Raw genomic sequence first — 288,358 nt, forward strand, 5'->3', positions numbered from 1 at the left:
ATTACCAATCATGGCCAGGTACACTATTGGTACACTATTGGTCTATTGACAAACCCTCTTGGCTTCGACAGGTGGAACGTCAGCATCCATAAAGTGTAAACCTGTGATGTGGAATAGTCAACCATCAGCTCATTGGCCCGTGTTTCATAGACGGAACACTGAACGCGCACAAGTGTCACAGTCTCCACGGAGACTATAAGACGTTCTACTGCAGACTACGAGTAACCTGTGGTGCCAACACGATGGTTGCCCAGCCCTTAGTGCACGAAGTATTACAGAACGTCTCCGTGAATTGTTTCCAAGTCACAGGATAGGACGCAGGTGACCTCTACCATGGCCAGCCCGTTCGCTGCATTTGACGCCTGTAGACATTTTTCTGTGGGGAAATCAAAAAGACGCTGTTTACAGGGGCGTACCAACTACACCCGATAATATGCAACGACGTATTACTGCAGCCTGCTCGCACGTCTCCGCTGAAATGCTAGCACGTGTGCAGCACTCGCTTCACACCATGCTAGAATCGTGTGTTGCCGCTGCCGGTGGTCATTTCGAAGACAACCTGTGATGGTCAATTGTCTCCTTACTGGCTGGAATTCACATACCTAATGTATGCACTTGTGTTGTTCTTTAGTGTGTGCTACGTCAGGTGTTGTACAAGTGTCGGTGTTTAGGAACTTCTCAAAATGCTATTCATCATTAACATCGTAAACGACTAGAAATCTGCAGAAAACACCACTGACATTAAGATTCACCCTACTTCTAGCCTTTTAGTGCAACAGGCTTCGCTCTATTTAAAAAAAGTGTATGTTTGCACAAAAAATACACTCTGTGTGTCTTATTATATTCTTTTTATTCCCTAACAGTACGAGCCCCTAACTACCAATCCATTCTGTGTAAACCGCACATCAATAGCTCTTTCCATTAACGCAATATTCGAGGTCCTAGTTTTAGGTGAGTATCTTGGTGTTTGGGCATCGCCATAAAACCATTCATCTCGTCCCAGGCTTTCCTTCTCTCTGAATATTGAAGGCACTTCGCCATTCGTGTGGTCGATGGCAGTATCAATATCATCAGGTGTGGTTCTCAAACACAGCTAGAGATGAACAGCATATAAGTGGCATTTATAGCACAGTACCACAGTGAACTCATTTTCACATTCGGGGACACTATTATAGAAGGACAAGTAACTTTTACTGAATGTTGCACTACACTTCAAAGTGGGGCAGGCACAAGCCGCTATGTTTCAAAGTAGTCAACAACTCATCGTAAAAAAGACCAGAAGTTTCTTACAATCATTCAGTTCGCTCCTTGGTCACGGAGACGTTTTATAAACCCGTTGAGAAATGCTCCGAAGAGCCAAATAAACTGGTACACCTGCTTAATATTGTGTAGGCCCCCGCGATCACGAACAAGTGCAACGAAACGACGTGACATGGACTCGACTAATCTCTGAAGTAGTGCTGGAGGGAACTGACACCATAAATCCTGCAGGACTGTCCATCAATCCGTAAGAGTACGAGGGGGTGGAGGTATCTTCTGAATATCACGTTGCAAGGCATGTCGGATATGCTCAATAATGTTTATGTCCGGGGAGTTCTGTGGCCAGTGGGAGTGTTTAAACTCAGAACAGCGTTCCTGGAGCCACTCTGTAGCAATTCTGGACGTGTGGGGTGTTGCATTTTCCTGCTGGAATTGTGCATGTCCGTCAGAATGCACAACGGACATGAATGGATGCAGTCCATCAGACAGGATGCTTACGTTCGTGTCACCTGTTATAGTCGTATCTAGACGTGTCAGGGGTCCCATACCACTCCAACTGCTCACGCCTCACAACATTACAGAGCCTGTTAACATGCAGGGTCTATGGGTTTACTAGGTGTCTCCATACCCAGTCACGTCCATCTGCTCGATTTAATCTGAAACGAGACCCGTCCGACCAGGCAACATATTTCCAGTCATCAACAGTCCAACGTCGGTGTTGGCGGGCCCAGACGAGACGTAAGGCTTTGTGTCGTGCAGTGATCAAGGGTACACAAGTGGGCCTTCGGCTCTGAAAGCCCTATCGATGATGTTGCGTTGAATGCTTCGGATGCTGACATTTGTTGATGGCCCAGCACTGCAATCTGAAGCAATATGAGGAAGGGTTGCAGTTCTGTCACGTTGAGCGACTCTCGTCAGTTGTCGTTGGTCCCGTTCTTGCAGGTTCTTTTTCCAGCAGCAGCGATGTTGGAGATCTGGTGTTTTACCGGATTCCTATTATTCACGTTACATTCATGAAATGGTCGTACGGGAAAATCCCCACTCCATCGCTACCTCGGAGATGCTGTGTCCCATCTCTCGTTGGCCAACTATAACACCACTTTCAGACTTACATAAATTTTGGTTACCTGCCATTGTAGCAGCAGTAACTGATCTAATAACTGCGCCAGACACTTGTTCTCATCCATGGCCGTTTCCGATCGCAGCGCCGTCGTTGCCTGTTTGAATATTTCTGTATTTGAATAGGCATGCCCATACCAGTTTTCTGGCGCTTCAGTGTATGTCTCATACTTCTAACGAGTAATTCTTCCTCGATCTGTTGAACATTCTCTTGTGTGATTAATGTCAACGAGCTTTCTACCCTTTCAGGGTCAGCACTATTCACATCTGCCTGTATTTGGTCAAGTTGCTGCCATCATTTGATTACAGCTGGACGCGACCTTGCGTTTGATCCATATATGCCAGAATTTCAAGTTGAATCTGTATACAGTGCAGACGTTTTGCCCAGAGTAACCGTAGTGTTTTGCGAACTGCTTTCGACTTCGTTTCCAGTTGGCACGTTAGTCCGACACCGTGAAATCCGTGTTATCCGATCGCAGCAGTGGAACAAAATATGTAACTTTGCTTGGGAGTTCCATCGGCTTTCTAAGTTGGCCTATATTAGACGTTTGCTCATCACGATCTACATTCTAGATCGTACCTCGCTTTTCGGCCAGCTGTTAACGTCGCATTCTCGGCTAGGATCAAGTGCACCACATCTATTGTTGGCCGATGACGAATCCCTAGTGATATGGAGCAGACGTTCCGAGGGACCTCATCTGTAACTATCAGTAACTGTCAGTAATTATAACGAAATGCACTGGCTAGTTACAAGGTGTCCAGCGAAGGAGTCCCTGATTTCAAAATTAAATATCTATAGACCATTGCAAGAAAAGTATGGTTACTGTGAAAGCTGTAAGAAATTTATTCGAAAGTTATCGGAAAGTTTACGAATAGTTCGAAAAACTCCTAACAGAAGGCACTGTACGCTGAATGGCACATAAAGTATCAGCGTGAATAATTAAAGTCGTGGTCTGGAAGCAATCTTTGCAATCGCGTTACAATGGTTTCGAAACATCCACGACTGGCAGTAGGGACGTGGTGCAAATGAACAATGAAATTTACATCGCACATTCTGCTGTCTCAACGGAAATGGATTCAAAATCCACAAAGATCGCCGATTCAAACTCGGCCAGTGTGGTGGAATGATTCCAGTTGACGGTGCCTTTTACTGTGCCCACAAAATATAGTCAGAAGGAATCGTATTGGGTGAATACGGAGTCAATCTGTCCCTGCGACAGTAAATTTGCAATAATCTAACGCAGTGATTCTAATTCCGGAGCATACTTCAAGAAAGCGAAACACCTGTTCGGTGCGATGTAGTTTTTCCCCATCTTGCATCAACTATTCGGTGCTTTGTCTATCCTTCAGTAATAGATGTGTGGTGATAAAATGCTCCAAAACTGTAACGTAAAGTTTACTGGTGGTCGTGTCTCACATGAGAGAAGGATCAATAATGCCTCTTCTGTATACCGCAGCCCAAACAGTAACTTTTGGGGAATACTGTGGTTTCACTTCACACAGATGGGGATATTAGTAAACCCAAAATCCCCAGTTTTGTTTATTCACGAGTCCATTCAGGTGGAAGTATGTTTCATCTGTGTACCAGATGTAGCCAATATCAAATCCTTCATTGTCAATCATCGCGAGTCATCTGTCACACAGCTCGTAGAGGTAAGGCCTGGTGGTTTTGGATTTTGAGCAGAGACATCTGTAGGCCTCTGTCGGCTCAATATTTTCTAGGCGCAGGTATGGTTCTGGCGGATTTGTTTGAATTTTGTTGAATAATTCCAGAAACCGTGGTGAGATTGTCAAGAGTAACTAAGTTTATTTGGGTAGTAGGAGTAATCCATCGAACTACAGATCTATATCATTGATGTCGGTTTGCAGTAGGGGTTTGGAGCATATACTGTATTCAAACATTATGAATGACCTCGAAGGGAACGATCTATTGATACATAATCAGCATGGTTTCAGAAAACATCGTTCTTGTGCAACGCAGCTAGCTTTTTATTTGCACTAAATGATGGCCGCTATCGACAGGGGATCTCAAGTGGATTCCGTATTTCTAGATATCCGGAAAGCTTTTGACACCGTTCCTCAGAAGCGACTTCTAATCAAGCTGCAGGCCTATGGGGTATCGTCTCAGTTGTGCGACTGGATTCGTGATTTCCTGTCAGGAAGGTCGCAGTTCGTAGTAATAGACGGCAAATCATCGAGTAAAACTGAAGTGATATTAGGTGTTCCCCAGGGAAGCGTCATGGGACCTCTGCTGTTCCTGATCTATATAAATGACCTAGGTGACAATCTGAGCAGTTTTCTTAGGTTGATCGCAGATGATGCTGTAATTTACCGTCTAGTAAGGTCATCTGAAAAAAAGATTGCTGTATGGTGTGGCAGGTGGCAGTTGACGCTAAATAACGAAAAGTGTTAGGTGATCCACAGGAGTTCCAAAAGAAATCCGTTGGAATTCGATTACTCGATAAATAGTACAATTCTCAAGGCTGTCAATTCAACTAAGTACCTGGGTGTTAAAATTACGAACAAATTCAGTTGGAAAGACCACATAGATAATATAGTGGGGTAGGCGAGCCAAAGGTTGCGTTTCATTGGCAGGACACTTAGAAGATGCAACAAGTCCACTAAAGAGACAGCTTACACTACACTCGTTCGTCCTCTGTTAGAATATTGTTGCGCGGTGTGGGGTCCTTACCAGGTGGGATTGACGGAGGATATCGAAAGGGTGCAAAAAAGGGCAGCTCGTTTTGTATTATCACGTAATAGGGGAGAGAGTGTGGCAGATATGATACGCGAGTTGGGATGGAAGTCATTAAAGCAAAGACGTTTTTCGGTTCGCTAACCTCAATATCACGTTTTAATGGCGGAGATGATCGCTCAGAGCTGCTGTGTATTATACATAAGCATTACGTATTGCTATTAGAGAGGCATCTGTCAGCAGCTTTTCGAACTACTTCGAAACTTCTGCATATTTTGTATAAAATTACAGCTTTCACAACAAACTCATCGTCTGTTGCTCTCGGCTATCGACCTTACTTTTCCAGGAATTTAATTTTGGAATCAGGGACTCCTTTAGTGGTCAACCTGTATCGGCCAGGTGGAAGACTTAGGTCATAAAGTTATAAGCGTCGGTTTATTTGAAGGGGCTGAGCGGAGGCGAAGGGTCATTGGCTAAGGCTCTCAAGGCAAAACAAGCAGTCGCCGACAAAGGAGACCGCATCGGCAGCTGATCAGTGGTTCCACCTCCCCACCCTCCCCCCTGGGAGCAAGAGCTGGGAAAACGACGGGTGGTCGACAGCATTCTTGGCACGGCGTGAGAGTGAACCGTGCAGTAGAGGCATTTGAAAGTGTGGAACACGACCACACAGAAACAATCTATAATTCGATGCTTCATTGTAGCGCAAATCCAATCTTATCAATATATGATACGGCACTGAGGTGCATTTGTTGAGACACTAATTTCACATTTCTCACAAGAACCACATTAAACGAATTCTCTTACAAAAATAATTGTAAATTTTTAACTACCGAACAGTTCACATGAGCACAATAAACAAGGTGTTGATTGGTAGGTTAGCTCTACAGCTATCATCAGAGAAAGCTTAACATTTGCACATACTTTCAAGCATTATTGCGTCCCTGTAGTCACACACAAAATGAACATGAATATGGCATTCTCATATCTCTCCATAAGTAACAATACTGCATTTGAGTAGATTATTAATAGCTTATTAACGTGTTTAACTAAAAATTAATTCAGCTGGTATTAAAATCACTCGCCACATAAAGTATGGTGAATTGTTCATAAGACTTATACCATGATTAGACTGAGTGTCAAAAGACGATTCAATTCATATAAATTTGTCATATGCGCATTCTGTGAGATGTGTGTCTTGAACAGGAGGGTTGTCGAGCAAGTAAGTTCCAATCGGTCGCGAAATGGAAACGACTGGTAAAATCTTTTAAAGCTTTGCACAGATGTGTTGGGCAGTGTCTCTAGTATGCCTGTCGATCGTGCCGCGTCGCTCGTTTCAGTTCTGAGTAAATAGTAAGCACGTAAATATGTGTAGGGAATAGTGTCTCCCGCCAAGTATGAGGCATGGTTAGAGATTTCGCCTGTGTCATGCAGCCCACATAACACAACTGTCGAGCAGTTCCTTCTTCATGCCAATTCTCGGTCGCACATTGCAGGGACAATTAAGATGCTCCCGAAGCGTTTACGATGAGAAGTGTTTGATCATCCATAATAGAGTCTCATCTCTGCTCACAAGAACCGCTGACTATGAAGACAAAAATTTTCCATCGACAAGGAGCTGCAGACCAGTGCAGATAACCGGCCGAAAGCACAGGTGGCTGCTTTCTATGACGTGGATATTGGAAATTTGATGCAAACTGCAACAAAACTCGAAGTTGGAGCGGCGACTATGTAGAGAAGTAGGTGGAAGGTGTACCTAACGGTTGAATATAAAACATTTCTGGTTTTCACTGTGGTTTCCTTTTCACGACGGATCGGAACCTCCTTTCTGGACAACCCTCGTATTTATGTATAAATTTTTATAATAGAATTTTGTTTGGTGCTAATGATACTGAAAGAGAAAGAGACTTTATTTAAGTCAGGGACGGCCAAGATTTCGGCTCGTGGGCTGTGCCCACGCACGACTACAATAGCAATCAGCCTCGCTGCACACTCCCCCACTCTGTCTGAGAGCGAGGACGAGGAACGGGGGAAGTTTGCGAATGCATTGCATTTAAATTGCAATGCAGCGGCGTATTTCACATTTTTCAACAACATAGATCACGAACAAAACCGATTTTCTGCATTATTTAATTATTTGTAGTGCATTGGAGATACAATGCTATTTTCATCTAGTACGAAATGTAGACGTATGGACAGCAGCAGACAATTTCAGAGTTTTGCACTCAATTTGCCATGTAATCATGACTTATTCAGTTTCATAATCAAAAAAAGTCTTTCGCATAAATATACCGATTGAAATATTGTAGCACTTCTGTATCCTCGTTATGGAAACTCTACATGAGGAAAGCAATGGAGACGTCCTGGACAATTTTAACGTAAACAAAAAATTGTCATTATAACTGGAATTAACTTGCAGGTTAGTCAGTTACATCTGCACATACACAATGATACTTTCAACTGAAGCAGCAGTCTCGAAAACAGCTCCAAAACAGATGTAAGATTGACAGGGTCCTCACAACCTTTATAAAACAATCCTTGTAATTCTCTCAGTGCCACAATGAACTGTCCAAACCTCGAGTTCTTTTTAACACTAGTGAGCTTAGGGAACTGGACTGTCTTTGTCAGAAGGTGCATCATCTACAAGGCGATTTTCTTTCTATATACAAGTCCATCAAATCAGAAAGAAGTTACCATGCTACGTGTTACTGAGGGCATGTGCAGTCAAGTTTGCTTAAAATGTGAAGTTTTTCAAACCATTTAGGATGTTCTAATGGCCGGCCGGAAAGGCCGTGCGGTTCTAGGCGCTACAGTCTGGAGCCGAGCGACCGCTACGGTCGAAAGTTCGAATCCTGCCTCGGGCATGGATGTGTGTGATATCCTTAGGGTAGTTAGGTTTAATTAGTTCTAAGTTCTAGGCGACTGATGGCCTCACAAGTTTAGTCGCATAGTGCTCAGAGCCATTTGATGTTCTAATTTTCCTTCATAACTTCATAAATGCAGAGTTTTCGTTCCAGACATACAGCTTGACTTAACCAACATACTTTACAATACTATATGAAGTCTCCATATTCTTTGTTCACCACCATCGGAAAATGTTGCTCCTGAAAATGGAATAATGCGTGCGACTACAGAAATTGTACTATTTGTAAGACATATTTCTTCGCGTACTCCACGACTGCAAAATTTGCACCAAGTGTTTTTTGATGTACGGAACAATGAATCCCGTCTGCACATTGTTGTAGTATTTTGCTCTGCCTTGTCAACTAAATATTCATTATACGAAATGACAATTTTCATCCCTCTCATCTGTCATTCCCGTTCATTTAAAAGGATTCGATAGATCGCTAGAGCAGCTCTTTTTTTGCAAACAACCACTGGACCTCTGAACGTATTTCGTGCCACGAACAAAGAGGGAGCAGTAAAAAGCACTGACACCACGATTCTGCCGAAATCCAGAGAATTATGATGACGGAGAAATGGAACACCACAGTGCTAAATCAAATGTCGCGCAGTTCCGGGTACTTCCCAGAAGAACCGAGGACAGTCTTGTGAGAGGTTTGGCCTCGTCCCGCACACGCTGCACGTGTAAAGTTTGGCGCGCCGTGGCCAGTCCTGGTTTAAGTTATACGTCAAATTTGTAACATTATTATCATATAAATGGTGGTCAGTTTTCTGTAATTTTAAGTAAGTTGTTCATTTTTGGGGGTAGGACGGGAGGGGGGGGGGGGGGGGTTGGGGAGGGCGAGAGTTTATTAGGACGAGCGGACGGTCCCTCGAACAACCGTGGAGTCGCTCTTGGGAAGATCAATCGTGGTCGGCGGGCATTCGGGAGTCGGAATGTCGAAATTGAAATAGAGCTGTGATCAGGTAAAGCGTCGGGGAGCGTAACTGCGCTAAAGAGCTTTCGGGTTCCAAGCTACCTAATAATTCGCATTACATGCCAATGTTCGAATAACTGGATTGCTGAATCGATCGCAGGTTATGACCATTTCTATAGCGAATTCAACTGCTGGATATGACAGCAGACATCTGCAGTTGGATCCTATAACCATATCAAGCCACAGTTTTAAAAATGAGCCGTGCATCGCCCAATCTCATTTTGAGCATTTATTAAGTAAGAAGTACTGGTTGTTAAAGTTGTGGTCTTCATTCCTGAGACTGGTTTGATGCAGCTCTCCATGCTACTCTATCCTGTGCAGCGCTTCTTCATCTCCCAGTACCTACTGCAGCCTACATCCTTCTGAATCTGCTTAATGTATTCATCTCTTGGTCTCGCTCTACGACTTCTACCCTCCACGCTGCCCTCCAATACTAAATTGGTGATCCCTCGATGTCTCGAAACATGTCCTACCAACCGATCCCTTCTTCTAGTCAAGTTGTACCACAAGCTCCTCTTCTCCCCAATTCTATTCAATACCTCCTTATTAGTTATGTGATCTACCCATCTAATCTTCAGCATTCTTCTGTAGCACCACATTTCGAAAGCTTCTATTCTATTCTTGTCTAAACTATTTATCGTCCACGTTTCACTTCCATACATGGCTACACTCCACTCTTCAGAAACGCTTTCCTTGCCATTGCCAGTCTACATTTTATATCCTCTCTACTTCGACCATCATCAGTTAGTTTGCTCCCCAAATAGCAAGACTCCTTTACTACTCTAAGTGTCTCATTTGCTAATCTAATTCCCTCAGCATCATCCGACTTTATTCGACTACATTCCATTATCCTCGTTTTGCTTTTGTTGATGTTCATCTTATACCCTCCTTTCAAGACACTGTCCATTCCGTTCAACTACTCTTCCAATTCCTTTGATGTCTCTGACAGAATTACAATGTCATCGGCGAAACTCAAAGTTTTTATTTCTTCTCCGAGGATTTTAGTACCTACTCCAAACTTTTCTTTTGTTTCCTTTATTGCTTGCTCAATATACAGATTGAATAACATCGGGGATACTGGTAGAAGTACTGGTAATCTGCAATATTTAGGCCCGAAATTATTTGTAGAATAAGTAGGATACTTTATTTTCTACCTATACAATGTCATTAGTATAAACAGTAATTTTAGATGTACTTGCTATAAGAACGAAGACTTTATTTACCATTGTTGTTGTTATGGATTTCGGTTCGAAGACAGGTTTTGTTTTCTATATCTCTGTATAACTGCCGCAAACTATACTCATATTCAGAAAATACAGAACACCTTGAAGGACTAGAGATGAAACTTTCATATTCACATTACGTGTACATTAGTATGTTCTGAAGAGATAATAAGCACTGGAACCATGTCGGCCCTTGTGTTCAAGGTCAACATCGGTATCGCGCAACACCACCTACCGGTAAAATGTACCTGTGGCTCTCGTTGTCGCTACAGTCGGAAAGTAAGGGATCAGTGTGACCCTAGTAGACGTGAGGGATGCCTCGCAGTGAGTCTTAAAGAGGGTGCATTATTGGCATGAGAGAATGTGATGCATCCATAGGAAAAATCGCTGCTCGTGTGGGACAAAATGTTTCGGCAGTGCAAGGGGTGTGTGCAGAATGGTTCAGGGAAGGGCGTAGAGCACGACGAGATGGGTCAGACCATCCCCGAGAAGATTGACACATCATACGAGTGGCATTGCAGGACAGATCTCAATCCTTCTTGGCAACAGTCGAACAGTGTAACGCATCGTACACTATAAGGGGTGACAGTCCGTCGCCATTTATTATGGTATGGGTTAGGTGCGCGTAGTTCATTTCTTCGTCCACCTTTGAGGAATGTTCAGAAACAGTCTAGACGGCAGCGGCGCATGCAACGGCGTCACGGTGGACAGCAATGGCATCAGGTAGTGTTTTCGGACGAATCCAGGTTACGTTTGTTTGAAAATGATGGCCGGATTTAGGTTCGCCACAGACAGGGAGAGTGGCATCGCAATGACTGCATTCGTACAAAACACTCAGCACCAGCTCGAGGCCTTTTGTATGGATACAACCATAAATCGCAGTTGGTGCGTGTTCAGCGCACTGTGACCAGTGTAACCTACGTAAATAACATCCTGCCATTCATAGCCATACCCTTTCTGCACAAAACCCCTGACGCCACTTTTCAGAGAGACAATGCACGACCATGTCCTGCTGCACGAACAGGTGCCTTCTTGGTGCCGTTTTCCCTGGCCCGCCAGAACATCAAACTTGTCGCCAATCCAAAATGTGTGGAATATGGTGGAAGGACGGGTCCAGTACTGTGACCCAGTTCCAACCACCACACACTAACTTTGGAACCAGGTGAATAAAACATGAATGGCTGCGCCACAGAACACCATTTAGCCCTATGCGAGTCGATGCTATCACGCATGTAACAAATTATCAGGCCCATGCAGACCCTGTGTCTACTAGGCAACGGGACGTATGCTGAACCCAGGTGACCGAAATGCTAATCATTGCTGGAGAACATACTAATGTACATGTCCTGCGAATATGAACGTCCGGTCACCAGTCGTTCAAGGTGTTCTGTTTTCTTTTCTGAACATGAGTGAACATTTCAACCAGCTTACTGCATTAATGCCTTGGTCTGCTCCACAATTCTCTGCCCTCTCCCTTAAACAATCATGTTACACTTAGTTAAGAAACTGACGATTCCTTGATGCCGCATGATGTGTTAACTGATCTCTTATTTTAGTCAAACTGTGCCATAATACTTTTTATGTTTTATCCGATTTCGTAACTCCTCATTAGTAATTCTAACTACTCATACGATTTCCTGTATTCTTCTTAAACATCACATTTTTGCAAATAAAATTTTTTTTAAAAAATGAACAGACATATGTCAATGGTAACGTATGTTAACATTTGAGGTGATAAGTCGTGGGGTAGCGATACATACATGTACATAGGAGGGAAGTATCGCGTACACGAGGACGCCGAGAATATCAAATGTCAGGCATTACCTCTCACCGCGGACAACGCAGTGGCCGACGTCTTTCACTTAACGATCGAGAGTAGCAGCGTTTGTGGATAATTATCAGTGCTAACAGACAAGTACGACTGCGTGAAATAACTGCAGAATTCAATGTGGTAAGTACGATGAGTGTATCTATTAAGACAGAGCGGCGAAATGTGCCGTTAATGGCGTATGGCAGCAAAAGACCGACGCGAATACCGTTGGTAACAGCACCACATCGTCTAAAGAGCCTCTCCTGGGTTTGTGACCATATCGGTTGGCCCCTAGACGACTGGAAAGCTGGGACCTGGTAAGATGAGCATCGATTTCAGTTCATAACAGCCGACGGTAAGGTTCGAGGATGGCGCAGACACCACGATGCCACGGATCCAAGTTTCCAACAAGGCACTGAGCTAGCAGGTGGTGGCTGCATAGTGGTGTCGGCTGTGTTTATATGGAATGCACTGTGTCCTCTGGTCCAACTGAACTGATCATTGATTGCAAATAGTTATGTTCTGCTACTTGGAGCCCATTTTCAGCCTTTACTAGGCTTCATGTTCCGAAACACCGATGGAATTTTTGCGGATGACAACGCGTCTTGTCACCAGGCCATAGTTGTTGCCACTGGCTTGAAGAACACTCTGGACAGTTGGAGCATATGATTTGGTCACCCAGGGGGCCCGAAAAGAATCTATAAAACACTTATCGGACATAATCGAGAGGTCAATTCGTGCACAAAATCCTGCACCGGCAACACTTTCGCAGTTATGGACGGCTATAGAGATAGCATGTCTCAGTATTTCTGCAAGCAACTTCCAATGACTTACAGACTCCCAGTTACGTCATATTGCTGCACTATGCTGGGCAAAAGGAGGTCGGACATGCTATTAGAAGATAGCCCATGACTTTTGACACCTCACATTACACACATACGTATTAAAAATTGCGTGTAATGCAGCCTGCAGCACACTGGTTTGATGCTAATTTCTGCGTAGTGGCCAGTGGAGTGAAGTGAGAATGAAGACTCGTGTGCGTTTGAGATGAAGTGACTTTCGAATGAAGCACTGTGCTCTGTACTGCGAATGTTGGTAACAGGGACCAATATGACTGTAAAGGCTGTGTGCAGGAAATCTGTCTTATGGTAATTCAAGTCTTCAAATGTGTGTGAATTCGTAAGGGACCAAACTGCTGAGGTCATCGGTTCCTAGTCTTACACACTACTTAATCTAACTTATGCTAAGAACACCACACACACCCATGCCCGAGGGAGGACTCGAACTTCCGTCGGGAGGGGCCGCGCAATTAGTGACATTGCGCCTCTAACCGCGCGGCCACTCCGCGCGGCGTGATTCAAATGCTTTCCTAGCGGACAAAAGACTGTGGATGATGCATCCCCTCCGGATCACTCCCCACAGACGTAAGATTTTTTGCAAACTACCACCACAGATGGTGAGAACTGCTGGTTGAGTTCTTTGGACGCTCGAGGAGGCATTCAACACTGTTCCAGTGCACAGCTGTGTGTAGCACATTTTGGCAGCGTATGATGATTCCAGTCATGTAAATATAGGATCTGCTCACGCTAAGAATTTGCTACTCAGAATGAAAGTGAACGGTTGCTGATTGGCGAAGGCTATTTTCCTCCATTGAGCAACGATTCGTACATCACTGGTCGTGCAGAAGTTGGTGTGTGAACAGTACATATCATCTGTAACCAGTGTTGCAAGTCTTTGAAGCAGCTTCTATGTACGGAGAATGTTCTTGTACCAATCTACAGAACTAAAAGTCTACTAGAAACCCAGCTTGGTTGTGAAACACTCCAGGGTGTTCACGTGCACCAGTTCCTGATTATCTTTCTTATGTAATATGAGATGCTTCAGGAGACAAAGTTTTTGACGCATAGACGAGGTGAACAGGTATACGAGAGTACGTTACCATCCTTCTAGTGTCCCCCATGCACACGGTGTGTTAAGCCAAAAGGGTCAAAATTCTGTAGATAGTACAGGAGTACAAGCTGAGTAATTTTACAGAAGAAATCATCGACAGTGAACCACTATTTAAAGCAGTACAGCGTCTTCAATGTTGAACGTGAACATCTACATGGATAAACTGCAAATCACATTTAAGTGCCTGGTAGAGGGTTCATCGAACCACCTTCACAATTCTCTATTATTCCAATCTCGTATAGCGCACAGAAAGTGTGAACACCTATATCTTTCTGTTCGAGCTCTGTTTCCCCTTATTTTATCGTGGTGATCGTTCCGCCCTACGTAGGTCGGTGTCAATAAAACATTTTCGCATTCGGAAGAGAAAGTTGGTGATTGGAATTTCGTGAGAAGATTCCGTTGCAACGAAAAAATTCTTTCTTTTAATGATTTCCAGCCCAAATCCTGTTTCATTTCTGTGACACTCTCTCCCATATTTCGCGATTATACAAAACGTGCTGCCTTTCTTTGAACTTTTTCGATGTACTCCGTCAGTCCTACCTGGTAAGGATCCCACACCACTCAGCAGTATTTTAAAAGAGGACGGACAAGCGTAGTGTAGGCAGTCTCATTAGTAGGTCCGTTAGATTTTCTAAGTGTCCTACCAATAAAACGCAGCCTTTGGTTAGCCATCCCCACAACATTTTATATGTATTCCTTCCAGTTTAAGTTTTTCGCAATTGTAATTCCTATGTATTTAGTTGAATTTGTGGCCTTTATATTTGACTGATTTATCGTGTATCCGACGTTTAACGGATTTCTTTTAGCACTCATGTGGATGACCTCAAATTTTTCTGTTATTTAGCGTCAACTGCCAATTTTCGCACCATTCAGATATTTTTTCTAAATCGTTTTGCAGTTTGTTTTGATCTTCTGATCACTTCATTAGTCGATAAACGGCAGCGTCATCTGCAAACAACCGAAGACGACTGCTCAGATTGTCTCCCAAATCGTTTATATAGATAAGGAACAGCAAAGGGCCTATAACAATACCTTGGGGAACGCCTGAAATCACTTCTGTTTTACTCGATGACTTTCCGTCAATTACTACGAACTGTGATCTCTCTGACAAGAAATCGCAAATCCCGTCACATAACTGTGACGATATTCCATAACCACGCAATTTTACTACGAGCCGCTTGTGTGGTACACTGCCAAAAGCCTTCCGAAAATCCAGGAATACGGAATCGATCTGAAATCCCTTGTCAATAGCATTCAGCACTTCATATGAATAAAGAGCTAGTTGTGTTTCACAGGAACGACGTTTTCTAAACCCATGTTGTCTGTGTGTCAATAGACCGTTTCCTTCGACGTAATTCATAACGTTCGAACACAATACATGTTCTAAAATCCTGCTGCATATCGACGTTAACGATATGGGCCTGTAATTTAGTGGATTACTCCGACTACCTTTCTTGAATTTTGGTGTGACCTGTGCAAGCTTCCAGTCTTTGTTTACGGGTCTTTCATCGAGCAAACGGTTGTATATACCTAGGACTCACTCTGCTAAAATTTCCCTAGTACTCCATCTGGGGTCATACATGACCCCAATCAATATATAATTGACTGTGTGTACTAATCATTCATAGAACAACGTACTGTCGTTTAATACTGTTTGTTTACATTTTCTTTATTATTTAGACACATTTCACAGTTTTTTAACTGGTATGTACATAGTAGAATTAAATTACATATGGCAGAGTAATTACATACCAGAAGTTACAATATTACTCTAAGTCATAATTTGTTTCACTCATAAATGTTTCACAATGGCTTCAAATTTACAGAAAATGTGATGAACAACTCAACAGGAAACATAATTCTAACCGGAATCCGTGCCATAGTCATCTGCGCATATTTTGCAAGTAGTAACTGTTTCAGAATGTTCCTTGCAAACAAATTTGTTACACTTTTTGCATGTTGAACTGTATTTTGTGTCCTTTGATCGGGGGCAAATGGAGCATCTGCCTCGCTTTACTTCTGGATGTCCATTGTCTAACAGATCATCAAATCCACACCGTTTGATACTGCTAATAATATCCTTGTTCCTTGCTTGTGGTAACCTCAAACGACGTTCCACTTGGGGCTTTGCCATTTCTTTGGCCAACTTCATTAGAAAAAGACGTCTCTCTGTTTTTTCAACAGCAACACAGAAGAGTCTGTAGGCACTGAGTGCAGCTAGATCGACAAGATCATAAAATACTGCTAATGGCTAACGTTTTGTACTCTTTTTCACAGAATAGTAAGAGCTCATTTGATCTAGCGTATCAGCAACTGATTTTGTTGAGTTGTAATACAACACTGCTTCTGGTTTTCGTTTCAAGTTGTTTTCTTTGGGCACTTCAAATGATTGATGTTGTGTTCACAGGAGTAGCACAGCCATATTTCTTTTTGGAACATACGAAACTAATAGGGTTTTACCACTGTATGCAAATCTGGTAGTGCATTCTTCCCTAGTTTTCGAAGGCAAAAACTCTTCTCGGACTTCTTTTCTTGTAGAACGTAGAGTACCTACAAGTGTCAACTTCATTTTCAACAATTCTTGGCCAAGGTCATAGCTCGTGAAAAAATTGTCAGTGGTAATATTCCTACCACTGCCAGCCAGATGACGCACTAAATCTAAGACCACTCTCTTTCCTTGATTCACTTCTCTCACATCACCACTCCTTCCAGTGTACATTTGAAGATTTGTCAGATAACCACGTTCACAGTCTACTGCGCACCATATCTTGATGCCATACTTTCCTGGCTTTGAAGGAATGTAGACCTTGAAACTGCACCGACCTCTGTATACGCAAAGATGTTCATCAACAGTAATGTTGTTGGAAGGTATAAATGATGTTTGACATTGCACGGCAAACAAATCTAATATTTCCTGTACAGCTTCAGCCTTATTTCCAGTCCTCTCTTTCCTTTCAAGTCTTGTGATGCGGTCGTCAAAACGAATTGAACGCAGAATGTCCTGATATCGCCTCCTCGACATAGTAGCACGGAATAGAGGAGTGCCATATTCAGAGTCCCAAAATTCGTCAATAGGTTTCCCCCGGCTCTTCTGTACGCCAATCAGAATCAGCAAGCCTAAAAATGAAAGAAGCTCGCATCTGTCTGTATCACGCCAGTCAACTAATTTTCCAGACACTTTCAATTCATTTCCTCGATGATTTGTGAACTGATCTATTATATCCAGCAATTCGTTAGTAATAAACTGCCTGAAACAGTCAACAGCTGAGCTAACACTAACTGTACTAGGAATACCTGCTGAAAATCGTTGTATGTTGCGGGTTGGAAATCTACGAATTGATGGTTCTTTTGTACTCTATGCAATATCCCGACCCCTGCTTACCAGTACTGCACTTTCATCTTCTCCACTGTCATCGTTTTATCATTTTCTTCTAATTCATGTAAACAAATTTCATCACTTTGGTCTACCTGTGTCTCTGTTCCATCATCCTCGGCGTCACTACCTTCTGAATCACTACTGCTACGAAATAAGTCTTCGGTAGCTTATTCTACACTATAGCCAGGAGCAAAACGTATTCCATCCATGCTGAAATTACACTGCAACAACAAACGTACAAACGAACTTCCAGTTTGAGGTTAGTTCTGAGTAACACCTGAATAACACCTGAATTCAGTGTTACCAACTCAAAATACCTAAGAAATAGATTTATAGTTGATAATCTATACATTCTATGAATGTTACATATAATCTAGTTTCTGTTAATTATTGATTTAAATGTTACGTCAAGCGCTCTAAAAATTTTTGTGAGAGAACTACAATACTGTGTGGTAAAAGTCATAAAATTCTGGATTTTTTACAAGAAATAGAAATATTATTTTACCATAGTAAAGACGATTGTGGTCACCTATGACCCCAGAGTGAGTCCTAGGGATATGATTGTTAAGTATGGAGATAATGCATCAGCATTCTCCGAAAGGAACCTAATTGGTATACAGTCTGGACCAGAAGACATGCTTTTTTTAGGTGATTTGAGTGGCTTCACTACTCCGAGGATATTTACTTCTAGGTTATTTATGTTGGCAGCTGTTCTCGATTCGAATTCTGGAATATTTACTTCATCTTCCTTCATGATGGCATTTCGGAAGGCTGTGTTTAGTAAATCTGCTTTGGCTGCTCTGTCTTTGATAGTATCTCCATTGTTATCGTGCAGAGAAGGCATCGATTGTTTCTTGCCGGTAACATACTTTGCATAGGACCAGAATCTCTTTGGATTTTCTGCCAGGTTTTGAGACAAAGTTTCGTTGTGGAAACTGTTATAGGCATTGAACTCCGCGATAAGTTTCGAGCTTCTGTAAAGGATCGCCAATCTTTGGGATTTTGCATCTGTTTAAATTTGGGATGTTTGTTTAGTTTTTTCTGCAACAGTGTTGTAACCCGTTTTGTGTACCAAAGAGGATCAGCTCCGTCGTTTGTTAGTTTATTTGGCATAAACCTCTCAATTGCTTCCGATATTATTTGTTTGAATCGAAGCCACATCTGGTATACACTTATATTATTAATTTGGAATGAGTGAAGATTGTCTCTCAGGATGGCAGCAAGTGAATTTCTATCTGCCTTTTTGAATAGGTATATTTATCGTTTATTTTTCGAGGATTTGGGGATTACAATACTCAGTATCGCTACGACAATCCTGTGTTCACTAATCCCTATATCGATTTTGATGCTCGTTATTAACCCAGAATTATTTGTTGCTAAGAGGTCAAGTGTGTTTTCACAACCGTTTACTATTCGCGTGGGCTCATGAACTAACTGCTCGAAATAATTTTCAGAGAATGCGTTTAGCACAATTTCGGATGATATTTTATGCGTGCCTCTGGAATCATACATTTTGTTTTCGCCAACATATCGAGGGTAAAGTCACCACCAACTATAATCGTATGAGTCGGGTACGTGTTTGAAATGAAACTCAAGTTTTCTTTGAACCTTTCAGCAACTGTATCATCTGAACTGAGAGGTCGGTTTGTTCATACTATGTGTTAGTAAACTGATTAGTTCTCACATTTTCTTAGCTACGCAGCATTCTGACTGGTGCAATAGATTTCGACTCTCCTGTTTAAATCGAGGGATGCGAATGTTGTAGCTTCAGTCTGTCATCTCACTATGAAGATAGCCGAGCCGCGCCGGTAGACGCGTGGTCAGAGGCGTCTTGTCACGGTGTGGGCGGCTGCCCCCGTCGGAGGTTCGAGTCCTCCCTCGGGCAAGCGTGTGTGTGTTGTCCTTAGTGTTGGTTTAAGTTAGATTAAGTAGTGCGTACGCTTAGGGACCGATGAGCTCAACAGTTTGGTCCCATAAGACCTTACCACAAATTTCCAACAGAAAAAGATAACTGAAAGGTATGCTGTCGATGCACGCCCATAATCTAGTGGATCAAGTAGGTGCTGTATCGACGTTGGTCGCGCTGTGCTGAAAACGACATACAACGGTCTCTGACTTCTACACTCTGGAGTTTTTCACTATTCACAGGTATTCACTGGTTACAGAAGATGGAACAGTATCCGTCTCAGGAACTTGAGGTTATGAACCAACAGAATGTAGTGCCCCGGAAATCAAAGATTTCGACACAGAATCGTTCCAATTTTTGAAATTTAGGAATTCTTACGTGTTGGTGTAAAAGTCTTCATCAATAAGTACACTTTATCACGCTCCTAGAACGCGGAGCGTGTGGAGGGTCCTAGAGGATCAGCTGCTGCAACCATGTCATAAACAACCTGTGCAAGCAATCGGGCGAAATAGTTTAGCTCCACTGTTCAGTTCTTTCACTAGTTTATCTAATCCAGTATTGCGTTGATGAATTTGCTACTGATCGTGCAGGCCGCTGACGTGGTCTTTCCAACTGGCTCGGTGACCATTTACGGAGTGATTAAAACTGATGTACGATACCCCGTTTACTTCAGTAGCACAGCGGTACGTGGTAGTCCGACATTACTGTCTTTAAACACGTGAAAGGTTGCTGATTGAAAGAGGAGGTCCGGCGGCTCGAATACCGCCATCGCCTATGCAGCTTTTCCTTTGAGGTATATGAAGCCACTGGCATAAGAAACATTAGCAAAAACAGAATAATAACTATTTAACAAAGAAATAAGCCGAACAGCCGTGCAAATTAAGAAGTCTTTTTTTTTCTTTAATTTTCGCTACCAGTTTCGGCAATTCAATATGTTACCTTCAGGCCCCATACGCATCTCTCAAAAATTATCAATCGTGGCACACTGGAGTCATCTGTTTGTGGATGTTGTGAACTCTCAAGTGCTTATTTCGAATATTTGAGACTTGAATGTAGCTCCAACTGAATAAGAACTGGCTGACAGGGTTACTGGGAAGAGTGTGTCTACCGTTAATGCACCTTTGTTATGGACGAACTGAGACTAGTGAAGTCTATTTTCAAGAGTTTCGTTGTTGTGAGGTATAAGACATGTAGGCCAATACAAAATTAACTTTTCGTTTTCGACGTTTACCTCGTTTCTCAAAATCCTCTACAAGAGGGGCACTCTACATGGAACTATGTCTTCGTCGTATTCATTGTGTCACTTCTCCACGATGCACATTCAAGTATCCTGGGAAGGGCCGCTGGCAGCATGGCGCCTGCAATTTGCCGCAATGCATCAGTGCCTCAGCGAGACAGCTCCAACTAGGCTTGTTCTTTCTGTATTACTACCTTACTAACTGGAACTACATAGTTTCCATACCAGTAAGAGTATATAATGTAAGTGCCAACAGATCGTCACCGCGTTCACAGTAGTTATCTCAGTAGTCACTCGCATCAGCAGTATAACATATTGCCGTCAATTCAACAAAGCCACCAAAAAAAAAAAGGACTTAACTGCTAAGGTCATCAGTTCCTAAGCTTACACACTACTTATCCTAAATTATCCTAAGGACAAACACACACATCCATGCCCGATGGAGGACTTGAACCTCCGCTGGAATCAGCCGCACAGTCCATGACTGCAGCGCCATAGGCCGCTCGGCTAATCCCACGCGGCAAAAGCCATCTATACAGGTTCAGTGGAAAAGCACTTTGTAACATTGGAATGATATTTGAGTTTATTGAGATGACTTCCGGAGTCGTTAGATGTGTCAAAAATGGTTCAAATGGCTCAGAGCACTATGGGAATTAACATCTATGGTCATCAGTCCCCTAGAACTTAGAACTACTTAAACCTAACTAACCTAAGGACATCACACAACACCCAGTCATCACGAGGCAGAGAAAATCCCTGACCTCGCCGGGAATCGAACCCGGGAAACCGAGCGAAGGAAGCGACAACGCTACTGCACGACCACGAGCTGCGGACGTTAGATGTGTCATTTTGCAATAAACAACCTAAAGTTTTAGTCACATAATGCATCAGTTTTCCATTCCGCCACCAGCAACGTCAGCGTAGTGCATAGTTAATATGGCTACGTTCACAGGTGCGGAGCGTACTCGCTATATGTTTTGATTTCATGAAACGAACTCTGTAACAACTGTTTGGCACTTCATTACCCCTGAATACGCTAACCTCCAAGTAGGCCTACAATTTGCTCTTGGTACAGTAATTTTGTTGAAACAGGTTGTTCACTGCGACATGATAAATCACCAAACTGCCCTCGTGCAGATGATTATGTTAAACACGTTAGGCAGACATTTGCCCACCGTCCACAAAAATCAAAGTGACGTGCGTCTCGCGAGACTGGCTTTCCACAAAAGAATGTCTCGCGACTACTACGACGACGTTTACATTGGAAATCATACAGATCCGCAATGACATAGCACATCAGTGATGCAGGTAAGGCTGCTCGTGCAACGTTTCTGAACATACTATTCTTCAGCAGTAAGTTAACATTTCATATCAGTGGCATGATGAACACCCACAACTGCAGAATATGTGGCAGATGAAATCCACACGCACCCCAGGACACCTTCGTGACAGCCCCTCTGTTAATGTGTTTTGTGCTCTTAGCAAACTCGGTATATACGGCACATCTTTCTTCGTGGAAAAACTGTATTGTCTATCAGCATATCCTCGAAAATTTTTACTTCCACAGATCAATGAACGTGGCCGAGATATGATGGTTTACTACGAACAAAACGATGCACCACCTCAAGGAAGTCAATAATCGCTTCCCTGGTTGTTGGACTGACCTTGAGGAGCCAAATGCATGGCCACCTCGCTCCGAAGACATAGCACTCGATTCCTTTCTTAAGTGTGTGTGTGTGTTCCTCCCCTAATAACTATTTAGCCGACCTTAAAAATCGAATCTATGCTGTCGTTGTACAAGTTACACCCGATTTGCTGCAACGAGTGTGGGAAGGAATTGGTTACTGGTGGGATGTTCGCCGCATCACAAAATGACAATTGACACTTTTATGAGAAACTTGAGTTTGTTTGCTGCAAGATGACACATGTACAATTCTGTATGTTATCTCAATAAATTTGTACATCATTTCAAAGTTGGAAATTGCTTTCTGACTCATTATGTATTGCACTGAATACCACCCTAAAGAAATCCGAAAGACATACTCACCTGCATTGAGGATTTCCCGTTGCCGTTTTCGGTGAAGCTGGGGAAGCTGGGTCGTGGGTAGAGGTCCGCAGCATGCACCAGAGTAGCCCGTCGTCCAGAGAGGTGTCTGTGGAAAGCATAGTGCTCAGGGAACGAAGTGACAGAGTGATCTACAAAACATGTACAGTCTTAGACATAAAACGTGACCGCCGGCCGGTCGCAACAGACACTAAGTCCGAGTCGTTCACTTAAGGTGGCGAATAAAAACGACCGCACCTGACACGCTAAGTCCACCCATCTGCACAACGTGGCAACAATTTAAGTGTCAAAAGACAGTGTTGTCTACTTCCGAGATGTTGTCATGTTGTGTGAGCCCGTGGTCTAGTGGTAAACGTCGTGCTTTCTAAAGTTCTAGTTTCGAGTTCGCTTCCGACAATTTTTTGTTTTACCGTGTATCGGCACTCGTGTAAAGTTATAAGTCTGAATGAACATCGAAGATAATTCGTTTCACATCCTACCCACCAATAACAACAAATACTTCCAGAAACGATTCCGCATTACAGTTCGTGGCTGCGTTCCGATCAGAAAAGCTTATGATCGAGCGTTTCCTCGCACTGCAGGGGCTACCGACCACCGGCCAGAGGCCACCCGCTCCCTGAAATCAGGCGCCGCCCAGGTGAAAGCGGCGCGACGCTGTCAGTGTATGTATGAACTGTCATTTTAGAATTTGAAATTATAGTTATCATCGTGAAGCTAATAATTGGGTTTTGCATACTTGAAAATCATGAACTACGGTTAAGCGTTGTAAAATTGGGTTGCAAGTGGAGAAACGTGTAACATCTACAACACAGTATTTACTTTTTGTATAATAGAGGGGTGAACGCAGAGGAGGGGGAACAAAAGATTTGAACTGTGTGTGGAGCGAGTGCTATTGGAAAAAATGTGCCAGCAAAAGATATTCTTGTTTCAACAAAGATCGTTCTGGCATGAATGATTTTCCACGTGAAGGAAGTCTCGAGTATTGATGTAAGTAACGGATTACCATTTAACAAGGTTCAGAAGTGTTGTGTAGGAGTATTGCACGCTCTAGTTCGAAACATCAAAATTCAGCAGAGTGATTTATTATTGCAGTTTCACTTGAACGTCATCAGGTCGCTCATTAGGCATTTCTATGCAATACTGTTACTGGTGACGAGTTACGATGCCTTTATCGTTAACTTCCTAAAAAGAAACGAATAGCTGATCCCTACCAAAAGACCAACTCGAGCAAAGAGTAATATGAACGTAATATTTTGCATCTGATATCTCCAAAAGTGTGGTTTGCTCTACGAATTCTTCCCCAAGGGTGTGTCCATCACAGCGGGAATATGTTGCCAACAACTGAGATACCTTTCAGTCGCAGTGTAAGAAATGCGACCGACAAAACTACATCACGTGTGCTACGCACTCTGTTGATTTGATAAACAAAGCTATGCAGGAGATTGATAGAGAAGGCATCTCTCAGGAACTTGTATAGATAGGGAAGTCATCTCTCGGGCACCTGTCCCTCTGATCGTATATTCGTTAATTTTACCTTTCCCGCTCTTGATCGATCAAACGTCAAGGCAACTCATTTCCACACGAAAATGCTCCTCAAACTGGACTGATTTAATGACTTCGTTAGAACCAGTAGGTTTCTACAGATGTAGAATTTGTAAACTACTTTAGCATTGAGAGACTGTTTTAGATATTGTGAAAGAATATACTGAGGCTGATTAATCTTTCTTTGACGATTACCGTTGTGTTCAATGAACTAATGGAAAAGATAATTTTGATTCACTTACTACAGGAACATCACAACGGCAATCTGTCTTAATAAAGCATTAAGTGTCCGTCAGACAATTGTGGTTATTTTAACACTAATTAGTAGGATATTACCGAGTTCTGACTTCGAAAAGATGTGTTTTTTCTTCATGTTCTGTATCATACTCAAGTATTATGAAAATGTGGCGGTTCATAGATAAAATTATGTATTCACAAGAAGAAACAACACGTCAGCACATAACAAAAGTGCCATTATGAGTTCCGCAGTACCATAAGGTTTTCGCTGTGACACTATGGGTTACTGAAAGTAGCAAAACGAATTTTGCTAGTGCGTTCCCTTATTGAGTTTCTATCAGCCTGCTGGTAGCTCTGCTACAAAAGAATTAAACTTCTGGCTTTCGTCTAGTCCCAAAAGGTGAACGAAAGCAGCTTGCAACGGGTAGGCTAGCACGTTACCTCGGAGCTAGCAAAGATGTGCGGTAGATGTGTCTTATTTATTGTTCGAATAGCCCCTATGACAGATATATTTCATGAAATATTTATTTTTACTTGTCTCTATAATGTTAATAGTATTGATTCAAATTAATAAAGTATTTTAATGCAATGAATAGTTACTACGAACTGAATTTTTTCCCAACTCATGTCCTGCACATTATGTTAAGTAAGTAAGATGTATTAACTCCATAATATCCTTAGTAGGTAACACCTATGAAGAAATGAAGAGAATAGCTGAAAGACGCACAGAATGGAGACAAGCTGCCATTGTCGCTGTTGCAAACCAAACCTTGGATTGACCACTACAGAAGAAAATCCTTAGTAGAGACGGTGCATTCTTGTTGTTCCGGCTCGTGACATGTGCAGCGATTAGCAGCGCAAAATGCCACCGCGATTTGTTTGTTGGCTGAGCGTGGACACTGCAGCAGACGCTTCGCCATAAAGAAAAAGAAATCTCCTTGTTTCTAACTGTAGTTATCGGACATCACTCCCTGCATGTTCTTACAGTAACCAACGTGAGACTCTACTCACAGCTGCTATGGAGCAACTGGGACGGTAATCATGTCTTTAGTCATCAGAATATTAACCAGTGAAGAAACCTTTTCACAAAGTATTGTGAGGAAATATCAAAATTTATCCAACACACAAAAATTAACTGCAGAGCTTTCATGCACGCAGTAGTAGCAAAAAAGGAAATTAATGTTTTGGAAGCGTATATATCATTTCCTCCTCTCATATCAACGGCCGTGTTTTAGGACGATGTGAGAAAATAAACACAAAAAATAAACTTTCTGAGAAGCATTTAACTCATTTCCTCTTCTCATATCATAGCTTTTATTTTAGTATTAAGCGAAAAAAATAAGCACTTTAGGGTTCTAAAGCATAATATGACAGCAATTCTTATTGTAGGCGCTATCTGAAACGCAAAAAGCAAGGATCTCTCCATTCTTTTGTCCAACAGTCTGTTTACTTTCATGAATTACTGCATCCCACAGACTCTTTTTTAACCCCGCGGCCGTCGCATGGGTCTGACAGACCTGACAATTCCAGACAAACTCTACAGGAAATAGCCGGTGTGGAGGTCCGGTGGGACTCTCCCTCCACTCGTCCTGTGCAAGCGGAAAACCTCAGTACGACTGCAGTGCTCACCCTGCTGTCTAAGTGTACTTATCTTTGTTTAGTTTTCATCTACAGGTCCTCCTGACCTTCCTTGTCACAGTAAGTTTTATTTATTTTTCCTTCTGGGTGCAATATTTGTATCATATCGATTATTGACATTATGTAATGCATTTATTGCATAGAAGGATTCCTAAACAGGCCCCTGAGGCTCAGGGGTCTGTCAGAACCACGCGACTAGTCACGTTAATTTTCTCAAAACACTTTTGTTTGTGCACGGAGACGTCAACATATTTTTCTTTTGCCTTTTCAGTTGAAGGATTCATATTACCGCCTGAGGACGACGATAGTGTACGATGTATTCATGCTATGCTCCTCAATGATCTTCCTGAGCTGGGCTTACGCAACACCCCCAACTTCGAGGGTGAGAATGAATTTGAAGATGAGGATGCGGAAGGTGTGGCGAGCGACAACTATTTAGAACAGAGGGAGGAAACATCTGACACGGAGCAAGATAATTCCTCGGACAAGGATGACACTGGCGACATTTTTCTTGATCGTGATGGTGAAAGTATGTGGACCAAGAAAATTCCGCCTAGAAATAGGAGAAGCCTGGAAAGGAACATTATACACATTAACCTGGTGTGAAGAGACAAGCACAACATGCTACGACCCCTTTAGCCAGTTGGGAACTTTTGTTGAGGACCACATAATAAATACTATAGTTCAGTGCACAAACTTCAAAATTAGCACCAGAAAAGATAATTTTTTTCGAGAAAGCGATGCGAAGGATACAGACGATGTAGAATTGAGGGCATTTGTGGGCGTAATATATATACTTGGTTTGAAAAACTGAATCGTACAAACCTCGAGGAAATATGGGCTAACGATACAACCGGTGATGAATTTGCCAGAGCAGTGATGAGCATGCAGAGGTTTAGATTTTTTTTACAAAATTTACGATTCGATATTAAACTAAATCGTAAAGAGCGAGGAAAAGGTGATAAAATGTCTACAATTGGAGAACTTTTTGAACGAATCGCTGGTAATTTCCAAATCTGATATACTGTTGGGGAACATGCTACAATTGACGAAAAGATTGAGGTTTTCAGAGGAAGATGCTCTATCAAGCACTATATACCTTCGAAACCCGCCAGGTACCGTGTAAACATGTTTGCCCTTACCGACGCACGGACGCTTTATACCTTCAATTTGGAAATTTATGCTGGAAAACATCCTCCTGGACCCTCCTCGCCTGTTATGTCTCCATCCGACGTGATGATGCTTCTGACGAAGCCTATACACAATAAAGAAATATTACTATGGACAACTGTTTCAATAGCTTTTCACTGGCCGAAGAATTGTTGAATAAAATGTTGACAATGGTTGGGACGGCAAGAAAAAATAAAAAAGAATTACCACCTGGAATTGCAAATAAATAAATTTTGAACTCCACCCTATTCTTGTATGATGACACAAAAACTATTATTGGATATCTAGTATGCATCATGACGCTGTGATTGAAAGTGAAACAGTTACCAAAAGGCCGGAAATAATTTCTTTTCACAATGCCACCAAATCTGGGGTTGACAGAGTACATAGGATAAAAAGCTCTGTGAATGCGGCCCGAAATACTCGACGTTGGCCAATGACCGTTTTCTATTAACTGCTGAATGTTTGTGGAATTAATGCAATGGTAGTGTACAGTTCGAAAATAGATACTCTTCCGAGACAAAGGGGTACCTTTTTGAAAGAACGTGTTTTTGGTCTTGCAGCTGAGCAGGTGAAACGGAGGAAGTACTTGCAAAATATTCCCAGGCAACTGACATCATCGATTGACAACTTATTTGCAATATTGTATCCACAACCATCCAGTGGAACCAGTTCTCAGACATCGAACCAAGGAAGGAAAAGGTGTTACTATTGTTCAAGTAATATTGATAGGAAAACGAACTACCAATGTATGAAACGATAAAAGTACATTTTCATAAAGGACCATTCCATGTTCGTTTGTAAATATTGTTATAGTTACTATTTAGAAGTAAATAATAAGTAAAGATAGTTCAAACTTAAAGCGTACTATTAAAATTTGTTTCTCATTTACAAACATTGTTGATTAATATATATTTCCTATAACATTTATTTATAAATATAGTTTGCCAATACATGTATTATACATATTATTTTATTGAGTTTCGTTTTATTGTATTCTATAACGATGGCAAACATATGACATGACTTAGGAGAACTAAATATACAACATTAAACAACTAAAATGACTCCCGGGTCTGTGAGGCCCGGTGCGACCGCTCTCATTACCTCGAGGAGCGCAACCTCCGCCGGGTTAAGAACTTGCGGGCATCAAGTACGTCAGCAGAATGAGCCTTACGTTATTGTGCTAATAGCGGTAAGAAAAAATGTGGCAAAGACGACTTCCCCCAGAGCGGTGAAGATAACTGCACATGTCTGTATTCAGCAGTGACTACCAGCTACCACAACACTTTACAGAATTCATGCAGCAGGCAACGCAGTAGTGAGGGCACATCAGACTTCATTCAGTAAGTCGTCAGGAGACGGACGGAAACGTCAAGTTAACGTCGCTTTGAGTCATATTCAATCCATAATGAGTTGCTATTAAGCTAGTGGACTGCTCTAGCAATTACACTTTGATAATTCCCATATGAGTATTCCGATAGTCAAAAGAACCCGTTAGTGTGAAACCATCAGGAACTAAATTAATATCAAACTGCAAGAACTCGACACAATACGTGGACTCTTTCCTTCACTGGGTAACCTGTTACTGTTCTATAGGATTCGCTCACTCCTAGGCGTGATGCAAATGGAACTTCATAATCATGATGTGCTTTCCACTGTTCTTGACAAACATCAGCAACTTGTAATCACTGCGGGTAACAATTGTATGATGATAATGGCACAGGTTGTTAGTGGATGTGGTGGTGTTATGCTGTCAAACTGCTAACAGTACGTTAATGGTGGCGCACATAATCTAGCACTGACTACCTAAGTAAAGACAGTTTGGTGGCGTCGTTGCTTCTCTTCATTTGGCATCAGCTTGAGTAATCTGATTTAACGAACATAGTACTACATTCACGAGATGTTAATGATGCAGTATGACTACAGCGATCATCGTGTGGGTATTACATTAATTCTACAGTGAATTGCTTGACAAATATTACCATCATCTGTGCAGCTGAAATTACTCACTACACAGGTACTCTATTTGCACTTGGTTAAGTGATCAGCTCGCTGCAATCCAGCTTCTACTGTTCGTAAGTACTTGTATACTGACCACTCATTATCTGACTGAATGTGTGCTGCAATCTGATTCGCATGTATATAACATGGGTTAGTGGCGTCACAAGACAATGACTAAGGTGTGGATGCCTTTGGAGCTCCGTTACATTGATGGCAAGACAAAGGTTCGCAAATCATCTGTATTGCCTCGGAAAACAATTGGACCTTCAGGGGGGGACGTTGATGAAAAACACACACTACTTCAAAAATGTACCAAATCCACAGGTTTGGAGATATGGCAGTGAAATTTTGTATCACGCTTTACATGAAAGTAACACATTTAGATATAAAATCCTTTGTTTATTTATATTCAACTTTTTTAATGAAATTTGAAGTTTCATTTTTAAAAAATGTATATTCCTTTCTCTCAGAAAGTATTCAAGAGATTTCTACAAAAAAATTCTCTGTTTCATCTCTTTATGTGTTGTAACTTCTCTCATGAGGTTTTTGGAATAGGTCAAGTAGGAGAATTTTCATAATTTTTTAATTATCGTTCCACAAGTACAGTTTTAAACTCATGCAAAATTCCAAGCACTTCACCACAATCTCAGCTTGCAATCAGAATTTCAAAATTTGCTCTTCAGACAACGTTTATTAGGTATACAGAAATACGTGTACAAAATTTCATAATTCTAACATTCATAGAATCTGAGGAAAAGGTACGTAACTTTAAAAAACAAACTTTTCAGGAAATGCAATTTAAAGTTCAACATAACTTTTTTTCTTGTGTCGCTTCTTCAGAAGGCACCACATTTGTACTCTGGGTCGCCTTTCCCTTCAATGCTTCTCTTCTTGTTTCTTTTTGTGTATCTTCTTTCCTTTACCAGGTCTTCAACTGACAGCTGCAGGGACGCGCTGTAAATTTATTTTTTCAGGGTGTCTTGAGTAAAATTTCCTATCTTGAAGCCCATTCTTTCTAATACCTTCATCCTCCCGACGTTCCCATCATTAGATATAATAGCTGCATCATAAGTTGCAATTATGGCAACTGTAGCAGATGCAAATGTATTATTAAGGCATCGTTTCCATATGAGTTTATAAGATACGGAACAGAGTCAAAGACGATCTATAAAACCTAAGAGTATGTATCACGGCCTTCTAGTTGTATCCCGCACACGTTTTGTTGAAAGTAATACATAGAATTGTTGTTCACTGAGCTGGTATTGAAGTGCTGATTCAAAACGTGGGCGGGCAGGGAGGCCGCGTCACACTTTTAATTAATTTTCAGGAACTTCGGATGCGATTTCAACATTGAAACTTTGGGAACTTATTGTCCATGAGTTGTTCTAACAAACAAAAAATAAATCGAAACTGGATATTTTTGGTCAATTTCATCAACGTCCCCCCTTAAATATCGAAGGACAGACGTCAACACTGTCACAGTGCGTTGAAATACAGCAACGGCGGCAAATGAAAATTCGTGCCGCACTGGGGTTCGAACGTGAACTTCCTGCTTACTACGCAGACGCGCTGACCCCTCCACTGTCGGGACACAAGAGCCAACCTTTCTGCAGGACATATTTACACACTCTCCTCGATAGACGCACATTTCCGTCTTCGCCGCATACTAAATACGCGGTACCCCTCGTCCATTATTCCATTCGCTCGCAGCCGTATTCCAGCGAGGGTTGGGACGATGGCGTGCGTCTAGCACTGAAAACTTTCGATGACCCATCGAGTCCTGAATAATTATACAGGATGTTTTAGGAGGAATAGTAAATATTGCAGGAGGTTGTGGTATAGACAAACTGCAGAAAAAGTGCCATATAACATGCGTCCAATTTCTATTGAGTGCCTGGGTTCAATGCATTTTCGTATCTTCTGTAGGTCGTTACAGGACCCCGTTGTCAACACTTCCTTGCAAATGAACTTCCAGCATTAGTGGGAGAGCTTTGGCTAGAAGAATGGGTATATTCCTCCAGCATGACGAGGCTCCTCCACATTCTAGTCGTCAGGTGACACATCATCCAAACCTAATATTTCCTGTAAGATGGATCAGTAGATATGGACACTTTTCTCGGCCACCAAAGTCCCTGGACCTTATCCCCTTGAACTTTTGTGTGGGAATGGTTGAAAGGCGAAGTCACAAAAGAAAAATTATACCCCAAAGCCGATTTTATCATTCGGATTATGAATAGTGCAGTCCTCACAAAAGAAAGCAAAGACGATCTCAGAAGGGATACACGTGGTGCTATCAAGAGAAGTTAAAAGTGCATTGAAGTTGGTCGGGAAAATATTGAAAATCAACTTTGAACCTCATCATTTGCCTTTGCTTTGAGTTTGTTAAGGATACGCAGTAACAGCTGTACCTCTGTACTCAATACAAAGTACTTATATGGAATTTTTTAATGCAATTCGCCTATACTACTATCTGCTAAAATATCTACTATTCCTCCTGAAACATCCTGTATATGCATATATGTGTCGTGTCCGTTCTTTAGGACATGCCCGAAAGAAAAGGCACAACGAATCCGGGTTCGAACATCGTCAGGCACAAATTTTCATCTGCCGCCGTAGCTGTATTTTAACGCTCTGTCAGAAAGAACAGACCTCCCCCCCCCCCCCCGGCACACACAACACATATATATCATCTATCTTAAGTGCTGTTATTAAAATATTTGGCAACTCAGTGACAGTGACGGATTGTAGCTGCATTAACCTACTCGTTTCGGTGAATACAGTTGTAATTTTCTGAACAATTCATGTTTATTAAGTGACAACGATTTGCAAAATTTGCGTTTGCCACATGGTCACTTTATGCGTTAACTGCATTGACTCTCATTGTTTACTCTGTGGGACGAACCTATACTACAGCAATGAGTGGATACTCACATTTTGGATACCTCGCTGTACGTGCTACTGCAACTGCATCCAAAGATTCAAATCAAGCTAGAAAAATATATTTCAAGACTGATGGCTTTGCTCCTCCTCTGCCGTCCTTCGAAAACGTTCACAACGAAATTAGGTATAGAAATCCTACGAAACCCTTGAGTTCATGCTGCGGTGCTGTGCAGATGAAAAAGGGAATTTTGACAGTTGTCAGATGACAGGTGGTGAGTGTCAGATTCCACTAGTTACGACTGCATTATTAATTGCAGTTGTACCGGCGCTTTTCTGCCGCTTATTGTAACTATTTTTTGAATGTTAGAACTTGAAGTATATAAAGATGAGATTGGGATACTCAAATTCACCTTAAGTCTTCACATTTGGAGCAACGCTTCACATTTCGAGCAACGGCAGGTCATTCGTCAGAAAAACCAACAACAAGAAATCAGCTCATGCCTGTGTTCAGCCGGGTGTGCCAATTACAGTGATCTCAATGACAAGATTGCATACCAAAAGATCCTTTGCCAACTCAACCACTGGAGAAGCTCCAAAATTGTGAATCGCGTCTGGTGAAAACGGTTTCAATGTTTCGGTCCGGTTTAGACGGTAAAACACAAATAATTGTCACAGTTATTAATTTATGGCGTTTCGTTTGCACTCACTGCATCGACGTATTACAAGTAATTACACTCTAGCCCCTAAACCTAGTTATAAAAATGCGAAGAACGCAGAATAGGTTTGGCAACTCTGTGACCGACGAGTTACTTCCTTGATGGCACAGAACTAAATCAAATGGTTCAAATGGCTCTGAGCACTATGGGACTTAACATCTATGGTCATCAGTCCCATAGAACTTAGAACGACTTAAACCTAACTAACCTAAGGACAGCACACAACACCCAGTTATCACGAGGCAGAGCGCACAGAACTAACCTGCTAAATTCCCTTTAGATTACCGTGTCATTTCAATTCAATAATGCGAGAGATTTTCTCTTGAGATGTTATATGAGGATATCAGTTAATGCTTTTGAGTCCAAGAGGGACATGGGAAATACGACAACTCTCGTCTCGTATATTGCGATTTATTTGTTATAAAAAAACTACTTGATTAATAAGTAAGACACATATACCGTTCCTCTTCAGTATCTCCGAGGTAACGTACTTGTCTACGTCGTACAAGCTGCTTTTGTTGGCCTTTCGCGACTCGCTAATGCCATATTTTTAACTGTCTATCAAGGTGGCAGATAGAAACTCAATAAGGGAATCGTAAGACAACGCTTAGTGTCAGAACGAAACTCTTATGGTACTGCATAATCGATAATGGAAATTTTGTTTTCTGCCGAGGTATTTTTTGTTCTTGTGAATACATAATTCTGTCTACGAACTGCCAGATTTTCATAATACTTCAGTACGGTACAGAACATGAAGTAAATACACACATTTTCAAAGTCAGAGCTCGCTAATATCATATTAATTTGTGTTAAAATAGCCACAATCGTCTCACGGACACTTAATGCTTTATTAAGATAGACTGCCGTGATGCTGTTCCTGTAGTAAGTTGAATTTAATTTGTATTAGTACAGAAAATCAAAATTGTGTTTTCCATTAGCTTAATGAAGACAACAGTAAACTTCAAACAGAGATTAATCAGCAGCAGTATATTCTTTCTCAATATCTAAAACAATTTCACAATGCTAAAGTAGTTCACAAATTTTACGCATGTAGATACCTACTGGGTCTATCAATGTCATTAAACCAGTCCAGTTTGAGGAGCATTTTCGTCTAGAAATGAATCGCCTTGACGGTTAATGGATCAAGAGCGGCAAAGGTAAAATTTTACGAGTTTACCATCAGAGTGATAGGCGCCTGAGAGATGACTTCCATATGAATCTCCTGGATAGTTCTGTTTATCAAATCATCAGAGTGCGTAGCACATGTGATGTAGTTTGGTCGGTTGATTTTCTTACACTGCGACCGGAAGGCATCTCAATTGATGGCAACATATTCGCGCTGTGATGGTAACGCTAAAGACATCATAACTCGTCACCAGTAACAGTATCGCATAGGAATGCCTAATGAGTGACCTGATGACGTTCAAGCGAAACTGCAATAATATGCACTGTGTTGAATTTTGATGTTTCGAATTAGAGCGTGCAGTACTCCTACACAACACTTCTGATCCTTGCCGGTTGAATGCAAATGTTAAATGGTAATCCATTACTTATATCAGCACTCGAGACTTCCTACACGTGAAAAATCATTCATGCCAGAACGATCTTTGTTGAAACAAGAATATCTTTTTCTGCCATATTTTTTAAAAAAGCACTCGCTCCACATACAGTTCTAATCTCTCGAGATGCCTCCCCTACATTCACCCCTCTATTACACCGAAAGTAAATACTGTATTGTAGAGGTTATACCTTTTTCCACTTGCGACCCAATTTTATAGCGCTTAACCGTAGTTCATTATTTTCTAGTATGCAAATTCCAATTCTTAACTGCAAGATGATAACTAGAACTTCAAATTCAAAAATGACAGTTGATACATACACTGACAGCGTCGCGCCGCTTTCATCTGGGCGGCGTCCGATTTCTGTCGGCGGGTGGCGTCTGGCCGGTGGTTGGTAGCAGCTGCAGCGCGAGGGAACGCTCGAGCGTAAGCTGTTCTGATCTGGACGCAGCCACGAGCTGTCCTACGGATTTGTTTCTGGAAATATTTGTTATTACTGGTGGGGAGAATAAGAAGTGAATTATCTTCGATGTTCATTCAGATTCATAACTTTAGACGACGGCCAAAATGTGGTTAAAAACAAAAAGAAAAGAGAAAGAAATCGTTGGAGGTGAACACGGAAATATAAGTCCAGAATGCACGAGGTTTGGAAGGTAGGAGACGAGGTACTGGCGGAAGTAAAGCTGTGAGGACGGGACGTGAGTCGTGCTTGGGTAGCTCAGTTGGTAGAGCACTTGCCCACGAAAGGCAAAGTTCCCGAGTTCGAGTCTCGGTCCGGCACACAGTTTTAATCTGCCACGAAGTTTCATATCAGCGTACACACCGCTGCAGAGTGTGCTCGCAGAACACGGTGATATCTCGGGAGTAGACAAAACTTACTCCTGACACTTCCGATTCTTACAGTGTTGCCAGATTGTGCAGATGGGCGAACTTAGTGTTAACAGGAGCGGTCGGTTTTCATGGCCACCTTAAGTGAACGATTCGGACTTAGTCTTTGTGGCGGCCGACCCGGTCCGTTTTTACGTCTAAGACTGTACGTTGAGCTACCCTAGTGTTCAGTGGGAACATTCTTAAAGTGTCAGATTAGCAGTTTGTGTGATAGCTGATAAAACCATGATGAAGAAAGATTTAAATAATTAACTGAGTGCCACCTAGGACATTTTGATCTATTTGGTAGTTTCGTAATCTGCTTGTTCATGTACTCCGTACAACGCATTTGAAATGTATGCAGCCTTACTCCACATTCTCGGAGTCTGTCCACTTACGACGATGTCCTATATCAGCCATGCCTAGACGGTCAATACTGCGGTTCGACCGCGTCCACATTGTTACTTTTTGCCAGGAATGGCTCTCGACAAGCGATGTGTCCAGGCGTCTCAGAGTGAACCAAAGCGATGTTTCCAGAATGAGATTTTCAGTCTGCAGCGGAGTGTGCGCTGATATGAAACTTCCTGGCAGATTAAAACTGTGTGCCGGACCGAGACTCGACCCTGCCTTTCGTGGGCAAGTACTCTACCAACTGAGCTACCCTAGCACGACTCACGCGCCGTCCTCACAGCTTCACTTCCGCCAGTACTTCGTCTCCTACCTTCCAAACTTTACAGAAACTCTCCTGCGAACCTTGCAGAACTAGCACTCCTGAAAGAAGGGATATTGTGGAGACATGGCTTAGCCACAGCCTGGGGGATGTTTCCAGAATGAGATTTTCACTCTGCAGCGGTGTGTACGCTGATATGAAACTTCGTGGCAGATTAAAACTGTGTGCCGGACCGAGACTCGAACTCGGGAACTTTGCCTTTCGTGGGCAAGTGCTCTACCAACTGAGCTACCCAAGCACGACTCACGTCCCGTCCTCACAGCTTTACTTCCGCCAGTACCTCGTCTCCTACCTTCCAAACTTTACAGAAGCTCTCCTGCGAAACTTGCAGAAGTAGCACTTCTGAAAGAAAGGGTATTGCGGAGACATAGCCAGGAAGACATCTGCCAGGAAGTTTCATATCAGCGCACACTCCGCTGCAGAGTGAAAATCTCATTCTGGAAACATCCCCCACGCTGTGGTTAAGCCATGTCTCCACAATATCCTTACTTTCAGGAGTTGTAGTTCTGCAAGGTTCGCAGGAGAGCTTCTGTAAAGTTTGGAAGGTAGGAGACGATATATTCAAACATAACCTTATTACGCATTTTTTCCAGAGATTGATGAATAAATGGGAGCTACATTAATTTAATTCTCAAACTGCGTCTCCTTCCTGTAGGTGTACTGCACTTAATACGGTATAATTATTACTGTTTACCCTACTTCATTCTTTACTACTTTTACGTAGGTCTCAATTCTGTGTTTCAGTTCATGCATTATTGGTACGCAGTGACGTACACCATCCTACCGGTAAAGTGAATACCAGTATTTGACGAAATTCATACGCTAAATATTCATTTTCCTTGAGGCATTTAACGAGCAGGGTGGCAACACAGCAATTAGAACACAGGACTCGCATTCAAAGGGGACTCGATTCGGCCACCCAAATTTGGTTTCCCGAAATTTCCCTAAAACTCTCCTGGTAAACAACGGGACGGTTCCTTTGGAAGGACACGGTCGACTTCTTTCTCCACCATCGGAACATTTCGTGCTTGAGCTCCGTCTCTATTAACCGCCATGTCCACACGACTTTGAACCCTAACTTTCTTCCTTCCTTCGAGGCATTACTGTCAATTGGACCACAGCAATACAAACAGAAACGTATGACAAACATTTTTAAGTGGTGCAAAATTACTCATAAGGAACAGTGTTTCACAGTTCCGAGCATTGTTCACATAGGCACTTGTGCGATTCACCATTTAGGGGAACTGTGTTATTTTTTTAGTGTTTCAGCCCATTAGTCATATTACGACTGATGGTTTTACTGGTATCAAAATCACGTAAAACAGGAATTTCAACTGACTAAATACAGGCATTTTAGAATGCTAGTAGTAAAGACAGAATGCAACAAGTAGTTTGAAGTAATACAAAGTCTGAGAGATAGAAACTGAAATTATTTGTCTTATCGTATGATTGAACGAAAGTGTTTTTTTTTTCTCTCTTACTAATTGCCTTTCCAAAAGTTATCAGACGCTACGTTCGCTTGAGAAGCTTTGCGAAACAAAAGCTTTATAAGTAGCCTGCTTACAACATCACAATGAGATTCTGAAGTGGTGTATTATTTCTGAGCTTAGAAGGATGACTCAGGTCTCTTCTCTTTCTTTTAACTCTTCTATTGTACCTCCCGGAAGGTGGGTTATTAGTTACGTAAAAAAAAAGTTTTCTGAGTTAATTGCTCTTGTTCCCTGCAGTTATTTAGATCCATTATTCTTCTGAAAGCAGTCTGGAAAGTTTTTCTGTAGGCTATCTCCAGCTTCCCGTAATTTCTTTTTAAATTGTTACCACTTATATTGCGACCAAGGTTTACCTGATGTTGGGAACTTATTGCTTTACTTTACGTTTAAACAATGGTGGAAGTTGATATCAAGAAAGTTCTTTAGCTCTGTTTTCGCCACTTCTAATCTGGACCACTTTCAGAGCTATATTTCCATCTATAACCGACCGATGAGAGCAATAAAACAACACACAGTTCTCTTTAACAAAACATATGCAGGATCTCCTCACTGGAGTTAATCTTGTCCTATTCTGTGGCCGCTTAACTTGACTCAGGCCCTTAATGCATCACAAGAGCAACTGTTCTAGATGGGCGACAGTCTCCCTTTTTTAAACAGACTGAAAATACATTACGTTGAAATATGACAAATGTTTTCCAAGTGTAAGTTACCCTGCAGGAAAACACAAATAAAAGCGTATTTTAAATATTACGGAATATTAGTTTCAAATGAGATATTAGTTAAGGTAAAGAAAATTACTTACTACCTTAGAAAAAGCATTTCAGGTGCCACTACGAATGGTAGGACAAATTGTTGTTTCTACTTTAGCTCACGAACCTGAGTGAATGTTATTCTGAGACTATTGTTTCACGATTTAAATGTTAAAGCTACTAATAATAGAAAAAATTAAACAATAAAATCAGAACATGACATTGTAGGAACACTGTGCTCTTCTAATGCCCAGATAATGGCTAAATGGTCAAAATGTAAATCAAACTTTTTTTTCTTTTCTGAGACGTTTCCACATTTCTGAAATTACTATAACTAAGTAAGTAAATCTGATAGAACCTCGCATGTTCTGCTGTCACTAAGAAAGTTGAAATAGATAAAGTTTAGATCATGTGTAGCTTAAAATATATTATATTATTCTGAAACTCATATACACAAACAATTCACCCTGGATGATTGGTAGTGAATTTGGAAAAATGTACTAAAAAAATGAAGAGTTATACTAAAAATTAGTCCGACGACATAAGCTGACTATATTACATTATGGAAGATCGAAACCTAGATGTAATCGAATTTTTATTCAAAATAGAAAGATGTGTAGCATTTCAATAAATGTGCTATTCCAACCAGAAGTCATCAAAACAAAATTGTACTAACTCTCTTGGAAACTTAGTATATTACCTGCTAAAAGAAGCGGAAACCACCTTCACAGACCTTACATTGAGATTACCGTTTCTTTGGATTTTCACAGTCATAGAAATCTTTTTAAAAGACATAGTTCTCACCTTTGTTAAAATTCCCTTATTTAAAAATTCCATGATCAGGATTCCACTTTTTTGCTATAAAACGAAACTGACTCGCTTGAAAACGGCCAAAGGCTTATTTCACTATTATGCAGTTTGAAAAAAAGGTATTGATGTCTTTTAAGAACTTAATTGTTTTATATTTTGCTTCATAGGACCTCTGTGACACTGTCACATCATCGTGAAATGTGTCACTTCAGAAAATACGTATTAAAATAGAAATATAACAACGGGAACATTATGGTAATTATAAAGATATTCCCAAGTGAATCACTGAATAAAGCATGGAAGTCAGAATACTGGACTAATTAATGATCCCGACTCCCATTGCAAAACCGATATTTCTAAATTCCATTAAATTTATGTGCAGAGAATAGTGAATTATGTTCTGAGTTACCCAATTACGTCCCGTGACGGCCGCAAAGTTTCAATAGCACCAGCTTTATCTTGCTTCAAATACTTATGCATAACTCTTCATGGGAATATACTGGTAGAGTTCAGTAACATTTTGCTTTGCCTACCAACAATGGAATCGCTTGCTGAACTTTGTAGACACTAGCATAGGTATACTTCCTGAGTGGAGATAAGCAACAATTCCTGAGGACAAGCTGGACAGCATAACGGTACTTTGCGGGCAGGCGTGTCAATTAGCATCATATTAATTAAAATGGGGGATAAATAGACTTTATTTTGGAAGAATTAAAAAGGGGAAAGTAATACGAAACTTTAATAACTGCACAGTATTACTAAGAAGCAATATAATGAAAAGTAATAATAAGCAAAGTAGCAAAGACCAAGCGGGACAGAAAGATATAGGGGCGCATTTGTTTTCTAATACATATAAAAGAACATGTAGCATATTATTGAGCTCTCTACCTTCAGTTATCGCGATCGGACCAGTCGATGAAAACGTGGCACGCGGCTGCGAAATTCGTTAAGGAGATTATTTAAAGACTCTTCAAGCATGTTTAAAATATATTACGTGTGACGAAGTGATCAGAGACTTTTATCGTCGGATGAAGTGAAAATGAATCCGACAACATAATTTGAACTTTGTGTTAGCTGGGAAAAATACTCTTGGGAAACTATTATGGTTGTGGAACCCACGAAAGTAGTGCGCAACGGAAAGCTATAGTTAACGTAATTCTACATTTTATAAAATGGTGAAACGCGTGTGCGCGGAACATTAATAGAATCTTGTCCTTGTACGGTTGCGGGGGTCACTGGTACAAACAACGCGCCAGCGTAAAATGTAGTTCGCTTATTAACTACCAGATATTAATTAACGGAGAGATAACATACTAAAAATGTAGGATAGGATCATCACCTCCAATCCCGATTCATAATTCATATTTAATTAGTTATAAGAAGTGTTAATAAGCAAACTACATTTCAATTTTATCCACGATTTTGGCTTCATTACGTAGTCTTGACTACATGATAAACAATATCTGTGGAAGTTGTAAGCAACGTATCGTCATCATATTTAGCCAACCAATGTTGTGGGACACCAAAAATGTAAGTGCATGAAATTGTTCTTACAGCGGATGTATAATGTGTGAGTGCGACGAACTATATTGAGAAGCTGAACATCCGTTACGTACTTGCATGTTTATCTGCGAAAATGGTCCTTGTCGATACATCAGGATAGAGTCGAATAGAATCGCTGGAACATTGCAAACCATTCATATTAATCGAACATCTAAATACGCATAATGCTGGTACCACCAGGATGTGTTCTTTCTCCTCGCCCCCGTGACAGTTATTGAATTAAGAGTCAGCCGGGAAATACATTTAAATCAATTGATGACCATTGAGCTAGGGCACGAATTTTCAAACGTCCACTGCCATGTATGAAGGCGAGTGACACCACGAGTGCTAACGTCGATCGAGGGGTGTCGTCGTGATCGTATTGAACGACATTGAGCAGTTACAACAGCCTAGTTGTTAGAATATTGCAAAGAAAGGCAAGACCAGGTTACACAACTGTTCCAACAGACCGATTTTCGTGTTCTTAAAAAGACGAAGTCTACTGAAATTATCAAATATTATTGTAATTATTAGTACCCTGTGTAGTGGGACGCGAAATTGAAGCATCACCCATCCGCCAGTGTCAGCCCAGTTTGCAGGTGAATATAAGTTTAATTTAGTCTTTTGTTTATGTATTTATGTAATATTTGTAATGATTGTGAATTGTCTAAAGTTTTGTATTCATTTTTTATGTTTCGTGTACGGAGAGGGCGGCGCAACGAACGGAGACAGCATCTTCGCTGCCGGGACCAGAGAGAAAATTGCTGGCCACTGTACGTCGCGGGTCGACAGCCAAAGAGCAACAGAAGATCCTGAAACCGAGTTGTTGCGTCGTGCTTCTAAAAATTGAAAATTAAGAATTTGTAATGTTTCTACAACAATGACGTCATAGAAAGTTTAATCATGTTGTAAATGTTCAGTTCTGTCTTGTCAAGGCTCAGGTTCACGTCTATACGTAGGAAGATAATAAACTAGTGGATGCCACAAAAGTTTAATTACGTGTTCCGAGAATTTATTTATGAAGAATTATGTTAAGTAATTCATTTGACAAGATTATTAATTTTTGACAGCGTTCATCGCGAGTTTGAGTCTTGAAAGTTTATTCAATGTGGTTCTAATATCTAGTAAAGCAGATAACCTGCATTAATATAATTTGTGAGGAGAAACAAACGACATCTAAATTGAAAAGGTTTGCGCAAACCAATTGGACTGAGTGACGTAACTCTGCGCATACGACTCAAATGATGATGTTTTAATTACAGTTTTGTTTCGTTCAGGAACCATTCAGAGACAATTTAAAAAGAATTTAAATAATTTTGAAGTGTGTTGTAACTGACGTAGGTGACGAAGTCTGCACATGGTCATATGTCAAAAGAAAAATCATTTATACAAACTTGCGTCGTTACACTACACCGGATTCAAAACACATGCTTTATAGAACAATTGGGCAGAACTAACACAATGTATATACATTCCCATTTTTATATATCAAGATACTCATCATAACTCCATTGTATTTTGTTCTTTTTGGAACTGAGCTAAGCATCTGTACTCGGCAAAAAATCTTTGTTAAAACGTAACTCTGTGAAACACGACAGCGACCAGGTAATATTGTAAACGTTCCTTTACTTCATTCTTTGATCATAAGTATAAGAGACGAGGGATTCCAATGAGTGATGACCACTTTCGTATCTTTCCGTTTGCCGGCTATTACGCCACAATATGGCTCTGAGCACTATGGTACTTAACACCTGAGGTCATCAGTCCCGTAGAACTTACAACTACTTGAACCTAACTAACCTAAGGACATCACACACATCCATGCCCGAGACAGGATTCGAACCTGCCGTAGCCGTCGCTCGGTTCCAGACTGAAGCGCCTAGAACTATGCCACATATGAATTGGTTAAGTCGTATGATACGTGTAATCATACAATGTAATTTAACTCTGAAATACTAATATAAAGAAACTTTTCACAACTGTATGTGCTGTTTCGAGGTAACACAACTTACCATATGTTGAAACATTAGCCTCTTGTTACCGAGGCATACTCATTGTCCAGAAGGGTGGCACCAGTTAGTCTTTTTGAAGCCATTGGAATACTAGCCTGTTTCCCCGGCCTTTTTGAAAGGTCTGGCTGCAGGCTGTTTCTACCCATTCTGCAAGAACTGTTAAGAACTGCCTCGAACGACTAGCAGCTGTTGATATAACGCCAGCAGGGACCGCATCTTTCTTTAGACCTTCGCCGCTTCAGTAAAGCTGAACTGTTCATTACTTTGCACAGAGTTCAGTCATGTTGCCCTATTTCTATCATCATTTCGTTCGCTTGGCGATCTCGAGCATTTCGCGATGCAACGGCAGAGCAGCAGCGCCAGTCGTGCGGAATGATACATTGAAATCTCCCCTCGCTTCTGTTGCTTTAGTCCGGTTCTCACAATTAAGTATTCTGTCTCCAAAAAGTTCTCAGTTACATCCATGTAGCTATCCGTTCTCGTTCTCTGTTCATTTCTGTAATTGCGCAGATGTCAATGATGGTCACCCTCATTTAACAGTTCCCCGTTGTATTCCGATTTCAGGAAACACCCATGCTTTAAATTTATAATTTATGTATCATTAACGTAGTGATCCCTACCATGGGGGTTAAAGGATGGTATGGACCCGAAGGCAACAAGCAATGCCGAATAGGCAGTGACATTACAAATTCGTTTAGCGTCTCTGCGATCACTTAGCAGCACTTTCTACAAAACCCGCTGCCACGTCCACAAAGATGAAAATTGCGTAGCCACTGGGACTGCAGTTTTCCCATTTGGATTGTAGCAGATGGTTTTGAAAGGCGAATTCTCGGTGCTCTAACTGCGACGTTTCGGAGAGGGGAAAACTCCTAGCAAGAAGTTGGTGTCGTCTTGTGGGGGAAAAAGCACCTCGCTCGAAAATCTAAAGGAGAAAGCTGGACGGATGTGTCTGATGACAAAAAGGGTAAGGGGACAGTTGAAAAGCTTACTACAAGCAACGACTTGGAGAATCAGGGACAACAATCATGTGAACTATCAGGTACCAAACAAATTACGATGTGGTTCTAAATGCACAGAAATATGCTACTATAAATAGATGTACAAGCAGATGTCTGGCTAAAACTATGAGGAAAGACATAACGCTAAGACGACACAAGGTTCAAATGGTTCAAATGGCTCTAAGCGCTATGGGACTTGACATCTCAGGTCATCAGTCCCCTAAACTTAGAACAACTTAAATCTAACTAACCTAAGGACATCACACACATCCATGCCCGAGGTAGGATTCGAACCTGCGACCGCGGCAGCAGCGCGGTTCCGGACTGAAGCGCCTAGAACCTCTCGGTTACAGAGGCCGGCTAGGACACAAGGCGGTGGCTAAAGATGCTCTCATGTACGGTGGTGAAAAATAGATTTTAAGAGAAGACGATGAACGACGAATTGAAGCACCTGAGATGAGGTGTCTGCGGTCAGTTCTTGGAGCAACGATAAGAGACGGAGAGAGCAGAGTGAAGCTATAAAACTAAACTAGACCTTAAAGCAACAACGAGAGAGGAGATTAAACTCTAGAAAAAATTAGGTACGACTTCTTAAAAAGGATGCCACATGGCCGCCTGTCATGACAATCTTATTTCAGTCAAACCGAAAATCGGGATACAGGATGGCGGATGAAGACATAGAAGCAACAATTTTGTTAAAGTCCCTTGGTTTCGGAACGGGCCTGCACCAATTCCATGAAATGAGAGTAGAAGAGCCGGCCGGAGTGGCCGAGCGGTTCTAGGCGCTACAGTCTGGAGCCGCGCGACAGCTACGGTCGCAGGTTCGAATCCTGCCTCGGGCATGGATGTGTGTGTTGTCGTTAGGTTAGTTAGGTTTAAGTAGTTCTAAGTTCTAGGGGACTGATGACCACAGCAGTTAAGTCCCTTAGTGCTCAGAGCCATTTGAACCACTTAGAGAAGAAGAAGTAGTAGCACAAGAAGAAGAATAGTGGGGGAAAGATTGCAACCAAGTAGTGATAAGTGAAAACACCGCTGACAGATGGTAAATTTACGTTGTTACTGACGACATTACTAATCAACCGTAGGTGAACACAACCTTCTTAGTCAAGGTAATGCTATTCGGAGAATATTGTTATTATTTAAAAGACTAGACAGCCCAAGGCTACTTGCTAGGGTGTTCCACGTAACGCCCTCTATTGCTCTTTCCTGGTACGTCGAATCGATATATTGGCCATTCATTTTCATGTCCAAATGTCTGCCGGCCGGTGTGGCCGTGCGGTTCTAAGCGCGTCAGTTTGGAACCGCGTAACCGCTACGGTCGCAGGTTCGAATCCTGCCTCGGGCATGGATGTGTGTGATGTCCTTAGGTTAGTTAGGTTTAAGTAGTTCTAAGTTCCAGGGGACTGATGACCTCAGTAGTTAAGTCCCATAGTGCTCAGAGTCATTTGAACCATCCAAATGTCTGTCTCAAACCAGACACGGAAGACGCAGCTTGCAACAGTAAGCCCCGTCCACTGACTCGTTTTCGGTGCAACAGCGGAATTTGTGTTCCTTTCACAACACAAGAAATTATCTGCTTAAAAATAACTGTTCTGCACCTTGCTACCGGACATCTCAGGATAGGAAGACCTTCGTTTCGATACTAAAGCAGGTTTACTGTGGCCACTGGAAAGTAATTCTATGTACCTGAGCATTGGTGCTTTGTTCTTACTGCTCTTACAACTTTTCATATTTTCATCTTTGTTCCCTGCTTGGCTAAGACTGTACTACGGCGCTAAGTAGTCAGTTTTCCTACGTTTTCGAGTCAACAATGGAGTATTGTTTCCAGGTTAAATAGTACGTATGCTACGAGGTATAGAAGTATGAAACCGGAATTTCATTATAGTTGGTGCTATCCGTCTGTGTAGGGCCCGTGAGACCGCGTCTGCAGCGCCATATGCTTCCTGTAACAGCTGACAACAAATGTTAGCACACAGTAACCCAAGTTCCATATGTCGGTATCTGTTTCAAACACGTAAACATGTCGGGTTTGGTGCCCAAAAACAACGATTTGTGGACAGCTTTGGTTTTCTGTTATCATTTGCCAAGAACTGTTACAGAATCGCAGCAAATGCTTGCCGAAGCTTTCGGCGAACATGCTATTGGGAAAACACAGTGTTTCGAGTGGTTAAAAAATTCAAAAGTGGTGATTTTTACGTGAGAAACTACGAGGGCGGGAAACCACCAAAAAAGTTCGAAGACAACCGATTGCAGGCCTTATTGGATGAAGATGATACTCAGACTCAACAGAAACTCGTGGAACAATTGAATGTGACCCGGAAAGCCGTTTCTCTTCGGTTTGAAAGCTATGGAAAATGTGCTGAAAGTGGGGTAAATGAAAGTCAGTAAGCAAATCGAAAGACCACTTGTGGCATGCTTCTCGCCAGATGCAACTCCATCGAATAGTGACAGGTGATGAAAAATGGATATATTTTGAGAATCCTAAGAGCCGTAAAGCATGGGTGAACCAGGCAAGCCATCGACATCCACTGCAAGGTCAAATCGCTTTGTAAAAAAAACAATACTCTGTGTTTGGTAGGATCAGAAGGGTGTCATCTACTATGAGCTGCTAAGAACTAGTGAAACCCTTAACACTGATCGCTGCCAACAGCAAATGATCAATTTCAATCGAGAATTGTGCGCAAAACAACCGGAACATGGATAAAGGCAACACAAATTCATGTTACTCCATGATAACGCCCCATCACACACTGCAAAACGAGTCAGGGAAAGGATCGAGACGTTCAGCTAGTAAATACTAAGGCACGCGGCTTATTTTCCATGCTTGAGTCCGTCTAAATACCGTTTACTTGCATTTGCAAGCATATTGCCGCATGATAACGCCCCATCACACACTCCAAAATGAGTCAGGGAAACGATCGAGACGTTCAGTTAGTAAAAACTAAGGGATGCGGCTTATTCTCCAGATTTGTCTCCGTGTTATTATCGATTACTTGCATTACTGGAACACACTCTCGCTGAACAAGGCATTTTTTCGTATGAAAATGTACGAAAATGGCTCTCTGAATGGTTCGCTTCAAAAGAAGAACTGTTTTTCTGGCGTGGAGTTCATAGCCGGACGGAGAGGTGGGAGAAATGTGAAAACAGCAATGGAGATTATTTTGAATAAAATCAGTTTCAAACAACAGATGTGTAAGTACTGCAACCAAATTCCGGTTTCACACTTCTACACATGGTATATGAAGTTGTCACAACAGGTATTTTTCCATTGCGGAGGTTGTCCATGATCGATACTGGTAATGAATAAATACACTACTGGCCATTAAAATTGCTTCACCACGAAGATGAGGTGCTACAGACGCGAAATTTGACCTACAGGAAGATGATGCTGTGATATGCAAATGATTAGCTTTTCAGAGCATTCACACAAGGCTGGCGCCAGTGGCGACATCTACAACGTGCTGACATGAGGACAGTTTCCAATCGATTTCTCATACACAAAAGGCAGTTGACCGGCGTTGACTGGTGAGACGTTGTTGTGATGCCTCGTGTAAGGAGGAGAAATGCGTACAATCACGTTTCCGACTTTAATAAAGGTCGGATTGTAGGCTATCGCGATTGCGGTTTTTCGTATCGTGACATTGCTGCTCGCGATGGTCGATATCCAATGACTGTTAGCAGAATACGGAATGCCGTGCTGGATCCCAACGGCCTCGTATCACTAGCAGTCGAGATGACAAGCATCTCATCCGCATGGCTGTAACGGATCGTGAAGCCACGTCTCGATCCCTGAGTCAACAGATGGGGACGTTTGCAAGACAACAACCATCTGCACGAATAGTTCGGCAACGTTTGCAGCAGCATGGACTACCATCTCAGCGGTTACCCTTGACGCTGCATCACAGACAGGAGCGCCTGCGATGGTTTACTCAACGACGAACCTGGGTGCACGAATGGCAAAACATTTTTTCGGATGAATCCAGGTTCTGTTTACAGCATCATGATGGTTGCATCCGTGTTTGGCGCCATCGCGGTGAACGCACATTGAAATCGTGTATTCGTCATCGCCATACTGGCGTATCACCCGGCGTGATGGTATGGGGTGCCGTTGGTTACACGTCTCGGTCACCTCTTGTTCGCATCGACAGCACTTTGAACAGTGGACGTTACATTTCAGATGTGTTACGACCCGTGGCTCTACCCTGCATTCGATCCCTGCGGTTCCCTACATTTCAGCAGGATAATGCACGACGCCATGTTGCAGGTCCTGTTCCGACCTTTCTGGATACAGAAAATATTCCACTCCTGCCCTGGCCAGCACGTTCTCCAGATCACTCATCAATTGAAAACGTCTAATCAATCGTGGCCGCGTAACTGGCTCGTCACCATACGCCAGTCACTACTCTTGATGAAATGTGGTATCGTGTTGAAGCTGCATGGGCAGCTGTACCTGTACACGCCATCCAAGCTCTGTTTGACTCAATGCCCAGGCGTATCATGGCCGTTATTACGGCCAGAGGCGGTTGTTCTAGGTACTGATTTCTCAGGATCTACGGACCCAAACTGCGTGAAAGTGTAATCACATGTCAGTTCTAGAATAATATATTTGTGCAATGAATACCCGTTTATCATCTTAATTTCTTCTTGGTCTAGTAATTTTAATGGCCAGTAGTGTATATCGTAAGACCGCACAGTACGTATCATGCATTTCTCCAAGTAATTCTGAGTGCGGGTACCTGGTGAGCAGTACGCGCAGGCGCACCAGCTGCCCCAGCCCCCGCAGCGCTCTGGCGGCCCCCAGCAGCGACGGCCCGTGGCCCGCCTCCAGCCGCAGCGCCCTCCGGAACAGCTGCAGAGACTCCCAGCAACGACCTGCAACACGCCGCCCGCTCTCACACACTGCCAATAACCGAAGTCTGCATTCGGCGAGTCGGCAGTGGTCTGTCTGCCGCTCTCCACGCAAGATTAAATACCATAAAAAGGAAAAGAATAGAAATAATTAGATGGTCGATGTGATGCTGGTCGTATGAATTCTTCCTGTTCTATGAGTATGATGGCGTGGAATGCTGGTGCATCGCACGATTGGTTGGGATTAGGGTACTGTAGAGGATATTTTAGAAAAGATGTTGGATTAACATTTCTTACATCAGCTCAAAGGGCAAAATTTCGTCACCCCAGCGAACTCGCACATATTAATAGTTAAGCCTTTAAAGATGGCTCAATGATCCAGTAATGTCCTCAGCTGCGAACGCACTGCTTCTATGCGAGCATACAGCAGTAGCAATCAGTGAACCAAATGTGTTGGACATTGTACGCACAGTGGAAAATAGGGGCAATCATGTTTGGCCGTGCCAATGGCCATACGGTACGTCAAGTTCCTGGATTTGTTGGTGTTCCGCAGCGGATTGTTCAGTGTGCCCACCAGCAGTGTTGTAACACCCGTGGCCACGAAACACGACGTCAGGACTGTTTTTATCGGAAAAAGTTGCTGATTATGATGGACCAGAACGGCTTATGAATCAAAATCGCTTCCAGACATGACAGGAATTGCTGTAGGAATTGAATGAAGGTCCACTCCCACCTGTTAGCAAACGGTCACTCCGACGGGAACGGCATGCAATGAACATTTGGTGTCGGTCGCCTAGCAAGAGGCCATTGCTCACACAGGCACGTGAAGACGACAACAGCGAAGTTCGTCGGCTGGAAGAACATATATCTGGTTTTCTGTATATTGCCCCACCGTATTACATCTCGACTGGCTTTCAAAATCGCTTGATTCGAACCCAGAGAATATACGTGCGATATTTTGGAACAGAAGGTTAAACGCTGAGATCAGCACCACGGCAATTTGGTGGAACTACGATATCAAATCCTCAGCAAGTGGCTTGAACTGGATGCGACGTATCTGCACAACGATGTGGACTGATGTTCCAACCGAACCCAGGCGGTTGTCAAGTCCAGGAGCGGAATTACGCGGTATTATACGATTTCTGCAACGACGACAAATTGTTTGTCAGGTGAGCTTGTTTATTGATTTAGTTTTCCTGTCCTTTGAGACTGCAATAGTAGCAGACTCAAAGGAGGAACTGAATAAATTGGTTATCTTCTTAAATCAAAAGAAAACAAACTGAAATAAAAACCAAGAGGCCAAAAGCCATGGCTATAGACAAGAAAGGAGGTTAAAGTAAGACTGATATAGCAGTGTGATACTCGAGGAAGTAGCCGTATTTCGTTACCAATGTAGCAATGTGGAAAAAAACAACAGACATCTCAAGGAAGTAGCACTGGCCAAGAGCACTTTCCTAAATAAGAAGAACCTTCTGTTGAAGAAGTATATCAGGTACCATACTAGGAAAAGATTTGTAAAGCCCTTTTCATCTAGTGTCCTAACGTACAAAAGTGAAACCTGAAACCTAGCAAAGCAGGAGATAGCTCGCTCTCAAGATGCGGAAATGTGGTTCTGCAGCAGAATTGCAAGAATCAGTTGCTCACAGAAAAGCGAAAGAGCAGGTTCTGCGAGAAGTAGAAGAGAAAACATAATTCCTGAAATTTGTAGTCCAACGCGAAGCAAAGTTATTGGACACTTAATTAGACATGATATTCTTTTAAACAATGTTTTCAAACACTAGATCATAGGGAAGAAAACGAGAGGATGACTGCGAGAATCCCACTTCAACCAATAAGACCAGTGAGATGAGATGTTCTTCACAAATGGAGATGTCGAAGACTGCACAAGAGACGAAGCTGTATCTGTAACAACAACACTTAGCCGTTTGAAGGAAGAAGAAGAATGAAAGTTCACAGCCCTCAGCCCCTCTCTTATATCTAAACAAGCATTCTACAAATATTATTTTATGTTCCAATTACATCCCATATTGTGTGTATTGTGTACTGAACCTGGGACCTAGAAACAGGGAGAGTCTTCGTCCCGCTGTAGCCCTCAGCGGTTCAGAACCCCACAACCGGCCACAGCAGTCCACCCACCGCTCCGCCGCCCCACACCGAACCCAAGGTTACTGTGCGGTTCCGTTTTATTTTATACGTTACCTTTACTAAAATTTGAGCTAAGATTTCAGATACTTGAATATGACGTTTGTACTTCTTCGAAATCATTTAAGCAGAAGCGAGGCCGCAACACTTAGCGGCCTTGGATCGAGGTACCTGCAGCCACAGAGCAGTATAAGTGAGTATCACTTCATATACAGTACGAACGCTTCAATAATGCTCTTTACATACCATAGTCATATCGGCTTTGTTTGACGAAGCTGATATGACTAAAGATTTTCACTGCACTATCAGTTGTAATCGCGTGATATATGTAATGCAACACGTTTTTCTCAGGTACAGTTGTTTTAGTGTTGGTTTCTGATATACATTCAAGTGTGTTGCAAATTAGGCTACCTTTATGTGTATCATATTTTCTACATCTGAAAGTGGTCATTACCGACCGAAATTAAGGACATGATCACAAAAAAACATTGTGATCCAAGAATGGAATTATAATAAAGCAAATATTTTCCTGGATCACTGGAAACTTTTCGTGACTATGTCATAATTGTGTAATTATACTCGTTCATGAAAAGTAGAAGAAAGAAAAAGTCCGACGTGGAAGATTTGCGTGAAGCCCGGTGCAAGCATTGGACATTGTAGAAAGGCGGGGAAAAGAAGAAAAACAGGAACCTTACAGAAACCCTCGTATTGCAGACTGGACGGAATCACTAACTGAAAAACGAAAAGTAAAAGAAGCATAACTGGCAGAGGGTGGCGTATTTGCTTAACTATTTTACAGAGAACTGGCTATACGTGCTAATTTCTCAGGAAAAGGTTAAGGGATTTGACCAAAGGAGATATTTCAGCTATTTCTTAAATGCAATAGGATACTGAATTTTGCAGACTGCGGTATTCTTCGTTCCCATGGCCGATAGCGCAACACGAAATACGTCTGCGTGTTTTTATTTTATGCATAGGTGCAGGAAGGACAATAGATAAGTGAGACCTTGTTACTGTGATGCGACGAAAGGTACTTGACCTGTGATGCAAGGTGCTGTGATGTTTGTACACTGAGGAGCCAATGATGTGGACATAGTTTGTAGCATTTACGTGCATACGACACACTCGCGTGGTATGTTGCACACATAACGCAGGAAAGTACTGATGGTGTTGCAAAACTATTAACGCGATTTGACCATGTCCTTTCTACGAACGAAGAAGACACTTCGGCTGAATTTTAATTTCTCCATTAAAACTAAATGGTTCAAATGGCTCTGAGCACTATGGGACTTTCTCTGCATAGCTGTGTCGGTACTGGCGGCTGGATTCAGTTACCCAAAAAGCGAGATTTCTGGTGTTTCTTGATAAAGGATAAAAATTCTTGAAAACGAGGACGTATGTCTTCTAGATAAAAGCCTAGAGACTATACTTTTGAAATATCACCCTTTTACTGCGGTTATTTATTTTTTATATTTCACCTCATACCGGACTTTGCGTGTACAGGTATGGTGACTTTCAACCTCCGTATCTTATAAACGGATAAAAATATCAAGAAAATTTTCATGGTTGTTCGATACTGGTATTATAGGAATATACCGTAAGAACTTCATTCGTTTACTGTACTAAGCCGTCTTGGAATCCTCGACTGGGTTTTGGTCCGCTGGTGACCGCGAAAGGGAACCCCTTTTTGGGAGGTTTCCCGAGGAGCCGCCCTTGAACTAACGGTCCCTCCCCAAGGCCCGTCAAGCCCTCCGTAGACCACATCAAACGCAAAAAGACTCAACCGATTTATTCCACAGTGACACAAGGAAGATCCTTCTCGTGGGTACACAAATGTTATCTAGCCTAAGGGCTGTCCAAAACACCTTTCTATCGCCAATAGGAGCCGAGGTATTGTTGTTGTTGTGGTCTTCAGTCCTGAGACTGGTTTGATGCAGCTCTCCATGCTACTCTATGCTGTGCAAGCTTCTTCATCTCCCAGTACCTACTACAGCCTACATCCTTCTGAATCTGCTTAGTGTATTCATGTCTTAGTCTCCCTCTACGATTTTTACCCTCCACGCTGCCCTCCAATACTAAATTGGTGATCCATTGATGCCTCAGAACATGTCCCTTCTTCTAGCCAAGTTGTGCCACAAACTCCTCTTCTTCCCAATTCTATTCAATACCTGCTCATTAGTTATGTGATCTACCCATCTAATCTTCAGCATTCTTCTGTAGCACCACATTTCGAAAGCTTCTATTCTCTTCTTGTCTAAACTATTTATCGCCCATTTTTCACTTCCATACATGGCTACACTCAATACTTTCAGGAACGGCTTCCTGACACTTAAATCTATACTCGATGTTAACAAATTTCTCTTCTTCAGAAACGCCTTCCTTGCCATTGCCGGTCTACATTTTATATCATCTCTACTTCGAACATCATCAGTTATTTTGCTCTCCACATATCAAAACTCCTTTACCACTTTAAGTGTCTCCTTTCCTAATCTAATTCCCTCAGCATCACCCGACTTAATTCGACTACATTCCATTATCCTCCATTTGCTTTTGTTGATGTTCATCTTATATCCTCCTTTCAAGACACTGTCCATTCCGTTCAGCTGCTCTTCCAAGTCCTTTGCTTTCTCTGCCAGAATTACAATGTCATCGGCAAACCTCAAAGTTTTTATTTCTTCTCCATGGATTTTAATACCTACTCCGAACTTTTCTTTTGTTTCCTTTACTGCTTGCTCAATATACAGATTGAATAGCATCGGGGAGAGGCTACAACCCTGTCTCACTCCCTTCCCAACCATGTCCCTCGACTCTTATAACTGCCATCTGGTTTCTGTACAAATTGTAAATAGCCTTTCGCTCCCTGTGTTTTACCCCTGCCACCTTCTGAATTTGAAAGACAGTATTCTAGTCAACATTGTCAAAAGCATTCTCTAAGTCTACAAATGCTAGAAACGTAGGTTTGCCTTTCTTTAATCTTTCTTCTAAGATAAGTCGTAGGATCAGTATTGCCTCACGTGTTCCAACATTTCTACGGAATCCAAACCGATCTTCCCCGAGGTCGGCTTCTACCAGTTTTTCCATTCGTCTGTAAAGAATTCGAGTTAGTATTTTGCAGCTGTGACCCGAGGTATGAGCACTGGAAAATCTCATTTTTTATGTGCAGCGTTTTGGATCACATTAGATACAAATGCTGTTGTGTCGAGAAGGCAGTAACTCAGCAAGCGAAGGTTCCTTACATTCTCCTTTTCAAAAAGTCCAAAGGAGTTACAACTGTGTGCTTTGATTTTCGTAAATAGTAAGGCACTGCATGGTTTACAGCTGAAACTAATCGACGATGGCAGCAGCAGTTTATTACACTGATTCATTATGCTGAGCCGTGTCGAACGCACGGCTGTTTTCTCCACCTCCAACGATCAAGTTCTTGGGTACGCGGCAGTAGGGCTGGGCAAGCGATACTCACACTCGGAGGAGCTCGAGATTTCCCGATAAGCTGCAGCATTCGGTACATTATCAAGTTTGCTCCAATAATCATGTGACATTTGAGATGCGCCGCGCGGGTGCAATGAATACGCGAGAAATTACGAAATATCCACAACAACCAACTGTGGCTGTACTCAAAATTTGACAATTTCGTGGAATTCAGTTGGGAACAGCATTACATTTTACCACTTCGTGAACTCCTGTTGTATTTGAATAAACCTGCAGTAAGGGTTCACACACAGAGCCGGTATGTATGCATATATATATATATATATATATATATATATATATATATATATATATATATATATATATATACTAATGCTGATTTTTAAGTAGAGTTAACAGGCAAGAGCGAAAATTTTGTCCTCTGAAAAAAATTACTTAAATGAAGACAGTTCAATATTTTACTTGCTCACGAGAGACTAATGGTTTATCAAGTGGGTTACGAAATAGCACTCAATGCCATTATAATAGCACGTAAAACGTTACTAATCAGATTGAAAACAAGATGGCTAAATTCACATGAAACAAGGATGAAAATTTATAAAAAATTAAATTTTTAACCAGTCGAATACCTTGTGCAAAACTGACTAATTGGTGCCGCCAGAATAAATTACTAAGACCAGCCTAGTCTTGGAAATTGTACCATCAGACGTTACTAGATCGCGGGACGAGCGTAATCATGATAAAAATCTCTTGTTTATTTATTATTTGATGGTGTTACACATAACCTGCACGCTAGAAGATATTTCAGTTCATGTTTCACAGTTATTTTTACTATTAGAGCCATAGTGCATTAGAATCGCTAAGACTGGTCGTGGAAACAGTACCAACAACAGTTACTAGGGTGCGGGCAAATCGAAAGGTCGAACAGAACCCAAGGTTTCCCTAACTGCGATGTGAGTTCCTCGAACATTTCGAGTCGTGTTCAAGTATTATTCAACGCACTGTGCAAAAAGAATGTACGTATCCTTCGTGCCGGCCTTCAGTTGGCAGTAAAGCGAAGGATACCTATCGATCAAACGTGTCTAGGTGGGAAGAGCAACATATACACGGCGCTAGAGGCGTACAGGGATGTCACGCCACTGTTGTCGGCATGCAGGTTACGAGATTACGTGTAAGCCTTCGACCGAGTGAACCATGTGTTTCTATGCACAGCCTTGGAACTGATGAGAATCCCTCCCATGTCTGTGGAGACGATCTTGTTGTTGATTCAAGGCGCCCAGTCGAGAGTCTTGTTGAATGCTCCTAGTTCTGAACCTACCACGATCCAGCTCTCAGTGCGGCAAGGTTGCCCCCTTGCGGACATCTTATTTGCAATTGCTCTTGAGTCTAGACTACACGGCCTTCGTCGTTGCCTTGAAGGCGCCCAACGATGGACTGCAACCTTCCGATGCCATGCATACGCTGACAGCGTCGTTCGTTTGGTTAAGCCTGGAGACGAAATCGAGGCCGCGCTCGGATGGCTTCAGCAGCATGGAACGGTAGAGGGTAGTGTCATTAACCTATGAAAGACCCAATGAATGGAAGTGGGCAGAGGGCAATCGCCAGGGACAGCAGTGGTCATTACCAAAGTCCCCACTTTCAAGTTTTTGGGATTGGTGCTCTGTAGAAACGTACGTCGTAAGCGGCGGTTAATTATCGTCGTCCGTGTGGGGTAGGCGTGCGTTCAAGGGCACCTCGCCACGGTTCGCGCGGCTGCCCCCGCCGGAGGCTCGAGTCCTCCCTTGGGCATAGGTGTGTGTGTCGTCCTTAGCGTAAGTTAGTTTAAGTTAGATTAACCCTCAACGAAATATGGTATCGTCGCCTCCTCCAACAAAATCCTAGAAACATGGTTGAAAAAAGTACCCGAAAATTTGGTATTTGTGGTATATTCCAATGGGACCAAACTGCTTAGGTCACCAGTCCCTTGGCTTACACACTACTTAATCCCACTTAAAACTAACTTACGCTAAATTACGCTAAGCACAATACACACAGCCATGCCCGAGGGAGGACTCGAACCTCCAAGGAAGGTGGGGGGGGGGGGGGGGGAGGAGAGCAACGTGAACCGTGGCAAAGCGCCCCAAACCGTGCGGCTACCACGCGTGGCAAAGTACGCTAGAAAACAGTGGTGGAGAATACGGAGAGCGGTTCATACACTCTCTCTCCCTACGAAGGTACGTGAATTGTGGTACATAGTGCTGAAAGGAAAATTCCCGAATCGTAAACAACTGCACTCTATTCACCTGAGCGGCACACCGATATGCTCCCATTACGCAGTCGTCAATTTCGACGAGCACCGTTTGGTTTGAGGCACAGCAATCGAGTGTTTGTTCCTCAAGAAGTAAATTTTGGCCCTTTTATTGCGTACGGTGCACACGGCCATCAGATCTGATGATCTACTCTTCCCTGACAAAATACATTTTCCCATCTCCTGGACAAACGCAATTAGCTGGATAAAGGAGATAGCAACGTTTTGCCAGTATCGTGCCGACGACAAGGATGTCTAGGACTTCTGGAACATATTGCAAGAGCAACACATTCTTTGCGTCAACACGTAATATTTTCAACATCTTTGCCAATTACTTTGGTTTATTATTCACGGACCCTCTAGCTAGCTGGGATATTCCGGATGGGAGAAGTGAAGTGAGAAGACAGATCATGGTTCAGGACCTTAAGTTCGTGCCTGATGTCTTAAGGGGAATTTATATGACTTTTACTTTAGAGAGAAGCCAACCTGGATACAACTTAATTGAGCCTTTGCAGCGTCCAGTTGTTGTTTTGTTAGTGAATTCGTTCCATTTTGACTGCGTTGGGAGCCGTTTTGCGTCTGTATATGTTGAGTGGCAGCTTCAGGTTCTTTGTGTTGTGTTCCTTCACCTGAAAATCGTAAAAATATAAATAAACAAAAAATAAAATAAATGCAAGTAAAAACTATTATGTCACTTTGACCATATTCCCAGGAACGGGATGGAGAAGATATTGTAAGCAGGCGTCGTGTTGCAATCACTTTCCAGTCTGCATTCTTCAACTTACGACCCGATTCCTTAAAGTTGTAGAAACAAATTCGTGGTAAGCTTTGAAAAAGGAAGAGGGTAGCGTCTTTTACTAGCAATCAAAACGTCCTCGATTCCGGGTTCGAACACCACCACCGCTCTAATTTGGATTAAAAATAATTAGCAGTGGCAGCCGAAGACTTCCGACATAAGAAGTCACCCTCATTCAGCCAATGGCCTTGTCAAGCGGGCAATCTCTCACCACTGGGGTGGGAAACTGCCCATAAAATGTGGAAGAAACAACAGTGATCAGCGACATGAGGATGCAGAAGGCTACAGAAACCACTACATTGAAAGCACGGAATATGTATCCACATGACATGTGGTCTGTAATTGAAGTGTCATGATGATCTCTCCATTTGCAAAATATTCCCAAATAATCCCCCATTCGGATATCCGGGATGGGACTGTTCAAATGTGTGTGAATTTCTAGGGGACCAAACTGCTGAGGTCATCGGTCCCTAGACCTACACTACTTAAACTAACTTATGCTTAGAGCAACACTCACACCCATGCCCGAGGGAGGACTCGAAACTTCGACGGGAACGGCCGCGCAGTCAGTGAGATGGCGCCTCGAACCGTGTGGCCACTCCGCCCGGCCGGGTTGGGACTGCCAGTGGAGCAGGGGAGAGGGGGGGGGCTTACCATGAGAAAAAGACTGACTAACCAAAGAAAGGAAAACGTTCTACAAGTCTGGATGTGGAATGTCGGAAGTTTGAACGTTATAGGGAAGCTAGAAAACCTGGAAAGGTAAATACGTACTAAACCTCAACCTAGGAGACAAAGATTTCTGATCAGATGAATATATGGTAATATCAACAGCAACAGAAAATGATACAACGAGAGGGTTTCGTTATGAATACAAAGAGGAGTTACTGTGTACAGGTGAATGATAAGGGTATTCTCATCTCAAACGACAACATACCAACACCAACAACATAAGATCAGTTATTCATACCAAAGTCGCAAGCTGAAGATGAAGAGATAGATGAAATACAGTATATTGAACGGTTAAGTTAATTCATGAAAGGAGATGTAAATCTAATAGTCATGAGGAATTGGAATGCGGTTGTAGGGGGAGGAGTAGAAGAAATGGTTCCCGGACAATATATACTTGGTACTAGGGATAAAGAGAGCTGAAAGACTAACTCAGTTCTGCAATAAATTTTAGCTAGTAATAGCGAGGAGTCTGTTCAAGAATCGTAAGAGCACGAGGAATAACGTAAAAGGCCGCGAGATACGGTAAATTTCAGTTAGATTTCATGGTGAGGCAGATATTCCAAAATCAGATACTGTGTTGTAAGGCGTACCCAGTAGTAGATATAGACTCAGATCACAATTTAGTAGCGATGAAGACTAGGCTGAAGTTTAAGAGACTTCCAGAAGGAAACTGTCATTCTGCAGCGGGGTGTGCACTGATATGAAACTTCCTGGCAGATTAAAACGGTGTGTGGGACCAAGACTCGAACTCGGGATCTTTGCCTTCAGTGGGCAAGTGCTCTACCAAGTCAGCAACTCAAGCACGGTTCACGAGCCGTCCTCACAATTTTACTTGAGCCAGTACCTCGTCACCTACCTTCCGAACTTCGCCGAAGTTCTTGGAAACTTGCAGCGGAGTTTGCGATTATATGAAACTTCCTGGGAGATTAAAACTGTGTCCCGGACCGAGAATCGAACTCGAGACCTTTGCCTTTCACAAAAGCAAGTGCTCTACCATGTGAGCTACCCAAGCACGAGTCACAAGCCTTCACGTTTTCAAGAGACTTGTTGGGAAGAATCAATGCACAAAGAAGTGGTAACGAAGTACTTCGGAATGAAGAGATGTGGTTAAAATTCTGTAAGGCTATAGATACTGAGATAAGGAATAGCTCAGAAGGCATTTCAGTTTAAAAGGAATGGACATCTCTAAAAAGGGCAATCACAGCTTCAAGGAAGGTAACTGGGAAGAAACCGTGAGTAACATAAGCAATGTTTCAGTTCATCGATGAAAGAAGGACGTACAAAAATGTTAAGGGAACAGGAATACAGAAATACTAGACGCTAAGGAATGAAATAAATAGGAAATGGAGGGAAGCTAACAGGAAATGGCTGTAACAAAAATATGAAGATCTCGAAAAAAAGTGATTGTCGTAAGGCCTGACTCAGCATACAGAAAAGTCAAAGTGACCTTCTTTGAAATTAAAAGAAACATGTCAACATCAGGAACGCAGTGGCACATTACTCTGTTAAATGCAAAGGAGAAAGCATATAGGTGGAAAGAGTATACTGCAGGGCTCTATGAGGGGGAAGAGTTGTCTGATGACGTAATAGAAGATCAAACATAAGTCGACAGAGAAGAGGTACGGGCTCCAGTATTAGAATCAGAATTTAAGAGCGCGTTGGACGACTTAAGATCAAATAACATGGATAGATACAATTCTATCGAAATTTCGGAAGTCACCGGGCGAAGCGGCAAAGAAACGAATATTCGCGTTAGTGCGTACAATGTACGGAACTGGCGACATGCATTTCGGAAAACATGTATATCTATATCTTCATCTACGTGACTGCTCTGCTATTCACAATAAAGTGCCTGACAGAGGGTTCAATGAACCACCTTCAAGCTGTCTCTCTATCGTTCTACTATCGAACGGCACGCGGGAAAAGCGAGCACTCAAATTTTCTGTGCCAACCTTGATTTCTCTTATTTTATCGTGATGACCATTTCTCTCTGTGTTGATTGGTGCCTACAGAACAAATGATTTCGCAGTCTGAGGAGAAAACTAGTGATTGAAATTTCATGAGAAGAACCCGTCGCAACGAAAAACGCCTTTGTTTTAAAGATTGCCACTCCAATTCACGTATCATGTCTGTGGAACTGTCTAACCTATTTCACATTAATACAAAACGAGCTCCCTTCCTTGAACTTTTTCGGTTTCATCTGTCAGTGACACCTGATGGGGATCCCACACTGCACAGCAATACTCCAGAGTACGGTGGATAAGCGTGGTACAAGCAGTCTCATTACCAGACCTGTTGCACCTTATAAGCGTCTGCCAATGAATCACAGACTCTGGTTTGCTCTACCCACAGGATTATCTATGTGATAGTTCAAATTTAGGTTATTTATAACTGTAATCCTTCAGTATTTAGCTGAATTTACAGCCTTCAGGTTTGTGTGATTTATCGAGTAATCGAAATTTAGCAGATTTCTCCTAGAACTCATGAGAATAACTTCACACTTTTCTTTATTCAGGGACAATTTCCACTTTCCGCAAATACACAAATCGTATATAAATCATTTTGCAATTCGTTCTGGTCATATGATGATTTTACAACACGGCAAATGACAGCATCATCTGCAAACCATCTAAGAACGCTGCTCAAATTGTCTCCTATGTCTTTAATATAGATCTGGAATAATAGAGGGCCTATAACACTTCCTTGGGGAACGTCGCATACTGATTCTGTATTACTCAATGACTTTCCGTCTATTACTACGAACTGTGACCTTTCCGACAGGATATCACGAATGCAGTCGCACAATTAAGGCGATATTCCATAGGCACGCAATTTGGTTAGAAGACGCTAGTGAGGAACGGTGACGAAAACCTTCTGGAAATCTAAAAATATGGAAGCAATTTGACATTCCCTGTCGATAGCACTCATTACTTCATGAGTATACAGAACTAGTTGTGTCTCACAAGAATGACATTTTCTGAATCCGTGCTGCCTATGTCTCAATAAACCGTTTTCTTCGAGGTAATTCGTAATGTTCCAAAAGCTACTGCAAATCGACGTTAGTGATATGGGACTGTAATTCAGCGGATTACTGCTATTTCCCTTTTTGGATACTGGTGTGACTTGAGCAATCTTCCAGTCTTTAGGTACGGATCTTTCTATGAGCTAGCGGTTGTGTATAATTGCTAAATATGGAGCTATTGTATCAGCATACTCTGAAAGGAACCTGACTGGTATACAGTCTGGACCGAAGGCTTTGCCTTTATTAAGAACTTTTAGCAGCTTTGCTACACCGAGGATATGTACTTCTATGTTTCTCACATTGGCAGTTGTTCTTGACTGCAATTCAGGAAAATGTCCTTCGTCTTCTTTTGTGAAGGAGTTTCGGAAAACCGTGCTTAATAACTCTACTTTAATGCCACTGTCATCAGTGACTTCACCATTGTTATCGCGCAGTGAAGGTATTGATTCCACCATGTCATTGGTGTGATTGATGTATGACCAGAATATCTTTGGGTTTTCTGCCAAATTCGGAGAACGAGTTTCGTTGTGGAAATTATTAAAAGTATTTCGCTTTGAAGTACGCGCTATGTTTCGAACTTATGCAAAACTATGCCAATCTTTTCGATATTGCCTTCTCTTAAATTTGATATGCTCTTTTCGTTGCTCACTTAATAATTCCTCTGGTATTTTATCTCTCAACTGCCATCGATACTATCTTTTTCATATCATTCGACATCTTTTCTAAGCTTACATGATCGGATCGGAAAGAGTGGAGACTATCTCTTAAAATGGCGTTAAGAAGATTTTTATCAGCTTCTTTAAATAGATTGCGTTTCTTTTTGATGGCTGTGTGTTTCGGTATTCAGCCTAGCAGCAACTGCCTTGTGGTTGCTGATCCTGTAATCGTCGTGATACTCTATATTTGTCTAGGATTATTTGTTGCTGAGAGGTCAAGTATGCTTTCGCAACCACTTCGGCTTCGAGCGGGCTCATGAACTACTTGTTCAAAATAATTTTCTGCGAAAGGATTCAGCACACTTTCTGATGACGTTTTATGTCTGCCGCCGGCTTTAAAGGTATAATTTTTCAATAATATCGAGGATTGATTGAAGTCACCACAGACTACAATTGCACGAGTGAGGTGCCTAGCGGAGCGGCGTGGCGCGCGGTTTGAGGCGTCATGTGACGAACTGCACGTCCACTCCCACCGAAGTTCGAGTCCCCCCTCGGGCATGGGTGTGTGTGTTGTTCTTAACATAAGTTACTTTAAGTAGTGTTTAAGTCTAGGGACCGATGACCTAAGCAGTTTGGTCCCTTAGGAATTACACACATTTGAATATTTTTTGGGGTACCTATTTGAAATGAGACCCTCGTTTTCTTTGAACTGTTCAGGAACTATATCTTCTGAATAGGGATGTCGGTAAAACGATCCAGTTAATAGTTTAGTCAGATTGTCAAGTATAACCTCTACGCATACTATTTTGCAGGAACTATTTCAATTTCACTACAAGGTAAACTATTTATGGCAGCAATAAATACTCCACCACCAACTGCATTTAATCTGTCATGTCTGAACACTGTTACGTCCCTTGAAACAATTTCGGCTGAACTTATACCCGGCTTAGCCAGCTTTCCGTACCTATAACTATTTGAGCTTCAGTGCTTTCTATTAGGGCTTGGAGCTCTGATTCTTTCCCGACACAGCTAAGACAATTTACAACTACAATACCGATTGTTGTTACCTTACGGTGGTTTACCTGCCCCCTTTTAGGCGGACGTCCTTTCTGTTGTTTCCTGAGACCCTCTAACCCAAAACACCGCCCAGTCTTTTCTACACAGCTCGCGCTACCTGTGTAGCCGCTTCCTGTGTAGTGGAGTCCTGACGTATTAAGCGGAACCAGAAAACCCATCTCAAGTCAAGTAATCTGCAGCCTACACCGTCACAGAATTGCCTGAGACTCTGATTCAGAGCCTCCACTCGGCTCTGCACCAAAGGACCACAGCCGCTTCTATCGACGATGCTGTAGATGGTGAGCTCCTCCTTAAACTCGTAAGCAAGACTGGCAGTCTGTACAATTTCGGCCAGCCGAGGTGGCCGAGTGGTTCTTGGCGCTACAGTCTGGAACCACACGACCACTACGGTCGCAGGTTCGAATGCTGCCTTGGGCATGGTTGTGTGTGATGTTCTTAGGTTAGTTAGGTTTAAGTAGTTCTCTAGGGGACTGATGACCTCAGATGTTAAGTCCAATAGTGCTCAGAGCCATTTTAAACATTTTGTACAATTTCCGGTAGCCGCCCAAACCGTCAAAACAGTTTCGCAGATAGCAAGAGCCCCAAGTGAGAGAATTATCGCACAATCAGCTTAACAGCTCATCCATCCAAGCTGTTGATAAGAATAATACACAGAAGAACGGAAAAGAAAATTAACGATCAGTTAGATGACGATCACTTTGGCATTAGGAAACGTAAGGGCACCAAAAAGGCAGTTCTGACGATGCGGTTGATAATCGAAGCAAGACAGAAGAAAAATCGAGGGACGTTCACAGGATCTGTCAACCGTGATAAAGCATTCTACATTGTAAAATGGTGTAAGAATGACATTCTGAGAAAAATAAGAGTAAGCTGTAGGGAAAGTCGGGTAATAAGTATGTGTTGGGACCAAGAGGTAGCGATAACTGTCGAAGACCGTGAACAAAATGCTCTGATTAAAAATGGTGTAAGACAGAGACGCAGCCTTTTATCCCTCCTTTTCAGTTTGTACATCGAGAAGCAATGACTGAAATAAAAGAAAGGTTCAAGACTTGGATTGAAATTCAAGGTGAAAAGACATCAATGATAAGGTTCGCTGATGACATTCCTCTTCTCAGTAAATGTGGAGAGAAGCTACTAGAGGTGATGAACGTAATAAAGATTCTAATGACTACAAAATATGGACTGAGAGTAAATCTAGGAACGACGGAAGTATTAAGGAGCAACAATAATCAGAACAGCGAGAAACTTAATATCAGAATTTGTGATCACGAAGTAGATAGAGATGAGGAATTCTATTTAGGCAGCAAAATAACCCATGAGGGATAGAACACGTAGACATGGAAAGCAAGCTACGACTGGCAAAAAGGGCATTCCTGCCCAAGGGAAGTCTACTGGTGTCAAACATAGGCCTTAATTTGAGGAAGAAATTTCTGAGAATGTAAGTTGAGAGCATAGCACTGTATAGTAGTGAAAATGGCTCTGAGCATTATGGGACTTAACTGTGGTTTGGGGGTTGCGTCTTTGATTCATAATCAGAACATCTTCGGTTACGGGTTAGATCCCCGCCACTGCCTAAATTTTGATAAATAATCAGCATTGGCGGCCGAAGACTTCCGGCATAAGAAGTCAGCCTCATTCTCAACGGCCTTGTGAAAGAGGGCGGAGGAGCGGATAGAGGTTCAGGGCACTCTCTTGTCCTAGGGGTGGGAAATTGCCTGTAAAGGCGGAAGAATCAGCAATGATCAACGACATGAGGATGCAGAAGGCAATGGAAACCACTGCATTAAAGACACGTAACGTGTATCCACAGGACATGTGGCCTGTAATTGAAGAAGTGTCATGATGATCTCTCCATTAGCAAAAGATTCCGGAATAGTCCTCCATTCGGATCTCCCGGAGGGGACTGCCAAGGGGGAGGTTACCATGAGACAAAGACTGAATAATCACCGAAAGGATAACGTTCTACGAGTCGGGGCGTGGAATGTCAGAAGCTTGAACGTGGTAGGGAAACTAGAAAATCTGAAAAGGGAAATGCAAAGGCTCAATCTAGATATAGTAGGGGTCAGTGAAATGAAGTGGAAGGAAGACAAGGATTTCTGGTCAGATGAGTATCGGGTAATATCAACAGCAGCAGAAAATGGTATAACAGGTGTAGGATTCGTTATGAGTAGGCAGGTAGGGCAGTGGGTGTGTTACTGTGAACATTTCAGTGACTGGGTTGTTCTAATCAGAATCGGCAGCAGACCAACACCGGCAACGATAGTTCAGGTATACATGCCGACGTCGCAAGATGAAGATGAACAGATAGAGAAAGTGTATGAGGATATTGAAAGGGTAATGCAGTATGTAAAGGGGGACGAAAATCTAATAATCATAGGCGACTGGAATGCAGTTGTAGGGGAAGGAGTAGCAGAAAAGGTTACAGGAGAATATGGGCTTGGTAGATGGAATGAAAGAGGAGAAAGACTAATTGAGGTCTGTAACAAGTCTCAGCTAGTAATAGCGAATACCCTGTTCAAGAATCACAAGAGGTGGAGGTATACTTGGAAAAGGCCGGGAGATACGGGAAGATTTCAATTAGATTACATCATGGTGAGACAGAGATTCCGAAATCAGTAACTGGACTGTAAGGCGTACCAAGGAGCAGATATGGACTCAGATCACAATATAGTAGTGATGAAGAGTAGGCTGAAGTTCAAGACATTAGTCAGGAAGAATCAATACGCAAAGAAGTGGGAAACGGAAACACTAAGGAATGGCGAGATACGTTTGAAGTTCTCTAACGCTATAGATACAGCAATAAGGAATAGCGCAGTAGGCAGTACAGTTGAAGAGGAATGGACATCTCTAAAATCGGCCATCACAGAAGTTGGGAACGAAAACATAGGTACAAAGAAGGTAGCTGCGAAGAAACCATGGGTAACAGAAGAAATACTTCAGTTGATTGATGAAAGAAGGAAGTACAAACATGTTCCGGGAAAATCAGGAATACAGAAATACAAGTCGCTGAGGAATGATAATAAATAGGATGTGCAGGGAAGCTAAGACGAAATGGCTGCAGGAAAAATGTGAAGACATCGAAAAAGATATGATTGTCGGAAGGACAGACTCAGCATACAGGCAAGTCAAAACAACCTTTGATGACATTGAAAGCAACGGTGGTAACATTAAGTGTGCAACGGGAATTCCACTGTTAAATGCAGAGAAGAGAGCAGATAGATGGAAAGAATACATTGAAAGCCTCTATGAGGGTGAAGATTTGTCTGATGTGATAGAAGAAGAAACAGGAGTCGAGTTAGAAGAGATAGGGGATCCAGTATTAGAATCGGAATTTAAAAGAGCTTTGGACGACTTACGGTCAAATAAGGCAGAAGGGATAGATAACATCCCATCAGAATTTCTAAAATCATTCGGGGAAGTGGCAACAAAACGACTATTCACGTTGGTGTGTAGAAAATATGAGTCTGGCGATATACCATCTGACTTTCGGAAAAGGATCATCCACACTATTCCGAAGACGGCAAGAGCTGACAAGTGCGAGAATTATCGCACAATCAGCTTAACAGCTCATGCATCGAAGCTGCTTACAAGAATAATATACAGAAGAATGGAGAAGAAAATTAAGAATGCGCTAGTTGACGATCTGTTTGGCTTTAGGAAAAGTAAAGGGACGAGAGAGGCAATTCTGACGTTACGGCTAATAATGGAAGCAAGGCTAACGAAAAATCAAGACACTTTCATAGGATTTGTCGACCTGGAAAAAGCGTTCGGCAATATAAAATGGTGCATGCTGTTCGAGATTCTGAAAAAAGTAGGGGTAAGCTATAGGGAGAGACGAGTCATATACAATATGCACAACAACCAAGAGGGGATAATAAGAGTGGACGATCAAAAACGAAGTGTTCGTATTAAGAAGGGTGTAAGACAAGGCTGTAGCCTTTCGCCCCTACTCTTCAATCTGTACATCGAGGAAGCAATGATGGAAATAAAAGAAAGGTTCAGGAGTGGAATTAAAATACAAGGTGAAAAGATATCAATGATACGATTCGCTGATGACATTGCTATCCTGAGTGAAAGTGAAGAAGAATTAAATGATCTGCTGAATGGAATGAACAGTCTAATAAGTACACTGTATGGTTTGAGAGTAAATTGGAGAAAGACGTAGGTAATGAGAAGTAGTAGAAATGAGAACAGCGGGAAACTTAACATCAGGATTGATGGTCACGAAGTCAATGAAGTTAAGGAATTCTGCTACCTAGGCACTAAAATAACCAATGACGGATGGAGCAAGGAGGACATCAAAAGCAGACTCGCTATGGCCAAAAAGGCATTTCTGGCCAAGAGAAGTGTACTAATATCAAATACCGGCCTTAATTTGAGGAAGAAATTTCTGAGGATGTACGTCTGGAGTACAGCAATGTATGGTAGTGAAACATGGACTGTGGGAAAACCGGAACAGAAGAGGATCGAAGCATTTGAGATGTGGTGCTATAGACGAATGTTGAAAATTAGGTGGACTGATAAGGTAAGAAATGAGGAGGTTCTACGCAGAATCGGAGAGGACAGGAATATGTCGAAAACACTGATAAGGAGAAGGGACAGGATGACAGGACATCTGCTAAGACATGAGGGAATGACTTCCATGGTACTAGAGGGAGCTGTAGAGGGCAAAAACTGTAGAGGAAGACAGAGATTGGAATACGTCAAGCAAATAATTGAGGACGTAGGTTGCAAGTGCTACTCTGAGATGAAGAGGTTAGCACAGGAGAGGAATTCGTGGCGGGCCGCATCAAACCAGTCAAAAGACTGATGACCAAAAAAAAAGAACTTAGAACTACTTAAACCTAACCAACCTAAGGCCAACACACATCCATGCCCGAGGCAGGATTCGAAACTGCGACCGTAGCATTCGCGCGGTTCCAGAGTGTAGCGCCTAGAACCGCTCGGCCACTCCGGCCGGCTATAGTAGTGAAAAATGAACTATGAGAACATAAAAGAAGTGGACAGAAGCATTTTAGATGTGGTGCTACAGAAGAATGTTGAAAATTAGGTTGACTGATAAGGTAAGGAATGAGAAGGTTCTCCGTAGAATCGGCGAGGGAAGGTATATATGGAAAACACAGACAAGAAGAAGGGACGGGATGGGAGAGATCTGTTAAAATATTACGGAATGACTTCCATTGTACTAGAGGGATCTATAGAGGGCAGAAACTGTAGAGGAAGATAGAAATTGGAATACCTCAAGCAAATAATTGATTACATACGTTGCAGTTCTGCCCTGAGATGAAGAGATTTTGCATAGGAGAGGAACTCGTGGCAGACAGCATCAAACCAATCAGAAGACTGACGATTCAAAAAAAGAAAAATTCGCAGTGAAAGGATGTATGGTGTTAGTGGTCAGATTTGTGAAATCTACAAACGCAAAGTCGAAGATTAATAAAAAAAAATATCTATATTAAGAAACGTGTAACTCAGTGTTGTTCTACTTTTACAGAGAGGAATGAATGAGGGAAGTGAGCGGAGATTTGAGAACAGAAAAAAGAGTTAAAGGAGAAAATATACCAATCATAAGATTAGCATAGAACGTAACCACTCTGGTTGCAAACAAGAAAGAATTGAACTCCTTCTGAATGGAAGATTTTGCACATAGAGCGAGTTAGAAGGAAAAAGCGTAAGATGAAGGTTTAGATGGAGATCAGTGACTACATTAATTCTGAGAAAACATAGTAGTAGAATAAATGAAAGAATACCCTACCACAAATGAAGTGTATATAGGACAGTCGAAGTACGACCTATCGTTGAAGTATATCCGTTAGGCTGGTGATAAATTTTTTCCAAGACCCATAATCGTATCGCAAAAAGTGTACACCTGGAGCAGGGTATTACGTGGTAGTGAAAAGTTTGTTATTTGGCACCCGCAGAAGGAGATAGTAGAAGAATTTGCATTGTAGAACTGACGAGGGCACTGACGATTACGGAAACAGATGTAACACAAAAATATAGAGATACTTTAAAGATTAGGCGACGAAGTAAGTCAATCACAAGAAGGGTCAGTCGACATGAGGCACGGACCAAGAACAGTTAGCTTTGTGAGTAAAGAAACCTTAGACGGGAGAAACAGAAAGACTGTGAGGTACAAAACGCATTATAGTGGATATTCACAAGTACAGATGACAACACTGCGAGACAGAAAAACATGGAAGACGGCAAAATAACAGAGGAAAGATGTTTAAGAAAATGAAAGATCCACCCTGTGCAAGCATGAGCTGTGTAGGGTCGCATGGACTGACCCCGTTTCGGAATGCAGACCCACATTCTCTCGGCAATTGGAACGCCGCGGTGTGTTGTCTGTAGCGATGCATTATGAACACTATTGTCGCTGCCCCTCAATAGGTCCCGTGAGACTGAGTACATTCTAGTTCAGATCTCTCTATAGCGATAGGGGCCAGAGAGATAACGGGAATCGATACAGGTTTATACCGCTGCGCAAACTGCTGGACTAGGTACACAAAATTAGCCGCGTTACGTACGGAGCAGTGACGGCAAATGTTTAATGACGATCGACGTACTCTGAGGGAACAGTCCGCCGTACACTGTAACGCACCCGCTACTATGTGGCTACTCGCACAGTTGTGCACGCGGATTTTCTGTTAGGTACACAACAAAGACATTTGACGTACATTTCTGCTTTTTACTATGAATACTCCAAGCGAGTTACCAAGCATAAAACTCATTCGGATAAATACACATACTATACAGAAAATATTATTGTAGTAGGCTCGCAGAACGAACCGGTTTTGAACTTTAACCAAGCTGAACATTTCTTTATGTATAAACATCTCAAATGTTCAAATAACTTAAGGGAATGCAACCGGGTGACGTCGTCGACAATCGCCGATATTTCGACGGGTACACACCCTGTAATTTTCAAGGCAAAACTGCACGCTAGTAAATGAAGTGGCTTTTCATACTAAGTCAAATTGCCCTGGGGAAAAATCATTTGAAATGAATTCGTTACACACCAACATTAGCAGCACGTGCCTCTTCTCCTAGTGTTGAGCGACTTATTTTGTGTTTCCGTATAACATTCAGTCTCTTCTGAATCTCTTTATCGAAAAGTGATGCACTGAAATAACCTTATGTAAGCTTTGTTCACTTCTTACATTTCTTACCTGCTTTCCTTCGTATTCAGTCTGATGTAACTTCATTCTCTTCCTTATTTATACACCCAGTAACTAATATAAATAATTCGCTTTCAATTATTTAAGTTTATTCTTTTCCGGTATTTAGATTTTTCTCGTTTAATTTGTATGAACTGAGCTTATTATAAACGCGCTGTTTTGAAAATGTATCTTGTAGCGTTAGATAACGACCTGTGATTAATAGATTCATTGCATATTGCCGATCGTTTTGCTTAGTAACGCAACTCTTTTTTTTTTTAATTTGACCACCGAATGTAGTATTATATCTCAACAGCAAAACTCAGTTTATTATCTAACAGTGTTCACTCACTTTTGTTGTATACATTGTGATTAGTTTCGTTGATACTGTTACCTATTAACACAAGTCTGATCGAGGAGGCCATCAAAGACTGTGTGCATAAAACTGTCCTTCGTTGCAGTCAATGAGAAGGCAAGCTATTCCACAAATTTAGGACAGTTCGACGAGAAGCTGTAACTGAAGGGATATGGTCGATGAGAAGTTTTAACTGAAGGAGACAAAATTAAAATAACTGTCGCAGACGTTCATTGGAAACTCTGCAGTCGGTGACAGACCAAAGCTGTTTGTTGTATCACTAACATCTGTTAGGAATGTGACATCGGAAGAAATGGAATCCATCGATAAAAATACAATGGAAATACTCGTGGCTCTCAAACAACTCAAGAATTGAAAGTCCAATCACGGAAGAGTTGCTTAATAAAGCAGGAGGTACACTTCTACACTATGAAATAAATGTCTCGAGGAAGAAAAGATTTCAGAATGATGGAAAAATGGAGAATTCGTTTTCCTCTCCGAGAAAGGTGGCTACAAGAACATCGATAATTACAACCCCTTTAAACCTTTCTGTACGTTTCACAAACTACTAACAGAAATCGTTACCAACGACCTGTGTCAGAACGTTTACTTAAGCCAGCAGTACACATACTGACAGAGAAGTATAAGGGTTGTAATATCAGTCTTCACATGCCTTCGTATACTACCAGAAGACGTTCAGCATCACCGACACCTGGGCAGTACTAAAGTTATACCAACATAATCCAACACATTTACGAGAATGTCTTCTCTACAAGTGAGAATAAAGGAAGACTGGAACACTGGAAAGGTTTCCGTGAGAAAATGTAACATAGACACAAACCTTCTCAACCATCTTCATTTCACAGATGATATCCTTTTGAGGAGTGGCACAAACAAACAGTCAAAAATTATCTGAGAAAAAAAGTTTTCCATTCTGTAGGCCTCAAAATTAACCTTCAAGAGACCAAATTCCTGAGACCCGTCAATATTGCGTCTCCACTGAAAACCATTTTCTGGAAGTAGTAAACGAATACATTTATTCTGGCGTAAAATACAACTGAGGTAAGATAACTAGACAGTACAGATCATCCGGCAAACTGGTCTCATGTGAATGGCATTCGAGAAATTTTGTTACATTCTCCGCCAATAGACAAATCCTAGAAATTTTAAAAGGAAGGTTTATGACACATGCGTCCTGCTAATTACAAAATGCGGGCTCGGAACAGTGACGCAACAAGCAGCGCTAATCAACTTCGGGTCTGTCAAAGAGCAGCAGAGAGAGATCAAATCTTGGAGTGAGTCTGAGAGACGGGATCAAGAAGGAGTTAATAAGGAGAAGAGCGGGGAGCTCTTAGTGAGACTGAAGTGGCGCTGAGCAGGACGGGGCACTTGGCCTGGAACACCTTCAAACGACCAAAACACTGACGCAGTGGCGTCCTATGGAGTCAAAGAAAAGTGTCGGACAATCTCTGGCGAGATGGAGAGGCGGCATACACAATGCCCAGCTAAGGCTAGTACAGAAAGATTTGAAAGAGGCCTATATGCAGCTGTGGATGTATAGAGGCTGAGAAGAATAAGAAATACCGTGTACTGGATAATCCAACTAATCAACCATGTGTATAGCCATGGGGCGGCGGGAGTCGGGGGTGGGGAGGGGAGGGGGAGGGGGGGGGGCGGACAGGGAGCCTTGAGCGCCTCTACGGGAAGAGACAGCCATACCGTAGGTACAAACATTTCGGATGGTTGTCGATGGAGAGGCCAATTGTAGGGACAATAGTTTAATAAGTGGCTAAACTGGCCTTGTATACATACTGTTTATTTAAATTTGTTTCGACTCCTATGTCATTCTCTTCCTACGTACTGACACAGTAATCGGTTAAGGAGTTATATAAGCTATTGGGGTTGACGTAACTGTCACAGTCCGTTTAGCCAACAAATAATACATGTAAGTAGTAAATCAAAATCTCTGTACTCAAATTTAGTGTGCTCACTGATGCTATATCCCAATAACATGGCAAATGTGAGAATAGTTGCTTTGTAACATTATTCAACGTGGACTTAATACAATGGCAATGTAAACGGTTAGGAAACTGAATCCGTTTCCAGAAGACATGAAGTTGTGGATAAAATATCCGGAGGTAAAATATTCCCCATTGGGATTCTGAGTGATGACTACTCATGACGATGTTTTCATCAAAAAAAACGTGGACGTGGAATGTGGAATTGGGTAGGTAGGTTAGAGAATTCTAAAGGAGAGTTGGATGGGTTGATGTTAGGTATAGTGAAAAATAGTGAATGGCAGGATAGACTGAATTTTGCTCAGGTTGCTACAAGCTTACCAACACAATATCGAATATGGGTAATGCAGGATTACTCGTAAATCTGACAATTAATGAGACATAGGGCAGCAGGAAAATTTCTGTGAACAACATAGACAATGTATTGTCCCATCCTAGTATAGTCGCAAAGGCAAGACCTACTACACTAGTGAGAGTTTATGTGTCGACAAGCTCTGTCACAAATGATGTAGAGACTGAATAGATGTATGAGATAAAAGAAATTATTCAGACAGTCAAGGGAGACGATGATGAAATTTTGATTGGCGGCGAATATGTTTGCAGATGATACAAGTATAGAAATAAACAAAAGCAGTAACCATTTTATTGAAAAGGAAGGTAATGAAGTATTTGAAATTATCAACGGAAGGTTGAAGACATGCGAACTGTCATTTAATTTTAACCAGACTCATCATAACTAGTTCAGCACACCTCACAGAACTTTATAAAAAAAAAACAAAAAAAAACAAAAAACAATCGTCTCTAACAGTGATATACAAAACGAAAAAAATGTTACGTTTTTGTGACCACGAATAAATGACTCCCTTGATTGGAAAAGCCAACTGCTTAGAAATGATGAAATTCCTGAGGTCATCTACGTTTTCAGTATATATAAAGGATTTAAAAATGAATAAATCAGTCTATTCTGTACAATTACAGTCACCCATGAGTACTGGAACCATTTTTCGGTGAGCTGAACGGAACATAATATGTATTATTTCCTCTTTGCTGAAGTTTTCATGTAGCATACTTTTGCTCAATGGTCCCTCAGCCTCCATTTGAAATTCGTTTTTTGTTAAAATTTTCGCCATCTCCTTGAGACCTGGAGGTGATTTAGAGAGCATGGGAATTGTCCCCTTCAGTCCCAGCCAAATACCATCACTCAAATTTCTTCATTCGTCCATATCCCTGAGTGATATGCTACAACAGAATCTAAAAGGAACCCACGCCTTGCATTCCTATACATACAAGAAATACCAAAAGTCAGAGCTCAGGAACGTCATGTTCATCATTGTCTTCTGTTTTGTCAATCCCAACAAAAACCACCGGTACCACACGTGCGAGAGCAGAAAAATTCAGCTTGCTATCTGACTTCACCAGTTCATCTCACTCGTGCAAGGGGAAGAGGAAATTGCGTTTTCAAACTCTCAAAGAAAGGAGGTCAAAGGTTGCAGAAATGCGCTGGATGTTGAAGGGAAGCCTTCGAAGTCAGAAGAGTATTCATCATCACCTGAAGCTGGTTCAGAATAAGAAAACGTACCTCATAGTTTCTGACATATCAAATATTATGACCCTAGATCTACGAAGAAAAAGGAATGGTTTAGGAGTGATAAGTACAAGGAGTGTTTTCACGAAATTTGTGTGGGAGCTGCTGGTTGTAACCAATTCCGCTACGGGAAATGCATGCAACAACACTGGAACAGTTAAAAAGGACAGTCTTCCGTATTGTGTAGAACTCTATGACAGTTTACAGTGAACCACATAGTCCTATTTACGATCCACATACCACCACAAATTTTCAAATTTTCCCGTGTTAAAACGTTTTAAATTTTGTTATTATCAGTGAGAGGAATCGACCTTGAAGCAATGTACGTTTAGCATACGAAACTTATTACTATTAAATTGGTGGCTGAGTTTCTAGCGTGTTTATTCTGAATTTTGGTATCCCAGTTACTATGGGTTTATTTAATTGCCATTTTTATTTGTAGTTTACTGTTGCAATTTGAGTTTACACGTTCTCATTTTGTCATTTGGAGATGGTGAGTGGACTGTCGACATTAGAAAATGGAGTGCCAAGTGGAGACTTCGCAACATTTCCGACACATTCTTCTGTTGGAGTTCAGTAGAGGGGCTACAGCAGCTGAGGCAGCCAGTAACATTTGCGCCATGTGTGGGGACAATGCCACAGGACACAGCACGAAAAGAAAATGGTTTTCTCGTTTTGAGGAGGATCGTTTTTGCATTAGTGACTCTCCACGTTCAGGAAGATCCTTGGGGTTTAATGAAGATCGTTCAACTACATTAATTCAAAATTATCCACGTCAGTGTACTCGAGAACTGGCAGATGTGATGAACTGTGATCGTTCCACCACCGTACGACATTTGCATGCAATGGGACTGTTCGAAAGTCGGGTGTGTGCGTACCACACGCTCGACGCCCAATATCACATGCAATAGCGGTTGGCCATAGAACATCTCTGCTTGCTCGCCGTCAATTACCTCGTGAAAAATACCGACCATTCCTATCCTGAGTCGTTACTGGTGACGATTTGTCTTTATGCTAATACACTACTACCCATTAAAATTGCAACACCACGAAGATGACGTGCTACAGACGCGAAATTTAACCGACAGGAAGAGGATGCTGTGATATGCAAATGATTAGCTTTTCAGAGCATTCGCACACGGTTTGCGCCGGTGGCGACACCTACAACGTGTTGACATGAGGAATGTTTCCAACCGATTTCTCATACACAAACAACCGTTGACCGGCGTTGCCTGGTGAAACGTTGTTGTGATGCCTCTTGTAAGGAGGAGAAATGGGCACTATCAAGTTTACGACTTTGATAAAAGTCGGATTGTAGCCTACCGCGATTGCGGTTTATCGTAACGCGACATTGCTGCTCGCGTCGGTCAAGATCCAATGACTGTTAGCAGAATATGGAATCGGTGGGTTCAGGAGGGTAATACGGAACGCCGTGCTGGATCCCATCGGCTTCGTAACACTAGCAGTCTAGATGACAGGAATCTTATCCGCATGGCTGTAACGGATCGTGCAGCCACGTCTCGATCCCTGAGTCAACAGATGGGGACGTTTGCAAGACAACATCTGCACGAACAGTTCGACGACGTTTGCAGCAGCATGGACTATCAGCCCGGAGACCGTGGCTGCGGTTACCCTTGACGCTACATCACAGACAGCAGCGCCTGCGATGGTGTACTCAACGACGAACATGGTTGCAAGAATGGGAAGCCGTCATTTTTTCGGATGAATCCAGGTTCTGTTTACGGCATCATGATGGTCGCATCCGTGTTTGGCAACATCGCGGTGAACTCACATTGGATGCGTGTATTCGTCATCGCCATACTGGCGTATCACCAAGCGTGACGGTATGAGGTGCCATTGGATACACGTCTTGGTCACCTCTTGTTCGCATTGACGGCCCTTTGAACAGTGGACGTTACATTTCAGATGTGTTATGACCCGTGGCTCTACCCTTCATTCGATCCCTGCGAAACCCTACATTTCAGCATGATAATGCACTACCGCATGTTGCAGGTCCTGTACATACAGAATGTGCGAATGCTGCTCTGGCTAGCGCATTCTCCAGATCTCTCACCAATTTTAAACGTCTGGTCAATGGGAGAGGAGCAATTGGCTCGTCACAATACGCCAGTCACTACTCTTGATGAACTGTTGTATCGTGTTGAAGCTGCATGGACAACTGGACCTGTAAACGCCATCCAAGCTCTGTTTGACTCAATGCCCAGGCGTATGAGGGCCGTTATGACGGCCGGGGGTGATTGTTCTGGGTACTGATTTCTCAGGACCTATGCACCCAAATTGCGTGAAAATGTAATTACATGTCAGTTCTAGCATAATACACTCCTGGAAATTGAAATAAGAACACCGTGAATTCATTGTCCCAGGAAGGGGAAACTTTATTGACACATTCCTGGGGTCAGATACATCACATGATCACACTGACAGAACCACAGGCACATAGACACAGGCAACAGGCATGCATAATGTCGGCACTAGTACAGTGTATATCCACCTTTCGCAGCAATGCAGGCTGCTATTCTCCCATGGAGACGATCGTAGAGATGCTGGATGTAGTCCTGTGGAACGGCTTGCCATGCCATTTCCACCTGGCACCTCAGTTAGACCAGCGTTCGTGCTGGACGTGCAGACCGCGTGAGACGACGCTTCATCCAGTCCCAAACATGCTCAATGGGGGACAGATCCGGAGATCTTGCTGGCCACGGTAGTTGACTTACACCTTCTAGAGCACGTTTGGTGGCACGGGATACATACGGACGTGCATTGTCGTGTTGGAACAGCAAGTTCCCTTGCCGGTCTAGGAATGGTAGAACGATGGGTTCGATGACGGTTTGGATGTACCGTGCACTATTCAGTGTCCCCTCGACGATCACCAGTGGTGTACGGCCAGTGTAGGAGATCGCTCCCCACACCATGATACCGGGTGTTGGCCCTGTGTGCCTCGGTCGTATGCAGTCCTGATTGTGGCGCTCAACTGCACGGCGCCAAACACGCATACGACCATCACTGGCACCAAGGCAGAAACGACTCTCATCGCTGAAGACGACACGTCTCCATTCGTCCCTCCATTCACTCCTGTCGGGACACCACTGGAGGCGCGCTGCACGATGTTGGGGCGTGAGCGGAAGACGGCCTAACGGTGTGCGGGACCGTAGCCCAGGTTCATGGAGACGGTTGCGAATGGTCCTCGCCGATACCCCAGGAGCAACAGTGTCCCTAATTTGCTGGGAACTGGCGGTGCGGTCCCCTACGGCTCTGCGTAGGATTCTACGGTCTTGGCGTGCATCCGTGCGTCGCTGCGGTCCGGTCCCAGGTCGACGGGCACGTGCACCTTCCGCCGACCACTGGCGACAACATCGATGTACTGTGGAGACCTCACGCCCCACGTGTTGAGCAATTCGGCGGTACGTCCACCCGGCCTCCCGCATGCCCACTATACGCCCTCGCTCAAAGTCCGTCAACTGCACATGCGGTTCACGTCCACGCTGTCGCGGCATGCTACCAGTGTTAAAGACTGCGATGGAGCTCCGTATGCCACGGCAAATTGGCTGACACTGACGGCGGCGGTGCACAAATGCTGCGCAGCTAGCGCCATTCGACGGCCAACACCGCGGTTCCTGGTGTGTCCGCTGTGCCGTGCGTGTGATCATTGCTTGTACAGCCCTCTCGCAGTGTCCGGAGCAAGTATGGTGGGTCTGACACACCGGTGTCAATGTGTTCTTTTTTCCATTTCCAGGAGTGTATATTTGTCCAATGAATACCCGTTTATCATCTGCATTTCTTCTTGGTGTAGCAATATTTATGGCCAATAGTGTATAATGAAAAGCAGCAACTCCCCACAAGAAAGACCTGCGCGGATCCACAAAAGATGTTATGCATCTTGTGGAACACCGACGGTGTGATGTACTGTGAATTACTTCCGCGAAGTATAACCATCAATGAGAAAATTCTTTGTCAGTAACTGAGAGGCCTTGCAGCCTTAATTTGAGAACACCGATCTGGAAGTCAGCGAGAAGTGATGTTACTCCACGATAGTACCTATCCACATTCTGACAGACTGACGAAAAACAATACACAGGAGTTGGGATGAGAAGTCACTCCACATCCAAGTTATTCTTGAGCCCGCACATTTTCACCTTTTCCGTTCTTTATCGAGCAACCTTCAAGCAACTTCCTCTCTGGACGAAAATGAGCTTTGAACATGGCCCAACGAGATCTTGGCCTGTAAATCACGTGACTCCTACAGTTGTTTAATCGAAAAGTTTCTCCAGCGTTGGCAGACTGTTGTAAATAGCGAAAGAGAATGTATTACTGATAACTAAAGACTCTGTTATGTGTATCTGTAGCGTTTATTAAACATATGGTAAAACGCTACGATCGTATGCACCCACCCAATACATAGGAAGATTCCCTTACAGTCTATGTCTACGGCACGTACAGCATCTACAATATTCCAAGGCAGAGTAATTGCGTTAAATAATACAATATTGAACTACCTTTGTTTGGGATGAACTTCTGATATCACGTAAAATATCTGTTCAAACCTTCCACGGAACAATTCGACATTTGCGTAACAAGAATAGCACCATGGCCAGCTGTACCGTTTGCTTCTCCAGAGATTTCTATCAAACCTTACAATTAATCGCAACAGGGATTAGAGCAGACCAAGTCAATCCATCTGCTATTACCAGTTAGCATAATATGCTAATATAACTCCAAAATTAATGAAATGAATGAAAATTACAATACCGAACGGAAATTACGCAACAAATTTAGAAACTTTTATTTTTCAATTTATTTGCTTCCGGGAGGTGGTCTTTCTGCCAGTTGAACAATGGAATGTCTGTTATTACGATGCGAATGTAAGTACAAATCATCATGAAGTTCACGAGCGTAAAAGTCTTCGAGCCCACCGGGAATCGAACTAAGGGGCTTTCACTTAAGAATCCGCCATGCTGACCGCACATCTTTCTGAGCCGTGGAAAAAACTGCTGTTTTGAAGAGCGCGCCGCAGCGCGTTGTGTGAAGCAGTCGCCTTCCGTTTCTGGCGGTGGCGCTGCTGTGGCAATCGCAGCTTTGGTGTCTCCCTCTGGTGGGAAAGTGGAAAGGCTGCCTGTTCACGTGCATTTAAGGAGCGCTATGAGCTCGGCAGTTGGTCAGTCGGAGTGAGGCCGGGTCAGTCTCGCGTCACCAGTTGCTGGTCTGTCTCTCGTTCGCGTTTGTGCGGCAGTTAGTGTCTGTCTGTCGTCGGAGTGCTTGTATGTCTGTCGTTTGGATCAAACTTTGAAGCCAGAAAATGAGAGTCTTGCCACTGCGCCAGTAACAGATCTCAGCTAGTGGTCACCCGGTCGGGGCTGAGTTCCTGCATCTGAGTCTGCGCTTTAGGCCGCCAGTCTGCTCGAGTTGCTCGGGCAACGGTCATTGGCGGTTGGATGGATCGGTTGGTCGGTCGCGCACTGAGACACGAGACGACTTGTCCGCCTTGAGCGTCGACGGATGTGAGGTCCCCACGTGAGTCCAGTGGGCCGCGCCGTATAGAAGGGGTGGTGGCTCCGCGGTCAACATGAGAGCAACAGGAGTCAAACGACGACATCGGGCTGGCCGGTGCGAGCTGCGACGCCGTGAGACGGGAGATCGGCGCGCCTTCCTGCGTCCGTTGAAGCGGCTGGCAGCGGACGGTGCGGGAGAGCGATTTGGTGGTGCTGCGCTAGGTCTTCGCTACAAATTGCAGTTTATTAGAAGTTAAGTGATATGTTGTTTCATTTACTTGTTAAATTCTACTTGTTTTCTTGGTGAGGTCACCAGCCGTTGTGTTTTGGGGTCGTCCCACCATTATTCTCTGTTTGCCCACCCGCGGGAAGGTGGTTATTTATAAATTGGGAGCTTCGTTTTACCCTTGTGGAGTAGGAGCGGGTTAGAGCAATCTGCGGTTCGGGTTGTCCAGTAATCCCCCTGTCAATCTGCCATACGTTACTAGCTGCCTCTGTCATGTTTGTCGGATTCGGTGCTAACAAATTTATTGTTTAAGGTGTAGAGGCCGAATTCCTGATATATGTTTTTATTATGGTTATCATCTTGAGAGGCGGTATATGTGTAATGTAGAGCATGTTTGTACATTTTGCGTAAGACTGCATTTAATGGGTTTTTATTTAAATGGTCATTTTAGCATTAAAGTTATGACCCTTCCACCGTAAGAGGTTTTCTTAAAAAAAGGAAACGAGTTGCGTTTCCCGTGGCAAGTAATTTTTTTTAATGTGAGTGTTTTGTACCATTTACATCCCTCCTATGGGTTCCATAGTTTATGTGTTTGTGTGAGTTGTTAAAATTTTTAGTTTGAAGTAATCTGTTGTGTTGCAGATTTGCACCAGTGTAGTCTTTCAGAGGATGTTGTGAGCGGTCGTGACTACGGTTGTGTTAAAAGGGAGCGGCAAAGTTCTCAGCCCAAGAGCTCATACCCTCAAAAAAAAAAAAAAAATTGTTATTTCTGCCTCTGAATAAATTGTAACTTGATATTTAAAGTGTGCTTCCTGATTACAATCTTTACATTTAAAAAAAAAAGAAAGGGTTTTTAGGAATAAAATTTCCGTTTGTAGAAATAAATTTGTTTTCATCAGTTACCCACTGGCAACTACTTACACGCTCACATAGTGGGGTTAAATGTGTTAATGTTCTTGATCAATCGCTAGTAAATAAAGTAAATTCTTTAAGAAAAGATTTTGAAAGTAAATCCACGGTTCACTTTCGAGCTGCACTAAAATGTAGTCTTAAATCCTAAAACATTCTCGAACTTCTGGAATTCCTGGGACTGTTACATTGCGAGTATCGATGACGATAAGAAGGATACATAGTCGAGTTCCCAGTTCCTGGGATGAACTAACTACATGCATAATTAAGTTTGTATGGAACCCTCAGAGCGGGACTCCCACTAACACTTGTCCAGTTTTAGAATTGCTGTGACTGGTTAGCATCCAGGAGGTACACATCCTCTATCAAGGGACAGAAGTACGCATGTAGTTAGGTAAACTGGAAGAGAAAAGCTGGGATGCTATACTGTGTTTCAGATTGTGTAAGCTGTCCTCTTCGGTTCTCGAGAGCGGAGCGCTCCATTCGCTAAGGCCTGTGCTTTCAGGCGAACTGTACGCACCCTGTTCGTGCAGCCAGGCGGCGTAGAGCGCGAGTCGGTCGGCGGTGGTGGGCGGAGACAGCGCCAGCCTGGCGAGCAGGCTACCCGCGCTGCCGCGGTCGCCGGCCTCGGTGTAGAGGCGCGCCAGCAGCCGCTGCGCCGGCAGGTAGCCGGGGTCGAGCCGCGCGCAGCGCTCCAGCACGCGCACCGCCTCCGCGCTGCGGTTCTCCCTCCTGCACACACGTACACGTACACACACACCAGGCACACACCTCATATGTGTCTGGGCAGCGCGAAGTGCGATGAAAAGTCGGAAAAAAGCACACCGGGGGCAACAGCCATCCGAGCAACTCTCCTACACCCCATAACTCTACGTGGTTCCCACAACTGACGTGGACTTGTCGTAGTGTTAGACGGCGCACAGAATAATGTTTCAGGTAGATGCTCAGCCGGCAGTGCAAGCGTGGGAGAGCGGTAGTGATGGGGGTTGTACGTGGCCAGTCAGCGTGCTGTAGTGGGTTGGGTTGGGTTGATTCGGGTGAAGAGATCAAACTGCGAGGTCATCGGTCTCATCGGATTAGGGAAGGATGGGGAAGGAAGTCGGCAGTGCCCTTTCAAAAGAACCATCCCGGCATTTGCCTGAAGCGATTAAGGGAAACCTAAATCAAGATGGCCAGACGTTGGATTGAATCGTCGTCCTCAAGAATGCGAGTCCAGTGAGCTAACCGCTGCGCCACCTCGCTCCGTTGCTGTAGGGGAAAGGCCGAGCGCCGAAGTGCAGTATTACTCTGAATCCTGTGTACACATTTTTGGCAAATATTAAAATTAATAAGGAAGACCAAGAACGAAGTCCTCAGATTGAAAATTGCATTCAATCTACACATCATACATGCTATGACGAAATAAAAGAGAGTTTCAATAAATTAAAACCCAAGTTGAAAGGAGATCAGTGATAAGATTTGCTGATAACATGGCATTCATCATCGAAACTGAAGAAGAATTACAGCATGCGTTGATTGGGATGAACAGTAATACACTAGTGGCCATTTAAATTGCTACACCACGAAGATAACGTGCTACAGACGCGAAATTTAAGCGACAGGAAGAAGATGCTGTGATATGCTCTATTCAGAGCATTCACACATGTTTGGCGCCGGTGGCGACACCTACAACGTGCTGGCGTGTGGAAAGTTTCCAATCAATTTCTCATACACAAACAGCAGTTGACCGGCGTTGCCTGGTGAAACGTTGTTGTGATGCCTCGTGTAAGGAGGAGAAATGCGTACCATCAAGTTTCCGACTTTGATAAAGGTCAGATTTAGCCTATCGTGATTGCGGTTTATCGTATCGCGACATTGCTGCTCGCGTTTTTCAAGATCCAATGACTATTAGCAGAATATGGAATCGGTGGGTGCAGGAGGGTAAGACGGAACGCCGTGCTGGATCCCAACGGCCTCGTATCACTAGCAGTCGAGGTGACACGCATCTTATCCGCATGGCTGTAACGGATCGTGCAGCAACGTCTCGATCCCTGAGTCAACAGATCGGGACATCTGCAAGACAACAACCATCTGCACTAACAGTTCGACGACGTTTTCAGCAGCGTTGACTATCAGCTCGGAGACCATGGCTGCGGTTACCCTTGACGCTGCTTCAGAGACAGGAGCGCCTGCGATCGCGTACTCAACGACGAAACTAGGTGCACGAATGGCAAAACGTCATTTATTCAGATGAATCCAGGTTCTGTTTACAGCATCATGATGGTCGCATGCGTGTTTGGCGACATGGAGGTGAACGCACATTGGAAGCGTGTATTCGTTATCGCCATACTGGCGTATCACCCGGCGTGATGGTATGGGGTGCCATTGGTTACATGTCTTGGTCACCTCTTGTTCGAATTGACGGCACTTTGAACAGTGGACGTTACATTTTAGATATGTTACGACGCGTGGTTCTACCCTTCATTCGATCCCTGCGAAACCCTACATTTCACAGGATATTGCACGACCGCGTGTTGCAGGTCTTGTACGGGCCTTTCTGGATACAGAAAATGTTCGACTGCTGCCCTAGCCAGCACGTTCTCCAGATCTCTCACCAACTGAAAACATCTGGTCAATGGTGGCCAAGCAACTAGCTCGTCACAATACACCAGTCACTACTCTTGATGAACTGTGGTATCGTGTTGAAGCTGCATGGGCAGCTATACCTGTACACGCCATCCAAGCTCTGTTTGACTCATTGCCCAGGCGTATCAAGGCCGTTATTCCGGTCAGAGGTGGTTGTTCTAGGTACTGATTTCTCAGGATCTATACACCCAAATTGCGTAAAAATGTAATCACATGTCAGTTCTAGTATAATACATTTGTCCATTGAATAACCGTTTATCATCTGCATTTCTTCTAGGTGTAGCAATTTTTACTGGCCACTAGTGTATGAATACAAAATATGGTTTGGGAGTGAATTGAAGAAATACGAAAGCATTGAGAAGTAGCAGCAACGAGAACAGCAAGAAACTTAACATCAGGATTGCTGATCACGAATTAGACGAAGTTAAAGAACTCTGCTGCCTAGGAAGCGATATAATGCGCATTGACGGGGCCAGGGCGATATAAAAAACCGACGAGCACAGGCAAAAACTGCATCACTGGTCAAGAATAGCCTTCTAGTATCAAAATCGGGCCTTAATTAGAGGAAGAAATTTCTGAGAATGTACGTTTGGGGCAAAGCATTGTATGGCAGTGAGACATGGACTGTGGGAAAATCAGAATGGAAGAGAAGTGAAGCATTTGTGATATGGTGCTACAGAAGAATGTTGAAAATTAAGTAGACTAGTAGGTTAAGGAACGAGAAAATTCTCTGCTGAATCAACGATGAATGGAAATGTGGAAAACATTGACAAGACAAAGGGACAGGATGATAGAATATGTCTTAAGACACCAGTAAAATAATTTCCGTGGTTCTAGAGGGAGCTGTAGAGGATAAAAACTGTAGCGGAGAAGAGAGACTGAAATACGTCAATCAAATGACGTAGGTTGCTAGTGCTATTGTGATAAGAAGAGATGGGCCCAGAAGAGGAATTCGTGGTGGGTTGCGCTTGATTTCCTTAAATCACTTCAGACAAATACGGGGATGCTTTCTTTGAAAGAGCATGACCCACTCCCTTTCTAATCATTCCCTAATCTGAAGGGACCATTGACGTCGCTGTTTGGTCCCCTGCCCCATATCAACCAACCAACTGTGGTGGCTCGCATCAAATCAGTCAGAAGACTGAAACGGAAATTAACTGGAACCTCTCCATGCACAGATCTGCACGGTGACCATCCAAAAGTATATACTGTCACCTCTGTTTGGTTATTATTTAGAAAGAATTCTGTTGGAAATGCAACAAAAGCAGGGATCTATTTTTGCATGACTTGTTTACTTAAACTTCCAGAGAAGTGTCATGAAAGGATAATTCTGAGTCAGGCCTATATTTTTCTTGTTGACATGTTAAAATTTGCTTATTTTGCGGTAACACAGCGGAGCTTACACAATGTCAACTCACTAACGTGTAATGCAGACGCATTTACTTCAGGAACTGGGGAGATAATGAAAAACACATCTTCAATACAAAAATAAACATGTAATGCCCTCAATTACGTTGTTCCTAAAGTCACAGCAAGTTCTCATTTCAACAGCTATCGATGGCCCTTAACAAATTACAATCTTTCGTCGAAACGTCTGTATTAGCTGAATGACACGGTAGATAATGAAGTTTTGCAAAGTAACCATAAGGCAAAATACTCTTCTCTTTGCGTGCTGTCATATACCAAAATTTCGTTTCTATAACTAAAACCACTTAAGAGATATGAGAAATGTGATGGATGTCAATTCAGGCTTTATGGTTGGTGTGACGATAGCAAATGAGTGCAGTACATAGGATCAGATTTTATCGAGATTGACGACAGGTAGAGACCTACACCCAAGTCAAAACAAAAATACAATATGTTAATTAAATGTCATACTATGTAATACGCACGAAACACAAAATCATAGCGACCCCTATTTTTCATCGCAAACTTTTTCAAATTTCGTGCAGTGTCTGACTTAAAATATCACAATGACTATGATCATTAGGAAAAATATTGGCATGTCATCATTAAACCAACATATTAAGCTATAAGTTTCGCGAAAATGAAATTTTTTACCGAATATTTTGTGTCAAATCATTCCAGAAAGTCTGCATGGCGTGCTCCTCACTTCTGTCATCGCGGTGCGTCGCCAACACGCCATAAACGGATAAACAATGTCGGCTTCCCCTTGCAAAAAAAAAGAAGAAAAAAGTGAACTCGCCCAGCGCTTTGGAAGACAACTGGTCACTGCGCACCGGCAACCGTGTGCTGTACATATTCTGCTTGAATTACTCAGAAGCGCTCTGATCTTGGAGACTCCCGCTCCTTGACGTTGGCTAGTTTTGTAACCTTACTGTCAAATAATATGTACAACACGGTTAGGATAAACTTGGAATCTTTCTACGTCCATTATTCCCAACACACATTACGATGATCACCTTCTCCTATACACTTTGTAAAGGGTACACAGGACACAGACTAGCAGTTAGACTCAAAAAGAATTTATCAGTGTCAACATACTCAGCGAAAAGTTCCACAACAATCTCAGCACTTGTTTCTCTACACTCATCAGATCTCTACAAATCACATTTTAGAAGAAGAGTGTCAGTAACTGACTGTTGCCAGAGTGAGTCACAAAAACGTGTCAAGAATGGAAATGGAAAAAAATTCTAAGTGCTAAACCAGACAATTGTCAGGCGAACGAAAATGATGCGTACCTCTCTTTGTAATGTTGAGAAGGTTATCTGTTAGAAAGTAAATACTTCATTATGAACGTTCTAACTGCTGTAGAAGTAAATTGACTAGTTGATGGTGACAACAACAAAGTGTTCAAAAGTTGTTTCTGAGAGAGAAGAGCCGGCCGGGGTGGCCGTGCGGTTCTAGCCGCTACAGTCTGAAACCGAGCGCCCCTACGGTCGCAGGTTTGAATCCTGCCTCGGGCATGGATGTGTGTGATGTCCTTAGGTTAGTTAGGTTTAATTAGTTCTAAGTTCTAGTCGACTGATGACCTCAAAAGTTAAGTCGCATAGTACTCACAAGGGGAGGCCGCCAATTGTGAAATTCAGATTCGATTCATACTGCGCATAATAAAAGCTCATGGCCAGAGGTGTAAAGTGGCAAAGCACCAAGATGCACTTCTGAGCCGTTTTCGAGAAAATCGACAGTGAAAAGAAACCGTTGCCGTGTAATACTCTCTACAATTAATAATTTTCTACAGCGTCGTGACGCAACGGTAAGCGCTCGGGTTCGTAATCCGAAGGTCGCCGGATCGAAACTCGCGCCATGAAACTTTTTGTTATTATTTGTTTTTTGCAATTCAAATGTATACACACACCCACACACACACACACACACACATATATATATATATATATATATATATATATATATATATATATATATATATTGTGTCCACTTCGCGTTTTATTTCAAGTATTATTTTTCCACGACAAACGACTTTCATCAACTTATTAAATACATAATTGTTGCAACTGATTGCGGGAATTATATATATATATATTTGAAATACAAAAAACAAATAATGAGAAAAAGTTGCATGGCGCGAGATTCAATCCGGCGACCTTCGTATTACGAACCCGAGCGCTTACCGCTGCGCCACGACGCTATAGAAAATTATTAACCGTAGAGAGTATTTCACGGCAACAGTTTCTTTTAACTGTCGATTTTTTCGGCAAAGGCTGAGAAGTGCATCTTTGTGCTTTGTCACATTACACCTCTGGCCATGAGCTTTTATTATGCGCAGTATGAATCGAATCTGAATTTCACAATTGGCGACCTCCCCTTGTCAGAGCCATTTGAACCATTTTTTGTGAGAGAAGAAAACAGAACCACCCACTGTGGATAATGCTGTTTATTTACACAAATAGCGCCGTTTCTCCTTGAACCAACCGGTTTATCTTCAAACGGATGTTCCCCTTTTTATTACACTTGTTGTTGTTTAAATTCGTTGTTCACTGTTTTTTTTTCAACAAGTGCAAATATCCGTCTGAAGATAAACCAGTCGATTCGAAACCGATAGCGGGGATAATTGTATAAATAACTGGCATTATCAACCGTGGCTTGTTGCTGTCTTCTTCTTTGACTGAATCAGCTTGTATTTTGTGTAGAGCCACCGTCTCAAACATGTCAGTTTTCAGCGAAATAAGAGGACGAATGTTTTTGTTCCAACTACCATTAATACTTAGGCACTAAGTATTATTTGTGATAATATAAGAATAGAAATACAGCATTAGATTTTTAAGTTGTAGAACAGCAGTCAAGAAAAACCGTTCTCATTTCATTTAAAATTTGGAACTCGACAAATTTAAAAGAACGCAAAATCCCCAAGTTTCGCGAAGTTTTACAGATGCTCGAAATTTAGTGTGATCTTCAATGCGAGACGCTTTTAACAGTCCCCACAACGAAATTATGTCCCGAAATCTCTCAAAATAAAAAGAAAAATAAGAAATTCTGGTCGATGTAAAAAACATCAGCAACAACACGCAATCAATACCCTCATGGCTCGATAGCAATGGTCATGTTACAGACGACGATTTCATTAAGGCAGAGTTACTAAACACTGCTCTCCGAAATCCTTCACCAAAGAAGACGAAGTAAATATTCTAGAAATTTAACCAAGGACAACAGCGAACTTGAATACTTCAGCCGCAGATACCCTCAGTGTTGCTAAGCATAATGTAATAAACACCAAGTCTTCGTTCCAAATTGTACACATACCAGTTAGATTCCTTTCAGAGTATGAGGAGACAATTGCGCCATACCTTGCTATTATGTACAACCACTTACTCGCCGGTAGATCCGTACATAAAGACTGCAGAGTTGCGCGGGTCACACCAGAGCTCCAGATATCAGATAGGAATAATCCACTGAACTGCGTCTCACCAACGTCGATTTGTAGCAGGATTTTGCAACATACGCTGTGTTCGAACGTTATGACTTAACTCAAGGAATATGCTTTATTGAAAAATAACACGTATTCATAAAATATCCTTCTCGTGAAACAAATCTAGCTCTTTATTCACACGAAGTAATGACTCCTATCGACAGGGGATGTCAGGCAGGTTCCGTTTTTCTAGATACCAGAGCGAGTTCTAATCGAATTGCATGCCTATGGAGTATTACCTCAGTTGTACGACTGGATTCGTGGTTCCGCTTCCGAAAGGTCACAGTTCGCATTAATTGACGGAAACTCATCAAGTAAAACAGAAGTAATCTGCCACAGTTCGCTGTAATTGACGGAAACTCATCGAGTAAAACCGAAGTAATACGAGTATCTGGCGTCCCCAAGGAAATGTTATATGGCCTCTGCTGTTCCCTATCCATAAACGATTCAGGAGACATTCTGAGCAGCCCTCTTACATTATTTACTGATGAGGCTGTTATTTACCGTCTTTTAAAGTGATCATATGGACAAAAGCAATGGCAATATGATTTAGACGACATATCTGCTTAACAAACGTTACAGCACCAATTAATAATACATTTTGATTTCTAAGGATCGTAAGATGTTAACCGGTTGATAGCGAGACTAGGTTTTCCGGAACCGTTGTCTGGTGGCTCTACTTGCAGACGAACATATGGATAACTGTTCAATTTGTCAGTACCGGTTACATATTAGTTTACCTCGAGAAAAAAATGAATCACAGTCAGCCAAAAAGTAATTTGGTTTAACTGTATGTGAGATAACTGTAAAATTAACAAGGTTGCATAGGTTTGTTTCTAAATACCACTTATACTTACTTGGCAATTTCTTTTCCTCAGTAAATTTGGCTAATTTGCTGTGTAGAGTAGTTATCGAATTAACAGTTTTCCGAGATCAAATGAGAATTTTCATAAGCAGCAAAACTTACGTTACAATACTAAGTAACTGAATCCTGCAAATACAGAAGGGTTAAGAATGGAACATTCTGGATATCGGAAAAATTTAATAACGAATAACATGTGAAATATTTGGTTTTTGGAAAAGATAAAATAGTTATTGAGAAGAGGAACTTCCAAACGAGTTGTGTCAATACATTCAGAGTTACTTACCACGTCACATATTTTCCCATTTCAACGTGGTTTCTGTGAGACCTAAATTCTTAATATCTATTCTTGCTAGTTATCTTATTATCAGTAACTGGAAAATTGCGTTTACAGATAATCAAACTTTATGAAATTAATTCTAAATAAGAAGGTAACTATTTTATGTAAGTATCTGATACACATCATTAAGAAAACGAGACGAAATGAAAGAAAAATTATATTATTTTCGTAAAGGAATAGGAGAATAAATGGGTTAATTCCAACATATTTTGTTACAATGTCACGAGTGTGAAAATCAAAAGGGAGAATTAGTGTTTGTTATGAAAGCAAAAGAATATATTATAGAAAGTTAAGGTAAAATGTGTAAAACAGAATTAGTTACGTAGAAAAGTTCATGACCAAATGGGGTTATCAATTAATTAGAATTAGTAAGTATTAAAAGAGACGATGAGACAATGTCAATGCCTAAAGCTGTAATTTCAGTCACATTGAGCTGCTATTTCTGTGTAGTCCGGTGAGAAACTTCCTCTCTTCGAATTTGAGCTTGCAACGTAATTAGGAATACATAAACGTGACAACAGTGAGCTGTAAAGTGGCCATTATCATTTAATGACACCCTGCGTGCGAACCAGCATCGATTCCGATAACATCTCTCACATGATACACGACTCACGCCTTTGTAACATGACACCCTACACGCCATAGATGAGGGTAGTCAGAAACATGCAATATTTTTCGACTTTTGAAAAGCATTTTAGTATTGCAACTCAATCCCCTATCAGCGAAAGCATGATCTTGTAGGGTATGAAGCGTAATTTGTGTCTGGACCAATAACTAATTCACGGGAAGAACACAGAATGTTATCATGGATGGAGAGTCATCTAGAGAAGCAGAAATATCTTCAAGTGTGTCCCAATGAACTGTGTTCGGCTTCTCTCTGTTCATGTTGTAATGCAATAACATTGCAGATACTATTACTAGTAACTCATACTTTTGCAGGTATGTGGTTATCTACTGTCTGACAAAAGTTGCAGTAATATTCAGTCTCATCTACATAAAGTGGCAAGTTGATTTTCTGCACTTCACAAAACAATAAAACATCACTTTATGACTGTAATAACAATGACTCATAAGCAGTGGTGTGGAAATCAGCCACAACCCAGATGCAACTCCGGGCCACCATCGCCACCAACAGTCATGAATAAAGATCTGTTGACGCTGCATTCCTTGATCTGTTTGACAACTTTAGCGTTGACCTGCTTCCGGGGACACCTGCACCTAAAACAACGGCCCTGTTTCAGAAGTTTCGATGCGAGACCGAAACAAGGACTCTCCCACAACGGTTAGCGTCAGGCAGTGGTGTTTAAATCCTCCAGGACCAGCACGTGGTCATAAAGCAGCTGGACGGTAGTACTGACATCGCGTCTGTGTCGACAGTGCCGTACGTACAACACAGCCGCCACGGCTGTCTCCGGCACACGTACCACCGATCACTGACTGCCTGGGCTCTTTGTAGCCACCACAAAAAGGTCCGAGACATACAGATAGAGCCATACAGTTTAGCGCCGCACACTATTTTCAAGGGTCATCGGCTGTTGCCTGCTATCTGCCTGCTGCAGATACATTGCTCTTCGTTTGTTTATGATTGTTAACACATGATTTTAGCTGAGAGTTAGCTGCCTACGTCATCTACACCACCATCCACTTCCGGCAAGTAACCACTCCCACACGCCTTCCTATCTACACCCATCACATCTGGTGTCAGTCATCTGCTGCTGGGTTGTGGGGGCCGTTTTGATGCTTGTCAGAATGCATTCGACCCCATGTGGGGCGCCCTGGTCTCGTATGACGGCAAGGGTGACACGAGGAGGCTGGAGCTGATTTCAGAGAAATCATCAATGACCAAAACAGTTCTTTAGTGCTCCATCCGATCTGGACAACTACATGAGTGTGTCCTCGGCTCTGGCACACCAGCCGCTGCGACAACACAATGGTTACAGTCTGTGTCTCAGAGCTGGTTGCCCGTGACAGACAACGAAGGTGTCTTACGTTGTAGCCGGCGGTGTCTTCGTGGAGCGGTGGCAGGCAGTGCCGCCCAGGGAGATGAACTCTGGACTGTGGGCTGCAGTACTGCGTCATAGTTAAATTGTAGACTCCCACCAAAACGGGACCAAATGAAACGGTTCCATTATAAATAATCACCACAATCAGTTTATCCCACTGGGAGACGCAGAATCGGCGAGGAAGGGTCTATGTCGAAAACACTGACGAGAAGAAGGGAGAGTATTGCCATAACTTTCATGATACTATGGAGCTATGTAGACAGTAAAAACTGTAGAGGAAGTCACAGATCGAGATACATCCAGCAAGTAATGGAGAAGACGAAAAGACTGGTACAGTAGAGAAATTCGTGGCGGGCTACATCTTACCAACTAATAACTCAAAAGCAGTAACAAGGAGTATGCTCCTGAGTTGCCCAGTGAATTTCTTTCAGCTTTTCCCTTGCCTTGTGGCCTTGGAATGCGGCCTTGCGTTGTCGTACCGGCGTCATTTGTTGCGGTATGCGGCTTTTTCCTGGACCAATGATTTCTTCCCTCTAACTGTGCACGGAGGCTCGCCATCAGTATTGCAGGCTTGGTGCCTTCTTTCGTAGTGATTGTGCGCTACGCACCATACCTCTTGCTCTCTCATTGTGGTCTGACTAGAGCGGCATGTCACCCTAACTGCGGCATCACAGTGCTGTTCTAGACATCCCCACCAACATCCTGTCAAGGTGGCGCCCATTTCTGTGCACTACCACAGCCGACAGCTTTAAATTCAGGTTATTATTTGATACGCCTTTCTATGTATCTCCCAGCCTACAAATGGGAGATTCCCAACAATATCGCACCAACAGAGATTATCCGAGTATTCTAGACGGTTCTTATGGATGTACGATAAAAACACAGAATTGATTTATTGCAATCGTTATTATTTGCAACTTGAACTGCATGGCGCAAGAGTGCTGGCATTACTTTACTCAAACGAAAACACATAACAGGGAAAAGATATCCATTGGGGGGAATGTCCAGGTTTCTTGGCTTCTCCCGACCTTTGCACGGAACTGATATAGTGGGTAATACCAATGTTTAGAATTAGTCACCGACATTATCAACATTAAAGCAATATTCAGTCATTGAAAGACAACATAAATTTTTCGATATCTCATGAACGCTGCTGAAGCACTAAGTAACAGATAGTAGCAGAGCTGTAATTGTTGCACTTTTAGTAGTAACTACCAACGTCTGGCTCCAGGTACGTAGTCGGCAAGCCTCGCATTGCCGGAACAGAAGCATCATATGCATAATGATTACCATTGCAGTCGTTGAAACGAAACCTTACAATTAAGCTAAGCTTCGTAAGCGCAGCTTCGTATGCGCACTGTCCCACCTAATTACCTGCAATGTAAAATAACGAAAATATTATTGCGTAATATTACGTAAGTCTCAGTAACAACTATCTCGGAATAGCCACGCTCCACATTAGCGTACATATTACTGGCTCGTGTTCCTTGGTTCTTAATGCCACAATGTCCAAGATTGTAGAGTACAATGCTACTTTCCTAGCCAGAGGAATTACATGTCGAGCGTTTCGTTTATTAGTTCCGTCATCCTTAATCTACATATTTCAAATATCTTATCGTGTAAATATATTTGCATTCAGACAAGATCAGCAATTCAAAGAAATAAGCTTAAATAGCCTCAGTAATAGCTCACAATAAATTAGACTGAATTTCTTTAATTAGTACTGAAACAAAGCTACTCGATTTCAAGGGAATTTACTCCACTAGTGTTTTATGCTTCCATAATGGCAGCTTACAATATTAGATGAAACACTGAGCCACCATTTCGTGATGTGACATGGTTTACAACCAAAAAGAATTTTATTGAATCTGACTCCGTCACCGAAAATCTTCAAACTTGCGTCAGCAGCCTGAATGGAGGCATTACATAAGGCAGTTAGAAGTTCTGTTCTCTACCACTTTTACAACAGAATGATAATATAATTCTATAAAAGTAGTGTGTCACATCCTAGTGCAAAACTTATGTATCGTAGTGTGAAAGTTGGAATCAGACAAATTACTGCTATATTTACTGTGCTGTAAAAACAGTGCAACTAATTTTAAGTAGTAAGCTAACAGCTAGCAAAAAGTGCATGCAAACATTTCGTGTTCACTGTATCAAGTCACAAACGTTTTTCTTCTTACTATGCCTTCCAGGTTTATTTATTTCTATTTAAGAGCCACTGACTATTTGTAAGTACGAGTTTTAGTGCGCGACCTGTGGCAGTACCCAGTAGCAGAAGACAAAAACCAAACCTAGTTAAGTAGAAGGCCGAAATTTATGTGGATACTTTGATTGCGATGGTGAACAGTAATTTAAACGTAAATTTAAGTTGATACTGTATGAGGGTGGGGGAAGGATGCAGGAGAAGTTATTAAGCGTATCATTCCAAATCAGTCCTTACCGTATCTAAACTTATGGTGTGATATTAACAGTCACATACCTGCTAGGGAGGTATGATGTACATTCCTTATACTTAAATAATAATAAGCAGTTCCTTGTTGTGGGTTATATCTCGAAGCCGCAAACAATCGTTACTTTAGTAATACAGCGATGAAGATATTTGCCTTGAATAGAGCAGTGCAAAACGATGTATCGGACAATTTTTCGGAATGGAAACCAAAACAACAAAAATGTGGCCTATACTACAAGTTCAAATTAATTCTAAGCAAATAAGTAATGCAAATGCGTAACGCTTCGCAGAATTCTAAATCGTCAGGTATATAGCAACCAGTAACTCAGTTTGAGAATAAAGCCGAAGAAAGTTTCCTGACACGTACTTCTGGAGTGATTAGGGGAACAATAGAGAACATGCAGTAAATAGTTACAAGGGAAAGTGAATGCTGTCCCTCCAGTAAGTACGTCCAGTGTCAACCACTGCTCCATCCAGTGTGTTTGGTTCCTTACACTGCCATCTGTTTATGGCTGAATCAATTTGTAGTTGTTTCCATATGATCTGTTAGCCACTTCTCATTTAGCAGTGTGACGGTACAAAATCTTGCTAATTCTAAAAAATAGTCCCTACAACATCTTTAATTTGAAACTGCAGTAACACCGTGGTCAGCACTTCTTTAGCATCTTTACACAGTATGTCACCGTTGTGTGGTTTATAGGTTATACAGCTTGTGAAGCATGACGGAGCAGGAAGAACTGCAGCAAGTCGTTTCATTGTATCACTATCAGAAAGTCTTCATTCCATACCGAAACAGTTGTGCCTGGCGACTGTATACAGCACTCAGTTGCAATGATGTTTTTCGCATATCTATATTCCTGTCACTGTGTGACCCTCTTCAGCACCATACCGTGTAAATTATGATGGATCTGCGTACGAAACTTACAAGAGAGGCCATTTTAAAGCAGAAATGTTCCTGGCCTTTCGCCATACTACTGGTGGTACGACTTTTATCACCAGTGTTGTCGGTTCCAATTCATTTAACTGTAGTTAGTATACAGCACTGTTCTATAACATTTTATTACCTTAGGTCATTAAACGACATATTTTGTATTTTTTAAAACACGTTCAGTTGCAAAACATGCAGCAATAACTGAATCCACTGGCTAGTTAACACAGTTATCACTACCTACAAATGTAAACCACCAGTCATTGATTATAGTTACAAACACAATAAATGCTTTATGTACATAACTTTTTAAAAAGGGTAAAATAATAACTAAACGATAAAACATACGATTTTTTTTTTTGTTCATCAGTCTACTGACTGGTTTGATGCGGCCCACCAAAAATTCCTTTCCTGTGCTAACCTCTTCATCTCAGAGTAGCACTTGCAACCTACGTCTTCAATTATTTGCTTGACGTATTCCAATCTCTGTCTTCCTCTACGGTTTTTGCCCTCTACAGCTCCCTCTAGAACCATGGAAGTCATTCCCTCATGTCTTAGCAGATGTCCTATCATCCTGTCCCTTCTCCTTATCAGGGTTTTCCACATATTCCTATCCTCTCCGATTCTGCGTAGAACCTCCTCATTCCTCACCTTATCAGTCCACCTAATTTTCACCATTCGTCTATAGCACCACATCTCAAATGCTTCAATTCTCTTCTGTTCCAGTTTTCCCACAGTCCATGTTTCACAACCATACAATGCTGTACTCCAGACGTACATCCTCAGATATTTCTTCCTCAAATTAACGCCGGTATTTGATATTAGTAGACTTCTCTTGGCCAGAAATGCCTTTTTGGCCATTGCGAGTCTGCTTTTGATGTCCTCCTTTCTCCATCCGTCATTGGTTATTTTAGTGCCTAGGTAGCAGAATTCCTCAACTTCATTGACTTCGTGACCATCAATCCTGATGTTAAGTTTCCCGCTGTTCTCATTTCTACTACTTCTCATTACCTTCGTCTTTCTCCGATTTACTCTCAAACCATACTGTGTACTTATTAGACTGCTCATTCCGTTCAGCAGATCATTTAATTCTTCTTCACTTTCACTCGGGATAGCAATGTCATCAGCGAATCGTATCATTGATATCTTTTCACCTTGTATTTTAATTCCACTCCTGAACCTTTCTTTTATTTCCATCATTGCTTCCTCGATGTACAGATTGAAGAGTAGGGGCGAAAGGCTACAGCCTTGTCTTACACCCTTCTTAATACGAACACTTCGTTCTTGATCGTCCACTCTTATTATCCCCTCTTGGTTGTTGTACATATTGTATATGACTCGTCTCTCCCTATAGCTTACCCCTACTTTTTTCAGAATCTCGAACAGCTTGCACCATTTTATATTGCCGACCGCTTTTTCCAGGTCGACAAATCCTATGAAAGTGTCTTGATTTTTCGTTAGCCTTGCTTCCATTATTAGCCGTAACGTCAGAATTGCCTCTCTCGTCCCTTTATTTTTCCTAAAGCCAAACAGATCGTCAACTAGCGCATTCTTAATTTTCTTCTCCATTCTTCTGTATATTATTCTTGTAAGCAGCTTCGATGCATGAGCTGTTAAGCTGATTGTGCGATAATTCTCGCACTTGTCAGCTCTTGCCGTCTTCGGAATAGTGTGGATGATGCTTTTCCGAAAGTCAGATGATATATCGCCAGACTCATATATTCTACACACCAACGTGAATAGTCGTTTTGTTGCCACTTCCCCGAATGATTTTAGAAATTCTGATGGAATGTTATCCATCCCTTCTGCCTTATTTGACCGTAAGTCGTCCAAAGCTCTTTTAAATTCCGATTCTAATACTGGATCCCCTATCTCTTCTAACTCGACTCCTGTTTCTTCTTCTATCACATCAGACAAATCTTCACCCTCATAGAGGCTTTCAATGTATTCTTTCCATCTATCTGCTCTCTTCTCTGCATTTAACAGTGGAATTCCCGTTGCACTCTTAATGTTACCACCGTTGCTTTCAATGTCACCAAAGGTTGTTTTGACTTGCCTGTATGCTGAGTCTGTCCTTCCGACAGTCATGTCTTTTTCGATGTCTTCACATTTTTCCTGCAGCCATTTCGTCTTAGCTTCCCTGCACATCCTATTTATTATCATTCCTCAGCGACTTGTATTTCTGTATTCCTGATTTTCCCGGAACATGTTTGTACTTCCTCCTTTCATCAATCAACTGAAGTATTTCTTCTGCTACCCATGGTTTCTTCGCAGCTACCTTCCTTGTACCTATGTTTTCCTTCCCAACTTCTGTGATGGCCCTTTTTAGAGATGTCCATTCCTCTTCAACTGTACTGCCTACTACGCTATTCCTTATTGCTATATCTATAGCGTTAGAGAACTTCAAACGTATCTCGTCATTCCTTAGTACTTCCGTATCCCACTTCTTTGCGTATTGATTCTTCCTGACTAATGTCTTGAACTTCAGCCTACTCTTCATCACTACTATATTGTGATCTGAGTCCATATCTGCTCCAGGGTACGCCTCACAGTCCAGTATCTGATTTCGGAATCTCTGTCTGACCATGATGTAATCTAATTGAAATCTTCCCGTATCTCCCGGCCTTTACCAAGAGTACCTCCTCCTCTTGTGATTCTTGAACAGGGTATTCGCTATTACTAGCTGAAACTTGTTACAGAACTCAATTAGTCTTTCCCCTCTTTCGTTCCTTCTCACAAGCCCATATTCTCCTGTAACCTTTTCTTCTACTCCTTCCCCTACAACTGCATTCCAGTCGCCCATGATTATTAGATTTTCGTCCCCCTTAACATACTGCATTACCCTTTCAATATCCTCATACACTTTCTCTATCTGTTCATCTTCAGCTTGCGACGTTGGCACGTATACCTGAACTATCGTTGTCGGTGTTGGTCTGCTGTCGATGCTGATTAGAACAACCCGGTCACTGAACTGTTCACAGTAACACACCCTGTGCCCTACCGTCCCGCAGGCCGAAGTGGCCGTGCGGTTAAAGGCGCTGCAGTCTGGAACCGCAAGACCGCTACGGTCGCAGGTTCGAATCCTGACCCGGGTATGGATGTTTGTGGTGTCCTTACGTTAGTTAGGTTTAACTAGTTCTAAGTTCTAGGGGACTAATGACCTCAGCAGTTGAGTCCCATAGTGCTCAGAGCCATTTGAACCTTTTTTGAACCCTACCTTCCTATTCATAACGAATCCTACACCTGTTATATCATTTTCTACTGCTGTTGATATTACTCGATACTCATCCGACCAGAAATCCTTGTCTTCCTTCCACTTCACTTCACTGACCCCTACCATATCTAGATTGAGCCTTTGCATTTCCCTTTTCAGATTTTCTATTTTCCTTACCACGTTCAAGCTTCTGACATTCCACGCCCCGACTCGTAGAACGTTATCCATTCGTTGATTTTTCAATCTTTTTCTCATGGTAACCTCCCCCTTGGCAGTCCCCTCCCGGAGATCCGAATGGGGTACTATTCCGGAATCTTTTTCCAATGGAGATATCGTCATGACTCTTCTTCAATTACAGGCCACATGTCCTGTGGATACACGTTACGTGTCTTTAATGCAGTGGTTTCCATTGCCTTCTGCATCCTCATGTCGTTGATCATTGCTGATTCTTCCGCCTTTAGGGGCAATTTCCCACCCCTAGGACAAGAGAGTGCCCTGAACCTGTATCCGCTCCTCCGCCCTCTTTGACAAGGCCGTTGGCAGAATAAGGCTGACTTCTTATGCCGGAAGTCTTCGGCCGCCAATGCTGATTATTTATCAAAATTTAGGCAGTGGCGGAGATCGAACCCGGGATCAAAGACGTTTTTGATTATGAATCAAAGACGCTACCCCTAGACCACGGGTACTTACTACATACGAATTACGAAGTTAAAATAAAGTTAATACATGTTGTCAATGCATCATATATGTAATTCTAGCAGCCACAGTGTGAACTGAACCTCTTACATAAACAGCCCAGGTAGAACTACGTGCATATACAAGTGTTTGTAATATTAACTTACATCCACTGGCGTGTATTTTATGAGTGACTTACATTTAAAGCTTATGCAACTGCACATTTAATAAGGCATTCATGTTACTCTATTGTGATTGTTCGTCACACGTTTTTTAACACAGAAGGTGGCCACACAGTGATCTAAATCTAGATATGCAATAAACATCACTGCGACTGTTTTCTCTACTCGTTACTACCTGAACTTTCAGAAAGATTCCGATATCCGACACTGCTAACATGTGTTACACAGTCTTTAACTGTCTCCCAAAAACTTTCGCCGACAGTCTCATACAGGAGGAGTACCCAGTCCGTCCAAAAAGTTTGGAAACTGATTTTCTTTCCTGTCATACAAACAACGTCGGCACAGTTACTACTGTGGCAGCTTGAACTATCAACTGTAAACAACAGATGTGCAACAGGCGGTGTTAGGAAGTGAACGTACGGCCCTATTGTGCCGCTGTGTCACAAATCCCAATGAAGCAACGTCTCTAAATTAATTGTGTAAGATATTTTCCAAAAGCTTTCGAAGAAGAGAAATGTGCGTGCAAAATTTCTTTCACGACCCGTGAACAAAAACAACGATGCTTGGACGCCTGCCGCGTGAATGTAAATCATGGATGGTTGTTTTCTGGATATAATCGTCGTAATTGATCATCGACACGATTCTACCACAAAATGCCAAAACGCAGATGTTCACGTGAAAGAATTACGCTTTGACGACATAGCCGACATTAAACTTAATGAGACGCGTGAGTGGAACAACGTCTCAAAGAAGGAATTCTCTGGCAGTTTCACATGGTTGTATGAACGTCCTCTGCCTTCGACTCAGGTGAGGGGGAGGGGGGTGGAGACTGCGTAATTTATTTTGAAAGTTACTATTAATACCCTTATTTGAGTTACGAACTAAATTCTTACTGCTGAACAAAAGCATTCACAATAATCAAAGCCTTATCTTTAATTTCAATTGGAAAGCGCTATTCACTGTCGGCACAAAATTCTGTCTAAACTTATTTATACGTTAGTGTGTTAAGAAACTATATCAATGCAAAAGTGACCACCACTTAGTAAAATTAGCAAGCAAATAATTACAGGCCACCATCTTGAGTTAGGGCATAGTTTCTTATACAATTCATCCTTTTCTATTCGTACAGTTGTGAATATGTGTAGTTATAGTTGTATTAACTTGGTGATTACGTGGCAAACGGTGTAACACAATAAAGTTTAACTAGCTCTAGTCAAAACTTAAGAAAGAATACCAATAAAATTATGTGTTATACATTTTGCTCGGATCATTTCTGTAGAAGTAAAGGTGAATGGTTCAACTAGCGCAAAATCTTATATACTAAATTTATCATTTCTTGATTATAAATTGGGCCAACATCTTCATGTTTTATATCAAAATGCTCATCCTATTTGCGTGCATGTAATGACTTTGTTTTCAGATTTAATCTCATCGTATTGGTTCGAATGTTGTGAACTTGTTGCACTTTAGAGTGACTGTCAGAAAAGTCAGCAGCGTCTAGGAGGGGAGCAGCGGAAGCTGTAGACAGTGAGCAGCGAGTGTGCTGAGATGTGATAGGTTAGGACAGTATACGAAGTAGTTTGTGACGCGGTGAAGTAAGGTCTCGTACCTAATCCGGTGAGAAGGGACTTGCATCTACATCACGGTACAGTGAAGACCTGTTGGACTTAGCAAACGCCATTTGCGCACAGTTGTGACACAAAATTCGAGAGAAAAGTTTAGTAAATTAAGTAAAATTTAGCAAGATTGTTGATAGACTGTGAAGCAACTAGTAATCAGTTTTAATTACTAACTGTGATAGGACAGGAGTGTGCTCAGTTGACAAATATCGGAAAGTTATATTGCAATATTATGTTTGCATCATGTAATAGTAATAGAACACCCCAGCTCCAACACAACCATTGTAACGCTTTCTTTCCACTTCATTTCTTCGCTTTTATGATTCTCACAGGTCATCTGCATACAGCTCTATTTTGTGTTTAATCTTGAATGCACAATATTTACATTATCGTAAGCTAAATCCACCTGGAGATGGAGTAATAATTGCGCTTTCTTTAAATTTTGCTGGAAATCCATCCAAAATAACTGTGAAACCTCTGTATAATTTGGCATCATTTCCAACAACAAAAAATGGCTCTGAGCACCACGCGACTTAACTTCTGAGGTCATCAGTCGCCCAGAACTTAGAACTACTTAAGCCTAACTAACCTAAGGACATCATACACATCCATGGCCGAGGCAGGAGTCGAACCTGCGACCGTAGCGGTCGCGTGGTTACAGACTGTAGCGCCTAGAACCGCTCGGTCACTCCGGACGGCTTTCCAACAAAGATTCTAAGACAAGGCACTTCTGATTTCATAATAAGATTATATTACATGAAATATAGGGCTTCAGAAAATATTTGGCAGTCAAAAGTAAACACAAAACGAACCACCTGTTTGTATATAGTTGCCCTGGACGAATCATAAAAGTGAAGAAATGAAATGACATAAGAGAGGTGCATCGGCCATGCTGATACCCGGAAGTAAAAAGGTAATGTTGTTGTTTTGTTAGATAGTAGAACATCGAACTTACATGGAACCCTCACATTACGTGATGTGACATTATTTCTTGGTCAAATAGGCTTGGTCCCGAACGGTTCTTCTCAGGAAGTTCTCTGAGAAAGTATCCACTTGGAGATCCAAATAATGGACACTTCCTTGAGAAATTAGAGTTCTTGTGTTAGTATGATCAACTTTCTGCAAAACATATTAACAAAGTGAGAGGCGGACAAGAATTTGGAAATCGTTCGCAAGTGCGTTAGAATGAATTTATTTCAAGTTGAGCCAATCATGTCATCCTGCCATCTTGTAACCGAGAGAAGATGAGAGATACTATTCAATTACTGTAGAAGCGTCTCCTCATTCACATCTTGTCATACAGACAACTTTCACCGTGTGTTACGTGAACTTCCGCAAGAAATCTGATAAATATGAAATAAATGAGCTGTTTTAGGAATCCGTAGATTGTAATCAGGAAACAAGAGTTCCTACTGCACATTTAATTCGAGCTCCGCTCTTGAAACACTGCCATCGACGAGTTATGATAACGGAGATAATATGAGAAGGCCTTACAAAGGAGCTCAAACACATTTCCTTTAGTGAAATCCTTTTGACAAATTTTCTCTGTGTGCCTGTCATAGCGTTCTCTGGAACACATGCACCTGAGAGTTTTCATAAAGCACGTACTTTTTTTCGAGTGATCCAGATGATTTATAATCTGTTCAGTTGCGGTCCACAGCGATATGAAATACGGAAACAATGTGTTGGACGTCCTTCATATTCTATATATGATATCGTTGGAGGGCTCGTGTTGACGCCGTGACACCAATTGCAAAAAAAAAAAAAAGACTCTCAGCACCACGGGACTTAATTTCTGAGGTCATCAGTCCCCTAGAACTTAGAACTACTTAAACCTAACTAACCTGACGACATCACACACATCCATGTCCGAGGCAGGATTCGAACCTGCAACCGTATCGACACCAATTGCAACTCTCATAGTTAAGATTGCCATTGCTGCTGAAACTCTCAGTACGTTGAATTTTTTATCTGAAGCAGGTTTTGTGGTATGAGATATTTTTTACTGTAAGAGATCTTGCAAGTGTGTAATCATGGCACCGATTTACCTAAAGTTGTCGGCACGAGTTCACTAGAGAAGTAAGTTACTATGAGCTCGAAATACTACCACTAGTATCGAGGTAACACTCTTTGAGTACCTTTTAAATAATATAAAATATCTTCGCATAAATTGAGACCCCCCCATGAACCATGGACCTTGCCGTTGGTGGGGAGACTTGCGTGCCTCAACGATAAAGATGGCCGTACCGTAGGTGCAACCACAACGGAGGGGTATCTGTTGAGAGGCCAGACAAACATGTGGTTCCTGAAGAGGGGCAGCAGCCTTTCCAGTAGTTGCAGGGGCAACAGTCTGGATGATTGACTGATCTGGCCTTGTAACATTAACCAAAACGGCCTTGCTGTGCTGGTACTGCGAACGGCTGAAAGCAAGGGGAAACCACAGCCGTAATTTTTCCCGAGGACATGCAGCTTTACTGTATGATTAAATGATGATGGCGTCCTCTTGGGTAAAATATTCCGGAGGTAAAATAGTCCCCCATTCGGATCTCCGGGCGGGGACTACTCAAGAGGACGTCGTTATCAGGAGAAAGAAAACTGGCGTTCTACGGATCGGAGCGTGGAATGTCAGATCCCTTAATCGGGCAGGTAGGTTAGAAAATTTAAAAAGGGAAATGGATAGGTTAAAGTTAGATACAGTGGGAATTAGTGAAGTTCGGTGGCAGGAGGAACAAGACTTTTGGTCAGGTGATTACAGGGTTATAATTACAAAATCAAATAGGGGTAATGCAGGAGTAGGTTTAATAATGAATAAAAAAATAGGAGTGCGGGTTAGCTATTACAAACAGCATAGTGAATGCATTATTGTGGCCAAGATAGACACAAAGCCCATGCCTACTACAGTAGTACAAGTTTATATGCCAACTAGCTCTGCAGATGATGAAGAAATAGATGAAATGTATGACGAGATAAAAGAAATTATTCAGGTAGTGAAGGGAGACGAAAATCTAATAGTCATGGGTGACTGGAATTCGTCAGTAGGAAAAGGGAGAGAAGGAAACATAGTAGGTGAATATGGATTGGGGGGAAGAAATGAAAGAGGAAGCCGCCTTGTAGAATTTTGCACAGAGCATAACTTAATCATAGCTAACACTTGGTTCAAGAATCATAAAAGAAGGTTGTATACCTGGAAGAATCCTGGAGACACTAGTAGGTATCAGATAGATTATATAATGGTAAGACAGAGATTTAGGAACCAGGTTTTAAATTGTAAGACATTTCCAGGGGCAGATGTGGACTCTGACCACAATCTATTGGTTATGACCTGTAGATTAAAACTGAAGAAACTGCAAAAAGGTGGGAATTTAAGGAGATGGGACCTGGATAAACTGAAAGAATCAGAGATTGTACAGAGTTTCAGGGAGAGCATAAGGGAACAATTGACAGGAATGGGGGAAAGAAATACAGTAGAAGAAGAATGGGTAGCTTTGAGGGATGAAGTAGTGAAGGCAGCAGAGGATCAAGTAGGTAAAAAGGCGAGGGCTAATAGAAATCCTTGGGTAACAGAAGAAATATTGAATTTAATTGATGAAAGGAGAAAATATAAAAATGCAGTAAATGAAGCAGGCAAAAAGGAATACAAACGTCTCAAAAATGAGATCGACAGGAAGTGCAAAATGGCTAAGCAGGGTTGGCTAGAGGACAAATGTAAGGATGTAGAGGCTTGTCTCACTAGGGGTAAGATAGATACTGCCTACAGGAAAATTAAAGAGACCTTTGGAGAGAAGAGAACCACTTGTATGAATATCAAGAGCTCAGATGGCAACCCAGTTCTAAGCAAAGAAGGGAAGGCAGAAAGGTGGAAGGAGTATATAGAGGGTTTATACAAGGGCAATGTACTTGAGGACAATATTATGGAAATGGAAGAGGATGTAGATGAAGACGAAATGGGAGATAAGATACTGCGTGAAGAGTTTGACAGAGCACTGAAAGACCTGAGTCGAAACAAGGCCCCGGGTGTAGACAACATTCCATTAGAACTACTGACGGCCTTGGGAGACAAAACTCTACCATCTGGTGAGCAAGATGTATGAGACAGGTGAAATACCCTCAGACTTCAAGAAGAATATAATAATTCCAATCCCAAAGAAAGCAGCTGTTGACAGATGTGAAAATTACCGAACTATCAGTTTAATAAGTCACAGCTGCAAAATACTAACGCGAATTCTTTACAGACGAATGGAAAAACTGGTAGAAACGGACCTTGGGGAAGATCAGTTTGGATTCCGTAGAAATGTTGGAACACGTGAGGCAATACTAACCTTACGACTTATCTTAGAAGAAAGATTAAGAAAAGGCAAACCTACGTTTCTAGCATTTGTAGACTTAGAGAAAGCTTTTGACAATGTTAACTGGAATACTCTCTTTCAAATTCTGAAGGTGGCAGGTATAAAATACAGGGAGCGAAAGGCTATTTACAATTTGTACAGAAATCAGATGGCAGTTATAAGAGTCGAGGGGCATGAAAGGGAAGCAGTGGTTGGGAAAGGAGTGAGACAGGGTTGTAGCCTCTCCCCGATGTTATTCAATCTGTATATTGATCAAGCAGTAAAGGAAACAAAAGAAAAATTCGGAGTAGGTATTAAAATCCATGGAGAAGAAATAAAAACTTTGAGGTTCGCCGATGACATTGTAATTCTGTCAGAGACGGCAAAGGACTTGGAAGAGCAGTTGAACGGAATGGACAGTGTCTTGAAAGGAGGATATAAGATGAACGTCAACAAAAGCAAAACGAGGATAATGGAATGTAGTCAAATTAAATCGGGTGATGCTGAGGGAAATAGATTAGAAAATGAGACACTTAAAGTAGTAAAGGTGTTTTGCTATTTAGGGAGTAAAATAACTGATGATGGTCGAAGTAGAGAGGATATAAAATGTAGACTGGCAATGGCAAGGAAATCGTTTCTGAAAAAGAGAAATTTGTTAACATCGAATATAGATTTAAGTGTCAGGAAGTCGTTTCTGAAAGTATTTGTATGGAGTGTAGCCATGTATGGAAGTGAAACATGGACGATAACTAGTTTGGACAAGAAGAGAATAGAAGCTTTCGAAATGTGGTGCTACAGAAGAATGCTGAAGATAAGGTGGGTAGATCACGTAACTAATGAGGAGGTATTGAATAGGATTGGGTAGAAGAGAAGTTTGTGGCACAGTTTGACTAGAAGAGGGGATCGGTTGGTAGGACATGTTTTGAGGCGTCAAGGGCTCACAAATTTAGCATTGGAGGGCAGCATGGAGGGTAAAAATCGTAGAGGGAGACCAAGAGATGAATACACTAAGCAGATTCAGAAGGATGTAGGTTGCAGTAGGTACTGGGAGATGAAGAAGCTTGCACAGGATAGAGTAGCATCGAGAGCTGCATCAAACCAGTCTCAGGACTGAAGACCACAACAACAACAACAAATTGAGACACATTAAATATAAAGTTGTTTCAATTAATATTGATCCTGACTATCCGGCGGTGAGTACTAAGAAGATGAAAATCATTATACATCAAAACAAGAAATGAAATGAGAGATGTCTATTCAGAATATTTATTCAAGATAAACGGTTTAATTTCATTATTAATAGCCTAGTGTCCAACTTCAAAGCTCGATAAGAAACAGTGAAGCATTTGGATGTTTTTCTTTTTATGGAAATATTGAAAGAAGACTAATGGTCAAGTCGCTGAGGAATACAAGTTGTTTATCAATAAGTACCATAATAATGTCACAACATATTTAGAGAATAAATTAAAGATTTGAAAACAATTGATACTTTTACTTTGAAGGTATCACTTTGGAAACATTAGACCTCTTGATTAAGATGCACAAGCTTTAAACTTCAAGCCTAATTCCATATGACTGCAAAGAATTGCAAATCTTTTATACTCTTCCAATGATGGTAGCCGAAGCAGAAAGGTCGTTCAGGACGCTGGCTCATTTTAAGAATTAAGAATGGTCTCAGATTAACTCATAGATTCGGGGAAGTTGGCCACAGAATATAACTTTACAACGCAACTCGACCTTGATGCTGTAACTCAAATATTTGCTGAACAAACGACTCACAAAGTGCCACTGGCAAAGCTACAGGTAAGTAGGTTATAATATACTGCCGCTCGCACCACTCATTGTGGTTCAAATGCAAGCGCGCTGATGACTGTTTACTGAAATGTGTGTACATACCAGGGAAGATGCGGGGACAGAACACGCCATGTCGTAGCGTCACTGGCACCAGACGATTCGTCAGTGTACGAAAGACTACAACACTCAGCCTCGTGTTTTAAGGTTAGTTAGAAGCAAATTAAATGAATTTAAAAAAATTAAATTATATTTAGCGTACGTATATTTTACAATTATTATGATTACTAATTAGTATCTGAAGTCAAACTTGTAAGTTCAGCAACCGTATTAGTATTCCCCTTCCCGTGTAGATCTCTGCCGAGTTACTGTCCAGTTCCCTTTCTGTGACGGTTTCGGGTTCTTGATAACTGTCTTCATCAGTACATTTCACACCAAAGTTTATTATCTTATTTTCATTCTTCTACTCCATGAAAGCGTCATGTCACTTATATTCTTTCTCCATATATTTAAGCTTAACACACTTATGGGTCTCATTGACGTGTTACTTCTTTCAAAACAACTACATTGGGAAATTGGAGACCTGGTTTGCGACTTTTTTTGTTTGACCTCATTATAAATGATTTTGATTGTAACAGAGCATTACACAGGATGTATCATAATAACGTTTTTCTAATTTTCTCAAATAATCTAGAGGGAATGAAACCAATATGCAGTGAAGTGTCGTGTTGAACTCTTGCTAGGATGAAGGAAACTGTATCTTGTAACAAAAATTCTGGAAAACCCTTACTGCCAAACGAAAGTGAAATTTAGAGCACGACATTAGCCAATGATATGTCACTCAATTGTGCTGCAAACTGTTTTTGATTCTACGAAATTATTATAATAAAGAAAATTCAAAATATATTTATATTTAAATTGTAGCTAGCGCAATGTATCGTAGTTATAATTGAAAATGTTGATCGAAATCAGAAAGGCGAATCCAAAAAACGGGCTCGGAAAAAAATTACTCCCTGAGGACAGGAGACTGAACTTCCAGCTTGTCTTTCCGCACTTTCGTAGAAACACAAGGTTACGCATTTTAGCACTTGAAACTAAGTAAATAAATTTGAAAGAACGTATTCTGTTACTTAAAGTCACAAATAAACTTCAGTGTTCCTTGTTTCCATGGTAAGAACAGTAGCTGTAACAAAAGCTTCTGAATTCTTAATGATGAGCACCGGCTTTTGCATAAAAAAACGAAGCATTTGCAGGCACTGTATTATTGATAAGTTACGTTAATGTTCGGGTAGTCTACGACAACAGAAAATTAGGCACAGTTTCTCTGATAGTCTGTATATGAACTTCCTGTTCTGCGTCGGAACACACTGCGCAATTTCTTCGGGTTAATCTGCTTCACAAATAGAATGCAATGTTATGTCACTGTCTGTAAAATTTCTTCGAATGTGTTACCGGCTTTCTAAAACAGTATCCAACATGTCTCCGATGATACATGTGCCTATACTACCGGTCTACCCTGATTCAACTTCTTTCGCCATGAACAACTGTTGGTTCGCTCAAATTCGCTGGGAAATATCTCGTGCACCGTATGGTACTGAAGTATAAATTGCATTTATAATCAAATATTCAGCGTTTAATAATAAATTATATTTATACTATATTTCATTATAAAGATCATTTTATGAGTATCTCCATTGTTCTCCAATTTATGTTAGTTTTAAATCATGTCAAACCTTGCTTACAACAAAATTAAAATTGTACTGTTATATTTGGAGTTGTGGCACAATGAAAAAGCCTATCTCAGGCCCTGCATTGGTTCTAAGCGGCCCTGGTTACAGTTATCGATTTGCCGAACCTAGTTACTTATTAGCCGCGAAATGAAGGAATATTTTATTAATAAAGAACTCAAGATCAGACGTAAATCCTGATTACCGAGTTACGGTCATTCAAATTCTCCCCAACTACACTCCTGGAAATGGAAAAAAGAACACATTGACACCGGTGTGACAGACCCACCATACTTGCTCCGGACACTGCGAGAGGGCTGTACAAGCAATGATCACACGCACGGCACAGCGGACACACCAGGAACCGCGGTGTTGGCCGTCGAATGGCGCTAGCTGCGCAGCATTTGTGCACCGCCGCCGTCAGTGTCAGCCAGTTTGCCGTGGCATACGGAGCTCCATCGCAGTCTTTAACACTGGTAGCATGCCGCGACAACGTGGACGTGAACCGTATGTGTAGTTGACGGACTTTGAGCGAGGGCGTATAGTGGGCATGCGGGAGGCCGGGTGGACGTACCGCCGAATTGCTCAACACGTGGGGCGTGAGGTCTCCACAGTACATCGATGTTGTCGCCAGTGGTCGGCATAAGGTGCACGTGCCCGTCGACCTGGGACCGGACCGCAGCGACGCACGGATGCACGCCAAGACCGTAGGATCCTACGCAGTGCCGTAGGGGACCGCACCGCCACTTCCCAGCAAATTAGGGACACTGTTGCTCCTGGGGTATCGGCGAGGACCATTCGCAACCGTCTCCATGAACCTGGGCTACGGTCCCGCACACCGTTAGGCCGTTTTCCGCTCACGCCCCAACATCGTGCAGCCCGCCTCCAGTGGTGTCGCGACAGGCGTGAATGGAGGGACGAATGGAGACGTGTCGTCTTCAGCGATGAGAGTCGCTTCTGCCTTGGTGCCAATGATGGTCGTATGCGTGTTTGGCGCCGTGCAGGTGAGCGCCACAATCAGGACTGCATACGACCGAGGCACACAGGGCCAAAACCCGGCATCATGGTGTGGGGAGCGATCTCCTACACTGGCCGTACACCGCTGGTGATCGTCGAGGGGACACTGAATAGTGCACGGTACATCCAAACCGTCATCGAACCCATCGTTCTACCATTCCTAGACCGGCAAGGGAACTTGCTGTTCCAACACGACAATGCACGGCCGCATGTATCCCGTACCACCCAACGTGCTCTAGAAGGTGTAAGTCAACTACCCTGGCCAGCAAGATCTCCGGATCTGTCTCCCATTGAGCATGTTTGGGACTGGATCAAGCGTCGTCTCACGCGGTCTGCGCGTCCAGCACGAACGCTGGTCCAACTGAGGCGCCAGGTGGAAATGGCATGGCAAGCCGTTCCACAGGACTACATCCAGCATCTCTACGATCGTCTCCATGGGAGAATAGCAGCCTGCATTGCTGCGAAAGGTGGATATACACTGTACTAGTGCCGACATTGTGCATGCTCTCTTGCCTGTGTCTATGTGCCTGTGGTTCTGTCAGTGTGATCATGTGATGTATCTGACCCCAGGAATGTGTCAATAAAGTTTCCCCTTCCTGGGACAATGAATTCACGGTGTTCTTATTTCAATTTCCAGGAGTGTATATTCTGACAGGTGTACACAGTTCATATTCTGGAATGAACTAAAAAAACGATACGTTGTACAATAATTAATTTGCAACGGTATGTGATCGTATTTTGACTGACTGATATACGTGCCAAATACTTATGATGGTCGGGTGCACATTAAATTTCAAACCATCAAACTAGTTGAGTAGTTTCAAACAGGGTTTCAGTTCGCAAGTGCCAAGTCGATATGGCTAGAAGCAGGTGGCCTCAGTGAGGAACTTGTCACGTGACAACGCTTTATGGAAGATCACTTCCGCAAAGCGAGGAGTTAAGTCTTTAATCTCTGACTGATTAACATTTCACTTGATCCAATAAATCAACAAAAATATCTGAAAACATCAAATTGTCCACTGTAACGAGACGAACGAATTGACTATTTGTAACTGTTTCTACATTTAAAACGCGGAGTGTTGCAGATATTTTTCTGCTTAATGCATTTTTTTTACGATCTGTGTTATAAATCTTACAGTGCGCTAACGCTTATAGTTACGCTACCATATTATGAGAGATATATTTATGCTACCAGGAGATAGAGGAAATGAAAGGCATTTGATACAGCTAAATGTAGTGAACACCATCTTTCAAACCTGTGGCTTTTCGTTCTTGGTCTTAAGTTATTGATCTTTCGCTGGTAGCTACGATGATAGTTTCTGACCCCTCTTCCATAAAAGTCACTAATAACATCGTAACTTTTTGCAAGAGATTCGTGTGTTGCAGCACTGAAGGCAGTTATGTGATACTCTTACGCTATGCTGCACTGGTACTTCAAAATTACACGCCTTAATTTGCGATGACAGACTTTACGGAATTTATGTAACTTGTTTGTGATTATTAAGACTTTAAACGCCTAACAGAATGTAATGGGATTTAATTGTACGATGTTTCAAATGCTGATATATATATTGTATTTAAGACAAACATTCTCCAGTGTGAGACTAGCTGAATGAATAAATAGTTACCCTTCTTTCTTATACCTGAATATCGCCGACAACTGTTGTTTACGACTTTTCGTTATAGTTTTGCAAGTATCATTTATTTGCTAACTTCCCAGCCTTCACTATCTACTCAAGACTGTCAACAATTACGGTACTGAACCTGTGACTTAGCAAGTGAGCTAATGCCGTTGACATACACTACATGATCAAAAGTATCCGGAAACCTGGCTGAAAGTGACTTACAAATTCGTGGCGCCCTCCATCGATAATGCTGAAATTCAATATGGTGTTGGCCCACCCTTAGCCTCGATGAAAGCATCAACTCTCCCGAGCATACCATCAATCAGGTGCTGGAAGATTTCCTGGGGAAAGGAGCCCACTCTTCACGGAGTGCTGCACTGAGGAGAGGTATCGATGTCGTTCGATGAGGCCTGCCACGAAGTTGGCGTTCCAAAATATCCCTAAGGTATTCTGTAGGATCAATTCTCTGTGCAGGCCATTCCATTATAGGGATGTTGTTGTCGTGTAACCGCTCCGCCACAGGCCGTGCATTATAAACAGGTACTTGATCGTGTTGAAAGATGCATTCGTCATCCCCGAATTGCTCCTCAGCAGTAGGAAGCAAGAAAGTGCTTTAAACATCAATGTAGGCCTGCGCAGTGATATCGTCACGCAAAACAACAACTGGTGCCCGCCCGCCCCCCCCCCCCCCCCCCCCCCATGAAAAACACGACCACACAGTAACTCCACGGCCTCGGAATTTTACTGTTGGCACTACACACGCTGGCAGATGACGTTCAACGTCCATTCGCCATACCCACACACTGCCATCGGATCGCCACATTGTGTACCGTGATTCGTCACTCCACACAACGTTCTTCCACTGTTCAGTCGTCCAATGTTTAACCTCCTTACAGCAAGCGAGGCGTCGTTTGGCATTTGCCGGCGTCATGTGTGGCTTATGAGCAGCAGCTAGACCATGAAATTCAAGTTTTCTCACCTCCCATCTAACTGTCATAGTACTTGCAGTGGATCCTGATGCAGTTTGGAATTCCTGTGTGATGATCGGGATGTCTATCACACATTAGGACCCTCTTCAACTGCCGGCGTTCTCTGTCAGTCAACACAGGAGTTCTGCCAGTACGCTTTTGTGCTGCACCTGTCCCTTCACGTTTACATTTCACTATCACAACGGAAACAGTGGACCAAGGAATGTTTAGGAGTGTGGAAGTCTCACGTACAGACGTATGACACAAGTGACACCCAATCACCTGACCACGTTCGAAGTCCGTGAGTTCCACGGAGCGCCCCATTCTGCTCTCTCACGATGTCTAATGACTACTAAGGTTTCTGATACGGAGTACCTGGCAGTAAGTGGCAGCGCATTGCACCTAATATGAAAAACATATGTTTCTGGGGGTTTTCGGATACTTTTGATCACATAGTGTGTATTCCTACCACCTGGGCTGTTGGGATTTGAATCAGGCAATTCACAGCTACGCTGGTTACGTACTGAGTCAGAGTATTACTCTATGGGTAGGTTACAAAATGGTTCAAATGGCTCTGAGCACTATGGGACACAACTGCTGAGGTCATTAGTCCCCTATAACTTAGAACTAGTTAAGCCTAACTAACCTAAGGACATCACAAACATCCATGCCCGAGGCAGGATTCGAACTGCGACCGTAACGGTCTTGCGGTTCCAGACTGCAGCGCCTTTAACCGCACGGCCACTTCGGCCGGCCGGGTAGGTTACAACTTAATCCATTGCTCCATTAACTTTTAGAATTAGTTGATCACATGTGTGCTGTATAAAACTATACAGGCCTTCCGATTTCAAGAAATTCGTTAACCTTCTTTTCCTGTTGGGATCTTAGGTTTGTTAGAAAGTACTACATACGGTGTGCAATTTGCTAGCACATGTTTCGTATTGAAAATACTAAAGAAACACCAAGTTAGAGAGCGTAGTAATTGTTTTCATCCCAAAAACATACGTACATTGCATGTGAGGACAAATGTATCCCATGCAAGTGGGACATTTTGAAATATATTTTACCAAAATACAGATTTTTTAATCATTTGCGCATCGTAAAATCGCTAATAAACTGAGTGGTAAAAATAAATGGAATGTAGTCGAAACACTGCGTAATTTTGTTAAAAGAATGTTGATTGTCATCAACGGCCAGACAAAACTTGATGAAACTAAACAAAGATGGCGGCTATGTAATTTTTATTGCCTGAGATAATGCATAAACATCGTAAGTAAATTCAGTGGCTATTAAATAGACAATTATACAATTAAATTACGTAAATTCAACTGTAATTCAATTAATTATTTCACTGAAGTGGCCTTGTCAATTTTATTACAGCTGAAAATGCAATACGTAGATTTTTGCAGTACCGGATTTCGTGGTGTTCGTAATGACATGGTTTGTTTTGTTCAGCTATTTCTGCTTAAGCAAATTAAAAACGGGACATATTAAAATGACGTAGGACATGAATTACCGATAGAGATCAGCAGTTATTCTGTTCAGCGCTCAAATAATTATACATATTTTTCACTATTTAAATGTATTACAGCGCATGATATAGGCGAACGCACTGAAACGCGAAAACAATGCAAAAAATTGATTGTGCGATTGAGACTTTACATTAAAGATGTAAGTGATTTGTCCATTTGCTTAAATCACAAAAATACGTAGCACAAGAAACATAAAAATATTCCAGTTGATGCTTGGAGCCGGCCGGTGTGGCCGTGCGGTTAAAGGAGCTTCTGCCTGGAATCGCGTGACCGCTCCGGTCGCAGGTTCGAATCCTGCCTCGGGCATGGATGTGTGTGCTGTCCTTAGGTTACTTAGGTTTAAGTAGTTCTAAGTTCTAGGGGACTGATGACCACAGATGTTAAGTCCCATAGTGCTCAGAGCCATTTGAACCATTTTGATGCTTGAATCTGTCCGGTTACAACTGAAAATGTAACTTTACATTAGGATGCACGTGTGTTTGAATCGATGCCTCCGCTTCACAAAGAAAAGCGCTTGTTGCAGCAGTACACGCATTTCCTTGTTGCAGAAAATGTGAATAACTTAAATGTTGTGTGTGCTGTTGTTTAAGTATATGCGGTCATCAGCACACTCGTTTTTGTAAAAGTAACAATCTGCGACTGAAGCCTTTTAATACTCATGTTGTTTCTAAGAACTAATGGTACCGCTGCTTTGACAGAAATCGCGTACAGGTGAATATTTAGTAGTGTGGGAGAGCTATCCGGATATTAACCTCCGTGTGCATGTAGCGTGTGTTATAGCTATGCCAACGGGTAGGCGCTGAGTCGCCTTAGGTAGCAGGTCGGTCTCCATAGAGCTGCGATACCTAGAAGACCACTCTGCTTTTCTTTTGTCAACAGAAGCAGTAAAATACGTGTAATGTGATTACAGATCCCGCAAAATGTGACATCCGATCTCTAACACGATTTTTAGTGCCAAAAATCTCAACGCTGTTGTCATGCATAGCTGTATAGTGACCAAATGAGTAAAAGGATTGTGGGCCAATAGAGCTCTTCATGTAGTGGTGAAAGGACGAGCATTTATTTTGATGACGGGGCTGCCCGTCCGTCAATAGCAACACCCAAGTGATACAGAAAATTGATGAAGAAAAGGAGGAAACCGGCGTATCTAGGTACTAAGTAAGTAAAACAATTTTACGTAGAGTTCTTAAGGAGTGAGTTAGTGATTAAACAATTATGGTACCACACGTTCTGTGCTCTTGGGTTCCAAAATACCTTTGTGACCGCTACACACTCAGTGCACGACTTCTTCTCGAAACTTCTTCCATTACGATGAGGAAGGAGAAGACTTCGTAAAAAGAATCGTGACCGGCGTCGAGACATTTGTTTGCTATGCATCCGCGTTTGTGTAAGCCCGGAAAACTAACAGAAGCATGCCACATTAGGTTGGCCGGAAAGATTGTGGATACAGTCCTTTCTTCCTTATTTATATGATAAAAGCGTTTTTCTCGGGATTTTTAAACTGGAATGAAATCAATTCTATTATAAAGCTGAAAAGAGCCACTTCAAACAAATGTTGTGCTCTGTAAGGCTGTCGTATTTTTGCAAGATAGTTCTTGGGCACACACAAACGCTGTGGCGTCTGTTGAAATGGGATATCAGAACCAAAGCCCATATTTGGCTTCAACTGATTTCCGTCTTCTCAGACACAAGACGAAGTGACTTTTTCTCCAACGATTGGACTCAAATCAGAAATTCAGGATTGTGCAATGGGTTATCTGCAATTTCAGGAGAAAGAATTTTGTGTTGAGGGCATTTGTCAACTACTTAAGAGGTAGGATTATCGACGAAGAAATTCAAGGTTGTGTCATGGGCTATCTGCAATCTCAAGCGGAAGACTTTTATGCTGAGGGTATTTGTCAACTCCTTCAGAGGTAGTATAAACGACGAACACATTGAAGATTCTGTCATGGGCTACTTGTAATCTCAGGAAGAAGAATTTTACGCAGAGTGCATCATTTTGTCAGGTGCTTAAGAGGTACGATAATTACTTAAAAGTGAGTGGTGATTACAAAGAAATAGTAGTTAGATTTCCGTAATGCACTTTCTATAACTTTTACAGTACTTCAGCACAAGTTACTTTCCGGACAACCTCGTCCTCTCCGCCTGCCGCAGTGCGCGTGCCGTGTGCCGTGTGCTAGCTAAGCGGCCGCCTTCGGCCAGGTCGACACGAGCCCGGCCAGGGCCTCAACGGTTAATTACCGGCCTGATCGCATAGCAGCTGCGCGCTCGAGCCGGCGCTATGTAATAACGCACCGGCGGATCCGCGCGCGTCAAAGGCTAAAGGGATGCCTGCCTCCCAGGCGCTGCGCTGCGCGGCGGGCAATCCCCTCGGGACGGGACGCCTACTTGCCGTAGGCGCGGTGCTCCCAGCCTCCTAGCGGATGGAGACTGCAGTGCCACTTATTGCTGACTCACAGGCGCGCTTTCCTTGGCTCACTCTCACTAGCTACAAACCTGAAACTCAACACACAGTAATCAGTAAATGTTTGAAGTATATCTTTATCCACCTGGTCTCAAAAACGGATGTCGAGTCCTCCAGGAACGACGAGATAAAAAACAGTGAATTTATCTTTAAAGTGACGAAGAATTCTTCTGTTTACAGCAAAAAAATTATCAGACCTTCCTGTCTTTAGTGACGAAGAAGAAATTAGTCAAATACGTGAACAGATATTGTTGCAATATTTCAACAAAGTCGCTAACTAAATTCCTTGCCCTTCAGTGGTGGGCTCTATTTCTTTGGACAAATCTCACTTATTTTCGCTGTTTATCATGATTACATCAACGTACTTTGTCCAAATGCTTTCCAAGAGGTTGGTTCAAATGGCTCTGAGTACTATTCGACTTAACTTCTGAGGTCATCAGTCGCCTAGAACTGAGAACTAATTAAACCTAACTAACCTAAGGACATCACACACATCCATCCCCGACGCAGGATTCGAACCTGCGACCGTAACGGTCACGCGGTTGCAGGCTGTAGCGCCTATAACCGCACGGCCACTCCGGCCGGCTTCCCAAGAGGGTAGATTTCATCATTAATTTACGTTGTCAAATCCTCTTTATGCGAAGCGCAGTGTTTTCCATCTACAAGGAGTTTTATACAAGTTTTGTTTGTCTTCATCGCAAATTATTGTTCAGGTTATCGATTTCAATTGTTACAAAATCAGCTACAGATCATAGAAAACTTTGTTACAGCAGACAACACTAGAATCCAATAATTTTTACGTCATCTAGATTATTGTTTAACATTCTAAACTGGTAATATGAATAATAATTTACTAACAGTACAAATGGAAGTGGTACTGAACAATCAAATCATGTACTCCATAGGTCAGCAAAGTCAAGTTGTATACAACTGTTTTACATTCCTCGATAGGTAGAGGACACAACATGCCAAATGTCGTAAGTGCAGTGGATGTTAAATCAACTGCTTTGTCATTGCTAAATCATGTTTCTGGATAGGTAAGGTGTCCTTTTATTTTACGATTCCAATTCTTCCATGTACCTATATGCTGCTGAATAGCTGCTTATTATTGTTTAGTGTTGTTGCATCAGTTGCTAGTTAACTTAGTAAATAATCACTGTTGAGTTTCCTGTAAATGTACTGGCTTCGCCTATGTTTTGTGCTGGGCTGCTTGTTCTCCCCCACTTCCATGATTTCTTGTTCGGTTTTAGCTTGAACTGACAATCTCAAGAATATTTGATAGCAACTAACAAGCGAAGAAAGTCAGCTCTATTGGTTCTAATACTGTCGAAACATTTCTTATACATTAGCTCATAAACTTGTCTTTTGTCAGAATTCAAATAGGACCCTCCTATCGCATGCGCAATCGTTCGGTACCATGAAGTGTACTTTTGAATATTTTAATGTGTGCTTGCAGTTTTTGGACGTTCTTCACGTGTATCTTCTTCTATCGAAGTACGACACCTTTTGATTCCATCGCCGATTTTTAACTGTAGGTAATTAAACAACAAACTCTTAATAAATTTTCACCAATATCGGGTGAATATCTGGCGGCGTCAAATATTTCTTAACAAACAAGTTCTTTCAAGCCTATGGACTTTCCATGATACGAAACACTGTATGCGAACGGCTAGCAGCAGTGCAGAATCCTCCTCCATGAGCCGCACGTCGTTCGGTAGTCAATGTTGTCGTCACAGTGAACCTACAAACAGTTCTCTCTTACTGCACATGCAGCATTCATCTCTTTCTCTCTCTCTCTCTATCTCTTTGTAGGACAACACCACCCTTAAGCAGTGCTATTTCTCAATAAGACACCAGTGCCTCTAAACGTTGATATATTGTTAAGTGAACGTGCAAGATTATGGTGGAATATCATACTTGTTTAGTTTATTCACAGAATAAATACCGAGGAACAGCAGAGCACGGCAGTGCAATGTACTCCACGTATTTTCTAATAAAAAAAACTATCAAATAATAACTGCTATTTACACATTACAAACATCTGACAACCGAAATAACGTAACTGAGATTGAAACCGTGTTGAATTAATAACAACGTATCTAAATCGTAACATAACACAGGCGAATGTATATTTTGAATATTTTTCTGTGATAAAACGTCATGAGCAAGTTGGTGTTCACACTCCAAAGGTAAATGCAGTATATTTACCATATTTTCCAATGGAAAGATAAATATCTGACACTTGTTGACAGCTATTTGCACATAGCAAACCTCTGACCGCTTAAATACAATAATTGAGGTTGAAAACGTGTGGTATGAAAACTACCATGTATAAATATTTAACATAAAAAGGACAATGTATGTTTTAAACATTGCAGTGAAACAAAATGTCATGAGAAAATCTGATCGGCACAGCCCAACATTAAATGTTTTGAAAGAATATGTAGAATTTTTATTTTTATCGTGTCTTTCCGTACTGTAATGCGCTGTTTGAAGTTCATTATTCATTATACAGCAATAAATTGCACTTTACAAATTACATAACATCATCTTAAAACAGTTGGAGAAAAACAGCTGGACATTAGTGGAGCAACCCGAAACCTCACCAATCCTGCTAAACAATAAATTTAGACGGGACGAAATCCACAACTAACAACGGGCAGACCATGAAATACAGCATATCGAAATCGAAGAACTTGATAGTTCTGAAATGTCACATTTTTTCCTGCTGTATCATAATGTCGTGGCTATATTCCGTCTGCACGCGAGCAAGCGATTTCCTTACCTATGAGGGAGGTGGTCTGTACACCGGAAGAGTGAATGTCAGATCGATTTTCAACAACTCAAATGTAGTTACTCTGCATTTTATACAAAAGAAATTTTCGTTTTCAAACAAGAAGAAAAAGTTAATGTAAGTATATCTTTTGTTTTATGTACGTATATAACCTGATCAGATTAGAATATTAAGGTACTGTCTTATATCGGACCAGAGTCTCACATATGCAGTACTATTTCCACTCAGTAACTGTCTAGGAGAGAAGAATAATTTTCATGTTACAAATAGTAATAAGACAGAATTGTAGAACTGAATATAATCTGAATGTGTGCAGAGACAATGTGACTAACTAGTAATAAGAACTAATAAAGATAATACTCGGGGTACTACTGCTACCAATGTTACCACTACTACTTCCACTAATAATAACAACAATAAAATGTATAGGTTACGAAAGTGATACTTTCTCACATAGAGAGCTCTAAGGGAGAGAAAATTAGACAGATTGCACCAACTGGGAGCATTCGAAATGAAGATTTGATTGGGGAGAAAGTGAAATAGTATAACGAGTATGTATAGGGACAAAGGTCGACTATACTGTTGCTTCAGTAGACGTGTTATTAACTGCCTTTTAAAACAGTAGAAATTTCTTAGTTGTCTGATATAATGAGGGAAGTCATTCTACGGTCAAATTTCTGCTATTGACAAGGGCCTCGAGAAACCAGCTGAGTGATAGGGCCAGAAATGATTTTGCTCTATTGGGAACGACTGTCGTCAACTATTGTATCCCCCTTTATTTTACGCTGTTCAATTAATCATTGAAAACCAGTGTATGTCTACATGAGCGACATCTGGTGAACTTACAACACAAACATCTTGTGGCTACTGTACGGCATATTGTTTTGAACAGTAGTGCTACTGACAACATGACTCGTGCATATGATGTTGTTTATATATATTTAACGATGCTGGTGCTGATTTTGTATTTAACATTTGACGATGCCACAATGGCTGCATTACATTAGGACTTTGTTTTATAAAACAGGTATGCTTCTTCATACTTAAGGCGCACAAACGCATTTATATGTCGGTAGTACTTTTCATTGTGGTCTATTTATTGTTTTTAAGCTATAGACAATCTATGTTTATGTTTTTTCCCATTTTTGTTGTAGATCTGATGATGGTCATTATAGACTGAAAACGGTAATCTGTTAACAAAGTGTTTGTGACCATAGACGTAATTTAAAGGGAACTTATTGTATATACGGGTCACTGTTTTATTCACGACAGTGTCGCAGCTTGTGAAACAATGCATTTCCTCAGGGTTCTGCCAATACGTTGTAGTCTTCGCTTTGCTTTCCCCACAACATCATTTACATGATCATTTCAACTTAGATTATTCGAAACAGTAGCCCCTAAGTGCTTAGCAGAATTAACAGCCTTTAGATTTGTACAACTTATCGTGTAACCGAAATTTAGCGGATTCCTTCTGGTACTCATGTGGATGACTTCGCACTTTTCATTATTCAGTGTCAATTGGCATTTTTCGCACCATACAGACAGCTTGTCTGAATCTTTTGCAATTAGTTTTGATCATCTTTGACTCTAAAAAAGGTAAATGGCAGCATCATTTGCAGACAATCTAAGAGCACTACTCGGATTTTCTCCTAAATCGTTTACGTGGGTCAGGAACAGCAGACGCCCTAAACACTGCCTTGGGGAAAGCCAGATATTACTTCTATAGAATGAAAAATCAGTCCAACTTAAAAAAATTACTTTTTTATTCATTCGATGACTTGTTTGGGGCCAAGACCTATTTTCAAATAAGCGCCGAGAATGGCATTTAAGAAGATGTCAAAAATGTACAATGAACATTTACAATGCATACAGTTCTCTGTATGCACTGTAAATGTTGATTACACACCACTGCAGATCGACGTTAGCGATATGGCTCTGTAATTCAACAGTTTTTCCTATTTCCTTACTATTTCAACCAACCTTCGTACACATATCCCTCACTGTCAGACATCAATTACTCCCAGGGTAAGAACTACCTACCTGTCATAGGTTAGGAGACATGACGTCATAAACAATGAGACACAAGAGATATGGCGTCATAGAAAATGAGATACGTGAAAAACTGACGCATTACGCATGAAGTTTACATTTGTTACTTCTCTGCTCCTAACTTAATACACAATAATTTTCACAGACTGTACCCACATACTTCTCGCTTAGTTCAAATGATTATGTGTAACTGCACAAGTGGTCTACACGGATCAGAGACTCATTATGACTGCGAGAGATAGATTATCTCTGACTCGTGGTATAAAAACTCTGTGGATATAATGTACAACATTAAGTATACCACGGTCTTATTTACTTTTGATTTAGAATTGCGGAGAGTAGGAGGAAATATAAGATTTTCCATTCAAGTAACCAGATATTATTCAGCCATAATAATCTGACTTCAGTTTGAGGGGGAGAGAAGTTCAAGTACGAGGCAATGATCAGGAGATATGGTACCACAAACACTGAGATGCGCGAGAGACTCTCGCATCATTCATGACATTTAAATTTATTGCTTCTTTTCTACCAGTTATATTCACAACTTATTTCATGATGTCATACCTATGACTCCATGAGCATGAGATGTGTGAAGAAGTACCGCATGATGCATGAAGTTTTAATAAATTTGTTCTTTACTACTAAGACACTCCTACAGTCGAGTCAATTTAAGGGAATCCCTGACACTTGGCAGCACCTTTAACAGCTTTCAACTACGAAGCGCTAACGGCTGTAGGAGAAAACAATTGCCGTCTGTAGAGCTATGAAGACGCGTTGGTACAAAATGACGCTGTAGACTCGTCAAGCAGTTGCGCCCAGCGTACTGAAACTGTCTGCGATGATCTCACAGTCAACTGCATAATTTCAAAGGTCTTTCCATGAATACATGTCAACTGACTTTTTCAATATTGCATCACACATACTCATTTATTGTTTTCGTTTCGGATAGAATGTTGGCAAAACGAACACACGAGCGGTTCAAAAATGGCTCTGAGCACTATGGGACTCAACTGCTGAGGTCATTAGTCCCCTAGAACTTAGAACTAGTTAAACCTAACTAACCTAAGGACATCACAAACATCAATGCCCGAGGCAGGATTCGAACCTGCGACCGTAGCGGTCTTGCGGTTCCAGACTGCAGCGCCTTTAACCGCACGGCCACTTCGGCCGGCGAACACACGGGCGGTGCCGAGTTTGTCAGATAGAGATGAATGTAATCTTCTCGCTTACAAGCGACGCCGCTTGGAAGAAAAGGTTCGAGCTTTCGCTGCCGAGTTTACAGTGAGCTACCTAACATGCCTCACTTCACGTGCATAACTTCCGCTCTGTCTGGAAGGTTCCAGACCCTACAGTCGCGCCTCTACAGGGTGACTCAGCTGCTCCTACCTATGTAGTTTTATGTAACCCGCAATATTATATCCACCCTCCATAAACCACACGCGAGATTTTCGTGTTTTTGGGCTCGCTTCACGAAAACTGTTGGTCCTACAGAAGGACCTTTTTGTAGGAAATTTAATGTAGTTACATTTTTAATACGATAGTTTTTCGCAGGAGGCCTCGGTCTTCCAGTTATTCAAGAAAAATATGTGAAAGTGATCTTCAAAAGCAACTCCACTCCTACACTCATTCCTCATCAGTCAGTGTTTCTAGTATGTTGTTCGAGATACTGCCTCTTACTGCTGTACGAAAATTTCCGACTACACGAACTATTCCCCATATTAGACGTCCTTTGGTCTGTATTCAGTGCGCTATTTTGCCACCTGCATAGTCCGGTATTTCGTTAATGTTCACAATGAGACCTACCCATGACGGTAACGGGAAAAGAACTGACTGTTGTAAGCGTTACGCTAAAATTAACTATGTTGAGAATTCAATCTAAACTTAACCCTACAAGCGCAGTAGTTTCACGGTCAGGAGGCATGATGTATATGACGGTGTAATTGTTTATTTTATGCCGTTAGTATTCACAAAACTGTTAGGTAAAATCTACACAAGCGTGAGTTTTCCCGACTTGTAAGTGCTCGACTAACCTGGTGGCTAAATAAACTCAGTCAATGAAGACCAAAAAATGTCAAATGTGCGAAATAATTCGTGCAGTCGCAAATTTCTTTATAATCCTAGGCGGCAGTGCCACGAACAGCCTTTCAGAAATTCTGTGCGTTGGGGCTGAGTGTGGGGCCGAGTTGAATAACACAAGATCTTGGCCCCTAGAGAAAATATTTCCCGGTACAAAATTTAATTACATTAAATTTCCTACAACAAGATCTTGCTCATTTTTCTGTATCACTAACAGTTTGTGTGGAGTGGCCGAGAAAATACATAAATATCGCGTTTGTTTTTGAACGTCAAATATAATATTATGGATCGGTTAAGCCTACATCGGTAGGGGCTTGTGACGCACCATGCGAGGCAGCCTGACCCAGCGAGGGAAATAACCCTTGTTATCCCATGAAACAGCACGTACTGGCAGTTGGGTGGTAGTGCTGACCAGCTCAGCTCTGTGCCTGCAGGCGAGCCGGAATGAACGAGACGTTCTTTGCCCACTTTAAGCATGCCAGTTAGCGACGCTCTTCACTGACATAATCGTCGGGCACGCCCTGCAGTCTTTCTCAAACGATTTTGTAAAAACTAATCAGAAAAAAATATTAATTTTCACGTTACGTGTAACTTTAAACATCATCTTCACGGTGAAGTGCCCAGAATGTCGATAATAGTCATACTTACTGTGCTATTCCCATTTAAGTAAGACGCTGTGCGAAATTCGAAAAAGTGTAAAATGAAAAATTTGGATGGCTATGATATTGCGTTTAGTGCATATTACACCACATTTTGCTGCAAATAAAATTTAATTGTTCTTTAGACTTGAGAGGAAGTGTGTATCTGTCTCCAATCTCGAGAAAATGGATTTTATGTAGCACTTACACTTCCGACCGCACGGGAGCGAGAGTTAAATATTCGTAACATTCCTAATATCTTCTAAACCATCTTAGACATCGATAGAAGATTTTGGCAAGTGATAGAACACAAGGAGGAGAGTATTTCGCTGTATGATTAAGACATGGAACTCAGTTATCTTAAGGCGATTTAGCAGAATCTATGGTTTTTATTTTTGTTATCAATCCAGTGCTATAATTTTTTAAGGTTTTGACAGCCATTGAAAAGAATATTTGCTGAAATGAAACAAATGTAAAGTTTATTATCTTATGTAACAGAAATTCGACACCATCAAGTTTTCCATAAGGTAGTGATCACAATGGTCTCCTATTGATTGTTTAATAAGATACTCTGTTTCAAGATTCTGTCACTATAGTTACTGCAAAGTGAGTTAGTGCAATTTATATTTGCTTTGATAAAAAAAAAGTAAAATTAACTTGTTAATAAGAGAAATGTAACCGCTGCTTATAACTGACGTAGCTTCTTCAAACGAGAAATGAATAGTGAACTCAGACAAAAATATATCGCTAATACTGTTGCAATTTTGGCGAAATCGTGTAATCCATCGTATTTTTAATAGTGAACAACTGGAAATGAAACTTATCGAACAATCTTTCTCTTTGTTCTTCATCTGAGGCATATAAAACATTTCACAGCAAACAGTGTACCATATTTCTGATCCTATCCCATTTCAGAGTGAAGCGGTGACCTTCTTCATCATAACCATTTTTTAATCTGTTGAAGATAGATTGCATACAATTACAACCTATTTTAACCTTAATGAGTTGTGTCAAGCGGTTCATAAATTACTGTCATGTTTTGGTAACATTTTTATCCACAGATACACAGGTACCAAATTTATTATCTTTGTTAAACCGGTAGTTTTTTTGCTGTATACGAGGTGCATTCAAGTTCTAAGGCCTCCGATTTCTTTTCTAATTAGCTACTCACCCGAAATCGATGAAACTGGCGTTACTTCTCGACGGAATCGCCCTGCAGACGTACACATTTTTCACAACGCTGACGCTATGATTCCATGGCAGCGGCGAAGGCTTCTTTAGGAGTCTGTTTTGACCACTGGAAAATCGCTGAGGCAATAGCAGCACGGCTGGTGAATGTGCGGCCACGGAGAGTGTCTTTCATTGTTGTAAAAAGCCAAAAGTCACTAGGAGCCAGGTCAGGTGAGTAGGGAACATGAGGAATCACTTCAAAGTTGTTATCACGAAGAAACTGTTGCGTAACGTTAGCTCTATGTGCGGCTGCGTTGTCTCGGTGAAACAGCACACGCGCAGCCCTTCCCGGACGTTTTTGTTGCAGTGCAGGAAGGAATTTGTTCTTCAAAACATATTCGTAGGATGCACCTGTTACCGTAGTGCCCTTTGGAACGCAATGGGTAAGGATTGCGCCCTCGCTGTCCCAGAACATAGACACCATCATTTTTTTAAGCACTGGTGCTTTCCCGAAATTTTTTTGGTGGCGGTGAATCTGTGTGCTTCCATTGAGCTGACTGGCGCTTTGTTTCTGGATTGAAAAATGGCATCCATGTCTCATCCACTGTCACAACCGAAGAAAAGTAAGTCCCATTCATGCTGTCGTTGCGCGTCAACATTGCTTGGCAATATGCCACACGGGCAGCTAAGTGGTCGTCCGTCAGCATTCGTGGCACCCACCTGGATGACACTTTCCGCATTTTCAGGTCGTCATGCAGGATTGTGTGCACAGAGCCCACAGAAATGACAACTCTGGATGCGATCTGTTCAATAGTCATTCGGCGATCCCCCAAAACAATTCTCTGCACTTTCTCGATCATGTCGTCAGACCGGCTTGTGCGAGCCCGAGGTTGTTTCGGTTTGTTGTCACACGATGTTCTGCCTTCATTGAACTGTCGCACCCAGGAACGCACTTTCGACACATTCATAACTCCATCACCACATGTCTCCTTCAACTGTCAATGAATTTCAATTGGTTTCACACCACGCAAATTCAGAAAACGAAAGATTGCACGCTGTGCAAGTAAGGGAAACGTCGTCATTTTAAGTGTTTAAACCAGTTCTCATTCTCGCTGCTGGCGGTAAAATTCCATCTGCCGTATGGTGCTGCCATCTCTGGGATGTATTGACAATGAACGCGGCCTCATTTTAAAACAATGTGCATGTTTCTATCTCTTTCCAGTACGGAGAAAAGAAATCGGAGGCCTTAGAACTTGAATGCACCTCGTAGTAGAAGCGGCAAACTCTTTCCTAACTCTGAAACTGTCAACACACTGACGACTTGCGGAGCCTTGCAAACTATTCACCAAAGTCAATATCACTGATGAATTAAAAAATACTTGTAGTAAGAATATTCACGCCACTCTGCATAGAGAAACCAATCGACACATCGCATAGTATTTTCTGTATTTTTTTCGTGTGTCAAATTGAATGAAGTTTAGAGAGACAATTATTTGCTTAGTTTCAGTCGGAGCTGTTAATTCCTAAAGATAACTGCATTACGGGTTTTCCCTGAAATTGCAACAAAATTGGGGATTTAATTGCATCGGAATTGTTAAACTTTTTAGCCAAAAATGGCCACTGATGACGCTTTCCAGGGGAGAGAATGTTAACAAGTCAGTCCAAAGTAAATCAATCATCTTGTTGCTATTTCAGACTAATCTTGTATCCCAGTGTCTCTCTAACAAGGGAATGCCAGTATTGAAATTTAGCAAATGATTTTCTTTCCACGATTTAAGGCTCCTGAAACAGTCGTTTATTAAGTGAGGAACTGAGAACAAATTACGTCGGTAGGTTATCAAAAGTACATTCTTGTTAAGAAAATAAATTTTTAGTTTCTTCACTTACGTTGTTACAGGAAACCACAACAAATCTCGTTTCACCATCTATCAATGGCCGTCCGTTGTGGCCTAGCGGTTCTAGGCGCTTCAGTCGGGAACCGCGCGACTGCTATGGTCACAGGTTGGAATCCTGCCTCGGGCATGGATGTGTGTGATGTCCTTAGCTTAGTTAGGTTTAAGTACACTCCTGGAAATGGAAAAAAGAACACATTGACACCGGTGTGTCAGACCCACCATACTTGCTCCGGACACTGCGAGAGGGCTGTACAAGCAATGATCACACGCACAGCACAGCGGACACACCAGGAACTGCGGTGTTGGCCGTCGAATGGCGCTAGCTGCGCAGCATTTGTGCACCGCCGCCGTCAGTGTCAGCCAGTTTGCCGTGGCATACGGAGCTCCATCGCAGTCTTTAACACTGGTAGCATGCCCTGACAGCGTGGACGTGAACCGTATGTGCAGTTGACGGACTTTGAGCGAGGGCGTATAGTGGGCATGCGGGAGGCCGGGTGGACGTACCGCCGAATTGCTCAACACGTGGGGCGTGAGGTCTCCACAGTACATCGATGTTGTCGCCAGTGGTCGGCGGAAGGTGCACGTGCCCGTCGACCTGGGACCGGACCGCAGCGACGCACGGATGCACGCCAAGACCGTAGGATCCTACGCAGTGCCGTAGGGGACCGCACCGCCACTTCCCAGCAAATTAGGGACACTGTTGCTCCTGGGGTATCGGCGAGGACCATTCGCAACCGTCTCCATGAAGCTGGGCTACGGTCCCGCACACCGTTAGGCCGTCTTCCGCTCACGCCCCAACATCGTGCAGCCCGCCTCCAGTGGTGTCGCGACAGGCGTGAATGGAGGGACGAATGGAGACGTGTCGTCTTCAGCGATGAGAGTCGTTTCTGCCTTGGTGCCAATGATGGTCGTATGCGTGTTTGGCGCCGTGCAGGTGAGCGCCACAATCAGGACTGCATACGACCGAGGCACACAGGGCCAACACCCGGCATCATGGTGTGGGGAGCGATCTCCTACACTGGCCGTACACCACTGGTGATCGTCGAGGGGACACTGAATAGTGCACGGTACATCCAAACCGTCATCGAACCCATCGTTCTACCATTCCTAGACCGGCAAGGGAACTTGCTGTTCCAACAGGACAATGCACGTCCGCATGTATCCCGTGCCACCCAACGTGCTCTAGAAGGTGTAAGTCAACTACCCTGGCCAGCAAGATCTCCGGATCTGTCCCCCATTGAGCATGTTTGGGACTGGATGAAGCGTCGTCTCACGCGGTCTGCACGTCCAGCACGAACGCTGGTCCAACTGAGGCGCCAGGTGGAAATGGCATGACAAGCCGTTCCACAGGACTACATCCAGCATCTCTACGATCGTTTCTATGGGAGAATAGCAACCTGCATTGCTGCGAAAGGTGGATATACACTGTACTAGTGCCGACATTGTGCATGCTCTGTTGCCTATGTCTATGTGCCTGTGGTTCTGTCAGTGTGATCATGTGATGTATCTGACCCCAGGAATGTGTCAATAAAGTTTCCCCTTCCTGGGACAATGAATTCACGGTGTTCTTATTTCAATTTCCAGGAGTGTAGTTCTAAGTTCTAGGGGACTGATGACCTCAGATGTTAAGTCCCATAGTGCTCAGAGCCATTTGAACCATCTATCAATGCCCTTCAGGAACTACTTTCTTTCATTCCTTTGTGAACCGCCTGATAGTAGTAATTAAGATTAAAATAGGTTACAGGTTGGATGAACTTCTCCACTTTCCTCTGAATGGTGAAGGGAAGAGAAATTCTAAACTATTTGCTAAGAATTATATTCATATTTTTCAAATGAAAAACGGGAGAAAATCCTTTGGTAAGTTTCCATTCCTGTAATCCACTATTAAAAATACGGTGGATTACAGCATTCCGCTAAAAGTGGACCAGAATTGGCGATTTATTTTTGTCAGAATTATTAATCTTTCCTCATTTTAAGAAGCTTCATCAGTTATGAGTAACAGATACAGGTCTCTTGTTCGCAGGTTTAATTTCGCTTCGTTTGCCAAAACACAGTATAATATGCGCAAACTCATGTTCCAGTATCTATTGCGACACAATCTCGGAACAGTGTGTCTTATTGAACAAGTAACAGCCGAGAAGAACGGTCAGTATCTTAGAAAAACGTCGTTTTGTCGGTTTGCGGTAATATAAGAGAAGAACGTTCACGTTTACTTTCATACTAGCAGATTCACTTTCCACTAGTTACCGATGACTTTTTTTGATAATTTACAATACCGGAATTAAACAATGTAAATTAAAGCTATAGCTTCCTCTATATCGACGCAGATAAGAAAGGTCCCTTTCTTATCCGTATGGCAAAATACTCTCCACTTTCTATGCATTCATTTGCCGAAATCTCGTTTTGCTATCTCCCACGGTTTAAGAGATATAACGTACGTTATAAACATTTCATTTTGCCCGAAGTGAACTAGACACGTAAATTCCATTTTGTCGAGATTGGAGACAGATAGAAACCTCCTAAGTCTAAAGTGAATTTCAGAATCTTAGCTTATATCATTCGTCGCAACATACAGTGTAATGTGCACCATACGCAGAGACCTAAAGAGCCGTATTTTTCATTGCAATCTTTTTTTTTAAAATTTCGTGCAGCGTCTTACTTAAATCAGAATATAACAATAAATACACTACAGGCCATTAAAATTGCTACACCACGAAGATGACATGCTACAGATGCGAAATTTAACCGACAGGAAGAAGATGTAGTGATATGCAAATGATTAGCTTTTCAGAGCATTCACAGAAGGTTGGCGCCGGTGGTGACACCTACAACGTGCTGACGTGAGGAAAGTTTCCAACCGATTTCTCATTCACAAACAGCAGTTGACCGGCGTTGCCTGGTGAAACGTTGTTGTGATGCCTCGTGTAGGGAGGAGAAATGAGTAACATCACGTTTCCGACTTTGATAAAGGTAGGATTGTAGCCTATCGCGATTGCGGTTTACCGTATCGCGACATTGCTGCTCGCATTGGTCGAGGTCCAATTACTGTTTGCAGAATATGGAATCGGTGGGTGCAGGAGGGTAATACGGAACGCCGTGCTGGATCCCAACGGCTTCGTATTTCTAGCATTCGAGATGACAGGCATCTTATCCGCATGGCAGTAACGGACCGTGCAGCCGCGTCTCGATCCCTGTGTCAACAGATGGGGACGTTTACAAGACAACAACCATCTGCACGAACAGTTCGACAACTTTTGCAGCAGCATGGACTATCAGCTCGGAGACCATGGCTGCGGTTACCCTTGACGTTGCATCACAGACAGGAGCGCCTGCGAAGTTGTACTCAACGACCAACCTGGGTGCACGAATGGCAAAACATTTTTTCGGATGAATCCAGGTTCTGTTTACAGCATCATAACGGTCGCAACCTTGTTTAGCGACATCGCGGTGAGAGCACATTGGTAGTGTGTATTCGTCATTCGTATCATCCGGCATGATGGTATGGGGTGGCATTAGTTACACGTGTCGGTCACCTCTTGTTCGCATTCACGGCACTTTGAACAGTGGACGTTACATTTCAGATGTGTTACGACCCGTGGCTCTACCCTTCAATCGATCCTTGCGAAACCCTACATTTCAGCAGGATAATGCACGGCCGCATGTTTCAGTTCCTGTACAGGGCTTTCTGGATACAGAAAATGTTCGACTGCTGCCCTGGCCAGCACATTCTCCAGATCTCTCAGCAATGGATAACGTCTGGTCAATGGTGGCCGAGCAACTGGCTAGTCACAATACGCCAGTCACTACTCTTGATGAACTGTGGTATCGTGTTGAAGTTGCGTGGGCAGCTGTACCTGTACACGCCATCCAAGCTCTGTTTGACTCAATGCCCAGGCGTATCAAGGCCGTTATTACGGCCAGAGGTGGTTGTTCTGGGTACTATTTCTCAGGATCTATGCACCCAAATTGCGTGAAAATGTAATCACACGTCAGCTCTAGTATAATATATTCGTCCAATGAATACCCGTTTATCATCTGCATTTCTTCTTGGTGTAGAAATTTAAATGGCCAGTAGTGTACGAGCATCAGCGAGATGATTGGCACTTCAACATAAAGCTGACGTATAAAGCTATACATGACACAAAAATCCTTTTTTTATTAATAGGTTTGTAGAATCGTATGAGAAAGTCTACAGAGCTAGCGGAGCGCACATGACGTAATGGCTCTGCTGCACCTTGACTAACCAGCGTTCTCTGTGTGCAACAATAAGCGCGTACAGCAGCGCTGGACAGCGCGGCGAGTCAGCACGCATATCTCTGTCTTTCTTTCTGTCCTTACATGAACACGGTTCCAGTCACAATACTAAGTGGCTTGTACTCCTGATGACGATGGCGGAGACAGCGGTCGAAACCCCACGTGTCTTATGTGAACTGATGCAGCTTACAAACTAGAAGATTTTACTCAGGCATGCTACTGCAAAAGACTCCGGAGACACCAGCTAAAACATGTTGGTCTGTGGAGATTTGATCTGTCTCCGTCTCTCGCTGATTAACACCAGGGCCTCGGAGAGGCCAGCACGTGTGTCGCGCGACCCTCGCCTCACCTGTAGAGCTGGCCCAGGTTGTAGTGGGCGTGCACGTGCGCCGGAGCCAGCCCCACTGCGGCCAGGAAGTGGGCCTCGGCTTCCGCCCCCGCCAGCAGCGTGCCCAGGTTGTTGTGTGCGCTCGCGTAGTCCGGCCACAGCCTGCGGGCACACAAAGGGGCTTTACCACACACTGCCGTACAAGGACATGCTGCAGTTTCTACATCGCCAGCGACAATTCCAAATCAAAATGACAGCAGCAGCAAGCCAGAATTACTTAACCACCTATATACTATCGCACAAAATCTTTCTTAATAGGCTGTTAGACTTCCTTTGGTATGAGTTAAATCTTGTATCCGCCATCGAATGACCAAATACAAGTCTTGAACAACCGTCAGAGTATTAAGCCCTCTTCATCGTTTTGTCCGGACGCCCCGAAAGCCCATGTCATGTTCGAGAGATATATTCCACAACTGTCGCAAGAAGGTCGCAGAATACAGGGCTATTACAAATGATTGAAGCGATTTCATAAATTCACTGTAGCTCCATTCATTGACATGTGGTCACGACACACTACAGATACGTAGAAAAACTCATAAAGTTTTGTTCGGCTGAAGCCGCACTTCAGGTTTCTGCTGTCAGAGCGCTCGAGAGCGCAGTGAGACAAAATGGCGACAGGAGCCGAGAAAGCGTATGTCGTGCTTGAAATGCACTCACATCAGTCAGTCATAACAGTGCAACGACACTTCAGGACGAAGTTCAACAAAAATCCACCAACTGCTAACTCCATTCGGCGATGGTATGCGCAGTTTAAAGCTTCTGGATGCCTCTGTAAGGGGAAATCAACGGGTCGGCCTGCAGTGAGCGAAGAAACGGTTGAACGCGTGCGGGCAAGTTTCACGCGTAGCTCGCGGAAAATTGGCTCATGCCAGAACTGGAGACCGACAGCGCCGACTTCATCTTTCAACAGGATGGTGCTTCACCGCACTTCCATCATGATGTTCGGCATTTCTTAAACAGGAGATTGGAAAACCGATGGATCGGTCGTGGTGGAGATCATGATCAGCAATTCATGTCATGGCCTCCACGCTCTCCCGACTTAACCCCATGCGATTTCTTTCTGTGAGGTTATGTGAAAGACTCAGTGTTTAAACCTCCTCTACCAAGAAACGTGCCAGAACTGCGAGCTTGGATCAACGATGCTTTCGAACTCATTGATGGGGACATGCTGCGCCGAGTGTGGGAGGAACTTGATTATCGGCTTGACGTCCGCCGAATCACTAAAGGGGCACATATCGAACATTTGTGAATGCCTAAAAAAACTTTTTGAATTTTTGTATGTGTGTGCAAAGCATTGTGAAAATATCTCAAATAATAAAGTTATTGTAGAGCTGTGAAATCGCTTCAATCATTTGTAATAACCCTGTAAATATCAGTGATATTAACAGAATCTTCCTTCGGTTCTTGGTAGAACAACATTATAATAAATGGAAAGCAACAGTTTGCTTTTGTTCTACAATATTACTTTTATTGTTAACCGGTTTTCGGCTTACAAGGCCATCTTCAGACATTAACTGAGTATTATCACCAAAGAAGTCACATGTTAGCAAACAACACTGGAAGAGAAGTAATACATCTAGACATACAGTAAGTAACATCTTTGCAATGAAAAAGTAGAAACTGAACAGTACATAAATAACAATGGAGTAGACAGGAAAAACTTTTAGCACAAAATAGGAATAGCATGCCTACGTAACAGTTTCTATTAATAAACAAAACTAATAAAATAAAATAAAATTAGTACTAGACAAGGCTGCATCAGGAGGTATGAAACATGAAGAGTCATACACAACCAATTAAAAGAAGAGACAGTTATCAATGTAAATACAGAATACATAAGGAACTTAAGCCATATCAATAAGATAAACATAAATAAATAAATGCAGGAAAATGGAGGTGTTTGAAGGAACCTAGAGTTTGAGAGTGTGGTGGTACTGCATTTTAACATTAACATTATAATCAAAGCAGTGGCTGTGTACCAGTTTTCATTAAATAAATGAGCAAAGTAAAATATGAACAGTATTTGATGAGACAACTACAAGGGTTGTTAAACATTATTAGTATTTGACGTGTTGTCGACAGTTATGAGGCGTGCTGTGCTGTGATATCTCGAAAGCGTGGTATACCCTCTTCGCAACCTCCTCCTTCACTTCCCACCCAGTGGAGATGCACACACTCCACAGAACCAACTTAACGACGTTGCGGATGAGCCCATTCTCAGTCGTTTATCACCGAAAACTGCAGGATGGTCATCGAAGGAGAAGTGCTGTCAGGCATGTCGTACGTCGATACTATCAGCATTTGCTGAAGTTGAATATGACTTCGAGCGGGTGTGTGATTCCGTATTCTACCAACTTACATGCCCAAAAAGCAATTCGCTTTGGTGGAAGACAGCCTTGACGTCTGCTATTTGTGCCTACAGAATTCACGGGCAATGTGCGAGAACTGAGCTGCAGTCATCAGCACTGCTTGGACTTACTTGGTGAGCACCTTAGAGTATATACAGACTGTACGAGCAGCTATTCAGAGCTATCTGCTGTGCCATAGAGTTCTTTATAGTATGAGTGTTATGTTGTATTACGTTTAAGATAACCAGGATTTTATTTAAAGAATTTACAGTTCCAACTAGGCTAACGTACTTACTAAAATCGTTTGTGCCACAATTATTCGGGGCGGGTTGTTCAGTTCATGTATTGGCTTTGAGACAAGCTGGTAATTTATGAATATTACATGTGCTCGTTTAATGTAATTTAGCTGCTATTCAAGATTAACATAAGTTCAGTTTTAGTACCTACTGTTTCAGTTTAAGCCATGTGGGCAGTGTTGCATATATTTATACATTCTTCTATAGAACCAGATCGAGTTATCACAACTTAAAACCAAGCTATGTACACTGGTATAAACTTTCTTGGTTAAGATTTGCGTTCTAATTAATTACATGATTAGCCATTTGTTCCTAATCTCGGGATCTCTAATGTGGCAAACGTTATCTATTTACGAGGGTTCAAAAAAGTTCTTCTCTTTTGCGCAAAGGTTATGTTTGACGCTGTTTATGTAGATGCTCACTGCCTGTTGTGATTAGGCGTACTTAAAGATGTTAACTGATCAGTTAACTAATGAGTTAACTAATTGCCAAAACTGATGAGCTAACTAATTGGCTATCGAAGCTTGGTGTCTTATTCTGGAACATTTTTAATGGAAATGTTTTTCTGTCTGTAGTAGTGGTAAGTGGATGCACGCTGTGTTTTACTGAATCTGAGTCAGAAATATCTGAGGTCAAAATCCAAGCAGTATCACAATTTGAATCTTCAGATTAATACACGTCAGATTTGAAATGCAAAATGTTTATTGCTGATTTTCTTGGATTGTTATAAATAATTGCATTAATATGATTTTGTGAACTTTCACGAGTTAAAAAAAATCGTAAAAACAATTCGCACAATTTGTTAAATGAAATTCTGTTTTTTTAGGTGGGGGGTGAACTGTTATGTTTTTTGTGGCCTGACATCTCACCACACCCATCTCGCTACCATTTTGAAACGAGATCACTAGAGGCGGAGGATAAGTTCAGATTAATCTATTATATGGAAGGGAAACGGTAATACCATCCCCGCATTTGCCCTAGGTGATGTGCAGAAATCTTGGAAAAGCTAACTCTCGATGGCCTGATGGGGATTTCAGCAGTCATCCTTCCGACTGCGACTCAATTGGGCCAACCACGGCGCCACCTCTCTCGGGCGTAACTGCCTCATCGCAACGAGCACGGGCGATATTTTTATGAACAGAGCGTAACTGAGACACCACACCCTTGGGCTTATCTCGATGGACTGAAGGTCTCTTCCATGGAGTTTATCAATACCACATGAGTCTTCGCAAGCATTATCAGCTGGCACATCTGAGCTTTTGTTACCAAGCCTGCTTCTCGAAAGTCAATCGCATTGTGAGAAATGGAAAAAAAGTTAGATAAAGTAGGTATTTCTCCGCGAAAAAAAAACAATATAGAAACTAATGCTTATGTACTGAGCAAGATGCAAATAATTTAGAGTAGCACTGTGTGTCGATCTATGAACATTTTGTGATAAAGACTAAGGCTCATCAGTTATTGCAAACGTTTGAAGATATATTCCTTCTTTGCTTCAGTAGGCTTGTAACATTTGGAAAAGCCCGCCCGGTTAGCCGTGAGTTCTAACGCACAGCTTCCGGATCGGGAACGAGCGCTTGGTCACCGGCACGAATCCGCTCGGTGGACTTGCGTTGAGGTCCGGTGAACCAGCCAGTCTGTGAATGGATTTTAGGCGGTTTTCCATCTGCCTCAGCGAATGCGGGCAGGTTCCCCTTATTCCACCTCAGCTACACTATGTCGGCGATTGCTGCGCAAACAAGTTCTCCACGTACGCGTACACCACCATTACTCTACCACGCAAACATAGGGGATACCCTCGTCTGGTGTGAAACGTTCAGTGGGGAGGTCTAGCGGGGGCCGAACCGCACAATAACCCTGGGTTCGCTGTGGGGAGGCGGAGGGGTGAAGTGGACTGCGGTAGTCGTCGTGGGGTTGTGGACCACTTCGGCTGTGGCGGGGACGGAGCCTCTCCGTCGTTTCTGGGCCCCCAGTTAACATACAGTACAATACAACATTTGGAAAATCAGTGGTATAACGCTGTTGAATTCTCCGCTCCTTTTGTGAATCTGAGATCGATTGCAAGCATTAAATCTCCACCTAATCGACTCCTTCAGAGGGAAATATTTTGTTCATCAGGACTTAAACTTTCGCATCCTGAAAATTGATTCTGATCTAGCGAAGTTAACAAGCACAACATTTATTTTGTAAAGGTGGATGTATGTATGTTCCATTTTTCGTTTTTTAAACAAATGGATCGATTTAAACTAAATTTGGTACACGTATCACTTACTGTGTCGAAAGAATAACAGTGGTGCTAAAAAACATCTACCTCTAAAACAAATGATTGGTGGGGTCAAAAATAGGCGTAGCTCATGACGCATAAACAGTCAAACTACATTCACCCAGTGTTTCAGAATGAGAGCACCTAGTGATTTGCATCGAACTTTGTACGTAATCTCAAACCTGTATGGAATATTTTCTTGGTCCCACTCCCGATCCCATGATTCACTAGCTCCCAGTGTACAGTCTCACAAATTTCTCCCCGTCCCACACACACACTAAACGAGAAAAAAGTTTATCCCTCACAACATTCTCGCTGTTCATGCAATAAAATTGTCGAATGAAGAATGACCTTTTAATTTGTTACTATTTTGCTAATAACTCTATTCGCAGCACATTTTGTGGACGGTATTCACATACACCACTGGATGTACCTGCAAAAATACATCACGTGGGGACCCATAGTTCAGGATACACAGGCGCGAGGAGTGGCCCCGCGGTTCGAGGCGCCATGTCACGGATTGCGCGGTTTCTCCCGCCGCAGGTTCGAGTCCTCCCTCGGTTATGGATGTGTGTTTCTTGTTCTTAGCTTAAGTTAGTTTATGTTAGTTTAAGTAGTGTGTCAGTCTTGGGACCGATGACCTCAGCAACTCGTTCCCTTAGAAATTCACACACACGCACACACACACTGGGCTGTGTGAAAACGAAACTGCAGGCTGAAATTCGCTAGAGATAAAGGTAAAATATTCAAAATGTGTTCTATATGTATGACTTGTGCGTATGCGGGCAAATCAGCTGGTAAAATACACCTTCTAAACCCTCGGATTGATTTCAATCGAATTCGGTATACATGTTATTTACTATCTGAAAAGAAATACTGTGATGGTAAGATCCAGCAAAGTTCTGTTGGCGTGGGGTAGTGAGAAGGGGGTAGGAGCGGATTGACAGACAGAGAGGAGGAGGAGGAGGAGGAGGACATGGACACATATGTGGGGAAGTAGGAGATGGGCAGGGTGAGGAGAAGAGGGAAATTTATAGAGAAGGGGAACAGAAGGAGATGGACAGAGAGAGGGGAAGGCGAAGACGCACTAATCGAATTTGAATAAATACACACCCAGGAAACGCTGAGTACTCAACTAATTACGTGTATAAGAACGAAGAAGGAACAATAAAAATGGAAGAAAAAGAACGAAGTGCACAGACAGCGCACGACAGGAATGCAGCTTATCGCCCTTCTGTTCAGACTATGAGTAGAAGAAGTAATGATGGAAATACATTAAGGTTGTGGAGTGGGACTAAAATTCAGAGCGAAAGGATATCAGTAGCAACATTCGCTGCACTGGTTACATTTCTATCCACAGTGAAAGTGAGAGAGAATTACAGGACCCGTTGAGTGTAAGAAACAGTCGAATGAGAACACGCACTATAGATTGAGAATAAACTCGGTATACACGAAGGTAATGATATGCAACATAAATTAGATTGCTGGTAGACTGAAAATCAAATTAGGAGCAACGATGTAGATGCTGTGAAGAAATTCTACTACCTTGGAAAAAAATTAGACATTGTGGAAGAAATTAGTACAGCAAATGGGGCATTACTGGGCAAAAGAAGTCTATTAGTATTAACGTTTCAATTCTAGGAAGAAATCTGTGAGACTGTACATTTGGAGCAAGTGAATCATAGACTGCGAGAAACAGGGTTGGAAGAAAATGTGGCTAGGGTTCTATACAAATATGTCGAAAACTGGGTGATTCACACTGTAAGAAACAGGGAAGTTCTTTGCAGAATAGGTGACGAGAGTCATTCGTGAAAAATTTGACTAGAAGAAGGTGCAAGAGGATAGAACTTACGCCAAAACAACAATGAATTATTTCTGTGGTACTAGAGGGAGCTGTAGAGGATTATAACTGTAGGGAAAGACAGAGACTGGAATACATCCAACAAATAACAGGACATTGGGTGCATGTGGTACTCTCAGACGAAGAGTTAGGCAGAAGAGAGAAGTTCGTGGCGGGTAACGTATGTGCAATACAACGTCCGGAACTAGACGGAAAACCAAATATCCCTTGTTGCATGATTGGATATGAGTTACTGAAGTCGGTCACAACAAATCTCTGACAGTGTACGTCCAGAGAGATTTAGGGGCGAACAACGACAGAAATAAAGCTATACTGGAAGAACATGCGAAACTGAGGTTTAACGCAAGATTCCTGATGATTTTAGTTCATTCACGAAAAAGCCAGTGACAAACTGCTCGTTCGGTCTCTTCTTTAGTATTTTACGTCAGTTTGAGACACTTCACAACTTCAATTAACGGAAGACGAGGATGTTTTTGAAAGAAAATTGTGTCGTTTGTCATAGTTTTGTTTAATCTGTGAGAGAACGTCACAAGAATGTTCCATACATACAGATGGACCATGTTAGAAGAACCTATTGCACACTGCAGATAGGCTTACTCTGAAACTTTAGAGAGCCAGCATTCCAAACCAAATCGCAAAACAAATTACTTACTGCAGCTTTAATGTGGCTTAATAACCTCGAGGGAAATATAAAGAAATTCAGGCGTATACACACAGGCACCAACATTCCCACATGGAATTGTATGCGGGAAAATAGTTTCTGATGCAACACGTACTCTCTGCCACAACCTTACGATGACATTCTGAGTATGAGTTGCACAGTTATACTTCGTGAAGGGTCTTGCTGAGAAGAAAGCGCAAGGAAACGTATCTATGGTAATTAATAACGACAAGAATGTTGAAAACTGTTTTACTCTTTCTATCGTCGAAATAGTACGTAACTGTTTTACGTTCACTGGATGTTATTCTTGATTTTAATTTCCACAAGTGCACTTCTCGGTATGATAAAAATCATTATTTTTCTTTCTTATCTTTGTTTGAACTCGGTTTATCTGGAAATTTACCACTGTAGTACACCTAAAATGTCAGAAAGCACGCTGCCGTCATTTACTCGTGCGCTCGTTACGCGCCTCACGTGCTCCAGACAGTCCAACGGAATGTTAATTAGTGAACCTAGTAATTTTTCATACGCCACTATTTTCGTATGTAAATTACATTGGCAGAGTTGTCTGGTAAAAAAAAATGAAGTCCATTACTCGACCTCATTATGACACACGATTTGGTACAACTCACATTCACGCTACACAAAAACAGCAGTAATTTTGTAACTAATACTAGTTACACTGAACGAAAATATTGCCAATATGACCCGTGTTTTTTGTCTCCTGAGGTGTACTCATACACCCCTCGTTACTGCTCATGTTAGACTACCTTCAAGTGACTAGAATATATGTGTACCATTTGAATGCTTTCAAACGAGCTTATATGTGTATTTTAGAGTAAATTATATTGCTCTCACTTTTCAGTAATGAGAAATTAATGAATGGGTATACGACCGAATGTCGGTGTTGGAAAGCCCTTTTGATTAATACTGGTTCTTGAATAATGGCTTCTTACTTTCCACTCATATAGGCTTGGCTTCGGACTCTTGGTCTTGATGGATTTGGCAGGTAGACTTGCTCCCAAGGTACACAAAAGTAGTGGGACAAAGTTGACGTCAGCGCATTTTGTTAGTGTGGGTTGCCTACATCAGAGACAGGTATGCACTCAGGGCAAACCCATTGTTCTCCTGTGATTGACAGGTACTTAACCTATTGCTCCCCTTTGATTTAAAGGTCCTCAACCGATTATTCTGGTAAAAGAATCCTTCCTTTTGATTGACAGGCACTGAAACTACTGTTCCCCAGCCCCGGGAATAGACCCTCTCATGCTAATTAGTTTGATTGACTACTTAATTAAATTGATCAAATAATTAAACCCTCCCTCTCTGCTAAACCCCTACCACCCTCCCTCCTGTATATTGGTGGAAAAAGTCTCAGTTGATTGGCATTTTGGAGGGAATTCGATTGTAGTGAATGGAATATTGTTTAAACAATTTAGACAATGTGTGGACTATTGCTTATTTATACAATTTAGGGGATTCAAGGCAGTGTATGTAATGTAAGGATATTGATTGCTCTTTGGCGGAAAGGAAGGATCTCATAACAGGAAATTCAAGGGTATATTGCTAATTTATAAAAAATTCAGTTTGTGGGGATTGAATTCCTCTTAGTCATCATTCTCTGCTCTTGGGAAACATGTAGTTTTTGTAAGAAGTAATTATAAGGGCAAACATATTGCATAACCTAATGTTTGACATTATACTCTGGATGTCTTAACTTAATGTTCGCCCTTTGTCGGCACTTAACCTAGTGTTCTTTTAAGTGATTTCCCATGTCATCTCCATTTCCTTAAACTATTTTACAGCCTTTGACACCAAATTAAGTAATTACTTATGTCCTCTCACCATTTTCAGGTACAGTTCTCAGACTTCACATGCTTTTCAATGACATGTCTGATGCATTCTTCCTTGTCACCCACCCCCTTAAACTATTGTACTGCATTTTACATAAATATTACGCAAATTAAGATAGTGTTCTGCAATTAACCTGCTGATCTGCTCCATGTGACCAGCTCATGCACACCCTCTACATGCACCCCCAGAGTCAGGATGCACCAGTGGCACCTGAGAAGTGACAACACGACTGTCACCTGCTGAGCCATGCATAGGTGTCTGTTTGGGTCCCCCAAGCATGAGACGGTGGCATCCCTTTCTTTCCTTGCCACTTGAGAAATTTGTCGAAATACATCTTCACCTAGGCATCTTGGTGGCGCTTTGGTTCGGAACTGCAGGTCCAACACTATAGAAATCTGTTCTAATGCTTCCCAGAATAGCTCAGGGTGCATTGTTCATAGCAATCCTAATGGGACACTCAAGACCTGTCCGCCAGGCGCGTGTGTTTACCAGCCCAGCGAGGCTGACGCATCGCCACCAGATGTGTGCAATAGCATAGCTGGTGTTTTCGGTGTCTTGCAGCTGCTAGTCTCGAGATGTCGTAACACCACAATGTTGGATGAGGGTACAGCATCACGCCAGTGATGGGTGGTCTGATTCATCTTGTCACATGAACAAAGAATACGTCACCTTACACTCAGAACTTTCTGTGTGTTTCCTGAATTTACAAGTATCGAAAATACCAAAACGTTTCGTGGAAGCAGCGAAACCGATAAACTGAAAAGACTTTAGGGCTTTATACTCCTGTAATTGATAGTCAGAAATGTTTGCTGCTGCTTGAACGTAATGGTACGATGGCTTATGTTTCGACACATGTTTGTGGGGAGTAATCAAACTACTATTTACGTAAGAACCAAGAGAATTGCCTCTGTCTAGTCGTAACGGAAGGATAGACTGAACATGGTGAATCGTGATTTCAATGCACTGAGGAGTATATCCAAAAGTAAGTTGTGATAGTTTCTTTTCGTAAACAGCTGCACAATATAGCAATGCAAGTGTTCAACTGGACCTGCTATAGTGTACAATCAGAATGGGCAATATGGTTTTAAGAAGACGTCCCCTGTTCGGCATCCCTAAGCATACAATCGTATTTTCCTTGTTGTTCCATCGGTAATGATGTTGATTACAGTACACCAACCCACATTGGTGTTGTCTTTCCAAGCACTACATCCGTAGGTGCAGTATTAATTATCACATAGTGCTGGAAACCTGTTCTTCATAACACTTGTTTGAGAGAATCTTGGCAGGGTGCAGCACATTCCAGAAGCACTGATTCAAATACTTTGACCGATATTTGCCTAGGACTGAGGATAATCGAGACACATTGTCGGTGTGAGTGTGGGCATACCATAATTTCTTCAGGTGCTGCACAGATATAAGAAATAACTGCACTGTTTGTGTAAAATGTGTATATATTGCAGTGTAATATTACTGTGGCTTGTGTTGTGGCATGACCAGAGAAAATGAGAGTGTGTCCTGTCGTGAGGGATGTGGAGATTCAGCACATCGAAGACCATGAGGGCATGAGAGAGATTTTTATGTGGAAAATTTAGTGTGCAATAGATACTGAGATTAATTCCAAAACCACAGCGGTCAAGAAGAGACATTACCTGCACATCGATCGGAGTCAGACAGCAGCAGCAATCGTAATACTAAATTGTAGTTACACTGGTAGATATGTTCCTGATTCCCAATATTCTTATGAGTTTTGTATGTATTTGATGATCTGTAGAAAACTTATGCATTGTTTATCTACAGAAATTTCTGAGTGTCAGGTGACGTATTTTTTGTTCATATGTTGAAAGACAAGTTGAAGCAGACCATCCATCTCTGGCTTGATGTTGTCCCTCACCAAACATTGTGATATTAGGACATCTCCAGACCAGTAGCTATAGGACACCGAAAATAACAGCCATGCTATGCACACATCGCATGGCGATCTGTCAGCCTCACTGGGCAGGTAAACACATACACATGGCCGACGTGTCTCGTGTGTCCCTTTAGGACTGCTAGGAACAATGCACTCTGAGCTAGTCTGGGAAGCATTGGAACTGATTTCTATAGCGCTGGTCCCCACAGTTCCGCGTCATCGCGCCAGCAATGGTACCTAGGTGAACACGTATTTCGACAGGAATTTCTCAGGTGTCAAGGAAAAACGGGTTGCCACTGCCTCATGCTTGCGGTACCCAAACGAACACCTGTGTGTGGCTTAGCAGCTAATGGTCGCATCGTCACTTTGCGGTGGCCACCAGTGCATCCTGAGTGTTGGGGGCAGGTGCGGAGTCGGTGGCATCTTCATCTGGCATCGGTTGGTGGGATGTGTTTTTTATTAGCGATCATTTGCTAAAACAATATTCCATCGACTTCAACAACCAGTAGAATGCTGCAAATTAAAAAAACCATCAATATGAAGAATATTGATTTAATTAGTTTGAATCCATTTTTAATAAAAATGTGGTGTTAGCAGTACAATACTTAAGGGGAGGGTGTGTGTGAGTGGGTGACATGGAGCAGAAGAGCAGGTTAAGTGCAGAACACTACGTTAATTTGCATAATTTTACGTAAAACTCAGTACAGTAGTTTAAGGAGGTGGTTGATGAAGAAGAATGCGAAAGCAGTGGCGTTCAAAAGCATGTGATATTCGGAAAGTGTACCAGAAAATGGTGGGAGAACACAACTAATTACTTGATTTGGTATCAAAGGCGGTACAATAGTTTAAGGAAATGGGGGTGACATGGAAAACTACATAACAGAGCAACAGGTTAAGTGGAAACAAAGGGCGAACATTAAGTTAAGACACTCAGAGTACAGTGCCAAACATTAGGTTATGCAACATGTTTGCCCATGTAATTACTTCTTACAAGACCTACATGTTTCAAACGAGGAGAGAACGATGAGCAACAGAAATCCAACCCCCACAAACTGATTTGTTTATACATAATCAATATATCCTTGAATTTCCCGTTATGAGATCCTTCCTCTTCACCAAAGAGCCATCAATTTCCATGTGTTCCATACACTGCCTTGAATCCCCTAAATTGTTTGAACACTCAATATTCCACACAATATCTAAATTGTATAAACAATATTCCATACACTACAATTGAATTCCCTCCAAATGACCAATCAACTGAGTCTTTTTCACGCCAATTTGTGGGAAGGAGTGTGGGAGGGGTGTGGGTTTATCAAAAGGGGGTCTTTAATTGATAAATTTAATTAAGTACTCAATCAAACTGATAAGGGTGAGAGAGGCTATTCCAGTAACTCAGACCTGAAAGTGTACCTGTAGCAGCTAGGGAGGATGTTTCCTGAGGCGTGGAGGGCAAGGGGGAGGGTTCAGGGAACAATAGGTTAAGTGCTTGTCAATCAAAAAGGAGGATCCCTTTAGCAGAACAATAGGTTAAGGACCTGTCAATGAAAGGAGATCAGTAGGTTTACCCATGATTGCATACCTGCCCCTGATGTAGGCAACTCGCACTAACAATATGCACTGACACCCACTTTGTCGCACTACTCTCGTATCAAGGTATTAAGATTCCTAACAGTGCACTTAAGTGACATGTAGCCTACCAATCTATTACTGTCACTGCTTCACGTAATTCTGTCAGTAAACTAATAAAACGATGATAGAGGTCTCTTGAAATAAACACTGAATTTATAATATATAGCATACATAATAAATAATATTGTATGTTCAGAGATCACGTTGCTGCTATGAGTACAGTTCATTGACAGTAGATTAGGAATCACACGAGTTTACCATCCCACTGGTATTAGCCATTGCTGTTCTGATTTCGTTTTACAAAAGCCTGATCGCAATCAACATTATTATTAACGTTCGGGCCTACTTTCCCCACTCCGATGCGTAACTGTACACATAGTGCTCGCATGCGATATCCGGCCGGTGTGGCCGAGCGGTTCTAGGCGCTTCAGTCTGGAAACACGCGACCGCTGCGGTCGCTGGTTCGAATCTTGCCTCAGGCATGGATATGTGTTATGTCCTTAGGTTAGTTAGGTTTAACTAGTTCTAAGTTCTAGGGGACTGATGACCTCAGATGTTAAGTCCCATAGCGCTCAGAGCCATTTGAACCATTTTGAGCATGCGATTATCTCTGAGACTCCCTGCCACCAACTGGTGCAAGTGAAACCGTCAGGCGCCAAACCATCTCTACATATGGATGATGAGCCATCCCCATAACATCTGTGGCCTCTCGTCTGGCTGAAGTGAGTAAGGACGAGGTTCGATATGTAGGAACGGTGTCGACTTCATTATGTACCAGTCTCCACAGAGAATGATATTTATGAAAATGATCACAGTTTCCTCATCAGGTGACTACATGATGATGGCGAAGTGACCTTCCGAATTAATATACCTATTGGGCTGATATCAGGACGTACAACCATAAAGTACTACATGACAACAAGTAGCGACTGAGCAGCACTGCTGCATTGCGTTAGCAGTCAGCGCAGACCAGAGCGCTGCTTAGTCGCTGCTGCAGTACTCGTCATTTTTCGCGTTTTGTGCTCCTGCTAGTACATATCGATAAAACGAATATCGCACTAGAGTGATTTCGGACCACTGCACCGAATGGGTACGTACAACTGCGATTTCAAAATTATTTCTTTCGAATGCAAAACAAGCCGACGCTTAGCGTCGACGCTGTACGTCGCGTGAAGTGCGTGATGAGCACGATTTGCCTGTGCTGAGTCCAGCTACACGTTGTAAAAACTAAATTGCTGTTGTCTGCTGAAACACTGAAACATTACAGAAAATGCGCCTGACTGTTCTTTGGAGGGCACGGGAGCGTTCTGAGTGATTGACTGACTGACTGACTCGTCGTCGTCCACCTCAAACTGCTAGGGATGGAAATATCAAATTTGCAGGAGATGTGGATCTTATATTGCGGGCATCGTCGTTCAAGATGCGACTTTTCGAAATTCCAACCATAAGGGGGTGGAATAGGGGATGAAGTGTTTTTTAGTCCTTTGTTTTGAAAAATGTCGCTAGACCTACGAAAATTATTATTTGGTTTCTCGGTCACAAATAAAGAAACACGAGTTTCTGTATTTTTTCAGATTTAACCCTATGAGGGTCACATAGTAGGTGAAAACTTTTTATTCTTTTTTTAGATATCGCCATTATTAAAGAACTACCAAGTTTCTTTAAAGCTACTTCTATGTGCAATGGTGTTTGACTTCTCGGTTACAAATGAAAAAAATATATGTTTCAGTATTTTTGGGAACTGAAACCCTAATGGGTTGAAATAGGGGATAAGCTTCCTTATGAAAATATTTTATTATGAAAGCATGTTTAAAGCTAAATCTAGGAACATTTAAATTTAGCTTTGAGCCATGGCGAGCTGGTGCCAGTGTTATTTTGTCCATGTATCGTTGAGATCGATTGTGGCTGAGATAAGCTATCTCTGCTTTTCGCGTTTCTTATCTTCCGGGTTGGTGGACGAAGCGATTGGGTTGTTAGCCCTCGAGATCTCGTGACATTCGCTGGGAGACGAGTGTCAACGGCTGGCGAACGAACGTGATGACCGTTATGTGTTGTGGTGTAAAATTGGTCGGGTGTTTTGGCGACATGGGCAGCTTGAGGGTACAAGTTCTGTGACTTCGCTGGGAACAAAGTTTGAAGTGAAGCGGTGAAGCTGTGGAACCCGCTCCTTCGTATTGTGTACGTGATATGAAGCAAGTCCTCGTAATTGTGTTTTGTTGACAGACGCACTTAGAGGCATTTAAATTTTATTATTATGGTGAGATTTTCATAGTCGAAACTTAAGACGGTGTGGAAGAGTTAAGTTGGCCTAGTTAAATGGTGGCCATTATATGAAAGTTTTCTCAAGAGGTTTACTAGTGCTCTGTGTTTCTTGTAAACAAATGATTTTATGTTGGCGTTTCCAAAGCCTGCACTCTATTAAATATAGTTGTCCATGTGTAAAGTGCTTGAGGTCGAAGTTGTGAATTTGTCAGTAGTGTAACGTGTTCCTTTACACGCTTACCCATATATCGAGTCAAAGGTTCTGCACAGTGTTTCTATGTTTCAGAGTTATTGGAATGTCTTTGTGATTCGCGCAAAAACCTTTGATAGTGCCAGAGCCTTGGCGGGGAGTGAAATGTCATCCGAGGTCTAGGTCTGGCAGTGTTTAAGAACCTTGCCACTACCGGCAGTTGTTCACATACCGCCTTCGAAAGTTTAGTATTTGACTTCCTTCTGCCAAGGCGGGTTAAGCTGGTAGATATATAAATATATATTACATGTAACCTATTAAAAAACTAGAAAACCGCCTCGATTGCGAAAAAAGCACCTAGTGTTAACCTAGGTTTCGGCGTAGATAACTACACCTTCTTCAGAACAATAAAACCCACAAGTGCCCAAGAAGACCTTTGTCAATGATTAAAAGAACACCATAGCTATACATTTATAAACGAAAAAAAGGAAACCACAAACAGTACAAATGTACAAAGTCAAAACCATTACTTAACTTAATGGTGTACGCTCCACCTCACACCGGCCTATGTTCGATGGGCCATGACCCGCCATAAACTGTTTGTGTTTTCCTTTTTCTCCTCCTTTTTTTCTTTTATTAATGTATAGCTATGGTGTTCTCTTAATCATTGACAAAGGTCTTCTTAGACACTTGTGGGTTTTATTGTTCTGAGGAAGGTGTAGTTATCTACGCCGAAAAATAGGTTAACACTAGGTGCTTTTTTCACAATCGACGCGGGTTTCTAGTTTTTTAATATATTAACCAACGATTGCTGACGCGCTGCGATGTTGAAAGTTCTTATATGTAACCTGTTCTTATGGGAGTTTGATTTTCTGAAGTTTGTCAGTAATTCCGTTTTCTTAATAAGGCAAAATAAAACGAGGGGTATTAGTGACCGGGACGTTAAGTTTGTTATTGACCTTTTAACGAGTGCTTCTTTAACGGATTGAAATAGTAAGTTTATAAGGGTATTTTAGTGAAGAACGTTAAGTGTGGCCATCTTAATGTAATATGTGGTTTTAAGGAGTCTGATGAAGTGGCTATGTGAAGTAAGTGATATCCGCTATGATTAAGGTTTCTATAAATGCCTGACAGATTACGTTTTTTATACCTTTCTCTTAAGGGACTGTTTATTTGGGTACTGTGTACTTTGGGTTTCTAAGCGTTTTTGCCAGGCTTTATCTAGTGGCTCGTCCACAATTGGTAACTGTCAGATTCCTTAAAAGGCGTAATGTCAATCAACTCTCTTAATTATAAATAATAAATTGCACAGTCACACGTGACCATGCTCTAGGTGCAGACGGACGCTTCGTGCGGCTCCAGCAGCCAGGCGGCAGCCGCGGCCACCCACCTCAGCGCCTCCCTGTAGTGGTGCACGGCGAGCTCCCGCTGCCCCGTCTCCCGCAGGAAGTTGGCCAGGTTGTAGTGCATCTTAGCGTTGTGCGGCAGCGCCCGCAAGCCCGCTCTGCAAACATATCAAGTGTCTGACTGCTTAAGCAACACTGGTTAGTGTGATACAACTAACGAGGCTTCGTAAGTCCGAGTAAGGTACGTGCTCTGGTAGGGGCTACAGAAAAGGCAAGTTCAGATAGAGAAGGGTGTATTGGGTTGTTGGCCGTCGTTATTTAGTAAGAACCACACACACATTCACCTGAAGTATTCAAAGGAAGTGAAAAGGTAATTATAAATTGGATGTTCCAGAATATTAATGCTGTATCTCAATAACTTCTGAATCTTATTTTACCCTATTAAGAGGCAAAACTAGTAACGTTAGTAACAGGAATGCTGGGTTGCACTGCGTCTCAAAATATGTAATACATAAAGGGAAACATTGATACCAAAACTCTCGAAAAATTCTTGATCGATTTAGATCAGATCGTCACAAAGTAGTCTAATGAACATATGAACGGAATAGGTTCTATATAATTTTTTCATATGTATACAATACATAAACATATTTGTGATGTATAAAAGGAAAACGCTATTTCCAAAAATGTTGATAATTCCTTGACCGATTACTTCAGATTCTTACACGATACTCTAATGAGCATTTGGACGGAGGAAACGTAGCCACCAAAAACCTCGAAAAGCTTTTGACCGATTTACTTCAAATTTTTACATAACACACTAATAAACATTGAGACGGACAAGGCTTATATATTTTTTTAGCTGACAGTGTAAACGTTCTCTGCTAAAGCCAACTACGAAAAACGAAATATTGTGTTGTTTTGCGAAAATTTGCGGTTTCGTTTTCTTTATTGTGGTCAACTTTAACTACGATAGCACAGCATGTAAACCATTCCACAAATTGAAACTTCCTGACAGATTAAAACTGTGTGCCGGACCGAGACTCGAACTCGATCCCGAGTTCGAGTCTAGGTCAGGCACACAGTTTCAATCTGTCAGGAAGTTTCATATCAGCGCACACTCCGCTGCAGAGTGAAAATCTCGTTCTGCAAACATCCCCTAGGCTGTGACTAAGCCATGTCTCCGCAATATCCTTTCTTCCAGGAGTGATAGTTCTGTAAGGTTCGCAGAAAAGCTTTTGTGAAGTTTCGAAGGTAGGAGACGAGGTACTGGCAGAATTGAAGCTGTGAGGACGAGTCATGAGTCGTGCCTGGGTAGCTCAGTTGGCAGAGCACTTACCCACGAAAGGCATAGGTCCCGAGTTCGAGTCTCGGTCCGGCACACAGTTTTAATCTGTCAGGAAGTTTCATATCAGCGCACACTCCGCTACAGAGTGAAAATTACATTCTGGATGACATAAATTGTTTCATATATACATATTCTTCTTCCTTATATATGATCTCAAACAAAAAGTGTATATACAACAATATGCTGTTTTTGTTTTCTTCCTTACTGTCAGTTTTACAGAAAACACGAATGGTGTATTTACGTCAATCAGCTTGTGATTAGAATGTGCCTACTGCATATGAGTGGTCCGAAACTTCATAATCCTACCTATGCGCAGATTCAAATAATGCGAAATAGTCTCACTGCCACCCAACGACCCCACCGACTAATCCATTCACTTTAAGCGAGTACAGTTCCTAATGATGGTTTTGTTTGCAATTACAATAAACAAGTCACGAGGTCAGAGAGAGACGAATAGGCAGACAGGAGGAGGGGAGGAAATGAACATAGCGAGGTAGAAGAGGAAATAGATTGAGAGGGACAAAGAGGGAGGAGGTGGTCATGCAGAGAGAGTTGGGGGGGGGGGAACAGATTGATAAAGAGACGATAGAGGAAGGAAAGGGTAGGGTGTGGGGAAGGACTTCAGGGTACGTACAGAATTACCACACAAATTTAGCAATTGAGGAACATTGCCGGGTTCGCTAGTAAATTACACACACAGACCTCCTTCATGAGTCAGTCTATCTATTAGCGGAAGCCGTATCAAAATCCTGACTCTAGTTCCTAAGATAAGCCTTCACAACGGACCGACAAACGCGCCGGAGGAGTTCAGTTTATCATAGTTCAACCAGTGTGTACGAAGTAATTATAAATTATATAGGCAAACATTCCCGATGAATCAGCCTATCTACTAGCGAAATCACATCAAAATATTCATAGTTCTTGCTGAGATTAGCTTTCACATACAGACAGAAAGCCGCACCTGGTGTCTTTGTAATATTTAGTGATTCTAACACAATGACATATCATAAATTTACAGAAAACCGAGTCAATGTTTATCATTCGAAAAACTGTAACAGTTTAGTTTTTGTCTAACAACGGTAAATTATTATTTTCATTCATATTTCTAAGCTATCAAAAATGTTACCATCTACTTTTCTAAGAGACAGTGTAAATGGAAATAGGTGGTACAAACCACGCCTCTTCCTTTCTGCTGTAGGTTTGTCTTTACGCCCGACATCACCAAAATATACAGTCGAGTAACGCTCACAAAGGATAACAATTCTGCAATTACAAGTTTCATATCCAGCTACCGAACTTGAAGTATTTACTCACGTGTACTATCATGAAGTCTGTCCTCACGAACAGTCGGTGCCGAGTTCAAATTGTAAATATTTGGAGCCGTTAAATTTGATCTGTGTTATGTGTGTGTGTGTCTTTTTTATGTTATTATTATTGTTGTAATTTTTGTTGTGTTTGCACCCTCAATGCCCATCAGAGGAGTAAGAGAGTGAAAACCGCTCCACTCTAACAGCACCACAGATTCCTCCAAGGCGAGTGCCACAACCGTCGGGTGAATCACCACAAAGAATATCTCATACGTTCACTATAGGAGACGCTCTTGAGATCTCCGCATTTCTAGGAATCCGCTATACGCCGTGGTATTCTGGAAGCGCATACTACTTCGTCTTCTCCACATTTTGGACGTTTTCCAGTAACGAAAATCTGTTCCCTTTCTTTCACGTCGAGCTACTACATGTTTGCAACGAAAGGGGACTTCTACAGCAGAGGGAGGTATATGAACATATGGTACAGGCACAGTTTTTAAATGTAGAATTTACTGCCAACGGCAGTAAACACATAGGTCAAAAAAATTTAAAAAAATATCCCGCACGAGACGGTTAGAATTACAGACGCAAATATCATTTCAACAATTTGAGGACGTTTTCACTATTTTTCGACCGTGACTGTCTCAAGAAATATGTAAAGGTATTTTTTTTTAATTGCCGCTACCAGTCACAATTTTGTCAACTATTGTATTACTTACTTATTTAGCGACATGTTTCGAGGTAGTACCTCATCTTCAGGCTAAATGCCATTTCAAAAACAACTTTACAATAAGGTCATACTGATGTTACTTAGCCTTTTCGTAAATGCAGTGGTCATCCTGTGGAAATGAGAAAACTTAATAAGAGGCGATGTCACTTTGGAAGCTGGGCCGATGTTTGCACGAAAATGCTTTGTAACGGTTACCCACTTTGTTCTTCTGGCGTGGCAGTCTCGTGGTGATGCCACCAACAACTTAAAAAAGAAACTGGTTCATGACATCTCACATACCACAGAGAAACTTACCAAAGCAGGAATTTATATAGTCACATTCAGCCATTGCAACAAATATTATATTGGCCAAACGCGAAGAAATTTTAAAACCCGCTTTAAAGTACACATTGACTGTTTCAGACTTGACAAACCGAATAAATCAGCTGTAGCGAAACATATAAATGAAACAGGACACAGTGTTACAATAGACAACGATCACAAAGTATTACATAATTTGGAAAAGAGCTGGAAAATGGACATCTTGGAAGAAATGGAAACATTCATCCATAGCCAATGGGGAATAACGAGACGTTGAATGAAATGACAGGCTTCAAAAGTTCACATTTCTTTTCCAATTTCACTACAGTACTCTTAGAGTAAAAATACATAACATGACAGTCGTTTGACTCTAGCCCCAGCAGTAGCTTAGAAATATGTAAAATAAATAGTTTATATCATGATGTGTTCAATAATAAATGTAACAAGTGCTCAATTTCTAATGTATTTCGCCAACCTACATCTGTAATGCGGTAAGAAGACGTGCAGAAGACATGTAAACATCTGATACACATAGATCGACAAATCGATAGTCAAATCTAGACCAGCTGTATTTCGACCGCCATCTAGCCCACTGCACTACAGAACTGTTTGTGATGGTGTTTCCAAGTTACTGCTACCTTAGTAACAATTTGTGAACAGTGACCAAGAGAGCCACGGAAATGGAAACACCTCAGCGCATCACAACGAGACTGCCACGCCAGAAGAACAAAGTGAGTGACCGTTACAAAACATTTTCGTGCAAACATCAGTCCAGCTTCCAGAGTGACATCGCCTCTTACTAAGTTTTCTCTTCTTCCACAGGATGACCACTGCATTTACGAAAAGACTATGTAACATCAGTATGACCTTATTGTAAAGTTGTTTTTGTAATGCCATTTTGTCTGAAGATGAGGTATTACCTAGAAACATGTTGCTAACTAAATGAGTAATACAATAGTTGACAAAGTTTGTGACTGGTAGCGGTAATTGAAAAAAAAGAAACCATTTACACATTTCAAAAATGTTCGTGGGTGTATTAGATGCTCCCACGTCTCGCCATATGAGGGTAAGTAATGCGCAAAGAAACAGTGCTGATCATGATCGTCTTGTTGGTGCAAGTGTTACGTTGTGGAGAGCTTTATGTCGCATGGGCTTACTTACCTCCAAATCACGATTCGGTCCTCGGTCAACGTTATTGTGACACTGTACTGCTTTCCCATGCGCATTCCGCCCTGACCTCATTTTTATGGATGGTAATGCGTCACCACATCCAACTGTGTAGGTGGAGGAGGTCATGAAGCAGGAGCATATTTGGCGAATGGACTAACCTGCCCGTTCTCCCGGCTTCAGTCCTGTCGATCACGTGTGGAATGCGTTGGGTAACCGTATTACTGCACGTCCACAAGCACGATCATACGGCTGGTGGGGAAATGGAGCGCTCTACCAGAAGAACACCTTACCCACCTTGTGTCCGTCATGGGAGCACGCTACAGCGCATGCGCAGCTCTCTGTTATCACACGCCCCATTAAGAACCAGGTCGCGTCCTTTTAAATGCCAGGGGACCGCCGTGAATTGCGGTGACTTAAGTGTAACGCAATCTTTCAATAAAGGTATCACTTCCGTTCACCTCTCTGACGTGCTACAGTTACGTTCCGTACTATACTGCAGCAGTTCTTTCTATGTGTGGTCCTCTTGTCATCAAGCATAACACATCATGCAAAAGTTGCTTTCGTCCTTAAGTATTGCAAACCATTGTCGGTAAAAGACCAGTACACAGTTGTTGTAGTGGCTACATGAAGGGAAGTTTTCAAGAGACAGCTAAGCCAATGCAAGTCTGCAGATTTTCAAGGCTCTTGTATTTATAACTAAAAATATTCAGGGTTGCTCGGCCGCATCATATCCCTCTTCATATTCTTCTACACGATCTACGTTTAGCCCCATCTTTTGGGATCCCTTCAAAAACCACCACTGCATACTATCTCAACTGAACACCCCATTTGATGTGAACACAAACCCCAGCAGCAGGATCGAAGCATAGATCATGTAGAAGTAACTGAATAGGTGCACGACGCGGAGTAGCAACCCAAAGGATTTTATAAAGGGCAAATGAATGAGAATGAGACAGCTGGATGAAGAAGGAAGTGAACTGTTTGTTATTTCAAATGTAATTGTCATAACTGTTAAGGGGGTAGGACTTCAAACGGGCCGACTTGGAGCAGGAGAGGCACCACAGGACATTATAATTTCCACTGTCTATACTTTTACAAATAAATTCATAAAACTTTAACAGCATGACCAGGAATGATTCAGGATTCATACTTATAGCAGTGGAAGCTCAAAAATGTAACAAAACACATTTTTTACATGTGAAATTTCATCATTTTTCCACTTACTACTGCCTGCATTTGTTGCTATAGATACACTTATCTTCCTAAGTAAGAGAGATTCTTGGATGACTTTTGCACAGCATGCAAACGATAGTTACAGGTGTATGAAAGTCTATAAGTTATTTAATTTATGAAGAAATAAATTAACTGTTACATTTTAAAGTTCATGTTTAGAAAAAATTCAAGTTTTATAGTTAATTATCTCAATTTTTCCACAGTTTTTTAATAGGTTTGCAAAATTCTAGAGTTTCATACACCTGTAACTACTGTTCGTATGCTATGAAAAATTCATCGAAGAATCTCTCTTACTTAGGAAGAAAAGTGTACCTATAGCAACAAATGCAGTCAGTAATAAGTTAAAGAACGATGAAATTTCACATGTAAAAAAGGTATTTTGCTACGTTTTTGAACTTCCACTGCGGTGAGTGTGAGTCCTCAGTCCTTCCTGGTCATAGTGACAAAGTTTTATGAATTTATTTGTAAAAGTATAGACAGTAGAAATTAAAATGTCCTGCGGTGACTCTCCTGCTCCAGGTCGGCCCGTTTGACGTCCTACCACCCCCCCCCCCCCCCCCTTAATTAAAGATCCCACAGTGAGGCAAGAACGGTAAATATCTTCATGGGAAAATGTTTGCTGCTATCTAAGGACACATGCTTTTACCCGCGACTGTACATCTCTGTCCGAAGCAAGTCGACGGCTACTGATGTCTTTATTCAGGGCTCCAAGGACACAGAAGTCGCATGAGGAGAGATCGAGACTGTATGTTGGACATATAAGGGATGACAATGAAACTTATGCAGCATACATTGACATGTTTCGCAAACAACTGTGCGTTACTTGTGGGCCCTGATCCAGAATATCAATGAGCAGCGGGTTGATGGGCGACATCATTCTGTTGTAGGATAATTCTCGCCAATACGTTGTCAAGATTCTTTCAAGTGCGTTGTAGAAGTCTCGTTGGGAAGCCCTTACACGTCCTCCTTACGGTCCCAATCTCTCCCCAAGGAATTTCCATATTTTTGGAGCCCTTAACAAAGACATTCGTGCCCGTGGATTTGCTTCGGACGAACAGGTGCACGACTGGGTATAATCACGGTTCCGTAGTCAAACGCAAACATTTTTCTATGAATGCGTTGACCGTCTTGTTTCAAAGAGGGTTAAATTTGTTAACAGTTATAATGGTTGCTTTTGAAAGAATAAACGGCTTTCCATTTGTCTCGTTTTCATTTGAAAGAATAAATGGCTTTCCATTTGTCTCGTTTTCATTTGACTGCCGCTTATACCTCCACAGCTAGACCATTTGCTAGGCACAGAGTGCTGGACAGTATTTAATGTCCCCACAGCAAATACCCTCTACCATGCACCAATTAATCATTTTCAATCAAACCATCCACATTCATTCACTTTGGAAAAGTTATCTGACCTGATTTTCTCGTAATATATGCGGTGACAGCTCGTCGACGCCAAAGTATTTTCTAATGCATTTATTCTTTGAAATAACAGAGGTGCATATATGCATTCTCCATGGTTGTTAGAAGGGTAACTAGGACAGCTTCTGGAGTATCTGTTGAGGGATCGACGTGTTTCTGAGAGATACATATTCTGCTTTTCTTCTCGCAAAAGCGAGCCAATTAACATTCGTGCCGCTAGCGGTTTGTTTTGTAGAGAGATTGTAAAAGGAAAATAATTAAGGCGTGGAATCACCGGAGATCTGGACATGTAATGGAGATCGATTTAATACACGATTTCCTCCATAAATAAGGTTTGTTACTTTTTTGTTCTTGAGTGAATGAACGAATAAGTTTTTTCTGAATCATTTTTTGATCACATTGGGCCTGTAATTAGTGGGGAAGTTACAGCTGTGTCGAAGAGAGCCTGCAATCACTGAGTCTGTGTTAAGTCGTCCAAAAACGCTTCGTACACATCTGGAATTCGCAATCTTCCGTAAAAGGAACAAATTGTCCAAACGATTGATTCTCCCGACTGACTGCAGTGTTCAACAATAATAATAAATGTAAAGATCTCTTACAGCAAGCCAGTCGCTGATTACCAAGACGAAGAACTCCACCAAAGATTCTGTTTGGCTGATTTCTTTACCACTATATCAAGTAATGAAATCTTATATTAAAAACTATACATAGATAAAGGAGGCAAAGAGAGAGAGCGAATGAAAAATAGATATAATACTAATAATCCGCCATTAGTCTAATTTTTCGCCTGACTTATCACGGATCAGCCAAGAACTGGGAGGGCATTACTTTACTGTATAGACTTATGTGTGAAGACAACAGATACACGTCTATACGGACAAGACATTACACAGAGATAGCGGCTAGCTGCATTGATCAACTGTTCTTAGATTAAGAGACGGCAACTTATTATCCGAACATTAAAATGTTAAAAGTACTCACCTAGCGAGCGTCTCCCTGGAGAGCCAGTCGCGGTTGCGCAGCAACGCCCGCCCGCAGAAGGCAGCGGCCAGCAGGAGTGCCGCAGCCACCAGCAGCGGCCGGCCGCGGTGGCCGAGCCGGCCCCACAGCAGCTGCGCGCCGTAGCTCACCAGCAGCACCCCACCTAAGCTGCCAGCGACGCCTCAGTCACCCCGCCACACTCACCACCAGCACTCCGATACCACAGGACATTTGACATCCACAACACTAACCGCAAGTGTACCGTTATCCCGTCAGTATCGGAAAGAAGTGTCACATTGCCAGTACTGCAGGGGATAAGCTTTTTTGAAACAAAAAAGGATTAAGACACAAAAGAATGAAAGACATTAGTTGCCAGTGGGTATTGGTTATCATTGGGACAAGTTGAAAATTTGTGCCGGAGCAGCATTCGAACCCGAGTATCCTGCTTACTATGCAGATACGCTGACCACTACACCACCCGGACACAGTGATAACAACAACCGCGTGGACTACCCTAGCACACTACCTATCAAACAAAAATTCTCAACTTATGCCACACACTAGTGATGTAATTAGTGTCTGAGAGCCGTCTCCCGACGGCAGTCCACACAGCTGTGGTAACACCTCTGTCCAGAGCGCATCTGCCTATTAAGCGGAAGACTGAGGTTCTAATGCTGGTCAGGCACAAATTTTTAAACTCGCCCCTGTCCACTGGCAGCTAATATCTATAATTTCTTTATGTCGCGGTTCATAGTGGCTGTAGGATCAATATGGTGTCTGTTCTTTCAGAGATGTCCAAACAAACAGATATACTACTGGCCATTAAAATTGCTACACCAAGAAGAAATGCAGATGATAAACGGTTATTCATTGGACAAATATGTTATACAACTGACATTTTCACCCAATTTCGGTGCATAGATCCTGAGAAATCAGTACTCATAACAACCACCTCTGACCGTAATAACTGCCTTGATATGCCTGGGCATTGAGTGAAACAGACCTTGGATAGCATGTACAGGTACAGCTGCCCATGCACCTTCAACACGATACCACAGTTCATCAGGAGTAGTGGCTGGCGTATTGTGAAGAGCCAGTTGCTCGGCCACAATTGACCACACGTTTCCAATTGGTGAGCCATCTGTAGAATGTGCTGGGCAGGGCAGTAGTCGAACATTATCTGTATCCAGAAAGGCCCGTACAGGACCTGCAACATGCGGTCGTGCATTATCCTGCTGAAATGTAGGGTTTTCGAAGGGTTCGAATGAAGGGTAGAGCCACGGGTCGTAACACATCTTATATGTAACGTCCACTGTTCAAAGTGCCGTCAATGCGAGCATGAGGTGACGGAGACGTGTAACGAATAGCACCCCATACCATCACGCCGGGTGATACTCCAGTATGGCGATGACGAATACAGGCTTCGAATGTGCGTTCACTGCGATTTCTCCAAACACGGATGCGACCATCATGATACTGTAAACAGAAACTGGATTCATATGAAGGAATGACGTTTTGCCATTCGTGCACCCAGGTTCGTCGTTGAGTACACCATTGCAGGCGCTCCTGGCTGTGATGCAGCGTCAAGGGTAACAGCAGCCATGGTCTCCGAGCTGATAGTCCACGCTGCTGCAAACCTCGTCGAACTGTTTGTGCAGATGGTTTTTGTCTTGCAAACGTCCCCATCTGTTGACTCAGGGATCGAGACATGGCTGCAAGATCCGCTACAGCCATGCGGATAAGATGCTCGTCATCTCGACTGCTAATGATACGAGGTCGTTGGAATCCAGCACGGCGTTCCGTATTACCCTCCTGAATCCACCGGTTCCATATTCTGCTAACAGTCGTTGGATCTCGACCAACGACAGCAGCAATGTCGCGATACGATAAACCGCAATCGCGATAAGCTACAATCCGACCGACCTTTATGAAAGTCGGAATCGAGATGGTACCTATATCTCGTCCTTACACGAGGCATTATAACAACGTTTCACCAGGCAACTCCGGTCAACTGCTGTTTGTGTATGAGAAATCGGTCGGAAACTTTCCTCGTGTCAGCACGTTGTAGGTGTCGCCATCGGCGCCAACCTTGCGTGAATGCTCTGAAAAGCTAATCATTTGCATATCACAGCATCTTCTTCCTGTCGAGCAGATAAAAATATGCTATCTTCTCATGAATCAGTTTAATTATAAGTTCACTAGACCAAACAACAGTTACCCATGGCAGACATGTGAACATCACATTAATACCATGTATCATTGTCTCTATCTCTGATAACGACCCCAGATCAGAGAGCTAAAGAGTACGCAGTTAATTGAGTTACGCCCTATGCAACTAATGTCACTCGCTGTTGATTAGATTATTTAGAAGTGTCAAACTGCGAGGATGTTCGCCTTCATAGCTGAGTGGTAAGTGCAACTGACTGCCAGAACGAGGACTTGTGTTCTATTTCCAGTACTGCCAGGGAGTTTTCATTGGTGAGCGTACTGATATGGGGTGCACTCAGCGCCATGAGTCCAACTGAGGAGCTGCAGTTCTGAGGTCAAGAAGCCCAAGAAAAACCGGGACAGTGGTGTGCTGATCACATGCCACTCCACACCACATCCAATGACGCCAGGCCTCCATTGACACCAGAGGATGACATGGCGTTGTGTCGTGCTTGATTTGCCCGTTTAGGACAAGAACACGAAACATAAAAGGAAACTTGCAAGAATATTAATAATTATGTTCCAGTTATTGTTCTAAATAGTCTTTGACTTTTTATATTCGTTAAAAATCTTGTTGATTTAGAGAATCAGCGAAGATGCAATTAGAGTACCTCAGTGTTTCTCAAAGTGCTCAGTCGTCTAAACTCTGCTGCTGTCATCTTTGTTAAGCCAAATCCCTTCTAGCAGACTTCGCAGTCTGTAGGCTGACAGGTCAGCCTGCTACCTGCAAAATTCCGATGTATGGGCTGGAACAGTCTTTAGGTGGCATGGCGGAAGACACAAACCTAGAGCGATGTTGCATGGATTTAACCAACTCGGCCTCAATACCTGACTAGACGTGGCACCTACCAGCTGGCACCAAATTCCTGGTCTCTGAGGGGACCCAAATTCAAAGTCTGCAGCTGGGTGCACCCCATACCTGACCTACTGATGGGAGCTGCTTGCCTGTCCAGCACTTCTTTGCCTTCTTGCGAGCAGAACACCTAATGTAGCAATGCACTCTGAAGGTAGCTGACACAGCGACTGTGGCAGCCTTGTCGCCTTCTGGCATCTGTGCAGTACCAACACGCTGCTTTGTCTCATGCTGACATGGGCTCTGGCATTTGTGGTCGATTCACACCATCGGGAACCCACCAGCTGCTGCTGTACGAAACCTTAAACTGATTATCATGTTCGTATCATTGCGATTATAATTCCACAACTGCCAAGTAAGTGGTGCTTTCCACTCATTGCCCTGCTCACCATCCTGAATCATCCTAACGTCTTACAGTCCCACCGACCATTGGACCATCCTGACGCTTATGGGGGCGCTTACTAATAACTAGTGCAACCAGAAGCGACTAGGCAGTTTTACCCAGTAGCAATACTTAGAGGGTCGCTATCATACTACAGTACTGATGAAAATATAGGAGAAATGGTCATCCATGAAGTAGAAATGAACTTTCCGGTTGATTTTCATTGTAATCAACTTAGGTGATCCACAGTTATGGCATGGAGAATACTAATAAAACATCACAGCCGTACTTCCAGCCTTTGTATACTTTGGGTCCAGTTTATGACCCACTGAAAATAAGCAGCCTTCTGTGCAACTGCGACCAAAGGCATTACGGGAGGACCTGACTCAAGATGTCCATTGGATGAAATTGGTTATGCTGGTCCTGCACTCGCTGACAGCAACGCTTCATGTTGGATTGAAATCGTTTGTCATTATCAAGGAATGACATCTCCCCGAGTAGCACACCATTCCCTGCAGACGTGTTGGATAGTCTGCACTGCTATATCAATAAACTGGTCTGCTTCATCACGGTCATGAACATGTTGAAATATCATAGATCCTTTCTGTGGTATCTCCAGTCGAACCCTCTTACTGCTCCATTTCTCTACAGCCATTTGACACTGTTGCACATACGCCCTCTGCACAAACGATACTGTCTGATCTGCTCAGTGCAAGACCATAGTCAGCCACAGTGGCGAGTTAAAATTCTTCTTGCTGTGCTGCCTTAGTCCTCTATGTAACGGGAGGTGGTGTCCAATCAAATCCAACTTGGGCAGAGCCACTATAAACATTCCTGCTCAGATCCCAGCAGTATCTCCTAACCAATCGAAGATCCCATGTAGGTCAATCAAACTTCGTCTATGTCTAGCCGCTTCATATGCTAGCTGCTGGTGTACAAGTTCCTGGTAGGCATCATGATTCCAGGGCTCGATTCAAAAGGGATTCAAAACCACCATGTAGCGACCACTTCCAGGGTGGATTCATATAGTCTCCAGCCATCTCCAAGTGGATTTTGGCTGGGAGCGTGCGCGGCTGACTGACTGCCTGACTGCTGCAGCAAGCAGGCTGTACAGCATAATTTCGGCTGCTGCCCTCCGAAGCTTGACTTTGAGCTCTCGTCTGCAAGGCCATCACCAGCCACTGATCCTTGGCTGTGGCAGCACTCCTGTCTGTGTCCATGTGAGATCGCTTCCAAACACGCAGCCTTGTGGTGTGCTGAGATAGGCACTGGAGCCCGGGAGTCAATCCACGCCATTGATTAGCCGCCGTCAACCACTGTATGAATAAAGAATGTATTTGTTTCTTGATATGTTCTAGGTCTACGACAATTAAGTTGCTAGTATTGTGCAACCCATCGTCCTGCACATACCGCTATGGGTTAGAGGCGCCCTTTCTGAGAATTAATGGTGACTGCAGCCCCGATACTATTACAGAAGTCCGTAGTCATACCTTATGTCAGTGATGAAGTATTTCTAGATCGATAGCTACCAGTTGTACATCACTGATAGCTCTGTTATCCCACCAGGTTGCTCCATTCAGGGTGACTAACATTTAGAGCAGCTAGCTTACAAGATTTATTCAAGAAATAGTGTACCAAGTCTTCTCAGAATAAAGGTTTAGTCAGGCAATAAAAAAATACACGAATGTTACTAAGGTGCACACGTTGTCTAAGCAGTTTTTGCATCCGTAAACTATATACCAACTTGCATTAAAGAAATGGTCTAGATAAGGGGACATTTAACAGCAACTTCCTGAATTTCAGCCTCGGTTCTGAAGCCGCGATCAGCCAGGTGCTTCTTTAGTGGTGTGAAGACATGAAAATCTTAAACGTAAGACCATGTGAGGCACAACCAAGACCTTATGCATTAAGAATTTACTGTGCGACCACACACACCTTTCGGAAGAAATTCCGTTCTTTCCATTCGAATCGGCATCTGCAATAGTTGCAGGGTAGGAAAATAATTGGAAGAAATCATGGATTCTCAGAGGACGAGAAAATCAACCAGCATCACGCCTTCTGTCACCCAAACGAATTTGGACATGACTTTTCCACGCTTACCTTTCGTTTGAAATTCTTACGGGGGTGCGGGAAGGCGAGGAAAAAGACGAGCGGTCTCTTCATGACATTGACGATTTCTTCATCTCAAAAACTTCATCATAGCTAAAGTTACAACCCGAATCCCTTAGCTTGATTCTCATCTCTATATTTGAAATCCACTAACATTTAGGGCAGATAGCTTACAAGATTGATTCAAGGAATAGGGTACCAAGTCTTCTCAGAATAAAAGGTTTATTTCTGTATACGAAATCCACTATACTGTCAATGTAGATGCTGACTTCCTGAGTACTCTGCCTAACAAGAATGCCATGATTGGCTTGATTAAACCCTTCGACACACCGTTCGTTGTCATCTGAAATGGCTGTCGTTGGCAGCCCTGCCATTTTACTCGTTTCACACACGTCTTCTGCCTTCATAAATTTCATGGCACCAAAACCGCACCTCTTGTTGTGACATAACACTCGTTTCCTGATCTGCAACTGGAGACCTCTTCTTCGTACATATTGACTTCGACTGCCTATCTTTACTGTCACCAGCTCCACATTAAACAGCATGTAGAGTCTCAGATGCTTAGCTGCTTCCATCTTCCGGTGACGGTCTTAACCAATGGCCATATTTCTTGTCTTGACCCAGATTTTGACTCATATAGGATATTTAGATGCCTTACTTATTAAACCACAATCCTAAAATGAAAGGTGTTTCTTATTAGTACAAGAGGTAATGGAGAATTCTAGGAAAAATCATACAAAAACATGTCGCGGACATACATTTGCGCTCAGAGTGTAACACTGCCAGACATACACTGTGTGATCAAAATATCCGGACACCTGTCTGAAAATGACTTACAGGTTCGTGGTACCCTCCATTGGTAATGCTGGAATTCAATATGGTGTTGGCCCATCCTTAGCCTTGATGACAGCCTCCACTCTCCCAGACATACGTTCAGTCAGGTGCTGGAAGGTTTCTTGGGGGAGTAGAAGCCCATTCTTCATGGAGTGCTGCACTGAGGAGAGGTATCTATGTCGGTCGGTGAGGCCTTCCACGAAGTCCGCGATCCAAAACATCCCAAATGTGTTCTGTAGGATTCAGGTCATAACTTTGTGCAGGCCAGTCCATTATAGGGATGTTATTGTTTTGTAACCACTCTGTCACAGGACGTGCATTATGAACAGGTGCTCGATCGTGCTGAATGATGCATTCGCCATCCCCGAATTGCTCTTCAACAGTGGAAAGCAAGAAGGCGGTAAAAACATCAGTGTAGGCCTGCGCTGTGATAGTGCCACGCAAAACAACAAAGGGTACAAACACCTTCCATGAAAAACACGACCACACCGTAACACCACCGCCTCCGAATTTTACTTTTGCCACTACACACGCTGGCAGATGACGTTCACCGGGCATTCGCCATACCCACAACCTGCCATCGAACCGCCACATTGTGTACCGTGATTCGTCACGCCACACAATGTTTTTCCACTGTTCATTCGTTCAATGTTTAAGCTCCTTACACGAAGCGAGGCGTCGTTTGGCATTTACCGGTGTGATGTGTGGCTTATGAGCAGCTGCTCCAGCATGAAATTCAAGTTTTCTCACCTCCCACCTGTCATAGTACTTGCAGTGGATCCTGAAGCAGTCTGGAATTCCTGTGAGACGTTCTGGATAGACGTCTGCCTATTACACATTACGACCCTCTTCAACTGTCGACGGTCTCTGTCAGTCAACAGACGAGGTCCGCCTGTGCGCTTTTATGCTGTATGTGTGCCTTCACGTTTCCACTTCACCATCACATCGGAAACAGTGGACCTAGGGATGTTTAGGTGTGTGTAAATCACGCCTACAGACGCATGACACAAGTGACACCCAGTCGCCTGACCACGTTCGAATTCCGTGAGTTCCACAGAGTACCTATTCTGCTCTCTCACGATATCTAGTTACTGCTGAGGTAACTGATATGGCGTACCTAGGAGTATGTGGCGGCACAGTGCACCTAATATGAAAAACATATGTTTTGGGGGATGTCCGGATACTTTTGGTCACATAGTGTAACATCCACTGCTGTCGATACATCGTTCACTCTTATGTAGCTTTATGAGGTTGTCGTGGCAACAGTCAAGACGTAATAACATGCACTGGGAACAGCTGAAACAGTTCTGTTATTCCAAGTGGAAGTATCAGAAATAGTATTTTGCTGTTGTTCAACTAACAACGTAAATCGACTGACATCTTCCACGTACAGTCAAACGCATCATCAAGGCCGAGTTCTGCCTGAAAAAATTTCAGCAACTTGCAGACAAGGCTTCGCAATTTACCTTCCACAGATCACACAGTTTGGGTATGGAAGAACGAATGTTAACCCGAATAGAATGAAACATTACAGCTTTTAAAGAAGTAAACCAACTCCAGAGAGGTCAATTCTGGACGAGTACTTGATTCGCTTTAGCATCAGTGTTGGGACAGAAATTGTGGGTGACATTCTGCGAAACAAGTTATTAAGTTCTGGTCATCATCAGTCTCTTTGAAAAAAATTACCATCGCTGTTACGTTACCCCTGTGAGAGGCAACGCGTACTAATTGGTCAAAAGTATCTGGACACCTGTCATCGGCCGTTAATAGGAGCTATGTCCACACTTCACGGCTTTAATTCTGCTGGGACCCTTTCAGTGAGGTGTCTGAACTTCTTTTGAGGAATGACAGCTCGTTCTGCCTCAAGAGCAGAAACCAGAGGAGGTAGTGACGTTGGGCGCCGGTTTCTGCAACCAAGTCGACGTTCTAAATCGTTCCAAATTTTCTCTATTGGATACTGATCCAGTCCTTCTCAGGAATGTCATTTCCCACAAACTACTGCCTCACAGATGATGCTGTATGACAGGGTGCATTGTCATGCTGATATATTCATCGTCTCCGTAGTAGTCCTCTACAGTATACGGTACGAAATTAGCGTTTCCTTGAGCGAAATAGGGAGGCCACATCCTAACCACGAAGAGCGCTACCATATGTAACGCCTTCTTCTCCACACGTCACTATTAGCAATGAACGTGATGACAGATATGGTTCCCCAGACATTCGCCATATTCTTCGCGATTGACACAAAATACAACGTAATCTATCAATCCTAATTATTTGTTTCCAGGCATCCATTCTCCCACGGCGTTGTCTTTACATCACACCACGTGTTGCTAAGCACTGACCACTGACACGTATGGCTCATGAAGAGCTGTTCAGCCTATTTACCCCATTCTTTGTAACTCCTTACACACGGTCACTGTGTTAGCTGGATCACTAGTAGTGGGCTTGACCAGCTTTAGAAGGGCTCTAGTGTTGTTACTCACGTGATATCCAATAAACTAGTTATTGGATATTACGTATTCGAAGATACTGAGGTCTCCTGATCGGCCCAGTCTGCTGTTACAGCTTCTCTGCTGACAACACAATACACCCCCGCCCCCTCCCCCGCTTCTTTTTATACTGGCGTGTCCGCCTCTCGTGACGACTGGTACTCCATTCCGAATTATGTAGCAGTGTTCAGATACTTTTGATCAGACAGTGCGTATGATTTACGCAGAATGAGGAACCACCCCATTCGGTACACCTAGCATTACTGTACGTAGTACAATTTTAATGGTAGGAGATCCAGTAACACGGTCTTCCTGTTCGCCTGACTTCAATCCTTCAGATTTTTGGCTGTGGTGATAGTTAAAGTCAATGGTATAATTCACACCCATTAATAACGTGTACTCGTTTCAAGACGATGTTTCCGATGCATATGAACAAATCTTAGGGTAGGCACTTTGGTCTGCACGGCTTCTGAATTTTTTAGGGGAAGACCTGAATGCTGTGTAGGAACGTGTGGTGATCACTGAGCTGTTCGGTGAGCAGCTGTAGTTACTGAATCTTTAGCCTGGCACAAAGTCCCAAGTGACTAGAGAAAGGAGCAGGTGACTCCAGTACAGAAGAAGGGAAAAAGAACAGACCCGCAGAACCACAGATCAGTATCCCTAACTTTGGTCTGCTGCAGAATCCTTGATCATATTCTCAGCTAATAAACTTTCTTGAGACTGAGAAGCTTATGTCCACGAATCACCATGGTTTAAAAAGCATTTCAGATTCCATATAACAGTCAGATTCCGTATTTATAGGTTTCTGGAAAGCATTTGACAGGGTTCCCCACTGTAGGCTGTTTACGAAGGGGTGACCACATGGAATAAATTCACCGATATGTGAGTGGCTCGAAGACTTCTTAAGTAATGGAACTGAGTATGTTGTCCTCGGCGACGAATGTTCCTCAGAGGGCAAGGCATCGTCATGAGTGCCACAGTTAACTGTTACAGGACCACTGTTGTGCTCTATATACATAAATGATTTGGCGGGCAGGTGGTCCGCGATCTGCAGTTGTTTACTGATGATGCTGTGGTGTACAGCAAGGTGTCAAAATTGAGTGACTGTAGGAAGATACAAGACAATTTAAAAAAATTTCCAGTTTATGTCATGAATAGGAGATAGCTCTGAATGTGGAAAAACATAAGTTAATGCAGGTGAGTAGGAAGAAAAAAACCTATAATATTCCGTTAAAGTATTACTAGTGTCCTGCTTGACACAGTTCGTTTAACTATCTCGGTGTAACGTTGCAGAGCGATATGAAATGGAACGAGCATGTGAGATATGTGGTGGAGTAGGCGAAAGGTCGACTTCGGTTTATTGGGAGGGTTTGGGGGGGGGGGGGGGGTTGAATTGTTTGTAGGAGACCAGACAGCGAGGTCATCGGTCTCATCGGATTAGGGAAGGACGGGGAAGGAAGTAGGCCGTGCCCTTTCAAAGGAACCATCCCGGTATTTGCCTGGAGCGATTTAGGGAAATCACAGAAAACGCAAATCAGGATGGCCAGACGCGGGTTTGAACCGTCGTCCTTCCGAATGCGAGTCAAGTGTTCTAAGAGGGTACAGGAAACAGTGGTTCACCAGTAAAGGGGATCGCATGTAGGACACTCGTGTGACCTATTCTTGAGTATGGCTTGAGTGTCCGGGATTCGTACCAGGCCAGATTGAAGGAAGACATCGAAGCAGTCCAGGCGTGGAGAGCTAGATTTGTTACCGGCAGGTTCGAACAACAAATAAGTTTTACGGAGATTCTTCGGGAACTCAAATGAGAATCCCTGGAGGGAAGGCGACGTTCGTTTAGAAAAACACTACCATAGAGAACCGGAATTTGAAGCTCGCTGACAAACGATGCTACTGCTGCCAACATAAGTTGCGTGTAAGAACCACGAAGATAAGATTCGAGAAATTAAGTCTCAAAAGAAGACAGAGAGATATTCGTTTTTCCCTTGCACTGTTTGCGTGTTTGCGGGTGGAACCGGAAAAGAAATTAACAGCACAACGCACTACTGTGTAGATATAGAAGTGTCGTTACAAGTACGCTTGTGGTGTAAGATAAAGTTTGAACGATGATAAAGAGGACGTTGCGTCGTCTGAAGCTTGGGATGGGCAGCCAGTCAGCCGGTGCACGGTAACGACGGAGACGCAACCTCGGGAACAAACGAGGCGAGGCGTGGGCGGTTAGATAATGAGACGCAGGCCAGCCATGTCTCTCTCTCTGTCTCTCTTCCTCTCTCTTTCTCTCTCGCTGAAATGTACGGATGACGGTACCCTGGTGTAAACTACGCTTTCCTATACGGCCTTATCTGAAAGTGACGGTTATTTGCTAGAGTGATTGTCAGTTGTTGTTGCCAGTGGAATTAGCCTGCAAGAAGGGGTGGATTGCAATTTGTTTGCTAGTTGGCAGTGCTCAATAATATTTCTGTTACTGATAATGGTGCTCAATAGTATTTCTGTTACTGGTAAAGGTTAATCAACAAATTTTTTACTGGTGTGTGGTTGGAACGGTATATTGTGCCAGATCGCCGTTAGGGCGGCGTCTTGATTCATGCATTTAGTTTCCTTACCGTGTGGCTTTCCTTGGTTTTGGTCTCGGCATGGGTCTTGTGTTTTGTTGGTGTGGTATGAGATTGCCTCCTAGAACCAAACAGTGTATCTTCAAGGTATACAGTTCAGTTTATATTTAGTATAAATTCAATGGTTTCTCTGATGTACTAGACATGAAGATTTTTCCTCGTTCCTCATTTCTTCTGAATTAGTACTAAGGTAATTTTTTTATTGGTTACTTGTGTTGCTGATGTATGCCTTTTATGTAATATTAAATGAGAGTCACATTTTTCTAAATGCATTATTTGTCTAAAAGCTCTTACCATTCAGTGCACTCGTGGCGCCAACTACATAGAGGAACCAAAGACACTGGTACACCTGCCTAACATCGTGTAGGCCCCCAGGAGCACTCAGAAGTGCCGCAACAGGAGGAGGCATGGATTCGGCTAATGTCTGAAGAATTGGTGCCGGGAAATGACATCATGAATCCTGCAGGGCTGTCCATAAATCCGTAACAGTACGACGGGGTGGAGATATCTTCTGAACAGCACATTGTAGGGAATCCCAGATATGTTCAATAATATTTATGTCTGGAGAGTTTGGTGGCCAGCGAATGTGTTTAAACTCAGAAGAGTGTTCCTGAAGCCACTCTGTAGCAATTCTGGACGTGTAGTGTGTCGTACTGTCCTGCTGGAATTGACAATCGACCTGAATGCACAATCGACCTGAATGGATGCTGGTGATCAGACAGGATGCTTACGTACGTGCCACTTGTCAGAGTAGTATCTAGACGTATCAGGGGTCCCATGTCACTCCAATTGCACACGCCCGACACCATTACAGATCATCTGCCCGCTCGAACAGTCCCCTGCTGACATTCAGTGTCCAGAGATTCGTGAGGTTGTCTCCATACCCGTATATGTCCATCTGATCGATACAATTTGAAACGGGACTCGTCCGACTAGGCAAGATGTTTCCAGTCATCAACAGTACAATGTCGGTGTTGACGGGCCCAGACGATGCGTAAAACTTTGTATCGTGCAGCCATCAAGGGTATATGAGTGTGCCTTCGGCTCTGAAAGCCTATATCGATGATGTTTCGGTGAATAGTTCACACGCTGACACTTGTTGATGGCCCAGCATTAAAATCTGCATCAATTTGTCAAATGATTGTACTTCTGTCACGGTGAACGATTCCGTCCAGTCGTCGTTAGTCCCGTTCTTGCAGGATCTTATTCGGGCCGCAGGGACGTCGAGGATTTGATGTTTTATTGATTCGTGATATTTACGGTACACTCGTGAAATGGTCGTACGCCAAAACCTCTCTTCATCGCTACCTCGTAGACGCTCTGTTCCATCGCTCGTGCGCCGACTATAACACAACGTTCAGACTCGCTGAAGTCTTGATAACCCGACATTGTAGCAGCAGTAACCGATCTAACATTTGCGCCAGACACTTGTTGCATTATATAGGCGTTGCCGACTACAGCACCGTATTCTGCCTGTTTACATATCTCTGTATTTCAATACCCATGTCTGTACCACTTTCTTTGGCACTCCAGTGTATTAAGGTTTCACTTTTAATTGTTTTCAATATTTAGTGTGCTGCCGGCGCCAGTATCACATCAGATCTAGTTGCTTGTACACGTATGTCCAAAGGTATTCACGTATGCTTATATAAGGGCTGTTTTATTTTTGCTACCTCTGATCACCCGCTAAATTAAAGCCTTACAACAACCACAGAAGTGTTGTGTGGTGTCTCCAATATGCCCATCGATCATGTTACGTTGTACTTGTTAGTCCGAATATCTAGTTACCAGCTAAAGATGCTTAGAACAATAGTGTCTCCAGCCAAACGTAAGTGCCTGCTGAAGGGTTCTGCCTGATTTCATGCATCCCACATAACGTAACTCTCACGCGTTTCCTTCTTCATGACAACGCTCGGCCGCACACTGCAGGTGCAACAAGAACGCGCCTGCAGCCTTTATGATGGAACGTGTTTGATCAGCCAACCAGCAGCCCGGACCTTGCATCCTCTGGTTTTCATTTCTTCACTCGCATGAAGCACAGACTATGAGGACAGAAATTGGGCACACAGCGAGCTGTAGACCAGCATACAGAACTGGAGAAATTCACCTTCTATGACGATGGTACTCGAAATTTCGGACCGTATTACGAAAAATGTCTAAGTTCCAGCGGCGGCTATGTAGGGAAGTAGCTAGAATCTACAGATAATTGTTAGAAATAAAACTTTTTTTTTCACTGAGGTTTCAATTTCGCGGCCGATCGGAGGTTGAAAAAACACGCCTGTTGTAATTTATGCGATTTAGGAGTCGTTTTTTAAGTTTAGTAGAAACAGGAATTAACAGCTAGTAATTTGTAAACGTCCTTTAGTGATTTTGAAAATGAAGATTGATTTGTCTTATCACTAATTTTATTCAAATGTATATGGCTATTACGCTATGGCACTTTGTCCGATTGTGACTTAATGCATGCAGCAATGTGTAAAGCTATGACTGTTTTCGTTAACAAATTTGATTTGCTGCTTGGAATGTTTGAAACCATCACGTTCCACTTTCCATGCCACCCTAGAGCAGATCCTGCAGTGTCAAGAGACAGACTGCTATCATAGGAAGAATGGCCCATATCTGAGTAAGTAGTTGTTTGCGAACATATGTACTACTTTGAGTAACACTGTGTCCTTTAAGACAGTAGGACATAATTTTTAAACACATTGTATAGATGATGCGTATTCAATATGTAATGCTACACACATTTTTCTCTTTCAGTTTCTACTTAAAAAATGGGGGATTGGTCTGAGGCATAGTGGAATTTACCAGCTTCAGCCCCTAAAGCGTAACGAAGTTCCGGGAGGTGCTGGTGTTGTACACAGCATCCAGAATGGTGTCTCTAACGCAGGTGTGTTACAAGCAGGAACCTGTCATTTAGTTCCTTTTGGGGGAAAACCAGAGCATCTAAGATATTCATACCGACTGCCGAATGTCTATGGAGACCTGGCAATAAACAAAAGCACAGTGAGTCGTTGGGTGAGGCATCCGTCATCATCACAACAAGGTCTCGCAACCCTGTCCGATTTCCTGTGTCCTGGACGACTGAAGTGTTGCAACGTGCGGACACTCTCATTAGAGGTGACCAACAGATCATAATGAAATATCTCGATGCTCAACTGTATGTCCCTGTTGGTAGTGCTTACACATTCGTCCACCACCTAGGGTGCTCAAAGGTGTGTGTCCGCTGTGTTTCTGTTTGGCCCAGTGAAGGATGTACTCTGCTGTAAGCAGAATGCGGGCAGTGAGATAGTTACTGATGCAGCATACCGTTGTCTCCGGCGTCATCCAGTACAGCGGTATCACGAAAGCATAAAGGTCCTCCGAGAATCGTGGGCTAAGGCCGTCGCTTTGAGCGGAAATTACGTTGAAAAATAGGGTTTTGTAGCCAAAATATTGGGGAATAACGTGGTGTACTTGAAATCCTGAATAAAGCCAACCTACTTTCAGACAAAATGTGTTGCATTACTTGTTGAACGCCCCTCGTAGAGTATTATTTGCAGCGGCAAGCAAGCACTTTCAGCTACAGAAGTGGAAAAAGCTGGCGCGGCTGTACCTGGGCATGTAGAGGACGCGCTCGGCGAGCACGAAGCCGACGGTGATGAAGAGGTTGGACGCCGGCAGGAAGGGCAGCGTCAGCAGCAGCACCCCCAGCAGCACCGCCGGCGGCCGCTGCGGCTGCGGAGCACACACAGCGCGCCCAGCCCCATCAGCTCCTGTGTCTCAGAGGTTAAATCTGGATTCCAAGTCTACTGTTTCCCACGTAGATCTCAAGGTGGCACAATAAATCCTCTTTTGGTCGTAATGATTAACACACAGTTAGAAAAAATGAAGTATCCTCAAGGACAACATTTTATTGACAGGTGAGGTGACAGGTAGTTCATCGTTAGTAGAGAGTATGATAACACACTCAGGCCAAATGCATTGTCCGTGACACAGTGAAGGGCGGCCAGGCAGTCTCTAACATTCTGCGTGGTGTCTGTTTGTTCTAAGTCATGTCTCCCTACCACTTTCGCGCAACGACGCTCTGAGCGTGTTTTTAGGGAATTGACTAGTTTGAACCTGCGACCTGTTGCTGGTAAGGAGAAGCCAGACCACACATGACATGTAGAGTTCAGAAGAGTTGAGTGAGACTAGAGATGATACAATCAAATACTTAATGATTTCAGCGTCAGCTCCACTGCACTCCCTGTAAAAGAATCTTAATACTAACTAAATTTAGTGGAAGGGGTTCAAGGCTTTCCTACTTTTAGTTAGCTGGCAAAATAATGCCGAGAAAGCAGTTAAGTTTACCATTGGAAATTTTATTCTACTCACAAAACATTGTTTATAAATTGCACTATTGGTAAAAGGAAATATTTTAATACAGGATGATAAAAACCAGATGCGTTCAACAAAAATGTGAACGAATATTCCCTGAATGGGTTTCCAAGTTCTACAATGGATCAAAGGATGACCTATGCCATATCACATCTATAATCTAAATTTAAGTTAAGTTTCATAAAAGAGAAAACTATCAAATTGGTCTACAATGACCCTCAATTATCTTTAATTATCTATTTAACTTGTTGTAAATTACAGTGGCTGATATGGCTTCTCAATAATTATATAACAGAAAAATTATCGCGTTTCAGATTTTAACTTCTAGTAGCAAATGTGAATACCACGAAGTTTAATTGACGATCGACACTAGTATTACGTAAAAAGGGGATGTAACTGATGAGACTTCTGCAGTTCTGAGTGAAGCCTTATGGCGGCGGCACGTGCGTTCATTACCTTGTCAGTGTTTAGGCAGCGTCAGGGGGCGGCGGGCGGCGCACCTCCACACCTCGCCGTCTCGGAAGCAACTCTCTCCTAACTTCTCCTTACTACAATTTACTGAAGTTAGTTTAAAAAGTAATATCTGGCTGTGTTTTCAACTGACCAATCAGGATCTCAATGTTAACCTTAAGCTCTGCCTACAAAAATTCTGTCTATCCAATCAGAAACGTTATACTTTCGTGGTGGGGCTATGTTTTTAACGTTTCCATCGCAACAGAGACACATATAGTCGCACGCTAAAACTTTCAGCTGGTGTGGTCCTTTTAGTGTTATCTTAAGATCTATACTGTTCTTCTGGAGGCCCCTATCTTTTAACATGGGCTGGGGGGTGGTCCTGGCGATCGGCTGGCCACGTGGGTGTCCGTCCCTTATCGTAGGGCCTCCTAGCCTACACGACTCTGCTCTCGGCTCCTGTTCTCGTTTCTTCCCCCGCAACTGCGTCTGTTTCACGGTGAGAAGGTATGACGCATTTAGGCGTTCTTGTGTTAGTCCGTGGTATTCCATTTGCTCACTCGCTGATCGTATTACTTTTGATAAATCTCAGGATTTATTCGGAGCTACGTGACATACTGCCGGATTTGCTATCATGTCAGTGTTTTCATGGAAGGTGTTGGATTAACCTGACACCTTACAAGTCGTATCAATGCACACCGTACCACCTCTCCCCCACCCTCACCACCCATCCCCTATTCATGCGTCCCACCTCTGGCGGCAACAAGGTAATTTGTTCTCTCATGCAAACGATTGTACACGTGCCGAATGGTACCCCGGGATGGTCTCTAGAGGAACGGAAGGTTTCCAATGATTGGAAAAGAGCGCAGGTAGTTCCAGTTTTCAAGAAGGAACGTCGAGCAGATGCACAAAACTATAGGCCTACATCTCTGACACCGATCTGTTGTAGAATTTTAGAACATGTTTTTTGCTCGCGTATCTGTCGTTTTTGGAAACCCAGAATCTACTCTGTAGGAATCAACATGAATTCCGGAAACAGCGATCGTGTGAGACCCAACTCGCTTTATTTGTTCATGAGACCCAGAAAATATTAGATACAGGCTCCCAGGTAGATGCTATTTTCCTTGACTTCCGGAAGGCGTTCGATACAGTTCCGCACTGTCGCCTGATAAACAAAGTAAGAGCCCACGGAATATCAGACCAGCTGTGTGGCTGGATTGAAGAGTTTTTAGCAAACAGAACACAGCATGTTGTTCTCACTGGAGAGACGTCTACAGACGTTAAAGTAACCTCTGGCGTGCCACAGGGAAGTGTTATGGGACCATGGCTTTTCCCAGTATATATAAATGACCTAGTAGATAGTATCGGAAGGTCCATGCGGCTTTTCGCGGATGATGCTGTAGTGTACAGAGAGGTTGCAGCATTAGAAAATTGCAGCGAAAGGCAGTAAGATCTGCAGCGGATAGGCACTTGGTGCAGGGAGTGGCAACTGACCCTTAACATAGACAAATGTAATGTATTGCCAATACATCCAAAGAAGGATCCTTTATTGTATGATTATATGATAGTGGAACTAACACTGGTAGCAGTTACTTCTGTAAAATATCTGGGAGTATGCGTATGGGACGATTTGAATTGGAATGAACATATAAAATTAATGGTTGGTAAGGTGGGTGCAAGGTTGAGATTAATTGGGAGAGTCCTTAGAAAATGTAGTTCATCAACAAAGGAGGTGGCTTACAAAACACTCGTTCGACCTATACTTGAGTATTGCTCATCAGTGTGGGATCTGTTCCAGGTTGGGTTGACAGAGGAGATAGAGAAGATCCAAAGAAGAGCGGCGCGTTTCGTCTCAGGGTTATTTGGTAAGCGTGATAGCGTTACAGAGATCGTTAGCAAACTCAAGTGGCAGACTCTGCAAATGAGGCGCTCTGCATCGCGGTGTAGCTTGCTGTACAAGTTTCGAGAGGGTGCGTTTCTCGATGAGGTATCGAATATATTGCTTCCCCCTACTTATACCTCCCGAGGAGATAACGAATGTAAAATTAGGGAGATTCGAGCGCGCACGGAGGCTTTCGGGCATTCGTTCTTCCCGCAAACCATAAGCGACTGGAACAGGAAAGGGAGGTAATGACAGTGGCATGTAAAGTGCCCTCCGCCACACATCGTTCGGTGGCTTGTGGAATATAAATGTAGATGTAGATGTAGATGTAGACCGGCTCAAGAATATTGCTCCTTTTGCACCAGTCAATGACCCTTTCAGGACCTGGACAATGAGTCAGTTCCCGCTTCATCATGTTCCTTACCTGTTCAACTGATGAGAGATATGGTGATCTTGACGATTAGGAAATTGCGTCGCAGCATCCGTATGTGAACGTGCATTCCCCTGCTGAAACAGGACACTACCCTGTTGTCGATGAAACCGCAGTGGAACGGTGCTAACAGTCTGTGTATTGTAACTGGTACTGGTTACTTTACCCTGCAGAAACGCGAAATACGACGGCTTGTTTTTAATTGATTGTCCTCACATCTTGAAGCCTGGATTGGTTTGGATTGGATAGTTTGGAGGAAGAGACCAAACAGCGAGGTCATCGGTCTCATCGGAATATGGAAGGACGGGGAAGGAAGTCGGCCTTGCCCTTTCAAAGGAACCATCCCGGTATTTGCCTGGAGGGATTTAGGGAAAGCACGGAAAACCTAACTCAGGATGGCTGGACGAGGGATTGAACCTTCGTCCTCCCGAATGCGAGTCCAGTGTGCTAACCACTGCGCCACGTCGCTCGGTCTTGAAGCCTGGGATAGGATCTGTATCTCGTAGGAGAATGTATTCTTGAATAGGCAGCTCACTAGCTCTGTCCCGTAGACGTGTGCGTCCATCACTCGCATACACACAGAAGCGACTCACATCACTAAAGACAACAGAGCGCCGCTCCACCCTCAAGTGAAGTCATGCACGACACTAGAGTAGCCGTGCTTGGCTGTGTCTTGGTGGAGGCACACGTGATCTTTATGCTGCTGCAAGCATACGATCCCCAATGGTCCCCAATGACATAGCACCGCTGCTCGCATAATGCGTGCTTGTTTACGTAGGTCTGTACAACGCGGATATCCAGAACCTTGTTTACAGGTGTAGGAATGTTTCACAGCTGAAAGCGGCGACGCAGTGTAGTTACCGCCAATGAATAAAGAAGACTTCCTAATGCAATATGCGACGTTCTTCCAACCATTTCTTTCATTTGGAATTGAACTGTCACCTTGCCCGTAGCCAATCAAAAGGAAGGAAAAATAATACATTTAAATTCTTAAATCATGTACTTTATTTGTAGGTCGTAACGTCCCTCGTCTGCAGAGAAGCCGTCGGCAACTGCAAACGAGGTCATTGACGCACGACAGATGAAAACAAAGTGCATTATATTATTTATTGTCTCCATTAACATATTCGTCGGAGAGAATCAGAGACATGGCAGTAGTATGCGAGGAGAGGACAAGTTTTTAATTATCACTTCGAAGAAAAATGATGCAAATTAATGTTAATTTATTTGAAGACAGGTGTCTGCAATCAAGGTAACCGTTGAAGTCCTCTCGCCACCGTACCGTATCACGCTTTTAGAGGAGGCAATACTGAATGACGCAGCCACTTGATAAAGCGAGAATTTGCGGTAATTCGTTTTCTGCGTTTGCAGGGTAACCGCTCTATAACACCACGCTGAGGGAATAACGCGTCGATATATGACACAAAAAAAAGTTCACGTGTGTGTGAAATCTTATGGGACTTAACTGCTAAGGTCATCAGTCCCTAAGCTTACACACTATTAACCTAAATTATCAAAGGACAAACACACAGCCACATGCCCGAGGGAGGACTCGACCCTCCGACGGGACTAGCCGCACAGTCCATGACTGCAGTGTCTTAGACCCCTTTTTTTAATTTCATTTTGTTCTACATTGTTCGTTGACTTTGTTCGTGGCGGACGTCCTATGGCACTTGTTCTGGTTGTTCGTTGATCCGTTCACCCAGGTTTTTTGTTACAGAGGATAGCTGAACCCTCTGACCGAACACGCTGAGTTAAAGTGCCGCAGACCGCTCGGCCAATCCCGTGCGGCGATATATGACACAGTGACAAACTTGCACTGAACCTTCCAGTCTAGTCAAACAAGTCAATGAAGAAAGACGTGGACGCATTGATGCTAGAGCACAGCCGTATCACAATCCAGGAGATTGTGGAAGGAATGAAATTGAATCAAGGTTCAGTTTTAGACATTTAGCACGATGTTCTGAACACGACAAAGATCGCCAGTTGTTGGGTACCACGGTTGTTCACATCTATATAAAAAGTCCACGCCTGTGGAGGCAGCAGCAGCCGGCCGATGTGGCCGAACGGTTCTAGGCGCTTCATTCCGGAACCGCGTTGCTGCTGCGGTCGCAGGTTCGAATCCCGCCTCAGGCATGCATGTTAGGTTTACGTAGTTCTAAGTCTAGGGGACTGATGACCTCGGATGTTAAGTCGCATAATGCTCAGAGCCATTTGAACCATTTGGAGGCAGCAGCAGAAATGTTGCAGTTGTGTAGCCCAATCCAGATACTTTTAGGCGCCTGATCACCATGGACAAGTGCTTGGTGGAACACACCTTCGGTACGAAAGACGAAGTGAAGCAATGTTGCTTCTTTGGGCTGGCGCAATCTCCCCCCTCCCCCACTCTCCCCCATATTCTATTGGTTTGACTTCCTTCTCTTTCATCCGATACAGAAATCGTTGAATGGAAGGTTTTTATAGAACTGAGTTTCGAGGTGGAGCGTGATCTGAACAGCCAAAATGCAGACTTTTACAACCAAAGTCCTCCAACCCATTCGTCGCTGGGTAAAATGTGTAATGTTTAAGGGTGGTAGACAAAGAAGGATTAAAACCCATCAAAGATGTTCAAAAAATTGTCAAACTTTACCTATTTTTCAAATTATTTGGTAGTTTGTCGCTCTGTTAGCTATACTTGTCAAACATGGGCTGTGTTTGACTTCTTTTAAAGAACTTATAGCTGAGTTGAAAAGTAATTATAAGCATTCACATATGCGTTTGTGAAACAATAACAGTTTCAAGGCTATTTTTTACCTGGCTACTGGACCAGACTTCGAAAATTTAAATTTACTTTGCCTGCCAGCTTCAAAATACTTCACGACGCAATAAACACAGCGTTTCAACTGTTTGAACAGTGAGGCTAAATTTCGCGTACTTTTTTGGCATGGCAGTTCACTTGATTGATAAACTCATGGATAGCAAACAGCGCTTTTAGGACCAGCTTTTATGGTGACAACTTGATTTTTTCGTGGTGATAGTTACGGCCGTTATAAGAGTCGAGGGGTATGAAAGGGAAGCAGTGGTTGGCAAGGGAGTGAGACGGGGTTGTAGCCTATCCCCGATGTTATTCAATCTGCATATCGAGCAAGCAATAAAGGAAACAAATGAAAAGTTCGGAGTATGTATTAAAATCCATGGAGAAGAAATAAAAACTTATAGGTTCGCCGATGACATTGTAATTTTGTCAGAGACAGCAAAGGACTTGGCAGTTGAACGGAATGGAGAATGCCTTGAAAGGAGGACATAAGATGAACATCATCAAAAGCAAAACGAGGGTAATGGAATGTAGTCGAATTAAGTCGGGCGATGCTGAGGGAATTAGAATAGGAAATGAGATACTTAAAGTAGTGAAGGAGTTTTGCTATTTGGGGAATAAAATAACTGATGATGGTTGAAGTAGAGAGGATATAAAATGTAGACTGTCAATGGCAAGGAAAGCGTTTCTGAAGAAGAAAAATTTGTTAACATTGAGTATAGATTTAAATGTCAGGAAGTCGTTTCTGAAAGTATTTGTATGGAGTGTAGCCATGTATGCAAGTGAAACGTGGACGATAAATAGCTTAGAGAAGAAGAGACTAGAAGCTTTCGAAATGTGGTGCTACAGAAGAATGCTGAAGATTAGATGGGTAGATCACATAACTAATGAGGAGGTATTGAATAGAATTGGGGAGAAGAGGAGCTTGTGACACGACTGTAAGAAGGGATCGGTTGGTAGGACATGTTCTGAGACATCGAAGGATCACCAGTTTAGTATTGGAGGGCAGCGTGTAGGGGAAAAATAGTAGAGGGAGACCTAGAGATGAATACACTAAGCAGATTCATAAGGATGTAGGCTGCAGTAGGTACTGGGAGATGAAGAATCTTGCACAGGATAGAGTAGCATGGAGAGCTGCATCAAACCAGTCTCAGTACTGAAGACCACAACAACAACAACAGTTACGGCCGTGTATCTGCCACAAGGATAGGGTTAGACGTAGCTGTCACCTCGAGGTCGGCGAGTCCGCGGTAGAGCAGCGCGGCGCCGCAGCCCAGGCAGGCGGCCGTGGCCAAGTTGCGCGGGTCCGCCGGCTGCGCCACCAGCGGCACCGACCCCATCTGCCAGTCGTGGCTCAGCGTGGCCGGGCACAGCAGCAGCCAGCAGTTGAACGCCGCCAGGTAGCAGAACGTCAGCAACCTGCCGGACACACGTCACAGCTCGTGAGTCAGTCGCGGTGCCGACAGCGTGTAACTCCTCTACTGATGCCTCGCCATTTCCTACAAAGCAGCCACGTAAGTACGCTTGGAAAGAGATATATCAATAGAGGGTAAAACGAATCATTTCTCCAAATATGTGACTTATTTAACACAACATGTTTCGGGAGGACACGGTTCCAAGTTCTTAAAATTAGTATGCCATTAGGCACAGTCGAAAATCATGCCACACTAAGATGAATTCTACGCAGTAAAACAAATATGCCAACTATTAGAAAACATGAACACCAGTGTTAACATTCGTAATATTTACGACAAGAGCACCACCATCAGCGAACCACGTAGCTAGCCATTGTTAATAACAACGTATCTCATTAAGGTGCTCAAGATCACGGGTGCATCTGTATCCAGAGTGGAGGGAACAGATAAGAGATAGCAACTGCAATCGTATACAGAGGGGTCCAAAAAAATGTATCCACTCTTTAAAAGTCCATAACTTGCAAACTAATTGACGGAGTTGTCTCAGTTTTGGTGAAAGTGTAGCTTCAAGTCCTACTTAAATATATCACTGTAGGTGTTTGAAATGCTCACCATTAACATCCACACACACACACGATGCCAACGAACTGCAGCACGAACTGCTGACTGGAACGTGTTCAGTTGGATATTTGCACATGAATGTACGATGGATTCTCGAAGTTCATCCAATGTGCGTGGCTTTTGTCGATAAACGACGTCTTTTAGTGTTCCCCACAGGTAAAAGTCCAGAGGAGTTAGGTCTGGGGAACGTGGCGGATACTCCACAGCACCTCTATGGCCTATCCATCTTCTTGGTAGATTTTCGTCGAGACACACCCTAACACGATTTTGGTAGTGGGCTGGGGCGCCATCTTGTTGAAAGTAAACTCCTCCGTCTCTATACAAGGATGGCAGGTAAAATGGATGTCTGAAGCTTCTGAACGTACAACTCACCGGTAACTGGCCCAATCAAGCCGTGGTGAGACAACCCACACGGTAAGACAACCCACACCACACATTTACTCCTGGCAAATTCACGGCTTTGTCTACATGGACGTTCGGATTTTCGGCGGCCCAATAGATGCAATTGTGGCGATTTGAACTGTGTTTGAAATGTGCCTCATCAGACCACACAATCATCTCTGCAAACTCTTCATCGTTGCGCACCATGTTAGTAACCACTCGCAGTACTTCATTCTACGATCTGGGTTGTCCTCGTTCATTGCGTGTAGCAATCGTGGGATATAACACTTCCATTCTGCTGTCTTAAGATTCGCCGAACACTTGAGCGACTCACTCCAGTGTCACGGACACATTGTCTCACAGACTTCTGTGGTGAGCGAGTGAATTGTTGTAACACACGACAGGAGTTAGCTGGACTTGTTACTGTTACAGATTGTCCAGATCGTTGTTTGTGTACATCTTTAACACAGCCTTCGGCTGCAAATTTGCCTCGAACGCGACGAATCGTTAAACGTGTCGGTGGCTCTGTTTGATACTCATTTCACCATTGCCGTTGAACCTCATTAATGGTTCCGTACTTAAAATACCACTTCAAAACCGACTTCGTTGCATCGAATGTAAGGCTTGCGCCAGCCACATTTACTCGAGTAACTAGGTGCAACTAAGAACCACTGACTATCTGGCGACTGCAATCTGACAAAACAAAACAACGCAATACAATTCTTTTGTGGCGATTGCCAGAACTACAAACTACTACACTACCAAAGATGAGACAACTCCGTCAATTAGTTTGCCAGTTATGGACTTTTAAACAGTGGATACATTTTTTGGACCCCTCCGTATATTACGAGGGTTTAGTAATGTAGGGCTAATTTTGATTGTGCCTAATGGGGCTTTTAATTTTTAGCCCTTGATAATGGGATCATGTCGCTTCGAAACAAGTTCCATCAAATAAATCACACTGCATCTTATTCTCTACTGAAACTGGAAAAAAGAGTCGTCTCGAGCGGTAAGCTGGGAGACTCAGATGAGCTGATGCAGCCATCTAATCAAACACAGTTTTATTACACCTCTAACTGTGACAGCTTTCCTCGCTGTGTGTCTTAAATACACTGAAGCGCCTAAGAAACGGTATTGGCATGAATATTCAAATACAGAGATATCTAAACAGGCAGAGTACGGCGCTGCCGTCGGCAACGCCTATATAAGACGACAAATGTCTGGCGCAGTTCTTAGACGGGTTACTGCTGCTACATTGGCAGATTATCGAGATTTAAGTGAGTCTAGACGTGGTGCTGTATTCGGCGCACGTGCGACTGTAATTCTGTTTTCAATCAGACGAATTGTAAAAAACCGCCATTCACTAAATAAAGCCTAGCTTCTTATTAGAACTTCATTTATTACAAAGATGTCACTGTAACTTTTCTTTTCCAAAAAATTGTAGTAATTTCTGCTGCTAGTGTGGTACATCCCAGACAAAGCAGCCAGATTTCAGAAATCCAATAATCAGTTACGAAAAAATTACTTCCTTAACATTGGATTTATCTGTTTTGAACATCAAACCGATTCCTGTCTTATCGAAAACTTCGTATTATCGTAATGAACTGTCTTTTCTGACGGATGGTGCAGTCTAACTTGATGCAGCTAAGAATTTGTAGTTATAAATACGATTACTCGATAATAGTTTAATTCGAAATGAGCTGCATCGACACACCAGCTAGAAGGGAAAGGACGTGGCATCTAAAGATAATTTACTAAAATTCGGCAGCAGTTCTGTTCCTGCTTTTGAGACAAAGGCGATTGTCACGAATAGAAGGGAGTTGAAAACTATAAACTTGAGAATTAATGTTTTTTAAATAATAACTTTGTTCAGTCCAAACCATTTACGGAAGTTTAATTTACAAATACACACTTACATTGAAAAAAGTATCAGGAACAGCAACAAAAGGAAAACACAAAATGATGTGTTTATAAATACCTGCAAAAAAATTCCAAAGTCTAGTGGTGTCAAATCAGGTGAACACTGAGACAAAGTGACGTCTTTCTTTCGAAAAAAACAGAATCAGGCTTTCCTAGTCCCAAGCGAATGCTGATCCGGATACTGAGCCTGTCGCTATCACATTCAGATACTTTTTGAGGTGATATATTCTCTAAGAGAGCCGGTAACATTTCGGTAAGAAACTATGCTTATTTGTCTTCAGTGAAATAAGAACCAGTTACAAAGAATTCACCACCAAACGTTCACACTGCACTGTTTCTGTTTTTCCACTTGCCGCAGTCAGTGCAGGATCTCAGCAAAAATATATGGTGCTTTTATTCTTCTTTCCATGATCCGTAACGCTTTTTCATGGGTAGAAGTCATTATCTATCTATATAAATAAAAGTATAAACGTTCGTTTGTTCGAAATCGTATAACTCCGTAAGTTCTCTGCCGATTGCTTTGAAGTTTTGAAACAGTGCTGCATTCGAATTGGAGGATATTTCTATACTTTCTACACTTACATACATACACACACACACACACACACACACACACACACATATATATATATATATATATATATATATATATAAAGAGCAAACGCTATTACCAAAAATTTTGAAAGATTCTTACCCTGTTTCCTTCAATTTTTTACAGTTCTCTGTAATAAACGTATGGACACATGCAGAGTACGTATATATTTTAATGTACGCGATGTTTGAATATAAATTAAGTATACACTAGTCGACGTTGTTAGTAAACAGGGAAACTGTATTTATGGCTTATCGGTTTATGATTAGAATTCTGCTGCTACTACTACTACTACTACTACTGCTGTGGTTGTTGTGGTCTTCAGTCCTGAGACTGGTTTGCTGCAGCTCTCCATGCTACTCTATCCTGTGAAAGCTTCTTCATCTCCCAGTACTTACTACATCCTACATCCTTCTGAATCTGCTTAGTGTATTCATCTCTTGGTCCCCCTCTACGACTTTTACTCTCCACGCTGCCCTCCAATACTAAATTGGTGATCCCTTGATGCCTCAACACATGTTCTACCAACCGATCCCTTCTTCTAGTCAAGTTGTACCACAAACTTCTCTTCTCACCAATCGTATTCAATACTTCCTCATTAGTTATGTGATCTACCGACCTAATCTTCAGCATTCTTCTGTAGCACCACATTTCAAAAGCTCCTATTCTCTTCTTGTCCAAACTATTTATCTTCCATGTTTCACTTCCATACATGGCTACACTCCATACAAATACTTTCAAAAATGACTTCCTGACACTTAAATCTATACTACTGCTACTACTACAGAATCTGAATTTGGAGTAATAATTAACAACGCTGAAGATCAGAGCGAGTCCGGAACAAGAGATGGAGAGACGTGTGGGAGGAGATGGAGTGAGAGGAATGAGGAGAAGATTGCCATAGAAGGGAGGAGGGGGTGACGGAGAGAGGGGGAGAGAGATGGGCCAGGAGGAGATCTAGAGAGAGAGAGAGAGAGAGAGATAGAGAGAGAGAGAGAAAGAAAGAGGGAATAGACAGAGAAAGAGGGAGCAAATGATGGACTGAGAGAGGGCGCAGAAGGAGATGGAGGGAGAAGGGAAAGGAGAAAATGGACAGAGAGAGGGTTGAAGAGGTGATGAACTGAGAAAGAGGAAGAAGAATGTGATGGACAAAGAGATGGCGAGGAGGATGTGGACAGAGACAGGGGGAGAAGGAGATAGGATGTTTATCCAGTTCCCATAAACACTTGAAACGGGTGCTTCGCATTTTCTCTCTTTTCCATTTAACCAGCCTGAGTCACAGCAGTGCGTGGCAAGGAACAGCTAGTTTGAAAAAAAATTGTAGCCTCAGAACTGCGGTACAGAGTTCTGTATTTTTTGTACAGTCCAGCTGGTTAATCTGCTGGTGTAGTGGCATGTGGCACGGATGGAAGCTGTCTGTACGGAAAATGCGAACAATGCTTGAAATACTTATTCCGGAGAAACTCGTAATTTCTCTCGACCCAATTATGTAATTATGTGAAATGTCAGCAACAGCTGGCAGACCACCTGTTTTGCTCGCTCCACTCGCTGAAAGCTTGCCTCTCTCCCTCTACATAGAATTCCAGTGCGCTTCCAATAACAGTTCTTTCCTAATTCGCTCAGTTATTATTTGTCAGTTGCGAGAACATATGACCCGTAATTACAGATTTCGTGAGTGTGTAAGAGGTGTTTTCAGTTTGTTTTAACTTATATTTTGTGGAGAAACCAGTGTCTGAAGGCTACTGGGAAAGAAATGTTTACATATCATTACGATTTGCTGCGTATAAAATGTGTTATATTTAGAGTGATAATTATTACTGGTAATTACTGGCAATTGCAAATAATGCTATTTCAGTATCGTGTTACTACGCGTTGTGAAGTGAAAATGAAGAGACATCTGGAACACTGACTCGCATTAAAGAGTCTGTAGGCAACAAGATTGGGCACGAAGGAAGATTTGTTCTTCAATGGTAACTTTTTTAACGAGCTAAATGGAAAGCTTTTTCTATCCTCCAGAAAGACATATTCATGGTACCGTTTCACAATCTGTTGCTACCAGTCGATTTTGGGCAGAGTTGGTACCCTTCTTGTACGAAATAAGCTTCATTAGTGTTCTATGAGCCGAGATTAGCTAACTTAATCACTTTGTACTGTGATAGTGCATAGCTAAAAAATTAGATAACTAGATGCTGCATCACTCCGTTAGCAGCAGGCACTCTCGACACTTATAACCTGTGCGCAATGACGTTTGCTCGCAAATGAAGTACGACTGTTGAGCGCCTCTCTCGTTAAGAATGATGGTATGCATGTCAGACTATACATATGCCCACCTACAAACATATTGAACCTACAATTTGTTTGCAATAGTCACTGAATGTAAAAGTTGTTGAAGGCTTTTGCAGTGTTTATGTGAACAGTGCTTGATTGTGGTTTAATGCTTGATTGTGGTTTAACTCTACACACATACTCATCAAGCTTCTTATACAGTATCATTCGTTTCATTACAATGCCATGAATAGCAGAAGAAGCCTTAACGACTTTTTTTCTACTCAGTTAATCGGATATATCGCCACGGAACGTTACAAATGTATGCATTACAAGATAAAATAATAAATACTGTCAATGTAATAGTATAAAGTTTGATCATATTCTAGACATGTATCGGATTTTCCGAGTCTGCTGCCCACTGGATTCATGAAATACATCTTATTTCATGAAATACAACTGATGTAATTTAAAATGATGTACAACAGATGGGAACACGCAGTATAGAGTAGACACTCACAGTAAAAGGTAACATCGAATAGCAACTGTGGAACAAATTGGTCAATAAGTGATGGAGACACGACTTGGATTATAAAAGTTGTTTGGTTAAGAGATGCTCTGAGATAACTTAGCAATCTTTACAGATTAGATACCATAGACACTGCCCGACAAAAAATGTGAAGCAGCCATATGACGTATTCAGACGTCAATGTAACATCGTATCCATACACACCATCAGTGGTCATGCAACCGATTGGAGTCGCAGACCTCTAAGACAGGTTTAAGGACCAACAGAGTGCATTAGTGTTTTTTGTTGTTATCAGGCTTAGTATGGCACAAAAGGAGTGTGAACAGCGCCAAATGTTGAGTGATCACTGTGAAGCACGCGGAAATACTGCGCACTCGTGTCAGGGAAATTAGTACCGACGAGTTTGAAAGGGCCCTCATTCTGGGTCTCGATGTTGTGGGGTGGTCGAATCGTGCAGTAGGTATGCGCATCGTAAAGGTTCGAGTGGACCACGTCGGATCGCCACGTGGGAGGACCGCCGTCCTGTGGCCCAGAGACATCGCGTAGCCGTCACATCTGCGCCGGCATGCCGATAACGAGTCCGTCTACCACTGTGTGGTGGGAGACTAGCAGGAGCCGGGCTAGTGAACTCCCCTCAACACCACAAAGGAAACACCTGCGTTTGGAGCGGCGCCATGGATTGCTGATCAATAGCGTCACATTGTATCCAGCGATGAATCGCGACACTATCCGAATGACCATCGTCGGCGATTATGGTGACGACCAGAAGAGAGGTCATATTCTTCAAGTGTTTTGGCGAGGCAAAGTGGTAGTACACTTAGCGCCGTGGTGCTGGAGCCTTCGGGTATGACGGTCACGGATGGGAGTGATCGAGGGAACTTTGACGGCGCAACTCCAACAATCATACTCAGCGCTAATACGAGTAGATCAACCGAATCACTACAAAACAACCTTCCCGCACAAGTGGTATATCGCCAATATCCTGCGTCGTCATTTGTTACCTCTTATGCGACAGTATCGTGGAGCCATTTTTCAATTACTCGTCCACACAGCGGACGTGTCTCTATGAAACGTCTACGTGATAATGAGGCTCTCCATCGGCCTGCAAGATCCCTAGATCAGTTCTCAATAGAAAACGCGTGAGACAAGTTCGGTCGTCAATTCCGTTCCGGATGTCAACGACTGCACAGAACAGTTATGGGTCAGTTTGCCTCAGGAGAGGATGATATCCTTCCTAACAGAGTGGGTGCATGCATAGACACCATAGGGACTGCAACGTTCTCTCTTTCTCTCTCTTCTCAGCGATCACAGGCCCTGTAGACCACGCGCTGCATCAACTATCTGCTTCCACCGCCTTCTATCTCTCGCAGCTCTCTCCACCCTGCGGAAATTCCTAATGCTGCGATGTCCTTCTCTATGTCATCTTTCCACCTCGTACGAGGTCGGCCCAATGGTCTTGTAGCCTGGAGCTATACGGATAAATGAGATCATACTGCGCAGTTCTTTCTAAATTTTACTCTACTTTGGAATCACCGAAATAAAATGAAATACCCTCAAATCCGTGAAATTTCTTTCCGTTTCCACTTTCCTTTTTCTCTTACAGACATCGAGTAGCGAGAATTAACTTCGTATTGAGAATACTAAAGGCAGAAAATACTGATGAAGAATAATGAAAGTCAGAAACAAGTTTAAAGAATTTATTTAGTTGAATTATGAAAAACAATCATTGAAAAGGCGCTATCTATTGAAAGTCTTACGCAATATACTGTCATTTTTAAGTGGGGACAGTGGAACAAGAGATTGTGTCGGATGCTTAATATCAAATATTGGCGAGAAGAGGTCAAATGGCTCTGAGCACTATGGGACTTAACTGCTGTGGTCATCAGTCCCCTAGAACTTAGAACTACCTCAACCTAACTAACCTAAGGACATCATGCACATCCATGCCCGAGGCAGGATTCGAACCTGCTACCGTAGCAGTCGCACGGTTCCGGACTGCGCGAGAAGAGGTCAATGGGAGGTAGTCATCATCCTGGACATAGGGCATGGCGACAGTGATACAATGGACAGAAGAAAGAAGTTGAGTGCTGTCCGTTTACTGAAACCTCTCGTTTCCAAATCGGAAGACAGGGATCTAGAGTTAACGTTTATCTTTATACGCATTATAAACGGCGGATACATTTGCGTAATGGGAGATGACAGCAGTGAACAGTAAGTTCTTTTTCGTGCTAAATCTGATATAAGGGTTTTCTTTTATTACGAAGTGAAATTTAAAGTAAGCTGTGAAGGACAGCGGTTCGGTCTTCTCGTAATGATCATACTATTTGATGTCGCAGTTCAAATATCTGTCTTGGAGTGACCTCGCGATTTTCATTTCTATACATTCTCCCTTCGTTTCTTTTTTCAGTAAGAACATGACTAGTAAATTGTTACAAATCAATATTTTTATTGAAAAGAACATGTGCTATTTGCAATAAGTGAAGAACAGTGACGTGCAAGGGAATCCTTTACATTCTGCATAGGAAACCAAAACCGCAGCCGTTAAGAAACGTTAGGATGTTCCCCATCCAAATATTACTCATCAACAGATTTACTCCCTGAGAAGAACCTCCGTTAAGTTAATTGTAATCTCTTTCCGCGTTTTATTGCCGTTACATCCTAGGATATGAGAATTTTTTGATGATTGCATTTCTGCGTCCCATGTTATCGGTAGTAATCAGGTATAGCAACGTCGAACTCGACAGTCCCCAGTGTATGTCGTTTTTATTTTGCATATTACGGCTTGTTTTATTTATTCATTCCATAATTTAACCCGACAAGTCTCACTTCTAAGCAAATTATCTGCTGCATCTCTGCTGTATTTTTCTTGTCGTATCAGCAATTATTTATTCATTTTTTTAAATTTATGTGTTCTTTTCGCTTGGACAACCTTTTCATTCATGTTGCATATCACGTCACACGTTTTATAAATAGACACATTCATCAATTATGCATGTAATATCAGCCTGAGAGCCACGGTATACTGTGACAGACTTCGCTTTTTGCAGAATACATCTGAATAATTCTCAGTAACATCTATATTATAAATAACAATGTGTAACAGAGGTTTAACATATTTTATTATCCCATTTTGAAATGATAGCATTGACTATGCTGCAGCCCTTTTCTGAAGGTACAGAACTTACTCCAGAAAAGTAATACTTTTACAAATGTGAAAATCTGTTCCAATGTACATTGTGGTCATGCACCTAGAAACAAATTTAAAATGTTGCATAGCTTTCAATGCGATAGGGTCCGCAGCTACGATGTATTTTTTGAATGACTTCTTGAAACCTTCAGCTGCCATTTCCTTTATTTCCTGTACGCTTATACAATTTCGGCCTTAGGTCATTTTCAAGTATTTTAGGGATGAATTTTTGGTAACAGATTATGTCATATACGTCGTTGCTCCTATGACATCATGATATACTCATAAATTAGTTCGAGGTATTGACGCTATTTTAGGAGCACGTTACTTTTGAGCGTGACCTCGAACTAATTTATGAGCATAACATGACGTCATAGGAGCACCGACGTATATGACATAATCTGTTACCAAAAAATCATCCAAAAAATACTTGAAAATGGCGTAAGGCCAAAAGTGTACAGTCGTACAGGAAATAAAGGAAATGGCAGCTGAAGGCTTCAAGAAATCATTCATAAAATGTTGCAGTCGAGAAAATCTTTGCACTACTCGGTTAAATAGCTTATTTGTTACATTATCAAGTAAAATCAAATTAAAGAGAAGTATTATCAATAACCAGTTAAAGTTGAAAACGTTTTGAATCGAAAGTTATTGGCAGGTGAAGAAAGTTTCCATTTTCAGGACTGGGAAACTTCTTATGACATTAAAGAAAACCAGTTCAATTGCAAATATCACGTGCTCCATAGTAGAATATCTTCTGTTTTAAAGTGCAAGGCTGGGCACGACTGACTCGGTATGGCTTGAAAGTCCACGCATTATTAACTGGTTTTTTAAAAAATCTAGAATTTTGCTCTGTGTATGAAAAATGTACAGTATCCTCTGGATAGCTTTATTATCAGAAATTAAATACGTAGACCTTGTCATATTTACAGCGGCTAGAAAACAATATCTAATGCCTAACAACAACAATTACTGTAGAAAATGCCGGAAGGACTCTGGTGCGCGTTCCTTCAGGTGAATCTAAAATCGGTCTCTAGATTTAAATATCGGCCAAGAAACATCATCGATTCCTAATTACACTATCATCCAGGTACAAATCTCTCACTTACTAATGCCAACTTGTCTACACTCAGTCCTTTTCCTTTTTTGTTAAAGTTGTTTTTGTGTTTTACAATTTCTATGACCTCTGCTACTGCAGTAATGATTAGATCTTGAGAAAACCTTGGCATCAGAGGAATGAATGTGGCGATTCCCTGGTCCAAGTGCATATTCGGCTATAGCCGGGTTATCCTTGTTGCCGTACGATAGTTGTTCTCGTTCCTCAAAGCAGGTGGTAATTTTTTTCTTCCAATTACCATTCACGCTGCACTGTATGTACGACGGATTTTATATATTCCTTTCGTGGCAAGCGGCAGACGTAGATCATCTGCAGTGTTCAAACCGTTTTTGTTGGTTTCGGCCTTGCCGCATAGGTAACAAAAATGGTTCAAATGGCTCTGAGCTCTATGGGACTTAACATCTGAGGTCATCAGTCCCCTAGAACTTAGAACTACTTAAACCTAACTAACCTAAGGACATCACACACATCCATGCCCGAGGCAGGATTCGAACCTGCGACCGTAATGGTCGCGTGGTTCCTGACTGAAGTGCCTAGAACCGCTCGGCCACAACGGCCGGCGCATAGGTAACACCGGTTCCTATCAGATCACCGTATTTAAGCACTGTCGGCTTGGCTAGCATTTGGATGTGTGGCAGGCGAGTCTGCCGCGCGCTGTTGGCTAGCGGGATGTACTTGACTTAGAAGTAGAGATTCTGGTCACGAAAACTGACAACGGCCGGAAGAGTGGTGTGCTGACAACATATCCCTCCATATCCGCATCGAGGGACACCCAACGTTTGAGGATGACGCGGTGGTCGGTCAATATTGTTGGTCCTTCCGAGACCTATTCCGCGGAAGTTTTTTATTTTCTTGTTGTTTTAAACACGGTATCAATATAATGCCTTATGTGTACTCTGCTGATAAAATCTGTGACCGATAATGAGAAAAGAAGGAGAACATTCCGTTTACTTGCTTCTTTATCATTAGAAGTTCCGGATCACTCAGGGTTTAATGCCTTACTTGTCTCTTTATCAGGGTAGCTGCTTCTTTTGATGGCAATTCTTTAATGATCTAGCTCGTCATCTATGTGTTGTGGCTCGTAGATTCTGTGAAGGCATCTGTCGGATCACAAGGCGCATTAGCAGAGTACACAGAACACGTGATATTGACACATTGCTTAAACCAACAAGAAATGTGCGCGAATATTTGACTACAGCAAAAGACCTATGCCTCTGGCTTGTCGCAGCAGGAATATATAAAGTCCCTTGTACATTCGGTGAAGTGTGCATAGAAACGACGAAAAAAGTATCAGCACCAGCTTTAAAGAACACAAGAGCAATAATTGTCGTCTTGGCAATAAGGATAATTCGGCAGTAGCAGAAAATGCACAGGGGCAGGGGAACCAACAATTTAGTTTCTCTGATACCGTCGTATAACATGATCTAGCCATAACTATGCTACTACGTAAAGTGAGACGTCATATCAATTCAAAAACAAAAAAAAACTGCTTTAACAGAGAAGGAGTAGGACTGAAACTAGACAAGCTGTTGGCCTCAGTACTAAAGAAATCTCCATAAAACAAGGTGGTGCCATTCTGCGTCCTTACGCAGTAGTCTGATGACGTCAGGAAGCGAGCATACGTTTAGCGTGCTGAGCTTGCTAGAGATTGCAACTGATTTCTGAGTTGTTATTGCCTCTGATGAGGTCTCCAGAGTGGGAAGCTGAAAAGTTAGGCAGGGAAATATGCCTTGGGTCACGGCTTAATGACCAGAAAACTAATATCAGTAGAAAACGCTAAATACCGGCTGTGAAAGCCTGCATCGTGCGATAGACTCTTCTATTTCAGCACCCACGAATTAAGGCTTTTTCAAAAACAGATTCATAATGAAATGGAGACTAGACTTTCCATTATCACTTAGGCTTCTACACCTATATAACTATTCTGCAATTCACAATTAACTGCCTTAGAGGGTTCATCCTTCCACCCAAAAATTACAGTGCCACTACCAGCTTGCAAAGTGTCCTGTTGAAAACTTGGGTCCATAGCTTCGTGATGTCTGCACCTTACTCGAAGCCTATCATCACCTCTTACCAACTAAAATGTGGACTCACCTGACCAAGCCACGGTTGTCCAGTCGGCCACGGTCCAACCGATATGGCCATGAGACCAGAAGAGGCGCGGCAGACGACGTAGCGCAGTTAGCTGCAGCGGCACCAACGTTTAGGATACCAACAGGGAATGATGCACCTGTTTACCGTAAACCATCCGGAATACTGAGGTATTTGCAGCCGATTGTGGAGGGTTTCATTGATCAGCAGCTTGCGGACGGTATTATAGAGCATAGTAATAGTTTCTGGGGATCGGGCATTGTCTTTGTGCCTAAAAAAATCTGTCAATGGAACTAAGTGCAACATAATAGGACCAACTTTCCACCTGCCAGCGTCAATTTCAGGAGTCACACAACTGAATGTTACGCAGCCACAGCTGTCCTGGCCAGAAGCCACTTTAGAATTTTTGGCCAAGGCAGAATCTGACCTTGTTAAATCAAACTCTGGAGCCAGGTCTGTAGAGATCCGTAAACCAGTTCATTTTAGAGCAAGAGGGATGCATATCAGCCGAACAGCTGGTGCAACATGTCTCTCAGTACAGGGAAAAGAAACAGCAAATAACGATCATTTTGAGCACCTCTGTGCCAAGTGTCATCGCAGCCTTAACTTTATTATGTGTTGGTTTATTTCTTTTCAGACGGAGATCTAATTCCAGAAGGGAACCAAGAGTAGTCCATGTCCCAGTAGATTGGATACCGACGGCGTGAGACGAGTAGGTAAGGGTTTATAGAGCAGCGGTCGTCCAGTAAAATATTTTTACGTTTTGTTTCGTGTCAAGGTTTTAAGGGGCACTAGACCATATTTAAGTGTTCTAATAGTAAGTGAGTATGCCATAGGTGCCGACCCAAACCAGTTAAGAGCTAGATATGGGTCTTTCCGAGAAGGGGAATAATGTAGCGGCACCACGTTTAGGTAAGGGAAAGTTGGTTTTGTGCAATATTCTGAGCACAAGTTACAGCCAGGTGCAGGCCGGATTGCAGTGAGTTACGCCTACCAACAGTTGCGAAGTAGAATAGAGGCCAAAGGGCCATCAAATTTCTGAAAGAGTATACGTAGCGGTTTTGCATGTCACAAATCACTGGTAGAAGGGGCCCACTGGTCAACCTAGTGAGTTACAAGTATGTGACGTGAAGCAGCGCGTATGACAAAGCAGAATAGAGGCCAAGGGGCCATCAAATTACTGAAAGAGTATGCGTAGCGGTTTTGCATGTCACAAATCACTTGGTAGAAGGGGCCCACTGGTCAAGCTAGTGAGTTACGAGTATGTGACGTGAAGCAGCGCGTATGGCAAAACAGAATAGAGGCCAAAGGGCCATCAAATTACTGAAAGAGTATACGTAGCGGTTTTGCATGTCACAAATCACTTGGTAGAAGGGCGGGCATGGATGTGTGTGATGTCCTTAGGTTAGTTAGGTTTAAGTAGTTCTAAGTTCTAGGGGACTGATGACCACAGCAGTTGAGTCCCATAGTGCTCAGAGCCATTTGACCCATTTTTGGTAGAAGGGGCCCACTGGTCAACCTAGTGAGTTACGAGTATGTGACGTGAAGCAGCGCGTATGGCAAAACAGAAGCGCACAGCTGCGTATAAATAGGTACGGGTTTCTAACGAGAGTCATTCAAGTGTGGCAGCTCTCTGGACGGGGGGGGGGGGGGGGGGCGAGGGGGGGCATGTCACACCACCAGTTACATGCAGCAGCGGATAGGGCACCAGCATTCCAGTCCACGGCAGGACGCTGGTTCGATGCTCTGAGGCAGACGTGGGGTCTGTAGCCAGCCAGTGGTGGGCATGGCTCACTACCACAGGCGGTAATCCTGGCTTCCAACACACGCCGGAGGCATCCAGAGGCGAGGGCCGCATATACGGACGCCAGATCGCGGGCACTTGTTGTCACCACGATCTCAGCCATGCCAGCAAGAAGAACACAGCTGGCCGCCCGCAGCCCACACCGAGCGGTGCTGAGTTGGCCGCTGAGTCGACTGCCGGCATCCTGACGATACCGCAACTCTGCTGGCATACAAGGCCGACACACAGTGCATGCACGGCTCACTGAGGCAGCCATTCCACGCCAAGCCGTTTCGCAAACACCGAAGTGGTGTCCTCACAACTAAGAGGCCTGTCGACGCAGACCGAGGGGAACACAGCACTGTAGTTGGAAACAATAAATCACTTGGAAAGCTCGGATTAGTCTTAATACAGTACCTTTTACCTTTTACCTTTTACCGCTAAATTTGGTCATTCTGATACATTGGGTGTCAGAAGTTGCCACTACATAGCAAAGGCACTCGCGTCAGTAGTCTGCTGCCATATCCCATTAATGCCGAATTTCTTTGCACAGTTCAAACGAATACTTTCATCGTACATCCCACAATGATTTCTGCGATTTTTTCAGGAAGTGTTGCTTGTCTGTTAGCACAGACAATTCTACCGAACCGACGCTGCTCTCCGTCGTTAAGCGAAGGCTGGTGGCCCCCTGCATCCTCTGTGGTGAGAGGTAACGGCTGATGTTTGCCATTCTCGGCACTCTTGGCACTGTATCTCGGAATATTGAATTCCCTAATGATTTCAGAAATGTAATGTACCATGCTCTAGTTACAACGCCTTTACCGCCGCAATGCGCCTGTCAAATCTCGTCGTGCGGCAATAATCACGTCAGGAACCTTTTCAAGTTGATCACCCGAGTGCTAATGACGACTCCGCCAATGCACTGCCCTTTTATACCTTGCGTACCCGACGTTACCGGCATCTGTATGTGTGCATATCTGTACCCCCGAACTTTTGTCATCTCAGTGTATTTCTCTACTGTTTCACTCTCGACTAGCGTGCTTTAGAAACGAATACTTAAGTCCTTCCGTGAGAGTTCTGATTTTTCTTATTCTTACGATGATCATTTCTCCCTGTGCTGGTTCCAACAAAATATTTTCGAATTCGGAGGAGAAAGTTGGGGACTGAAATTTCGTAAAAATACCTCGCTGCATGGAAAAGCGCCTTTACCGCCGCAATGCGCCTGTCATATCTGTGACACTCTCTCATCTATTTAGCGAAAGTACAAAACGAGCACCCTTGTTTGAACTTTTTCTATGTCCTCCGTAAATCCTATCTGGAAAGGATACCATATCACACATCAACACTCTTTAAGAGGACAGACAAGCGCAGTGTAGACTATCACTTTCGTGGAATTTGTGCATCTTCTAAGCGTTCTGCCAACGAAAGGCAGTTTGCCTTCCCCACAACATTATCTGTTAAGAGTTCCAGGTTATTTTGTTCGCAGTTGTTATCCTTAGATATTAAGTGGAAACTGACAGCCTTTAGATTTGTGTGATTTATCGTGTAACCCAAATTAAGTGGTAACAAAACTGAACACCTACAGTCGTCCTTATGATCTTATTTATTGTTTAGCTACAAGTTTCGGCGCCTCAGTCCGTCATCTTCAGGCCTTAGTTGATGGTTAAGGGGTTATTACGATCGATATATACGCTGTATCAGTGAAACCCATAACTGGTTTACGTAGACTAACTGTAACTGTGATGCCGGTTGGCAGTTGGTGGTTGGTGTACTCACCACACAGTTTACAGACAGTCTGCGTAAACCTGTTATGTTGACTAATGATCGAGCGTATATGTGGATCGTAGTATCTCCTTCAGCATCAACTAAGGCCTGAAGATAGCGTACTGAAGCGCCGAAACTGGTATCTACACGATAAATCAGGTCATAAGGACGGCTGTAGGCGTTTCATTTTCTGACAGCTGTGAACATCCGTGGTCCCCAACACTTTCAGTCAAAAGGATGGACATACGAAAACTTCAGATTAAGTGGATTCCTTTTGATACCAATGTAGATGACATCAAACTTTCATTATTTAGTGTCAATTGCCTATTTTCGCACCATACAGGTATCTTGTCCAAACCGTCCTGCGATAGGTTTTGATCTTCTGATGACTTTACTAGAAGGTAAATGACAACATAATCTGCAAACAATGTAAAAGGGCTGCTAAGATTACCTCCTACATCATGTATGTAGATTAGGAACAGCAAATGGGCCTATAACATTTCCTTGGATAACGTCGAATATCACATCTGCTTTAATCGATGATTTTCCATCGATTACTACGTATTGTGAGCCTTCTGAGAGGAAACCACTAATGCAGTCACACGACTGAAACGATGTTCCGTAGGCTTGCAGTTTGATTAGAAGTATCTTGTAAGGAATGGTGTCAACAGTCTTCCAGAAATCCAGAAATATGGAATGAATTTCAGATCTCTTGTCGATACCACGCATTATTTCAAGATAATAAGGAGTCACCTGTGTCTCAGCAGAGGGATAATTTCTGAATCCTTACTACTTGTCAGCACGTAGTTTACTACGAGGTAATTTAAAATTCATATTTTCTGTCATTTTGAGGGACAGGAATTCGTGATATCAATGTACAAATAGTTTAACTAATTTTCATATTTTCCTCGACAAAAATGTATACCTTCTTCTTCGCGTTGTTAAGGTTGGCTAACAATAGACATAAATATTAGTTTTACTATTACTATTTACATCGCGAAGAACGTCAGTTGGACGTGAAGGCAAATTACCATGCTTTCATACAGTAATAAATTTTCATCCTCGCCTCACAGAGAGATACCTGCATCCTGCATCCAGCGCCTCTTCCGCACAAAAGTGTCTGCTGGGCCTCGCTCAGCCAGGAAAAAATACATGAAAACTGCATATCGTCTGTTTACGTTCTGGTGAAAATGTATACGTTCCAAGATAAAACTAGAAATGAATATTCATGCGAGGCACGCAGTTTGTGTCACGTAAACAGCTTCATTAGCATTAAAAAGGTGCGCGATTCCCGGAAAATATTGCAACGTTGTTTCTCGAATTTTATATGCGAATATAGCATGCGGGTATACGTAAAACGCAGTGTTTCACTGTTTTAAGAAATTACTGCAATTTGTCAATCTTCGTCGAATAAGACGTACTCGCCACAAATTCAGTAAAAACAATCGTGTACCTTGTAAGGGTGTCGCCTCGTTACGTTTCGGAAATACTATCTCGTCAGCAGGAGGTCCATATTACTCATATAACAAATGACTGCAGTATTTGTTTCATTTACTTCTGTATCCTCTGACTGCAGTCGCTACATTTACTACCATTAACTAGATAACCAACAAGGTTTTTACTAACGGCAATATGTATCTGTCCTAGTAATAGACAAGCAAAACCACTGTGTGTATCTGTCTCTGAACACGCTAATCTACCAAACTAGTAGACGAATTTTCATGGCCTTATCGCAGATAACTTTAATATTTGGCACTGTACGGGCTTTATTTCATAAAAATCGAATCACGGAAGAAAGATACCCCAACATATTATAAAAAATATATATGTATGTATGTTCCACCTTTCCTCCGAAACCACTCGACCGATTTCAAACAAACTTGGTACACTGGTCATTTAATGTCTGGAAGGACTCGCTGTGAGCGTAAGAACCACCTACCTGTCGAAGGGGGGAGGGTGGAGGTGAGAAAGTAGTGTTGCGACGGCCCGCATATACCCACATGTTTTTGTCTAGTATTTGAGAACGAGAGCACTTAATTACTTGCTAACTTGCAAACTTTAAATACAATTTCAAACCTTTCCGAAACTTTTTCTCTCTCACGTCCCCCACAAAATGAGGAAAGGGAAAAGTTTATTCCTTACTACGTTTTCGCTGTTCATTTCCGCTTCAGGCATAACCTGTTAATTTATAACTTCTTTACAACAAACTGTATACAGACACATTTTGCAGACAGTGCTCACACATAAAAATAAATGTACCGGCAAATTTCTATCACTGTACAACACAATAATTCAGGATAAGTGACATCAAAAACACCAAGATGCGTGAAAAGCTGCCGCATCATCCGTGTCGTTTAAATTTATTATTATAGAGCCCGTAACAGCTTTAGATAAAATTTAGTGACAGGATAGCCTGAACAATAAGGAAGAACACGGGTTACTTTAGACACCGTGTAATATGAGATACTTATTGATTTGAAAAACTTTACGTGAATTAGAGAAATATATTTACTCTTTGAAAAAGATATTTACTCTTTGACTTTTGAGCTTCACCGTAATTGCGAAAATGCTTTCTTTGGCGATATGTGCTACGTGATACGAATCAAAGCAATGAATATAAGGCTTACGAAATATTCAATCAGCTTACTACTTACATCCCCATACTTTATCTTCCGACTGTTTTGATGCGCCCCACCACAAATTACTCTCTTGTGCCAGCCTGTTTATCTCGGAGTAGCACTTGCTACGTCCTCACTTATTTGCTCGATGAATTCCAGTCTCTGTCTTCGTCTACAATTTTTACTCTCTACAACTCCCTCTATTTCCATGTAAGCTACTCCCTAATGTTCTACCATCGTGGCACTTCTTCTTGGCAGTGTTTTCTATATAGTCCTCTCCTTCGCAGAGAACCTCCTCATTCGTTACCCTATCAGTCTACCTAATTTTCAACATTCTTTTGTAGCATCACTTCTGAAATACCTCGAGTACCTTCTGTTCCGTTTTCGCACAGTCCCTGTTTCACTATGCTGTGCTCCAAATGTACATTATCAGATATTTCTTCCTCAAGTTAAAGTCTATGTTTGATAATAGTAGATTTCTTTTGGCCAGTAATGCCCTTTTCGCCAGTACCAGTCTCCTTATTATGTTCTAACTGCACCCCTCCTCTTGGGTAAGACCATTGGCTGAATGAGAGGTGACACCTTATGCCGGAAGTCTTCGGCCGCAACTGCTGATAATCTTTATCCAAAATTCAAGCTGTGGGGGGATTCAAACCCGGAATCGACGACGTGCTGATTACTAATCAGAGACGCTACCTCTTTTTTATCTCATTTTGTTCGTTAATGGTCGTTGCATTTGTCTGGAGCGGACGTCTCATGACCCCTTGGCAAGTTCATCGTTAATCCGTTCACTCTGTCGAATCACAAAGGATGTCCTTTTTTCTTTCTTTTTTTTTTTTTTGAGTCATCAGTCTTCTGACTGATTTGATGCCGCGCGCCGCGAATTCCTGTCCTGTGCCAACCTCTTCATGTCACAGTAGCACTTGCAACCTATGTTCTCAATTATCTGCTGGATGTATTCCAGTCTCTGTCTTCCTCTACAGTTTTTGCCCCCCTCCACAGCTCCCTCTAGTACCATGGAAGTCAGTGGAAGTCAGTCCCAAATGTCTTAACAGATGTCCTATCACTCTGTCCCTTCTCCCTGTCAGTGTTTTCCACATATTTGTTTCCTCTCCGATTCTGCACACAACTTCCTCATTCCTTACCTTATCCGTCCACCTAATTTTCAACATTCGTTCGTAGCACCACATCTCAAACGCTTAGATTCCTTTCTGTTCTGGTTTTCCCACAGTCCATGTTTCATTGCCATACAATGCTGTGCTCCAAACGTACATTCTCATAAATTTATTCCTCAAATTAAGGCCTTTGTTTGATACCAGGTAACATTTCTTGGCCAGGAATACACTTTTTACCAGTGCTCCTCTGCTTTTGATGTCCGCCTTGCTCCGTCCGTCATTGGTTACTTTGCTGCCTAGGTAGCAAAATTCCTTAACTTCATCTACTTCGTGACCATCAATCCTATTGTTAGGTTTCTCGCTGTTCTCATTTCTGCTACTTCTCATTACTTTCATCTTTCTCTGAGTTACTCTCAGTCAGTATTCTGTACTCATTAAACTGTCCATACCATTCAGCAGATCAAGTAATTCTTCTTCACTTTCACACAGGGTAGCAATGTCATCAGCGAATCGTATCACTGATATCCTTTCACCTTGACTTTTAATTCCACTTCTGAACCTTTCGCTTATTTCCATCACTGCTTCTTCGATGTACAGATTGAACAGTAGAGGGGAAAGACTACACCCCTGTTTTATACACTTTTTAATACGAGCATTTCGTTCTTGGTCCTCCGCTCTTATTATTCCATCTTGGTTCTTGTACATATTGTATATTACCCGCCTCTCCCTATAGCTCACCCCTATTTTTCTCAGAATTTCGGACATCTTGCAACATTTTACACGGTCGAACGCTTCTCCTAGGACGACAAATCGCATGAACATACATTCATTTTTCTTTAGTCTTGCTTCCATTATCAATCTCAACATTAAAATTGCCTCTATGGTGCCTTTACCTTTCCTGAAGCCAAACTGATCGTCATCTAACCCATCCTCAATTTTCTTTTCCATTCTTATGTTTATTATTCTTGTAAGCAACTTGGATGCATGAGCTGTTAAGCTGATTGTGCTGTAATTCTCGCACTTTTCAGCTCTTGCAGTCTTCGGAATTATGTGCATGTTATTTTTCCTAAATTCAGACGGAATATTGGCAGACTCATAAATTCTGTACACCAACAGGAATAACCGTTTTGTTGCCACTTCTCCCATGATTTTAGAAATTCTGATGAAATGTTATCGATGCCTTCTGTCTTATTTGATTTAAGTCTTCCAAAGCTCTCTTAATTCTGATTCTAATACTGGATCCACACTCTCTTCTAAATGGACTCCTGTTTCTTCTTCTATCGCATGAGACAAATCTTCCCACTCACAGAGGCCTTCGGTGTACTCTTTCCACCTATCCGCTCTGTCTGGTGCATTTAACAATGAAATTCCGGCTGCTCTCTTAATGTTACCATCCTTACTTTCAATTTCACCGAACGATCTTTTGACTTTCCTATATGCTGAGTCAGTCCTTACGACTATTATTTCTTTTTCAATTTCTTCGTAAAATTTTTATGTTGCCATTTCGCCTTAGCTTCCCTGCACTTCCTATTTATTTCATTCCTCAGCGACATGTATTTCTCTATTCCTGAATTTCCCTGAACATTTTAGTACTTCCTTATTTCACTGATCAGCTGAAGTATTTCTTCTGTTACCCATGGTTTCTTTGCAGTTACCGTCTTTGTACCTTTTTTTTCTATCTAGCTTCTGTGATTGCTCTTTCTAGAGATGTCCATTTCTCTTCAGCTGTACTGCCTACTGGACTATTCTTTATTGCTGTATCTACAGCCTTAGAGAACTTCAAAGTGTATCACGTTATTCCTTAGTACTTCCGTATTCCACTTCTTTGCATATTGATTCTTCCTGACTAATCTCTTAAACTTCAGCCTACTCCTCATAACTGCTACATTGTGATCTAAGTCTATATCTGCTCCTGGGTATGCCTTACAATCTAGCATCTGATTTCTGAATCTCTGTCTGACCATGATGTGATCTATCTGAAATCTTTCCGTATCAACCGACCTTTTCCAAATATACCTCCTCCTCTCGAGATTCTTGGATAGAGTATTCGCTATTACTAACTGAAATTTATCACAGAACTCTATTAGTCTTTCTCCTTTCTCATTCCTTGTCCAAAGCCCATATTCTCCTGTAACCTTTCCTTCTACTCCTTCCCCTACAACTGCAGTCCCGTCACAATTAGATTTTCATCTCCCTTTACGAACTATATCCCCTTTCAGTCTCCTTATATACTTTCTCTACCTCTTCAGCTTGCGACGTCGGAATATACACTCTCTGCCCCACCTTCCATTTTATAAATGGCTCAAATGGCTCTGGGCTCTATGGGACTTAACATCTGAGGTCATCAGTCCCCTAGGACCTAGAACTACTTAAACCTAACTAACCTAAGGACATCACACACATCCATGCCCGAGGCAGGATTCGAACCTGTGACCGTAGCTGTCACGCGGTTCCAGACGGAAGCTCCTAGAACTGCTCGGCCACAGCGGACGGCTACCATTTTCTGCTGCTGTTGATATTACCCTATACTCGTCAGACCAGATGTCCTTCTCTTCTGTCCACTTCACTTCACTAATCCCTACTGTTTCTAGATTGAGCCTTTGCATTTCCATTTTTGGATTTTCTAGCTTCCCTACCACATTCAAACTTCTGACGTTCCAAGCCCCGAATCGTGCAACGTTATTTTATCGTTGATTACTCAATCTTTTTCTCATGGTCACCTCGCCTTTGGCAGTCCCCTCCCGCAGATCCGAATCGGGGACTATTCCGGAATCTTTTGGCAATGGAGAGATCATTAGGACACTTTTCAATTACAGGCCACATGTCATGTGGATACACGTTATGTGTCTTTAATTCAGTGGTTTCCATTGCCTTCTGCGTCCTCAAGCCGTTGATCGCTGCTGATTCTTCCTCCTTTAGGGGCAGTTTACCGGGTTTTGAGCCCGGGACCGAGGGCGTTTTAATTATGAATGGAAGATGGTACCACTTTTTTTAATGTTATGATCATTTTATTTAATAAATCATATTTACAAATAATCAGCACTTGATCATTTAGCCCTTCCTCTTTTTGTCACCACCAGAATTCAAGATGTTTGCAACGTTTTAAAGGAGTTTGTTTCCTGTATTTGCTTTCTGTGTACTCCATTCACAGAACTATTTTCTTCGCAGGTTTCTCCTTTTTCCTGAGTATGAGTTTCGTTTCTCCAAAGAAACCTTGCTGCTTTCTGTCGTAATGGCGTCGTCGTTGTGGCGCATGTCTTTCTTTAGACTTCTTGAACTGAGTTATTTTGTGCTGCTTATGCTTTTTACAATTCTTTCAGAAAGTCCTACGTTGTCTCGGAACGTTAACAATGTTGCCTGCAATCAAAGATCTACGTACCCCTAGACCACGGGTGCATCCTTACATATTTTAAAAATGTGGGCATGTATTTATGTTCCTCATCTATACCGAAACCACTGCACGGATTTCAGCCACATTTGGTACATTTACTGTCTAAAGAGAATCAAGGTGGGAGTGAGAACCGCGAATTAGAGCACTTAGCGACTTGCAAGGAACTTTAGATACAGTTTCAGATCTTAACGAAATTGTTTCTAGCTTAAAACCCGCACAAAATGATGAAGAGGAAAGAAATTGTCATTTACTACATTCTCACTGTTCATGCAGTAGCACTGAAGCATCAAGCATGACATCAGGGCGTTTGAATTTATAACTTCTTTGCTACTATCTTTATTCGTAACACATTTCGCTGACAGTATCCACACATGCCGCTCGATGTACAAACAAAATTCTATCGTTGTGCGACACAGAAAGAAGAGGAGCAGGAGACGGACAGAGAAAGGGAAGAGGATGAGATGGACAGGGAAGATGAGATGGACATGAAAGGAAATAGGAGGAGGTGGACGTAGAGAAAGAGGGTGAAGAAGGTGGGCAGACAAAGGGGTGGATGAGCAGATAGGGAGAAGGGCCGGAAGATACGAGCAGACAGTGGGAGTGTGAAGATGTGGACAAACAGAAGAAGAAGAAGACGAAGGACATGGACAGAGGGGGGAAGAGAAGATGGACAGAGAGAGACAGGGGAAAGAGCAAATGGACTGATGGGACTGGAATAAATACAGACCTGGGCAACGGCTGGTACTCAGCTAATCTCTAACAAAACTGTATGTTATAAATACCACATTTCTAATCTGGTTTTAGATTATAGGAAACTAATTTTAAAGACTTTAAATTATTCTACATTGAGCCTCCACATTACACTTCCTGTTTAAAAGCTTTAAACAGACCAATTCGAGCACGCATTGTCCGTTGCAAGATCCGTCTGTCAACTGTGTATCAAACTGATGAGTAATCCAGCGCACTGCATATGGCAAAGTTGAATTAAGTAATGCAAAGCAGTAGTGGAATGCTATTGCAAAGAGCTCAGCTACGTGTTGTCCTGCGGCAAACCCAGGTGCTTATTAGGGCCAAAATTAGACATTGTTTTGTGTGCTCAGGCAATTTCAAGTAACATTCATTGAAATAATAATTGGTTTGACACACATTTTGATATTATTTGGTTCAAAATACTGAGATTATTCATGTGTGGTAGGTCAGATGCGTTGTGTTCACAACGACTGCATGTAATATATTTAATAATGCACGTATGTAATTTGAACGCAGCAGTTTCATGTACAGTGCAAGTAATGGTTACATACTGGCACTGTGAGCGTAAAGTTACTTCACGTACACGACTGAAAAGTTACACCGGCAAGGGGACCGTGCCTGCGTGGTGTATGTAAGGCTTGGCCAGGAATGGAGGTGACGGTTGTGGGGGCCCCAGATGGCCAAACGTTTAAGAAAAACAGCATTTTTGTTGCGAGACCGGTGCGACGTGAGTCATTTACGAGGTGCATTCAAGTTCTAAGGCCTCCGATTTTTTTTTTCTAATTAACTACTCACCCGAAATCGATGAAACTGGTGTTACTTCTCGACGTAATCGTCCTGCAGACGTACACATTTTTCACAACGCTGACGCCATGATTCCATGGCAGCGGCGAAGGCTTCTTTAGGAGTCTGTTTTGACCACTGGAAAATCGCTGAGGCAATAGCAGCATGGCTGGTGAATGTGCGGCCACGGAGAGTGCCTTTCATTGTTGGAAAAAGCCAAAAGTCATTAGGAGCCAGGTCAGGTGAGTAGGGAGCATGAGGAATCACTTCAAAGTTGTTATCACGAAGAAACTGTTGCGTAACGTTAGCTCGATGTGCGGGTGCGTTGTCTTGGTGAAACACACACGTGCAGCCCTTCCCGGACGTATTTGTTGCAGTGCAGGAAGAAATTTGTTCTTCAAAACTTTTCGTAGGATGCACCTGTTACCGTAGTGCACTTTGGAACGCAATGGGTAAGGATCATGCCCTCGCTGTCCCAGAACATGAACACCATCATTTTTTCAGCACTGGCGGTTACCCTAAATTTTTTTGGTGGCGGTGAATCTGTGTGCTTCCATTGAGCTGACTGGCGCTTTGTTTCTGGATTGAAAAATGGCATCCACGTCTCATCCACTGTCACAACCGACGAAAAGAAAGTCCCATTCATGCTGTCGTTGCGCGTCAACATTGCTTGCCAACATGCCTCACGGGCAGCCATGTGGTCGTCCGTCAGCATTCGTGGCACCCACCTGGATGACACTTTTCGCATTTTCAGGTCGTCATGTAGGACTGTGTGCACAGAACCCACAGAAATGCCAACTCTGGAGGCGATCTGTTCAACAGTCATTCGGCGATCCCCCAAAACAGTTCTCTCCACTTTCTCTATCAAGTCGTCAGACCGGCTTGTTTGTGCCCGAGGCTCTTTCGGTTTGTTGTCACACGATGTTCTGCCTTCATTAAACAGTCGCACCCACGAATGCACATTCGACACATCCATAACTCCATCACCACATGTCTCCTTCAACTGTCGATGAATTTCAATTGGTTTCACCCATGCAAATTCAGAAAACGAATGACTGCACGCTGTTCAAGTAAAGAAAACGTCGCCATTTTAAGTATTAAAAACAGTTCTCATTCTCGCCGCTGGCGGTAAAATTCCATGTGCCGTACGGTGCTGCCATCTCTGGGACGTATTGACAATGAACGCGGCCTCATTTTAAAACAATGTGCATGTTTCTATCTCTTTCCAGTCCGGAGAAAAAAAATCGGAGGCCTTAGAACTTGAATGCACCTCGTATGTGAGCGTAGTTCCCATAAAGCGGTTTAGCGCACGCCAGCACGATAGCCCAGCGTGTTCGGTCAGAGTGACAGTTGCACTCTGTAATAAAAGAAACTGAGTAAACAGATCAACGACGAACTTGACCGGGTGTCATGAGACGTCCACCACGAACAAATGCAACGAACAATGACAAACAAAATAAGATCGACCAGAAAACACGAGGGTCGTGGTTTCGCTCCCTTCTGGGAAAACCAGTTTTCCTTTTTTACGTTTCTTAGACAGCGAATAAACCTAAATAATTCTCAGTATATTGTATTCATTAAGATTTTTATAAAAGATGTGAAAAGAAAAGGCAAAGAAAAATTTGTGACTGCAAATAATTTCCTAAGGAAGGATTGTGCCTACAGCATCCATAAAGACTCTGCAAATAAGTCTAATTAAAACGTCCGATTAAACTCGTAAGGCGAGAATTCTCATTCCGTGACGTCAATCGAAATTCTTATTTCGACACCAGGAATAATAATTTCCTTTTTTTTTCTGCATTCGTATGTTCTTTTTATAACTTGCCAGTACCAACCGACCCGACTTCTAGCCGAACTCCAGACCATTAATAGGAAAATTGTTTCTCCTGACACGACAGGATAAGAACCAAGTAAATCTCTAGTATACTATAAAATTACTAAAAAATTATTGCCAACAGTCTACGTATGTCTACAATACTCTTTAGGACCGAGAATTCAAAAAACGCTGCATGAGTAATCTGCAGAATATGAATATTGTCATTACTCCATCAAAGTCTTAGAAACTTACATCAGATTTATACAAAAAAGTTGTGAATGAAACGATGAAACCGTTTGTGCAGGGAAACAAATTTTATCTGTTTAATGACTCGCGTGGAAGACAAAAAAGTCCACAGTTGTGGAGGCTTTTTAAGACAAAGAAGGCTTTCCATGGTGCACTAATTAGGAGATTTCCCCCAAATACACTTCACTATTGGAGCCCTTCGATGTCTGTTTTAGGGCCAAGTAAAGAATTTTATCAAAAAGACTAAAAACCCCTTTACATCACAGAAAAAGAAAAAAGTATCACATCACGAGAAAACCGCATTAAATATATTCCACTGCACATCACCAGTTATGCTCCCCAATAATTAGTGCGGTTTTCTGACAAATTGTACGATGAGGGAGAATGTTTCATTAATGTAAAGCAAGTCTATTTTTCTATAGAAACCTAAAAACAATTAGGTGACTGTAAAAATGCAGCATTTTATAACGAGTGCAAGATGCCGAGAAAACTACTATTTCCTTGGTTTTTACTACGAATAACACGCCAATACGTGCAAATTATCAGCTGTAAAATATTAAAAGTAATTTTATATACGAAGTTCTCGTAACCGCCTTATATACCCTTCCTGGAACATTTATTTGCAATTCCATGGTTTTCTATGCCTTTCCTTTTCATGCATTTCATGAAAATATTAATGAATTCAATATATTGGCACTAGTTGGGGTATCTGACTTCGTCCGGGAAATTAGTAATCGAACATTCCGATTTGCATGACAGAATCATCCCCCCATGAACCATGGACCTTGCCGTTGGTGGGGAGGATAGCGTGCCTCAGCTATACAGATAGCCGTACCGTAGGTGCCACCACAACAGAGGGGTATTTGTTGAGAGGCCAGACAAACGTGTGGTTCCTGAAGAGGGGAAGCAGCCCTTTCAGTAGCTTCAGGGGCAACAGTCTGGATGATTGACTGATCTGGCATTGTAACACTAATGAAAACGGACTTGCTGTGCTGGTACTGCAAACGGCTGAAAGCAAGAGGAAACTACACCCGTAATTTTTCCCGAGGGCATGTAGCGTTACTGTATGATTAAATGATGATGGCGTACTCTTGGGTAAAATATTCCGGAGATAAAACAGCCCCCATTCGGATTTCCAGACGAAGACTACTCAGGAGGACGTTGTTATCAGAAGAAAGAAAAGTGGCTTTCTACGGGTCGGAGCGTGGAATGTCAGATCCCTTAATCGGGCAGGTAAGTTAGAAAGGGAAATGGATAGGTTAAAGCTAGATATAGTGGGAATTAGTAAAGTTCGGTGGCAGGAGGAACAAGACTTCTGGTCAGGTGAATACAAGGTTATAAACACAAAATCAAATAGGGATAATGAAGAAGTAGGCTTAATAATGAGTAAAAAAGTGGAAAAGCGGATAAATATACTACAAACCGCATAGTGAACGCATTATTGTGGCCACAATACACTACTGGCCATTACAATTGTTACACCAAGAAGAAATTCAGATGATAAACGGGTATTCTTTGGACAAATATATTATACTAGAACTGACATGTGATTACATTTTCACGCAATTTGGGTGCATAGATCCTGAGAAGTCACTACCCACAACAACCACCTCTGGCCGTAATTACGGCCTTGATACGCCTGGGCATTGAGTCAGTCAGAGCTTGGATGGCATATACAGGTACAGCTGCCCATGCAACTTCAACACGATACCACAGTTCATCAAGAGTAGTGACTGGCGTATTGTGACGAGCTAGTTGCACGGCCGCCATTGACCAGACGTTTTCAATTGGTGAGAGATCTGGAGAACGTGCTGGCAAGGGCAGCAGTCGAACATATTCCGTATCCACAAAGGCCCGTAACGGACCTGCAACATGCGGTCGTGCATTGTCCTGCAGAAATGTAGGGTTTCGCAGGGATCGAATAAAGGGTTGAGCCACGGGTCGTAACACATCTGAAATGTAACGTCCACTGTTCAAAGTGCCGTCTATGCGAACAAGTGGTGACAGAGACGTGTAACCAATGGCACCCCATACCATCACGCCGGGTGATAAGCCAGTATGGCGATGGCGAAAACACGCTTCCATTGCGCATTCAACACGATGTCGCCAAAAACGGATGCGACCATCATGATGCTGTAAACAGAACCTGGATTCATCCGAAAAAATGACGTTTTGTCATTCGTGCACCCATGTTCGTCGTTGAGTACACCATCACAGGCGCTTCCGTCACTGATGCAGCGTCAAGGGTAACCGCACCCATGGTCTCCGAACTGAGAGTCCATGCTGCTTGAAACGTCGTCGAACTGTTCGTGCAGATGGTTGTTGTCTTGCAAACGTCCCCATCTGTTGTCTCAGGGATCGAGACGTGGCTGCACGATCCGTTACCGCCATGCGGATAAGATGCCTGTCCGCAATTGCGATAGGCTACAATCCGACCTTTATCAAAGTCAGAAACGTGATGGTACGTATTTCTCCTCCTTACACGAGGCATCACTACAACGTTTCACCAGGCAACGTCGGTCAACTGCTGTTTGTGTATGAGAAATCGGTTGGAAACTTTCCTCATGTCAGTACGTTGTGGGTGTCACCACCGGCATGAATGCTCTGAAATGGTAATCATTTGCATATCACAGTATCTTCTTCCTGTCGGTTATATTTCGCATCTGTAGCACGTCATCTTCGCACTGTAGCAATTTTAATGACCAGTAGTGTAGTTACGATTCCCACGCCTACCACAGTAGTATAACTATATATGCCAACTAGCTCCACAGATGACGAAGAGATCGATGAAATGTATGACGAGATAATTTATGTAGGTAGTGAAGGGAGACGAAACTTTAATAGTGATGGGTGACTGGAATTCAAAAGTAGGAAAAGGAAGAGAAGCAAACGTAGTAGGGGAATATGGAATGGGGGTAAGAAATGAAAGAGTAAGCCGCCTGGTAGAAGTTTGCGCAGAGCATAACATAATCACAGCTAACACTTGGTTCAAGAATCATGAAAGAAGGTTGTATACACGGAAGAAGCATGGAGATACTGGAAGGTTTCAGATAAGTTATATAATGGTAAGACATAGATTTAGGTACCAGGTTTTAAACTGTAAGACATTTCCAGGGGCAGATGTGGACTCTGACCACAATCTATTGGTTATGAGCTGTAGATTGAAACTGAAGAAACTGCAAAAAAAAGGTGGGAATTTATGGAGATGGGATCTGGATAAACTGACAGAACCAGAGGTTGTAGAGAGTTTCAGGAAGAGCATTAGGGAACGATTGACAAGAATGGGGGAAAAGAAAGGGTAGCTTTGGGAGATGAAATAATGAAGTCAGCAGAGGATCAAGTAGGTAAAAAGACGAGAGCTAATAGAAATCCTTGGGTAATAGAAGAGATATTGAATTTCATTAATGAAAGGAAAAGATACAAAATGCAGTAAATGAAGCAGGCAAAAATGAATACAAACGTCTCAAAAATGAGATCGAAAGTAAGTGGAAACTTTCTAAGCAGGGATGGCTAGAAGATAAATGAAAGGATGTGGAGGCGAATATCACTAGGGGTAAGGTAGACACTGCCTACAGGAAAATTAAGGAGACCTTTGCAGAAAAGAGAACTACTTGCATGATTATCAAGAGCTCAGATGAAAACCCAGTTGAAAACAAAAAAGGGAAAGCAGAAAGGTCGATGTAGTATATAGACGGTCTATACAAGGGCGCTCTGTTCTTGAGGACAATATTATGGAAAAGGATGAGGATGTAGATGAAGATGAAATGAGAGATATGAACTGCGTGAAGAGTTTGACAGAGCACTGAAAGACCTAAGTCAAAAAAAGGCCCCGGGAGTAGACAACATTCCACTAGAACTACTCATAGCCTTGGGAGAGCCAGCCCTGACAAAACTCTACCATCTGGTGAGTAAGATGTATGAAACAGGCCAAATACCCTCAGACTTCAAGAAGAATATAATAATTCCTATCCCAAAGAAAGCAGGTATGGCAGATGTGAAAATTACCAAACTTACAGTTTAATAAGCCACGGCTGCAAAATACTAACACGAATTCTTTACAGACGAATGGAAAAACTGGTAGAAGCGGACCTCGGGGAAGATCAGTTTGAATTCTGTAGAAAATATTAATGAATTCAACATATTGGCACTAGTTGGGGTATCTGACATCGCCCAGGAAATTAGTTGGAACACGTGAGGCAATACTGACCCTGCGAAATATCTTAGAAAATAGATTAAGGAAAGCAAACCTACGTTTCTAGCATTTGCAGACTTCGAAAAATCTTTTGACACTGTTGACTGGAATACTCTCTTCCAAATTCTGAAGATGGTAGGGGTAAAATACTGGGAGCGAAAGGTTGTTTACAATTTCTACAGAAGCCAGATGGTAGTTATAAGAGTCGAGGGGCATGAAAGGGAAGCAGTAGTTGGGAAGGGAGTGAGACAGGATTTTAGGCTATCCCCGATATTATTCAATCTGCATATCGACCAAGCAGTAATGGAAACAAAAGAAAAGTCCGGAGTAGGAATTAAAATCCATGGAGAAGAAATAAAAACTTTGAGGTTCGCCGATGACATTGTAATTCTGTCTGAGGCAGCAAAGGACCTGCAAGAGCAGCTGAACGGAATGGACAGTGTCTTGAAAGGAGGATATAAGATGAACACCAAAAGTAAAACGAGAATAATGGAATGTAGTCGAAATAAATGGGGTGATGCTGAGGGAAATAGATTAGGAAATGAGACACTTAAAGTAGTAAACGAGTTTTGCTATTTGGGGAGCAAAATAACTGATGATTGTCGAAGTATAGAGGATATAAAATATAGGGTGGCAATGGCAAGGAAGGCGTTTTTGAAGAAGGGAAATTTTTTAACATCGAGTATAGATTTAAGTGTCAGGAAGTAGTTTATGAAAATATTTGTATGGAGTGTAGCCATGTATGGAAGTGAAACGTGGACGATAAATAGCTTAGACAAGAAGAGAATAGAAGCTTCCGAAATGTGGTGCTACAGAAGAATGCTGAAGATTAGATGGGTAGATCACATAACTAATGAGGAGGTATTGAATAGAATTGGGGAGAAGACAAATTTGTGGCCCAACTTGACTAGAAGAAGGGATGGGTTGGTAGGACATATTCTGAGGCATCAAGGGATCACGAATTTAGTATTGAAGGGCAGCGTGGAGGATAAAAATCGTAGAGGGAGACCAAGAGATGAATACACTAAACAGATTGAGAAGGATGTAGGTTGCAGTAGGTACTGCAAGATGAAGAAGAAGAAGCTTGCACAGGATAGAGTAGCATGGAGAGCTGCATCAAACCAGTCTCTGGACTGAAGACCACAACAACAACATCAGAATCATTGCGTTTGTCCGTTTGTCTACGACATTTTTTCGCGTTGCAAAATTGGCGATGTTATCCATTTTTCCGATTACGACGTGTTTGTGTTTGTTATATTCTTTCTTCGGTTTATAGCGGAATGCTTCATTTGTTCGGTTGTACTGTTTGCTGGTTCTCGTATGCGCTTCTCGTAGGGTGATATTTTCATGGCTGGCTTTGGCTCGCAGTCTATATTATAAGATTGTGTCGCAATTCTTGAGTCTTCCATCCGTTCATTTCGTTGTTCTTCGGTTTCGCTGCTTCTCACGGTGTTCATTTTCGAACTTAAATGTGCTTCGCACTCTTCTTCTTTTTCGGTTTTTTGTTGTTTCTTTTTTCGTTTTCGCCGTTTTGCTATTTATTAACAAATGCACTAGGCACCCTTTACACACTTTATACAAGTAACTGTATCACTTTACCTACTCAGACTTCATTGTTTCTTTTTCTTCAATTCCCTGCACTTCATTTTCGGTGCGACCCTTCGTCATGATAAGAAACCGACGTTTGGACCCACGACGGGTCTTGCTTTACATACCCCTACCAACGGGTAGCCCCACCAGTGGCGAATTCCAGAATATGCCAAAAAGGCTTCGAATTGTTCACAATGTTCTAGAACATTCCACAACGTTCTGATGTGTTCTGGAATGTTCTGCAATTATCTGGGATGTTCCGGAATGTTTCGGGATGTTCTAGAACATTCTTCAATCTTCCCAAATGTTCCAAACTATTTCTTAACATTCCTGAACATGCCGGATCATTGTGTAACATTCCGGAATGTTCTGGAATGCTTACTAATGCTCTCGAAGACTCTAGGATGTTCTGTAACTCTCTCGAGTGTCCTAAAATGTTCCAGAAATTTCTAGAGGGATAAACCTCCCAGCGTTATATCTTCTAAAATACGCCCTTCAAGTAAAAATGGGAGCTTTCTTCATGGACTGGAAACAGACGGCTACCACACCGTATAAGTCTCTTGATCTTACCGGTACTCGTCTCTGAGTTCCAGCGACACGCACGTTCTGTCTATTTGTAGTGTAAGTAACGTAAAATAAGAAAATAAAAAATAAAGCATATTATGGTCGTATACTCTTTCCGCTACGCCAACCGTTTTCTGCGAACCATGCCAGCATGAATAGCTGATTTCCCACTCGGTCCGCACCAAAAATTCTATTTTTTCTGAATGTTCGACCGTCCGTCGCTCTCACTTCTGTCACCTTCATGTCTGCCCAAGCCCTGTATATACCACAAATTTGGACGAAATCGGTAATGACGAATAAGAGCGGTCTCCTGGTGAGTATAAGGATCACCAGCTGAGAAGTTAACTTAGGCATCACACATGTAGGAAAGTTACAGTGTAAAAACTACAAAGCAGTGTAGTGCTCTACTACTGTTTGAGTAATCGATTTCGGAATTTTACTGTCTTCGTTATGCCTTGTAGCATCTGCCATTAAAGCCTACAGACGCTGTAGCGCTTGTTAAATGAAACCATGACGAAACCCTTGGCTCTCCTCTATTCACTGTATTAATCTCGGCTGGTAAGGGGTGAGACGAAGCATTACTCAAGAAACGGTCGCGAGTGCTTGTCCGCTACGACTTTCCTCACGGTTCCACCAGTTACTTACCGTCTGTTTTTGTCACAACTTGTTTCACTTAATCATTGCAGTTTTGATCGTTCCACTTCTGTTTTACATCACAGTATCACTTTAATAAATGTTTCTAAATGGTAAATGTATCATTAATACCTAAACAGAAAAGACGCTTGAAGAATTTCAAGATTATCTTTTACCTCGTGTTTTGGGTAAGGGGACGGTGCAGAGACCCAGTATTAGCTGTCAGATGAACTGTCACACACAAACTATTATAGTTCTCAGTTACCATCGCGTTATAAATCAACAGTCAAGAAGAAAACGGAGTACCAAAGCGATGGTTGACACCTTAAGCGTTTCCATTCATAGTCCGTTTACCTTATCATCACGCTACGGTAGTTGAATGAAATCCAACCTCTTTCTCGATTCCATCAGGAAGTTGGTGGAATTAACGGAGCCATCCTAATCAACTGGAATGGTCTAATGATGTTTCTGACCAATACACTCTGCCCTGCAGCCATGTGGGTCATCTACGGGTAGTGCAGTGGTTGTGTCAGTACTTTGACAGTCCCAGCTGCAGGTTCCTCTCCATAATCAGTAAGTTTGTTTTAGTTATACGAAGTCGATCTCATGTTTCACGTTATAAATCAGAGTATGTCAACTGGAAATGTGCGGAGCGTACTTGTGGTTAACCCATGCGTATGTCTGCTAGTTCTTAAACGGATTACGCGTCCCTACACACAAACATAGCAGAAAAAGTAAGAATATTATTGCACATAAAGTAACTGTCCTTCGCAATATTTGTTTAGGAATTTACATCTCTCCATGGATAGGGTAGAAAGAAAAAGTGAATAATGAAAGCCCCCCCTTCTTGCAGCGGTGTACCGTAGGTCTCTAGAAGAGCGAAGCGTTCCAAAAGATTGGAAAAGGGCACAGGTCATGCCCGTTTTCAAGAAGAGACGTCGAACAGATGTGCAGAGCTATAGACCTATATCTCCAACGTCGATCAGTTGTAGAATTTTGGAAAACGTATTATGTTCGAGTATAATGACTTTTCTGGAGACTAGAAATCTACTCTGTAGGAATCAGCACGGGTTTCGAAAAAGACGATGGTGAACCCAGCTCCCGCTATTTGTCCACAAGACTCAGAGGGCCATAGACACGGGTTCCCAGGAAGTTGCTGTACTTCTTGACTTCCGCACGGCATTCGATACAGCTCCCCACAGTCGTTTATTGAACAAAGTAACAGCATATGGACTATCAGACCAATTGTGTGATTGGATTGAAGAGTTCCTAGATAATAGAACGCAGCATGTCATTCTCAACGGAGAGAAGTCTTCCGAAGTAAGAGTGATTTCAGGTGTGCCGCAAGGGAGTGTCGTAAGACCGTTGCTATTCACAATATATATAAATGTGCTTGTGGATAACATCGGAAGTTCACTGAGGGTTTTTGCGGATGATGCTGTAATACGTCGAGAGGTTGTAACAATGGAAATTTGTACTGAAATGCAGGAGGATCTGCAACGAATTGAAGCATGGTGCAGGGAATGGCAATTGAATTTCAATGTAGACAAGTGTAATGTGCTGCGAATACATAGAAACAAAGATCTTTTATCATTTAGCTACAATATAGCAGGCCAGCAACTCGAAGCAATTAATTCCATAAATTATCTGAGATTAGGTACTGGGAGTGGTTTAAAATGGAACGACCATGTGAAATTAATCGTCGGTAAAGCAGATGCCAGACTGAGATTCATTGGATAAATGCTAAGGAAATGCAGTCCGAAAACAAAGGAAGTTGGTTACAGTACACTTGTTCGCCCACTGCTTGAATACTGCTCACCGGTGTGGGATCCGTACCAGATAGGCTTGATAGAAGAGATAGAGAAGATCCAACGGAGAACAGCGCGCTTCGTTACAGGATTATTTAGTAATCGCGAAAGCGTTACGGAGATGATAGATAAACTCCAGTGGAAGACTCTGCAGGAGAGACGCTCAGTAGCTCGGTACGGGCTTTTGTTGAAGTTTCGAGAACATACCTTCACTGAGGAGTCAAGCAGTACATTGCTCCCTCCTACGTATATCTCGCGAAGAGACCATGAGGATAAAATCAGAGAGATTAGAGCCCACACAGAGGCATACCGACAATCTTTCTTTCCACGAACAATACGAGACTTGAATAAGAGGGTGAACCGATAGAGGTACTCAAGGTACCCTCTGCCACACACCGTCAGATGGCTTGCGGAGTATGGATGTAGATGTAGATGTGGAAAGCATGTTGGAAAGGATTGATAAGATGAGAGATTTGCTACAGATTATAAGCGAACGGAGAACAACTGGTTGTGACATTTGCTGAGATGGGAGTGCTTGCTAACAAACGCGTAAGAAGGTCTAGTTCAGAGGCAGCCAAGAATTCAGCTCGCGAGCAATGCCCTGCCTCAGGGGCTGCTGGGCTCATCCTCACTGCGCACTTCCCCCACCATCACACCAAGCAGTCTGACCGTGAGAGCGGTAAGAGGGGAGAACTGCGGAAGGGGGCGTTTAAATGGCAGTTTCTCAACAACATTGACCAGACATAGAAAAAATTCAGTATTATTTAAATATTTTTGGCGCACTGAAAAAACAAAATAATTTTTATCTGGTACAAACCCTCAGAATGCAGACAGAAGAAAACAATTTCACAAATTTTTCACCCTGAGATTTCCATGTAGTCCTGTGCTACTTAGTTTCATAATCGAAAATAATTCTTTCAGATACATATGTTCTTCGATATATTGTAGCACGTTTGCAGCCTTATTATGCAGACGTGGAAACTCTACCTAAGAACGCAATGTAGACGTCATGGACAGTTTTAACGTAAACCAAATAGTCTTTAAAGGGGGAATCACCTTGCAGATAAACCAGTTACGTCTGCACATGCGCAGGAGCGCTTTCAACTGAAACAGCTAACGGTCTCAAAAACAGATCGAAAATAGATGCAAGATTAGCCGTGTCCTCTAAACGTGAAGCGTCCCCTTGGAAAAATTAATGAATTACTGTGCTGATCAACCTCTTACATTATTTGATTTTCAAACAGCTGAGCAGAACTGAACGTACTCAGACATTTCGCTTTTTACCTCTTCTGATGAACACTAAACTGACACACAATATTTTTGGCGCAACGCAATCTGACTTTCAATAATCCCTACAAGAGAATGGCCCTGACTAACAATAACCTATACGTTTCACAAATCACTTACCTCACAAAAATCTTCGTTACTCGAAGTACTGCAATACAGCGAGCGCCACTACTGCCAGCTAAATAAAAGATTCAAAATACTGAAGGCACTAACTACTGATAGGCATAGTTAGCAAATGAAAGATTTTGATAGAGAACGAACAATGTATTTACCTTACTAGTGTTCAAAAGTCATAATATATATATATATATATATATATATATATATATATATATATATATACACTGCTGGCCACCGTAAATGCAACACCCTGAAGGAAGCATCCGAATCAAGTGAAATTTACACCATGAGTTTGCAGCGATGAGATATGCAACTGATTAGAATTTCAGCACAGACGCACATCACGCGCGCCTGTGGCGCCACCTCATAGTGCCATTTAAGGCTTGGCGATTTCGACGAGTGTACGTTCGGCACGTGTGTTTACCTTGTGGTTGTTTCACAAGACGATCAGTTATGCCTCGTAGACAACAGTGAACATCTTTTGATCAAGTATCCGAGTTGGACAGAGGAAGGATAGTGGCTTACCGAGATTGTGGATTATCATACAGAGAAATCGCTAGTCGTGTTGGACGAAACCAAACAACTGTAATGCGGATATGTGACCGTTGGATGCAGGAGGTTACGACGGACCGACGTGGTCGATCGCATTCACCCCGGTGCACCACTGCACGTGCTGATAGGCAAATTGTGCGCGTGGCAGTGACGGATCGCTCACTGACATCCCGAACCATAGCACAGCACATTGCGTCTGTAACGCATCATCCAGTGTCTGCGCGTACCATTCGACGCCGTTTACAGCAGAGTGGTCTGTCCGCAAGACGTCCCTTGCTTCGTCTACCATTGACGCAGAACCACAGACGTCTCCGTCGCCAATGGTGTGATGACAGACGGATGTGGACGGCAGAATGGAATGACGTTGTCTTTAATGACGAGGCACGCTTCTGTCTGCAGCACCACGATGGTCGGATTCGAGTGTGGAGACACCGTGGAGAGAGGATGCTGGACAGCTGCATTATGCAGCGCCACACTGGTCTTGCACTGGGTATTATGGTATGGGGCGGTATTGGATATTACTCTCGCACGCCTCTAGTACGCATTGCCGGTACTTTAAATAGCCGGCGCTACATATCCGAGGTACTGGAGCCAGTTGTCCTTCCTTACCTTCAGGGCTCGGCCACAGCCATATTTCAACAGGATAATGCGCGACCACACGTGGCACGCATTGTCCAAAGGTTCTTCGTCAATAACCAGATTGAAGTACTTCCCTGGTCGGCTCGCTCTCCGGATCTTTCGCCGATAGAAAACATGTGGTCCATGGTTGCTCAACGAGTGACCCAGATTACATCCCCAGCTGCCACACCAGATGATATTTGGCAACGTGTGGAAGTTGCTTGGGCTGCTGTACCCCAGGAACACATCCAACGTCTCTTTGACTCAATGCCGAGACGTGTGGCAGTGGTGATCTCCAACAATGGAGGCTACTCTGGCTACTGATTCTGGCAGGAACCACATGTCACAGACGTCTGTAAACGTAATCACTTGATACTTGGTCAACATGTTATGTACAAAATAAATTTTGTTGTGCTACCTCTTGTCTTTCTTGGTGTTGCATTTACGGTGGCCAGCAGTATATATATATATCTGTCCATGATATCCAATATTACAAATTTACTCTTTCTGATGGACACACGTCCAGATCGTCCGCTCTCAAAATTCCGCCATCTCTCTCCCCACATCTACCACTGCTAGCGGCTCACCTCTAACTGCCCAACACTACAATAGCAAATATTCCAACAATGCAAACCAGCCATAGACTGCACACAGCACAGTCAGTGATTTTCATACAGAGCGCTACGTGGCTTTACCAACATAAAAACCTAAACAGCCTACTTACAAATGTTTGGGAAACTATCCCTTCAAGGACACAATTAAGTTCCAAATTTCGTTTTAAATGCACCCCATTAAATAAGAAGTAGAATGAGATTTTCAGTCTGCAGCGGAGTGTGCGCTATCATGAAACTTCCTGGCAGATTAAAACTGTGTGCTGGACCGAGACTCGAACTCGGCAAAGGTCCCGAGTTCCAGTCTCGCTCAGGCACTCAGTTTTAATCTGCCACGAAGTTTCAAATCAGAAGTAGGGTTGTTGCTCACTTTTCGGTGTCTTCCTGTGGACAGTGTGGAGTCAAATACACGTAAAATGTGAGATCTGCAATCCGTTCCAGATGTTCTTATTTTCGTTCTTGCATTATTTTTCCGTTCACAGATTGACGAATAGTGGGTTTTAAATTGAAAAATCGTTCCAGGCACATCCCTTGACTTAACCAACGTGTTTTGCAATAGTATATAAAGTATCTGTACCCTACTTTTAATTCCACTGAGACTTGATGGAAACAGTAGTGGAATAATGTGTGCGACCTTAGAAATTTTACTGTTCGTACCATCAACTTCTTCATGTGTTCCATACCAGCGAATTTTGCACTGAGTGCTTCTTGGTTCACAGAACAATAAACCCCATCTGTTTAGCGTTGTAATTTTTTTCTCTTCGACTGTCAACTAAATGTTTAAATGCTTTTGCATGGTACTACAATGCTGTTTCTTCGCAAATTTGCAGTACCTGTCACTTACGCAACTCCATAACACGTATTTTCATTCATTTTAAAGATCTGTGACTGCAGATCGCTAGACATCCTCTTTTTGTGCAAACAGTCACTGGATTCACTGGATTTATGTACGTCCTTCATACCATGAACAAAGAGAGAAGGGTAAACATCGCTGTCACTACCATTCAGCGGAACTGAAGGGAGTTGTGTCGACCGAAAAAACCACACCGTAGTACGAAATGAAATGGCGCGGTGCTCCGCGTATTTCCGAGAAGGACCGTCCAAAGGTGAGACAGGCGCGGTGTCGGCGGCCCGCACGTGGCCAGCACCACAGTTTGTCTCGTCGTGGCCGGCCCTGGTCTGGTTTGTGGAAAGAGACTGAGAGGAAGGAGGGCCGACATACGGGGAGGCGGAAATTACGCGGACATCAAAGGGGTGGCAGGAGGCAGCAGAACATGGACAGGTACTGCAGAAAACCTGTCTCTGGGCGGAGCACTCACGACGACAACGATAATGATGATCAGGATGGAAGACACAGCTGCAACAGCCACAAAACTGATGAGATAATTACCTCAAGAGTCTTAAACGGTAGGTGAAAGAAAAATTCTAGAGCACTGTTCCAGTGTTTTGCGTCATTATGAAATACACATGACAACAAAAATCGAACGAACTCACAGACGTGCAGGTAACATAACTGGTCGCTTCCGCCCACACGACTGTACAGGGCGTTAAGGGTATAGGTACAGATATCGTGATAATTGCTACCTTATTGTGCACCCATTCCAGTGCGCCACGAACTAGATTACGCTTCGCAGTACAGTCTATAATTTTTTCGTCCATGCGCCCATATTTTAATATCTAATCTTCTGTCCATGGGAAAATAAACATTAACAGCTTGCTTGTGCCATGCGATGTTGGGAATATTGACCATACTACTTTAGATATATCTGCAAATGAAGGACGTACTGGTGTATTGTTGTTGTCCTCGCTCATAAGCAGAAACACCTGCATTTTTACGCTTAACGCCCCAGTATAGCCGCAAAGGCCGCGGAACTCGACTTCTACTACTTTCAACGAAGGTGACGTTGTTCCCTGTTGCATAAATTTATGGAAACTCTATTCGAGAAAGAATTCGAGTGTGACAGTCCCGGTACCATGTTTTATACAATGCGTATGTATAATGAGAAACATGCGAGAGAGATTACGAAACATAGAGAATCCGATTAAAAGTCCGCAGATCTCTTCATGTACTGCGGAACTGACTACTACACTACTAGCCATTACAATTGCTACACCACGAAGATGACGTGCTACAGACGCGAAATTTAACCGACACGAAGAAGATGCTGAGATATGCAAACCATTAGCTTTTCAGATCATCCACACAAGGTTGGCGCCGGTGGCGACATCTACAATGTGCTGACATGAGGAAGGTTTCCAGCCGATTTCTCACACACAAACAGCAGTTGACCGGCATTGCGGGGTGAAACGTTGTTGGGATGCCTCGTGTAAGGAGGAGAAATGCGTGCCATCATGTTTCCGACTTTGATAAATGTCGGATTGTAGCCTATCGCGGTTACGGTTTACCGTATCGCGACATTGCTGCTCGCGTTGGTCGAGATCCAATGACTGTTAGCAGAATATAGAATCGGTGGGTTCAGGATGGTAATACGGAACGCCGTGCTGGATCCCAACGGCCTCGTATCACTAGCAGTCGAGGTGACAGGCATCTTATCCTCATGGCTGTAACGGATCGTGCAGCCACGTCTAGATCCCTGAGTCAACAGATGGGGACGTTTGCAAGACAACAACCATCTGCACGAACAGATCGACTACGTATCCACCAGCATGGACTATCAGCTCGGAGACAATAACTGAGGTTGCCCTAGTCGCTGCATCAGACAGGAGCGCCTGCGAAGGTGTTCTCAACGACGAACCTGGGTGCACGAATGGCAAAGCGCCATTTTTTCGGATGAATCCAGGTTCTGTTTACAGCATCATGATGGTCGCATCCGTGTTTGGCGGTGAACGCACCATGGAAGCGTGTATTCGTCATTGCCATACTGGCGAATCACCCGGCGTGATGGTATGGGGTGCCATTGGTTACACGTCTCTGTCACCTCTTGTTCGCATTGACGGCTCTTTGAACTATGGACGTTACATTTCAGATGTGTTACGACCCGTGGCTCTACCCTTCATTCGATCCCATCGAAACCCTACATTTCAGCTGGATAATGCACGACCGCATGTTGCAGGTCCTGTACGGGCCTTTCTGGATACAGAAAATGTTCGACTGCTGCCCTGGCTACCACATTCTCCCGATCTCTCACCAATTGAAAACGTCTGGTCAATGGTGGCCGAGCAACTGGCTCGTCACAATACCCCAGTCACTACTCCTGATGAACTGTGGTATCATGTCGAAGCTGCATGGGCAGTTGTAACTGTAAAAGCCATCCAAGCTCCGTTTGACTCAATGCCCAGGCGTATCAATGCCGTTATTACGGCCAGAGGTGGTTGTTCTGGGAACTGATTTCTCAGGATCTATGCACCCAAATTGCGTGAAAATGTAATCACATGTCAGTTGTAGTACAATATATTTGTCCAATGAATACCCTTTATCATCTGCATTTCTTCTTGGTGTAACCATTTCAATGGCCAGCAGTGTAAATATCAAGAGAGGCGGACTTGCCAGTATCAAAGGTGAAGTGGCGTATTGTGTTGCCAGAAGCATGGGTCACCTACGGGAGTTCAATGATATAGAATATGGACTAGTCACTGGACGCCACTTGAGTAATAGATCCATCAGGGATATTTCAACCCTTCTACAGCCGACCAAATTGACTGTTGCTGATGTGTATGTGAAGGCTACAGTCGACCAAATTGACTGTTGCTGATGTGTATGCGAAGGCTACAGTCACACTAAATTAAGCCCTGACTGACCTCATGTACTTAGGACAGTCAAGCATTGCGGACAGTTGTCTTAAAAGGACGCATTAAATCAGCGGATCAAATCACGCGCGAGTTCCAAAATTCTTCCTGCAGTTCGTCTGGCGCAATGAGAGTAGCTGAAAAGAATCAGGCACAATCGCTGAGCGGACCCTCAAAGGCACATCTGAACGTAGTCAGTGATTAGTGACGTTTCATATGATGTAAACGGTTATGCCACTACATAGTGGTTGACTTGAAACGAATGGGTTGGAATGATGAATCACAGTATACGCCGTAGCAACCCGGTGGAGGGTTTTTGTTTGGCGAGAGCCTGGAGAACATTACCTGCCAACAGTAAAATACGGAGAAGATGAGATTACAGTATGACAGTGTCCTTCGCAGTTAGGATGTGGTCCCCTAACTGCGCTTAAGAAAACTGTGAATGCGGAAGATTACGATCACATTTTACGGAACTGGCTATAGCATAAATTAGTGGAACAGTTCAGAGACAAGTCTCTGTAAGTGCATCTTTACACAGATGGTTGCCAGCTATTCAATGTAAAATGTCTAGTCAAAACTCTTAAATCCAACTAAATTTCGAGTTGTTATTTCAATTCGTAAACCAGTTTCAGCGCTACATTACGTCATCTTCAAGCCCACTAACCGACGTGTAGGAAGAGAGCGTGTCCATCGGCATAACAGTGCCATCTGCCATATCCCAGGCAATGTTTTGTAAAAACAACATTCCCTAAATGCACGAGTCAGCCCAGCGTCTCGATCTGTAGACGATGGAACTCATTTGGGATAGTTTAGAACTTCGAATTCGCTAAAACATCACTACCATTTCTGGTTTAAGTTCTTGAGGAATAACGGGCTGCCATTCATCCAGACATTTAGATACCTTATAGAAAGTGTGCCCAGCAGGGTTCAAGCACTCATAAAGGCAAAGGCTCAGCACACCCCACGTTAATGTCTACTGATAGGTGTCTGCACACTTCTGATCAAAGAATAAAAAGGAAGATTAAGGTTTACCTTTAGATCAGGTAGTGTATAGAGGCCTGCAGACAGACACTTTTCTCTCGTGGAATACACTGATGGAAAGCCGGAAAGCCGATAATATTACAATCCGTTCATCAAAAGAATAAACCTGATGTAAACATTGCGCTATGTATTCTTCCGCGTTTGCTGGAACCTCATTGGATTTCCGTTTCACGTAAGACTGCAACCAAGCTGTCTCGAATGCTGCCAAGTACGATAATAAGTATAAATTTTGTGCTGTGCGTTATGCGCATTTCGACTTAGCGATATTATGGGACAACACCGTTACCGGCGCATTTAACTTTGGCAGCACTGGCCGGTCAGCTGATACAGCTAGCCTGCAGTGACGTGGCCAGCTGCAGTTCACACGTAAAAAACGAGGCGAGCAGAGAAGCAATACAACTTCGAATGTAATTTAATTTTTAAGCAGAATGAAATAATACACTGCAGATCTCCCACAATACTCTCCTTCTATATTCATCGATATGATGGTCATCTGTGGTCCTGAATAGGACCAAGATGATGTTTCTGGTGTGAAAGGATCAGCCGCCAGAGAAACCTGACGCCCAGGGTTACGCCCGATTGCAAGTCTTATCTTGGTCGGAAATCATTGCAATCTTCGTGGAGGCTCCTTTAATGTACCCCAACCCGTCAAGTAACGGGCGTGGTCTTCGTGGATCTCACAGCAGCGCATGATACTGTCCATCTTCGGTAACTCCATGCAAAACTATACAATATGATCAACAACGCCCACCTCGTTTGACTACTCAGCACCCTCCTCCAAAACCGCAGGTTTTTTGTTGAATTTCAAGGACAACGCAGTCGCTGGAGAGCGCAGAAAAATGGTCTACCTCAGGGAAGCGTCTTGGCTCCACTTCTCTTCAACATCTATTCCAACGACCAGCCATCGACCCCAGGCACAAGGAGATTCTTATATGCAGATGACCTAGCCCTTGCTACCCAGAGCTCATGCTTTGAAAGAGTGGAAAGAAACCTGACAACAGCACTTACAACACTGTCAAGCTACTACAGTCGGAACCAACTGAAACCAAACCCTTTCGAATACACAAGTGTGTGCCTTTCATTTAAGGAACAGGGAAGCTAATCGTGAGCTGCATATTGCATCCAACTCCAGCATCATCACGCACCTAAATTCCTGGGAGTCACTCTCGATAGAACTCTGACATTCAAAACCCATTGCAAGAACACCAAAATGAAAATCTCCGCTCGAAACAACCTAATTCGCAAACTAGCGGGGACACATTGGGGATCACATCCACAAACTATTCGCTGTTCTGCAATGGCACTGTGCTTTTCTACTGCTGAATATGCTTCTCCAGTCTGGTACAGGTCATCTCATGCCAGACAAGTAGACATTGCTCTCAACGAAACCTGCAGGTTGACCACAGGTTGCTTAAGACCTACCCCAACTGATAAGCTCTACTGCCTGGCTGGAATAGCGCCACCGTGGATACGCAGAACAGTGGCTGCCAACAAGGAGAGACTGAAAGTGGAACAGGACAGTGCCCATCCACTGCACGGACATAATCCACCACAGCAACGGATGAGATCGCGAAAGAGCTTCCTGAGAACATCCGAGAAGCTCACCATTTCACCAGAGAAGGCAAGGCTGGAGTTATGGAAGAAGTCGACGCCTCACCTGCAGACGCCAGAAGCTGAAGAACTACCACCTGGACACAACGAGAGCTGGAAGGTGTGGAAATCTTTAAACAGATTACGATCAGGAGTTGGACGATCCAGAGACAACCTGAAGAGATGGGGCTTCATAACAGAAGATACGTTCTGTGATTGTGGACAAGAACAAATCACAAGCCACATGCTCCAGTGCCTTTTGTGCCCTACATCCTGCACGAAGATTGATCTCCTGCAAGCCACTCCAAGCGCCTGGAAGGTTGCAAAGTACTGGGCACATGTAATATAAATACCATTTGTGTATATATATATGTATATACTGTATTTATTGATGTGTATGGCTACTGTAAATTTGTATGTTTCTGATTCGAGAATAAAAAAATAAATAAATAAAAAAAACTCTCCTTAGACGACTAGACGAAAACCGCAACACGTTATCGTTTTTAGCTAATGCACTATTGTAATTAAAAACAAGAATGATGAAAATTCCAAATTGAACCAAAGGGTAATTTTTCTGTATAAGCTATGTGTAACGTAAGAGAGTATTGAAGTATTTCACCGTATAGTGAAATATTGAAGCCACTGAAGGTATTACTTACAGTCAGTCGTCTAGTAATCTCTTAGCTCCTTCCTTATCCGAATTCGAAAAATACATTTCAGTTCTGGAAGTGTCACCTGCTTCGTTGATAACGAGCCTTTCAACAACAGAATCCACGAGCCAACCAGGCGCAGCAGCTTCTCTTCTTCTTTTATGACGAGCCGTACCAGCGTTCGGCAGTGGCGTGTGAAAAAGCTGCGTGCGTTAGTTACCAGCACAACTGGGAGCTTAACAGTCTCGTTACTTTTCGAGCCAAATCCCGTAGCTTGGCTCCAGGTCAGTTCTGTTGGGATCATGTTGTAGTGGTACAGTGGCAAATGTAAAAATGCAGCATTTGTATGATGTGCTCCATGGCGTGAAAATGATTGTTTTTCGTGTTTCTGCGATACCATGGTGTAAACCGATGGACATGGTCCACGTAAAGAGGACTTGGTATTTCATTTTTGTCTTAAAAACTGAAATTGTTATGTTTTCTTAATGTAAACAACTTTTATGAACAGCCTTTCATAAAACATCGACAGTTAAGAATTTGTATTTGAAATGGAAACAGGAATTTCGCGTACAATATGTAATTAGAAACATGAAGGCGTGCATTACTCATAAAAATGATGATGAGTTTTATTATTATCAGATGTAGGTATTTCAAATTGAACGAGAAAGAAAATGATACTTTAAGAATGGAACTAACGCACGAATAATCGCATTTAGTTCACATTTCGTTACGCTACCGACAGCGCTAACACGTTCAATGTACGTTACTTCACCAACTGCTATATACACCGCTAGAAAACCTTCAAAGCTGATTATCTCCGTAAATGTATGAAAAACATTAAGTACAACCTTCTTCTTTTTAACCGTGTTCCACGCGCATGTTTCACTACGGAACAGAAAGCAGCCTCAGCCAATTTCATACTGCGCATTAACAACGCGACAATCAGAGCACAACCCTGCAGAGCTGTGACTGTACACGATTTTTGAAGTAAAACCTACGTGGCTAAAGCGTGATTAAGAAAAACGTTGATGGCTGTTAAAACATTTGAACATCTTAAAGTTTGATTTAATGTAACTTAGTAATAATATATCTAATACATAAGTAAGACCTGCTTCCAAGAGCGCAACAACACCAGTGTACGTGTGCTATGGCTTCTGACCAATCTTCGCGTTTGTGTTTAATTACCTTAGGTTCATTCTTATGACGAACGGATTATAGCACAATGTACCGTCTGCTGAGCACTGAACGATGGATTGCTCATTGCATGTGTGGATGTAGATGTAGAAGGAGACATCTTGTGGCACCATGGAACTGTTATTTTAGTGGGGGGGGGGGGGGGGGGGAAGGGTAAAATGGTTGCTGGAGACGAAGTCTTGGCTACAGTAAGCAGGTTTAAAAGGATGTAGGTTGCAGTGACATAGAGATGAAATGTCTTGCACAGGATAGACTAGCACAGAGAGATGACTCGCGGGGTATCTACGTAAATGTAGATATAGAACTACTGCATCTTGGATAACCAAATCGAGTTGTGAGCATTTCTGGACGAGAGTAGTACACCAAAACGAACTTGGATTAACAGTCGTTGTGCAGTTGATAACAGCGCTCTATAGTTCCAGGTACGTCAGTCAACAATAACCTGTAAGAGATTGTATACATCATAGCGTGAAAGTATCTCTATTGCCATAACACTGTTATATTCAGAAAGCACTTTTTGTTGGACCCCGTCTGGAAGAAATCGCAATATAGTTATTTGTAATCGTGTGCTATTCTAGACACTTTTTTTTTTGAATCGTCAGTCTTCAGTTTGGTTTGATACCGGTGGCCGCGAATTCCTCTTCTTCGCTAAATTCTTCATCTCTTGGTAGCACTTGCACCCCACGTTCTCGGCCTCAACAATTTGTTGGATGAATTCCAATTTCTGCCTCCCCCTACATTTACACCTTCTACAGCTCCCTCTAGTACAATGCAGGTTATTCCCAGACGCTTTAACACATGTCCTATCATCCTCTTCGTTCTTATCGTCACTGTCTTCCATACTATCCTTTTTTCGTCAATTCTGCGAAGAACCTCCTCATTTCCTATCTTACCAGTCCATCTGATTTTCAACATTCTTGTGTAGCACTGTAACTAAAATCGCTTCGTTTCTCCTCTGTTCCGGTTCCCCACTGCCTGCAGTTCATTGCCGTACAGCTCCGAACGTACATTCTCAGATATATCTTCCTCAAATTAAGACCGATGTTTGATACCAGAAGACATTCCTTGATCAGAAACGCCCTCTTTGTCTGAGCTCGTCTTCTTTTTATGTGCTCCTTGCTCCGTCCCTCACGGGTTATTTTGCTGCCTAAGTAGCATAATTCCTTGCCCGTGTCTAATTCATCATTCCCAGTTTTGAGATTAAGTTTCTCGTTGTTCTCATATCAGCTACTTTCGACTTTGTTCAACTTACTCTCAATCCATATTCTGCACTCATTATACGATTCATTCCATTCAACTCATTATGTAAATCTACTTCACTTTCACTGAGGATAGCGATCTCTACAGTGAGTCTTACCTTATTCATTCACCTTGAATTTTAATCCTACCCTTCACCCTTTCTTTTATTTCTGTCATTGCTTCTTCTAAGTATAATCTTAGCTATACGGCGAAAGACTGAATCTTTACATCCTTTTTAATTCAAGAACTTCGTTCTTGGTTTCCCACTCTTATTTTTCGCTCTTGGTTCGTGTACATATTGTGTATTTCCCCACTCTTATTTTTCCCTCTTGGTTCGTCTACATATTACCAGTCTCTCCCTATAGCTTACCCCTAATTTTCTCAGAATGACGAACATCTTGCACACAATTTGACACTGTCCGATACTTTATCCAAGTCGACAAATCCTATGAAAAAAAAAAATGGCACTGAGCACTATGGGACTTAACATCTGAGGTCATCAGTCCCCTAGAACTTAGAACTACTTAAACCTAACTAACCTAAGGACATCACATACATCCATGCCCCAGGCAGGATTCGAACCTGCGACCGTAGCGGTCATGCGGTTCCAGACTGAAGCGCCTAGAACCGCACGACCACACCGGCCGGCAATCCTATGAACGTGACTTGATTTTTCTTCAGTTTTGCACAACGGCGGAACTGCCTCTCTGGTGATTTTACCTTTTTTAAAGCCTTCTAAGAGTTCGTCCATTTTTTTCCTTTCTTCTGTATATTATTCTTGTCATAAGTTTACATGCATTAGCTATTAAGGGGCTCCGGAAAGGCTCAAAATCATGAAAAGTTCAATTTTTACTTTTTTGCGTTTTCTGAATCTGCAGACTATTACCTTTTAATAGATATATAATTTATTCAATTCCTAAGACTACAACTATTTTTAAATTTTTTTTTAAATGTGTTCTACATGGGCGTGACCCACTGTGGAGCTGTTAAACTGCTGTCAAATGGTGTTATTATTAACGTCCGTGTTCATCAGGTACATTTTAGTGATGTGAGATAAAGTATGTGTTGTGGCTAACCTGTGATGGTTCAATATATATCGCTGGTGTGATTGTCGATTGTTTCATGTTTATTTACTCTGTCGTTATCTCGAAAATATTCGTAATTAATTCTGTTTCTTGAGTCTGTTTTGTTGAAGTATAATAATGAGTAAAAGTAAAGTTATTAGAAATCCTCTGAAGGCTTTTAAGAAAAGGAGAAATGTTGGAAAGCCAAAGGTATGTGTTATTACTGTAAACAATAAAGACGATAACCAAGTGAGTGAACCTAACCTCTCAAGTACACCTGCCCATAGCAGTCAAAGTGGGAAAGAAAATACTTCACAGAAGAAGCTTGGTTCAATGAGTGAAAACTATGAATGTTTTATGGGCGAATCGGATGTGAATGAAATATTTGATATGTCGGTTCTCAAAGGAATTTTTTCAAACTGTGTAAGATGTATTCATTGTAGTGAAGTTGGTCTGGAACTCTCCATAATAAAGCACGTAGGACTTGCTAGTGAAATACAACTGAAATGTGATAAGTGTTCATACATGACCACCTTTTGGAACAGTGTTGCAGTAACTGCGACTGAAGAAAATGGTAGCAAAATCTACGAACACAACAACGAGCGATGCTTGCTTTAGACAAGGAACGCCTTCGGGCTGCAGACAGGGCTGTAAAGAGTCTAGAAATACAAGCAAGAGTAAACAGGAGGAGGAACAAGAGGAAGCTGGAGGAGGAGTTTGCAGAGGATGAAGATAATCCATCCTATGGACCTGGAATGCACTAAAAAGTTAATCCAATCTTTGTCGCTCGATTCCCAAAACTTTTATTTTCTCATACTAATTACATGTTTTCTAAGGATCTTCCAAACATATTTGTTTCAAACTTTCAGTAAATGTTACACAGTACCGTCTGCATAATTTAACACAGCCTTTTTCCCAAAAACTGTATATTTTTGAATATATAAATAAAAAATTGCAAAAAAATGTTGTCAATTTTCATTACAATTGAAAAAAAAATCATCTTTAATAACTGAACTAAAATTTTGTAAAATCCCTGTGTTAAGTTGTAGCCCATATTCCAATAAATAATCTGTAAAAAGTTCAACTTCCTACCTCAAATACTTTGTGAGGAAAGATGGAATTTATAAGCGTTATTTTAACATTGCAAGTATAGGGCGTTCCGGAGCCCCTTAAGTGCAACACTTTGAAGTGGCATCTAACCGGTATTGGCGGGACTTTGTTGCTAATTTTCAATGTATTTTTCTTCTATCGTACAACCTGAACTTGCAATGATTCGAAGAAGATGTCCAAGAACTTTTTACTAATCAGACGGCATAGAACGCTTATCACATTGCGATATGCAATTTTCGTTTTCAAAAATTCCATCGGCCCATATCTTTGGATGCGCTGCTCGCAACACCAGTCTGGGACAATTACTCGTACTATATCCATTCTTAAACTGCTCCGGAACTCACTGAGTGGGTGGAGGCGGAAGCCACCTCACATCGTCACCTCAAACAGGCTTTCGCTGTACTCTTTCCACCTGTCCGCTCTCTCCTCTGTGTTTTACAATGGCACTGCTCTGTTGATTCCATCCTTACTTTTAATTTCACAGAAAGTTCCTTTGAGTTTCCTATATGCTCAGTTAGTCTCCCAGCTATCATTTGTTTTTCAATTTTTTCATGTCTTTCCTGCAGCCAGCTATCTTTGCCTACCCTGCAGTTGCTATTTATTTCATTCCTAAGGGATTTATGTTGCTATATTCCTGTCTTTCCCTGAACATTTTTGTACATTCCTCCTCCGTCTTCCAACTGAAGTATTTCTTCTTTTACCCAAGGTTTCTTCGCCGTTACTTTCCCTGTACCTATGTTTGTCTGTCCAACATCTTTTTAGAGATTTTCAGACCTCTTCAACTGAGCTGCCTATTCTAGTATTCCTCATCGCAGCATCCACATCCGTAGCAAACGACAACCGTGTTTCATCATCCCTTTGTTCTTCAGTAACTCTCTTCTTTCCACACTGACTCTTCCAGACGATTCGCTTAAGCTTCTGTCTCTCTTCATCATTATTAAATTATGATTTGAGTCTATATCTGCTCCTAGGTACGACCTAAAATCTAATATCTGATTTAGGAATCTCTACCTGCCAATGATGTAATCCAGTTGGAGTATTCCCATGGATCTGGGTCTTTTCCAAGAATACCTACTCCTCTTGTGGTTCTTGAACGGACTATTCGCCATTACCGTCTGAATGTATTGCGAAATTTAGTTAGTTGTTCTTCTGTCTCAGACTACCACTGAGCCTAAATTTTCGAGAAATTTTTTATTCTGTTCCCTCCAATACTGCAGCGTTCTAAACCCGCATGACTGTTAGGATTTCATTTCCCTTTACACACGGAATTATCTGTTCCACATCCTCGTATTCTTTCTCTATCTCTTTATTTCCTGAACTATCATTGTCGGAGTTTGTCTGGTACCGAATATGATGAGAACGAAGCTACCATTGAACTGTTCAGAGCAACTCGCTTTCTGCACTACATTCCTATTAATAACAAATCCTACTCCCATTGTAACATTTTCTTCCGCTGTTGATATTATTCTACATTCGTCTTGCCAGAAATCCTAATCTTCTTCTCATTTTACGCCGCTGACCCCCACTACAATTAATCTGAGCCATTGCATTACTCTTCTCAGGTCTTCTAGCTTTCCTACTTGTAGTTTTGAAACTTCTGATATTCGAAGCTCCGACTTGTAGAATATTATCCAGTCGCGGTCATGGTATCTCTTCTCGGAGATCCGAATGGCGGGCGAATCCGTAATCTTCTGCTGCTAGAGAAATCACAATGACACTTTTTATATTAAAGGCCACACGTCCTGTGAATACACATTATGTTACTTTAATGGAAGTGTTTCCACTGCCTTCTGCTTCATCGTGCCGTTTATTGTTTCTGTTTCTTCCGTCTTTTACGGGCACTTTTCGACCCTGAGGGCTAGAGAGCCCTTTGGCAGAACGAGAGTAATTTCCTATGACGGAAGTTTTCGTCCGCTATTGCCAATGTTTATTATACAAAATTTAAGCAATGGCTGGGTTCGAACACCGGACGCATAACTTTTTGATTACTAGTCAAAGATGCTGCCCATAGAACTCGTGTAAGACACTGTTACCAACCTAGGTGGGGTTATACCAGAATGACTATGTATCTGAGGAACGTAAAGAAGAATTAGTGAGAAAGTCTCATTTCGTAGGATAAAAGGCACTAAAATGCCTCCTAGAAAGCGAAGTAACGTGAAACACAAGAAGAATTTTATCCAGGAAGAAAGCATCCGGTGTCATGTGTGCCCTCAGTGCTTCAACGACCTTTATCATAACTCACTCTTTAGAAGTACTGCTGGCGAGAGATTGTTAACATCCAACGATTCTCAACCATACCTTGAATCACGTGCTTTAATAGTGGCTCACAACAAACAACCCACAGCTGAATTCATTTATGTACGGGGCGTTCCACAATCTCTGTGCTTAGGGCCTACAGGACCGCCGCAAACGCTACGACTGTGGTAGGTGATATATCGGCCAGATCCGAACTAAACGAGTTAGGAAGAAGCTACGGAAGAAGTCCGACAAAACCGTTCCGCCATTTAACTCTTCAGACACGTGTGTTTGCTCACAGATGTATGCACGAAATCAAACTCAAATCTTACCAAGTAACGGCTGTGCATCGACTGACCAGGTCAGATGGAGCCATGTATGGCGTCATATCGATACAGTTCCTCGTAGAACATTTTTGAGGTTTCGTGAACTTGCTACGGTTTCTCTGGCATCCTGGTAGGTGGCGCTGCTGCCGCATTTCGACCGAGATTTAACCGCACGCTCAGCTGGAACAAGACTGACGGCTGACTGTCTGGAACGGAGTCCTTCTGGATCACGGCCTGGGATTGTTAGCCGGGACAGTCCGCTCGCCGCTTTTGGACGGTGGAAGTTACTTTGAGTAGCGTGGCTACGCCTACAGCAGGGTGGCCGCTTCCCTCTGCCTGTGCGGTAGCTGGCCGTACTCGGAGATCGACATGAGCTGTTTCCTGCTGCCTAGGTTAGTGGACGTGACCTGACGCCAAAACAACAGTGAGTTCCATTTATTGTGTGCTGTAAGGTGTCTGCCACGGTCGTTCGATGTTCTCGCTGTAAGCTGGTTTGACTTATACCGTCAGTCACTGTTTTGACCAACGTCGTTCATGTGGATCATCCTCCTGGTAATGAGGGCATGCCCCAGTTAAACTTTTATTCAGCTGTAATAGGGATTTCATTTTTTTGTTTGTGAGTAAATGGTGTGGAAAGACTTGCGTGTATTTTCTCAGCTTTTGCATAGTCGTTTAATTTTGATCTCGTACGATTTACCTTTACCTGCACTACTAATGCATGTCCTCTCCGGGCTCAAGTATCTTTAGTATTTGTCACTGTCAGTTAAGATTTAAAGGATCATGTGAGTACTCCAATTTATTTTGTTACATAAATTCTACTCTGTTAACCCCTAGTACTTGCGAGTCAAAGTGACTCAGGTGTCTGCCTCGCTTCCCATGCAAGCTGGCCCGGGTTCTATTGCCGGCCAAGTTGGAAATGTTCTCCGCTCGGGGACTGGGTGCTCTGTAGTCCTCATCGTCATTTCATCCTCATCACCGGCGTGCAAGTCGTCCAATGTGGCGTCGAATGAAAGAAGACTTGCACTTGGCGGCCGAACTTCCTCGGACTGGGCCCCCCGGCCAACGACGACGTACGCTCATTTCAGTTTTCTTCAGTGTAGCGGCAGTCACCGAGCCGAGAAGGCACGCAGCAGAGCAGCAGCAGCACTTGCCTGATAAACTGTAAATTAAGTTAGTCTCTGCTTTTTGTTCACGTGCTTCTACAAAGAAGAGAACCGTGCGTGTGTATTTCACTGTGTAGAATAGTGGTTAGAAAATTAATTGTAGATTTTGGGGTTTTGCGTAAGTCCTGTGAATATCATTGTATAGGGCGGCAGCCTAGTGTAAATATTCTGTGTAGAGACACTTATTTCTGATTAATAGCTTAGAGAGGATATAAAATGTAGACTGGCAATGGCAAGGAAAGCGTTTCTGAAGAAGAGATATTTGTTAACGTCGAGTGTAGACTTAAGTGCAAGGAAGTCATTTCTGAAAGTATTTGTATGCAGTGTAGCCATGTATGGAAGTGAAACATGGACGATAAATAGTTCGGACAAGAAGAGAATAGAACCTTTCGAAATGTGGTGGTACAGAAGAATGCTGGAGATCAGATGGGTAGATCACATAACTAATGAGGAGGTATTGAATAGGGTTGGGGAGAAGAGGAGTTTGTGGCACAACTTGACTAGAAGAAGGGATCGGTTGGTAGGACATGTTCTGAGGCATCAAGGGATCACCAATTTAGTATTGGAGGGCAGAGTGGAGGGTAAAAATCGTAGAGGGAGACCAAGAGATGAATACACTAAGCACATTCAGAAGGATGTAGGTTGCTGTAGGTACTGGGAGATGAAGGAGCTTGCACAGGATAGTGTAGCATTGAGAGCTGCATCAAACCAGTCTCAGGACTGAAGACCACAACAACAACAGCTTGCGGTCTCACAGTTCAGTGAGAAATCTGAACACCAATTTTTAGTGTTACTTAATTCGCCTTTAGTATATTTTCAAACTCAGTAGCGCCATTTGAGACCTTATATCTATTATATACAGAGTACGATATGGCTACGGACTGTGCTTGTTGTGAGCGGACATAAGGAGAGTTGGCTGCTGTCCGTAAACAGCTGGAAGCTGCGTTGGCTACCGTCGACAGTTTTCTAGCTAATGCTCGAAGATACAGTGACGTCAGGGCGCCAGTGACGAGACATGCGACACCTTTGGTGTCACTGGATTCCCCTGGTGGTCCGGACGTCACTTTGGTTTCCGATATGCAACATCTGACCGGTACTTCCTCACTCCAGAGTGTGTGGCAGACAGTGGTGGGTTTGCGTCTCACTGGGCGGAAGGCGAAAGAGGGTGCAGGCTGTGTAGCTGGCTCCCTACGTCTTAGCAAAAGGTAAGACATGCTTCCCAGTGTTGATGGTAACTCTGAGCCAGCACGGGATGCCTCTCCTGTTGGGCCAGGGGTCGATTATCCTGCCCAGTCCGGACAAGTACAGAGGGTGGGTATGCTAGACATTGGGAGCTCCGATGTTGGGCGGGTGGTGGAGCCCCTCAGGGAGATAGCAGGCAAGGCGAGAAAGAGTTCCAGCTTGCATTCGGTATGTGTGGCGGGAGGTCTCATCCGTGATGTGGAGCAGGCCCTGCCGGCGGTAATCGAGTGCACTGGGTGCAACCGGCTGCATGTAGTGGCACATGGCGGCGCGAATGACGCCTGCCGCTTCGGTTCTAAGGCTATCCTCGGCTCCTTTCGGCGGCTGGATGATTTCGTGGAGGCAACTAGCAAAGCACGCGGGGGGCAGGCTAAGCTGTCTATTTGTAGCATCGTACCCAGGGTTGATCGTGGTCTTCTGATTTGGAGCAGTATGGAAGGTCTAAACCAGAGCCTCAGACGGCTCTGTAATGGTATCGGATGCAAATGTCTCGACCTCTGCTATCGGGTGCAGAATTGTAGGGCTCCCCTTAATATGTCAGGCATGCAATACACGCAGGAAGCGGCTCTTGGGGGAGCGGAGTACGTGTGAGGTGCACATGGGGCTTTTTTACATTTGTGGACCCCTCCCTTGGGACCAAACACGATTTGCCTGTTAAATCAGCCACAGCAACCTCAAAGAGACTTGCTCCTGACAGATCAAAGATAGAAAACATTAATATGATATGATTAAACTGCAGGAGCATGCAAGGAAAGGGCCCAGAATTAGTATCGCTTATTGAAGGCTATAATGCACAGATAGTATTGGGAACAGAAAGCTGGTTGAAGTCAGACGTCAATGACAACGAAATCCTACATTCAGACTGGAATGTTTATCGTAAGGATAGGTCAGTCGCCAATGGTGGCGGCGTGTTTATTGCAGTAAAAAAATCGATAAAATATAGCAAGGTTATCACGGATTCGGAATGTGAATTAATCTGGGTGAAACTGAGTTTCAAATAACGGTCAAAAATGGTGATCAGATGCTTTTATAGACCACTTGGGTCAGGATCTGTAGTTGTAGAGCGCTTCAGACAGAGCTTGCAGAATATCATTAGTAATTTTCATGATCACGCCGTTGTAATAGGGGGTGCAACTTGCCAGCTATAGGTTGGAAGTGTTATGCCATCAAATCTGGTGCCAGAGACTGGGAATCGTGTGGCATTGTCCTGGATGTCTAGTCCGAAAATTAAATTGAGCAGATAGTTAGAAAATCAACTCGTGAGCGTAACGTCTAAGATCTCCTGGCAACAAACAGACCTCAACTTGTCGAATCAATTAACGTAGAAAAAGGTATCAGTGATCACAAGGCTGTGACACCATCTATGCGACGGGTCCTACAAGGAATGTTAAGAAAGGTAAGAAGATATATTTGCTCAGCAGGAGTGACAGGATACAAATTTCAAAGTATCTCAGCAGTCAGCATCAAATATTAGGTGATGAGGACGAAGACGTGGAGATCAAAAGGAAAAAATTCAAAGGCATCGTTCAATATGCCATGGACAAGTATGTTCGGCGAAAGGTTTTAAGCGATGGGAAAGATCCACCATGGTTTAATAGCTGTGTTAGAAAAGCTCTACGTAAACAAAGAGCACTTCATCTCCCATTTAAGAGAAGTAAACACCTAGATGAGAAACAAAAGCTGAACGAAGCGAAAATAACTGTAAGGAGAGCAATGAGAGAAGCATTCAATGATTTCGAAAATATGACATTGTCAACCGACTTGAGTAAAACCCTAAGAGATTTCGGTCGTATGTAAAATCAGTAAGTGGGTCAAAATCATCTATTCATCCTCTCAGCAACCACAACGGCACTGAAACGGATGATAACAGAAACACCGAATTCGGTCTTCCGAAGTTGTTTCACCGCGGAAGATCGTAACACTATCCCTCCTTTCAATCGCCTTGCGAACGTCGAAATAGCAGATATTGAGATAGCCAATTGTGGAACTGAAAAGCAGCTACAATCGCTTAGTAGTGGAAAGGCTTCACGACCAGATGAGATACCTATAAAATTCTATAAAGATTATGCGAAAAAACTTGCTCCCCTTCTAGCAGCAATTTATAGTAGATCGCTTGAACAACTAAAGGTAGCTAACGACTGGAAAAAACAGCAGGTCCTTCCCGTTTTTAAGAAAGGCCGTAAGACAGATCCATACAATTATAGACCTATATCGTTGATGTCAATTTGTTGTAGAATTATGGAACGTGTTTTATGCTCAATAATTACGACGTTTTTGGAAAATGAATAGCTCCTCTATAAAAATCAACATGGATTTTGCAAACAGAGATCCTTCGAAACTCAGCTCGCTCCGTTCCTCCATGAGATCCACAGCGCAGTGTACAACGGCGCTCAGGCTGATGCCGTGTTCCTTGATTTCAGTGAGGCGTTTGACATCGCCCCGCATTGCCGTTTAATGGAAAAAAATACGAGCTTACGGCGTATCGGAGCAGACCTGTCATTGGATTCAAGACTTTCTTGCAGATCGAACTCAACACGTCACTCTTAACGGAGCTAAATCGACAGGTGTAAAGGTAATATCCGGGGTACCACAGGGAAGTGTAACGGCACGTTGCTGTTCACAGTATATATAAATGATCTAGTAGAAAGCGTCGGATGCTCTTTAAGGCTATTCGCAGATGATGCAGTTGTTTATACCAAAGTAGCAACGCCTGAAGATAGTAAGAATTTGCAGAACTACCTGCTGAGAATTGATGAATGGTGTAGACTCTGGCAGTTGACCCTGAATTTAAATAAATGTAACATATTGCGCACACATAGGAAACGAAATCCAGTACTGTACAGCTACACTATTGATGACAAACAGCTGGAGACAGCCTCTGCCGTAAAATATGTGGGCGTAACTATCCAGAACGATCTTAAGTAGAATGACCATATAAAACAGATTGTGGGAAAAGCAGACACAAGACTCAGATTCATCGGAAGGATCTTAAGGAAATGTAACTCATGCGCGAAAGAAGTGGCTTATAAGTCGCTTGTTATCCCGATTCTTGAGTATTGTTCATCTGTCTGGGATCCCTATCAGGTAGGACTGATAGAGAAGTTATAGAAGATCCAACGAAGAGCGGTGCGTTTCGTCACGGGATCGTTCAACTGGCGAGAGAGCGTTACGGAGATGCTAAACAAAATCCACTGGCAGACGTTGGAAGAGAGAACTTGTTCTTCACGGAGAGATTAACTACTGAAATTTCGGGACAGCACTTTTCAGGAGGACTCAGAAAACGTATTAATACTCCCGACATACATCTCACGTATTACCCACGAGGAGAAAATTCGAGAAATTAGAGCCAATACAGAGGCTTACCGACAGTCATTCTTCCCACGCACAATTCCCGAGTGGAACAGGAGTGGAGGGATCAACTAGTGGGACTGAAAGTACCCTCAGCCACACACCATTAGGTGGCTTGCGGAGTATGATGCAGATTTAGATTCACCCTGTCACGGGCCGCGCGGTGTAGCAGCGCGGTCTTAGGGGTCCTGCAACGGTTCGAGCGGCTCTCCCCGTCGGATGTTCGGGTGCTGCCTCGGTCATCGGTGTGTGTGTTGTCCTTAGCGTTAGTTAGATTAAGTACTGTGTAAGGCTAGGGATCGATGACAGCAGTTTGGCCCTGTAGGAACTTACCACCACCACCCTGTCACGGGTGGACGGCCATGTACTTTTTGGCATTGATATGCTATGTAAATTTAAGATGTCTTATGTGTACATGTTCTAGATTCTGTAAATTGAGCAACAGTTCAGATCGTGGGCCGAGTTCAAGTCAGTTACTCTGCGTTGCTTAATTCGTATGTGTCTCTCCCTTTATTTGCTCTTGATTTGTCCTTGTTACCATTGTGAATAATTGCTTATGTTTGCCGATTTGTCGGTGCTCACTGTCCAATTTTAAAAAATTGGGGGAAGTTTCAAATTCTGCTGCCTTGATTTTTTTTAAAGTGCATCCGAATGTGATCTTTGTAATACCGATTTCTAAAACTAAAACTAAACTAAACTCCCGAACTTGCCAGGAAGGCCTGACTGTACTGACCGGCCGCCATGTCATCCTCAGCTCATAGGCGTAACTGGATGCGGATATGGAGGGACATGTGGTCAACACACCGCTCTCCCAGCAGTATGTCAGTTTACAAGACCGGAACCGCTACTTCTCTGTCAAGTAGCTCCTCAGTTTGCTTCACAAGGGCTGACTGCACCCCGCTTGCCAACAACGCTCGGCAGACCGGATGGTCACCCATCTAAGTGCTAGCCCGCGCGACAGCGCCTAACTTCGGTGATCTGACGGGAACCGGTGTTATAGAATTCAAAGATTTATCTGCTTCCTCTTACCAAAAAGTGTAATCCTTTGCACTAGTGTGGAAGCTATAATTCACATATTTTGGAGTTGTTTCCATGAGCTCAATGGTTCGTAATTATTCATGTAAAATTTAGCCTCTGTGGCGAATAAGTATTGCTCATCTTGTCGATATTAAATTTTGTCTCTATGGTAAATAAATAAATATTTTGAAAGGATTAGAATAAATGACGTATATACAATATTAAATAATGTGCGTTGTTTACATGTTATAGACCGTTTTCAACGTCCCGCATCTATAGGGACAGGATAGCCAAGATCATCACATATTTCTTGCCAGTAATGCGACCTTGCTGAGTAACAATGAGTCCCATGAAATGGCTGCCCAGATCGTCACCGAATCCCTGCCATGTTTCACTCTTGGGACGTACACTCGGCCAGATGTTGGAAACAGTGTCAGAGAAGCCTCATCAAACCACATTACATTCTTACATTGTTCCATAGTTCAGGTTCCTGTTACTAGCATTTGCTTGACTAATGTAATTTTCGAATTCAAGCTCGCCCTGAAATTCACATAATATGGAGCTCCCATCGAGTTGGTTTGCTGCTGACAGGGTTCGAGACTGAGAGTTTCAGTTCTGCAGTGACTTTTACAGCTGTCATTCTTTTATTGGTCTTCAATGGCCGTTTGACACGATCACTTCACACACTTTCGTCCGCGTTGTGATTTGGTGAATGACATTTCACCACTTTCCCTTGAAAGGGTACAGTACCGCCCGACATTGAAAATAGGTACAACATTCTTCGTTATTCTTGTCAGAACTACATATTTTTTGTAATAATAACTCAATTTAACTTATTGCACCGAAGCCGGATACCATTGTAGGAAAGAAGGACAATTTATTTATTTAATTGATCCCACATAATAAATCCCTACATCCAATTTGGTGAGATCTGTGAAATGAATGAATGTATGGTCGTCTGCTAACCGCAGATAGTGAATGTGCAATATATGATCATCTTTGAGACGGTCCTTTGGTCACCTTTGGTGGAAGCAGAGAGATGAAATTTACCTGAGCTTTGAGGGCCTGAAATGTGGCTGACCAATACGGTAGCATGGTGCTCCCCCACCTCGGCGGAGGTGCGAGATGACCTGAAGCACTCTGGCGCTGGATCTTGTGTTGGTAGGACCTGTCTTAGGTGTGCTCCATAAAGTCAAAAGAGTGGAGAAAATGGTATGCATGTCAAATACTTAAAAGAAGTTTGGAATAATTATTTCTGTATTTCAGGAACTTTTGGGGGGAAAATTAAATGACAGACAGGTAATATTAAGGGGATCGTAGTAATCTTCGGAAGTGACCAACGGTCACAATGAAACCACATGTAGAAATAAGTTGAAATACTTGCGAGTGCTAGTACTAAGTTGAAATACTTCCGAGTGCTAAAGTTAAGCTGTATTACTGGCGTGTGTACTATAAGTTGGAAATATTTAAGAAATGGCGTGTGCAGGACTTGAAATTAGAGACGAGCACTTTCACGTGATGAGTACTGTGTGAGTCTCAATCTGTGTATGAGACAAAGGATAAAGAGAAGTACTCGTCTAAGGTATCAGTTGAGGACTGGCGTGTGTGACGAATATGATCTTAATATTTCCGTGTGATGCTAGATTCAAACTCTAATACTCTGAGAGAGAATCAAGGTGAGTCAGCCTTCTATCCAGCAACGCCACTTGGCTTGCATTGCACAGGAATACGTGCATATATCCTCCAGAGTTCATTATAGGACTGACAAGTTATGAAGTGGGGCAGTGTCGTGTGAAACTGTGATGAACACTAACAGAAGTGGGAAAGCTGAAAGTGAAGTGATTCTAACGTTGTGACTATTCTTTGTGATGTATTCTATGTTGCCAGTGTGATGTATTTCATGTAATTTAAGTATGTGTGGTTTGCATGGGAGAGTAGCAAGATAGGTTCAGAGGCAGTGGGTTATGCATGTTCCCTTTTGTACCACTCGGTCTGGAGTGAATTTTCGTGATGATGGGTGAGAGAGTGGAAGTCTGAGATATAGCAAAAGATCCACCATCCTATCCGGAAAGTGCACTGTAGCGTTTGATAATTACGAGACCGTAAGATAGAGAATCACCAATGTAAAAAAATCCACTAACTTGGCACACCACTCATCTTGCAGGCCTGACTGCTTGATGCCACAGTATGAGCAAGGCACGTGGGTGCCTCTTACTCTGTGTGCGGTACAAATCTTAGATGCAGTGCCTCTTGAAACAGCAAACATTCGGGATAACTTGGTTTATGGAGCACCCATCGTACGAACACCAACAGTTTGCCAACTTTCTAATTCACTTAAGTCTGACCGACATGATGCACTCATGTGACCGCTGTTCTGACCACCACTGACACTTTCAACGTGTTGAGGACATAGCACGAGTTCCGCATCAAATCAACCTGCAAGCTTGGCTGTTACCTCAATCTTTGTTCAAGCATGCATTTCTCGCGGTGCTTCCGTATTTCTGTCCACCCCCTGTAGATCTTGGAGATATGCTTTATCATGTAACCAAAGATGTGACTTCTGTAGCAGACGAGAGCATCGAATAGGTAAATTCGGAGGCACGTAAGTGAATCGCAACACGTGTACCGGTACACAATGTCAAATATGCTTCTAAAGGATTGCTTTCAAGTTGTCTGATTTTAGATCTTGTCGACGTACAGTGGAAATTGTGCGAATACGACATTGATTCGGTAGTAGCAGCTAAATGGAATACACAAAAATCGTTGACACGAGGACAGTATGACCTTAACCACACCGATACATTAGCGCACTTCATAGTGAATTTTCACTCGCAAATAACGTAACAGGCCGAAATCGAGATCATGGTCATAAATACTTTTAAAAACATTGCAGGGAAGCAGGGAACATCACCATCTCGATCTCGTATTTTAATGATAAAAAGGTAAAGCTGCAAAATATCACTTGCGGTAATCGATCCCTCACGAAACCTTGGGCCATTCTTCTGATAGTACGCATTTATGACCTTTTGAAAGTAAATATGTGCGCCGTACCCTTGTTTGTCACACGCTCCCACCACTGCGCCCGCTTCAGGTCCGATCACGAAGCACTCTACAGCGGAGTGGCAATCACTGCCCTTCTATTGAAGAACAGCGCAACTCCTACAGATCTACTTCGCTTTAACAATGTCAGCTTTACAATCCAAGCAAAAAACGCAGAACACCGACGTTAATAATTAAACACCGCTACACTACTTCATTATTGACACGTTCATCTTTTCAGTTCGCTTACACTGCATTTGAGAATCTTTCTGAATCGCAACACAAGACTGTTCAAAAGAAAGAGACCTCTGGCACCAGCTACATGTCAGAAACGGCGCACTTTCATTGACTGAATCAACATAGCACGTTACCAACGTCAAACTAATATTTCACTTGATGTTCAATATGATATGGCCCCGAGGTCAGCAACTTGCGGCTCGCGAGCCACATGCGGCTATTTGGATCTGAAGCTGCAGCTCTTCAGTTCCATACGCTGATATTATTTATTTTACAAGAAAAAAATTATTTTAATCGTTCTGAAGCGATTAACGAGGAATAGCCACCATTTCTATCCCTCACAATCAGCCCATTATTCTCGCTTTTCACTGCACCCCTACCCCGTGACACTCGTCGCTGTCGCACCGCGATAAGCACGTACTGAGTTCTGACAAGTCCGTCCATGCCAGTCGGCTATCACCGCACACGGGAGGCGACCACCGAGTGAGACAAACGGTGTTTCGTATCTGAATTATTCACTTTAATTATTCAATTATTGGAGAATTATTTATTCTTTTTAAAAATTCTTTATCTGAGCTTCACCGCAAGCATGGCATCTACAAATAAAAAGAGAAAAACTGAAGAAGAGCATCGAGAACTCGATCGGGATTGGAATGAGTCGTTCGCCTTCATATGCAACTAAGATGGCCTTCCGACTTGTCTCATTTGCCACGAAAAACTCGCACACAATAAGAAATCAAATTTAGAGAGACACTTCACTATAAAACATACACAGTTTGCTAGAAAATATTCAGCCGCCGAAGAACGAAAAAAATTTGTCGACGAGCTCCAGAAACAAGTACATCAGTCAAGTTCCATGTTAAGTAACTCGACGCAATCTACAAGTAATGTTAATCTGGCAAGCTTCGTGGTATCACTGGAAATTGCAAAAAAAAAAAAAAAAAAAAAAAAAGAAAGAAAAAGGCAAACCATTCACAGATGGCGAGTATGTCAAAGATTGCTTCATACGTGCATCTGAAGAACCTTTTCGTGATTTCAAAAACAAACAGAAATCTTGAAAAAAAATCAAAGATCTGCCACTATCCGCTAAAACAGTACAAGACAGAATAAGTAAAACGTCTTCAAATGTAACACATTTGCAGGTGGAAGACATTCAACTGACTTCTGCCTTATCGCTAGCTATCGATGAGTCTTGCGATATAAAAGACGCGGCACAAGTTGCACCTTTTTGTGAGGTATATGTCTTCCCAAGGTCCGAAAGAAGAACTTCTAGGATTGCTACCGCTCTTGGGACAAACTAGAGGGGAAGACATAGCGAGAGCCGTGCAGAAATGCCTCGACGATAATAAGATCGATTCAAATAAAATCGTTTCAGTAGCAAATGATGGAGCCAGAAGTAAGACAGGAAAAAATAGAGGGTCAACAACGATTCTTCAGAGCAAAATAAACCACGAAATTCTTACGTTTCACAGCATAATGCACCAAGAAGCGCTTTGTGCGCAAACATTTCCGGCCGAAATAGTTGAGGTCATGAATTTTGTAATCAAGATTGTTAATAGATTCTTGTCAAAAGCACTCTACCGTCGTCAGTTTAAAGAATTCTTAAACGAAATGGAGACACGGTATTCCGACCTCCTCCTTCACAATAAAGTGCGATGGCTTTCCGAGTGAAAGGGGTTGAAACGTTTTGCTTTGTGCTTGAATGAAGTAAATGCATTCCTCAATGAAAAAGGCATTAATCACCCTGAATTAGAGAACAGCGAATGGCTGCAAAAATTTTACTTTATGGTGGATATGACGGCGAAATTAAATGAGCTGATTCTAAAACTGCAAGGAAAGGGAAACCCAGCCTACGTTTTGGTAGAATAATTGGTTTGTTTCGAAGATAAATTAATTATTTTTGCAGAAGATATTCAGAGCGGTAAATTACTTCATTTTCAGTTTCTAAAGCAACATCGCGATAAAACCAGTGCAACTGTTGACTTGAGTTACTTCAGCACAGTTATTTAAAAAATGAAAGTTGAATTTGCTGACAGATTTCAGTAATTCAGAGCCAACGAATCCATAGTAAATCCTCTCAACGCAAATACTAACGAAATCCTCATCGAGCCATTTGGAGTTGATAGTGGATCTCTAGAAATGCAGTTGATCGATTTAAAAAGTAAAGCTTTGTGGAGTGTAAAATTCACAGAGTTGAAAAGCAAACTGGAAGAGTTGGAAGTCCAGAAATGTATATACGTAACGCAACAAAAGTGGACAGATTTAAAAGAAATGCCGCGAGTTGAGGCACTTATATTCGACGCACGGAATAGTCTTCCAGATTGCTACAGTGAGGTGAAGAAGCTGGCATTTGGAGTGCTGACTATCTTCGGATCGACATATTCGTGCGAGCAAGCGTTCTCTTGCATGAATATAATGAAAAGTAAAGTAAGGAGCCAACTAACGAACGAAAATTTACGAGTAGATTCGTGTTTCAAACTTCAAAACAACACCTTATGAGCCAAATTTATCCAAACTTTCTAAAACCATGCAAAGCCCACGCTCCCATGGAATTTGTTCGCTCGAATGTATGTTATCGCTTTTTTTTCATTTTTAAGTACATGCTACATTGTTTAGTGAAGTTCAAATTTTATACTTGAATAACCAAGCAAAGCCATCGCTCCCATTGAATTTGTTTGCTCAATTCTTTGTTATTGAAGTACCAGTTAGTTTTTTAAGTGAATGTTTGATTGTTTTAATATTTTGCTTGAATAATAAGTGATTATTTAATAATATCATAATTATATTGTCTAATTTGTTGTGAAAAATCACTACTTATAGTATATGAATAAATATATTTTTTTCTTATGAATGAATAGATTTTGCCGCGCGGGATTAGCCGAGCGGTCTAAAGGCGTTGCTGTCATGGACTGTGCGGCTGGTCCCGGCGGAGGTTCGAGTCCTCCCTCGAGCATGGGTGTGTGTGTTTGCCGTTAGGATAATTTAGGTTAAGTAATATGTAAGCTTAGGGGACTGATGACGTTAGAAGTTAAGTCCCATAAGATTTCACATATATTTGAACATTTTTTTGAATAGATTTTTTTTCGTCAGAAAACTTTATTTACGCAAGTATTATTTATTGTTGGCAGGAAAAATTATTGTAGCTCTTTAAAAACTTTGAAATTTTATAAATTGTAATTTCTGACTCTTCCGACTCAAAAGGTTGCCCACCCCTGATCTGGCCGGTTACTGTTGTAGCTGCTTAAGTACCTAACATATAGGAAACCTAGCCGAAATACTGGTGCACATGACTACATTTAAAGAACAAACTGCTTTTTAAGACCGTTGTTATGCTGGCCGAAGTTCACATCGACGCTCAGAAGTCGTGTCGAGTTGGTAAACCTGCGGAAAAAACATCTGAATATGCGAACTCTAAATACATCCAGCGGTTGAAAGTATCTTCTTCCATCTAGTGGTATCATCAATACATAAACTGCAATCTCTTCTTCTATGTTCTCTTCATGCATTGACAGGCTTTTGTGGCCGTAAAATGAATCCACAATTAAAAGCGATCTTCTGTGATCTTGTACGACTTCAGGAAACACCTTTAGTCATCACATCGGTAAATGTTCCTTGTTGATTTTTCCAGGCGGTAAGGCAACTTCTAGAACACTGTCCGCATGAAACAAGCTGTGAGTCGCGGCCTAAGCGTCCCAGTCGGCTCAATCTTCAGTTGCCGCCGGCATTATTGTGCAGCGGTACGTCTCGATGTATTGCTCGATTCTGTCATTCTTGGTAAGAGATCGCTCGGACGTTATTTCAAAATTAAACCCGCTGTGATGTATGTGCACACATTCTGTTTACCGCCCATTTCCATTACACACTGAACAGCCAAAGCAAATGGTGCGCATGCCTTATGGTGTCACCGCCAGACATCACACTTGCTAGGTGGTAACCTTTAAATCGGCTGCGGTCCGTTAGTATACGTCGGACCCGCGTGTCGCCACTATCAGTGATTGCAGACCGAGCGCCGCCACACGGCAGGTCTAGAGAGACTTCCTAGCACTCGCCCCAGTTGTACAACCGACTTTGCTAGCGATGGTTCACTGACAAAATACGCTCTCATTTGCCGAGACGATAGTTTAGCATAGCCTTCAGCTACGTCATTTGCTACGACCTAGCAAGGCGCCATTATCAGTTAGTATTGATATTGATTCATGTACCGTCCAGACCAACGTTCACCATTAATGGATTAAAGTTAAGTATTCCACCAGCTACGTCCTTTTTTCTAAATTCTAATTTCCTTGTCCTGTTCCAGACCTCACGCCAGCCTGCGTGAGCTAAAACGCGTGCCTTTCGGCCTCCTCTAGTAACATGGTGTTGGCTCTCCTGCCAACCAAAACATTGGCAACGAGGCAAAACCGCGTTCTTATCGATATTGCCCTGATTTACTTGTGTAATGGCTTCGCCACAATCTCCAGATGTACTGTCAGAATTTTATCGCTTACAGAATCCGCAGACGCAGGCCTTAGTGGATGCCCTTGGACAACTCGTCCAGGGTCAACGGGCAATGCAAAACGATGCGGCAGCCGCCGCTCCACCGCTTACGCAGCTACAACGCGCTGTTGCCCCAACTTTTCGACCTTCTGATGCTGCACTGGAAAGCTGGACAGAGTGGTCACGCCAATTTGGATACCATCTCGCCGCCTACAGCATTCAAGGTAACGAGTGGCAGCCTTTTTTGTTATCATCAGTCGGGGTGAAAACTTACCGCGTGATAGTCAATCTATTTCCCCGATGCGATGTAGAAACTCTGTCCTACGATGAAATTTTGTCTGCATTAGATGCATATTTCAAAGAATCAGTCAATGTAGTTGCGAAAAGGTATACCTTCTTTCATACAAAACGTACGGCAGGTCAGACTAATCGGGAGTGGGTTGCAACCTTGCAAGGCCTTACTAGGGATTGTGCTTTAGAGTGTCAATGTGGACTCCCTTATTCAGATACTATGGTGCGTGATGCAATTGCACAGAACGTTTCAGATGTTCGTATAAGGGAACAGATTTTCAAACTAATCAATCCCTCCCTTCAACAAGTGATGGACATAGGATCGGCAGAACACACTTGACTTTGCTCAGGAATCATTTGAAACTTCATGAGCCGTGTATCAGGTTAACCGGCCCGCCCGGCGAGCTGCACGGAGCAGTAAACTGCCCTCGCGCCCGGCCGCGCTGCTGCCGCCAGGCTGTGTGCCATGCAGGCAATCAAATGCAGTGCTAAAATCATGCCCGCGGTGTGCTACTAGACATTCGCGTGTGAATAGCCCGTCACGCCAGGCTATTTGCTTTTTCTGTAATAAAAAAGGACATTTTCAGAATGTTTGCCAGACAAAGCTCAGAAACTCACAACCATTCCAGGCCCTTTGCTTCACGCCGGATTCGAACCAAGGATACTCAGGCTCGTGAAACTTCACCCATGGAAATTCATGTAGTTCATTCCACTCCACCCAGTGCCACTCTCTCTAACAGTGACTGTGTTCGTCCCACAAATAGTGTGCGTCGACATCGCCGGAAATCCCGTCATGTCGCCTGTGATTATGTCCAGTGTCAGTTCACGTTGCACGAGAGAGTTGCTCTTGCCATCAGCAGGACAATAAACGTTTTGTAGACTCGGACATTAACAGCAAAGTGATACCATTCCAGCTCGAAACCGGAGCTGCAGTTTCACTGATCAATCAAGATACGTACAAACAGCTCGGCACACCTCCGTTGTGTGCCGCAAATGTTAAGCTAACTAGCTATTCAGGTCAAGACATCCCTGTACATGGACAGTGCAGCCTTCTTGCAACATACAAAGGACAAACAAAACTTGTGACAGGTCCTATCAGTGAACCAGACTGTGCCTTCAGACAGTGTCTCTCGTCTATGTGAAGAATTTGCAGACATTTTTGCACTGGGCCTTGGTTCCGCTAAAAACTATAAAGCACATTTGGAACTGAAAGTAAACGCGCAACCGAAATTTTTCAGAGCGCGCAATGTTCCCCACGCATTGCGTGATGAGGTCGCAAAAACATTGCATGATTTGGAATCACATGGTGTAATTGAACGTGTGCAGGCTTCTCTTTGGGCATCACCCTTAGTAATTTTGCCAAAACCTTCCAGAAAATTGAGACTTTGTGTGGACTTCAAGGCAACAGTGATTCCACAACTAGTGATTGCAACTTTTCCTTTACCCCGCCTGGAAGATCTTTTTGACAAACTGTGCCCGGGTAAATATTTTTCGAAGTTGGACCTAGCAGATGCGTACTTGCAAATACCGGTGGACGAAGAATCCCAGCGCGTTTTGGTGGTTAACACGCATCTTGGTTTGTATCGATTCAAACGACTGCCATTTGGGTGTGCATCCGCCCCTGCATTGTTTCAGCAATATCTCCAAACTGTTTGTGCGTCGGTCCCTACTGCAGCAAACTGTCTGGACGATATTGTGATCTCCGGAAAGACGGAAGAAGAACATTTAGCCAATCTCAGAACATTATTTCAGGTCTTGCGACAAAATGGTCTTTGCTTGTGGAAGGACAAATGTGGGTTTTTTGCTCGTGACTTGCCCTACCTGGGACATGTACTTAATGCCCAAGGCATACATCCTAGTCCCGAGCACCTCCGTGCCATACAAGACTTGCCTTCGCCGCAGAATTTGAAGCAGCTACAGAGTATGCTGTGAAAAATTAATTATTATCACCGTTACATCCCACACGCCTCTTCCATCTCAGCTCCGCTTCATCGCTTACGCCGTAAAGGTGTTCCGTTCGTCTGGTCGACGGAATGCGAAAGCGCCTTTCGCCAGTGGAAATCGGCGTTGCTTTCCAATACTTGCCTTACGCCATTCGATCCCCAGAAGCCCCTTTTGTTGATGGTGGATGCATCGAATTTCGGGATCGGTGCCGTGCTTGCGCACAAAGATGGATCGCACTATCGCCCTATTGCCTTTGCGTCCAAATTGCTCTCGTCTGCGCAAAGAAATTATTCACAGATCGAGAAAGAAGCATTGGCTCTCGTATTTGGTGTTACAAAGTTTCATGATTTCTTGTATGGTCGTCACTTTACCATAATCACAGACCACAAACCTTTGACATCGCTTTTTCATCCAAACAAGCCTGTACCTCCACGTACAGCGCAGAAATTTATTCGCTGGTCTATTTTCCTCTAAGCACGGAAACGCCGATGCGTTGTCCCGTTTGCCTGTTGCTGAGGATAGAGCATTCGATTCCTCTGAACTTGCTTGCATGTTCATTGATTCGGAAACCGATGACGTGGTCGAATCCATTCCGGGTGATTTTCGTCGTGTAACGACTTCCACAGCTGCCGACCCTGTCCTTGCTACCGTTCTGCGTTTTGTTGCTATGCAATGGCCCTTGTCATAGTCACGGATCGGGGATCCGTTGGTTCGCCGATTTTTTGCTCACAAGGAGAGACTTTTTGTTCGACGTGGTGTTTTGCTGTTTCGTTCTGATAATGATCAGTCCAGGGTCGTGGTACCACGTTCTTTACAGTCCTCTGTCTTACAGCTTCTCCACCAAGGACATTGGGGTATAGTGAGAACGAAACAACTTGCTCGTCAGCACTGTACTTGGTTTGGAATCGATGCCGTAATTACGAATATGTGCTCTTCTTGCATGGTGTGTGCCGAACACCAATCAGCACCACCGCGGAAATTCTTTGCATGGCCAAAAGCCCCTTCCCTTGGCAACGCTTGCCCATCGATTTTGCTGGTCCATTCTGGAATGCTCGATGGTTGGTTGTGGTAGATTCATTCAGTAATTTTCCTTTTGTTGTCCGGATGTCTTCCACGGCGTCATCTGCCACCATCCACGCGTTATCTGCTATCTTTTGCATTGAAGGTCTTCCACATACTATTGTTTCCGACAATGGCCCACAATTCATGTCCACCGAATTTCAGTCATTCTGCAAGGCCAATGGTATTCAACATCTGACGTCCGCGCCATTTGCGCCACAGTCAAACGGTGCCGCTGAACTATTGGTCAGGACTTTCAAGTCACAGATGTTGAAGTTAAAAGAGTCGCATTCTCGGGAGGACGCGTTATTGCTCTTTTTGTCTTCGTATCGCTCTCAGCCCCGAGATGGTCGCTCGCCGGCTGAGTCGCTTCGCGGTCGTCATCATCGAACCTTGATGTCTTTGCTACATCCGCCGCATCAGGTTCCTGTGCAGCGGCAGACGCCTGCTTTTGCTCCAGGCGACGTTGTCTACTATCGTCACTACCAAGGTTCACAGCGTTGGCTCGAAGGGCGCATTCTTCGCTGCCTCGGACGCGCTATGTATCTGGTTTTGGGGGCCTCTGGTGAGATGCGCCGGCATCTCAACCAGCTGCGCCTCTGTCGTCGCATGGGATCTGCCGCTCCCCGTCTGCTTTCAGCGACGGTGCCGTCCGGTCAGCGCCCTTGGGAACTCATCTACTGGCTCGCCTCAGCCCCAGGTGTTACTGACGCTGCCTTCCATTTTGCCCCATGGCGACGCGCCGCCGCCTGTTCTCACGCCAGCGACGCCCGCAGTGGACGCGTCGCTGCAACCGCCGGGCGCCTCCCTGGGTCACGCGCTGCTGATCGCTTCCCGTGGCCGGATGTCCTCCGACATGGAACTCTTGCCCGCTCCGGACCACATGGCGTCTTCACCCGTCGGTTCCCCCGACCCGATGGAGGTCGACCCTTCGGCCCCTCCTGTCTTTCTGCGGGCGCATACACCGCATGTTGGCGTGCACCCTGGAGCAGGTTTTCAGGCGTTTCCTAGCTCCCCGCGGTCCGAATGGCAGGGTGCGGGTGGCACAGCCTCGCCTGTTGTTAGGCTCCCCACCTCGTCGCATACGTATACATGGGGTCCTCCCCGCGGCGGGCGGAAGCCTTATGCCACCACCGTACGCCGATTTGCGGGGGAGGAATGTGGTGTCACCGTCAGACACCACACTTGCTAGGTGGTGGCCTTTAAATCGGCCGCGGTCCGTTAGTATACGTCGGACCCGCGTGTCGCCACTATCAGTGATTGCAGACTGAGCGCCGCCACACGGCAGGTCTAGAGAGACTTCCTAGCACTCGCCCCAGTTGTACAACCGACTTTGCTAGCGAAGGTTCGCTGACACAATACGCTCTCATTTGCCGAGACGATAGTTTACCATAGCCTTCAGCTACGTCATTTGCTACGACCTAGCAAGGCGCCATTATCAGTTAGTATTGATATTATGAATTATGTACCGTCCAGACCGACGATCACCATTAATGGATTAAAGTTAAGTATTCCACCAGCTACGTCCTTTTTTCTAAATTCTAATTTCCTTGTCCTGTTCCGGACCTCACGCCAGCCTGCGTGAGCAAAAACGCGTGCCTTTCGGCCTCCTGTTGTAACACGGTGTTGGCTCTCCTGCCAATCAAAATATGCCTAATATCGTGTAGGGCTCCCGTGAGCACCCAGAAGTGTCAACAACACGACGTAGTATGGACTGCAAGTCTGTCCATAAATCCGTAAGAGTACGAGACGGTGGAGAGCTCTTCAGAACAAGCACGTTGCAAAGCCTCCCACATATGCTCAATAATGTTCATATCTGGGGTGTTTGTTGGATAGGGGAGTGTTTAAACTCAGAAGAGTGTTCCTGGAGCCACTCTGTAGAAAATCTGGATATATGGGCTGTCGCATTGTCCTGCTGGAATTGCCCAATACTGTCGGGATGCGCTATCGACATGAACGGATGCAGGTAATCAGACAGGATGCTTACGTACGTGTCACCTATTAGAGTCTTATCTAGACGTATCTGGGGTTCCATATCACTCCAATTGCACACGCCCCACACCACTACAGAGCCAACACCAACTTGAACAGCCCCTGCTAACGTGCAGGGTCCATGGATTCATGAGGTCGACGCCATACCCGTACACGTCCATCCGCTCGATACTATTTGAAACGCGACTCGTTCGATCAGGCAACGCGTTTCCAGTCATCAACAGTCCAATGTCGGTGTTGACGAGTCCAGGCGAGGCGTAGAGCTTTGTGTCATGTATTCATCGAGGGTATACGAGTGGGCCTTCACCTCCGAAAGCCGATATCGATGACATTTCGTTGAATTGTTCTCACGCTGACACTTGTTTAAGGCCCAGCCCTGATATCAGCTGCAATTTGCAGAAGGGTTGCACTTCTGTCTCGTTGAATGATTCTCTTCAGTCGTCGTTGACCCCGTTCTTGCAGGATCTTTTTCCGGCGGCCTTTACCTCCGAAAGCCGATATCGATGACATTTTGTTGATTTGTTCTCACGCTGACACTTGTTGATGGCCCAGCCCTGATATCTGCTGCAATTCGCGGAAGGGTTGCACTTCTGTCTCGTTGCATGATTGTCTTCAGTCGTCGTTGGCCCCGTTCTTGCAGGAACTTTTTCCGGCCGCAACGATGTCGGAGATTTGAGGTTTTACGGATTCCTTATTTTTCACGGTACACTCGTGTAATGGTCGTACGCGAAAATCCTCTCTTCATCGCTACGTCGGAGATGCTGCGTCCCATCACTCGTGTACCAACTATAACACCAAGTTCACACTAACTTCGGCCGGCCGGAGTGCCCGAGCGGTTCTAGGCGCTACAGTCTGAAACCGCGCGACCGCTACGGTCGCAGGTTCGAATCCTGCCTCGGGCATGGATGCTTGTGATGTCCTTAGGTTAGTTAGATTTAAGTAGTTCTAAGTTCTAGGGGACTGATGACCTCAGCAGTTAAGTCCCATAGTGCTCAGAGCCATTTGAACCATTTCAAACTAACTTAAGTCTTGCTAATCTGCCACTGTAGCAGCAGTACCCGATCTAACAACTGCACTAGACACTTGTTGTCTTATATAGGCGTTCCCGACAGCAGCGCCGTATTCTGTCTGTTTACGTATCTCTGTATTTGAATACGCATACCTGTACTAGTTTCTTTGACGCTTCAGTGTGGCTCTGATGTTAGCGAGAAACTCTTCACACGCATTAACCATCGTTGTCTCACTATCCAGTCTTTTGGTTGTAGTAACATGAGTTATTTTTCACGGCACAATGCCATGGTTCTTGTTGAAAGCGTAAACCCGCCCAGAAGATTCTGTTAACCTTTTTGCCCCATCTCCATTGACTTGAACGCCCCACTGCTGTATATTAACATCGTGAACCGACATCTTTTTGCTGGATGCGTTGTTAAATTTACCTAGACAGATTGTGTTGACCTCAGAATGCTTTGGTTAATACAAGCATTGGTTTCGAGGTATCTATTCCAGGTGTACAGATATCTTTATTGTTTTAATAATATGGAGCTTATCTTGGTAGTCCTGAGAGATCCCATTTCTTCCACTTTTCCAAACGGCGATAGCTCGTATCATATACGCCCCTGTTGCGCACAAGGGCAAAGTGATATTCGACGACACTGCATCTTCAGATCAAGCTTCATTATTATTTACGTCCTCGCTTTCACATCCATTACCCATTGTACCAACGACGCTCTTCTACGGATGTGACTGTGGTGAAAGGGCAGCCTCATTATCGTCATCGTCATCATCTGGTAAGTAAGCAGCAGACATATGAGTAAGTCGACTATTTTCTTCATGAAGTTGCTTACTATTTCTACAATGAAACTGAAAGGAATAAATACTAACACAAAATGACCCCATAGACTTATGTTTGGCTTCTATAAAAGTCAGTCGAGTAGCCATATCTTATGATGATCTCGAGCTATGATGCTGAGCTCTCGTTCATTGACGTTTAAACGTTGCAATTTGGCTAGTATTCCTTACCGCTCCCGGAGATGCCTCACTATCGCTAGCGAGTTCACCGAAGTTATAAATACAAACCTCTTAATGTACAGCGCTTCACACTCCGGTATTAAACGGGTAGAGAGGGGTGGAGCGAGTGACAAACAGGCCACGTGCGCACGTATTTGAAAGCTGTACTTTCACAAGGTCATAAATGCGGAAAGAACAATGGCCCAAATTTTCTACCAGGATAGATTGCTGTGACTGGTATCTTTAACTTGTGCGTTTTTCTCCTTAAAATACGAGGTCGAGTTGGTGATGTTTCTCCGTTAGTGAAACCTTTGGGGCCGCGTTAAGAGCATTGCCCAGCTAACGTAACAGTCCGATCTCGAGACCCACTCTGGCACAAAGTTTCCACATTTCTTACGCATAACGGATGTGGCGGAACTCCATACCTGGTCTGTGAATGAAAATGTAGCTCGCTAAAAACATATCTGTTCATGAGTCACGTTCGGTTGTACAGTGTTTAACTTCATGCTTTTCGTTTTTCTTTAAAAGATTCATGTGAAGAGAAGAGGAATAGAACACATATCAGTGCAGTACATTTTAGGACCAGACGACTTGTTGCTAAGCACATAGCGTGTTTAATAATATAACTGTAAATATCTGTACATGCCCAAACTCGATAACAGTGATGAAATACAAGAGTTTGAAGGTTTTTGTGGCTCATTCACTCCATCTCAGTAATTTCAAATATATAGTTTTATAGGACGAGAAATTCCGCCTGATGCACGACACCTTTTTTCTATTTTGTTTTACCCAGACATGTTTCAACACTTTTGTGCTATCTTCAGTGGATTATTTTTTATTTTCTAATTGTAGGACTGTTGTTACATATTAACATTTAACGATACGTTTGGTACATTATGTCTACAATTGTGAATGAATAATTGCTGTAAAATATTATACATCATTTGTTCATAGTTCACAGGTTAGATACGTATTGGTGACCTGATCACTGTTTGTTGTTTATAACATTATGTCAAAGTTCTATTTATAGCTTAATTAGCAAAAAGAGTGAATGTATGTATTAGTTTACTTACCTTACATGATACTACTGGACATTAATTTTGGTAGCTACACTCCTGGAAATGGAAAAAAGAACACATTGACACCGGTGTGTCAGACCCACCATACTTGCTCCGGACACTGCGAGAGGGCTGTACAAGCAATGATCACACGCACGGCACAGCGGACACACCAGGAACCGCGGTGTTGGCCGTCGAATGGCGCTAGCTGCGCAGCATTTGTGCACCGCCGCCGTCAGTGTCAGCCAGTTTGCCGTGGCATACGGAGCTCCATCGCAGTCTTTAACACTGGTAGCATGCCGTGACAGCGTGGACGTGAACCGTATGTGCAGTTGACGGACTTTGAGCGAGGGCGTATAGCGGGCATGCGGGAGGCCGGGTGGACGTACCGCCGAATTGCTCAACACGTGGGGCGTGAGGTCTCCACAGTACATCGATGTTGTCGCCAGTGGTCGGCGGAAGGTGCACGTGCCCGTCGACCTGGGACCGGACCGCAGCGACGCACGGATGCACGCCAAGACCGTAGGATCCTACGCAGTGCCGTAGGGAACCGCACCGCCACTTCCCAGCAAATTAGGGACACTGTTGTTCCTGGGGTATCGGCGAGGACCATTCGCAACCGTCTCCATGAAGCTGGGCTACGGTCCCGCACACCGTTAGGCCGTCTTCCGCTCACGCCCCAACATCGTGCAGCCCGCCTCCAGTGGTGTCGCGACAGGCGTGAATGGAGGGACGAATGTAGACGTGTCGTCTTCAGCGATGAGAGTCGCTTCTGCCTTGGTGCCAATGATGGTCGTATGCGTGTTTGGCGCCGTGCAGGTGAGCGCCACAATCAGGACTGTATACGACCGAGGCACACAGGGCCAACACCCGGCATCATGGTGTGGGGAGCGGTCTCCTACACTGGCCGTACACCACTGGTGATCGTCGAGGGGACACTGAATAGTGCACGGTACATCCAAACCGTCATCGAACCCATCGTTCTACCATTCCTAGATCGGCAAGGGAATTTGCTGTTCCAACAGGACAATGCACGTCCGCATGGATCCCATGCCACCCAACGTGCTCTAGAAGGTGTAAGTCAACTACCCTGGCCAGCAAGATCCCCGGATCTGTCCCCCATTAAGCATGTTTGGGACTGGATGAAGCGTCGTCTCACGCGGTCTGCACGTCCAGCACGAACGCTGGTCCAACTGAGGTGCCAGCTGGAAATGGCATGGTAAGCCGTTCCACAGGACTACATCCAGCATCTCTACGATCGTCTCCATGGGAGAATAGCAGCCTGCATTGCTGCGAAAGGTGGATATACACTGTACTAGTGCCGACATTGTGCATGCTCTGTTGCCTGTGTCTATGTGCCTGTGGTTCTGTCAGTGTGATCATGTGATGTATCTGACCCCAGAAATGTGTCAATAAAGTTTCCCCTTCCTGGGACAATGAATTCACGGTGTTCTTATTTCAATTTCCAGGAGTGTATTTAGCTACACAGTCTAAAACGTCTCATCAGCAAACCACAAAACATAATTTTTTCTGTTTACTATGCATTTACAAACGGAAATGAGTATATATCACGTTCTTTATGTTTATTTTACTGTTTTATACTGTGGTGCTTTCTCATACATTGTTGGCGAAGTGAAGAGGCTTATTTCGTGACCTATGGTCGCTTGACACTGCACTTTCTCCGATTTTTCAAAACATAGGCATTGTTTTCGCCGCAATTACGTGTTGTTGGGGCTGGTTGTATTCATTTGTTTCGTGGTGTGGTTTTCTGGGCGAGGCTTGCGAGTTTGAAGTGCATTTGGCGTCCATGGTGTTTGGTTTGTGTGAGTGTGCGTGTGTATCTGTGTGTGTGTGTGTGTGTGTGTGTGTGTGTGTGTGTGTGTGTGTTCAGGACTGGGGCAAAGAGAGAGAGGGAGGGAGAAAGAATTTTTTATTTGTGCATGACGAGTTTTGGTGTGGATGTTATTTGTATAGTTCTTCTATTGTGGTGATACCAAAGTAAGTTACAGAAATCCCTGATAAACATAGGAACAATTTTCACTGAAACACAGATTAAAAGAATGATACAGAAAAATCCCAAGCCCCCAACCTAAAATCATTGCCTAAAGTTCACAAACCCAGAATACTTACACATCCATCGATAAACTTTACCAAAGCACCAACATACTACTTAGCAAACACACACACACACACACACACACACACACACACACACACACACACACACTGCTACGGACAATATACGAATACACTGAAAACAGAAGTCTAAAGAACTCAAGTGACTTAATAGATAAAATAAGAAATGAATACATACCAAACACAGCAGCAATAATCTCATTTGACATAGTTTCCATGTACACACACATCCCAACAGAAGAAACTATCAACATCATAGAAAGAAACCTACAACTACAAGGAAACATACCAACAACAAACGTACAAGAAATAGCAGCTGCACCCAGGCTCATCACAGAGCAAAACTACTTCACATTCAGCAACAGGTTTTACTCTCAACGTGATGGACTAACATTGGGATTCACAATCAGTACCCTCCTAGCTGACATTTTCCTCAATTAGATGGAAAAACAAATCTTTGTCAAAATAGTAACACCAAAACAGTTTAAAATAATATATTGGTACAGATATGAAGGTGACATAATTTGCTTAATAGATGAACCATAGCCTCACATAAAATAACTCTATGACAACATAGACACCACCATCATGATCATCATCATCATCAGTTATCTACTATATTAGCAGGTCCTTTGCCTCTCCTATTTCTGCGATCCATTGCTTCCTTCTTAAGGCTGCTGTATGTTGTACCGTCCATCATGTCATCCAGTATCTGGAATCTCTTCCTTCCTCGCTTCCTTTTCCCTTCTACATAACCTAAATACCCATGAACAAGCTTAGAGGACGGATGACCTTAGCAGTTAAAGTCCCATAAGATTTCACACACATTTTTTTTTTTTTTTTTTTTTTTTTTTGCTGAATTACAGCCCCATATCACTAACGTCGATTTACAGTAGGGTTTTGGAACATAGACACCATCCACCCACAAATACATTTCACCACTGAAACACAGACAGATGAAAAACTTCATTTCTTAGATCTCACGATACACAAGAGAAACAACTAACATGAATCCACAATCTACAGAAAACCCACAATCACCAGCACCATTATTCATAACCAATCCATCATCCCATAACTCACAAAGAAGCCACCTTCAGATATTTACTACAAAGACTGAACAAAATACCCATGAACAAACATGATTACACACTAGAACTGAACACAACACAAAAAAACAAATTGCACAGGAGAATGGATATGATGCAAGGAGAGTAGACAAAATAAGCCACAAAATACAAAATCAAACAACACATAACCATGAAACACACACACAAACAAACACAACGCACAACATATCAGCAAACGGTAAGCAACAAATTGCACATAATAACTTACAACAACGAAGTCACGCACAGGGTGGGTAATATACTAAAGAAACAAGGATTCAACTTAGAATACAGAACCCAACACCATACATAGCAGACTTGTAAGAAATACCACCAACACTGACAAATACAGCCAGTCTGGTATAAACCAACGTACTTGCAAATGCTGTCAATCTGTATATGTGGGCCAAACATGCAGGAATTCCAGAAGCGGTTTAGAGAACACGTCAGAGCACTGAAAAGCAATAGGTCACACACAAAATTTGCAGACCACCTGATAGCACACAATCACCACCCAACAAGCATTGAAACTGACTTACACATCTTTAAAACTAGTAGCAGCTTATATCAAAAACAAACTGTACAAGAAAACTATCACATCAAAAAATCAGTAGCCCAAGGAAAGAAAGTACTCAGTGAATACATATGACTGTGCAATAAAACCATCTTCGCCACCATAGAAGAATAACACAAATGAAGAATAACACCCACGGCAGTACTCGTGGGAAAACAAAATTCTCCCTCCCTCTCTCTCCATTACACTCTCTCTCTCCCTCTTTCTCTCTCGCCCCCCCCCCCTCACTCTCTCTCTCTCTCTCTCTCTCTCTCTCTCTCTCTCTCTCTCTCTCTCTCTCTCTGTTCCTCTTTGCCCCAGTCCTAAACACACACACACACAAACACGCGCGCTCGCGCACACACGCACACTCACACAACAACTGAAACACGTATGTATTCATTACCAGCGATGGCGAGGCATGACAGAATCTCTGACCAGAGAGTTATTTATCGTTGCTAGTCTGCGCTTGACCGCGCGAGAGTTCAGTGTGTGTGGCGAGTGGGCAGAGAGAGTAGTCAGTTGGATAGTAGTAGCAGTCTGGTGCAGTTGCGTGTAGCGAGTCGGCAGGAAAAGTAGTAGCACTCTGTCTGCAGTAGTGGTAGTCTGTCGGCAGTAGTTGTAGCGAGTGGACGGTTGTATTGAGCAGGCGTCGCCATGCGTCGACGGCGTGTTGTTCTTCTGAATCTGGTCAGGATTGTGGTGGACGATGAGTATTGTTGTAGAAGGTAATGAAGCAGCATTGCGCACATCTAGTAATGTATGGTAATTGTAATTAATTTGTTCAAGAAATGCCCCAATAATAATTTTTTATAAAGTAAATCTTTTAAAGAAAAGTAATCATTTCAATATAAAGAATTTTTCCACTCTTTTGAAGAAAAAGCATTCATTTCAATTTAAAGAATATTTCCTATGCATTTCCTCCAAGAATCAGAATTAAATATACGCCAGCATTGCAGGAAGCTGTGCCGAAAAATAAGAGCAGATATAGATGCAGTTCTACTGAAGTAAGAATTTATCAGGTTTAATTATTTCACAGGGCCGAAGGTCAGCGAAGCTGCCCTTAAAAAAAGTTTACCAGGCATTATTATTTTTGTTAGGAAGTTACATTTCCTATATGGTTCATTATTTAATCAATATTATTGTGTGGGTTTATGATCAATTGTCATTCTTTAATTTTGTGGGAAGTTTACGCTTGGCTTCATTACAATTTAACGATATTTGGGTCACATTTTGATTATCTTATTTTTGCGGGGAGGTTACACACCACAGATGCAAAATACACTTGAAACACGCACGCCTCACCCAGCCAAACGCGCTAAAGACTGGGAAATTGGTCACGTCACACCAGGGAAGTAAGACTAATCTGCTGAATTACGCCGCGCGGGATTAGCCGAGCGGTCTAGGGGCGCCGCAGTCATAGACTGTGCGGCTAGTCCCGGCGGAGGTTCGAGTCCTCCCTCGGGCATGGCTGTGTGTGTTTGTCCTTAGGATAATTTAGGTTAAGTAGTATGTAAGCTTAGGGGACTGATGACCTTAGCAGTTAAAGTCCCATAAGATTTCACACAGAATTTTTTTTTTTTTTTTTTTTTTTTTTTTGCTGAATTACAGCGCCATATCACTAACGTCGATTTACAGTAGGGTTTTGGAACATATGCTGTATTCGAACATTATGAAGTATCTCAATGAAAAAGATTTATTGACACATAGCAGGGATTCAGAAAATGTCGTTCTTGTGAAACACAGCTAGCTCTTTATACTCATGAAATGATGAGTGCTATCGACAGGGGATGTCAAATTGATTCCATATTTTTAGATTTCCAGAAGGCTTTCGACACCGTTCCTCACAAGCGTCCTCTAACCAAACTGCGTGCCTATTGAATATCACCTCAGTTGTGCGACTGGATTCGTGATTTCCTGTCAGAAAGGTCACAGTTCGTAGTAATAGACGAAAAGTCAATGAGAAAAACAGAAGTAATATCCGGAGTTCCCCAGGTAAGAGTTACAGGCCCTCTTTTGTTCCTGATGTATATTAACGACATAGGAGACAATCTGAGTAGCCCTGTTAGATTATTTGCTGACAATGGTGTCATTTACAGTCTTGTGAAGTCATCAGATGACCAAAACGAATTGCAAAATGATTTAGATAAGATATCCGTGTGGTGCGAAAAGTGGCAACTGATACTGAATAAAGAAAAGTGTGAAATTATTTACATGAGTACTAAAAGAAATCTGCTAAATTTCGATTAGGCGATAAGTCACACTAATCTGAAGGCTGTAAATTCAACTAAATACTTAGGAATTATAATTACAAATAACCTGAATTGGAGCCATCACATAGATAATGTTGTGGTTAGAGCAAACCAAAGACTGCGATTCATTGGCAGAACACTTAGAAGGTGCAACAGATATACTAAAGAGACTGCTTAAGTGTAAGTGCGCCCCATTCTGGAGTATTGCTGTGCGGTGTAGGATCCGCATGAGGTGGGACTGACGGGTGACATCGAAAAAGTTCAAAGAAGAGGGGTTCGTTTTGTACTTGTATTACCGCGAAATAGGGGAGATAGTGCCACAGACATGATACGTGAATTGGAGTGGGAATCATTAAAACAAAGGCGTTTTTCGTTGCGACGGGATCTTCTCATGAAATTTCAATCATCAGTTTTCTCCTACGATTGCGAAAACATTCTGCTGGCACCCACCTACATAGGGAGAAACGATCATCACGTTAAAATAAGAGAAATCAGAGCTCGCCAAGAAATATTTAAGAAGTCGTTTTTCCCGTGCGCCGTTCGAGAGTGGAACGGTAGAGAGACAGCTTGAAGGTGGTTCATTGAACCCTGTGCCGGGACTTAATTGTGAATAGCAGAGTAATCACCTAGATGTAGATGTAGATGCACGAAACTAATGAATACTACATAGCCACAACAACACGTAATGGCGGCGAAAATAATGCCTATGTTTTGAAAAATCGGAGAAAGTGCAGCGTCAAGCGACCATAGGTCACAAAATAAGCCCCTTCACTTCGCCAACAACATCTGAGAACGCACCACAATATCAAAACCGTAAGTTACACACGAAAAACGTGATATATACTCATTTCAGATTGTATATGCATAATAAACAGAAAAATAAAAGTTACGTTTTGTGGTTTGCAGATGAGAAGTTTTAGACTGTGTAGCTGAATAGCTACCAAAATAAATGTTCAATAGCATCATGTAAGGTATATAAACTAATTTCCAATTGCCAATTAAGCTTTAAATAGAGTTCTGACATAATGTTATAAACAACACAGAGTGATCATGTTGTCAATACATATCTCAACTGTGAACTATTAACAAATGATGTATAATATTTAACAACAATTATTTATTCACAATCGTAAATATTATGTACCAAAAGTTTCGCTAAATGTTAATATGTAACAACAATTTTACAATTATAAAATAAAAAATAACCCACTGAAGATACCACAAAAGGTACTGATACGTCTGGGTGAAACAAAACAAAAAAAAAATGTGTGTTGCGTAAGGCGGAATTCCTCGTTCTATTTTCGTAGCAAGCATGGACATAACAAGAAGAACTGCAACACCACAAGGTGATTATATAGTTTTATACTGAGTAAAAGATTCATTCTGGAATCTACTCATATCTATTTTATTATTTCGTGTGAATTGTTAGGTTTGTACGTAGTGCGCGTAATCAGTTGCACGTAATATTCTGTTTGCACCCACGAAAAACAGAGGAGCCGAACAAGGCTACACGCGACAATCGATTATTGTTAGTGTTCCGGTAACTTACTTTCTTTACTAATGCCGTTTATTTTTCTTCTTTCACACGACACTTCGAAGTGAACAAGTACTTCGAATCAATAAAACAAGCAGGTGAAAGCCTTAAGGGACCACAAATGGTAGTTTACATAACCAATTTATCATTGATTCAGCTAGCTGTATAATATTAGAGATACGAAAGTTAATGATGACGGTTCATTAGTGTGACACTTCAGTGAATGCTGGTTGTGAAACCTGAGCAACGCTGGGCATACGTGCAAGGCTGACATCCTAATTCAGCGAGTGTAACAGACGGCAGTGGAAGCCTATCGATTAAGGGATATTGCTGCCAAAGTTACATAACTGTATACATCGTCCTAAAAATGCGGAAAGTGCCCTCCCGGGGCTTATTACGAATGCTAACGTCCACAATCGAATGCCTGTAACAGCTTCTCTGGTAATATAAAAATTTTTTTCTAGAATAAATTTTCACTCTGCAGTGGAATGCATTCCGCTGTGAAACGTCTTGGTGCAATAAAACTGTGTGCCGGATCGTGACTCGAACCCACAGCCTTGCTTTTTGTGGAAAGTGCTCCCACCAAATGACCTGTCCACTCACAACTTATGACCCACTCAGCATAATCAATAATAAGGTTTCCTGGTTTGTCTCATCTTATGAATATATCCGACACTAATATTTTGGCTTCTGTCTCGGGTTCTTCGGCCAACGTTCATCTAATGATTTTTCTGACGTTTCGCCAGCACGAGTGGCTGGCATTGTCAAAGCTTCACCCTCCACTGCCGGTGGTGAACTGGAGGCGAGTTCGCGGCCACAGACTATATGTACCTGGCGCGCCAACGTCCGAGGGCTTCTCCGCGGTCATTTCCGGTGCGGTTCCCCTCTTGCTACCTGCGACGGTCCTTCGCTGCAGTACGGGAAGCCAGGATCCGTTTACCTTAAGGCTTTCCTCTTTCTTGTTGAAACTGTTCGCGTGTTTTTGGATTTCTACCGCTTCTCTGAACAATCGCGTGTGATAGTGCTTCTCTACAGCCAGAACTTCTGTGTCGGCGAATTTTATTACGTGGTCGGTCTCATTCAGTGTGTGCTCTGCCACGGCCGATTTCTCCACCTGCCCCAACCTGCAATGTCGCTTATGCTCTTTGATCCTGGTGTTAATTGATCGCCCAGTCATTCCGACATAAACTTTTCCGCATGTGCATGGTATACGGTATATTCCCGACATTGCAAGTGGGTCTCTTTTCTCCTTCGCCGATCTAAGACACTCTTTGATCTTCCTCGTCGGTTTGGAAATCGTCTTTACGCCGTGTTTGCGCAATATACGGCCGATTCTGTCCGTCACTCTGGGAATGTATGGCAGAAAGACCGTACCCGACATTTCTTTTTCTGGTTCCTTACTTCGCCGAGTGTTTGGCTCTGTTACACTTCTAATGTAATTTGTGGAGTACCCATTGCTCCGCAGAACAGTTTCCAGGTGTTGAATTTCTCGTTTGAGGTGTTGCGGCACACATATTCGTCCTGCTCTTGTTACGAGCGTACTAATCAAGCCTCTTTTCTGGCTCGCGTGGTGGTTTGACATTTTGTGCAGGTATCGGTCCATGTGTGTCGGTTTTCGATACACGCTGTGTCCCAGGTTTTCGCCGTCCCTTGTCACCAGCACATCTAGAAATGGCAATTTCTTGTCCTTTTCTACTTCCATGGTAAATGTTATGTTGGCATTGAGGCTGTTCAAGTGTCTCAGGAATTCACCGAGCTGTTCTTCACCATGGCTCCACACCATGAAAGTATCATCGACGTACCTGTACCACACCTTAGGTTTGCAAGTCGCCGAGTCCAGTGCCTGTGCTTCGAATTGTTCCATGAAGAAGTTGGCCACCACTGGGCTGAGAGGACTACCCATGGCGACGCCTTCCAGCTGTTCGTATAAATCGCCATTCCACGTGAAATAGCTCGTGGTGAGACATGCATGGAAGAGCTTTTTGATGTCTTGCGGGAACATGGAACCGATGTGCTCCAGAGCGTCACTGAGTGACACTTTCGTAAATAACGAAACAGCATCAAAACTGACCAGGATGTCGTTTGGCGCAAATTTCAGTTTCTTCAGCTTCTCAATGAAATGTCCTGAGTCCTTAATGTATGTGTCGGTCTTCCCCACGTGTGGCTGGAGCAGAGAGGCCAAGTGTTTCGCCAGCTTATACGTCGGTGAGCCAGGAGCGCTAACGATCGGTGTTCTGGTTTGGTCGTGTTTTTCATTGAGGGGGCTTGCACCCTTTGTTGTTTTGCGTGGCGCTTCCACAGCACAGGCCTACATTGATGCTTTAAGCACGTTCTTGCTTCCACTTTTGAAGAGCAATTCGGGGATGGCGATTGCATCTTTCAGCACGATCGAGCACCTGTTCATAATGCAAAGCCTGTGGTGGAGTGGTTACACGAGAATAACATCCTCATAATGGACTGGCCTGCACAGAGTCCTGACGTGATTCCTACAGAACATCTTTGGGTTGGTTTGGAACGCCGACTTCGTGCCAGGCCTCACCTACCGACATCGATACCTCTCCTCATTGCAGCAATTCGTGAAGGATGGGCTGCCATTTCCCAATAAACCTTCCAGCACCTGACTGAACGTATGCCTTGGAGAGTGGAAGCTGTCAGCAAGGCTAAGGGTGGGCCAACACCATATTGAATTCCAGCATTACCGATGGAGGGCACCACGAACTTGTAAGTCATTTTCTGCCAGGTGTCCGGATACTTTTGATCACATAGTGTACCAATACTACCGGTAATCCTACCATTTCGACGTCATTTATGTACTGCAAAAATCTACCGAACAGTATTTTTAGTCGAGCTTAGCTCTAGATAGTAACAGAAGCCACCGTGACAACTGTGGACTATATGAACTTTATTTGAACGCTCTATATCCCATCACGATTGATGTCTTCCCCGACGGTGTTGGTATCTTCCAACAGCGTAACTGTGCATGGCACAAGGCCAGCATCGAGTTGCAGTGGCTTGAGGAGCGTCCTAGCCAACTCACGTTGATGTCGTGGCCAACAAATTCGCCTGATCTGAACCCAATGAAATACATCTGGGACACTATGGGGCTCCAGGCCCGCATCGTAAGTTACGGCTGATGGGTGACCTGTGGATAGACATCCGGTGCAGCATACCTGCGGAAGTCAACCAAGGACTTTTCTAATCCATGCCGCACAGGATCGCTGTTGCATTGCGTTCTAAATGTGGGCCAAAGCGCTATTTAGCATATGCTCATAAAACTTACACTTTAAGCGGTTTCCAATTCACTCAAGACTTATTGTTGTAACAATAAATATGGAGTACATGAAATGATTACAGTTACAGATCAATAATATAAGCGGTTCTGAGCACCAGGTATCGACCCTTGCTCAGATATCCATATTAGAACATGATGTAGCCTCTTACGTCTGGCATGCAGTCGATCACACAGACACTGAATACTATTCTGGGATACGTTATGGCACGCCGTCTCGAACTGTTCATGTAGTTTTGTAAGAATTGTTGGATGACGAGCCGCACGAGTCACTTCTTCTCCCATCACACCCCATATGTGCTCGATAGGAGACAAGTCCGGAGATCGTGCTGACCAGGGAAGCTGCTGCACGTCTTGCAGGGCACGCTGAGTTACACGGGCAGTTTGCGTACGAGCATTATCCTGCTGGAACAATACATCACCTTCCTGTTGCAAGAATGGCAAAATAACACGTGTAACGACACTGAACGTACGAGGCGCTGATTAACGCCCCCTCCAGAGACACCAAAGGTGAACGGGAGTTGTAGGTTATCACACCACAGACCATAAGGCCTGGGGTGGCCCCAGTGTGTCTCGGACGAATGTATTCTACCAGACACCGCTCACCAGATATATGTCACAAGAGCAAATGAACATTAATTGCGTGCAGGCAGAATCTGCTTTCATCGCTGAAGAAAACGCCGAGCCATTCCATATCCAAGTTATCCTCTGATGGCGTCAATCGAGCCGTGCACGTAGATTCTGTGGTGTGAGTGGAAGACGAGTTAGAGGTGTGTGTGCCCTTAGTCCCACTGCTGAAAACCGATTCACAACAGTTCGCGTTGAAACGTCTGTACTCACAATTTCTCTTTCCTGAGATATGGGAGCTGTACGATCTGCCACTGCTACCCTTACAATGCTACAGGGTGTTTCAAAAATGACCGGTATATTTGAAACGGCAATAAAAACTAAACGAGCAGCGATAGAAATACACCGTTTGTTGCAATATGCTTGGGACAACAGTACATTTTCATGCGGACAAACTTTCGAAATTACAGTTGTTACAATTTTCAACAACAGATGGCGCTGCAAGTGATGCGAAAGATATAGAAGACAACGCAGTCTGTGGATGCGCCATTCTGTACGTCGTCTTTCTGCTGTAAGCGTGTGCTGTTCACAACGTGCAAGTGTACTGTAGACAACATGGTTTATTCCTTAGAACAGAGGATTTTTCTGGTGTTGGAATTCCACCGCCTAGAACACAGTGTTGTTGCAACAAGACGAAGTTTTCAACGGAGGTTTAATGTAACCAAAGGACCGAAAAGCGATACGATAAAGGATCTGTTTGAAAAATTTCAACGGACTGGGAACGTGACGGATGAACGTGCTGGAAAGGTAGGGCGACCGCGTACGGCAACCACAGAGGGCAACGCGCAGCTAGTGCAGCAGGTGATCCAACAGCGGCCTCGGGTTTCCGTTCGCCGTGTTGCAGCTGCGGTCCAGATGACGCCAACGTCCAAGTATCGTCTCATGCGCCAGAGTTTACACCTCTATCCATACAAAATTCAAATGCGGCAACCCCTCAGCGCCGCTACTATTGCTGCACGAGAGACATTCGCTAACGATATAGTGCATAGGATTGATGATGGCGATATGCATGTGGGCAGCATTTGGTTTACTGACGAAGCTTATTTTTACCTGGACGGCTTCGTCAATAAACAGAACTGGCGCATATGGGGAACAGAAAAGCCCAATGTTGCAGTCCCATCGTCCCTGCATCCTTAAAAAGTACTGGTCTGGGCTGCCATTTCTTCCAAAGGAATCATTGGCCCATTTTTCAGATCCGAAACGATTACTGCATCACGCTATCTGGACATTCTTCGTGAATTTGTGGTGGTACAAACTGCCTTAGACGACACTGCGAACACCTCGTCGTTTATACAAGATGGTGCCTGGCCACATCGCACGGCCGACGTCTTTAATTTCCTGAATGAATATTTCGATGATCGTGTGATTGCTTTGGGCTATCCGAAACATACAGGAGGCGGCGTGGATTGGCCTCCCTATTCGCCAGACATGAACCCCTGTGACTTCTTTCTGTGGGGACACTTGAAAGACCAGGTGTACCGCCAGAATCCAGAAACAATTGAACAGCTGAAGCAGTACATCTCATCTGCATGTGAAGCCATTCCGCCAGACACGTTGTCAAAGATTTCGGGTAATTTCATTCAGAGACTACGCCATATTATTGCTACGCATGGTGGATATGTGGAAGATATCGTACTATAGAGTTTCCCAGACCGCAGCGCCATCTGTTGTTGAAAATTGTAACTACTGTAATTTCGAAACTTTGTCTGCCTGAAAATGTACTGTTGTCCCAAGCATATTGCAACAAACGGTGTATTTCTATCGCTGCTCGATTAGTTTTTATTGCCGTTTCAAATATACCGGTCATTTTTGAAACAACCTGTACGATTCTGGCGGGCGTCTGTGCTGAGTGGACGTCCAGAACCGCGTCTATAGGTGTGAGATTGCTCACGTGACCGCTGATACCAGCTTCGTTCCGTAACTGACGCAGCACTTTCAGCTTGTGTGACAATTCTCGAAAGGACTATCGCGCATTCGAAAGGCCACAAACTCGCTCAGATAGCTGTAGAAAGCACGAGAAGGTCTCTGTGGTATGTTTCCTTCCTGCTGGCCTCTGTGGTATGTTTCCTGCTTGCTTCACACGTTTGCGCCACACTGAGCCCTGTGACTGTGAACATTCCCCATCAAAGGTTGGACACAAACTGCTCTCGGGTAGCCATACCAGTACGATATTTGTAGGCGGACGCCGTTGAAACCATTATCAGTATATCTGCTATCCTCCGCGTTGGGTATGTCATCATCAGATCAAAATCGACGTTGTCTTTGTAGGTGTACTAATTTTCTTTCCGACTGTCTATGCATCGTATGATGACAAAACACCGTGCTATAAGAACAGGGTCTACCAGATGTACAAGGCAATGTGTCATTGAGAGCAAAACTACCAGTTCAAATGCTTCAGAACTAGTCTTAGTGTTGGATAATGGCTATTGTAAATCATTGTTGATAGAAACAACATTAGCATAGTGAGAAACAAAAATGTCGAATGAAAGGAAGTCCAAATCCTCAGTTAATGGCGCCTCTACTAAGTGTTTAAATGCCAGCCGGATATTGTGGCAATGACGACAGTCTCAAAGGGCGCACGTTAAGAATGATGCAAGTCTGTTACCTCCTCAATTTTCCGTGTGGCTAACTGCCTGGCTCTAACCTCTCATCTGGATTTTAATATGGCTGCTAGTTCACTTACGTAATTATTAAATGTTGGTAATTGCGATGGGTACTCCTTAAGTGCAGTATCTGTTTTAGCTGTTCATAAGAGAGATGACGGAGATCTACTTTTTGCAGAAGACCACCAAGGACACCCCCGAGTTGAACGTCCAAATTCGCTGGTAGGATGGATTTCCATTAGCAGCGTTACACACTACACTGCCCCTTGACAGTTAGATACTGCCGAAATCTATTAAAGACAAATTATAATTAAAATCACTTACTCCCCCTATGACAGTCACTGAACTATCGTGTGTCAGCAGTATCACCTACTGAGGCAGGATACCCAGTCTGTTGAAGTGCAAGTTATTGTATAATTTTGCAGATTTTCGTGGCAGATATCATTGAAGGTAAAAGTCCTGTAGATAATTAGGTTGAGTCATACATTTCCTCATACTTTTCCTCGAAATGTGGACTTTCCGCTACTACGTTGCAAGCTTCCTCAAGCGACTTTCGCTGTCTTCAGCAGTCTGAACACTACTGAAAACCAGTGCCACGTCCACTTTCCTCGACTCTCAGGTAGAAACTTAAAGATACTAGTGAAAGAGAGAGGGAATGGGGGTGGGGAGGATGTTACTACATTATTATTGTTTTCGTGCCGCCTTAGTGGCATCCTGATAGTTCTGACACATTTCACGGACTACTGCTTCTTGACAGAGGAAATACACGTAGCTGGAAGCTTACTAGTACACCACTTTTGAAAATACAGTTAGTCTTAGAGATTTCACCTTCTTACTGTTTTGTGTAAATATGTCATTACGTTGGTAATTATTACTTGGGATCCGTCTATTTACAACTGAACAAAACAAACTTTTCTTGGCATATGCGTTTCATCTTTATTATATTCAAGACATCTTCAGTGCTTGAAATTGTACATAATTGTGTTTTCACTTTCTTTTTACGTATTGTACACTATGCAATGTTGTAAACAGTTCTGAGACTTTCTGTTTTTCTCTGACGTAATTACATTGTAAATATCCATGTATAAAACTTCGTGGTCTCTGATCTACTGCACGAAATTTCATTTTCGTACCACCAGGAAATTAACACTCAATTATTTGATGTTATGTTTTGAATTTTGTTGTCAAGTGTTGAATGTTATATTGCCAACCATCGAAAATGTGTTTGAGATATCAGTCATCTGTCTCTGTGTTGTGTGTGTGTGAATTTGTATTTCTTTTAATACATTTAGATTTATAAACGGATACTATTTATTTGTTGGCAATAAAATTCAGCAGTTGGCAACAACATCTAAAACATAACATCAAGTAAATGAGCATTATTTCTTAGTGCTTTGCCAACAGTATTGCGTATGGCAGCAAGCAGATCAAAAACAACAGCTGTAAAACGGGAGAGAACAGATGTAGAGCTACATGTACCAATTTTGTAAGTGTAAATTAAAATATTGCTACCTCACAGAAACGCAGGAGGTGCCCGAACTGTTTGTAACTGTGTATAATGTCAAATATATATATATATATATTTCAGGCCACTTAGCTGCCTTGTAGTTAGGAAAGCCGAAACGAGTATGGCACGAAAAATTCTTTTCATTCAATTGTAATTAGACGCATCCAACGCGATAATTATCAACAAAATATTGCATGCAATTGAGGGGAGCACGACAACAAAAGTTAAAAGTATTTCAGTCTTTGGCTAGCGCTCATGTGTTTTTAAAATCTGACATGATCCTAGTTTTCAGCTGCAGCACATTTTACATTTTGCTTTACTTATGTATGTCACTTTAACGGTTTTTCCAAAGGACTTTACTTACAAGGTAGTATGTCCTTCTGTTTCACCACGAGCTACCATTACTTACCCAGTAGTTATGGCCCGATAATGCTAGCCAATGAAATTTTACAGTTACTCCACTCTTTCTAAGGAGAAAACACGGGAAAACATTTTTGTACTTGCACATGACACTGCTTTTCGACAGTGTCCTACCAGCCGGGACACCAGAAACGCCTCAGCTAGATACCAGCTCAGGGGTCGAAACGTAGAATTTTGAAGGGAAAGCAAAGCTCGAAGAGCAATATGACACGGCGTAATTTTCCAGATGATTATATCTTCAACGAGTAATTTTGGTTTGTCTTGTTGAACGTCCACCAATATGTTTTTAAACAGACAGCATGAAATTGGGTTAAGGAGCTAATCTTTTTGAAAATATATTCAGATTAACAGATTAGAACTGCAAAAGAAGATATGAGCAAAAACATTAAACGAAGGTATGTGTATCGATTAACGCCCTTTTAAGGTGTTGTAGTTTCTGGATTATTACTTGTAACATTCAGGTACATGCTATTTAAATTATTAGAAAGTAAGTTTATTTCTCTGTTACTGGAAAAAACGAGAAATTACGAAATTCAAAATTTTTACTTATATTAATGTTTATGTTATCCATTAAGTGAGCCTTAATAATACAATGGGTTTTAAATAAAACCCGGTAGAGGTACTTAACAAATATCCCTAGATTATTATAAAAGTAGGAAATTAACGACACCATCAGACTTAATGTTGTTAGATTGTTGTAACAAAGTAATTCAACCGCAAATGATTCATTGTAATACAAAAGCATTAGTCCTCACTAATGAAAACAAAATCTATTACCATTTACAAACAGAAAAATGAAAGGGAGCAAAACAGATGTAAAATTAAGTATAAAAATTTCCGTTAAAATGGTAGTGAAATGTTAAGTTATCATGTTACAGGTCATCTTCACGATCGGCATACAACGACTTCCAAATAAACTTCCCTCGGTATCCTTACGTCCTATAGTACTTTTATGGCTCAGTTTTGGGTAGATAAAATATCTTGAAAAAAGTTACGGCATGCACTAGTCACTGTAGAAATTTCTCAGTCATTATTCTTTAGAGGTGTTTTCTTAATGTTACTAATCACATCATCCCCAGACATTACTACCCTTCGTAATAAAAAAGAGATCTAACAAGTGCGAGTAGTCACATAAACGCCAAATAATTATGGTAAACGATACAGTATGATGTGATTCTCAGGAAAGAAAACTAATCACTATTCAGGCTTCTTCTTTGAGCACTTTGAGTAAGAAATGTGACTGATGCCCGAACAACAGGAACTTACATGCATCGAGAATAGAAAATAGTGCATTGAGAATGGCTAGCCACTAGGCGAAATCTGTATCTGCGTAATAAAATCGAAAAAAGGATGACTGATTGCTGCACTCTACAGTTTTTAACATTAATCACTATTATTATTACAAGAAACATATTAGATAAGGCCCACTGGGGCGTTATGAGATGCAGCCTACTTTTCCACGTTCCGATATTGACTACTTCCAGACACCAATAATTTATCAAACTTATTTACACAGTTTTAAAGATGAGTAAAAGATCTTTCAGACATATAAAATTCATAGTACAGTATTAAAAAATTACTCCTCGTATCTGAAAAGGTCATACTTTCCTATGCTGTTCAAGCATAGCAGTCAGAACGGAGGGAAACAAATCACAGCTGAAACGTGTTACCAGCGCCGTCGAGTGCTCATTAACAGAAGGTCCAATAAGTAGCCCGACCTTCCAAGTCTTGTTCATACTTCAAGACTTATGATCAGCGGACCTTACTTAAAACGGGTTTCTTATTTGATACATCTTACAAGGGGACAATACGAACTTTCCCTCACTCATCTTATTCATATTGATAGTGTGTGTAGGACACAGTTTGGACATAATGTCAACAGGAAAACACAACTCTCAACCCTTTTCGAGAAAAACAGATGAGCCATGCTCACTCCCAACTATGCGTTTTCGTGAACTTCGCTGTCTGTGTTCGGTTTCCCGCCCTTGTTGCGGTTATGTCGTGGTTCTTCTTCCTTCTACATGTGGCACCAGTGATGTTTATCGATATTTGCGCAGTGTACCGTCTTTGGTTTGGTGCATATAGTTTCCGGCTAGGAGGCCTGGAGGCAGTCGGTCGGTTGTTGTGGACGAGGGAAGTTATCTCCGTGCGGTGCAGTCGGCTGGGGCCGCTGGCAGCCTCTGCACAGTGTCGGAGCATGTGTGGAGCTGTCCGAGCGCTACGAGCTTTGTGGTTCACCGACCCAGGACGTCAAAGTTGGGTAGTGGTGTCAACTACCCAAGCCACGTCCATTCATGTCCTGGTGGTTCGTTTTGATGGTTTGCTGTTGGGGAGGTTTTCCTGTGAGCAACACGGAGTGTTTCTACTGCTGAAATTTAGCCGCCATGCGGTGCAATTAACTATTTGGGTTGAGTACAATTAGAGGGCATCAGCGGAATTTTCTGTCTTGTGGCCGTTAGTGTTCTGGTTACCTGCCCTGGGCACTGCCGTAAATTCAGGCAGTGTTCTTTTTGGTGAGGTTAACTATATTATCGCGTTTCAAATTCAAGTGTACCAGCGGAATTTTCTGCCTAGCGGCCGTTAGTTTTCCGGTTACCTGCCCTGGCCACTAACGTAATTTCAGGCAGCGTTGTTCCCTCACCTGTTGTCGTTCTCCAAGATAGTGTGAAATTTTGACAGCCAATACGTACTCCATTGTGGATTATCACGTTTGTAACCTTTCCTGATTGAGTACTGATTGACGGGAAGCAAGTCGTTGTCAGTCGGTCCGCGGCTGTCCCCTGGTTGGGTTCGGACGGGTCAGGTGAGTTTGGCTCACCACCTATCTCGCCTAAGTGAACGAGGGCAGACCGACCTCCCTGGAGGCTTCTGAGTGCCAAAGATGTTTAATTATCTGTTTTCAGCTACTTAAAGCTTCAGGATTATGGTTAGTTTTTCTTTTTTCTTAAAAATTTTACATAATTAATTCTTAAATTTATCTTTCAAGCTTAAACATTGCGGCCTTCTGCCTTTAAAAGATTATGGTAATATATTTTAAAATTATGAAACTTAATTGTGGCCTTCAGCCATTGGTATTGCACCTTACATATGTTTGTTCTATCTGATTTGTCTTGAGGCTTTCCACTTAGCCGTGATATGTTTCTTATTTATTTAATTTGTCTCTTTTATTGCATTTTTGTATTGTTGATTTTTAAGATTTCTTGTTTTTAAACATTCTGGCATTCTGCCTTTAAATGTCCATGGTAATATATTCCAAAATTTTTAAAATTTAAGTGTGGCGTTCAGTCATTTGTATTGCACCTTGCATCTGTTGGTTGTATCTACTTTGCTGAGATGTTTTTTTAATGATTTTATTGCCATCTTAATTGGATTTTTATCTTGTTGATTTGTTAAGAATTCTTGTTTGGAGACCTTCAGCCGTGAAACAGTTGCATTCGCTGAAGGTCCGGCTATGTGCCGCTTTGGTTGCAAAAATTACTAAATTACAATTAGAAGGAGAAACTGACCTAAACCTATTTGGCCCTTTCGAGACTCCTATTACCGGTTCTGCCCAGCGTGTTTAGAGGGCGTATCAATAGAGTTTCTGAATTTTAGGCACGGTTATAGAGGGTGTTTCACAATTCATGTTACACACTTCTCACACTTGTAGAAGGCATTCAGTAGATCCAGTTTTACACAGGTACCCATGTCCGGGAATGTTATCCAACGACGCTACAGAGCGTCAAATGTATGTACATTCAGGGTGATTCAGTGATAATGGTACAAACGTTCAAGGATGATGAAGACGGATAAATATATCAATTTGAGGTAAGGGTCCCTGTACCTGAAACAACGAGTCACAGTTATAAGCTAAAACTGTTCTGATACCTCTGATAGTGAAATACGTGTACTGGTACTGCTGCTGCTAAAGTTGATGGGTATAAACGTTTCAGGGGTTGTCGTGTGGACCAAGGCAAGAAAAAATGTCAAGTGAATATGGGTTCTAAAATGCATGCCTCAAGAGCTATGAGCACTACAGCCCCTGACAGTTTCATATCCTACAATCTTAGCAACAAAAGAACTGGTACATGTATTCCACTATCAGAAGTATCAGAATCATTTTTGCTTGTAATTTCCGACTCATTTGTTTCCGAACCGGGGGCCCTTACCCCAAATTGATACATTTATCCATCTCCATCATCCTCAAAAGTTTGTAACATCATCACGGAATCACCCTGTAAACACATACTTTTACACCCACCGGTGCCTGTAACTTCAGCGCTCCGTAGAGTCCTTGGACGACGTTTCTGGACATGGAGTCCTATTTGAAACTTGATCTACTAGATCCACTCTACAACCTCTAGAAATTTGTAACGTGACTTGTGAAACACCCTGTATACTCTGCATGGTCGCTATTGTTTCAGGATACCGACGCTGAGAGATTAAGCGCCTAGCTCCGTAAACACGAGGTATGTGGAACGAATCTTGCTGCCGCTTTTTTTTTCACACAAACCTAATAGCAGATATGGGTGGTACGGGAAATGGGCCCACTGAGAAAACCACGCATATGCAAAAATTCGGAGTTCATCACAACCGCTGTATTTCTAAATAATTATTCTCTTCCATATTTCTGTGACAAGTATTATCCTGCTTCGGGCAGTGCTTCACAGTTTACACATTATACTTGCTTTAAATGTAGATACAATAAAATAAAGAAAATGACGTATCGTACTAATTTCATTGAAAATTCTCGTCTAACGTTTTCTCATTTACAATTTCCTTATGGTAATTTCTTTCTCCATTTTTCAGGATAAACATTATGAAACTAATAAATGGTTCATTAAGTACTGAAAATCTGCACAGTCGTAATAATTCTGTCGTTATAATTACGTGGGAAGAAAAAAAATGGCCACGTGCGAGTAGTTCTCGCACGCTGAGGGTTCCATGCGAACACTGTGATGCATATATATGATGTAGTATTTTGTCCGTCTCCAGCAACTGTAGTCTTCTATAATGAAATAATAAGCAACCGGCTACACGTGAGAAATTTAATTTCTTGACCGGTTTCGGCCACCTTGTACCTTCTTCACAAGAATGTACAGGAAAGTACACCACAAATCAGTATACGTCAGATAAGAATATTAAAATTAAGGACAAAAGTTTAAAAAATACCTAAAAAATGTATGATGAAAATTTTACACACTTACGTCTGTCGCATTATTTGCGAGTGCATGTAGCACAATCCCATGATCCTAAAAATATATGCAGAAGCAGTAAGTAATACAGTACTAAGGCCTTTAATTTTCTCTTGGACACCAATATGTATTCACGGTGTCTCCCTGAAACTAGCACAAAAAAGCGAAACAAACTTTTTGCCCCTAATTTTATCTGACTTATACTTTTTTGTGGTGTGTTTTCCTGTACAGGCTTCTGAAGAAGGACACCAAGTGCCCGAAACCGGTCAAGAAATAAAGCTTCTCATATGCATCTGGCTGCTTTTTATTTCATCATACACATAAATTTTCCATCCTGAGAATCGAGCATGTCAACGATTTTTGCCTGTTACCGGTGAGATAGTGGAATAACAAGAGCGTATCAAAATTTCTGCAGTAGTTCTTCAGACTAGGCCGGACGTATAAAAAGAAGCGAGCACAGGATTTCAGTATATATACGTGGAGAGAGGATATTAAGTAAAACGTTTGTTACTTACTTACTAAAACATGACTGAAACTTACATATTACGTTTACATGGAGTAACGTTTGTCTGTTATGCTTTTGGCGGAAGGCGAATGCAATGTACGAAGGTGGTTTGAAAAGTTCTCGGGACGGAATACAAAAAAGGTACTTCCATCAATGATTTTTATTTTTCAATATTGTCGCCTTGTAGAATAAGGCACTTGGTCCATCGATGTTCCACTGTCTTGACCCTTTCTCGAAAATGAGTCTCCTCAAGGCCTGCAAAATAGTTGACAACTCCGGCTATCAATTCTTCTTTCGAAGTGAATCTTCGTCCACCAAGAAAAATGTTCAGTTTTGGGAAGAGATGAAAGTCTGACGGAGCCATATCAGGTGAACAAGGCGGGTGCGGCAATAATTCATACCTTACTTCGTGTAATTTGTCATGTGGACCTCACATGTGTGCGGGCGCGCATTGTCTTGATCGATGATGACTTTCTTCCTTCCTAAACCTGCCTCTTTTTCGAGTAACTTTTGATGCATTTTGTCCAGAAGGTTAGCATAGTATTCTCCAGTAATTGCTTGGCCAGTAGGGAGATAATCTACAAACAGGATCCTCTTCGCATCCCTGAAAACTGATGCCATGAACTTTCCCGCCGAAGGAGTTGTCTTTGCTTTCTTTGGTGGCAGAGAAACAGCACGTACCCACGGCTTTGAATGTTGTTTTGTCTCTGGGATATAGTAGTGCACCCAAGTTTCATCTGTGGTCACAAACTGGTGTAAATAATTTTGTTCGATTCTCCTAAAACGGGCCAAACAGTGTCCATTCTCATTCGTTTTTGATCCAGCGTCAAGAATAATCGCACCCATCTTGCAGATAACTTTTTCATTTCCAATTCTTGACTTAAAATATGATATACCCCTTCAGATGACATTTGGTAAGCGTCAGAAATTTCACGCACTTATGTAAGTAGGCTGTTTAGGTTTTTATATGTATGAAAATCACTGGCTGTGCTGTGTGCAGTCTGTGGCTGGGTGCCATTGTTGTAATATTCGCTATTGTAGTGTTGGGCAGCTGGATGTTAACAGCGCATAGCATTGCGCAGTTGGAGGTGAGTCGCCAGCAGTGGTGGATGTGGGGAGAGAGATGGCGGAATTTTGAGAGTGGACGATCTGGACGTGTCTCATTAAGAAAGAGTAAATTTGTAAGACTGGATGTCATGAACTGATATATATAATACGACTTTTGAACAATATTAAGGTAAATACATTGTTTGTTCTCTATCAAAATCTTTCTTTCGCTAACTGTGCCTATCAGTAGTTAGTGCCTTCAGTAGTTTGAATCTTTTATTTAGCTGGCAGTAGCGGCGCTCGCTGTATTGCAGTAGTTCGAGTAACAAAGATATTTGTGATGTAAGTGATTTGTGAAACGTATAGGTTAATGTTAGTCAGGGCCATTCTTTTGTAGGGGCATTTTAAAGTCATATTGCGTTGCGCTAAAAATATTGTGTGTCAGTTTAAGCACAGTCATGTATAATTCACTAATATTTCTAAGGGGACGTTTCATATGGCTACCCTGCCAGGATACCTCACTGGAATCTTCTGATTTTTTCTTGTAGTTCGTGCAATTAGTGTAGCTTTTGTTTATTGCTAGCACATAATTGTAGAGAAATCTCCTTTGTAGTTGCAGTCTTTCATTGTCGTACAGTAAAACAGAGTTGGCATGCATGTAGATTTGCACCAAGTATTTCGCAGCTGCGCTTGCGATTAACTAGATATTATTTTCAGAGTTATGTTAATGTGTTTTCTTATTTTTGCTCTTCAAATTGTGCTTTTCTGTGTTATCGTGTGAAATATTGTGACAATTATGGCGTGTGAAAAACGTAATACTAGGCTCCAAAGTAAACTGAGAAATGACAGTGAAGACGAAAGCAGTGTGTTAGCGCCACCATGTAATGAATTAACTAATGTTCAACATAGTAATTTGGTAACTGTGCATAGGGAAATGGAGCGGGTTGCAAACAATGGTGTAGACAGTGAAATAATTAGTGAATAGGAAGCATTATCGATCGATCGGTCGGCAACAGCCCGCCTCAGGAATCGGGAATGACAGGACGCAATCTTGCAAATACTACAGATTCAGGTTTTGGGGCCTCACCGTTTTCTCAAATAAGTCAAGACACATTTTCTGCTTGTCAAAATGTGAATGTTGCCAGTTCAACTTCACTGCCGAAAAGCACAGAGGAACGTGTTTCAGACACCAGTGCATTGTTATCACACTTAATGCAACAAATGGGACAAAGGCTACAAAAGTTAGACACAATGGGACAAAATCTTCAAAAGTTAGACACAATGGAATAAAATCGTCAAAAGTTAGACACAATGGAACGACACCAGAGATAAACACAGTAACAGTTAGACGCAATGGAACAAAAGCTTCAAAAGTTAGACTCAGTGGAACATACGCTTGAACAAACATGAGAAGATTTATCTACTGAGTTACATAAAATTGAATCGAAATGTCAAAAAGTCTGTAATGACGTAAAAACACAAATTTGTGAGCATTTCCAACCTATTTTTTCGCGGCATGAAAATACATTACAGAATCACGAAGCAGCCATAAAAGAACTGCAAACTATTGTTCATGAAAATCATGAGACCTTGCAAGCTAAAATTGACTGAGTTGCATCTACCGATTCGGTTACGCAACTTGCAAAAACTCAGGAAAACTTAAAGGACACAGTAGATACGATTTCAACACAAATGGACACTCTGAAACTTGGTTCAGAAAAACACACTGAGGAAATAAGTACACTATCGGAAAAAGTAGCCGAACTTTCGGATCAGTTCACTAACTTATCTGCAAAGGTAGATGATGATCTGAATGACACAAGACCTGTAGCCATCACTGACACAGAAGAGTATGCACAAATTAAGAAGTTCAAACAAAATCAGAATCAAATTAATACGCAACACAAAAGAGAAATCTGGGAAGTACAAGATCAGTTGGCAAAAGCAATACAAAAATTACATGTTTCAGAGGACACTCGCGCTCCAACACCGGAAGAGGGACTTAGAAATACGGAAAAGCCACAAAATAATAACACATGGCATTTCGGAAATTATGAAAGAAATTGGCAAGGTACACCGAATTTTGAGATGCAACCGCCGAGACGACGTAACAATGACCGATATGCTACTCGGCGACACGATGATTTTGAGTATAAGCTGTTCATTACTACACGTAAATTCAAAACATTTAAGAATTCTGGCAACGACATTCATCCACAAGCGTGGCTCCAACAATTCTCTCATTGTTTTCCTCCCAACTGGTCATTAGAGCACAGATTAGAATTTATGTGTGGCTACTTAGAGAATGAACCAGCTGTAAGATTGCGAACAGTCATTCACGCTTGCCACAGTGAAGGAGAATTTTATCATACCTTCCTCTCAGCATATTGGTCTCAAGCTACACAAGACCGAGTAAAACATAGCATCATAATGATGAAACATTTCGAACAATCTGAATTTTCCAGTCTTGTGAAATATTTTGAAGACATTTTGCACAATAATCAGTACGTGTCAAACCCATACAGCCCCTCAGAACTCATCCGCATTTGCTTAATCAAATTACCTGAACATTTACGACATATTATTTTGGCTGGACGTTGCAAAGACGACATTGAAGCTTTTCAGGGACTCTTACAAGAATTAGAAATTGACATTGACAATCGCGGAATGCGAAAACAGGAGCACAACAATTACAGGTCACATCCATCACAATTCCGCGATGACAGAAATAATAAATGGACATGACAAGGCTATTCTTACAACTTAAATCGTGACCAAAACAGACACCACCCGTATGACAACCGTTGACAGAGTAGTAAGAATTACAGAGAAAGATCACATCTCCGCGGTAATGATTATCACAGAGACAATCAGAGAAACAGACAATATGGAAACCAAAATAATTATTATCACAGGAGACAGAATAACTTCAGATGCAACGGTCCACAGTGCAGTGATAATTCAGGGAGAAATTCTCCACCACGTGACCGACAAGAAATTAATTACGGAAATTACCGACATGAGGACAGACGATATAATCGTAACGACATACCGGAAATGCATCAGAACTGGTGGGATTCACACAGGGCAGGATCCTCTCGGCAAGGTGAATTTGTAGAAGTTAGGTCTCCTAATCCCAATAACGACGTGCGCCAACAAAGAGACAGACAACGACTCGCACCGCAGGCAGCCACGTGCGCCGGCTGGCTCAGCGAAAAATAACATAGACGCTAACCTTGAGAAAAATTTTAGCATTCCTTACCGATGTACCATATACCACATGATAATTCCGTTGAAGCTGGAGCTTTGCATAGTAGGAAGAGTAAAGGCTTGCACCACATCTCACATGTAAAACCGTTTATTGAAAGACAATCTGCCTTTTAACTTAGTCTTTGCCATAAAATTTTTCACTTCACGCTACTAGTACAATTTGTCACACTGAGAAACTGTTAACATGCAACAATGTTTTGAAGTTAACTGTCCAGTCTAGAACCTAGGGAACATTTTTAAACAGAAATTACGAATGCATTGTTATAATGAACAGACGACACAGTGTTGCTATTTGTATATTCCTGCTTGTTAGTAGCATGATTACGTAATGAATATCAGGCATACATACTTAGAACATATACTGGTATTGCTAATGAGATTTTAGTGCAACATTTTGGTTTACTTGAAAATACATTCTGGATTTAAAGTACATTCTGTGAGATACCAGACTACACAGTGGTTAGTTTATGTGACAGCTACACGATTTTATCACTACGCCACTAATGAGTGACAATTTACAGTGTTGCTTTTGCGGTGTTTCTGTTTCATATCTGCACAGTTTTTCTGAATTCTTCTGGAAGGGGAAACATGTTTTAGTAGTAACTTTTGTGGTATAGCTACAATGAGACAGCCTTTTCCGTAGCACAACAATACGTTACAACACAGTACTGTCTTCATCATGGCAATAAGCATAATAAGTAAGGTATCTATACGCAAAGTGTTTCACTTTGGTTTATCATGAAGTAAGTACATTGGCTTCTGCAGAACTTAGCTTTCAGAGGACGATAACTGCGGCACTTCCACAGAGATTATCTTACAACAAGACCCACAGTTTAGCGCTACAGTACATGCATTTGAGTGATTAATTTTGTACTTAAAACATTTATTTTTAAAGATTTTTGAATTACAACAATACAAAGGTTTTCCGTGATACATTTCATTCCATTGCTGTAATCTGTAACACCTGAGGGTATAATTACATTAATCCTCAGAGGGGTATATGCCTACTTTGTGTACCATGTGTTTGGCAAGCACAAGGAGCCCTAGCTAATATGGTATTTGCTGATACAACTTTACACACCGGTACCATATTTCTCTAATACATAAATTACACAGCTATCTGATCATTTAACTGGAAGAGACAAACATTTATTTTACTACATCAGTGACAGATGTTTACATAAATACACTTTTGGATAATTTTACACTTATGAAATTGTATTTTCTCTGTACTTTGTGAACTGTTCATATTTTTTCGGAAACCATTGTGATAATATGAGAGCTTTGGAAATCTTGAAATTATTGAAAGAAGCTACGACGAGTATGAGATGTGATTGATCTCTTATGATGTTATTATTACGACGATGATTTGTATTATGCTACTGAGGTATGTTTGTGATCAATAATCTGATGCTATATGAGGAATCTGATTATGCTATGTATTTATTATGATGAAATATTGAAGTGTCGACGCAAGATTGACGTGTCGACGAGTATGTATATATGTAATAAAGTAAGGAATAATGAGTAGTGGTTAGGGACTCTGATTTGTGAAAAAGGATGTTGGAAACCAAGAATCGTATTTTGAGAGTTATGAAATGTGTGGAAATGCGTGAATGTATAACAATGCCGACGAAAATTTTTTGGACACTATTATATTAGTAGGATTTTGTTTCTACACATTTGTAAGGCAAATTCTCAACCTGTGATTTTTTTTTATATGAGACTGTCACTGCTGTCATAAATATTTCGGTAAGAAAGTTAAGTGACATACATGTAATGCATCGTGGATGCCCAGCTGTGCCACCTGCCTGGAGAAAAAGCCATTAGCTGGAGAAGAAAAAAGAGAGACCATTAACCTCGCTATTGACATTCCTTTGTAGAAATCATCGCAAATATGACACGCTCGAACTTGAAAACATATTATTACACTGTGGAGCTCTTAATTTATGATATTTACTAAAATGCCTAATCAAATGATGAGAAACATTTTACATCTATTGTCTTTCTAGTTGAGAGATTGCTCATTTTGTTTAACATCTGGTTTACAGGTGTGTTGCAGCATTGGTTTTATAAAATAAAATTAAATGCATTTTCTAATGTGAACACATTCTGTCAACAGGTCTATTAAATAATACTTTTATGATCCACATTCTTCGAAAAAGGAGCACTTGGAAAGGAAGGAACAATAAGAAGGGACTAATAACAGTAACAGCATACATGATTTTCTTTTCAAGTATTTGGTAATCTTTTAGAATAAGTTTTTGTGGTGCACCACTTTAATTACATAGACATTAAGATGTGAATAGACATTTCCCTTATCTGCATTGTTGTCCTTAGTATAATATTTTTTCTGCTTGAGCTGTGACATGTTTACATATAAGTTATAGCATTTGCTGCTGCAGTTTGCCAGGCATAGTTCTACTGAATTTTACCTTGTGTTAAGCCAGTTTTACTACGGATTTATTTTTCTTGTTTGCTGCACATTGCCTTATATTAGTTGTAATATTGCAATTGCTTTGCTAATTTATATATACTGCTGCTTGCTTTGCCAATTTGAATTTTTTGTCGTTGCTGTTTGTGTTACTTGTTTTGTGCTGCTGCATTGCCTCGTCCCTTAGTTTCATATCTGAGCTCAGTAGATTTAAGTTAGCTTAAGAGGGGGTAGACTATATAAGAAACTAACTATGATTAATTGGAAGAAATGCATTGAAAAGCTATAAGAAAATGGTTTGGCCAAAAAAGTAGTGGACAGTGGAGAAAAAATATTTTTGAAAGAGGATGTGAACAGAATACAGAAAGCATGCTTGGATAGGATTTTTTTGGTGGAAACAAATGTTGAAATAAGATGAAAGATCTACGGAATGAAGTTTTGGGTTGGATTGCAGTAACAAATGTTACACTGAAAACAAACCCTGTCCTTTCCTCTTGTGTTATTCTGGTATATGTTTGTGTACTCTTGTGTATTTGTGTTTTTCCTGTCTTTATGTGTTTAGCTAATAAGATTTATGTTGTAGAATTTTTCTAGTACTAAGCTACATTCACTATGATGAGGAATACTGTTATCCTGAAATATAATTTGCATTTATAATATGTTATTTCCTTTGTAAAGATGTTTAGACATTATTTATTCTGTTCTGTTTTAATGCTCATGTGTGAAATTAATGTTTCGAAAACTATTCTCATTATTTTATATATTTACTTATGTCATAATTTCTGTAACACTGATGTACATGTTTATTTCTATTCTTTTGTAAAGCCTGTTTTACTACAATTGTTATCTGTATTGTTATGTTCTTTAATGATGTATATTGTACCTTTGTTATTGTATTCTCATGTTATAAAATTGTAATTGTCACCAGTTCATCAGATTAAGTAACTTGTAAGCATTCATTTCACCGCATATATTTCTGTTGGTCATAGTATATGCACAGTATGCGAAAACAAAGAGGACTGTTAGTGTTTGTACGTGTGTTAATAATTTAGCTAGGGACTGATTAACAGCATTGCTGGTTCTAACGATAATTCCAAAAACTTTGTGAGTGCACAAGTGGTGGTTTATGGACTTGCTATATTCTCTGCAAGACTCTTCGATGGTGATTGTGCACCTGCACAGTCGCAACAGATGGCTGCTGGCCGTCTCTACAAGGACTACAGTTGGTCTACACCTTTGATGACTCACCAATACCATTATTTCTACAAGAACTGCAGTGGGTCTGCACCTCTGGTGGCCCACCAATACCATAATCTCTACCAGGACTACAGTGGGTGTGCTCTGTGATGACCTACCTACCAATATTCTTCAAAACTTCGACTGACTCTGCTGTGTGTTTGCTCTGTTGTGGACCATTACCTGTCTGCATGTCAAGAGTCAGCATTGTCTTTCCGTTGGAAGGACAACACTACTTCTTCAAGATTGCATGGAAATTCACTACTTCCGTGTGTATTTTCTTTTACTGCTCAGACTTTGAGAAAGAAACCGCAATAACACTGTGATGAATGATCAGGACCGTCTTTATGGACTGTGAGAAAATTTTAGCTTTTGACCAACATTGTATCAATAAGTGTGTGCATTTGATATCTTTGTTATTGTAATTATGAAAAATTTTTTCAAATCTGTATTGGCCACTGCCCAAAACAATTTGTAAATTTTTTTTTATGGGGAGCATGGGTGCTATCTAAGTAGGCTGTTTAGGTTTTTTTATTGGTAACGACACGTAGCGCTCTGTATGAAAATCACTGGCTGTGCTGTGTGCTGTCTGTGGCTGGGTGCCATTGTTGTAATATTCGCTATTGCAGTGTTGGGCAGCTGGATGTTAACAGCGCATAGCATTGCGCAGTTGGAGGTGAGTCGCCTGCAGTGGTGGATGTGGGGAGAGAGATGGCGGAATTTTGAGAGTGGACGATCTGGACGTGTCTCATTAAGAAAGAGTAAATTTGTAAGACTGGATGTCATGAACTGATATATATATATAATATGACTTTTGAACAATATTAAGGTAAATACATTGTTTGTTCTCTATCAAAATCTTTATTTTGCTAAGTGTGCCCATCAGTAGTTAGTGCCTTCTGTAGTTTGAATCTTTTATTTAGCTGGCAGTAGCGGCGCTCGCTGTATTGCAGTAGTTCGAGTAACGAAGATTTTTGTGAGGGAAGTGATTTGTGAAACGTATAGGTTAATGTTAGTCAGAGCCATTCTTTTGTAGGGATTTTTGAAAGTCAGATTGCGTTGCGCTAAAAATATTGTGTGTCAGTTTAAGCTCAGTCATGTATAATTCACTAATATTTCTTAAGGGGACGTTTCAACTATCAATCGGCGATACTCCATGGCAATTCTTTTAACTTTTGCAATGATTTCTGGAGTAGTGACACATCATGGCCGACCACTGCGCGGATTATCATCTAAGCTCTCCCGACCTAATTTAAATTCTTTTGTTGAATATGAAGGAGCAGAGTCCGCTAGTGTAATCTGGAAATCGGTATGAATGTCCTTTGCTTTCATATGTTTCTTTCCGAAGTACTTAATCACTGCCCGAATGGTAATTTTTTTCCATCTTCGCAAATCACTACGCGGGAACAACCACAGAGCCATATCAATGCCACAACTTTCTTCCAAGAGCACTGATGTGGCACGTATTTACAGGCAACAGTCTAATTAATGAATACCACTTCAACAAATCGTTGCGCTAGCGCTGACTCTCTTGGTGATTCCGAGAACTTCGCTAACCACCTCTCTACGTTAAAATGGCAAAAGATAATTTTTACGTGATATAAATGCAGTTTAACGAGTTTCGGATTTTTTTAATTTACTTGCACTGTGAAACCTTGATTCTTGGTGAATTTCATGATTCTATACTACTGGCCATTAAAATTTCTATGCTGTCTTATGTAAATGATTAGCTTTTCAGAGCATTCACAAAAGGTAGGTTCCAGTGGCGACACCTACAACGTGCTGACACGAGGAAAGTTTCCAACCAATTTCTCGTACACGAACAGCAGTTGACAGGCGTTGCCTGGTGAAACGTTGTTGTGATGCCTCGTGTAAGGAGGAGAAATTCATATCATCATGTTTCCGACTTTGATAAAGGTCGGATGGTACCCTATCGCGATTGCGGTTTATCGTATCGCGACATTGCTGCTCCCGTTGGTCGAGATCCAATGACTGTTAGCAGGATATGGAATCGGTGGATTCAGGAGGGTAATACGGAACGCGGTGCTGGATACCAACGGCCACGTATCACTACCAGTTGAGATGACAGGCATCTTATCCGCATGGCTGTAACGGATCGTGCAGCCACGTCTCGATCCCTGATTCAACAGATGGGGACGTTTGCAAGACAAAAACCAGATGCACTAACAGTTCGACGGCGTTTGCAGCAGCATGGACTATCAGCTCGGAGACCATGGCTGCGGTTACCCTTGACGCTGCATCACAGACAGGAGCGCCTGCGATGGTGTACTCAACGACGAATCTGGGTGCACGAATGGCAAAACGTAATTTTTTCGGATGAATCTAGGTTCTGTTTAGAGCATCATGATGGCCGCATCCGTGTTTGGCGACACCGCGGTGAACGCGCATTGGAAGCGTGTATTCCTCATCGCCATACTGGCGTATCACCCAGCGTGATGGTATGGGATGCCATTGGTTACACATCTCGGTCACCTCTTGTTCGCATTGACGGCACTTTGAACAGTGGACGTTACGTTTCAGATGTGTTACGACCCATGGCTCTAACCTTCATTCGATCCCTGCGAAACCCTACATTTCAGCAGGATAATGCACGACCGCATGTTGCACGTCCTGTACTGGCCTTTCTGTATACAGAAAATGTTCGAGTGCTGCCCTGGCCAGCACATTCTCCAGATCTCTCACCAATTGAAAACGTCTGGCCAATGGTGGCCGAGCAACTGGCTCGTCACAATACGCCAGTCACTACTCTTGATGAACTGTGGTATCGTGTTGAAGCTGCATAGGCAGCTGTATCTGCACACGCCATCCAAGCTCTGTTGCCACGCGGGATTAGCAGAGTGGTCTCAGGTGCTGCAGACTGTGCGGCTGGTCCCGCGGTGGTTCGAGTCCTCCCTCGGGCATGGGTGTGTTTGTTTGTCCTTAGGATAATTTGGGTTAAGTAGTGTGTAAGCTTAGGGACTGATGACCTTCGCATTTAAGTCCCATAAGATTTCACATATTTTTGAACATTTTTTTGAACAAGCTCTGTTTGACTCAATGCCCAGGCGTATCAAGGCCATTATTACGGCCAGAGGTGGTTGTTCTGGGTACTGATTTCTCAGTATCTATGCGTCCAAATTGCGTGAAACTGTAATCATATGTCAGTTCTAGTATAATATATTTGTTCAAAGAATATCCATTTATCATCTGCATTTCTTCTTGGTATAGCAATTTTAATGGCCAGTAGTTCAGATCACGGGGAAGTACCCCACGATGAGTGAGTTTTCGAATGTCAAAATATGTGACGTAAATGGCCATATCTTTTGACTGATTTGACAGAAGCTTACAGTCTTTCCGCTTCCTAGAGCCCAAAGACCTCAATATGTCACATAAATTTCAAATTGATAAGTCTACTTTTTTCTGAGGAAGAGGGTTCTTTACACTCGGACAGACGGACAGACAGACAGACTGACGGACAACAGGGCGATACGTATAAGGGATCCGGTTTTACAGGTTGAGGGACGGAACCCTAAAAATGTGCCGACAGCGATATTGTATCCAATAACCTTACCGTTTTCAAAGTAAGCGTTTACTCGTTCGGCGCGGCCTCACTTGAATGCTAGCGATAATACAAAATATACGGTGTGTTCGAAAGTTTCTGTTACATACTTCTAGGACTTATAGAATGGAGTGAGTACATAACATTTTGAATGGGTACACATGTCCGGAAACGCACCGTTTGCGTTGTGCGACGGTTTCAATAAAGATGTGTAACGCGTCAACGGCTGCTTTGGGAAACAGAAAAGTCCCGGAGCTGCATGTCCTGAAATACAATAGGGTAGACAGCATGACGTGTACTAACTGCTATGGACTACTTCTTGTTGGGGTCGTATGCAAAGTTTAATTTACGAGACTGGCGCAGAGATAGAGGAAGATCTGCTGGCACGAGTTCTGGCCGCTGGACTAGAAACTGAAGAGACACCAGGTGGGGTGGAGAGTGCGTACCGGAACATGC

The 288,358-nt window shown here is 42.6% G+C and overlaps 1 protein-coding gene across 1 annotated transcript; it reads right to left on the minus strand.

Moving 5' to 3' along the window:
- Positions 1–27,309: 27,309 nt before the first annotated feature.
- Positions 27,310–197,546, minus strand: LOC124709073 (protein O-mannosyl-transferase TMTC1-like). The gene is made up of 9 exons (XM_047240721.1): positions 197,539–197,546; positions 178,452–178,641; positions 170,900–171,021; positions 155,815–155,982; positions 147,374–147,487; positions 130,672–130,812; positions 80,730–80,941; positions 48,161–48,335; positions 27,310–27,316 (listed from the first exon to the last, which is right to left on the minus strand). Exons 1-9 carry the CDS (start codon positions 197,544–197,546, stop codon positions 27,310–27,312), a joined length of 1,137 nt encoding a protein of 378 aa, XP_047096677.1.
- Between the last annotated feature and the right edge of the window lie 90,812 nt (positions 197,547–288,358).

The sequence above is a fragment of the Schistocerca piceifrons genome, chromosome 7, assembly GCF_021461385.2.
Source record: "Schistocerca piceifrons isolate TAMUIC-IGC-003096 chromosome 7, iqSchPice1.1, whole genome shotgun sequence".
Taxonomy (NCBI): domain Eukaryota; kingdom Metazoa; phylum Arthropoda; class Insecta; order Orthoptera; family Acrididae; genus Schistocerca; species Schistocerca piceifrons.

What these genes read in the sequence shown, in the direction of transcription:
- LOC124709073 (XM_047240721.1), bottom strand. An exon ending in CGCGTCCTCTACATGCCCAG is followed by an intron (nt 155,983 to 170,899) that starts GTACAGCCGCGC and finishes CGTCGCTGGCAG; the next exon opens with CTTAGGTGGGGTGCTGCTGG. An exon ending in CACTACAGGGAGGCGCTGAG is followed by an intron (nt 130,813 to 147,373) that starts GTGGGTGGCCGC and finishes GTGTGCCCGCAG; the next exon opens with GCTGTGGCCGGACTACGCGA.